This window comes from Oreochromis niloticus, linkage group LG2 (assembly GCF_001858045.2).
Source record: "Oreochromis niloticus isolate F11D_XX linkage group LG2, O_niloticus_UMD_NMBU, whole genome shotgun sequence".
Taxonomy (NCBI): Eukaryota; Metazoa; Chordata; class Actinopteri; order Cichliformes; family Cichlidae; genus Oreochromis; species Oreochromis niloticus.
This window is the reverse complement of record NC_031966.2, coordinates 19,526,124-19,769,916: the sequence shown is the minus strand read 5'-3', so window position 1 is coordinate 19,769,916 and position 243,793 is coordinate 19,526,124. Positions and strand designations below refer to the sequence as shown.

General features: G+C 38.7%; 5 protein-coding genes across 21 annotated transcripts; 3 read left to right on the top strand and 2 right to left on the bottom strand.

Annotated features, from left to right (window-relative positions):
- Window positions 1–4,802: 4,802 nt before the first annotated feature.
- Window positions 4,803–47,824, top strand: atp11c (ATPase phospholipid transporting 11C (ATP11C blood group)). 9 transcript variants are annotated; one of them, XM_013271360.3, is made up of 31 exons: window positions 4,803–5,379; window positions 22,293–22,412; window positions 23,786–23,875; window positions 28,149–28,229; window positions 29,818–29,925; window positions 30,666–30,794; window positions 31,250–31,338; window positions 31,893–31,943; window positions 32,361–32,425; window positions 32,516–32,597; window positions 32,684–32,834; window positions 33,461–33,658; window positions 34,159–34,329; window positions 34,762–34,973; window positions 35,127–35,198; window positions 35,299–35,372; window positions 35,482–35,585; window positions 35,693–35,874; window positions 36,661–36,927; window positions 37,091–37,262; window positions 37,373–37,475; window positions 37,578–37,723; window positions 38,587–38,646; window positions 39,294–39,421; window positions 40,868–41,003; window positions 41,090–41,155; window positions 41,316–41,419; window positions 41,547–41,703; window positions 43,820–43,925; window positions 44,880–44,911; window positions 45,197–47,824. In XM_013271360.3, the coding sequence occupies exons 1-29, from the start codon at window positions 5,353–5,355 to the stop codon at window positions 43,919–43,921; spliced, it is 3,447 nt and encodes a 1,148-aa protein (XP_013126814.1). In that variant the 5' UTR covers window positions 4,803–5,352; the 3' UTR covers window positions 43,922–43,925; window positions 44,880–44,911; window positions 45,197–47,824. The 9 variants fall into 9 exon arrangements, with proteins under 9 accessions (XP_013126814.1, XP_005467512.1, XP_025766866.1 ...); XM_005467455.4 differs by having other exon boundaries at window positions 43,817–43,925; XM_025911081.1 differs by lacking the exon at window positions 43,820–43,925 and adding an exon at window positions 42,822–42,912.
- A 144-nt stretch (window positions 47,825–47,968) lies between these two features.
- On the top strand, window positions 47,969–70,571 carry mcf2a (MCF.2 cell line derived transforming sequence a). 3 transcript variants are annotated; one of them, XM_013271355.3, is made up of 30 exons: window positions 47,969–49,046; window positions 54,296–54,364; window positions 54,445–54,559; window positions 54,945–55,035; window positions 56,510–56,629; window positions 57,014–57,130; window positions 57,490–57,639; window positions 57,744–57,859; window positions 58,040–58,154; window positions 58,261–58,380; window positions 58,646–58,837; window positions 58,921–59,112; window positions 59,284–59,455; window positions 60,523–60,599; window positions 60,771–60,856; window positions 61,001–61,067; window positions 61,259–61,374; window positions 61,676–61,745; window positions 61,846–61,938; window positions 62,181–62,273; window positions 62,762–62,887; window positions 63,010–63,231; window positions 64,576–64,668; window positions 64,957–65,035; window positions 65,293–65,356; window positions 66,602–66,702; window positions 67,126–67,238; window positions 67,677–67,789; window positions 67,918–68,021; window positions 68,115–70,571. In XM_013271355.3, the coding sequence occupies exons 1-30, from the start codon at window positions 48,932–48,934 to the stop codon at window positions 68,153–68,155; spliced, it is 3,342 nt and encodes a 1,113-aa protein (XP_013126809.1). In that variant the 5' UTR covers window positions 47,969–48,931; the 3' UTR covers window positions 68,156–70,571. The 3 variants fall into 3 exon arrangements, with proteins under 3 accessions (XP_013126809.1, XP_013126810.1, XP_025766857.1); XM_013271356.3 differs by lacking the exons at window positions 67,918–68,021; window positions 68,115–70,571 and adding an exon at window positions 66,885–66,993 and having other exon boundaries at window positions 67,677–67,786; XM_025911072.1 differs by lacking the exons at window positions 66,602–66,702; window positions 67,126–67,238; window positions 67,677–67,789; window positions 67,918–68,021; window positions 68,115–70,571 and adding an exon at window positions 65,649–66,594.
- f9a (coagulation factor IXa) lies at window positions 69,659–75,318 on the bottom strand. Its single transcript, XM_005467454.4, has 8 exons — window positions 75,158–75,318; window positions 74,781–74,968; window positions 74,682–74,706; window positions 73,304–73,417; window positions 72,289–72,423; window positions 71,934–72,214; window positions 71,687–71,810; window positions 69,659–71,214 (listed from the first exon to the last, which is right to left on the bottom strand). The coding sequence occupies exons 1-8, from the start codon at window positions 75,291–75,293 to the stop codon at window positions 70,625–70,627; spliced, it is 1,593 nt and encodes a 530-aa protein (XP_005467511.3). The 5' UTR covers window positions 75,294–75,318; the 3' UTR covers window positions 69,659–70,624.
- Window positions 75,319–87,607: 12,289 nt separating this feature from the next.
- Window positions 87,608–179,804, top strand: fgf13a (fibroblast growth factor 13a). 6 transcript variants are annotated; one of them, XM_005467449.4, is made up of 7 exons: window positions 87,608–87,815; window positions 89,599–89,762; window positions 130,040–130,207; window positions 157,511–157,621; window positions 162,507–162,610; window positions 172,517–172,715; window positions 177,823–179,804. In XM_005467449.4, exons 2-7 carry the CDS (start codon window positions 89,714–89,716, stop codon window positions 177,957–177,959), a joined length of 768 nt encoding a protein of 255 aa, XP_005467506.1. In that variant the 5' UTR covers window positions 87,608–87,815; window positions 89,599–89,713; the 3' UTR covers window positions 177,960–179,804. The 6 variants fall into 6 exon arrangements, with proteins under 6 accessions (XP_005467506.1, XP_005467508.2, XP_005467507.2 ...); XM_005467450.4 differs by lacking the exon at window positions 87,608–87,815 and adding an exon at window positions 88,762–89,098; XM_005467448.4 differs by lacking the exon at window positions 87,608–87,815 and adding an exon at window positions 88,762–89,320.
- Window positions 179,805–234,944: 55,140 nt separating this feature from the next.
- LOC109204227 (uncharacterized) lies at window positions 234,945–239,163 on the bottom strand. Of its 2 annotated transcripts, none has more exons than XM_019364843.2 (8): window positions 238,738–239,163; window positions 237,971–238,029; window positions 237,732–237,861; window positions 237,163–237,250; window positions 236,908–237,072; window positions 236,411–236,617; window positions 236,009–236,177; window positions 234,945–235,847 (listed from the first exon to the last, which is right to left on the bottom strand). In XM_019364843.2, the coding sequence occupies exons 3-8, from the start codon at window positions 237,749–237,751 to the stop codon at window positions 235,756–235,758; spliced, it is 741 nt and encodes a 246-aa protein (XP_019220388.1). In that variant the 5' UTR covers window positions 237,752–237,861; window positions 237,971–238,029; window positions 238,738–239,163; the 3' UTR covers window positions 234,945–235,755. The 2 variants fall into 2 exon arrangements, with proteins under 2 accessions (XP_019220388.1, XP_019220386.1); XM_019364841.2 differs by having other exon boundaries at window positions 237,732–237,883; window positions 238,738–239,162.
- Window positions 239,164–243,793: the final 4,630 nt, after the last annotated feature.

Below are 243,793 nucleotides of genomic sequence, written 5' to 3'. Positions count from 1 at the left end.
GTACATTTTAACGCAATTTAATCCCCACATTTGTGAAAGAAAAGCAAAACACTTTTTTGAAAAGTCTGTAACAAAACCATCAAATCTGATAAAGGTTATTTAAATGCTGCAAAAGAAGAATGGATTGGAATAAAAACAATACATATCTAACCTGGGGGAGAATAAAGAATGATGCTCATAGTAAGTAAAAACTAAACTGAGTGCATTTTTTGGACAGAGATTCACTTTTAATGTGTATGTATAATATAATACAGATACATTTAAAAAATACACTCCAAAAACAGAAGAGTCCTTGAAATGTACAAATGTACAAAATATTGATAAAAAAAATATAAAAATGGAGGCAACTTTGCCTGTGGTACAATGTGTAAAAGATCTTTACTGCAGATACTACTATGCCTCTGCAGATTTTTTCTTTTATTTTAACCTACGTCGCCTCACCTTCAGGTTGGCAAATCTGTCGATCACTTTTGGTGGTCAACTCTCTCAAGCAGTTTAACAGTTTCTGTTTTGCCTGTCACTGTTCCCTGTCTGTTTTCTTACCTGGTTCTTCCTGACCTTGTACTTTCTCCTCACGTTCTCCTCTTTCCTCTCTCCCTCTTTGGACCGACAATCATACACAAATAGATTGTATTCAATTAGATGAAAAAAATTACATTTATATGAAAAAAATACTATTAAGATCACTAACAAAAAGTCCTCTTTCAGTGTATTTTCAACCAAAAGGCAAATAGCCAAACCACATGTACATCTGATAAAAGATATAAATATTGAAACACTGATCCAACATTATACTTGATTGACGGATCATTTGATCTTACACTTTTACCTGAATGTGCCTCCTGGGTTTAATATCGGCACAAGCACATATGACAAAATAACTATATTTTTAGTAGGGTGTCACACAAACAGCAAATATTGTCAAAAAAAAGTAAGAAATCTTTGGGGGTGCTTTCAAAAATGAGCTAAAAACGCCCCTGAGGCCAACTTTCTTCTGATTACTAGCACATATGCTGACTTGATTATTTAAAACTTTTGCTGCGTTTACAATGAACATCCGCCACTGCAACAGTATACATGACATAAAATAAGAACACATCATGGGCCCACTTTTTAAGTTTGAAGCAGTTTCACAAACCGATCCATCTAGTGAAGATAACATCTTCAGTCCTTGAGACACAATGATAAGTCACATACAATTGATTTAGTATTCCAAAAACAAGAAAGACTAACAAAACAAGTGCACCACAATTTTGTTAGACAATTTTTTCGAGATTCAACATGGAGTAAAAAATTTGAGTAAAACGTGATGAGTAATTTGTTACTCTTGCCACGTGGTGGCGATAGAGTCCAACTTACAGATGTGGAGCTGTTCATTGAGAGACGTGATGTGATAGACACTACCTCTTTATGCAGCTGTTGAACTGCCTTTTATTGGCTTTTGATTGGGCCTAAAATGTTTAAATCTTCATTAAGATGACAGCAACAACGACAAAAACAAAAGGGACAGTTTGGCACATAGAACGATCACGCAGTTTGTGAAAAAAGAGGCCCAAAAGAGGAAGAGACTTTAAAAAAAAAGTGGCTCACAGAGTGACTTGGGTGAAAGGTTGCTTATCTCTCAAAATATGTAATCTCATAAACTATATGGTAATTCTTACAGGAAACCACTGGTTATATATATATTTTAGTATGTTCTTTAGAAATAGTTTAAACTTATTAAAGCACAAAGGTTATTATAGCACATGTGTGGTTATTTTAAAATGGCCTGTTTTTTCTTGTAGTGGTACAGCACATTTAAGACTTGCAGATTTGAACCAATGGACTGTTTCATGCATTTGAATACTACTGAAAGTGTTAAAGGAATAATACTAGACATTGATACCAAAAAAGTTAAAATGTTCATATGTTTTTTAAAGTTTCAGAATAAGTAAACTTCATGGAGTTGCGCTTTTGTGGTTTCAGACTAAAATAAGCTTGTGCACTACTTTGTGAGAGCTGACATCTAGTTTCCACTGAGTATTAAGCACAAACCACAAACTGTGTGAATACCTAGTAGTTTGTTTTTTTGGTTCAGAGCACTCTTTAACAAACACACAAATACATGCCTGATTTCTCATACGAGGGATAACGCGTGAACATTTTTTAATGAACTGCTTTTGGTTTCACAATGGCATCGGTTTTCAGTGTGAGCACATTTCATTTAAAGCAGGGCAGTGACCAAAGCAAGAATGCAAATCTGATGCCACATGCAAAAAATCTGCTGAGGCCACCACTCATGCTATGACCCACACAAATACAAATAAGAACTTGTAAGAACAGGTCACTGTACTGCCCTGTAGCATCTAGCTTGAGCATGCTGAGCGATGGCTTTTGAGGTTAAAGATTCAGATAAAGAACATATAGTTCTTTCCGTTTCCTTGATTAACATGATTCCAGCGTATACTGGATTCTGAAGTGTGACACAACGGCATACTTGTTCATTATACAACACATTATACTATATGACACCAGTAGTTAAGAATCTAATACAGATCTATTCTATAAAAATAAATGAATTAAAAAATCTATAATCATAACTTATTTTGGCTAATATTATTTTTGCTATTTTAGTACAATCATGGGTTGGCATCAAGCTATGGTAGCTCTTGTAGACCATTGATTCTAAAAGCAGTTAAAAATTCCTAAGCACATAACTTTTGGCTGGTCGAAACAGAATTTGATGGGAGATTTGAAGACAGAAATCATGATCTGGATTATGCTCTAGTTAAGATCTGAAATATTTCATTTGTATAGTTTCAAAATACGTTCAGCATTGCGTTTATGATTTACTTTCATGCAGTCAGAGTGCTGGCCTTCTGGATCATTTTTTGTGTCGTTTAATATAGAATTTTCAGAACCCCTCCTTCCAAACTTGAAAGATTGCTCACTTCTTGTAATCATATCAGGAGATGCCTCAAACAGCATGAGGTGTATAAAAATGATTTCAAATGGGATTTTCTTATTTCATAGAAATTATTACTGATGCTAAGTTATAAAAAATTAGGCATGCCTTTTGTCAAAACAGTTCTGACTTGTTGGGGCATGGAGGAGGGATCTCCAGGGGACTCCTGTGCTGTCTGGAATTTGGACTTTGGCAGTAAATCCTCTGTGGACTCTACAGTCAGGGCTTGTTCTGGCACATCCCAGAGATGCCCTTGGGTTGGGTACTGGAAACCTAGTATTGTGGGTGAGCGTCCCAGGCTTTTGAGTTTCTTTGAGCTGAACAACTGCAGGTGTTTCAAGGCTGCTGCTGTCAGGGACAATATGTCCCACATACTGAGATCATGTCCCACATTCTGAATGAATCATTCTGAATCAACTTAAGTCACAAAGCCACAGAGATGATTAGCAGACAAAATAGCAACCAGTTTCATAGTTACTAGAACAGAAAGAGAACAGATGACTGTAAGAAGACTATTGAATAAAACCATAATGACAGACATCAGCCACCGTTTATACTTTCTGTATTTCACCTACTGAGTGTGAGGAATTACAGTAATGGCAGTCACTGTCTCACCATGATTGAGTTCAAGTTTCCTGAGGGAGTTGGCTGGTTTAGACCTAGTTTTTCTTTTTGTTTACTTTTGGTTGAGTTTTTATTAGTTTCAGTGTTAGTTTCATTACTGGGGGTTGGAACCCAAGGCTTTCCAGAATGGGCAAGTTTTGGGAAAACCTGTACAGATATTACTGTAAAAACAGAACTTTTTGAAAGCAGTGACTCACAGCCTTGTAGACATCCAAAGTCTGACGATATAAGTTTCTCAAAGCCTGATCAGGTAAACTTTTAGAAAAATTTACCACACAAACAAAAGCTAGAACTAAGGATATTTTCTCCGTATTTTATTTGTTAGTTTACAAAGTTCACAAAATAGTTTCAGTTAGCCTTAATTTTTTCTATTTTTGTAAATAATTATTTTTTATGAGAACATTTTTTTTTAAATTAACTATAATAACATTGCATCAAACCACCTTTTGGTATCTGTCACATAATGCACAAACATATTCTTAGCTTGTTTCTATACCTATCTGGTCACTCTGCCTGTCATTGGTGTCAATGTTGGTGTGCTCACTAAGTTGATTTTATTGCTTGTATCCCAATGCACTTATCATTCAGGTCATGGTTGTCAAACAGAAGGCATTTGGAAAATGTGAAAGAGTGCATAGATTTAAAATTTGTAACTATATTTTCATACGTTTTACAGCTTCTCCTATTGATTGCCATTGCCCACACCAAAGTATTAAGAAATAGATAAACAATTAAATGAAGGAAAAGTTTCTTTTTTTAAACTATGCACTACAGAAATTTCTGCATTTTCTATGAATTAACATAAACTTGTTGTAAATGTTTCATAAACAGTCTGGACAATGCGCTGCCAGTAATTTTATACATTTGTCATATAGAAAAACTGAGAGTTATTTTTCTTATATTAAGACAAGTCAGGTATGAAATGTTTAGTTAAAAGTCTTTACAGTGACAGAAAGGACATTATCCCCGGTCTGACCCACTTAAGATCAAAGTGGGTTGTGTGTGGCCCACAAAGTACACTGACTTTAACAAGCTTGATTTAAGTTATTTGGGCGTATAAGATGTTGCCTAATGCAGAAACATACACAAAATAATTCAGCTGAGAAAAATGTGCAAAATGAAACTGAAACCTAGAAGTTCTTCCCATCTAGGGACGGGCGTCGATACTCCCTGACCTTTGGTGTCACGCTGGTCCCCCAGCACGGGAATTCAGACAACATTACCCACAGTGCAGTGCAAGCCGCACCTTCGCCGGGTGGAGCTTGTGAACGTGGGAACGTTGGTGGGCTGCTGCTGTTGCTGCTGGAGTGAAAATTGTTTGACAGGGAGGTGAGGCGACCTGTGCACGGGGGACTCGCAGGAGAAGTTAGTTTTTACCGTGGCGTTAGCCGGCTTTTTGAGTCAGCGGGAAGGCGAGACTCGGGGGCGACAAATGGTTCGTTCGAGTGTAAGCAACAGGGCTCAGAGCGAAATGTCAGGCAGTGTTTCAGCGTTGGACAGCGGGAAGCGCGACTAGTACACCGCAACGCGGAAAATATTCAGAGGGGAGAGAGAATGCGAATGGTGCGAAGATACCGAAATCAAACAAAATGGAAACGATGTAGCGTCGCTGCGGCATTTCATATAGCTAGAACTAACGTTAGAGTAAAGAATAGATAGCCAAGGAGCTAGCACGTTTACTAACATACATGTAAAGTTATTCACCAGAGGAACTGAAGCAGAGCCCGGAGGCGTCTGTTGAATCTGAAGAGTTCATCAGCATTGTGAAATAAAAGGAAAAAAAGATGCTACGGAGAAGACTGAACCGTTGGGTATGTGTGCCTGACACACACACACAGACACACACACACACACACACACACTGTTAGCTTATGACATCCAGCTGCCACTGCTAGCGTTTAACCGCTGTGGTTTTTTTGCTTCCCCTCCCCAAATAAAAATGAAGCGCTGAGCGTGCGCTTGCGTGATGTATTTCCCCTATGCTGTCTTCGCTGTAATTGCGATTGAATCCACACACATTGCAACAAACAGTTTTCCTCACACCGCCAGATAACACGAACCAGCTGTTGTCTCACTTCACGGCTCTCGTTAGTCAAGCAGCTGGTTGTTAGGTAAGTTCTTACCAGCCAGGAAGTCACGACAGATGCAAGTTGGCGCTAACGCGGAGTCAACTGCACTTTTAGTGCAAGTTTTACAGTGATGAAGGGAGGTATAGTCTGTCGTCATCCTAGCAACAATATTATTATCGTCATTAACAGTTTCAATAATACAGTGATGATAATGAAACATTTTAAAATGGGGTTCAAGTTCTAAAAAAGCAAACAGTGCACAAGAGCAATAATACCAGTAAACACCTGGAAACTACAGCTCGATTGAGAAGACACCTATGTCCAGTGAAATTTTTCTGTTCTCTGGGCTCCAAAAATGTATTCACTTATAAGTCAAAACAGAATCCATCAAACCAGGTGTGCTGCCTTGTGTTGTCTTTATGGTCCACATCTGTTGACTCAGTATTGATTAGTGAAGACAACTGTTTCATCCATTCAATTAATATAAATGCTATGAATGTCATTTGATCCAGGTTCTTAAATTTTGAATATAGAAAATTGGTTATATATATTGTACATACAGTGGGTAATTCATACTGTTAGTCTTGGTGTAAGTGAAACAACACATCTGTTAGTTGAAATCAGTGAATGTATATTTGTCCTCAGGAAGCATAATAGCACAGTCCCTGCTATGTGCTTGGCCATAAACATTTTTTTTCAGTAGAGGAAGGTGGTATTTTGCCAACATTAATCGCTTAAACATCATATTTCATAACTGGTGATTTAAATGCTTGCCTCTTTAAAGTCTCATCCACTGGTTTCATTGCCCTTCTCATCGGTTAATCATGAGTGGGCTAGTTGAAAGTGGAGTATCTGCGTTTATAAATGCTAAACCGCCTTTACTGCCTCTTTATCCACTTCTTATGCACCAGTAACCTGTTGTCACCACTGAGCTGAATCCCTCACACGCTGTGTGAGCAGTATAGATACTGAGAGTGAATAGGGAGAAGCAATATAATAATTATAGTTCCCGACCCTCCTCCTGGCCTCTCTCTAAGTGTTGCCAGGTCAGCTGGTTTTCCTGCTTGAGGAGAGGATTGCTGCTGTAATTTCTCTTCAGCGTGAGCTGTAAATAATATTTTGTGCAGGGCAGCCAGCCACACTATCATTGATGCATGCAGTGCTGGTATCTGAGGCTCTGGCTCTCTGCCTCCTGATTTTTCTCTGCCACCCTCCCCTTGCCCACGGGAGGTACACGTGCATCATGAAGAGGGAGAAAGATGGAGAGGAGGGAGAGTGACCAAAAAGGCACAGTGGAAGCCTCATGTGTTTACTTGACTCTCACACTATGATGTGCCGTGCTACTAAACCCGGAGTGTTTAGAAAATCATTAAAGATGGCTGTGGGAACGAGGGGGCTTTTCATGAGTAGGGAAGCTCCAGAGGTTGTAATGCTCTTGACAGGAATGCAAAATCACACAGTTGCCTTTGATGTTCATTCAAGCCCTTGAAGGCAGCAGTGTGATCTGTGCGAGGTGGAGCCTGGCAAAAATGTGATAGTATTATTGTGGAAGCCCTGCCTTGTGTTCAAGGAGAACAGTGCAAGCAAATAAAAACAACATCGCCCATGCAGCACCTCAGTTTCCTTTCCTTTTGCACCATGGTAACTACTAGATCTCCTCCTACTCAGTAGCTTGGTTAAAAACCCCACACGTGAAGTTTCAGTCTTTTATTTGGATTATGTTACAGTGCTGTAGAAAATATTTCTTCTGCTCAGTGGTGAAGTACACTGAGGCCTCACGTGATGTAGTCACCAGTTAAGAGAATGGAAGCTATGGTATGCACAAAAGCAGGAAGTGACCATATAGACAGAAACAAGGCTGACTTGTTTTTTGATCGTGGAATCCAAAAATATGTGCTAAAAATAGTTTTCCATTTAATTAATTACGAAATCAGTCAGCTGTTTAAATCCTTCTTTGAGAAAAATACCAAAAATTCTCCAGTGCCAGCTTGCTGCTTTTTGTCTTTGGACTTCACTTGTATATGCAAATTGACAAGGAACTAACCTAACTGACAGATTAGTTCATAATAAAATTCCCATCTGATTCTGAAAACTGGTAGTTTCTCTTTACTAGTATAAAAATAATTTGTTTGACAGCACTCACTGGACTGACCAACAATTAGAACAATGGGAAAGTCCAAGGATCTCAGTGATGATCTAAAAAAAGAACTGTAGATTTATAAGTTTTCTTTTGTAGCCATTTCTAAACAAATGCAGAATCTAAGAGAATCAGTTAAAACAAGTACAAGTTATTCTGATTTGTCACCACCTTGCCAAGGTCTGGAAGAAGACCCAAACTGTCACCAAAATGTCAGATGACGGGAAACTGGTAAGGGATCATCAAGGCTCAAGCCTGCCATGAACTGGAAACTTACATAATACAAATATCACTATCTACAGTGATGCAAGTTTTACACCCTCTTGGACTTAGTGGGTGCTGACCAAGGAAGAAGCCCCTGCTTCAAAATTGACACCTTAAAGCTTGAATGAAATTTGTAGCTGCCCACAGAAATGCCTTTAGGAAAAAGATTTTATGGAAGGACAAGACATTGATTAAATAAGTAAACTTGACCTTGATTGAGCTATGTGGCTACAATGACAAGTGGTGTGTTTTGAGGATTAAAGGTGAGGCTTTCAAACCAAACAACATTGCACCAGCTGTGAAGCATGGTGGTGGTAGCATCATGTTCCAGGCCTGTTTTTCTGCCAGTGGTACTTCTACATTGCACAGCGTGGATGGAATAATGTAGCAGGACCACCTTCAAATTCTTCAGCTTCACCAGCTTCGTTTACAAGCTTTAGTTGCCTACCTCAACAGGTAGACAATTGAAGCTTAGACACAATTAGATGTTCCAGGTTGGAAAATGATACTAAATTGGTTTTGGAATGGATAAAGCGGTATTCTGGAATTGCATTCCCAAAAATATGCGAAAAGTTATGGACTAAGTTGAAAAGCTGTGTCAATGCCAGTAAACCAACCAGTTTAAATTGATTCAAGTATCTTGACAAAGTTATGATAGAAGGTTGTAAATAACTGCCAAAAGCATCTTGCTAGTTAAGGTGCAACTTGCTAAGGGACCTTTAATCAAATATTAGTGGCAGTGTATGTATGTATGTATTTGAGATTTTTTTAAGTCGTTAAAGATTTATGCTGTACAATCATTTCACCCTGGCGACAGAACAGTTCAAATAAATCACTGAAAGCCTTAAATTACAATTAGCATATGTAAAGTTCTGACCACAATTGTAACTCTCCTGCTGTAAAATATAGAAGTCTAAAACCACCTCTCCATCAATCATCAATCTTTCCATGATGATCTGAGGCCTGCCTCAACTGTGAGACTACATGACATTACCAAAGAACTAGAAAGCAAGTCTTTACCTGAGAGAAAATGTTATTATATGTCAGGGGTTTCGAAGTTTGTATGTCAAATGATTTGGAAATTCCCACAGGTGAGCAAACCTGTTTGGCAAGTCAGTCAGCAGCACTCGCAGTTTTGAAATGTACACATCTTTCACAAACTGTATTAACCTGCAACCTATGTACCAATTATTGTTGCTCACACTCAAGTGTAGGGCTATAACAACACTAGAATTTCAAACTCAGTACTACTAATAAAAATAAGAGTCCATTGTCTTTTAAATAAATATTAGAATAACACTTGTCTGTATATTTAGCTACAGTCCTGTTTATTTCTGGCTCAGCAACACTGGTGAGACCCGTGGCCACGGTTTCTGTCTAGTTGCTGATAACCTTTTCTCGCCCTCAATCTGTGACTTTTAAGAGAAACATAACACTTTCTAGACACAAATAATTGTGTTAAATTCGTTTTTTAACACAGGTTGTGTGCTATAGTTTTTTAATTAATTTAATTTGCTAAAAGTTACATGTATAACATTAACATGTGTGCTGGACAGGTTAAAGTTTCCAGTAACTGGTTACTATTTATATGTTGTTGAAATGGAAGCTTTACTGTCTCCACAAAATACCCCATAAAGACCAGGGTGTTACTCTTTAAGGTGCTTTGCTGTTTCCCATGCTTCTATTCGAGTGCTAAACTGGCAAAGAGTGGAGAGGCTGTGTGAAGTATGTATGCTATGCTGTATGTCAGCTAGAGAAGACGAAGGCAGTACTGTTTGTATTAAGTAATAAGATTAGTATCTCATTATATGTGGGTTTATTTTTTTTTTTTGCGGACAACCCATACATACATAAGCTGCCTTTGTTATAAAGTAGAGCTGGGCGATATAAGATTTTTTCATATCACGATATGTTTTTTTCATTTCAGGCGATAACGATATATATCACGATATAAGCCAAATAACTATATTTGTAAGATTTAAATGTGCCGTTGCTCACAAGTAAAATGTGAAATAATCAGCAGCTTGTTTTGATTTAAATATTTATTTCCCATAATAAGTTCAACAGGGCACATGTACTTAAGGAACATGAGACTTCAGTTTCAGATAAATAAAGGCAAATATTGCAAACTACACAAAAGGTAGCCGCTAAAGCGTTTAAGTTTCAAAATAGAACAAACAAAACAGACTACTAAATTGTCAATTCCACTTAGAAACAAAATATTAATTCTAAAAATAAATCTTAGTTTGTTTTACAGAAGAACAGACAAAATTGACTAACTTTTGTCAATATCAAATAAACTGAGAACTAAAAGGAAATTCTCAATCTCTCCTTGTTGTATAGCTTAGCTATTACCTCAATTAGCTGCTTGAATCCTTCATTTTCGACCGTGTTTATTGGTAGCATGTCTTTAGCAAGACGGTAGGCTATGGCATTCGTTATGTCACTATGTCTCTTAGCTTTTTTGTCATATGGTAAGACGCTGGAGAAAGCAGACTCAATTGACTGTTGTTGCTTCGTAGGGATTCTCCTGGTTGTTTTCGATGACGAATTAGCGCTTTTAGTCTACGGAACTTCTCTGGCCCTTCCTTTCGACAATCTCTCCGGCATTGGAACCGTCATCTGTGTTCTCTTCGGTAACCTGGTCACCCAAGCTCTCGGTTGATTTTTCTCTAGCGGGCAAACTCATTTTCTCCATTAACCGGTCGGCACGGCGGCTGGCTGCTTCCCAAACAAATACACATGTGCGGCTGGGCACTTGTGCTGTACGTAACAAGTCACGTGACGTGACGCTGCGGCTGTGATTGGTTCGGCTATGCGCTACTTAATTTGGATTGGCTGTTCTTTTTTTTTTTTAAGACAGAGAGAGAGATGAGGTCTATCGCAATAGTTTCATGTTTCTATCGAGGAAAAAGTTATTTCGCAATACATATCGTTATTGTTCTATCGCCCAGCTGTATTATAAAGGATACTAAAAAAGCAAGTATTGAGGTGTTTTTAGAATTTTGATATAGGTGCTTTAGTTCTCCATTCTGGTCAAACTATATTTTAAACTTTCAGACTTTATCACATGTCCGCTTTTCTCAATAAAAGCTGACTTCTCATTCAGCAATAAAAGGAAATGTTTTTGTCTGCTGCTGTACAATAAGAAAAAACAGTATCTGCTTATGGCCTGCAAGTACTGGGGCAATTACTGCAGCATTACAAGCTATCGTACTTATCGTACTTTGGTTTGCAACATTATCTGTCCTTCAGAATGCTTCACATGTGTTTTTCCATGCTGGTCTGGCTTTTGACATGCTGACATCTGTTAACAACTAGTAGAACCTGTTGGAAACGTATTAGGGGCTTTCAGTAACTGATGAGAATCAAGAATTCCCGAACAGAGCTGTTACTCTTTGGTTAGCAGTGCATCTAAGCGCCATAGACCATAGAAGGCATGTAAAGTCATCTGATTTATCAGGCCTGTTTGATTAGGGGAGATGCATATTGATTATGTGTGCTCAGTTTTGCCACCATTAGTCTTGCAACCGTGAACTGGCTGGTGAAGAGAATTGCTTACTCTGATTTCTCTCATCCTTCCGCTCTCCGTCTGGCCTCTTGCACTCTGCCCAGTAATAGAAACACAGCCAAAGAAGCTCATCTGCAACACACAGCGGGATAATAAATATATTTAGCGTGGGGAGAGAGGTACCATGAAAGAATAAACGGCCTGCTGCGAGATAGTGGGCTGATGAAATATAGTGAGGGAGACCGGAAAGACCTGCGTGACTCAAGCCTGAAAAACTGTTGTGAATCTGGGGGTTGCCTCTTTGCACCTCGCAGTTTCCTTTCGAATGGACAGCCTTCCTATAGTGGAGGGGGCGGTTCAGGCTCAATACAAAGGGACCATGGATGGCTTTTTGTGGCAATTTTTCCACTTCCTTTTAAAACCTGGATTGAATTCTCAGTTTGTACCTCTAAATAATTCAGGTTGCTTCATTTATTTTGAATTCTCCTCACACTGCTCCTGCCGTTCCTGACCCCCACCTATCCTCACCAGGCTAGTGGCACTCAAAATGCATCCTCATCATCCATATATGTATAAAGGTTCATCCAGAGATTTTCTGTGCTATGGCTCAGCTCTAGCGTTACTCAGAGAGTGTTTGCAGTGAGATGTGAAGAGAATGCTGAGACGTGTGTGTTCTGGGTGTTTGTGTTTTTTGCTTCGTGTCTATGTCTCCCTCTGCGTGTCTGCGCATGGAGGAAGTCGGGGGGGGGACGTCAGCATCTGTGCTGTTTCATCATCCCAGTTTTTCATCGTCACCCAAAATGATAGGGTACTCGCTGACACAGAGAAAGAGGAACAGCATGTTAGGATTTAACGAATGCTGGAAGAAAGACGAACATGTCCCCTCCTACACGCTCATCGCTTAGGTAAAGCAACAGCCTCCAGTGATTATCTTCATGGCAAACTCCTGGCTAGGAAGGAAGTGTTGTTTAGTCAAAGGGTGAAAGATTTGTCTTTTTAATGTGGCTACAGTTCACTGAGAAGAAATGCTTAGTAGGAATACCACAGTCAACCATGCCTTCTAAGCAGTGGAAGCAGGGGAAGGAAAGGGCCACCATTGATTTTTGTCATTAGTCTTGTTGCTCTCCTATGCAGCGTCTTAGGATAATTAATTGAGTAGTAATTACAGTCAGTGTAGCTTGGTACATTATTAAAGATAATGTCATCAGAGGGGCTGTAGCTGAGATGGAGTTTTTTTTTTTTTTAAAGCTCGTCAGCATTAGGACGTACTGTAAATGCTTTTTTTGTTGGTGTTGCATGGCTCTCTGCCAGTGTGGTGTGGGGGGAGAAACCATTGTAGTGTATTGCAGTTTAGAAACCCATGCTCTACATGGGGAAAAAAAGCAGCCGCATCAAGAACTCATGTCTAAGTAGCTGAATCTAGTGATTTGACACACCCACACACACACACACACACACACACACACACACACACACACACACACACAAACAGAGTACAGAGGGTGTGCACTTAGCTGGAAAAACCATACCCCATCTAAGGCTAAACTACTTTGATATATAATTAAAGAGAAATTTAAGTGTGACTAGGCTGTAGTTTAAAATGTGCTCGCTTTTCCAGGCCTTAAAATGTGAAGTCTGGAGGTTTTCTCCGTGAAATCCCTGGAAAATAATGTGCTTTTCTCATTCTCCGCAGGACTTTAAGTTAACTGGTTGAGAACAAAGTGAATAGGTGAACAAAGTTCACACTCCTGAAGTCGACGTAAGTTACGTGTTAGTAAATGAATGTTTCAAGACTAATAAACCAGTTAAAAACATCCATGTCTATATTGTCTGACCACAGTCGTCTGTCAGCAGTTTGTGACTTCACGTGCATTTCCTGTTTTTAATATTAATGGGCTTTTATTGTGTTCCTTTAAATTTCAAAGGTCATCTTTTCTGATGTTACTCACAGAAAATACTTCAGCTTGGGGACGACCTTTAAAAGCCTCTCATGAAACCTGTTACTCACAAAACAACTATGGCTTTTAGTCATTTTACAAGTTGTCACTATACCAAAAGTGTCGCTATATGTGTCCGTGACCAAAATGTTTGAGGAAGTTGTTCCCAGTGCAAGGTCATGATGAGTTTCCCTCCTCCCCGTTGTCGAGAGATGCAGTGTAATATAGGTCAGTACCAGCCAATGGTACACTCCACTCTGTGTCTAGTACAGCTGCAGGCATGCTAGTGGAACAATGAGCCTTTGCCTATCCACAACAGCTCCTTAGGATCAGCCCGCAGTTCAAGTTGGACTGTTATTACTCTGAAGGCTATTCATCACAATGTGCAAACAGCGGACGAGGAAGAGAGTAGCCTTTAATATGGGGCCTTAATTCAATGCCATAGGCCAAGTGTTGCTGAATCCATAATGGAGGTAACTCCTATTATAGTATCATTATGGATTAATGTGTCTACCTTTTATTGATTTGGTAACCTTTTGTCTGAAACTGTTATTTGCTGCTATTAATGTTTTATTTATTTATTTATTTATTTTTGGAGAGGGAAACTCTATTAACTTAATTGCAAAATTCAGGTCTGTTGCATTGTGTCCAAGTGTGTTGCTTAAGAGACAAATGCTGTTCAAAGCTTTTTGTGTGTGTTATTATGTGCTGAACCACTGTAACACTGTATGGGAAAGAAGCAATAGTCGTTCTATTTTGTTAGGAGAGTAAACGTCCCTTTTTAAAAACCTTTTAACTGAACTTTGTCTAAGCTTGTAGTCTCCTCAGTAAAACTGTTTTTATTCTAGGTGTTCCACTCATAATGAAGGGAAAGAAGGTGACTTTGAATTCTAATGTAATATAAGTGCAGTAGAGCTTTTGTAGTGTGTTCAGATTCAGATCAGCCATGTAACCAGTGGTTGCTGATATATTTGTGGACCATTTATTGGGTCATTTTTCTTTTAAACTGGACAAAACTGAGCAGTCAAGGGGCCTAAATGAGGGTGAAGAGCACCTTTTGAGCAGCCTTTGAATGATCAAACAGGTGACAAACACATATGCTATTAAATAATCTTGATGCACATCCTGTAATGTGTGGCGCTAACTGTGTAAAACTACCAATATGTGACTAGCTTACATAGCATAGACTCTGGGATAGCTCAAAATGTCTTTGGATGAAGGAATGGGGATTTCAATTCTGGAAATCTTTTTGTATTTTGAATCTCAGTTAGGTTTAAAAAAAAGCTAAAGGACTTTGTACTGAAATTAGACAAAATAGCCCATGTAAGATTGCTTGATTTAGAAATTGTTTTCCCACACAAGAAATACAACAAAGAGGTGAGTACTCCTCAAAGTCATTGTAGTAACAAAGCTTTAATTTTGTGCCTTTGTGCTATATTTTCCTCAAAGGAAAATGTAGCCACTCTAAATTCTTCTGGTATGGGCAGTGAGCACTTGGATGTGTAATCAAAATTGAGAGAGTTACAATTAGTGAGACCGAGTGAGCATGCTGGAATAGGACAGGCAAGTGGGCTGACAAGAAAAAGAGAGAATGTAACAGAGCAATGTGCCAGAGAGAGAGCTGCAAGGCTGAACAGCACTTACTCAGCCCATGCATCTCTCTCCTTTTATTCAAATAGTCATTACTCAGCTTTTTTTTTTGCTTGTCATAATCACAGCTTTAAGTTTCTGTTAGAATGTTTTTCCTGTTGTCATTAACGGTTTTTAAAACAGTTTACTAGAGACGAAGCATTTGTTCTGGCAAGCCTTCCAATACTGTCAGAATCCTTTTGGGTGTTTAGGCATATATTTTATGTCTCGCTCACACTTTCTCCTCAATGTGGGGAAAAATAGAAAACAAAGATCGAGTTCAGTGACATTCTCAGTGTAGTGCAGGTTGTACACATGCAGCATGAACAAGAACAAACATTCGTCCCCAGTGCTCTCTCGTCTTTGCACAGCTCCCTCACACCTCATTAAATATATTTAAGTAGCTTTTCTGAGTGCATTTTTTGAAGCTTAATGACACAGCTCCTGCATTATGTACTGGAAGAGCTTAGTGTTTTTGTCCCTGCTGCACAAGGTTATAAAACCACCGATGGAGACTGATCAGAACAAAGCTGAGCATACTGTATTCTTTTGGGCTTACATTTTCAAATTGCTTGAACAGTTTAGTAAGAAAAAGTTACAGCATCAATTTAGTTTGACCACAAAATCTATTTGTGTCCAGAAAAACAACACTTGCTGAACCATTGTCACACTTTGTCAGTAGATTATTTTTTTCTTCTGCACACCACAGTGTCATCTTTACTCCTTGCAAGGCATGCACGTATAAGCTGCTGGAGACACAATTCAGTTAAACCTTGACAGAAGGCTTAACAGCAAAAGATCAGAAAACACTTTCTTGTCCAGAGAGAGAAATTGTGCGAGCCAAAACCACTTCTGGCGTTCTCTGTAACAGACTTGCTGGCCATAAATGGTAACATGTTTGTGTCAATGAAGCAGCGTGACAAAGAACTGGATTTCTTCTAACATTCCGGTGTCATTTACACCTCAGGATCATCTGAGGGTTTTGCATTTCTGCTTTGGAAGACAAAGAAAAAAACGTCACTATTGAATCTGCCATTTTCTCTAGGTGAAGTGTATGAGAATACGCTCTTATGTAAAGACAGAGATCACGTGCAGAAAGAATTCATAACAGCACAGCCACAAAGTACTCAGTTTATCTTGATTGTGTGGTACAATTTTTACTGTGGATTGCTTGATGTACAGTTGTGGTCAGGAGTTTACATACACCCATGGGCATGAACATCATGGGAATTTCGGGCTTTTGCTGATTTCTTTAAACTGTTTCTCTTTCTGTATTCCACATAGAGTTAAAATTATTGAAACGGGCTCAAATCACTCAATCACAAGTGTTGCTGAAGGTTCTACAATGCCTTTTAACTTAACAAAGCCAAGGCCTATTAGCTTCATCTTAGTGATCATGATGGACTACAACTGGCAGCTATGTATGTATGTAGCTATGTAGGCACACATCTGCCTGGGAGGTCAAGTGTTAGTTTGTTGCTAGTGTGAATGTGAATGGTTGTCTATTGTGGTACAATGTGGTGAAATGGTCTGCCCAGTCTTTTGCAGTTTGTTGGTTGGTTTATGGAGTGTTTTGTGTCTTATGGTATGAATTATGCAAGTATTGCTCACAGGAACGGCACAACATCATGTTCTTGTACACAGCCACATCTGACCTACTTTTGGCTTGGTTGTATCATTTTTAGAGCAGAAATAATTATTAGGTACACCATAATAGCTGTTCAGTCGGTCTATCTCTATTATAATATAATATAATATAATATAATATAATATAATATAATATAATATAATATAATATGATATAATATAATATAGGAGTGTGTGTCTGTATGTGTGAGGAAGAAATATAATGCAGTCAAATACAATACTTCAAACTGCGACACAAGAAAAATGACCACAGTGGTATCAACATCTCAATGATACAGTGCCAAAGGCATTAAAAATACATAAAATAATCATTTAAAAATCTGCGCTGTCAGAGAGTTGTGGTTGTGATGGATTGTGATACAACGAAAGGCCTTGTAATTTTCTGGTTACTCAGTTAGTTCTGCTTACAACATGCAGATTGTGACAAAACAGGATAGTCACTGAATAGTGAGATGGTGTGACAGCGCACAGTGTCATCAGACCAGAGTCCTCATTGGGTGTTTGGCACCAGCTGAATGCAGTCTTACATTCCCCTCGCTCTCACTGGAGCACCTTTCCCCCTCCGTCCAAGCCTGTGCTTATTTCACAATGTGTGCATAATTTAATTTAGGGCATATTTTAATGTAAAGTTTTAAGCTCCGCTCAATTTTCTAATGCACCATTTATTTTTGACTGAGCAATTACATCTCAGCTCGATTGACCATTGGATATTTGCTTTATTGATCTCCATTCACTTTTAGTAGCTGGTGCTTTATCATCAAGGGTGAATACAGTTTGATATTGACATACTGGCACTTGACTCTGCTTTACTTACTAACATCACTGCCATCGAATGGATTTGTTTGACCTTTGACAGTGAAGCAGAGATAATGCAATAAGTTCTGTTTTTCCTTACATTAGCATTTCTTCTACGGGCTTTAGCTCACTTTTTTGGAGATGAGCATTGCAATCACGTAACTGCTCAAAAATGAAGCGGCCCCCACCATCTGACCCTCATTATATTTTACAGTGACTCCACCACTAAATCAATGGCCGTTCAATAGTTCTATTCTTATCTTTAGTGCCGTAGGGCATAGACTATTTCCTCATTTAATACAGAATACTTTTTCCAGTTTTCACCATGAGTTATGTTTGTGTTGGTGCCGCTTCTTTTTGAGAACCCTCACTGAGGTGACAGGGTTTGCTTATGTGTGCTCTTTCACAGCTTTTAAGCACCATTGTTGGCTTAGTCTGCATTACAAGTAGCATTTTTTTCTGACTGATCCCTGACCTTAAAACTATGGACAGAAGCCAGTAATCTAGTATTGCTGGCTGTCTGGTTTATCAACCCGTAAAATAAAAGCCACAGCCCTTGAATTCTTGGATTCAATTATATTTTAGTTGTAGAAGGTGTGTTTACTTACATTTTATGCTGTGGAAGAGCAGCCCTTCGTAAAAGTGTTCTGTTGTTAACTACTAGTTAAAAATTTGCTTTTACAGTTCTTTCAGAGTCCATAGGACAACTTTCACAGTTACTTCTTCTAAACAGAGTCAGTAGAGAGATCCTTGGTTTATTGCTCCTGGGGGTAGATTTTTGCTGTTTGATATAGGGGTGTGTGAAATATGGATATGCATCAAATCTTGGATCCTGTTGTACTTCCTTCCTCTCACACTCCTCTTCCCACTCACACTCTGTTTGCATCCGGTCCTGATGGAGTGTCACTGTATGCTGATAGGGTAGGGGATGCTAAAGTTGACATCCATACTGAGGTGTGAACGTGGCTGCTCATGCATAAGGGAACATTATGTAAACCTGTTGGCTCCCTTTTCTAGTCTGGACTATAGGAAAGATGGGATGTTTTTTACAGAATTAACACTAAGAATTTGTTCTTTATTTAGTTTTTTTCCCCCCCTAACTATTAATGAGAAGCAAATGGCTGCATAAATTCATTATGAATGCTGTGATTTTTATTTTTTTATTTTGGTCCCTACTTGCATAAATTAGACTTCAAGTGTTTGAGGCCATTCTTTGATCTAACCCCTTGTTTGAAACAGACTTTGGGAAGCTTGCTGTCCAGGTGGCCGCAATTCACATGTTCCCTGGCACTTGTCCAGGATCAGATGTTCATGATAATTTGTCTCCTCAGCCCACATGCTACTGGCCTTTTATATTAGATAAAGCAGATCCCCTGCCAGCACAACTTTAATTATTTACAGTCACAGTATTAGCAGAACAACTTATGCTTGAACAGAAAATATAGCTATTTTTAAAACATGTGGCTAGACTCCTCACTTGGACGATGAAATAAAATGACTACAGCACGCAAGCGTATTTTCTGACACTCTTTCTGTGTGTCTTCTTTGTGTCAGTGTCTGATATTATTTGCTTATGCAATGACATTTGAAATTAGGCATTCATCATTGTTTTTTGTTTTAAAAATAATTTGGCTTGTGAAAATGAAGTACTTGTTCACAATATCAAGAGTTTATGATTAATCCCAGAGATGAATCGCCTGTCTGTCTGACAAGTAGTTCTTTCTGTTATGGTTGTATAGAATGGTCTTTTTTTTTTTTTTTAAAGATATTAATGCCTAAGCTAATGTGCATAATTGTACATAAATACAAGGGGACTAAACAAAGACATATATACATTTGGACTATGCGTCAAATATAGTAATTTGATACTGGTTACATACATTAAATTGAAAGTACACTGAAAACCACTGTCAGCTGTGTAGTGTATATGAGTTTTCTGAAGAATATAGAGCTGTAAGACTGTAAGTATCTGACAGCCTGAGGTAGTTTCTCTTCTGTCATTATTCAGTATCCAACCCAATGCCCAGATGAAGTGATTGATTGGTGAGTGTGTGCTACTTTGATATGAGAGCACTGTGATTGCAGCAGGAAACTACATCTGTATGCCAGGTTTCCAATAATCGGTTAAATTCACTAGTTATCCAACGTATGAGTACAATATAAAAATAAGTTGACTAAGCTCGTCCATAGAGAATCATAAACCTGCTAATTTTAAAAATTACAACACTTGATATTGGCATCATATTGGTAGTAATACAGTATGTTGTCGTTGATAATTTGTTTCACTCCTACATCAAAGGATGGCACATTAGAGTATGCAGCTTGTTTGACGGCAGATAAGCTTAACAGAAAAGGTATTACTTAAATCTGCTCTACTCCTCATATAAATATTTGTGATGCAGCTTGTGAAAACTGGGCTAAAGTCCAAAAGGTTTCACCGTTTACTTTTTTTGTTTCCGAAAATCTCAAAACTTCTAGATCAGTAAGCATAAAATATTTCATTGATCTACTATTAATTTTTACCTTAAAGATCGCAAGCCATGTTTATTCTGCAATGATGCATTTGGATAAAGACCCATAGCATGTTTGTTAATGGTTAAACTTTTGATAAAAACTCTGTTAGGTTGCCAAGAAACCATCCATCAATCACAATCCAGTCCAAAGATGGAAAAGTTTCCAGCATCATTAAGAAGGTAAATTTAGTTGGTTGACCGGTTGCTGGATGACTGGGGGTTTTGCTTTATGAGGTGTTGTTTGTTTGCAGTTTATACAACAAAAACTGTTCAGTAAGCTACATTTTTCTGACATAGTTTTTGACATTTGCAGAGAGCAAATTTAAAATGAGATACAAGTTAAGACTGGAAATATTGGAAAGGCTGGTTTTATTTGATTGAGATTTCCAGCTGCACGCAAAAAAAAAAAATGCCACAGTCTATCAGCATATTTGGCTTTTTGCATGCTGCAATACATTTTTTCTTTTGGTTACAAATGGAAATGTCGAATTATGAAATGGGGAAAGAAGCAGTTAACAACTGAGTCTTAAATTTTGAGTAGTAGTAGTAAAGTAGTTAGCTCTGAATTTGAAAGTTTTCACAAATCCCAAATACTCCTGACATTTACACATGCTCATCATGTTGTTAAAGCTCTCAGTGGGAGGCCTAACTTTTTAACATGGGAAAGATAATTTTCAGGTATACTAATGATATAGGTATAACTTACATGGGCAACAGTTTGTATATTGTAAGAGTCAGGCTAATCTCTCCATAGTGAGACGGGAATATCCTTGGGGATAAGAAAGATGTGAATCGAAAGCAAGTATTGTAGGTCTGGCTAATGCATTGTACTGCCTTTGTTGTTATCATGATTTTCCAGCCCTTGTAGTTGTCCAGCTAATGCCTTGGCCAAGACTTTTAGGTCATACTTGGCATTGTGGGGACAAAAAAAACTGAGATTGTGCTCTGTTTTGATTTTGGATAGATTTCCTGTTCAGTGATAATGAATCATCACTCTTGGCACTGATGTTTTCTGTATTTATCGGAATGGATATTGGCTAGATATTTCCTTGAACAATAATAAAATTGCAAAATCCCTCTGTGGAACAGTGTAGTGACATATTTAACAAACCGTGTGTGGGCTCTTAGTTAAAAAGAGATGTGTAGTCAAGGTCTTCTCTTTTTCCACACAGAGAAGAATAAACCTTTGTCCTACCTGACAATTTATCACTTTGATTTCTCATGTGAGTTTCCTTTTTTGGGTTGGTATTTACAGTTGCTCTTGAGATTTATGTAAGGTGAGCACCATGGAAGTTATGACAACAACCTGGCTTCTGTGATTTACCTTATGTGCCTCTTTATCATTTTGGCAGGACTCAGTATACCTCTGGTTGCTGAGCAGGTTCCTCAAATCTTTTCTCTTTCAAATATTAAATGAACACACACATCCACGTTACAGTGCATACTGCATTAGGACAAATACAGAAATCTAAGTTTGTATACTGTATATGAAAGATGCAACATCTCCCAAGTTTCAAGTTTGGCTTTTGAAAATTTAGAAATCCACTTTCTTTGCCTTGTCTGCTAAAGTTTGAAATTTCTAGCTACCTTAGTTACCTAGTTTATAAGGTGCTTCACTCACTTTGATATTAAACAGGTTGCTATTGGTAACAACTGGACCCAGTGGCGTCGCGTGTGTATTCAAGAAAATGCAGGTTCTGTTTTCACTTGATTTATTTTTTTAACTTTATTGAACATTTTGCATAATATGAAACAAACATAACAGAACGTGTACATACATTTATATAATCTGGAAATGAATTTCACCTTATTTTGAAACCTCTTGAAGATTCTGACCCTTATTGAATTTTTATTTAGCCATTTTACAATATATTGTCCAGTGTCCAACAGTTTTCCACTTTTCAAATCTTCATTTTCTACTTCACAGTCAAAACTATAATCTCATAATTATATGGGTGGAATTTAGACATAATTAGACTCTGCTTCTGTCTGCAACTATTAAAGAATGTGCAATCTTTTTAAATTTGTATTAGATTATGGATCAAATTTGGACTTTTTCCCGCCAAGAAATTCAAGACTCTTGAATGGTGCACACTTGATTTTGTTAGAAGTACCCAAAGTGGTTCAGTATTTAAATGACAGGAAGAACAGTGAATTACTAACATGTCCTCTTCCTTTTTTTCTCTCCTCTATTTATCTTAACCCCCATCCCTTCTCTCTAGTTTGGTGGTGAGGACAGAAGAGTAGACAGTAGGACTATCTATGTTGGTCATCGGCCGTGTCCTGCCAATGAAGTTTTCATCCCACCCAAGTTCTGCGATAACAGGATTGTGTCCTCCAAGGTAAAAACATCACACTCCCATGCATTTGCCAGGGCTCCAGTCTGGCAGTGCACCAAGATTTTTGTTTGCTCCTAAGCTTGTGTTATGTTTTATCTACCTGTAGGTAGTTCTGTTTTCTTATTTAACACTTGCAAAATGAACTCTTGAACAGTCGTCAGCATTCCAGTGGCTTCCTTCCTTTGTTTCCTGTTCCGACTGCTTCTCCTCATACTTGTCTTGGCTCCCAATGGAAGGCGATTATTTGTCTGTCAGCGGAGCACAGACTGTGGCAAGGAAATACATGGCTGCTATTAATGTACTGGAACGGTGGGCAATTCAGGCTTCCCCTGGGCTCTGACTACAACCCCCCTCCTTTACCACCCAAGTCTTACTCTACCTGTTAGTTCTGTGTCAACAGCAGTCTTAAGCAAGTACTGACTGGCTGGCTTGTGAATATTTAAGGTGAAAGTGATCAGGGGAAGCAAGTGAAGTGATAATAAAATGGCTCTAGGATTTATAGTGATGCAGAGCATCTCAGCGAGGAAGGGTCAATCTATTGGTTTCTGCCAGTATGTCAGGGTAAGCAATCTTTAATTACCCCAGCTGCAGTGTTTATTCTGCCTTGTGCCTCTGCTCTTCCTGTTGCTTTCCAGCAGTGTCCAATCTCTGCCTCTTCTCTCATGTTCTCATTGCTCCTGCACCCTCCAACCTCTCTTTCTCGTTACTTTCACCCTCTTTACTTCTTAGCGAAATGAGATGGGCCATTCTGCTCTTGTGGCATTTCAACACTATCCCCATGCACTCCACAAAAAGGGCTTTATTCTTGTTTCTGTGCAAAGCTGTGTAGACGTGCTTTGTTATTTGACACAAGGTTACCAGCGGGGTATCATTGAGAGGTCTCTCAGGGAGTTTTGCAGATAAGTATTGCTTCAGCGCCGATGATATCAACAGTCATGGCCACTTAAAAAAAAAAAAAAGAAAACACAAAAACAGTCACCCACCTCGTAAGTTCATTGACTCTGCATTCAAGGGTAGCCAAATATAAGAGATACATATCTAATCTGAATCAGTGGAATACCTGTGGTCCCCCAAGGCCTGTCTCCCTAGTTGGTGCAAAGAACAGAGACTATAAGCTATTGAAGTTGCCTTCCTATTTTCCTTCCCCAGCTCAAACAGAATACACAAATACAGGACTGTGGATATTTAATGTCTCTAATCTCTCTTCCTTTGCCAAGCCTTTCTTTAACTTGTCTGAGTCTGGTTACAAAACATGGTAGAGTAGAAAAGTCACAGAGCGCAGAGCAACAAAGAAAGTCAACAACCAGTCATTTCTATTTTATTTTTCTGTGATTTCTTGTTTTTACATGTGTGCTTCCTCTTTTCTCACCCAACAGTATACAGTATGGAACTTCCTACCAAAGAACCTGTTTGAACAATTTAGAAGAATTGCCAATTTCTACTTCCTTATCATCTTCCTGGTGCAGGTAAGGGCAAGCTTTGTCTGTATGCCAACTCAAACAGTGATAAGTGATATAATTTTTTTTAAAATAAGGACTTCATGGTTGCCTCTTGTTTTTTTGACTGTGTTAATTTGTAGTCAGGTCCTCCGTATGAAGGCTAGTTTCGGGCCGCATTATGTTTTTTTTTTTTAAATTAAGTCTGAATAGGTCAGTGTAAGCGATCGACATGCTGGCTGTGTTCCCTGCATAAAAAAGGGGTGTGAGAAACTACGTCCATGTGCATGTAGCCATAGCAGGTGTGCAACAGTAACAGGAAAAGTGTGTGTGTGTACAATTATATCAGACATGAAACTGCTCTACCTTATTTCCTTACTGGGCGTGTTCATTTTGCGTGAACAGCAGAAGGTAAAAAAACCTCTGTTTTGAAGCAAGTTTATATTGAAGACACACTGATCAGTACAATTGGTCATGTTTAAATGCCTTCCTTTACTACGCTCCTTACACCCTGCTCATGTTATAGCGTTATGCACAGTCTGTCATTTAATCCTGTTTATAACTTTCAGAGAACATGAAAAATTCAGCATTACGGCAAGTCATCAGCAGTTTGATTCAGCTAACTTATTCATCCAAGACCTGGTCTCATATGGTTTTCAAGTAAAACAGAAAGAAATTTGAATCGTTAAAAGTTGAATCATTAAAATTGTCTAGAAGTCTAGAATTGATCATTTCTATAGCAATTGCTTCTCACTTTGTCTGAGAATCCCATTTTAACAGGTTTATAGTACTATCATGGTAATCCCTGAATTTCTTTTTGTGTCACTGTTGCCTTGGTTTGTCTTGTTTGTGCTTAATTATTGGAAACTGAACTGGTTGGGGAAACTAACTAATAGACTTCAACTGTACTCTTAAGTGACTCCTCTCCTCTCTGAAGATTTGTTATATACATCTGCTTTTGCTCTTCCATTACCTCTCCCTAATGCTCCATTTTTGTGGTCCATGGAAATGGAAACTGGTTTCCTTTTAGCGATAACCTAAACTATGGCAGCAAGGAGCCTTCTAGTGTAAACAGGTGCTCGTTTTAGACCTTGTCAAGAAGGAAGTCCTTTCTCTCGTCACGTACTCTGAGCTTCTGTTCCCAGAAACCCAATGTTTCGGTGTCAGAAATGAAATTAATGTATGTATGTGAATATGAGGAATTTATACCTGTGATGTGTTCATTTTACAATGTTTGTGTGTGAATAAATGTATGTGTGTGTGTGTATGTGTGCGTGCTTGCTTGCAGATGTTATGTATGAGTCAGTGGGTGTCCTGGGTGTTTACCCGAGCTGCAGTGTGGTTGGCATTTCTCCACTAATCCAGTTTCTCTTGAGGGGTTCCTTATCCTAACCACTCAGTCTTTCCTATGCAGCTTGCTATTATATTAGATAGTGTGAAACAGGTACACAGATCGTGCACTCATTTTGCACTTGCATCTTACAGACGGAAATAAACCTTTACATTTCCCCTGAGAGGCTTGATGCAAATGCTCTACCAACAACTAAATGTCATGCATCCTCCAACTCTGTTCTATCCTCCTTTTGTCTCATTTGGTGTCTTTCTTTCTGTCTTTCTGTCTCACATAACCTCCAATTCGCTGCAGCGCTGCACTGCTGACGTCAGCAGTCAGGAAGCCCTCTGTACATCTGAGTGCCACAAATAGACACAGGCTGATAAAAAAGCACCACTCTCCTATAAATAGCCCTGCGTGTCTTTGCTTGAATTTGATTGAATGGGAATAGAGCACTGTGAGAGAGTGGGAGAAATGGTGTTGAGAGGGTGAGAGAAAAGGAGAGCGAGGGGGTGAAAAAAAAAAAAAAAAAGAGAGGACGAAGGGGTGGGAGGATGCGAGGACCCACTGTGCTGCTTTGGGACCCCGGGGAACTGCTGTCTGTCGCTCACTCTGACACACTTCCCGGCTCAGATGAAGGGCTTTCTGCTGCCCTGTTCTGCTGCTGTGATATCACACCAACACATCAGCAGCAGTACACTCTTATTGCTGTGATTTTTTTTTATTTTTTTGCTTTGCATTTGGTGCAGTGGAGGCAAGTGTGTATAAAGTTGGTGGCGGTTGTTCTTAATCAGTGCAGATGAATTGTGGAACACAAAATCTTGGAGACTAGTTTGCTATTTGGCAGAGGTTGAGAATATGAATGTTTTTTTGTTTTTTTTTAGGAGTAGCTGTGTATATAGTGACGTTCTGCTATACTTAAATTGCCACTGAGCCATTGCTGTTGTATAAGTAGAGGCACACGTGCTTTCCAAAAATGTTCCAAGAATTTGTCGATGATGTTCCTGACAATGGATATGTCGTGCTGAGCAAGCTCAAACTGCATGTATGTTCAGAAACCACCTGGGGCTACACAGCCTTGATGTTTTTAAATCACAAAAACAAGGAAGCACCACTTAGTGGTTTTAGTACTAAGTACAAATAAATGTTTTAATTATAACTAAACAGCAAAAATAGTTTAAGTAGGTTTAATATAGATGCATTAAATTTCAGTAAAAAACTCAACTGTTCCAAAAATGGAGGCTGTCCTAGATACAGCTATGTCTTCGAGGCCTGTCAAGTGATTTGAAATTGTATTATAGTGTGGGATTAAGGTTGTTTTGTGTGGGTTTTGTTGATGAACAGATAAAATGCCACCATCAGCTCTTTCTTTTTTAGTCCTCTATTGAACAGTGGCTAAAGATAAATCAAAATCAAACAACTCTGAGGCTGAAAGTTGGCTTTGTAAAGCATTTTCTTTGTACTGTGGTAAACCTTTGCTGGGTTTTGCCATCTGGCTGCTGCATCAGAGAGACGTTAGTTTCTATTTTTCTTTCTGTGATTAGACAAATCTAAATCCAGTCATGTGAACAAGAGGTGATGGACATTAAAGGGGACCTATTATACTCATTTTCAACTCCATATTTTTAATACTGATCTCTACTAGGATAGAATTTCATGTTTTAGAGTTCAAAATAACCAGTTTTTAAGCTTATTCTGGGCATTGGTGCAGAGCCTTAGGTTATCCACTCAAACAAGCTGATTTAGCTCATCTGCCTTTAGGGGTCACCTTCTCTTTAGTCCAGCTTTGTTCTCAGTGGCTGCTTCTCTCAAGAGGCACTTTCATGACTATGTAGCTATATAGTCTTAAGATCTAAAGAGTCTTGAAAGTATACTCCCAAATACTCTTGAATGATTGTTGGCTCTCCAACCTATCCGGCTACTGAGGCAATGCTAATATTTTTGCTTTTGTCTCACCGGAATAGCTACAAACATAATGCAGACTCTACTCTAAATCTCCAAATGGTGGAGGTGAACTTGTCTGTCTCTGCTTTGTAAATTGATTTATCCTTTAATGAACTGTAATCACAGTAAGGTTTGGATGGATTTCTAGCACACTGCCCTTGTACTTTTATGAGTGTGTTTTTGAATGGGCAAAGTATGTGGATCTGTGTTTGTGTCAGACCGTGCGTACTAAGTTTGCTGCCATTTTTTATTTAATTTTCCGTTCAAGCGCAGGTGAACACTGGAGACTGCATCAAAACATATCCTACTTGAGCTGACGTCTATCTGACACTTTGTAATGCTCCTGGTCAGAATATCAATGAGCTGGATGTGCTGTAGTATCCAGTTTGGCTCATGGGGAGCCCAACTGCATTCTGCAGGATCAGAAATGCAAGAGTAAATCCTTCTGATAGTTTTAGGTGACATAAACACAAAGAGCTTTCTGTGTACTGAGATTTTAGCTGGGTGCCTTGTGAGCCGCTGCTCTTAAGCTGGATGTTTACCCGATCCTCACATTCTTATTACATACATGACTTATAAATGCAAAAACCAAGTCAGATCCCCATACTCTACCTCTAGATTCTCTCGCGAAATCCTCAGGCAGGTAAGGTGAGTTTGTCAAAGCTTTCTGCTGGCCCTCTTCCATGCCTTGGCAGAGACACAGTAGTGTTGGAATGCCTGCAGATTAAGCACTCTATCCCTGGCTCACTTGATTAAAAGTTCCGTGGTCCAGAACCTCCTTCTCTCCCCTCCAAAATGTAAATGTCTCCCTTGTGTTCTCTACTGATGAACAAATATGGGAAGTAGTAGAAAAGGACTACACCCTGCATTTAGAGGGCCTGCCTCATCATGCAAACCGTTACCACACATTGCTGCTGCAGGAGGACTCTGTAGTGATTTATGTAATGCATTGCTTTTCTGTTTCAATGCCATATGTTTATTGCTAAACGTTAACATTGCGTTTCTCTTTTTTCTTCTTCCTATTAGGTGATAGTGGATACCCCCACCAGCCCAGTCACCAGTGGCCTACCATTATTTTTTGTGATTACAGTAACTGCTATCAAGCAGGTAAGATAAGTTCCTAATGAGAGTAAGTTTTGGTAACAGTCACTTTATTGGGATTTTTTTTTAAAAATAGCCATGTCTTTATTCTCACACACAGTCTTTCATCACACTAAATCATTCCTCCTTCTCTGTATAACACAGCCCCCCTTTCTTCATAACTGCCTTGGTGTGATTTTTGTATAAAGTACGTGCCTAATGCTCTCTTGGGTTTTGTATTAATGTGCTCTGCTGGTGAATTCTGATTGGGGTGAAGACGAAATAGCCTCTAGGGGAGTGTTAGCAAATGAAGAGAGAGAGAGTCTATTTCAGAGGTACAAATTATCAAGGGGAGTATCTGTTTCTTTGACTCTATTGCTTCCCTGTCCCAGCTTTAGATGTATTGTTTTAAGATTGGCTTTTTAGTTGGTCTACAGCTGCGGCTTTGAAATGCACAATAATGGGTGGATTTCCTTACAATAATATATGGGGTGCACTGATAACACATGTCCGTGTTCATTCATGGTAGTGCTGTTAGTATATTTTTTCACACTGGTTTATACTGTGGAGTTCTGTGAACAAGGCTCAGGCAGTTCCTCCACACATAAAGACGGTGAACGAGATGGTGAAGATAAAGCTTAAATAGGTCTTTCCTCTCCGACTGTATACTTCCTGCCAGAAAGTTTGGAAAAATAATTTCAAACTGACTTTTGAACTAAGCTGAGTTCAGGGTGAAGGAGAGGGATGATCCTGTTAATGCAAACTGACTGATATATTGACTGTGGCAAAGCACTGGGAACAGAAAAGGACGATATAACACATGGAAAAGAATAACGAGAAGCCCGTTAACGACTAAATGATTCTCGATAACCTTATATGAAATGTTCATGTATTTAAGTGAAATTTTTGTTTAACAGAGACCAAGACTCCACATTTTTGATTGTGTGAGATTATTTATATGGCAGATGCTTCATTATTGTGTGTATTTTTGACTGAATAATTATATGGATAATAATAATAAGAAGAAGAATCTTTGCATCACTAAACCAGACTTGATCCTCCTATTATCCTGTAATCCTGCTTTTTGGCTCACACTCAGCCTTGGCACACATTTTGGTTTACCCTTGTATCCTCATCTCCTCCATCTCCATCCCCATCTTAGAGACCTCATAAAGTCCACACTAGGTTTTGTGGCTCTTGCTGCTGCAGCCTTTGAAATTATCTTTTTACCTGACTCAGTATTATTTCATTTTATACTGTTTCTCTGCACTGCTGGACAATCACCATCTCATTCTGCTGCTGTAGGCACTTCTATACGTAATGATGAAATGCTGGATGTGGAAATTTAATTGTATGCATTGACATTCATGTTTTATACTCTTCCATGGGAATGACGGATGCTGCTTATCCTCTGCTGAAACTTCTTTCACCATTAAGAAGCCGTAAAACATTCAGGGCACACCCCTTAGTTTGACAGCTAGTGCTGTACTGTGTGCCTTTTTATACTGACATCAGTTATAACTGTCAGTGTCCCATAGGTACAGATGTCACAGAAAAGGTTTCTACTTTTTGTTGTACTAAGCAATGCTATTCTGATTTTGATATATTGCCACAGGGATATGAGGACTGGCTGCGGCACAAGGCTGACAATGAGGTGAATAAGTACCGAGTGACAGTGCTAGAAGACGGCCGGAGGATACAAAAAGAGAGTGAGAAGATCAAGGTATGTTGTAGCAGCAGATGCATCCTAGCTGAAATCAAATGGAAAAATAATTCCTCCAATAGCAGAGAAAAGCTGCTGGCAGCTATACAGGACTGTTTGGGATATATGCACAAGGGAGAACATAGTCTCCTGAGCTGATCTGATGCTCAGACATGTTTGTAAAGGCAACTTATTTATCCAGTGCATTCTATTTTTTAAGACGTATAGTTGGCTGGCTCACTTTAAGCAGCTTTCAGGAGTAGCTTTAAAATGAATAAATTTTGTATTTGGTCATCTTTTATTTATATATTTAACTTTATTATGGTAGAGATCTGCTTGTACAGCTGACACCACTCAGCATCCAGCTGTCAATACCAAAGCTTTGTTATGTGCTGTTTATGCGTTGTATAAAACAGCTGTTCCCAGCACAGGAGCCAATATAAGCTTACTGCTAGCTACTTTTGCTAAAATAAACATTTAAAATACAGGCAGGTTTTTGTCACTGCCTGGCAGTCCAAACCTGAGCTCAAAGAAGATTATGGATTGTTCTTGTTTTCACTTTTAGCATCTGGGTTTTTAGTCACTGATCACAACAACTTAACAGGGACCTGGCAGTCATATTTATTTACAAGTCTTATCAGTGATAAAAGTAATTTTAAAGTTGTTTGAACGTCTGCCATTCATCCCGTGCGTGATTCTTCTGAAACGAGAGAGAAAGCACACTGTGTCTTCACAAATGGTCTTTGGTTGTGTTTCTCCAGGTGGGAGATGTTTTGGAGGTGGACGAAGACGAGACCTTTCCCTGTGATTTAATATTGCTGCAGTCTAGCCGAGATGATGGCACATGTTTTGTTACCACAGCAAGTCTGGATGGAGAATCTAACCATAAAGTAAGATAAGTGTACTACTCTTCAATCGTTTTGCATAAAAGAATTTGAATTAAAAGTAGTTCCAGATGAAGTTTGGAAGAAGCAGATGAAGTTTTACTTAATGTGCATTCATTTGATTAATATTAGGTAATAAGAGAGGAGTCGTCGATGTAGAATAACAGTAAAGAATACATTTGCACTTGGCTAGATACATGTTAAAATGATTGTGTAGTTATAATTAATAGGAATATGAATTATTTTCTTTGATTGCTGGTCTTACTTTAAAGAGTTTACACTTTTGTTTAGTTGTTAAAAAATGTGTTCCTGCCTGTTTGTGCTCGAGTATATTGGTATTTTTTCCTTCTTAATTTTCCGTATTGTGTGTGAGTGAGAAGCAGTGGAAGTTAAAGCGATCACTTGACCTAAGTTGGTCACAGCTCACAGTCTTTCTCTGTCTGCCTCTTCTACTTGTCCAGACACACTACACAGTGCCAGACACGGAGCGCGATGTGGAATCTCTCAACGCCACCATTGAGTGCGAACAGCCACAGCCTGACCTTTACAAGTAGGCAATCATCATGTGGTCCCAACAGATTTACACTACAAGCATGTGGTGCCTGTAGTTTGTTGAGCAGTGGATTAACTTAATGCCAGATAAAAAAAAAAACGTCTGCAATGACTCTGATATCAACATGCAGATTGTTAAAAAAAAAAAAAAAGGTTTCGGCAAACCATAGTGCATTTATGGGATAATGAAAGTCGTCCTAACTTGGTCTCTCCAAGACGAACTTAATTCTTACTTAAGTGTAGTTCTATGTGTGAAGACAATATGTCTATATAGGTCAACTTTGGGGCAAGCAGTGATGCTGTTATAATTTAGTCATACCTGAAGATCCAGGTGTGAATATTCTGAACCAATGAAAATGACAGTATGACTGACTAAAAGTATTACGCAGTACTCTAAACTTCCAGATTTTAAGATCAATGAATAGTTCGTTTTGAATAATAAATGAACTCTGAAAAGATTCGGATACCTTAAGTTCAAATCTCTTCCACTGTTAACACAATAGTTGCTCACAAATCACTTCATCTGTTTGAGCGTATGCCGTTGTGTTCTAGGTTTGTTGGTCGTATGCACATCTACAAAAACAATGAGGAGCCTACGCTGAGGTGAGAGCACTCATGTTCAACCAAGTCTGCATACTTTAAAGTGAAAACAAAATCTAAACAGTTGTTCATTTGTTTCCCTTTACATCACCAGCAAATCATTATTTCATTGATCCTTTATAGCAGACAAGCATTAAAATAAAAACAGACTGGCAGGGATTTAGCCACTGCTTCCAAAGCACTCCCACAGGCATTTATCATTGACTGCTTTGTAATGACCATATAAACAAATGCCAGTGTCCTTCTCAAGAACACTGGAACTGGTGTGAGCCCAGACTGCAGGCATACTGTGTACTGTCACTGCGTATATTAGAGTGGATGCCAGCTTCCCTGCCAGGTTTCCATTTAGAGGATAGAGGAGTGTGGATTGCACAGCAACTGTATGACTAAATAGGTGGATCTACTGATGTGATTGTGCAGGTCACTGGGCCCAGAAAACCTCCTGCTGAAAGGAGCAACTTTAAAGAACACTCAAAGCATCTGTGGTAAGTCAATAATGGCTTTTTTACCGGTAACATATTAAAGATGGCTCGATATCTAAAAGGCTGATGTCTTTTCTTATTTTCTTTTTTAAGGTGTTGCAGTTTACACCGGCATGGAGACAAAGATGGCTCTTAACTACCAAGGAAAATCTCAGAAACGCTCTGTTGTGGAAAAGTAAGTTTACAGGGAAAAACAATATGTATAAAACAAGTCTAAAAAATACCTTTGATACTCACCAGTTGGAGTTTTTATGTCTACAGGTCTATCAATGCCTTCCTTTTGGTTTACCTTTGCATATTGGTGAGCAAGGCCTTAGTGTGTACTACGCTTAAGTATGTATGGCAGAGCAAGCCTGGACAGGATGAGCCCTGGTACAACGAGAAAACTCTGAAAGAAAAGGAAACCAATCGGGTGAGTTTGCATTTCAGAAACCTAATGAAAACAAACATTGAAAAAAAAAAAAAAGGAAAAATGACTGATGAAAACAAAACATGTCTAAAGCAGAACTAGAAGAACAGCTGTTGCAACAAAATATGGCTTGTTAGATAAGTTTCATCATACTGTTATCGTGTACTACATACATAAATATAGAGGCCTATGTTAATTCACTAGTAATTATTATTGTCCTTAAAGGGTTGTAGTTAATGCTGAGGGAACTCTACACATAGTTTTAAAGCTCTTATAAAATGAGCAAAATGGCCACTATTGCCATATGATGTGGTCTATTTCATGTCATCTGTTAACCTTCTGCTTTAGCCCGCATTGAACATTGTGACTGCCATTTCCTCATTTTTGTTGCAAGTATAAACAGTGACTTGTAGGACTGCAGAATGGTTTCTTAGAATTGCTTAGGTTATGGAGAAAATGATGCAAACCGCAACTCACTCTTTCGATCTCTCTCTCTCTCTCTCCCTCCCTATATATATATATATATATATATATATATATATATATATATATATGTATGTGTATATATGTGTGTGTAAATATATTATGTGCCTCTTTTTTTTTTAAAAAATTTTTTTTTTAACCAACAGTACCTTAACATGTTCACCGACTTCCTGTCCTTCATGGTGCTCTTCAACTTCATCATTCCAGTGTCCATGTATGTGACCGTTGAAATGCAAAAGTTTTTGGGATCGTTTTTCATATCCTGGGATAAAGATTTCTTTGACAGTGAAATTGAGGAAGGGGCACTGGTCAACACCTCGGACCTCAATGAAGAGCTGGGACAGGTCAGAAATATCTGTCATGATGCTTTCTGTAAACTCTGCATTTCTGTGTCCAAAATTTTTTAATTATGGTAACTAAATTCCTCTATTGTTTATAAAAACTCAGAAGTGTTTCCTGAACATTTCATCTCCAGCATCTATGAACGATGTCCAGATGTAATCTGTAGAACAATCAGTAGCACTATTTTATACTGAATTTTGTGTAGTTTAAAAAGCAAAACTTCAACCCCAGACTAATGTTAAGTGCTACCTTAAAATGAATTCTCCTTGTTTCATTTTTATTATGGCACTGCTGACTTAAACAGCGCTGCCATAGATCAGTCACACTTGGTTTGCCAGATGATTATTTGAGTTAAAGGTGATGCTCCGTTAAACTGATTAATGCAGTGTAATTTCCTCCTGGAAGTAATTGCCTAATATTATTGTTGGAGGCTTTTAAACGAGAAACTGAATTTTTATGGTTTTGGAAGTGTGTGTCATTTTTATTTTCATGTTGCCTGTAGGTGGAGTACGTCTTCACAGACAAGACGGGGACCCTAACTCAGAATAACATGGAGTTCATAGAGTGCTGCATTGATGGCCACCAATACAAGTACAGGGACGCGAGCTCGGAAGTGGACGGATTCTGCGTTACAGATGGACCTATGAACACAGTACAACAGAAAGCTGGCAGGGTGAGTGTTGTGGTGTCCCGCCATCTGTTGTAAAAGTCATACAAGGATTAACATATGGCCATTACATAGCTCGCTGCCCAGAAAGACCCTTTATTGGTCACCCTGGTACATTCTCCTTGACATGTCGACATATGCGGTATAACATAGCGGAGGGAAGGAGCTGCATGCTCCTGACACGAGTACTTGATAACACTTCACAGACTATTGCACTTAATTACTTGTGCTGATAACGGGTCAGTTTGGTTGTAAATTCTAGGCTTTATCCAAACTCCAGCTACTGTATATAGCTCCTTGTTTGGTTGTTAATTATTAAGTAAAAAAAAGATTTATGAATTTATTTTAAGGTTTATGAATGAATTATCTACTTGTAAAGCCCTACATGTAGCTTTTTTTTTTAAACAGTATTAAGCCACGTTTACGTAATTTTTATAGGAAAGGGAAGAGCTGTTTCTACGTGCCCTGTGCCTGTGCCACACAGTCCAGGTAAAGGAGTCTACAGAGCAGGGTCAAGGTCAAGAGGATGGACGGATAGACCAGGTGGATGGATTAATGGTAGATGGACAAGTGGTCCCTCCACTGCAGGAGCAGAGGGGCTTTATAGCCTCCTCACCTGATGAGATTGCTTTGGTCCAGGGTGCAATGAGGTAAGAGGTTGGGTGTCATGACTCAGTGACTTCAGGTGGCTATTTGACAAGCACACAGTTGGAATTGATAAACCTAAGGAAAATGTACCTGGTATAATTTCATTATAATATTTATTGAGAAGCCATTTGTGTTTTGATTTGTCTCGATCTCAGGTACGGCTTCACATTTCTTGGCCTCGAAAGTAAAACCATGAAAATTCTCAACAGGACAAATGACGTTGAAATGTAAGTTAGTCATTTCTTGGAATGTCTTTTCTTTTTTAAAATCTCAGTTATTGTTTGTATTCAAATTACATCTTTTATTTCCTCTGCGTACATCCTATAGGTATGAATTGCTTCATGTGTTGAACTTTGACCCAGTCAGAAGGCGAATGAGTGTAATTGTCAGATCAATATCAGGTGAGCTTAAGGTTACTGTCAACGTTATTGGAATGCTAATAATGTAGCGTTGGCCAGCACATCCCTGATGCTGGGTGTCTGTATAATAGTGGGGTTTTTTTGTCCCCAGGTGAAACACTGCTTTTTTGTAAGGGAGCCGACTCCTCCATCTTCCCCCGAGTCAAACAGGAGGAAGTTGAAAAGATACGCATGCATGTGGAGCGTAATGCAACAGTACGTGGTGGAAAGCATCTCATCTTCCCAAATTTAGATCTGTTGAAATGATTTCCTAACATAACATTTTGTCTTTTAATAACATCAGCTGCTATTTTACTGTTTAGGATGGTTACCGAACACTGTGTGTGGCCTACAAACATCTCACCCCTGAGGAGTATGACCAGGTAGATTCAGGATTAAGGGAAGCTAGACTGGCTCTGCAGGACAGAGAGGAGAAGCTCATGGCTGTTTACAACCAAGTGGAGACTGGAATGAATCTAATTGGAGCTACTGCTGTTGAAGATCGGTGGGTGCTCGCACAAAATATACAATTGTGCTGCTCTTAATTGTGAAACTGCTGTGTTGAAACCCCAAATATGTTGATTCTGTTCATCTGGACGTAGCGTTTTCAGTGGGAGAAACGTTTCCATGTTGAAAGCTGCTGAATATCCTTAAATCTGCATACTTGTGCTGTTCTTGCCCCTTAATAAAAATCAGTGCCAAAAAAAATAGATGGTGAAATCCTCAGCATAGAGAAATCCCAGAATACACAATATTATTCATATGGAAACCAAAAGAGTGCAAAAGCCTTTGATAAACAAATCACCAAGTCTTGTCCTGAGTTAATTCCTCCCTTTGGGGATGTTTTAAACATCTTGAACTGTCACTTTTTTCATCATGTATGACTTTGGCTTTCTATTTTCATCTGACTAGTTTGAATCAGCTAAAAGCCCTTCTTTTCAGAGCTTTTTAATTTAAGCTCACGCTGCCATCTTATGGTTAAGTTGGGACCTACAATCAAAGATTCCAGCTTTTAAAAATAGACTGCATGAATTACAACAGTTTAAGTCTAAAACACATGCACTGACTACAACAAAGGAAGTAAACATATTCGTGAATCACCATGTATTCATCATTTAATATACAAACACTCACACTTTTAAAGGACTATGCCTTCCCAAACCTGAAATTTGTGAATTTAGCTTAGCTTTTTTTTGTTTGCTTTTTTATACATGCATATAAACTATACATAATTGTAGGTATTCTTGCTGCTAGTAGTCATAATGATTCTTTTCTTATTATTATTCTACAGTCTTCAAGAGGAGGCAGCAGAGACTATGGAGGCTCTGCAGGGAGCAGGCATTAAAGTGTGGGTCTTAACAGGAGACAAGATGGAGACGGCCAAGTCCACCTGCTATGCTTGCAGATTGTTCAAGAGGAACACAGAGCTGTTGGAGCTAACAGTGCGTACTTTAGAGTATCCAGGAAAGAGGCGTGAGGACCGACTGCATGACCTCTTGCTCGAGTACCACAAGAAAACTGTACAGGATGCACCACCAGCAAAGACACGCGTTGCCAGGTTGGCTCCTTAGACTACACAAGCCTGTGTGCTATATGCTGACATTATTCTGATATTTATTTATTTTTTTGATAGTGACTTTTTATTAGGGTGTGGGGGGCAATAGTTTAACCAAAAATAACATTAGTAACGATTGAACTATTTTGTCTACTCTGTATTGTAGGAATTGGTCCAGCCAGGATTTTGGTTTTATCGTAGATGGAGCCACTCTGTCGATGGTGCTCAACTCATCCTCTGAAAACAACTTACATGACTATAAGGACCTATTTCTGCAGATTTGTCAAAACTGCACGTCTGTGCTCTGCTGCCGCATGGCTCCCTTACAAAAGGCACAGGTCAGAACAGTGATTTAATAAGTGGAGAAATAAAAAAAACTGAATTGATTTCTTTCACAGTGAAAGGTTATTTCTGATTTTATTCAGCTGTTGTATCAATCTATCTGTAGATAGTTAAAATGGTGAAGAACTCCAAAGGCAGCCCAATCACCCTTTCTGTTGGAGATGGAGCCAATGATGTCAGCATGATTTTGGAAGCTCATGTTGGCATTGGTAAGAAATGTCATGCTGAAGCTGATTTAGCTATCTTTAATTACTCTTCTATGTGTAGTGGAGTGCAGAAATGTGTCATTTGTTTTGGCCTTGGTGTTTCAGGCATTAAGGGGAAAGAGGGTCGACAGGCGGTGAGGAACAGTGATTATGCCATCCCCAAACTCAAGCACCTCAAGAAACTTTTGTTGGCACATGGGCATCTCTACTATGTTCGCATTGCACACCTGGTGCAGTATTTCTTTTATAAGGTAAGTGGAGATTCTGTATCCAGGCAACTAGGAGCACCCACTAGAGGCTGACAGATATATTGGTTGACTGATACTGTCAACCAGTTTTAGCTTTTTGCCAATATGTCAGTATCAGCATAACATGACCATAATATGGGTGTCAGTGTTTTCCGCCAGTTGCACTTTGTAATTGCCCTTTCGTGAAAACACGTTTGGAATGCTACAAACACAACGATCAGGTGCTCAGAGTGTAAATGACTAATCAGTGACTTGATGTGGAAATAAAACAAGTTCATAAAGTGCATGGTTATAATTTGTCAGATAAAAAAGATTTGTGATATCTGTGGGCGTTTCGTGTGCCTGAAAGAAAATAAATATTAACCCATATATTGGATTTTTAAATCATTATATATCAGTGACAATCTTAAAAATCCTATATTGACCAACATCTAGTACCCACAAAAAGTCATTTGGTATCTTAACACTGGTGCAGTGGTTAGCACTGTCACCTCACAACAAGAAGATCCTGTGTTTGGATCCACTGGCTGACTGGAGTCTTTCTGTGTGGAGTTTGCATGTTCCCTCGCTTGTCCGTGCCCTCTCACCGTATACATTAGCTGTCCCACAATCTAAATTGCCAGGTGTGAACATGAGCATGAATGACTGTCTCTTTGTGTCAGCCTTGCCATAGACTGACAACCTTTAGCTCCACCGCAATCCTGAATCCTGGATAAGCAGAAGGAAATGGATGGATAAACACACGCTCATACACACATATAGTATTATATGTGTGAGGGAGAGAGATTTGACTTGAATTAACAAGTTAGACTGATTTTTAAGTTGAACTCTGTATGAACCTGTTTTCATTCTCTGTTCGCCTGCAGAATCTTTGCTTCATCTTACCACAGTTTTTGTACCAGTTCTTCTGCGGCTGTTCCCAGCAAGTAAGTATATCTAATCGAGGTTCAAAGACATTCTGAACATGAAAGGAAGTAGTGTTCCCTAAAATCACACCTCTGTGTGCTCCCGAATGCTCAGCTCTTGTCCTCACAATCCCCTTTCCTCACTGTCCCTGGGATGTATGCACTCTGTTATCGTCATACAATATAAACAGGCAAAACTCACGCCGGTCATGTTGTGCCACCACGAATACACCATGACACAATATGGATATTTTGTAATCTTGGTGGCATTTGTTTGTTTTCCTAGTCTTAGAAAAAAATATTAAAATAGGAGAAAATCTTATGGAAATACTTTGGAGCACATGGATTAATTTTATTATTAAAAATCTATGATCTAGACATCTGTCATCCTTTTTAAGATCACTGAGTGATTATATTTTTGTGTGGAAAGGTGATTTTCTTTTTTTTTTCTTTTTTTTTTTTTTGGGTTCCCCCATCATGCCACTGGTCTCTGATATAGATCTTTCACAAGCACGTGAAAGATGTATATAAGCTTGCTCATGATGTGCTCTGTGCTCAAGTTATGGTGGTGTGTATGAGTTGTGTCCTCTCCGTGATATTAACCCCTCCTCCTCCTCCCCACCAACCCTTCCCTCGTCAACCTTTCCTCCTGCTCCCATCCTCCCCAGCCCCTGTATGATGCGGCGTATCTGACGATGTACAACATCTGCTTCACCTCTATGCCCATCCTGGCTTACAGTCTTTTCGAACAGCACATTTCCATTGAGATGCTCCTGGAAAACGCTACCCTCTACAGGTACACTGGGTTATAAAAGTAGATGTGCTTGTTATGTTCTGTCCTTTCATCAAAAATCCCACATTAATAGAGATTAGGAGATTCTTTTCTTATGTTTTAAATCTAGACTTGGATCGCTGTTTTAAGAATTGGTAACACTATCCAGAGACTGTGTTTATTTTGAATTTAGGTACAGAATTATATTGTATACTTTTACTGTTGTAACTTATATCGTCTTGATGCATGCTCAATCATCCAGGTAAGTAAATCTCCAAAAGCTGATTCTGTTCATCTGCACGTAACGTTTTCAGTGGGAGAAACGTTTCGTCACTCATCCAAGTGACTTCTTCAGTCTCAGCTGACTGCAGGTTTCCCCAATCTTATAAACAGTACATTTGCATAATGACTGAAACCAGCCCACTGAAGGAACAGGCTGGGAGGTCAGTTCCTTAATCATAATTATGCAAATTCTCATGACCATTGATCAACAACCACTGATCAAGGCCCACTGATCAAAGCCCACTGATCAATGGCCATGAGTACCATTCACAGAGAGTTGGGGAACGGCTGCAATCACAGGATGGTAAGATGGCGAAAGATGTACCCTTAGGCCCCCTCCTCGATTCAGAGATGGTCTTTCCCTTTTCACCTAAATGGCCTCCTTGACTCCGCGCTCAAACCAGCGTTCCTCCCTGTCCTTGATGTTTACATGTTCATCATTGAAAGAGTGTCCACTGGCCCATAGGTGTAAATAGACTGCAGAGCCCTGGCCTGACGAGGTAGCTCGTCTGTGTTGTGCCATCCGCTTCGCCAGCGGTTGTTTGGTTTTCCCGATGTATAAATCCTGGCAATCCTCCTTTCGCCATCTTACAATGCTGTGATTGCAGCCGTTCCCCAACTCTCTGTCAATGGTACTCATGGCCATTGATCAGTGGGCTTTGATCAGTGGGCCTTGATCAGTGGTTGTTGATCAATGGTCATGAGAATTTGCATAATTATGATTAAGGAACTGACCTCCCAGCCCATTATTCCTTCAGTGGGCTGGTTTCAGTCATTATGCAAATGTACTGTTTATAAGATTGGGGAAACCTGCAGTCAGCTGAGACTGAAGAAGTCACTTGGATGAATGACGAAACGTTTCTCCCTCTGAAAACGCTACATCCAGATGAACAGAACCAACTTTTGGAAGTTGTGACTTATACTGTTACTAAATAAAGTCCTGGTTTAGGTTCAGGCATAATTTAAAAGTTAAAAAAAAAGTAAAAATAAATATTTAATGAACAGGTTAAAAAGTTCTTCTGGTGAAGTTTAGTTGACTAATTTTGATGGTAGCTCATTTGTATTTACACAGTAACGTTTTTGGCCACCATTAATACGTTATATAATGGTGTTGTCCTTTTGTGTGATAAACAGGAAATCTTACAGCAAGTAAATAAATTTGTTAATTTTCCTCTTTCAAATCTTTAGACAGATTGGTAAGAATGCGATGTTACGGTGGGGACCATTTCTCTACTGGACATTACTGGGAGTCTTCCACGGCTTGGTCTTCTTCTTTGGTGTTTGGTTTTTGTTCAGCAACCCAGCCCTGCAGGATAATGGCCAGGTTTGATTTAAATCCACTTCTAAACAGATTTCATATCTACAGTCTCCTAACTACAACTGCTGATTGTTTTACTTTTTTGACTGTAGGCTTTTGGGAACTGGTCATATGGAACGATTGTATTCACCATCCTTGTTTTCACTGTAACACTAAAGGTAAGCTCCACCCCTGTTTATTTTAACATTTATAAAACATCTATCATTAGAGCAGATATGTGAGTTTGAAGCAGATATTTTGTTAGTCATGTCTTTTGCAAAGTTCTTTTATATGTTTTCTAAAAGATCTCTTACTTCTTTCTTTTCTCCAACATTCTAGTTGGCTCTGGATACACGGCACTGGACATGGATAAACCACTTTGTGATATGGGGTTCCCTGGCTTTCTATGTGTTTTTCAGCTTCTTCTGGGGAGGAGTAATATGGTTAGAAATCAACTGAGGGTTAAAAAAAACAAATCTTATTGTGTAGTCATTTTAGTTGGCCTTTTCATTCTAGTCAAACATGTATCTCCTCCAGACAGTATAAACTGAAGTGTCATCTCTCCCCCAGGCCTTTCCTGAGACAGCAACGGTTATACTTTGTGTTTGCCAACATGCTGAGCTCGGTGTCAGCCTGGCTGGTCATCATCGTGCTCATCCTGCTCAGCCTATTGCCAGAAATCCTCTACGTGGTGCTCCGCAAGCCCCGCGGCCCTTACGCTCGACAGGTAGTGCTATAACTCTCTCTCTTTCTCTCTTTTCTCCCTCTCTCTTTCTCTCTCTCCCTCTCACTTCCCTTTCTTCGTTCTTTTCTAATTATTATTTTTGCTAATGGATTTTTTTGTTAATGGAGCATATGCTTAATATATTTTAGGTTGAACTGATAGAGGTTTATGAGGTACTGTTCAGGGAAGGATTTAAATCAAGGAATTTTAATGTGATTGCTGATTGTGACATTTGCATGGCTTTGCTAACATAGAGCAATGCAGATCTTTACGGAGCTGTTTGCCTCTCTTCACACTTCCTTTGCTTTGGTGTTAGATCATCAGGAAGAGGATGGTGGGAGGGGTAAATTACATCTCACACTATTCAGAAATGGAAAAAAGACATTTGAAAGCTAACACCCAAGCACAAATATCTGATCTATTACAGCCCTCTGCTGGCTATTTAAAGCATGACGTACATTATGCAGGTTTATTTTAAAGGGGTCGGTTAGCTTGTCATAAACATTGCACGTTTTCCAAAAGCTAAGAGTGTTTTAAGAGAATTGTTTAATGAGAGAAGAAAAGGTTTTGAAAAGAAACCTAAAATAAGCCAACCACCCCCAAAACATATTTTGTGTACCAAGGGATAATTTTTTTAAGTTTCTGTGCATCTTTAAAATTATGCCTGTTGTTGAATTATTTCTGAAGGCTGTTTTTATTTAACTTCAACCAGAAGTCTGTCAAAGGCATATTTTGTCATTTCAGTGGGCTCTCTAATGTCTTTGCAAGCAGATGGAAATCATTGGTGGTATTCATACTTTTTTTTGGTGTTTTTTTTATTTTTTTTTTATTTTTTTATTGTGTCTAGACTTGATTTTATTCCTTTTTTGGTGGGGGAGAAGTAATAAACTAAATGAGAAGTTTTACTCATATTTGTGGAGAGCCACATAACTTGCAGATTTGTACAATATTCAGTACTTGCAATATTCAGTATGGTGCTCATATTTTTCGTTTTTAGGCTCATTTTTCACCTTTCCTACTTTTTCCTAACTACTGCTAATGCTTTGCTCTTTAACACACACATAACTATCTCACCCTCTTATTTCCTTCTCTCTTACTTCTCTGGACAATCCTCCCTAAAGATGAAACATCGCCTTCCTTCCTCTGGGACATCCACTATCTTCATGTTGTCACAGACCGCTAGCTCTCACAGCTTCTCATGGAGTGACTGAGGTCTCTTTTTCTTTGTCAGCTTTTATACTTCAGAATTTCTGTGTCTGTGCAACACTTGCCTGTTTCCTACTTCTGTGTCCTTCCTCTCCCACTGTTTAGAGTCCTTTCTTCACCTATAATAACTCAGGCTGTTGTTTTGTAGATTTTAATAGTCCGATTTGCTTGGACAGATTAGGTCAGACATTTCAAATTTCTGATGTACTGTGTCATATCAGGAATGCTATCCTTGGAAGGCACCATTTTAAACCTTGACTTGAGTGATTTTCTTTGTTGTGAAACTGGGAAGAATGGCACGCTGCCACCTCTTCCAGCAGTGTGGAGTAGGACAGGTTGTCCATGCTAAAAACTTGCTGTTAGTCTGCCACGCTTGTCTGCCTAGTTGCATCAGTCAGTGTCTCCTCCCAGCTGCCTTTGCTGCTCCACTGCCTGCTGCCTTCGCATGTCCAGTCAGGTGGCTGCGGCACATCACAGCATCCAAACGTACCTGCATGAGGCCCAAATTCACAACCACATCCTGGATCCTCAAGCCTGACAGTGTGTGTGTGTGTGTGTGTGTGTGTGTGTGTATGTTTGTGCGTGTGTGTGTTTGTATATGTCTTAAGATATACTTATTTTGTGAAATTTGCGAGGATAGTAACCCTATATTATTTCAACCTATTAAAAAGTCGACTAAAGGGCTTCTAAAATGGATAATTCCTAGAAGGGTTGTCTAAAAAGGCTCCTAGATTAATTTTCATTGTCTACATGTCTACTTCGAAGTCTTCCTGAATGTATTTAATTGTTCTTTGTGTGTATATATTTATGTCTGTGTGCAAAAGAGAGCACAAGACGGTGAGAAAGGCAAAGTATGTATGTGATTATCAGCGTAGTGTCGTCACTGGTGTCTCTTGCCTCACCCTTCTAGAAGAAGCTGGTTCAGTCAAGCGCAGGGGGCATCCAGTCACCCCGGTCTTCAGCCAGGCCCCTGCTCATGAGAACCTTTTCAGATGAGTCCAGTACTGTCAGTTAAACAGGTACCAGCCAACTTTCAGGCCATTTAAGCCAATCAGTGATTTGCTCCCCCAGTCAACCAGTCCAGCAGCTCTCTCGTCTCTAACTTTGAGTTTTAACAAGGAAATCAAAGACAGTAGCATAAAGGCAGCATTTATTAAGACTCTTTGTGTTCTTGTGTGTTGTGTTAAGCTCATATTGGCTGGCTGAAGAGATGCACTTTTTCCATGCCTCTTGTTTTGTTTAATCACTTCTATTAAACTGACCAAATGGTGCATTCACTTGATATGTGAAGGCATCCATTGACCTAATGTTTCAAAAGTTTGGGGGTTTTTCTTGTGCAGACTCGTGCTCCTTTCAGCCTCCCTTTTGATGCTGAGCTTGTATTTACCTTTCTGCATGCGCAGATGTGCTTTCAAATCCAAATTCTTATTTCAGCCTCTCTCATTTTTGGACCTTGTAAGAGTGTCTGTGGTGGTTTCATCCTCTTTACCCAACAGTGTGAAACGGCAGGGCTGGCCTATGATTTTGGCCCCATTTTCGGAACGATTTGTACTGTTTGTAACAATGTGGTTTAATCATTTGTCGTGGTCACCGTCTTCTGTGTGTACATCCAAACCCTAATTGGTCATGGCTGTCTGCTTACTGTTTTATTTCTGAGTGCATTGCATGACTCGGTGCATGATGTGATGTTGGCATAACCTCTGCCCAGATGCCACTTCATGACAGGGGATAGATGAAAAAAATACAGAACACAAAAAATGTAAACACTGCGAATAATGAAAAGTAGCCATTGTGTTGCGATGCTGTGTTAAATATCCTTAGGTGTTTACATTTTGTTTTTGTCCACCCCCTGGATGAAGGACTGAATGTTGCACATATCCATTACTATTGACCATGGTCTCTGGTTGCCAATTTTAGAAAGAGACTGTATGACAGCTTGCAGAGTTTAACTCACATTTCTACTTTCCCTGTAGCCATCATTGGAACCCCTCCTACAATCATCAAGGTAAACAAAGAGTCAGCACTAACCTTCTGTATTTGCTTAGTGTCTCTGCTGAGCTTCAGCAATTCAGTAGACAATCAAATCAAATCTGGATCATTTCCTTTATTAATTTCTTTTTTAATCTGGTGGAGGAAACCGGTGGCATTGTAGTGACTTTCATGTGGTTAATCACTGCTTATACTCGGATGATTTGGGGGGTGATTTCAAGGTGTCTCGTCCTTGTCCTCTTGTTGGTATGAACTTCTGACGAAAACATCAGGTAACATCTGCTCACCCAATCCTTTTCAGATTGCAGCAGTAATGCCACTATCGTACAAGCATCTAAAGGAGCGCGACTAAAAGGCATCAAGGACTCATAACAGTCACGTCAACCTCATTCAGGGTCCCGTTCCAAGGAAGAACGTCTGCCATCTGAAAGGAGGAGATGGAAAAAAATCAGAAGAAACACGTTCTGTCTTTGAGAGGGTTTAAAAGTCTTTTGACTTGTGTGTCTCCTTCTCCGTCCTTCACTGTCCAACCTCAAAAAGCAGCCATCTCTCATGCATGCTTACAGAGCAGTGCTCTACATTCTTTTATACAGTATGTACTTAGACCCCAGGCATGAGTTTTTTTTTTCATTTTTTTGTACCTTACTATAGAAACGAATGCATACATGGCTGCCTTGTCAGTAGCTCTATTCAACTGCTGTTTCAACAAGCAGCTGAAATATCCACTTCAAGAATGCTAAATGTGCATGAAAGAAGGCTCAAAAGAACACACAACTCCACCAACGTTTGGTCTCTGCAATCTACAAGCTTTTTTACTATATTATCAACAGTTTCAGAGGTTATTCTACTTTATTGGTATCACACTTTTCAACTGTTAAGTTTTAAATTGTTTAAAATATTTTAGTAAACACACTCATCAACAGATCCAAATCATTTGGGATGAGAAGTTACTGAATGTGATTTCAGCCCAGCTCAGATCAGCTTAAAGACTGTTAGAATGGTTTTCTGGTTGTAGATGTTTATTTGTATCTAGTAATGCCATTTATATTGAATACTAAGCTATGAGGGGTCAGCAGAGGTCATATCAACCCTCAGTCCAAAAACTGTGTGTGTTTATGTAAGGCTAAGAAATGCATTAGAGATTTTAAGCATATTCTGACAATGAGACATTGCTTGGAGCGTCACCTCCAATATTCCAACCTCAGAGATAATTTAAGAGAGTCAAATTTGAATGAGAAATTTAATATATGTGCAGTAGTATAGAGATATATTGTTAGCATCTGCTCGAAGCCAAAAACATGAACGCAATGCGATCAGAGTCTGTCCGCACTCACGTGCCCTAAAAGTGATGTTTTGTTGTATGCGCGTGACACAAGTGTACGGCAAATGCACTGGGTGAGAATAGCCACAAATGCCTGTGTGTAATGTAAACCAGGATTACTTGAACCTTACTGATGTAGTTCTGTTAGACATTTTCTGCACTATTAAGGAAACTGGTTTATGCATTGTGTAGATGGTCACCAAGGCACATGAATATATGCCTGAGCACGCACATATCAGAGAAGAACATTACACGAAGAGTAACCACCTTACACATAAAGTCACACGTGTACTAGAGCCTAAATGAGGTATTTGTATTCTTACCCATTTACAAGTTTGCTTATTTTGTCTCAGTCAGGCTGAAGTTGGGGATTAAAGAAAACCAGCTCCAGATCGGAATAGTTAATGCCACTGTGAGACTACTCTCTGGAGTGGACCGTTTGGCCCTTTGTTTCTTCCTTTAACTTGTGTGTAGCGCTTCATACATTCCATTTAAACATAATTACATGATTTCAGACACTTTTGATAATGCTTTGGTTTGTTTCTTTTTTTCCTTTCTTTTCTCCACAAGTGTATATTGTGTACTTTGCATATTTATTAAGTAAATGTAATTTGATTCACAAATGTTATATTTTTTATTACTTTCAGTTTTAAATTGTGGAGCGTGTTCTGCTTTGTGTCATTGTAGTTGGCCTGTTTTACTACAGCTCTGTTGTGAGACTGTGCCAGTGTCATTTAATAGTCCATTTTATCTACACAAAGACAGGCAGACCCTCCTCTGTGAAGACATTCAACATCCCAAAATTAGCCTCGGACCCAATGCCACTACTTTTTGTCTGGTGGTTTAACTGCAAGTTGAAGTTGAAAGCGATCACTGTTACTGATTATTCATGTTTAGATGCCAATCTGTATAGAATATGTCTTTTTGGTGATTTTAACTACTGCTTCACTGATCTCTGCTCAAACATGCTGTTTATTAAACCCCCCTTACTGTAACCTAAATAGCTGTAAAAAATAAAATTAAAAAACCATCTGCACAATGGCAAATGCAGCTGTTAGGCCTAAGGGACTTTAAGGATTTATATGGAAAGCAGGAGTTTTGTTTTTTTATTTTTGTTTTGTTTGGTCACCTAAAGACTTGTGCCAGAGATAACTGGATGTAAGATGATCCACAGAAGGGGCTGCCTGCTTTGTTACCAGATATAAACCTTTAAGTTACATATATATGGAAAAAGAAGAAATGCTATTTTCGAAGCTTAAAATGTGTTCAAATCTAATTTTGCCTGTCTAAATTAAAAGTAAAAAGAATGGATTGTATTTTTAATGCAACCTTTTTCCAGCCACTTTTTAAAAAAATCAAAATGTTGAAAAAAAAAAAGAAAAGAAAAAAAAAAGCACGAGAGGCTTTGTGGTTGCGGACCCTGTCTGTGAGGGGTGGAGGTGGGCACAGCAGAAGTTCTGCGTTACACAGCAGGGACATCTTGCCACCTCCAGCCTTTTGGGTCTCCAGCTTCAACACTCTAAACCTCCAAGCTGAATGTACCTCTTTGAAAAAATTATATTAAAAACCAGATGTTGTTCTTTAATAAAGCAGAATGTTTTGAAGATACAAACTGCCTTGTGCTGCTTTGCACCACATGTTGTGTCAGCAGGGTTTGTCTGATGGGAGATCTGAATGTGTGTGCCTGAGGAGGAGGGGAGGGGGTGACGCTACTGACAGGCTAAGCTGGATCAGCTGAGTGACTGCTCTCCCACTGCTCCATGCATGGCCTCGGATAGAAAAAACAAAACATAAAACCGCCGTCACTGTATAGGAGAGATTTACATACATGCATATTTACACGTTTGCTGCACTCTGCAGTCGATCTATTCCAGGGAGTTGTGGGCTGAGCTGTGGGGAGTTGGGTTGAGAGAGAGACACAGCAACAGTATGTACACAATGCCACTCTTTCATATTTGTTCTTCGGTTTGAATGTGATTGTTGTGTATTAAAGGCTGTTTCACAAGGGTCAAACTTGTTGGCTGAGGGTGTGGAAGATTTTAATTTTTTATCAATGGCGCTATTCTCCTCAGTTTGTGCATCTATATTATAGTGACACTGGAGAAATAGGCATATGAGCGTGATAGCCAAGCAGCCTAACACTTCAGGCTACTGTTAGTCAGTGACATGCTGAAGGCTTGGTGTGTGTGAGAGAGCAGAAAAGTTGGGAGGGAGTTGGCACTATATCGGGTCTGGACTCTTGAGCCCTGCGATGCAGAGCTGACGCATTACTGTTCAGAGAGAGGGAGAGTGCAGAGGGGAGAGGGAGGCAGCAGAGTCCAGATGGAGGAGCTCTGTTTGTTTTGAAGTAGCTGACTGCTGCTGAGAGCAGGGCAGGGTGGGGGGGAAACATCGCACTCCCTCGGGGCGACAACGAGACAACATACTAGTGTTTTGTTTGCCTGTGTGGACAGTTCTCCTGTCGTAGCTGTGCTGCTCAGTGTGGAGGCGCTCTATGCTGCTCAAGGTCAGGAAAAGCCAGCGGCAGCTTCGGGGAATTGTCCCATCTGGGTCTTGGGACTCGCGGAGGGAGGTGGGAAAACTTTCCTTGTTTAAATAAATGGCCATGGAGAGCTATGGGGCTGTGAAGAGGATGTGAGGTCCGGGCTACTGTCACTACCTCCCAAAAGTAGCGTCAGTTCTCCTCTGGCTGTTCTCGTGTCAGAGACGAAGGGAATGGGCCCAGCCTCACTGCAGGAGGACAGAGAGCTGAGGAAAGAGTCCAAGGAGGAGATGGAGAGCTACCGCTGCCTTCTACAGGCAGGCTCCCAGCTAGAGAGCACTCTGCAGCGTGAGTACACGTGATGCTGACAGCCCACTTTAGACTTATGGTAACCACCATGAGGCTTTTGAATGTAATCCTCTATCTGCTCTAAAACCAATTCCCTATTATTACATTTCGGATCGGTGCTTTCTGAACAGTGTAGCAGGGGTGCATTTGGTTTGATTTACAGTGTTCATTTGTGACTTCTGAGAACCGTGATGGGAGGTAACAGGAGAGCTGCACTCTCTTGGGTTAGGCATTATTATTGATGTACCATTTCCTGTAGCTCTGCCTCAACAGTGAGCTATTGCAGGGATTATGTTGGCTATTTTTGGCCATCACAGATGGATATTCTTCCATAGTAATGATTTGTAACCTCGATATGCGAGGACTGTGGGTTTTTGGATCAGTGTAGGGGTGCGCAGGAAGCGAAAAACAAGCCATTACTGTCAACTAAATCAAACATAACACGAATAGATTTCTTATAAAGTACATAATGCAGCTGGTAATTTTTCTCGGATGTTTTGTCATGTAGTGAACTACAAGTTCACCCTTAGTTTACTGTTTACAGAGTAGTTTAAAGTTGTTACCCAATTTTAATTACTACACTTGGTGAAGGAAAGGAAAAGGTTGGACATAATAAAAACGAATTAAATACTAATAATATCTCCAAACCATAATGCTTTTGCTAGCCATCATTTTGAAGTTGCCTTACAGAAGTGAATTGAAAAAAGAAGGTGAAGGAATGAACATATATAGCACCTGCTGTGACCGGAACACCTTTCTCCAGAGGATCCTGTGGTTATTTCTGGATTTTGGGAGGCGAGAGTTATTTGCCTAATTGATGGAACTTTGTCTCCTTATGTCTGCTGTGGCTTAGGTTTCTAGACTGTGGAAATAAAAGACAGCATGGAAAAAGCTATGCTAAGTGCTGTTTAAGTCCAGCAAAGATTGGTGTCCCCTGTATGAAATTTAAACTTTATTCTCTGGGATTGCAATAATCTTCTTATTGTACATTGCCGTACAAAAGTAATCATACATTTATCATTAATGATACATGCTAAAGTGCATTTTTCTTTATTAGGGTTACCCCTAGCATTCCATAAGCAGTTTTGTCTTGCAATCGTCCACCATACTCTTGACACCAAACTTTATAACTGAGAATACAATAATAATAATAATAAAATTTCTGTTTCTGAAAATTTCTCTCCCATTGACTGTTTAGAAGCTTTTAGTGCTTAAGTATTGACTGACATTTCTGATGGGTTGCTTTAATCTCAGCTGACACTCAACACCCTTTTATGAGTTCAACTTCAACTGACACTTGAGCTGCTTTAAGTGCCTCAATTTGGAATGTCTCTCCCACACAACTTCATGCAGTCATCTATAATTTTACGGCATTTATACCTGCAGAGTCAGAGGCAGCTATGTTCTAGATGCCACAGATTAATAAAATATGAAAGGAAGGCTCATGACACATCATGATCAAATATATCCAGTTATACATATTCTTATATTCAGAATAAATACAGTCACAGTATAACAAATTCTAACAAAATCACTGAAAGTATTTGGTCCAGGTCACATATCCTCAAAGTGAATATTAAAAGCACCAGGACTTCCAATCCGAAGCCTTTTCCTGTGATTCTCCAGGTTCTGCAATTCAGGCCTTTCTGGTTTAAAACCAATCTAGATTGCTTGTATCCCAGCGGGTAGAATACTTTAATACTTAATTTTCTTCTACCCTTTTCTATCAGAATGCAGTCACCCACCAGTCTAATCCCCTTAGCATTTAAAGCTTCATTTAGCGAAATAACTCATGACCTAAAAGCAGTATGAGGCTAGGCCACTCTGTACTGTGAAGCTGTTTGTATCTTTAAGAGGGGATTTCTTGCTCTGAAAGGGATTACATGTGTCTACGTTTTGGGACTCTGTAATATCAGACTACAATATCATCCATGAGAATGCACGTTCTGCATTGAATCAGCCTTTTTATATTTTACTAAGAATTGCTGTTCTGTGTAAATAAACTGGGCAATATGAACAGTTTTTTGGACTTTATTACAAAATCACCAGTGGTACATTTTTTTTCTCTACAGAACATTTTAGTAAGTGTTAAATTGAAAGTCACATTTAAAGAGCTTCAGTAGCTTCAACATATTATTTCTGATATCTTATATTGAAGGGTGTGTTCTCTGCAGGCACCCCTCATTTTGTAGAGATTTATTTTCACTGACATTTTCCTCCGGTAATCATTGTTTAAAAGCATGTGATTCATTATTATAAAAGAATAAATGGAAAAGAACAGTGGCGGCGACTGCTTTATATAGGAGTGGTATGAAATCAACACTGATTTCATCTGTTTGGACAATAGAGATAAGCTCCCCTGCCTTCAGCTCTGCAAGCAGACTCAGAGGATTGGTCTTAGTCTAGATCTCTTGACTGGTAACAAATCTCTGCTTCTCAGCACACTGGCAAACATTCCTCCTCCTCTGTGACTAAGAACAGAAGAGCAAACAGAGGTTATTTGACTTTCACCCGAATGTCACCTGGAAAGGTCATGACGCAAGCTAAAAGAGAATCGGTGTTTCCTCAGAGGAATAACTTCGGTAAAGCACACAAAGATTTACCTATTTATAAATTTCGTCATAGTTGTTATGGTACATAATGATTAGTGCTTTATATTTTCCACATTTTCCTGAGTGGTGTACAGTGAGGCACAAGGACTGATTGAAGGACTACAGGGCATTTTATTTGGCAGTGTTCTTAAATGCTTTCAGTCACGAGATAGGCTGGTAATCTTGCAGGGTGAGGGCGAGGGGGGGGGCGAGTGCAGTGTTTCCACAAACTGGCACGTTTATTAAACACACTGCAGTTTGCAGCCCAGGCTACGTCTCCTTTGATCAAATAAAGCTGAGGTCTGCAGTGTGTACACTTGTGTACTCTGGACATGTTAGGGTGACAATAAAATTGCTTATGGCTCGCTAATTTCTAATAGCTTACATTAAACCTTTTACACATTTGCATCATTTAATGCATCATGCACTCCTCTACATTCTTCCTGCTCACACAGTTTTATATCCACGTATGCTGCATTAACCTGGTGGAAAATGTGCTTTATCGTGAATTTACATTATATAAGATCTACTCATTTAAGACCTGTCCTAACCTTCTGAGTGTGTTGTGGCATCAGATAAAGATCATTATATAACTATTGCAGTGTGGCGGTAATTTCATCCTGAATCTACGTGTGCACAGTCCAATCACTGGTCCTGCAGGGGCCGGCTTGGCTTATCTCTTCTCTATTACAGAAACACATCAAATATTCAGCAGGTAGAAGTAGAGCTCATTACTTGCTCCCTGACAGCCTGACGGGCACTGTTACTGCAGTCGACTCATGGAAAATAACACCTTCTTTACTCTTCCTCTCTTTGGTTTGCCTTCTCTAATCTTTTTCTGGATGGATTTTTCTCTCTCGCTGCTTCAATTAATTTTTAATGTCTCTGTTCATTGTAGATGAGCACACAGTGACCTTTAGTATTGCTTTATCAAATAACCACCTTTTATAATGTGAGTAATATTCCTGGATGCAGTTTTGTCATGACTTGGAGTGAAAGCCAGGAAGCTTTATTTGGTGATGCTGCTTATTTTTCCCCCATTAAGCTTCAGTATAAATGAGATTATCCACTAGATCCACTGGATGTTGTGTAAAAGAAAAGTGAGCATATGTTAGCATTCACAACACAACAATGACTCATTGACTGTGTGTTTGCCTCCTGGACATATGGCTGACTAGAACACTAATGACACTAAGCATAAAATATGCAGGCAGTCTTAAAAGTACCTCAATATCACTTCAGATGCTGTAATTTCACCTCACGAGATGGCTTCAGATGTAGGCTTTACATCTAACCACAGAAAGGCAGCTACTGAAAGTTCATGACCATGGATTGTACATGCTGATGTTTAATAATTCATCAGCAAAATTCCAAGTAGACCGAGGCTGGTCAGGTTTCAGTGAGCCATTCTTTTCTTCCTTGATGTAAAGGTGATTGTGTTAGTTACGGTCTCTATAAACAGTAACTCATAGTTAACTTATTTTGGTGTGATTAGGAACATAGTTTGTTGGCCTCTGCACACCACCACGGTGGATTTAAAATAAGACAATCCAGATGTGATTGATGTGCAGACTTTCAGCTTGAATTCAAAGAGCTGAACAAAAGTATAGCAGTAACTGTTTACCTGTGACCTTCATTTTCAGAGTAAAAAGTAATTGGAAATTTGACTGACAGTTTTATGGTGAAATGAGACCTATTTTCTTGTTTGTTTGTTTTTTAAATGACAGTGAAGCAGGCATAATATCTGAACCTTATTCAGCGTGTTGAATTTGTATTTTACAGCTTTACATGGTAATTGTAAATATGAGGCCAAAAAGACATGAATGCATGATCACAGAATTATTTCCATGTTCAAAATACATGACTTCATAAAATCAAACAAAGTCAAGAACACTCTTGAGGAGTAAGAAGTATTCTTGTCATAGTGTACAATCAAGAGGCACCTTCATGGATGAAAATACAAAGCGCTTACAACCAGGTGCAAACCACTTGTTACGGGAAGTTCAGATTAGACTTTGGCACAAAATATCTAAAAGAGTCTGCAAGTTCATTAAAAAATAGCTTTGAACAGATGACACTACGGCGCACTTTGTCTCACAGTGATGGGAAGAGAAAAATATGGAGGAGAGAAACCGCTCATGAAAAAAAAAGTATTCTACACTGACCAAATCAGTCACCTGATCTCAACCCAATAGAATATGCGTTTCAGTTATTAGAATAAAACACTGAACATAGGACCCACAAACAAGTGGGAGCTGAAGGTGGCTGCACTAAAGGCTACCAAAAGATTTTCAGTATTAAAAACAATCCTTAACAATCCAATCAAGCTGAGCCTCTGAAAATGGGAGACTGTGTAAAAATGGCTGTAATCCCTTAACAGTTTATAAAATTTTTGTTTAAAATTAAAGTTAAAAGTCTGCACTTCAATCACGGGTTGATTTCCACTGTGGTATTATACAGGAAAAAAACAAAAATTTATGCAGCTAACTTAATTTTAATTTAGATACATACAAAACGGGTGTTCTAAGGATAAAGCACAAAACAAATCCATGCTTTATTTTGTTGGTTTTTTTTTTTTTTTTACATTTACGTGACTACTTGTTTATATTTTTGCACTACTTTCCTAAAAGCTTAGATTTTTTTTTAACCTTCTTGCAGAGGTGACTGTGCCTGTGAGCATGAAGGAAGTGGGAGGCTATATAGAGAAACAGGTAGCATACCTGTCAGGTGAGTTTTTGTTTAACCATTTCCTTACTGTTACGTATCTTGTGTCTTTGAAAGATAGCGATTGCTTTTGTGCTTCCCAGGGGGCCGTGGGGAAGACTCCAGCGTTATCATCACTCTCCCAGAATGCTCAGCTTTCAGTGACATTCCAGAGGAAGCTCTAGCCAAAGTTTTTACCTACCTCACTCTCATCCCTCGGTGTGTTCTCTCTCGATTTTTATGACTCTCTCACTCACTGCAGTGCACCAAAACCTCAGGTGCTTGTATTCTGAGCACATCTGAACCGGCCTTTAGCGCTCATCATCTCAGGGTCAAATGCCCTTTCTGGTGTCCTCTAAGCGTCATTCTCTCAAGAGATTAAGGAAGCTTAAATCGGATTATTGGTCTTTCTTTCCCCTCACACATGATTTTGATTCATGTTGGTATAAACATTTTTAGATAATATGGAATAATATGGATAACATGGAATTACAGTACCAAATATTTGCTTGTTTATGTTTGCTTATTTTGTATCTATGTGCTCTAAAACAATAAATGCCCAATCATTGCACAGACTTATACAAATGCCTATTACTGCTTGCAGAACGAGGCAACCTGGAGTCAAATTTATCATTATTTTAGACCGAAGGCTGGACACTTGGGCATCTATCAAAACGGCACTTGCCAGGATAGCAGTAAGTTCCGTATATTTTATTTCATAAAAACTGTTTCTAACTTAATCGATGTTGTATGTGCAGAACAAATACGTTGCAGCTTACAAGTGAAGATAAATAATGTATCTGTGCCCAGAGGCTACTATTTAATTTATGAGTTGCTCTCCCTGGTACTGAAACCGTGAACAATACCTGAATAGCACTATTAAAGCAATATTTTTTTCATTATAGTAATTTATTAATTTTTTTCTTATGTTTTTGCGAGTAGTGCATAGTTTGCAGAGGACCCCAAAGGTCCGGTCTGTATCGAGTGTCCCGTCGCATAGGGCTGCAAATCTGTGAGTAAGCAAAAACTGAGTGATGACGCGGGATGCTGAGAAGAGGAAGGGATAAGGAAGACGAGCGGGAGGGGAGACGTTGCAGTGTGCTGCCACCCTCTGCTGTCTGAGGCAGCAGGCAGCAGCAGTGCTGCGGCTGTGGGCAGGCATCCGGAGGGAGCTGCATACCTCAGCTTGGCACAGATTTTCAGTGATCGGGCGGGCACTTATACTTTGCCGAGATGGCTTCCAATACCATGGCCGATTGCTTTTACCGGCGACGAATGCCGAAGATCCGGAGGAGCCCGGTAATAAACCGCTGGTTTGTTTTAATCCATCGTGTGAAGAGTTAAGTTGAAGTTAATAGGCGGGCAGGGCGAATGCAGCAGGGGCATCAGCTGTGGGTGCTGGCGAGTGTAGCACTGCGGTGCAGAACGCGCTTTGTGCTTAGTCATGCGGTCGGTTGTGTGTGATACCTGAGCGATCCCCTGTGTAGTTTGACTGATGACTTTTTGTAGTGCATGTATCCTGAGGGTAAGAGGTCGATTCGGGACAAGTAAATGTCCCATGCAAATAAAATAAATAAATGTATATGCAGAGTTGGCTCCTGCACCACTCGAAGCTGCATAATCTAAACGATGTAAAGTACTTTGCTATGCCTGAAGATATAAAAATAGACATTTACTTTATTTGCTTGCCCTTTAGGTTCGAATGCAATATGCCTTAGTTACATGTGGCTTTCAGCACATCTTCAGTTAGACTTGACTAGAGATGCAGAATGCTTTTGAAATGCAGCCCTTATATTTGAGGTAAAATGCACAGATCCTGAGCAGAAATTCCTTCACGCAATGACCTCAAATAACCTGATGATGAAATCCAGAGGCCTGTAAAAAGCATTCTTCACTGACTGAACCTTGAATCCACCAGTCTGACAGTAATTGCTTGAGTGACACACTCTAGCGATTACTGATTACCGTTAACCCCTTTCTCTCCTTCTTCCTCTGCTTATAAGCCTTTTATGTTGATGCTGGAAAAGCTCATATGTTTGTTTTTGTCCAGCATAGTGAGGTTAGCTACAAAAGTTTTGATTTATACCGAGTCCTCCTAAATATGCCTCATCATCAATTCTACACTAACCCCTGTTTTTTATTTTATTGTATTTTTTTATCCACATCAAGGCTTCCTTTCCTGGGAACCTCCACCTGGTCTTGGTGCTCCGACCTACCAGCTTCTTCCACCGTACTGTTACTGATATAGGCTTCCGCTTCAGCCAGGAGGACTTCATGCTCACAATGCCAGTAAGGCAGCTCCTCCTCAGTTACCAAACATGTGTCCCATCAAAACGAGGTACACCTCATTCTTGTTACAACCTTGAGCTCCATAAGTCACATGTTTTTTGGTGAACACGACCAAGAACCGAGAACTGATTTCAGTATGAACTTTTGACGTAATTATTATTAAATAATTATAGCAACCTCTTATGCATGCCAAATGGTTCTAATAATCCCATTAGCCAGAAAGCTACAGACCACACAGACGTGTCAGTAGTTGATCATACCATCTTCAGTATGGCAGATGTATTTGGACATTTTTTCATCTACAAAAACAACCTGTGATATCTTTTAAAACAAGAGGTATAAAGTGAGCATCTGTCAGGTCTCAGTTTCTGTCTGTATCTTTAGGTGGTGATGCTGAGTTCCGTCACAGACCTGCTGCGCTACATTGATGAGAACCAGCTGACGTCAGAGTTTGGAGGCACTCTAGACTACTGTCACAGTGACTGGATTGTTTTGCGGACGGTGAGCTCCAGATTCTAAAGCACAGTCCAGTCAAACAATAAAAATCTATCGTTCTACACTCCCTCTATGACAGAGCTGACATTTTTACAGCAATTCAATATATATTCTGTCCCCTATTCTTCCAAAGTATTCTTGAGTTTTCAAACCTCTCCAGAGTGACATCAGCATGCTCTTAATGTGGCTGTGCTGTCTTGCTTCTTTGCATATGTCACATCAGGGCCCTTTTTTACTGTTAACACTCTATTAAGAACAGTGAGTCAAAGATTCTTCTTTTTTCCTACTCAGATGAATACTACAGTGTAATTAATTGTCTATGCACTTATATTGCTTTGTTTTTGCATTTGCATTTTTCAATACAGGCCATTGAAAGTTTCGCTGTAACAGTCAAAGACATTGCACAGATGCTACAGGGCTTTGGTACTGAGCTGGCAGAGCCGGAGCTGCCTGAAGAGGCGAAAACCATAGAGTGTCTCCTCGAGGTGCACACGGACAAGTACAGAAAACTCAAAGTGAGTACAGAAAACTGATGTTTTCCATTGAGATGCGTTTAGTAATATCAAAACTTTGATGTTAATCTAGTGTTATGTGCTACAATCTTTTCCTCCTTTGGAAGGATGCAATCAGGTCGGTGTCAAAGGAGGGTCGTCATCTTCTCTCCAGCCTGGAGACCACTGTGAAGGAGGATGACTCCCTGTGGGACGTGAAGCTGGACTGGGAGACGGTGCAAAGGTAAATTATGTTCAAGCAACAGTTTCTGTCTTGTAGCTGTTTTAAAAAAGTATATTTCAAAGTAAAATTGTAATCTGTACCATCCTTCTTCTAGCCAAAGTGTAAAACTAATGCTTACTGAGCAGTAGCTTTAATAGGAGAAGCAAATGAGATCAAAGGGAATGCACTTCGTGTTTGTAGGCTTCTCGCCCAGCTCAGAGACATGGAGTCTGCCTTTGACGGCTTTTTTGAGAAGCATCATCTAAAGCTCCATCAGTATCTCCAGTTGCTCAGATATGAGCAAAGCTTTCAGGAGGTAAGGATGTCATCTACCTGTCTGTCTATGTTTGTGTTTTTGTGACTAATGCCTCTGGAAGCTAACAGAGGTCTGCTTTATAGTTAGTCTTTTCTTTTCTGTTTAGATGGAGTTATGTCTAGAGCATCTCACAGCTCAGGAGAGGGAACTATGCATATCTGCGAACAGTCTGGCTGAAACAGAACAGGCCCTCAAAAGGCTGGACAATCTAGAGTCCAATGCACAGGTCAGTGTTTCTCCAACATTAATTAAAAATGTGCTCTTTTTTGCACTGCTACTATTTAAATTAAAATTCGGTAATTTTAGTGTGTATTTAGAGCACCAAATTTAAACTCAAATTTCCTTTAAATAACTGAACTGTATAATATGTCCGGAGGTACCAGATTTTTGCATATACCTGTATATGTGTATAGTGTTGCCATAATCTTTCAGTTTTTATAGTACGTCCAATAAAACTGACTCCTTCCTTGGTGTGATTCCCTGTTGATCAGGAGGTGACAGCTCGGGCCCAGATAATCATACTTCATGGACACCAGCTATCAGCTGGTCACCACTATGCCATGGCTCTCATCATGCAACGCTGCAATGAGCTTCGTCACTACTGTGATACACTCACTGCTGCTCTCAAGACCAAACACACTCGTCTTCTGCAAACACACCAGATGCTGCTTTGTCTTGGGCAGGTATTTAGAGATACACATTTATATACAAACATGCAAGCACACTCATATCTCTTGTATGATACGCATGCGCCCTCCCGCTTCAGGCCCAGACTTGGTGTGATGATGCAGCATATCTACTGGCCAATCAGCTAGTAGATAAGTTTCAGTCTAAGGAGGGGGCCCAGGCTGCTCTGAGGGACATTGAGAAGCTCTTGGAAGGGGCTCCGTCTATGCTGAGCTCAGGACTTGACATTGTAACCGCTGAATATGAGGCTGTTATTACACCTCATTTTCAAGTAAGCTAACCAACCCTAATATGTGAAAACAATGTTACAAAACCAACGTATGATGAGAGAAATTATGACCTAATTCAAGCAGTCACATTATCGTATTTTTACATTAAAATTAAAACTCCTTTGCCTTACATCTCTTCTCTCTCTCTCCCTTTCTTTTTGGCTCTCTGTTAGGCCCAGATTGGGAAAATGTTTGAGAAGCATGCAGCAGTACAGCAGATGATCCAGAATCGACAGGCTTGTCTAAGGAAGCTGGCTGATAAACACGTACGACCGGTCCAACTGGTGGCCCCCAGGCCTGAAAACACACCACGATCCAAGTCTCCGCTCTTCTCTCCAAAACATGGTACAGCACAGGCACACAGATATAAACCAGCTTACTTCAAAAGAAGAATCGTTATTGAAATAGAGAATTTGTCACCATATTTATGGACACAAATGATGACTTCTTTCCTATTTTTTTTTACACTGGATGAAGTATTACTTGTCCTCAATTAAATGCCCAGATTTGCAGCGTATGGTATAGGCTCACACTTTTGCCTCTCCTTCTTGTTTCTTTCTTTTAGGCACCATGATTCATTGAACAGATGACATGTAACATTATCAGATACATTCACTGTCTAGCAACTAGGTTTTCCTCAATGGCCGTCAGGTTTAGCACACCCCCATTACAAATGAGCTAGAGCAGGGGTCACAGGTATAATCGGTCCACTGGGAAATGCCTGACTAAGCTATTAGTCATGTTGGTTGCTATACAACCATATGTGGTCCATATACATTAAAGAACTTTTCTTCTCCTGCTATGTCTCACGGGAGGCTGCACAAAGCTAACATTATGCAGCATATCCAACTGACATAGTATATGTTATCTGGTGTCTGTGTGTAGGCTTTTGTGTTTTTTAAGAATGTGCAACTGTAAAAAGATTATTCTCCATTCATGTCTTTAATGTTTTTTTTTCTGCATAGCAGGAAACCATACTAATGAGAGAAAGAGCGGGAGTGGTTATGAGCCCCTTACACCTTTATCTCTTTATGAAAAGAGATAAATGAAAAAGAGGGTTAGATCTGATCTGATTCATTTTATGTGGTTCAAATATATATTTCGTCCTCACACATGCGTATACCCACATAACTAATGATAACGCTCAGCTGAGCTTCGACTGTTGTGGAGGGATTCAGCTTCAGCTGGGATCACAAATACACTCAGAGGCCTGCTTTAAACCTGTACATGCTGCTTTGGTATCACACCTTAACAGAAAGCAACTTATCACCTGCAAATTATGATTATAAATATGTGGATCACAAATCACTTGTGTATTATTTAGTGTTGATGCTTTAATTAGTCATCTCTTCGGTAATAAAGTGTTTTTGAATCCCACTCCTGATGAGTTGTTGGTGATCTTGCTTTCGTAGGTGATGGATTGAAGTTCACATTCGATCTTTCTCTGCCTGGGAAAAGAGCATCAAGAAAGGTCCCCAACTCTCGAAAAGTACGTAACAAATAAAAGTTGTGCTTATTTACTTCCATTTTCTCGCCATCTCCAAACTTCATCATTTCATTACGTAACTTTATTATTTGGCCCAATAAATTGTTAAGTGCATTAACATTTTGTCTAAACCCAAATGGAGGAGTCAGTGCTGTCCATCTGTGGTGTGTGCAGATAGAGGTGATGCACGACTACCAGGAGAGCCGGAGCTGTGTGTCGTACAGTCTGGATGGAGATGACAGCCCAGAGCTCTTGAAGCGGTGAGGAGGAAGCATCCGTCCACCCATCTGTCTGTCATCAGTACTGCTCTTGATGCTGTTTACTTAGCTATTCTCTTTGTTCAGTGCTAATGATGTCCTCCATCTCTTTCTACTCTTGCATGCTTGTATATGTTTGTGTCACAGTCATGTGATGAGGGAACTCATAGAAACTGAAAGAATCTATGTGGAAGAGCTGCTGTCAGTGTTACTGGTAAGAAATCATACTTTCTTTTAATTTAAAGTAAATATGAGATTCTCCTTGTTAAATACTACTAAATGCGTGTGCTGTATATTTACGATCGTTTGAATTCAGATTGAGTCAAATGATTCTTTGTAATTAATAAGTAATGCTGTTTTCATAAACCATATATTTCTTCTGTCATGTTCCTATAAATAATGCAGGGTTACAGGGCTGAAATGGACAACCCAGCTCTGTCGGGGGTCCTGCCCCCAATACTTCGCAGTAAGAGAGACATTCTCTTTGGAAACATGCCAGAGATTTACAATTTTCACAGCAGGTGAATGATTAAGGACTCATATCACATTTAGACTTGATAAAACATGAAAAAATAAAGACAAGTAATAATGATTAATGAGATCTACACATATATTTGTTCAATTTACAAGCCAAATATGCTGGGAAGCAATAAGTCTGTTGTAAAAAGCTGTTTTTATCTTTAGTGGTTACTGCAGTGTGAGCTGCGAGCTCATGTTTCAGTTACTGTATGAAGGGTGATTTGTAGGATGGTCTTTCTTAGACCACTTTCTTTGGCTTTTGACACCTAATTTTTGATCTTTTGGACTTTTATGGGAATCCAGAGTTTTCCTTCAGGACCTGGAAGGATGCCTGGAGGCTCCCGAAGGTGTGGGAGCGTGTTTTCTGGAGCGGGTGAGATGATGGGGTTTTTGCAGCTTCTTTATATGTTGATCGTTTGTATATCATTTACAGCCATATTTTAAGACATGTTCCTTTTTTCCTGTCCCTTCAGAAAGAAAGCTTCCAAATGTATGAAAGCTACTGTCAGAATAAACTACGCTCGGAGGCACTGTGGAGACAATTCTCAGATTGCGGCTTCTTTTTGGTTAGTTGACTTTACATCAGGAGATTCTTAAACTGTTTTGACACAATGTAAAAGATTACTTTAAGTGCCCAATTTATTAATTAGTTCTGCACAAGCATACAACATAGACCACTGCCGTTCGAAACAATTTTAATACCACCAGTTCAGAATAAATGTGTTTTAAATGGCAGTAAGAATTGAAATGCTATGATGTGTCACTGGCAACATTGCACCGATTGATGTTTTTTGTCTTGCTTTTGAAGGAGTGTCAAAAAAAGCTGGAGCACAAACTGGGCCTGGATTCCTATCTGTTGAAACCTATCCAGCGCCTCACAAAATACCAGCTGCTGCTGAAGGTTAGAAAGCTAAACCATATTATCCACATGCATAGAAAGTCATTAGAAGTTATTTAAAAGTCAGTCTGTGAAGTGGGATACTTTTATTTCCACAACACTGACCTTAAATGTTTTCTTCAGATGGTCCAGCACACTTGCTTTATGCAAGCTCACACAGAACTGGCATGTGGGATTATTTTAAATGTGCACTTCACATATCCCAGCATGCAAATACAGCAAACAGCATCTTAATAATCTTTATAATTAGTTTTGTGTTTAGGTATTTGTATAAAAAGATATCACTGAAAATACCTGCTGCCCCAAATGTGCCAATTTGCTGGCATTCATTAACTCTTAGCACAGAATCTGCTGAATAGGCTCAGGTCCAACAACACTAACAGTCTTTACCATCCAAATGCACAGCTTTGTGCCATGTTTGTGTGTGTAAGTTTGCATGCATTTTTGTGTGTGTGTATTTACCTACATGTGCTGTGTTTCTGTATTTTCAGGAGCTGATAAAATATAGCACAGACTGTGAGGGCACCTCTGAACTCCAGGGGGCACTAGCAGCCATGCTGGACCTTCTCAAATCAGTCAATGACTCCATGCACCAGATTGCAATCACAGGATATGAGGTGAAGTACATTTTGACTGATAAGAGTGACAATCTATGAATTGCTACATTATAAATAGCGTAAGCAAAATATATTTGCAACAAAGGTTTATGCATACATCCCCTCCCCTCTACTATACACAGGGTGATATTTGTGAGCTGGGCCGTGTGCTGATGCAGGGATCCTTCAGTGTGTGGATCAGCCATAAAAAGGGCCCCACTCGCATGAAGGAGATGGCTCGTTTCAAGCCAATGCAGCGACACCTCTTCTTGTACGAGAGAGCTCTACTTTTATGCAAGCGAAGGGAGGAGCATGGAGATGGCTGTGACAAGACCCCGTCATACAGCTTCAAGCATTGTCTCAAGGTTTGTCTAATTTTAAGCAATGCAATAGTTTTCTGGAAGAGTGGCCACTACAATTAAGGAAAATCAGTGATCTCTTATGGTTTGATGAGTAGAAATTAGAACATTTTGGTGCACCGAAGGGGTCATGAGAAAATTTCAAATTTCAATTAATCTGACAGCACAACAGTTTTCCAGAGCTTTAACCTTCAGTTTGTGGATGCCACAGTGAACTGTGTTTACATACAGTTATTTCCATGACTGAGTCATGCCTGTTTTTAACACACTGCTGCTTCAGGGCCTAAAGATCGCACGCATCTAATATTGATTTTTGGCCTTATCTGGATCTCTCGAGAGATAAATCCAGATTCCCTGAGTCTTTCAATGGTATTATGAACTGTAGATGATCAGATATTCAAAGTTTTTATGATTTTAAATGAAAGGAAATGAAAACTTGTTCCGTGATTTGTAGATTAAGTTTTTACAGTATGGTGAATCTCTGCATTTCTTTACTGCTGAAAAACTCTGCTTCTCTAAGATGCACTTTTTTTATCGCCAGTCATATTACTGACCAGTTGCCATGGAACTTGTTTAGTTATTTCAGATGTTTATTTTCAAGAACACTTGCTTTTACAGACTTCGGCTGTCCTCTCCCAACTTTTTTGTGACACTTTGCTGCCATCAAATTCAAAAGGAGCTAGTATTTTTTTAAAATGATATTTTTGCTTAGTTTGAACATTTGATATGTTTAAATACGTATGTACTACATGCAATACATGGTGTACAGAAGGCAAAATTTATATGAATTTATAGATTTATAAATTATAATCGTGCAATTCCAGGAAACTTAATTTACTGCCGCTATAGAGTCAACTATTTGATGTTTTTATTGTTGGGATCTGAGGATGAAAATAGGAGAAAATAATTTGAAACTAAGCCAACCTATAGTTTAAAAATTCACAATACTTTGGATACAAATGGTCTGTCCATCACATATAATCTGTTCTTTTGTTTTAATAAAAAGTGATGAAATAGATCTGAAGATGCTGAGTTAATACTACTGTCTTTATCGTGAGCTCCCAGCACATGTGCTGCTCACACAACATGTGTGTATTCCTGTAACACTTCTTTTATTGTGTGTTGATTTGTTGAGGTTGTCACAGTTGGTGTCACACTAACAGCTGCAGCTCTTGATTTATTATTGAGGGTGTGGGAAGGAAGAAGTCACACAGCGGAGGTGTGTGTGTGACCGCAAATGTTTGTGTTGCCACGGGACAGATGTGTTAACATGATGTAACGCTGATGTATGATGTGCTGTTTGCCCTGCCAGTCCCAGCGTCGGTGTAAACAGTGTATGTCTCTTGGCAGATGACTGCTGTGGGGATCACAGAAAACGTCAAGGGAGATGTGAAGAAGTTTGAGATCTGGTACAGTGGCAGGGAGGAAGTGTATGTGGTTCAGGTAAGGCAGCATTTTTAAAGCATTTCAACTAAAATTGTTACACAAAATCTGTTGGTTTTGCTCGTATTCATTCCCAGTTAGCTGGATATATTTGCTTTGGGGCTGTTATTCAAACAAAACAAGGTATATTATTATTTACTCTGGGAAAATATCTCTTTAAAGTCATTATATTGTTGCACATATTAATTACAAATAAAGAAGAAATGGTAATGTAGCTAGAGAAAAACATGTTCAGATTTTTTAAAATCCAAATGACACTTCTTGTTTAATGTTTGTGTTGTTCTTCAGGCTCCTACAGTGGAGGTGAAGATGGCCTGGCTCAATGAGCTCCGTAGAATCCTGACTAACCAGCAGAAGCTGCTTAGAGGTCTGAGAGCAACTTAAGTTAATATGGGAAAAAAAATTCTCAGCACAAAGGTTCCCTTCAACCTTCAGAGCTTTGAACTGACTCTCATAGCACTCAGAGAGTTCAGATTCAAAGTTCCACAGTTGGTGGGTTAGCCTTTGTGCTCAGTTTCTTCACCCTGCGCTTTTCTTAAAAGAAAGAAATTGATCTAATAGTCAACTTACAGACTTGGCTCATCTCTCCTTATATGCCTATAATATAGTACCTTTTCCTCACAGATGAAGCATATCAACACGGCCACATTGTTGACCATATGCCGCTTTCTCCACCACTCTCTGAGAGGTCAGTGCCTACAGCTGACTATAGACGGTTATTTACACTGTTGTAAGTGCATGACTGTATGCTGTAGTTGCACAAACACACAAACCTATGCAAAACACACCCATGTGTAGTCAGTGCTAAAACATTTGCATTTGCTGAGTTTTCACATGTGATCAGAGCTTGAGTGAATGAGACATTTCACACGGCCCTGGTAGGAGGCTGTGTGTGGCGGTGTATGAAAGTGGGCACATGCCCGACTGTGTTCACTGCTGTCTAGTTGCCTATCCCCACTCCTCCCGTCCCCTACCTGCAGGGGCATGCGTCCGTCCAGAGGGGTTCCCAGGGGCTGTCTGCCGGGGCTGGACTTTGTATCGCTGTCAGCTGACGTGTTTCTGTGCCTGCGGTCCCGGAGCCCCCGTCCCCGAAGCCCCCGGCAGCGCCCCCGGCCACGTCCCCGCCACTACCCACAGCGCCACTGACCTGCTGTTAACGCTCAGTGGTAAACAGCCTGGCCCAGCCTGGCTTGATTCACCCTGGCATGACCCTTGTGGCTCGCCTTAAGGATGAAAAACCCCGGGCTGCCGTGTTTGCAAACTGATCGCCAGCTGCACTTACTTTTATAGGCCTCATTCCAGTCCATAATTGATCCCCAAATACTCCTGCTGTGTTGAGAGGCCAGCGTCTCAGCAGTTCCATCATAGCTTTCTAATACAGTTTCTAACACAATCTTATTTCTTGCACCTCAGATTTTCTATTTTGCATGTAATTGTCAGGACAAACAGAAGAAGAGTTTAAGTTTCACTCCATTTTCTTAATTTCTTCATGACAGCCGCTTTGTAAGATGGGCCTCGTTTTTTGAGATCTGACCAAGCATCAGGGAAATTTGCTTTGCTGAAAACTTCTTATTCAGCATCTAATAATAAACTTGTTAAATCTCTACATTCGGATCTTAATAAATCGAGACCAGATCTTTCCTTGTGCCAGTGGTCTGTAAGTACTACTTCCCACCCTTTACAAAGAGGCTTGCAAATGGCTGCTGTGCTCTGTGTTGTATGGCTGGTGCCTAAGTGGCCATTGCTGTATGAGAAACAACAGGAAAGAGTTGTTCTTAACAGACTCACCTGGGGCAGCATTTACTCTTCCCATGTGTTATTACTGTAGAAGTCATATTCTGACCCCAGTGCATGGTTGGGGATAATGTCTGTCCTGAGTGTTTCTGACTCTGTGCACTATTTGGTCTCATGTTGTTTTGTGTTATTTTCCCAGCAAACAGCAGAGGGCATCAGTGAGTTCAGAGGAGACAGAGTCTGGGAGGAGCAGTCCAGACCCCCAGCCCCACTCCCCGAAACACCAGCACAACCGTAGGAGTGAGTAAAATCTCATCGCTGCGCATTTATCTTATAATCAAGTAGATACTTAGTAACTAAATCACTAAAAAAATGAAGGGAATCATTGCAAACTATACCTGCATTGCACACTGTTGTGCCGCTGTTGCTGATTTTCTTCAAAATCGTAAACTAATATAGATATTTAACTTTTCCCCCCTCAGCAGTTCAGGTGTACTTTGATCTGAAGAACCAAGTACATCGAGGATTACAAGGGAAAAAGGTCCATCTACTGAGATTAGCTTTTGATTCCACCTTCTTATTAATTTCCCAGTAAGTGACAAAGGGGTCATTGTGATGTCGATATAGTTACTAAGTATCTACATGGTGCCTTTTAAGATGTGGTATTTGGAAGAATGTGCTTGCTGATGCCTTTGACAAAAAAAAGTCATGTATGTGCCCCAGGCTGGCCAGGAGCTCCTCACTCCGTAGACATCTGCGAGGGTCTGGAGGAGTGGCCTGGAGGTCGCGACCCCTTCCATCCATCTGACACAGAGGAGGAGGTTTTGGTGCAATTGGTGAGACCAACTGCAACTACAGATACTGTATAAACTAAAATTCTCCCAGCTTTTTTTTTTTTTTTTTTTTACCTCTATTATCTAGTTAAATGCCAAAAAAGGAAAGTTGTCTTATCTCTCTTGGAAATTATGAAACATTTCCTATATTGCTTTTGCCTGTAAGTCATCTTTTACTGCAAAATACCCAACCATACTTATCGTACTTCTTAAAACTCTAACACCCCATTACTTTTCCAGATAATTTTGAATCTTATTTTAAATCTATTTTGGGTCTGGTGTGCCTGTTATTAATCGTTCTCTTTAATATTTTCTTCTTCATCGTGGTCAAAGGAGTTTGCAAAGAAAAGCATCGTGCCTTTTTTATGACACACTTTGTAGCACTTGCTTTAAGAAGCGCTGTATAAATAAATCTGCTTGACAGTTTTCCTTCTCTGTTAGTCTCCAGGCAGATACAGGGTTTTGGCTGACTGTCTCCAAAATGGACCAGACAGCATCATCATCAAACGTGGAGACGTCATCCAACTACAATGTGAAGACAACAGGGGGCGCTGGTGAGTTTTCAGCCACTTTCAGCAAACCCTGTTAGTGATCAGCCGAACTACCAACGTGTGAATGGATACAGTTATTTTCCTTCCCTCCTGTAAACACTTTCCTCACAATTCTTCATCCTGGTGGAAAGGCTGGTGAAAAATGTGACTCTGCAACAAGAGGGCTTCTTACCAGCTGCCACCCTGCAGCTGATTATAGGAGGCAGCAGGCGCGAAAACTCCTCCAGACTAGGGGGTAAAGACGAGACCTAGACTTCCATCACACAATAATATTGAGTATTTCTTAACTCTGATTCTCTTCTCTAAAAGTCTGTGTATTTTCTCGTAGACCCAGGAAACCTGAAGGTGAGAAAGCTCAGCTCCCCATAGAGAAGAAAGCACATATTGTGATAACATTACCTTTGGGTGGGAATGAACAGACAGAAAGCAGACTGAGCCATAGCTGTCTCATAACTGATCCTCCAATGCCGTCTTCTTTCATCAACATTCAGTCATTGAAAAGACAAACATGGAAATCTACACAACAGTTTTTTTTCTATGGCTTTGACTGACAATCTCCTAAACCAGAGTTTTCTGACAGTGAAGGTGTGGAGAGGTACCAGCACAAAGACACTGGAGCTGATGAAACCACTTCGGACAATCAACAAGCTACCCCCGGATCTTGTTTGGTCTTCCTCTTTTCTTATTAGTGATAAAAATCTCTTCCCTCTGACGCTCACTGTGCAACACATGCAATCGGGATGCGAGTTTGCCGCTTAAACAATGGGTCATTTCACATCTGTGGACTCTTCAATCCTAATACTTGAGGTTAAAGTAACTTTATGGGTTTGTGTGTGTGTGAGCTCCTGTCTCAGTGCGTGATGAATGGATGCTAACCCAGGATTTGCCTGAAACCTTTCTTAAAACATATACATGCCACCGTGTGCGGTGTCATTTTTAACATTTACTGTATCTCAGCGTTTCATCTTGTCATTGCATTTTTCTTACATTTTGCTCCTTAAGGCGCCCTCTTCTGTACAGTACGGGAGTTACAATGCCAAATTGTGCCATGCCATAATGCCTTTTTTATTCTTGCTCTTGTAGAGTCTCTTGTATACTGTTTGCAAAATCAAATACTCTGTCCTTGCTTTAAACTGACCTCACAAATATTCAATGGGCACTTTAATATGGTGGAAGAATGACGGAAACTAAAAATCCACCTATTGTTTACCGAATGTGTTCATTGCTCGCTGCTTTACCTCTCTTGCTGTGCATTTCCTTGTGTTCTAGATGCTATTTTCTTTGTTTATTCTTCTGTGATGTATGATGAATGTATGATGTGTAAGGGAAGCAGGGGAAACACATACCTCCTGCATGCAGGCAGCGGTTGACGTGTCAAAGATGGTAATGTAAGGCACAGGCAAATATGATGAAGATTGATGGCAGTGTATTCCTCTGTGTGTGCCATAGACAAGTGGGAGGCACATGCCACAGAGCCCTCAAATACTGTCATTTTCATCAGGATCTTTTGGGAGCTGTCTTGTCAAACGCAGCAGAGAAAAAAAGAGACTGAAGCAGAATGAGAGAGAATGATATGCTGTGTGTACTCGGCCATCACAGAGGCAAATTGTTTCTTCGCCAGCATTACAGCTCAGTTAATCTTGGGTTCCCCATTAAAATGGATCATACAGCCAACATGAAATATAGCCTCTGTATTGAACACTTAATTAAATATTGATTGCAGACTTATATGAATTTACCACATCAAATTGAGCCCCCGGTCGGAGGGCTGGCTTTGATACGATGCATTTGATATGGAAATGAATCTAGAAAGCAGCAGGGGCCACTGCGCAACATTTCCTGTGTTGTTAATTTATTTATTTTACTGTCAAGTCCCAAATGAAATTACATACCCATATTTTTACAGGAGCTATGCTTGATTCTTGTGCAACATCCCCTTTATTTGTGCTATTAGCTTATATAAGAAAAAACACATTGTTTGTTTGTCATTTCAATCCAAAATGCTGCAGAATTTGCACAGATTTCCAGCTCGGGAAGCAAAAATCATGCTTGAGATGTTATGTCTCTTGATGAGCCATATACCCTATGCTTGTTGCTGAACATTTATTTTGATAAAATGCATGGCAACCGAACAATGAGTTGGTTTGTATTATTACAGTCACCGCTCTACACAGGCATTTTTTCTGTACAGCTTTTCTTATGTAAAGAAAGCCAAATGCTAAAGTATTTGCTGCAATAATATGTTTCCTAAGTGATAAAATAATAGTTGTTTTGACACAGTGATATGGTGGCTAACAACTAAGCCCAGTCTTTGTCATTCACCCTGATTTAATCTATTATTTCTGTCTTGTTTCAGTAGCAGCTGGCTTAAATAATAAAACTGCAGAATTTTCTGTTTTTGTTGAGCTTTTGGTCAAATTTAACTTGATGTTTGGCTTTTCAGATTTTCATTTTATTTATCTTTCTTATCAAATTCATTCACATAACATGTAAGTGATGTTCTGATACGGGTAGATGAACTGGTATTTTGTCGTATATTTATTTGCATAGAAGTATGAAAGGGCATATTAAATCATAGGTCTCAACACTATTTAAGCATATTCATGTATTTCTCTTTACACATGCATTTTTACAGCTTATTGTGCTTCTGTTGTTGATGTCAATGCTAGAATTTAAGAAAAAAAAAACGTTAAATATCCGCTTTCTTTACAACATCTATAAGCTGTACTTGTATTTATGAATTCATTTGCATGCCAAATTCTTACAGTTAAAAAGCAACTTTTCAGTTTTTCAACCTGAAGTGGGTTTGAAAGGTTCAATACTTTTTTATTTTTATTTTTATGGGTCAGGGTTTTCATAATCAAATGCCATCCTGTGTTTAGTTACCCCCATAACATGGTTTATCCACCTGTAATAAAGAGAGATCCGGGTGTACACACCATATTTCCCTTGTTTTGCGCATTCTTCCCCCCAGCTTATGATGCCTGTGAGGAACCATGTATCATGAATACTGTTTGCGTGAGGGCCTCCACTGTCGCCCTGACAGGCATCTTTGGCCTCGTTATAGTATCCTGCACAAAACATGACAGAGGTGATCTTTTGGCGGCTGCTCTGCGTGCACTCTGTGCGATCTGTGAAGGGAACCTCGACTTTCTGCAGCGTCTTGGCCGTGGCTCCAAGGAAGCGGGTTCTGCCCCAGCCGCTGACTGTAGCTGGGGAGGAATCCTTCACTAACGCCTCAATGAACGTCATGGGCCCTATGCAGATGGGTCGCACTACCTTGGAGAAGGTGATGGGGCTTTTGAGATAGAGGAGGGCAATGTCATGGTTGTATAAGCTCAGAGTGGCATTGTAGCGTGGGTGAATGTGCATCTCCTTCACATCATGATTCTGCTCCGTGCCTTCATTGATGTCGATGTTATTCTCCCCTATAATCAAAGATATGTCTTGTTGAATCATTTTTTAAATGTACTTCACAACACAATGCATGAAATAGAATTTCAAAAGTAGATGAACTTCCTCTTCCAAGTGCAAGAAATTAACTTTTAAAAATCAAAATCTGATCCATAAAACTAGGGCTGTCACCCCACTTATTTTCTTTTATCTATTATATGTTAATTTATTGATCATTTAATTAATAGCTCAGGGAAATGGTAAAAGGATCCATTAACAAAAAATAAAAAATAAAGTAATGCTCCGGTCACTGGTCCAAGATGCAAAGTTGCTCAGACTGCTATCACAAAAAAGGGAAAGGATGAAATCTTGTAATCTTGTTGAAACTAGAAACAGGAGAGCCAGTTCTCACAAATAGTTAATATTGATTTGTTTTCTGCTAGCTGTTAAGTTGAATAGACGCAGTAGTACTCTAAACAGCGCTATCTTATTATATGTCAGCCTTACCCACTCTGACGAAGAAGGAGCCTTGTGCCTCTATCAGGCAATGAGCAGCAGTGATAACCCAGTGTTCGCTCAGAATGGATCCCCCACAGAATATATGATCACTGGGACGTGCTACCAAGGCTACCTGAAAAAGAGAGAAGACGTGACCTGAGAATAATCCACTACCAGACTTTCCTTCCCGTAGGCAATTCCCTTAACAGACTACTTAAATTGCATTGGGTATGTCTGCTTCCTGACATTACACTACCTGCCATGGGATCTCTCCTGGAAGGACCACTTCACCTCCAACGATACGTTTATAAGGCCTAACTGGCGCCTCAGTGGCATTGTATACCCACAGGGGCAGTTTCTTTCGTCTATTTCTTGTGTCCATAAACGACACTGTGGTAGGGGCTGGAGTTGAGGGAGGGTATGCAGTAGTGTTCGTGTCGGTCAGTGAAGTGCTGTTTGCATTCTCATAGTGGAGCGCAGATCTTGTATATACTCCACTTTGTGCTGTCAGGGCAGTTCTGCCACATGGGAATTCAACTGGTGATGTGAGAAAAGAGGATTGATACAAAGTCATTAATATGATATTGAATATAAGAGAAATAATCTGATACCTTCTGCTTCACAGCTGACACCATCCTGCATCAGCCTGTATCCTGTAGCACAGGAGCATTTTGCTCCAAAGACTCCTAATGAGTCACAGAAGTGCATACAGTCTCCATTGTTCACATCGCATCTTTTTGCTATAACTGAGGAGAAAAAAACAAAAAGCAAAACATAATTAATTAAAAATCATTCTTTTAATGAATATAAATACATGTTGTTACCATACAGATATAGAAGTATGTTTTGCATCACAATAATATTTAATATTTTATATAATCACTAAAACAGGTTTTGTATGTTGTTATTTACTTGCTAATACTAAATTTTAAAGAAAACTTTTCTGAATGTGCTTTCAGCATCAGTTATAGGACAAAATACAGCAGCCACATTCTGAGCAAAAATGTATGTAAAGCAGAAATGAGAATTTGTGTTTCTGATTAGTCTTTTTAGTTAAACTACTCAGTTGAGCTGAGTTTTGACTTGTTGTGGAGGAAATAAAACTCTAGACATCCAGCAACTCTGTAGCCTCATATTTTCTTCAGAAACTTCCTAGAAAGCATCTTAAATCAGGACAATAGCTATGAATTCCTCCCTATAATTTACATTAATAATGAATCTCTAATAGCTAATTCATAATAGCTAATGTGAACAAATTGCATTTTTTTTTAATCCTTAAATAGGGATTCACACAGCCATTTCACATAGCTATTTTAAGACAGACTATCTGTTTTGACAAGTTAAATAAAATTCAGGTAAATCCAGGTCTGTGGGATGCTGCTTTTAGAACAACTAAAATAACAAACAATCTAAATTTGGAACCTAAAACCAGAGTGATGCTGAATGCGAGACACTGATTTAATTTAGAAAGAAGAAGAAGACTAAAATGCATCTGCTTGTTTGTCCTTTGAGCCTTTGATCTGCTCACTGCTGATATCAGATTGTCACAAAATGTAGGAAATGTCACTACAAAACCAATTTTGTTAGATTACAGTTTTTATATCCAGTCACATGGCATTCACTCACCAATCTCACAGTTCCTCCCAGTGAAGCCAGATGCACATGTGCAGGTGTAGGAGCCCAGGATGTCTTTACATGACCCCTGGTTCAGGCATGGCCTTGACATACACTGATTACCATCTGAGGAAATCAAAATGCAGAACTTGAAATTAATTTGATATTATATATTACATATATTGATTTATATTATTTTTTAAAATTTTATATTATATATTATATGTTAATATTAAAGGAGTAAAAAAAAGTGATTGGCCCCTTAACCTAATAGCTGGTCAGGGCACCCTTGCACTACTGTCAAACCTTTGTGATAACTGGCAATGAGTCTTTAACATCACTCGGAGGAATTTTGGCCCACTTTTCTTCACAGAATAGTCTTAATTCAGCTATAATGGAGGTTTTTCCCAGTATGAATCGTTCAGGTCCTGAAGCAAAGCAGCCCCAGACCACGCTCCCACCAGCGTGTTTCACTGTTTGACTGTTCTTTTTAAGAAATTATGTTTTAGCTTTACGCCAGATGGAGATGCAAACCTTCCAGCTTTTGTCTCATCTGTCCAAAGAAAAAAATAAATGGGAGATGAGCTTTTGTGTTGTGTTTTTTTCATATTAACCTTGGAACTCTCCCACAGAGGCAATTTTTGCCAAATCTCTTTCTTATTGTTGAACTCTGACCTGAGCCGCTGATGTGCTCTTGGAGTAATTTTGGCAGGCTGGCCTCTCCTGGAAAGGTTCATCTCTGTTCCAAGTTTTTTTAATTGTGGATATTGGTTCTCACTGTGCTTTACCAGAGCCCTAAAGCCTTAAAAATGGCTTTGTAATGCGTTTGAAATTGTTAGATTGTGATGTGTTCTTTTAGCCTACTTCACTTTGGCAGATACAGATTTATTGACATCTGGCAGTCATCAGGCCTGAGTATGCTTAGTGAAATTGAACCCAGCTTTCCAAAAATGTCATTAAAGAGGGGGCGGGAAGACTTCTTTTTCACATAGGGCCAGGTTTAGATAGTATTTTTAAAATAAAAATAAATAAATAAATAATTTTAATACAAAATGCATTTAGTATTTCTTGGGTTATCGTTGTCTAACATTAAAATTTGTTTGATATACTGAAACATGTAAGTGTGACAAATATACAAAAATCAAAAAAATCAGGAAGGTGAAAATATTTCATTTGATTTTGCATTTACAGAAAAACATGCATAAATATACATAAAGAATATCTAAGAAATACACGGTAATGTTACAAGATGAAAGACAACCCTTTAGTGTTTAAGTTTTAAAACTAGGAACGATAAGTAGTAATTAGTTAGAATAATTAATAATATAATAGTACAAAAAGTTTACTAAAAACATGCTCACATTCAATAAGTCGTTAAACACAGTCTTACCTGCATATCCTGCCCAAAATTCCATCTACATTACAGAGTAAAGGCAGTGATCAGTGCAGTCAGCAAAGCCAAATAAAATCCAAATAAGTGAATACTCACTGTCTTTTCATCATTCTCGAATGTCTCCCTCGCCTCTTCTAGGTCGCATATTTCCTCTTTACACTCTCTCTCCAGGTTTCCCTGCAGAAACTCCTCAAACAGTCCAGTGTTGTAACGTTTGTGTCTGCGCAAAATGCTATCAGCTGATTGACCGGACAGAAACACTTCACCCGCAGATGGAGCAGGAACTAGAGTAAACAAAGGAATAAGAAAAAGCTAGTTTGTGTTTATCCACTGTTTCATTTCGTGAGTCAAAAGCACAAACTTCTTAAAGTTTAGGAATAATGTTTGAATCCATCTGTCATAAATGCTGCTTAGAAGTCTGCAAAACGAAAATGTACCTAAAGTTAAAGAGCATCACTAAAATATCACAATACCTCCGGAGCCCAGCCGAACATTTAAAAGTAGAAAATGCAGCAAAGACGCAGAAATGAGTCCCATTCCAAATTTTTCTGCCATCCTGACAGAAACACTCTCGACTACTGCTCCAAAGTACAATCTGTGTTTGCACATGTGCACCAACAATTAGTCGAATGTTTGTTCAGAGAAAAAACAGTCTGTCTGGGAAAAGCTAGAGTGTCGACATCCACTGGCACAAAAGACACAGTTGTTTTATAAATGACTATTCTGATTACAAGAATAGTCATTTATAAAACAACTGTGAGAAATTTAACTGATGATTTACATTAAGGAAACTGGGGTTCTGAAAATTGGTATACTGAAACCAGTCAGCTACAATGACTTATGTCCTGGTTTTTCACCTTTGCTCTAAAGACAATTTTCAGGCTCCACCTCTCAGTCATAAGCTTGAGCTAAAATTAACTTTGGGCAAAATTATAGCATTTTACGCATTGCTGTACTAAAATCATGCCAACAAGGTTGATTTGTCCATTAATTATTTGTTAGTCAGTCCATTTAAAAATGTGTTATTAATATGTACATGGCATTAAAATCTCTCCCAGCTCGTCTATATACAGTTACGCACAAGCAGTTATTTAATTTACTTAACAGAAGTGCAAATAAAATTCGTCCAATATAGTCTGCCGTTTTCAGAAAACTCGCCAGGACTTGATGGTGGCCAGACCACAGAAATTAATTTATTAAGTGTACTTCAAACTTTGCGCCACAAGATGGCGTCCACACACCTCAGTAAGGGAGGTAGGCGACAGGGTTATGACGATATTTCACTGCAGAAAGGAGTCTAATAAACATCATAATATTATACACGTGTGAAGGTTGTAAAATGTAAAACATGGATCTAAATCACTGGATTTTTTTGAAAAGCAGTTTTAAATGAATTATTTTTTTAACTCAGTTCTTCAAAATAAATAAATAAATAAATAATGCAATGAAAATAACGGAAAAGAAGAATCTACAGTACTGTACAAAAGTCTCTTGTGCTTCCAATAAGCGAAGCTTGCTTGTAATTTTTTTTAAGTGACAAATACCCGAACAAACAAAACAAAGCTATCTACAGCAGACAAACAGTATCAGAAAGTCATGTCCTTGAGAAATAGGAAAAAATCCAATAAAAGCCTGACACAGGACCTGAGAGATGCATCTGGGCTCCATCGATCCTTCTACTGTTCACTGAAACCACATCAGAAATGGTCTCAGTGGAAGGGTGGCTGGTGAAAAGGGAGTGTACGGGAAGGCAGAAAAGGTTGAGGTTTGCCAAATTACTTAAGAAGTGGAGAGAAAAAATCAGTGGGCACAGGTCTTGAATCCAAGTTTATAATTTTTGGTTCAAATCATTATCTTCCATGGTTTTAGTCTGCAGTGCTAGTGGTTTGATGCAATTAGAAATATGCCACCATATGTTGCTTGCATAGTAGAAAGCTGTATAGGTCCTAATTATATCATTATATTCCCAGAAACTTTAGTAAAATTATATTACTGATGATGAAGGAGAAGAAAAATGAAAGAACAGCATTTATAAGTGTAAATAAATTAGGGGTATTTTCCATCATTTTCCAATAAGCTGCTGTCATTGATGACACACTTCCTCATTCAAAGTGTGACTTTATTGAGACAAGGTGCCAGCAGCAGCAGTATTATAGTACAATAGTAGTGACAAAGTATAAATCAGATATAAGTGCTGCTTTTCCACCATGTAACTGCACCAGGATGAATCTTAGATACTAGCAGCCGTTGATGTGCAACCCAAATGTAAACTAATAACTCACCTAGCAGAGGCAGACAATTCATTTTCCCAAGGGGTCACATGAGAACCTTGGACTCTTATGGAAACATTATGTTATCAATTGTCCACCACATGTCACCAGCTAATAGTATCTAGTCTTTTGTCGCTAGGTTGTACTTGAAGGATTGTTTTTGCTTCAAGTGGTGAAAGTTTATTCTTTCCACTTTTAGGGGAACAACACTTTTGCAAAGTACTGTGCTTTGTCAGAAGTTGTTGAAGCTGATTTAAATATTAAATTGTTATTGGAGGCTGATGTATGGCTCTTGTTGTGGATACTCGGAAATGTAAAGGCTGCAAAAATGATATCACAATATGACACTTTTTTTATCTCATAGAAATTTATACTGACGTGATTATGGCGGGCTAATAATGCAGCATAGTGTGGAAAGCATCTGATTAGCAACAACAACCTTTGCTTCATTATCTGAAACACACTCCAACTGCAGTAAAAACACACACAGTGGAACATTATCAGTCATGGATTGGCCTCCCCAGAGCCAAGACCTCAATATTATTGAAGTATTGTGGGATCGTCGTAACACAGAACTGAAAAAAGCCAATATCTGAAGAAGAGCTTTGAATGTTTTTCAAGAAGCCTGGAAAACTCTTCCCAAAGTCTACTTAAAGAAATGATAAGAAAGCTTGTTGAAGAGTTCAGGCTGCATTTAAGAATAAAGGTGGTTTACAAACTATGTTTTTGCCTTATATACTGCATTTTTGTGTATGTTTGAACATGTTTCTAGTTTTCCTAGTAAGATTTTTCCAACTCCTAATTGAAGAATAGTCAAGAAAACAGTTTTAATGGAAATTCTGTGACTCTATGGACAATAAAAGCTGTTACTGTATGAGCCAGACAACAAAAACCGTATTAAGCTTTGAAGACGCGCTTTCACAGATCTATTAATAATCGTCCGTCTTTATCACGTTTCTTAGCATTTCATCATATTTCTAATGATCAAAAACCTTTTTGCATCACAACTTGTTTTTACTTTCTCACCTAATATGCTTTTAATGTCAGACTATGAGGATTCTTTAAATTATTACTTTATTTTACCAGGAAGTCCCACTGGGCTCTCACTCTCTTTTACAACAGAGACACGGCCAAGATAGCAGCCATACAACCCAAAACGGCTCACAGATAATACAAATACAGCATCAAATCTAAATCATGCAGTCAGTCACAGGTCTATAAATTCATATCTCATCTAAACGTTCCTCTTCTCCGGCTGTTGCTAGCCCTGTTTATTATGTTCACTGAATGTATGAAGTGCGTTTTTAAAAGAGTTTTTTTTGCTTCAAATGGCGCGAGTCAACAACACCAAGACAGAGAAGCCAAAGAAAACCTTAATATTTGATATGAAATGACTACAGTGTAAAATATATCATTTTAATTTTGCAGCTGGATCTCATTCAAGACAGGCCAATGCCACTCCACGAACGTGCTCTATTTAAGTAGTCGGCAACCTTTTCAAAATGGTAAATGGCCTGTATTTATATAGCGCTTTTCTGGTCCCTAAGGACCCCAAAGCGCTTTACATATCCAGTCATTCACCCATTCACACACACATTCACACACTGGTGATGGCAAGCTACGTTGTAGCCACAGCCACCCTGGGGCGCACTGACAGAGGCGAGGCTGCCGGACACTGGCGCCACCGGGCCCTCTGACCACCACCAGTAGGCAACGGGTGAAGTGTCTTGCCCAAGGACACAACGACCGAGACTGTCCGAGCCGGGGCTCGAACCTGCAACCTTCCGATTACAAGGCAAACTCCCAACTCTTGAGCCACGATCGCACGATCTATCATAAGAGCCATTTTTGAACAATATTTAGAAAAACATATAAAGAAAGTGTTTTATGGCTGTTGGAGCCATAAAACACACCAAAAGGTTGGACAACCTATTACGTTTTTAACGATCCTCTCAGCATTGCAGATGGGTTTCGATAATTAAAATCTTTACATATGTATACAGAGGGATGTAGCTGTAGTTGCCTTTTCATTGCACTAATTGCATGCTTTTGTTACATGTATGAAATTACCAAACTTAGACACTTATTTATTTATAACAAACATAAATGAGTAGTTGTGAAGTGGAGGATGAAGTATTAGCCTGATTAGGTGTACTTGTGTAATTCTGTATAGATTGCACATTTTTAAAGCTGGAGAATGTAATTTATAGAGATTATGAATAAATAACTGTTTATTACCATCATCCATATTCATCTAGTTTTTTGTCAAAGCTCCACGGAGCAAATGAGATGCATACGGCTCCAGAGTTTAGGTTCGAGACCCCCCCTGCTTTAGTGGATGAAATGGTGGTTTTGCCCTTTAAATACCTGTTATTACCAATGGTGAATCTTTGCGTTTGAACTTGAATCAGTGGCGCCTTTTTCACATCCCCAAATATGCACTTAACTCAGAGAGCAGATACTCAAAGCTCTTCAAAATCTCTCAAAGTTTCCTTTTTCAGTGTTAGTCAAAACCTCTAAGTATTGTGCAGTATTGGATCTTTACCACCTGTGCTCACGCCTTTCATAATCATTCAGTATTTTTAAAGAATAATCAAGATGATGCAGTCATGGCGTGCAGTCAAGGGTGCTGATTCACCGTGCCAGCTGAAGTTTTAACTCTAGTGTCATTTTGTGGTCTGGCATAAAAGATGCAAAACCATCACTGGCTCTGGAATCCCCCCACGGGGAGTCCGCAATCTTCTCAAGTGTTGGCAACTATCGACTGAGGGCATTTATATTTCACAGAATCGTTGAGAGGATGAATAATTCACACCTGAGTAATTAACACTGTCTACTCAATACAAGAGCTTCTCTTTTTTTTTTCTTCAGCAGGAGTGTGTGAGTAAAGTGGTTCAATCACACCAGAGTTTGACCGCTTGAACCAACAGTCACCAGACTTTTCCTGAGTGAATGTTACTGATAGGTATTCCAACTTCAGTCCAAAACATTACCACCTGAACTTCCCCCACTGAGTCATGCATCTAAATGCGAGTCTGTTGCTGAGGTTTGTGAACAGTCTGTGGGCATGATATCCCCAATGGCATTCTTTCCACATAGTGTCTCACTCTAGTGTAATAGCAGAATGGATGCAGACAATTGACAAGGCTTACTATAGTATGAGCAGGAGAAAATAGAAACAACGGTTTTAAATGTTACAACTGAGGTGATGACTTGTGTGTAAAGCAGCCTAACAAGACTGTTTTAAATGGACGGAGCGGATGTATGAATGGATGGAAGGAAATAAAATTGCCTGTGACTAACTATTGATTTATGAAGATCTTCCTGACATCTCTGTCTTCTCTCATTCTTTGGCAGCACCACACAGCTTGGGAGTCTGTGTCGGCTCCAATTAGATTAGTCACTACGGTGGGGGATCGAGTCAGGGCCTTGCAGATAATAAAAACTCTGATGCTTGCTCAGTGCTATTGATTGTTTCTGTACAGTATCTCCTGGGCTGCACAGGAGATCAGGCAGCCTAGACCGCAGTCTTTCACCAGGGAGAAGCTGTCATTTGCTGAGGGCTTATCTTTTGTTTCGGTAAAACCTTCTTCTGTTGTTTTCGACCTGAATGTTTGTGCAGCTCAAACAAAAGCAGCAGGATTTTGGAAGATCCGGACGTTAAATATGCAGTGGTGACTGAATCAATTATCTGGATGAAAGTAAAAAAGGATAACCAAACCACCAAAATATTTTTAAAAGATCCAACATAAACTTTTTGAACAGAACTTTTTAGTCCTTTACTTTTTTAAATGTGGAAAAAAAGTAAACAAACAGTTGATGCTGTGTGAACGTGAGCTGCAGTTTGGTTGATGATCGTCTGAAAAACCCACAAAGAGGTGAATTTCGTCATCAAGACATCACTGACTGTGTTAATCAGGACCTACTGTGCCTGTCCCATCTAACCTTTGCAGAAACTCACCCTCACAGTGACCTTGCTTCTACTCATTAGACTCCATGTTTTCTACTGATTAGTGTTTGTGAAACATTATGTGCAAAAATAAATTGTTGGTACAGTGTAACATTTAAGTGATGCAATGTTAATGACATGAAAATGCCCTGGGGCACAGCAGAAGGAGTTATGTTTTATTTAGATCACTCATTTCTTCCAGTTGTTACAGTGAGACAACATGAGCTCAGGGCTTCTTCGGGACACACCATATTAATGTTAAAGTTATTCTCATGTGGGCTCATATTTAACATAAATCCCCCCCCCCCCCCCCACATACACACAGACACATGCACACGCACTTCAAATTTATTCCAATAGCAAATTAAAATGTTATGTCATATATGAGACTTGTATCTATATCACTGTATAGGAAACACAGGCCCAACTCTTGTGTAATGTGACCTACAGTGAAGTTAAAACACTCTGTCTCGGTTAGTTTATGATCACGTTTTCTCCTCTGAGACAATTTTGTATAATTAGACCAATGTGAAGAAAAAGAGCTGCCCTTGAAGTACTGAACAAAAATTGGAGCCTAAACAAACAGTGTGTGTTTCTAAAGTGATCCCTGCATACCAAGTGGAGACAAAGGTGGTTTATTTTAGTCCAAGAGGCCGTGCATAATAGCTTAGCTTAGCATAAATACTAAAAGTAGGGAAACAGCTACTTTGTGCTACTCAGATTAATATTTTCTCTGTTTACAGCTAGGCTCACTGCCTCCTGGAAATAAATGAAAAAAATCCACAAAAACTATTTTCCAGAACTGTGCAGGCTCTTTCAGATGTTGTCCTTTCTGTTCGCCAGTGTAACCAGTTTTGTTAACTGGCTGTATATACGTTCATAGAGGCATCTGTTGTTTGCATATGACTGACAACTCTTTAGCCAGTGACCTTCAAAGATAACCCTCCATTCTGAAACACGTGTGAAGATTTACAAAACAGACTTAATTTTTTAACTCAACATGGCCAAAACCGAGTGTGTGACGGCATAAACTTATCAGGAAAGTGCTTACTGAGGTCAAGTCGGGAATGTCATTTTATCATTTTGCCACGGAATAACAAGGGCTGTTAACCTGCTGCCTCTATGTCCATCTACTTTTGAAGGTCTTGAAATTGGATCTATACATAAAAATGGCAGTAATTCCTACATAGTTCATGCAAAATGTTCATAAAACCCCTTGAACTGAAGCTGAAAGTTTGCACTTCAATTACATCTTGGCTGGTTGATTTGAAATCCACAGTTTTGGTGTGCAGAGGCAAAACTGCAAAACTGTGCTACTTACCAAATACTTACGGGCCTAAATGCTTAAACAGTCTCTAGAAAGAAGACAAATTTAACTCTTGGTTGTTTACACATCTGGAACTGTGTCTGATATTATGATAATGGTTTAGGGCTAGTGTTGAATCTTTGCAGCTGTATTGTACTGTTAGAGATATATTTTACATTAACATCATTAGATGCTCAAGGACCGCAAGGAGACGTGTGTTAAAGGACATTTCACACAGCACTCCAGTCTTGTTAGTGTTTACAGTAATATTAACAGGGAACTGTACAAAGAAGCACACACTAGCCCCCCCACCCCGTCAGCCCCTCCTTCCAATAAACTCATTGACATTAATGTGATATTTCAGAGTGCCTCGCTCTGTCAATCATTTCTGTAATTTAAGAGCCTAATGTTTCATGACCATTATCCCACATGCCTGCACGCACAGGACTACTACCCACCAAGGCAAACACAGTGACATTTTAACAACTGTCTTTTTATTCATAGGATTTACAGGATTATAACACCACTCACAGTGTAATAGTCCTAAACGGTTTGATAAAATCCTCCTAAGTAAAATACAAAATACATCCATTAAAAAAATTGTAATAAAAAGTAAATGTAAAAAAAAGTAGTTGCACGCAGTCTACAAATGAATTATAGTTGTTGATTTAATATAACTGATGACTTCATTATGAAACCATCCCTTCATCATCCTATGAAATCATTGGAGGAACAAATAAGCTCTACCAAAGGTTGACATTTAACCACGGATCACTCTTTTCCCAAAAGTGGCCCAGAAACACTGTAAAATTCAGAGTTCCTTGGAAATTAGAGCTCAAATCTACTGCTGCGATTCAGCCAAGCTGACAGACGCTCTTGGCTCAGGGATGTTCAGCCACTGTTACTAAAAGTGGAGCTCCCATCCCTCCTGGTCAGAAAGTGCCCACAGAGATGATGGTTTTCTTGATGAATGTCAAGAAGACAATTTGCAGAAAGCTAAACTGCACAGAGCCAATGAGGCAGAAGTGGATCGAACTGATAGTTGATTGCATCATCTTTTGCATCTGTAGTGTTTTTTTCTTTTAAAGCAAAAAAAGATTTAGCTGATAATTAGTCACCTGCAAATACAGACATGAAGGTTCTATGTGTATCAGCTGCACCAATTCCATGTAGGTCACATGCCCAACAGCTGAAATATACTGTGACTCTGTGACATGGGAGATATACTGTAAAAATGCAATCCGGGGAGTGGCCGAGTCAATTATGTAGTGTGTGATGTAAAAGAAATATGACATCATTTCTCATCTTTTAACCCTGACCTCTTTGGTTTTGAAATAACTTGCTGACCCCATCCTGACCTTTGGAACTGAGGTCAATGTGCTGGAGCTCTTTGGGAGTCAGAGATAAATGAGTGTGTGCAGCAGTCCTATAATGAAATCCATCACTTTTATGTGCAAACTGTATGGTCACATACACACAAATGGACAAAGACTAGTATCACCTTTAGTTTCATTTTCAGTCCTTGGATTTTATTATCCTGCATTTGCTTCTCTGCTGCATTATTATTCATTATATTCACTTGACAATCAAAATATGATTATGGAACTTGATTTGCTTGATGCACAAATGACACTGACCTCTGCTGCATGGCATCATTTGCTCTACTAAAATTAAATCTCTTTTTAGAATCCTCTGGTCTTAAATTAACTGAAAAAAATCCCAAACTACTCAGTTATTCTATAATCAGTCCACCTGCAATTCACTGATAAAATGAAATATTACAAGATGTAGCGATCTCTAAAAGTTTGGGCACATTTGGACTGTTAGAAGTTAGTTTTTGTTCAATCCTATTCATATTACACAACATACATTGTCACCAGCACCCCTGTTACAGCACCAGGCTGATTACCTTATCAGCCACACTCAGCTTGAATCAGGCTAACACCTACAATCAGGGGAAGATGACTAACCCAGCTGCACAATACCGGAGCATTAATCACCCTCCACCTCACCGCCTGTCCTAAAGAATGATCTTTTGGGACTGATCCTTATAACACCCGTACTGACTCCTCCACAAGTATAACCTTGGGTGATGTTAAGTACAGGCTAGCAGCAAATCAAGCAGCTTGTTCACTGCTAGTTGGTGATGGGACTGATTTATAAGCCAGCTCAGAGTCCAGATGGGTTGTTTGGCTGGTCCATGTAAATGGAAATTGATTTTACCTGCCATGAATACCACACACTGAGCAAAGAAACAAACTGTGACTCCCAAATCTATGAAAATAAAATACTTAATAATGACTAGTTACTTAAAACTAAGAGGCAAAATACAGCACAAAACAAGAATTGCCGACAGTAGTAGGAGCATTAGTAGCAACTCATTTTCAGTCTTTACATCTGAACATTTTTAGGGCAATGTTTTTTTCCTGTTAAGCCACATAACACTGACCTTTGACTCCGCTTTAATAGGGCACCTAACTCAAGGGATGAGCTAGTGTTGTGTCAATACAGTCAACTTAGAAAAGATACAATTTCAAATTATATCTTTAGGCACTTTGTTACTAGATGCCTGCCACAACAACACATCATTTGATTCCATTTCTTTAGTCAAATTGACAAAAAAAGCCAAAAATAACACAATCAAGTATTACTTTTGTACCAACTATGTGATACCCACAGATCTATCTGGTAAAAACTATCATGGCATCTCTCAGCGTGGTGTGCAGTGTGTCCTCAAAATTCTGGGGAAACTGGACAAGTGGAGGACAAAAGAAGAAGTGACAGGTCTGAAAAACTATCTACGGCGGATTAACAGTATGTGACAGTCATGTCCTTAAGAAACAGGATTTTCCCTTTTTCCTAGCAAAACATAAAGAAATGAGGACTGGTTCAAGACTTTTTACATAGTACTGTATTACTTCACTGCTGGCATTGGAAATCAAAGTAGTTGGTGTAAAAAAAAGACAAGCTTTTCACAAATCTGACAATGCAAATGTTGCATTCCACAAATACTGGAAGAAACCATCCAAAAGATGCCCACTCAAACAAAGACAGAACATGCAATCTCTTCACCAAATGCCATTGTGCTGCTTTGAATGATTTATTGTTCTCTGGAATACCGAGTCATCTTATTATCTTACATAACACTTATAGAAATAACAATTAACCACCTAATATCACAAGAGTAGCGACATGCAATCTAGCCCACAGTAAGCCTTCCTCTGCTGAATAAGCTGCACTGGCATTCTATAGTATACTGTAATCCTGTAGGAAAAGATAAGGGTAGTGTATGTGTGTGTATGTTATTTGTATTTAATTTTAGGAATGATAATTGTTCTTAAAGTTGAGATAATTGTTCTTGTTTTACTTTAAAAGTAAATTTCATGCAAATTACCAACAAATTACTAAAACTGTCTGATATGGACATGTGACAAATTAAAGGAAAAGGCTTTGTAACTGAATGGAGAACCAGAGTGATTGCATAGGCTTCTGCCCACTCCCTCCACGCTACAACTAAGCAGTTAAAGTCCAATTATGCCCAGTGCTGAGCATAAGAAAATGCTGAGCAGGCTGATTTGATTTGGATTTTACATTAGAATGGGAAGAGAAAAAAACCTAAGTGACCACGTAAGAGGTTTTGCTGTTGGAACGTGGATAGCAGGAGCTTCGATGTCCCAACATGCTCAAGTAGTTACCATTTCGATAAGAAGTCTGAAGTGACTAGCATTTTCGCCTATTGGAGATGCTTCCGTCAATGGGGTGGAAAACTCATGTTTGAAGATGGTGATGCTTATGAATTAATCTAGCATGTAAAAACCCCCAAAACAAGACAAAAGAGAGTATCAGCATAAAAATCTGTCAAAAAATACATCGTAAAGTAAGGTTTCAAAGCATAAACTTCTCATTAGTAAAAAACGTACATTTAAGTGCTCAGTTATGCAAGAAAAAAACAACAAAAACTTGCAGGGATGTGTTCAGAATGTTCAGAATCACCTTTTAGCATATTCTTAGCCACATGGCTAGTATATCTGTAATGTGAAGCAAGAGAACAGTACCGGCCTCAGTGCTGTTTCTGAATATGTACAATGAAGGGGTCCATCTTATACTGTGGGGTAGAGGGGGTAGGGCTTCAGTTTGCTTTTGTTTCCCTCCGGGTCAGTGAAAATCAATACCAAGTTGTTATGTGTGATAACCTTTATCCCTTGATCAAACCTTTCTATTCATGCGGGGGAGCTCTCTAGGATCAGGATCAATTGTTCAGGATTGAAATCCCTCTAATCAGGATGCTGGTGATAGTTTAATTTTTTTAATATGTTGGTGCAAATTTAGTACTTTAAAACTGTACTTTTACTACTTTTGCATTCAAATGAAAGCTCTCAACACATCACCAGTGAATGAAACCAATCAACTTGCTGAGTGTGTACGCATGATTGTGGCACAGCATGAAATCTGAGGGGATTTTCTATCACAAATATTACAATCAGTGGGGAAAAAATAAGAAATTCAGGGTTATTCTGTAGAATGGCTGGATACAGCTTGGTACTCTATAACCTCTAACTGACATCAGAGGTTATAGAGTGTGAGTCAGGAGTTTGTTTGCACCATATTGAACGGGGTCCCTGGCTTTGCTTTAAACAGACTGGGAATGGATGTACCACTACAGTGTAACGCCCTGCTGGAAAGGTCAAAAGGGGCCACGGGCCATAGACACAGTGGGAACACAAGCCACTGACATTTACCATCACTCTCTATACCCCACTCTAGTATCCAGGTGGGGAGTCAGTGTTCTACCTTATAATCATTCCTTTCTATCATTTTCTATGCTGTGAAAAACATTGTTTTTATGAAAAAAATATATCTGTTTATATTTTTTCATAACTTCACAGGCAAGGATTCTGCAGCCTCTATCACAACTGTCAATACAATCTAAATAAAGGCATGCATCTGTGTTTTATGGATCGAGGCCCCATCCCGTAATCCACAAGACTCAAAAGGATTCCCCAGGACACCCACAGAGGTTCTGTGTCCATGGCCTGTAGGTCAGAGGTGTTTTTGCAGCACTAGGGGAACCTACACAATATGTTATGGCTGCTTGATGCATATCATGTTTTAATAACCATCCTCTGTCTTAAAATTATTTAAAAAAAGATTATGATTTAGCTTAACTGGAGTTCACTTTCCTTAAATCCTGTGTCAGAAATATAAGGGAGAGTCACTCACCGACACAGGTCCCAGTATGTCTCAAATGTCTCAGCAAGATTTGGGGATGTGAAGAAAGTTCGAAGCGGTTCCAGTTTCTTCTAAAAATAGCAACCATATAGGGCGTGTAACCCTCAACCCAGGGGTCTTTTTCCCTGTGCTGCCACTGCATGCTACAGCGCTGCATGACCAGGGGTTGTGACATAGAGCCTGCTAAAAACTGGACATGGATTGAAAGATTTTTGAACAGAATCTAACAAATTGCACTCCTAACTAAAAACATTGTGGTGTCCTTAAAAATGGAAATCAATATGGAGTTTTGCTGTTGATATGGCCCAGGTGAAACTGCACAGTTTAACTTGACTTCAAGTGAAGCTTTTAGGCTTCATCTTTACAAGTTTCACAAGGTAAGGACACTTATATAACATATTACTGCAGTAATATGTTGCAGTAATATAATTAAATGGCTTTATTCATTAGTCTGATAGTCTCTGAACACTTACAAAAAGATAATTATAGTTAACTCTTTATTGCATGTATTTTACAATGAGTGCACTGAAATTCAGGTATTCCTCACTCCCACAATCGATTTGTCATGATCCACAGTGAATCACATCACACTCAAACGAGTTACTCAGTATACTATTTGTTTAATCTACATTCAGACTGTATTGCATGTTTTTTAAATGTGTAAACGTACAAGCATTTCTCAAATAAAATTCATCTTTATTTATCTGAAGGAGTAAAAATCTGTGCTGAATGGGGACAAAACGCATTTCAAAACAGTTGTGGGACTGCGGCATTAGCTTCTCCGGTGTAAAAGACACCTATGTGATAAACTTCACCTTGTGATTATGTAACAGGAATGTGTGGTGGCATCTGGAAAAAAAAATGCTGATCTGTTGCCAGAAGGGGGAAAGGACTTAATGTGGTTGTCACTCTCAAAACACTGCTGTAGAACTGGATGTGTCCTTTCAAGGACCTGAAAAACTTTCAAGGACCCGAGAAGTATTCATGAAACTAAAACAAACTGATACGTTCCACTATCCAGTCTTAACCAGGTGGGTTATGTTCCCAGTTAAGAGTCCGATCAATCGGAGCTTGTTTTACATAACACCATCGGTATTAGTCATATGTAATAAATATCTTATTAACTAATGAGGTTATATAAACTGTAAAATGATCAAACTGCAGGTATGTAAGAAAGCATAAAAAGAATTTACTACGGTTTTTATTTTCAAGTGTTATCCTCCAGCCACTTACTGGCTTCCAAATGTATATTTAATTCAGTCAGGAAACACCTCCGATTATATATTTAGAAAATGCGCATCTCGGATGTGAATGGGATAACGCATAGCTCTGCAAAGGCAACTGAATGAGAGCAACAGCAAGATGGTGCGCGCCATGCAGCACAACCTCCTGCTTTAATTCTTCTCCGCATCGACATCACAGCTCACATGCTGACTGCATTCATGGATGGAGCAGCTCGTTTTCACCACAGCCGTCATACGGGGGTCAAAAAACAATTGTCCACTGTGTGAACGGGCGCTGTAACTGGTAGAGCGCTCTCACGTTGTGTATCCTGTTGATTCTATCTGCCGAGTGTTTAGAGGAGCAGAGCTCGACCGTGAAAGCCTCAGACAAGAAAACCTGGTCGCCAGAAGCCACACTGGATGGGATTACTCTCGGGGTTTGTTAGATACTACAGCTCAGTGTATTGTTCACTTCAATTTTTCTTGACTGAAGACCTTTGGGGAGCAAAAGTGCGCTCCATTTCGCAGCCTTTTGCTCCTCTCCCTTGTCACATTTGAGTAGGTCGTAATTTTTCGTATGCAACATAACGGGATTCATGGTGGGGACGTTTCCTTTCATCAATGTGCATTGATGTAGCAGAAAACGTGGAGGAGATAAGGTGGGTTAAAGCGCGGTCTTAAATCACTGGAAAGGCTATGCGAAGATAGGCATGCGTATAGGCTGCTTCTTTGTGTTTATTGAAACTACATGAGGTCTTTGTCGTGTGGCGTGTGAGTGTGTCTATCAATAGTTGAATGTTTTCATTGATACCCAATTGAGAAACACCTTGCAGCACGAGTAGCTCCATTGTTACGTTCTTTGGCCCTGCTGTAACACCAAACGCAGCTGTTGTGTTATGAGAGAAAATGCAATTTTGATGAATATTTCTCTTTACAGAAGCCTTATCTCAGCACTTGGAATCTCCGGTCAGGATTTCATTGAGGACTGTCGGCAATTAAGGGGATTTCGATTCTTATCTAATTCGGGAATTACACATCCAAACTGGGGATCTATGAGCGGAAAAGTGGCGAAGCCTAAAGAAGACAAGGATGCTTCCAAGGGTAAGAGAAGAGCCTTGCCTTGCACAGCTTGCTTTATCCCCAAAAATCACAGGTTTAAACGCGACCATGCGCTCATTCATTCCCTGCATGGTGCTCAAATCACCCTTTGAGGTTTGACTGAAAACAATAGCAACCACTGGATGGTTCACCATTCCCAGCACGATGCATGTGGATATTGCTGTTTGAGATTTGCTATTGCAGGCCTATACGCTGCACGATGTGTTGAGTTTGAGATCACATGCATTTCTTGCCTTGACTTGGTGATCGTCAGAAACGCAGATGATTTAGCAAAGGCAATATGTTACAGGCTGTGTGTTACAGGCTGTAAATAAGGTAACCAGTATAACCAGTGTAGCGGTGGTGGCATCCTATTGTGTCACTGGCATCCTGTTGAAAGGTCCCTTTGTGTTTCTCGCTCGTACACTGAGCCGCACACTCTCGTCACATCTGCACTGCCACGAAGCGCGGAGCCCTCTCGGTCTCGTAGCTTGAGTTTATGACCTGTGGCGTAACAAAGAGGCCGTGTATCTCAGGGAAAAAAGGGAAGTAAACTGCCTTGGCATTGCCATGGAGACGGAATGGAGACAGGGTTGCCAAAGAAACCTAGAGGGACTAATCGCAACCGTTCCGTCCTGATGTGCAGGACACCTTACGCACCGTCACACACGTTACTGCGTCTTTGTCCTCGTGCTCAGTTTTCTATTAAACGATTAAAAAAAAAAAAAAAAACACCATAGAGGGCAGCACTTTTCTGGACATTATTTCCCCCTTAAATTAACTCTAAATTGTAACCAGTAAAAACGGCTGTTTCTCAGGTTTAGTGAAAGAATAAAAAAAAAAAAAAAAAAAAAAAAAAAAAAAAAAAAAAAAATCAACACTCACACCGTGGCAGCGTGCCCATAACAGTCTTCCTGTTTACTTACAGTATAGAAATGCAATTGAATCTCCCGACTATCATGTTCTGACTCTGCTTGAAGTGCTTACAACAAATCAATGAACTTATTGGCTTATTTTGGCAGCACTGCTACCTGACTTTTGGTGTTACTATATGTGGTACAGATGCATCCTAATCAGGGTACTACAGGATACTACAGTTTTTAAAACATTAAACCTATTTATTAATAGGCATTAATAAAGTATTACTCCCTAATAATGAGCTAATGAGCTACTGAGCATACCTCATCGAAAGCTGCTTTCCCAGAGGAGGATACAGAAGGAAAATTTTGGTGTCATTGTGCATTTGTTGTTAAAACACTCTACTGCTCAACCTCTGTGGTTAATTTGTTGATGCATTTAACAAAACATAATGGAAAAATAGATATTCTTTTGAACATATTATATGGCTTCTCTTCTTAGTATGTCTGTTTAATATTTATAGTATAAGATGCTTGACAACTAACTTCTGCATCTAAAATAAAACACCAGTAAGAGAAGCTTATCAGATTTTTGCTGAATGTGCAGTGAGTGAAACATGCTTTAATACATTGATTTCAAGATTGACCTCCACGGGAGCTTTTGTTCTTGTCTCCCACTGGAAATCAATGGCACGCTCTCTGGGAGCACCATTGCCAAAACTATCAGATGAGAGCAAAACATCTTCAACTTAACTATGAGTGTTCACTAAGGCTTGTCTCCTTTAATAAATTTACAGAAAAACACACAAATGTGGTGTAGCTCACGTGGTTTCGTGTTAGAGGAAAGGGCTGGGGGGAGGACAGTAGACTGTGAATTGCTGAGAGGGTCATTTGGTACCAGCTGCCCTCCATCAGAGACTTGAATTGCACAAGAGCCGAGAACCGCATGGGGAAAATCACCACCGACCCTGCCAATGTTGGCAACCACCTGTCCCACAAATTATTTCAGGGAAACAGTCCATTAAAGCCGGAACCACCTGCCATCTCCACAGCTCCTTTTTCCCCCTGCAAGCTGTTGGACTGCAGAAGCTTCTCACTGCCCTGCTTTTTCTGAACAGAATGATACCCCCTTTTCTCTTACTTTGAAAAAAAATCTCTCTTGCCAAGCTGCTTAAATTACCTACAATGGCATATTTTAATTTTATTTTACTAGTGTGTCTTTTGCAGCTGTAGTTCTCTGAATATTTATATCTTTACAAAAACATTTTTGGTTGGAAAATCAAAAAAAAAAAAAAAAAAAGAGGGATCGAGCTTGAGCTTCTCATTTTTGCATCTACAGACAGATTTAAATCCTGAAAAGTACAAGTAATGTTCTCTGTGGTGATCCTAGTAGTAATCATATCACAAAGACATGCTATTTAAACTGTCACTCCGTAAGAAAGTCTCTTTTTGTTACAGGGTGATTTCTTGGTGACTCAGTTTTGTGACTGGGCACTGTTTTCTCTCTCCGGCTCCCTCAGGGATTTATTTTGTTAGCAAAGCATGTGAAAACAGAAAACATGCAGAGACTGAAAGAGAGAAACATGGCTCTGTGTATCAGAGCACCAGTATCAACACCAGTGAATCACGTTGTGTTAGTTTCCCCCTGTCCTTGTGAAGCTTAGTTGTGCGGACAAAGTGATGTGTCAAAGCATGACGTATACACTCGCTCAGCTTTATAACTTTCCAGGGTTTGAAGCCTCTCTTAGATAACTTTCGTGCATATGCATTAACAGTTGAAATGATTAACTCTACATCGGTTATGCAAACATTTGCACCGTATGTGTTTTACTTCATGGTCCAATTTAATGTACATTTTTCTGATTGCTTCTTATTATCATTTTGCTAATTTATCATTAAAATCAGTTAACAACTCCATATTTCTGAAAAAACCCCAAACTTTGTGCTTCCTTTACTTTCGTCAGACTTGATCCTAGCACAGTGCATTGATAACCCCCCCCTCTTGGGTTATGAGTGTCAGCCAGTCGATTCATGTCTGCCTCAGACTGCAGGACTAAGTGCAGAAGAAGACATAAGTCTTGCATATTTGCAGGCAGATTAATTCAGCTCAAGGCCAGCCACAGAAATGAATCAATAGATATGCAGAGAAGAGTTTGGAGCTGCTTCATTAATCACATTGCAGGCAGCTCTGTCCTCCACAACACTGACACCTGCTCTGGTCTCATCAGCAAAACCAAATACTGTCTACAGTGTCATTAACTTCTTTCAATCTAATGAGACTCTTCAAGAATCTCCTTTGAACAATCTGTGGTGAAGGGAGGATCCACTACTTTAATCATTAAGACTCTATTAAATGCCTTCAGCCTCGTACTGTTGTGAACTCTCATGGGATGTTTTAACAAAAATAAGACACAGCATGCGGTGACAGGATTGGCATTTGTGAGATCAACTTGTAGTACAAGAGTTTGACATGCAGGGGTCCTACAAAGGTCATGCCAGGGTGAAAAATGACTCCAAACAAAGTTTCAAAATCGTAAACTCACAGGATTTTCTCACATTTTTCTGGCTCAGATTCATAATATTTTTTCAGGATACTGTATCAACACAAAATTTGTGTTTTCCCCCGGTTTATGTCCTTTTTAGTGACTGTACAACCAAATTTCGGAAGTTTAAACAGTTTAACATTCCTACGGATATTCTAATCTTGTCACAGTATGTCAGGATCTCTTTAGGAATGGTTACATAAATGAACAGATTATATATTGTCTCTTCTTTTCTTTGTCAAGCTAAACAGGTTATGTTCTTCATTACACTACAAGTCTGCACTATGTTTCTATACTTTGTCCCAACTTTGAAGTTAGTGACGACATGTTCATGTGTGAAAGTGGGTGGTTCTTCACTGTCAGATGCTTTGCTTGTACTGACGCGGATCCGGCTACACGGCCTCAAGGAAACTGGCTCACCTCCTGAGCGGAGTCTAATGCCACTCAGATCTCCGAGTGGCATCAGTGATCTGCCACTTTCCATTGCTGAATTGTGTGCTGATCGGTGTTCGAGAATGTTGAAGGCCTGTCTCTTCAGTTCCTAAGCTCGAGTTTCTGAGTGACTCAGGGTCCCCTGTGATTGGTTTCTGGTGTGTGATTTGTTAGAGTTTCTAGGATTATAACGTTTTTTTTTTCCACATGAAAGATGTGTTTTGGTTCATCATGACAGCTGCATTGTTAGAAATGGTTATGTATTGATCACTTAGCAGTGAAATACATCTGAACGTACGTGTTTAGGATGAAGACATTTTAATCTTATTAATTTCTCATCTTTGAAATGGAAACTACGCTATGTTTTACGTCATTGCTGCCAGAAATGTTCTGCCCTTAAAATCTCTAAATGCTTCACTGCGGGTGCATTAGTCTGCCTGCTGCTGGTAATCCACAGAGCTGCATGTCTTCTGAGGTGAGGCTTTTGTGAGAGGCTGGCCTCCCTCAGAAAACAAACCCGCAGGTTGTTTGTGTAAGCTGTGTAAGCTGACCTAGTACTAAATTTGAAAGTTAAGTGACCACTACCAGCCGCGTGAATAAACTCATGTGAATAAGCTCATGTAATAAGCTCACGGCACTGGAACATAGTACCTGAAATAGTGTTTTGTGCTTAAACGATGAGTGAAAAAAGGTACCAAATGAGAATTACACTGCTTCCTGTTCTGCCTGGTTCTTCCTGTGAACATTTTGCCATTTCAGAAAAGATCACATGAGTATTTTCAGACTGTAGAAACACATGGCCGATAGAAAAGTTTTAAAGTGCCCCTATAGTTTATACTGCACTTTGCATTTTTCAACTAATCTTTGCAGTTTTATATTGTGAAATACCTGGTTGTTAATTTACACATGTCATTTGGCTTCCTCCATAAATATTGTGACTAAGAGGGGCTAAAGACATTTAATCCTTATTACTTAAAAACAGCCATGAATGTTAAAGCATGTAGCTCTTTGCTGAATATCACAGCTGTTTAGCAAGCATGAGATTATGTGTTAATGTAATCTCAAAAATAATGGGCCATGTTTGTTTTTTTTAACAATGATAATAAAAATTTTGGAATATTATGTTCATTGAATTAACTTCCAATTCTTCCAATAAAAGTTACTCAACATGGTCTTGTAATTAACATTATCCCCCCCTAAATTAGGATCAGGAGTAAGTATGTGTCCAGAGCTGAAAATTCTGACAGTTTGCTAAAAACCAACTCAAGTAAATATATGGGATGAAAAACAAGGCTCAGTATAAAGTGCACAGCACAGCTTGGGGTATGCATGAATTGGTACAGGAACTTGGATGAATAAGAATTTGTATGAGAATCCAGGATCTAAAGGTTTCTTATGAGGTTCAAGGTAGTTTTTATTCCAATTATTAAGGTAGTGCCATTATACCAGCACAGCTGATGGAAATGAAATGGAACACATAAAAAGAAGTTACTGACTTCCTTGTCATACAACAAAAATTAGCGTTTTTGCCAATTCCTATTTTTGACTTCAGCACAAAAACGAGTGTGTTTTAACACTACAACAACACGTTCTTTTCCAAAGTCCTCTTCAGATCTGACCGTGGCTTGCTAATGGTAACATGGTTCATGATAGTAATCTTATTGCTTCACTTGAATCATTTCATCAAAATGATTGTGTGGACTAAAAGTCTGACAGTAGGTATGGGATTATTCACTACCTGTGGATTTTGGATTACTGCAGTTTTACTTTCAGAAATGCACTCGGTGCTAATCCCATCTAAAGATAATCCCCCATAATTGTGGTTGTGTGTGTCAAACTGGCTGATAACAAAATAAAAATCTCTCTCAACAAGGAAAGAACAGAAATATTTCAGATTGGGATTGCTGCGTTTTGCTTACTTAAAAAGTATGAGATAAACCACTTTTACGCAAGTGTGAGCTTCAGATTATTGGACCTACTTACCCTTTCCTATAACTGCTAATGTCAGTAAGCCAAGTTGAGGTTAGTCATCTTCATGTTGGCTCAGGGATTTAATGAGGGAAGAAGCAGAGGACTTGACATTTTTCCCAGTGGTCTATTATCTGCTAAATTTAACAAAGATAAAATCAGCAGAAAATGGAATCTTTTTCTGGTCTCCTTTCCGCTGCTGCTATAACGAAAGCATGTTTAAATGGCACTGCTTAGTTTCTTTTTTATGCTCATCATCTGACAAATGGCAAACAGAATCACGTCCTCCTCATATAATACCGTTGCCAGGTGTGAGAAAATCCAGCTCTGATTGTTAATTGACTCAGCGCAGATCTAGTGCTGTTAGCCCAACTGAGATGAAGGAAAGAGTTCATCTGTTCAACTGAGCATGTGGCAGGAGTGACTCATTTGTCTGGAAAGCCTTCACACCACCTTGGGCTCACATACAGTTTGTGTACGATATGCAACACGTGCGGTTCTGCAGAAGCTGAACCACAGATGTTCTTTCCAATTATCCCCAAACACACGGAACCAAGTGGATCTTTTATTGCTGAGCAATTTGTGGTTCTAAGTATAGACATTGTTAATTACATTAAGCACATGTTATCAACATATTTTTAACTGTAAATACTGTACTTACTACAACAGACAATGAATGAGGAGCTATTGGATGTTTTGAGGGCAGAAAGAGGTCACAGAAGCAATTACAGCATCCCAAGGTTACCATAGAAGCCATGTGCCCTGTCATCCACAGAGCCTAGTGGGACGGGAACAGTGTCACATAAAATTATTGTGAAATAAAGATTCAAAAGGAGACATTTTCTGCTCAGAGTGACAGCGCTGAAATGTTTCTGTTAATGCTTTAACATCATGTCACGTTCAAAGGTTTCATGGCCTTGGTTTCTGTATTTGAAATGATGCTCAGGATTAATAGTTGCTCTGCACATTAACTAATTAAAGTTGATGATAATTATAAAGGGGATTAAGCCGAGGTAGGAAAGGGACAAGATAAGGATGAACCAGCGGTAATAAACAGGATCTACAGGCTGAGCAGGTCTGGGAAACAGCATCTAACTGGCCAGAAGTGCTTATGGTAAGGGCAAATGATTGCCTCAGGTTTGAACAGAATGCAGATTAGTGATTGACAGTCTCTTAATGCCGGACAAGGCTGTAGTCTCTGTAGAGTGAATTCAACCGGAAGACTCCAAAGCAGCAGACCACCATCTCCTCTGCAAAACGTGCAGAGAATAGTCAAAAGGATTACCGGCTTCTTGCTCTCCTCCAGTCCTGCAGCTGTTTCACAAGCAAGTTACAGGCAGGGCCACACTTCAGCTTGCATCAGTGATCTACCTTAGCAGTTCACTGTCTATGAGAAAAACATATCAGTGTTGGAAGCACAAGGGTAATACTTCACTGATCTGATATATTGTTAAATTGGGAAAGATAAAAGCATTTTTTATGAAGTATGATCTAAAGTATTCCTGAGTATATACAGTATTTTCTACTCTAAGATTGCGTCTGTTTTTAACGTGGTGCCGCTTAAGGGCCCGAAGATCACAAGCGTTCACTATTTGATTCTCTGCCTGATCCCTTGCGCACAGAGATTTCTCTGAAATCTTTAAATCATATTATGGAACCTAGATGATGAAATTTCCAAATCCTTTGCAATTTCATTCTATAACAAGAATTATTTATTCATTTACACAGTTTCCTAAAGAATTTTTTTTTCTCAAAGAGTCAGCCTTTGACACTGAAAGCTTGTCCAAGCTTTTGGTGTCCCTAACCCTACTTTATTAAAATATGTTGCTGGCATCTAATTCAATAGCAGCACATATTTTGTCTATCTTAAAAATTGGCTATAGCATTAAAAGGATCATTTTTCTTGGGCTGGAATAAGACTCTTTGAGCTTGGGTCATGACAGTGATGATATATGGCAGAGGAAGGAAGGATAATACATAATAATAGGAAACTATTCAACAGAAAGAAGTTTCAAGAATTTAGAAATACGACATATTAAGCCTTGAAGACGTAAATGTCACAGCCACTGCTGAAACGTTGGTAATGTGCCTTTATGTGCATTTGGAGTAATATTTTAGTACTCACTGTGTGAAAAAGATGACACAAGTGTTAAATGCGAGTGGGCCTTCTGTTTCAAAGATGTGAGAAAGAATAAAGAAGAAAGACATTGTTAAGATGACTGCTAAATATAGCAATGCTCCTTCACTGGTCCCTGAAGCCAATTTTACACAGTCTGGAGCAGTGAGCATCACGGCTGCGCCTGCCTCCTTTTCATCAGGGAGACATCATTTACATAATGAGACGCTGCCACGGCAACAAAGCCCCAATAAGCATGGAAGTCGTCAGTCATGGGTGGAAGATACCGAGGTGGCTTGCTTACATGCACTGAACGCAGTGCTGCAAATGTGCATGCTCTGACCCAGACAAAGAAAAATGCATGCTGATACACAGCTTATTATAAATTAAGAGGGAAAGGCAACAGTAAATGAGTGCCCCCTATTGTTTTTCTTAATAATTTTCTAATTTGGATAACACTTTATTTGTGCTTCTAACAATTCAAAAGTATATGTAAGGTTTAGCTCCCAGGATTATATAGTGAAAAACCAGTTAAAACTAGCGCAACACGGACCAACCAGAGTGATCTCTGCATCAAATCATCATCACTCCAATAACCCGATAAAATCATATAACATAAGAAGGAAAACTTTACAGTTTAACGGGCAACTTTTACTTTTAATAGTGAATCACAACATTTTTTCCAGTCCTTACCAGAAAAAAAAGTGACCTTCATGTGAAACCACAGCCAGAACATCTTCCGATAAACTGCCCTGAAGTTAGTCTGGCATTGACAGACAAATGCAAAATGGTTTGCATCCTCTCAGTTCAGTTGAAATCTTCTTCAGGGTTTATTAAAGGCATAGGCCACAATTCCCTGGACAGCTCAGCTACTAATCAGAGAAAAAACAAAACAAAACACAGATGTAGTGAAATAGCACTGAGCAACAGAAGAATGTCAGAGATATTAGTCATCATATCAACCCTTATAATTGTTGTGATTGACCTTTAGCACAGAAGAGGGTGGATGGAAATTTGAAAGCGAGGGGAATGAGATCCATTCTGTAAGAGTAACACGAAGTCTCACTGGAAACACGAGGGCTAGTCTTAACACAAAGTCTTTTCTAGGCATTCCTGATACAAACTATAGCACTTTAAGTACTACCCTACCAGAAACTTTTGTACAAGCTGCGTTAGGATTGGATACTTGATAATGTGGAAACGGTTAAAACTGCTTGAAAGCAAACACCGTGATGCTACAGTTTCCCCACCGCTAACGTCACAGTCAGTGGACATTTAGCCAGGCGGCAGTGTGATTCAGTTTCCTGCCTTAAAACTTTTTTCTTTGTTTTGCCAGATGTCATTAGAGATTCTCTGTACTGAATGATCACATCGTTTTCAATGTAATTAGAGGAGACAAGTCTCTGCCTACACTGCAGCACTGAGATAGAGAAAGACAAAAGAGATGGAGAGTTAAGAGAGAGAGACAGCGGGAGAGAGAGAGAGAGAGAGAGATGGCAGTCAGTGATCTAACAGTAATACATAACAGCAGAACTGGCCAGCATAAAGAAGATGAACAGTGCTGTAGGCGAGATGAAAAGGTTACGTGCAATAATGCCAAAATATTTCAGCTTTGCTTAAAGGTTACAGTGGAAAATTAGGACAAAGACAATGTTAAATTGCTTCAGTTCCTTTGGTTACTGGGGGACCTTGCGTAATATCTTATAGTAGCAATGTCACCTAAAATAAAGCTGATTGCAGTTTTATTTAATTTTTATTTTTCTAATCAGTAATAGATGTGTATAATTTCAGAAGAGCAGATGAGAACACCAATGCGTCCTGCACAATACTCTGCAGTTGTGTACCCACTCCTTTGTGTTCCTGACCTTTATGTCATGTGTTTGCTGTGCTGTGTAATCAAGTGGTCACTTGTTCTCCCTGGTCTTATAGAACAAAGACGTGACTCTCGCACCAACATTTAGAACATGTTTGACAGAGCAGGAAATAAACTGAAATCCCCAAACAGCAGAGTCAGAAATAGCTCTTGTTTTCACATGGTACAAGTGTGTGTATGTGTGTGTCAGTGTTAATGCTTTTTATGTCTGGTCTGCCAGAGTTATCTTAGGATTTTGCAGGGCTTTCTCTGTTCGGCTATACTCTGTAAATCAGAATTGACAGCATCTGGCATCAGTTTATGATGCAGATTTGATGTGATTTCCTTTTATGTTTATATTGTGATAGTATTCTGTGTATTGTACTATGCACATACAGATCGATATACAGCCAGTGTAGAAGACTGTTGGCTTTTCGGACACATTTGAGCAAGTATAGATTTTAAAAAATTACCTGAAAATGTGACACAGAATCAATCAGACTTTCAATAAGAGAAAAAACTGATGTTTTTCATGGAAATGTAAGAGCAGTCTGGATTATTCTTTATTCTACATTATTCAAATATAGAAATGTTAGAATCACAGGATTCAGAGAAGGTGCTAATGATTAGGGAGACTTATTTAACTCCATGTCATCAAGTGTTTTTTGTGCTGTTAAAGTGTGTGATGCCATCTGCCAAGGTGTAAGCTGCTCCACAAGAACTTCAGGAAAAAAAAGGTTGTGGAAGCTAGTGAGATTATTTGAAATATAACATCCACTACTGCTTCAAATGACTGGCAATTTGTCCGGGACTGGCAGTCCCAATAAATAAAAGAGCATACATTTTGATGAAAAAAACATCTGCAGTAACTCAAAAATGCCATCTCTCGGCATCTGTAGGCAGTTGTCACAACTGATGGTGTCAAATTGGATACGTCTTTAATTATAAAGAGGTTTTACAAACAGAAAAAAGTATTTAGAATAAGAATGTGCTCTGGACAGATGAATCAGTGACATAGTTGCTTCTTCAACAGAAGAATCTCTTGGCAAAGCACTGTGATCGAAATGTTAGTATTTGGAGTTGCTTTGCTGACTTGGCGACTGGGGAACATTATGTGATTTAACTATGAATTTCACATCATATTAAAAAAAGTGCTTAAACTGTAAGTAAACCTTTGATCCTAAGCACCACTAGCAAATCCACCCAGGGATGGCTCAAGAAGAAGAAATGAAGAGTTATGGAATGGGTAGTCAAAGATCTGAATTCTGCTGAAATGTAGGATATTTGAAAGGGAGCAGCACATGCAAGCAAAAAAGCTCAAACATCTTAAACTGAACTGAAAACATTTTGGAAGGAAGAGTAGCAAACCCTTTCAAAAGGACCATGTCACACACTGGTGGATGGGGCTGCACTGGCTTCAAAAGCTGAGGATGTGCTTACTTTTTCTGAAGAGGAATTTTACATCTATTTATACTTTTGCTAAATAAATCTTTGCTTTGTTCACTATATGTACATTTTAGAAGAAAACATTATCTTCTGTCTACGTGTTACACAAAATTAGCTGATAAATAAGGTATAAAATTGGAGACTTTCACAGGTTCCAATTTTACAGATTTCTTTATACGTTGAAATCTAGATTTGGACAAAATAAAGAATTGGAAGAAATCCTAACAATGATTACTAATAACTAATAATGATTAAAATGATCAATACTCAAATATCAGCTCTAGTGCTAGCATTGCTACAAAAAAAAGAAGACAAAAATGCATTCAGAGGACATGAAAACATTCACATACTCTCTCACCGTTACTTTATTAGGCACAACTGTTCAACCATTTGTTAACACAAATATCTAATCTGCAAATCGCATGGCAGTAACTCAGTGCTTTTCTGGTAAAGACAACCTGCTGAAAAAAAGAGCATCAGAATGAGGAAGAAAGGTGATTTAAGTGACTTTAAATGACTTAATGGGCATGGTTGTTGGTGCCAGATGGGCTGCTCTGAGAATTTCAGAAACTGCTCATCTACTGGGAATTTTCCACACAAACATTTCTAAGGATTACAGAAGATGGTCCAAAAAAGACAAAAAGTATCCAGTGACGGAAGTTCTCTAGGCAAAAATGCCTTGTTGATGACAGAGGAGAATGAACAGACTGCTTTAAGACTGTAGGAAGTCAACAGCAACTCAAATAACCATTTGTTACAACCAAGGTGTGCAGAAGAGCATCCCTTATCGCACACCATATTGAATCTGAATTAGTTCTGCCTTGTATCAGTGGGTCATGTGGGTCATGCTCACGGCGATGATAAAATGGTGTGGAGAATATATTCTTGGTACACTTTGGATTCCTTATTACCAGTTTGAGCATTGTTTAAATTTGACAGCCTACCTGAGTATTGTTGTTGACCATGTCCGTCCCTTTATGACCACAGTGTAACAATTTCATGACTTTAAAATCAGTGTACTCGAATGGCTCCCCTCAGTTACAAAATCTCAATCCAGTGGTGCACCTTTGGGATGTCTTGGAATGGGAGATTTGCATCATGAGCGCACAGCAGACAGATTTAGAGCAAATGTGTCACGTTTTCATGTCAATATGGACAAAAATTTCTGAGGAATGTTTCCATCAGCACCTATGGATGAATCTGTGGATCAATCTATGCCACAAAGAATTAAGTCAGCGCTAAAGGCAAAATTGGGTTCCATTTACTACAGATTTGTAACACTTTTGAGGTCTACTGTGGATGGAAATACTGAGAAACAAGAACATTTGTAGATTCACACATGATCCTAGTTCCACATGATTACATCTTAAGATCATGCTACCAGTAAAAACAAACACATCCACTTTAAAAAAAAAGAAGTGATTTATACATTTCATTCTGGCTTTTGGTATCAAGTGCTGAGATGAGCCTTGTGAAGAATATAAATAAATCTGATTGTCTCCCATGCTTCTGATTTGATGCATTGTGTATGTTGGTGTGTCTGTTCAGAGACTGTACTTGAACCCTGTGGGCTTATTTGGTAGGAGGAACAGAATGTGTTGTTAACACTGTGTGGAGGCAGTCCTCACACTTTCGCTAAAATCATCACACCCATTAAAAAAAGCACTTGCATGGCTTCTCAGCTGTGAGACACTAGAAAACCAAAAAATAATATAAAAGTAATATTTTTGTCTGTCAGGTCACTAAAAATGATTGCCATTATTATTGTTTCTTGCTTTTTTTAATGTTAAAAACAAAACAAAACAAAAACATAACTGTTGGCAGTTATGTTTGAATGAAATATAAAGACTTTCTGTTAATGCACATGTATGTTTTTTGGTACAGATGTACAGGGTTGTAATGCATTGACAATGGAAATGCTTAATTATAGTAGCAACTGTAAAAATGGTTTTCAGCTGAATCCATTAACTCTTTTGTTCATTCATGGGTCTTACACTATGATTTCGTTCCCTCACAACATGCTCTACAAATCCACAGTTTCTCTCTGATGAATATGTTGTGTAATCTTACATAGTATAGACGTGTATAGGTTGTGCTTGTGTGAGTGGGTGGGTTGATTCTCAACAATTTATGCTTCAAAGCTCAGAGGCACAGATGGCTGCTCAGTTTCGTTGTTGAGTTGCTCTACCGGTTTCTTGTCTTTGGCTCTGGGTCGCCATCCTGTCTTGGCCTTGGCAAAACAATAGTACCCACCTACTCATACAATCCACATTTACACACGTGCATGCACACACACACACATACACACACAAAAACACAAGCACAAGCACATACTTGGAAGTATCTGGTCTTTACCCTGCAGGCTAATCAAGCTGCCTACTCTGTAATAACCACTAACCCTGCTGCATCAAGTGACCTGACCCCTGCCAGAGTCCAATTCAACATGCTAATCGCTGCGACAGGCAACTTAGCTCAGCAGTTTTTTCATTAAATTTAATAGAACTATGTTGTTTTACAGAGTTGTGTATACTGTACCAAAATACACAGTAAGAGGAACTTAGCTTGAAAACCTCTATGACACAGCTTACCTCCATAATCCAATGATGCAACTTTATCTCCTGAAATTATATGATTTTCTTTCCACATATTTATTTATTTGCTTATAAACTGTAATGTTTATAAAGACTTTTGAACCTTTATAATCTTTCTCTTGCCACTGAACTGCGATGTTGGAAGGGAGTTCCAGTCCCTTATTGAGTAATTAGCCATTACCTTACTAATAAAACACTAATTACCCACAGATTGGTAGCACAAATTGAATAAAGGAAGCGGTGCAAATTTGCCCTGCCTAAACCTGGCCCTAGCGATCCACAGTTTATACCAAAGAGAGAGTTGAATGATGAAAATAGGTGAATTTATCGTTGTGCATTTGATGACTGCTGCTCCGGCACTTCTCATCCTGCTCTGAATAAGACTAAAAACCCTAGTGGGATGCGTATATATTTGCATGTGTGAGCAGCTGTGTAGCAGTGCAGAAGTGTTTTATTTAATCATCTCTCTATTTGCTCTTCTTTGTCGCACATTTTTAGACAGATAAAAAGCTGAGTGTGTACTGAAGGCAATGCAAAATTCTTTCAATACACCTTACAGATGGAATGTGAACACACACACAGAAATACACATGCATGCTTATACTACACTGTAGCATGACATGCAACATGCGACATGGTAGTATTATGCAGCGTAAACACAGTGAAGTGCATTAATTATCACATGGCTGGTACCTCTATTAAAATCTAATAGGCTGCTATTGTATTTAGCCTCCTGATAATGCTAATGCAATATGAAATGTTCTCCCAATGTAGAGTACGTTTTCTCATTTTCATGCTTCATACAATCTATCTATAGAGTCAGTCTGTTCTGAAGTCCTTTTTTTCCTGCATTTCAGTTGTTCATTATTTATTAGCTCTAATTTCAACATGATCAGCTCAGTTTCTCTCGTGTTGGCAGAGGAGTGCAGATACACCAGCACACGAGCGTAATGCTGTGCAAACAATGACGTAGACCACTACATTGTAGGCTTTACCGGGATTAAATTGAGGACCACAATTCTAACTTTAGTCTTGCACATTCAAGAAGATAAAAGCCAAGTGTTCTTTGTGGAAAGGACTTAACGTATGCAGGCTTTCTCTGGCTTTTCCCAGAGAGATGAACATCACATAACTGAAAACTTCTTAACAGTGAGTTCTTACATCACACACACTTCTTGACCTCACATTCAGGAGAATACCAACAATACAGTGAAAGCTCCACAAACACAGTAATTGTGGCCTCCCCTATAAATTGGGAATCAAAATCTAGCACAGTCATAATTACAGTGCTGGTTTTTCACCAGCTTTTCCAAACTATTTTGAGCTGAACTTATTAAAGCTGTGCCGCCACTAATTAAGTTGTTTGTCTTTGCAAAGCGATCTCTGCCTGCCCACTGCTTCTTACTAATAAGTAGTTGTGTCATGGAACCCTGTCTACTCATTGAAGGGGCATGGAAAACAGAAAAGTGGAAGAAAATGACCCGACAATGGCAGACATTCATGCTGAATGTATGAAGTTGGGGCTTCTGTTGTGGCTCTCGAGGTTCCTATGGAGGTCATGTACTCTGCTGTACATGACCTCTTTTACACGAAAAGCCCTGAGGTTTTATGAGAAACTAATCTACTGTATGTAGTTCCTTATTATCTTTATACGGTCATGCTTTACAACAACAGTTTAGACCACCGGGCCACGAACCGGTACCGGTCCGTGAGTCATTTGGTGCCGGGCTGCAAGAGTTGAGGCTTGGGTGTAAAATTTATGGTTTTCAGGGTTTTTATCATTAACTCGGTTTCCCTGGGTTTTTTCCCGTGTTTTAGTTGTGTGTCTTATTTTGAAAGGAATATTTACGTGTTACCATAGCAACCAGAGAGCATTAAGGGGCAGAGAGGAGGATATTACTCTCAGTGTTGTTGGCGCATTTCAGGAGGATGCTGCTAATAAAGTTACACAATTACACAGTGAATTCGCGTTTATTATTATATTTACAAAATACCACAGTTTTTGTCTTGATCGTATCATTTAATTTTGCTGTACTTATCACGACACCTTATTAAACCAATCCGTGGCGCAAAAAAGGTTGGGGACCGCTGGTTTAGACCATTTCCATGGCAGAAAATGTACATGTTTATTTTTTTAACTTAATTTTTAACAAAATAACTTCCCAAATAATAAAGAGAGAATAATTCCTCTTTTCTTACCTTAAAAGTACTCATAACAATATCCGAGGTTCACCAAACCCCAAAACATTCTTGCAGCATTTCTTTACGTTCCATCTGCATGTTGATGTTTTTTTCAGGACCAGTGAAGGCTAGTTAAGCAACGCTAAAGCAGCGTATGTTTTTATAATTTTGTTCATACTTTGAACTTTGAATTTAATACACTGAATGTTGCTTTATTTGCAGTTTTTCATAAAGGTGAAGCTGCATCCTGCCAACTTACAAGTCTGCGGGGAGCTGTTAAGAACACTGATCATGGCCAGATACAATCAATTTTTGTCAGTTTTTGTTATAGTTGATTGGCCTGTGTGTACACCAAGTTTATTTCCTACAGATGGGGATTGTGAAAACTGAGGTTCCAGCTTTTTAGAGGCAGAGGTTGTGTAAGCCAGTATAGAAATAATTACTTCACCATCTGCTGTATCTGAGCAATGTTGAAGCTGTTGAGAGGTCTTATGTTCCTTCATGCCATCTAATACACAACTTGGAGCAAGACAAGTAATTTAAGCTTGGTTTGCTGACATTGCAGGGAATACTGTGCGACAGCGTGCATGTCAGAGTCCATAATCATATGAGGAGATTCTGTCAGTGTGTGTACGCATATTATATCAATGCATGTTGTGTAGTGTGAATATTTTAGCATCAATTAAGTGACAGTTTGTAAACATGCAAAACAATCTAGGCACAGCATCATTTCTCAGTTTCCCAGAAATGAAGCCAAGCAGCACAGGGTGAGAAACAGACTTTTTGAAATGAGTTTCAGTTTAAAAGCAGTAAATTATAAACGTAGTTATGAAGGAATGCAGAAGAAAACCAACATAAGGCACAAGATTAAATTATGTTTGGATGTGAGTAGCACCATATGGCAGTTTACCCTTTCTGTACAAGCTGCGTGACTGCTAATATAAGTATGCTCTAAGTTTGCATGCTAGAGGTCCATGTATGCGGGCTTGTGAGGTTACTTCGTGTGACTCTTCTAGCTGGAGGCTTTCTCTCTTTCTGCTCTCACTTCTTTCTGTCTCTCCTACTTTGAAGCATGCTGTGGAGTAGGATGCTGTCTGCACCAGCAGCAGTCTGATTGGTGATGAATGTCTGGACAGATAATCTGTGACTGATCTTGCCATCTATCTGCCCTCCAGTTTAACCCTTTGCACCTAGGGAAGTTAACAAACATGAAAAACATTCATACCTAGAGTATTCACAAACTGATCAGGATTAAACACATTCACACAGGTAAAATCAAGCCTTGAGTTTGAGTAGGGTTGACTGCCTCATTTACTTGTATTCTGATGATAGTCTTCTGATTTATCACTTATGCTCTCAAAAAAGGGCACAATAAAATGAGATACTGTACCTAAAGATGATTAATCATACTGATCAAAGGTATCCATCCATCTATTACCTTCTGATTATCTAATTCAGGGCTGCAGAGGGGCTGGAGCTTATCCCATCAGTCACAGGACAAGAAGCAATGGACATGTCGCCAGTCTGCAGGGCTAACACATAACACTCACACCTATAAGAAATTTGGGCTCCCTAACCTAGCCCCAAATATGTCTTTGGATTGTGGGAGAAAGCCAGAGAACTGCAAGAGAGTTGACACAGACACAGGGAAAACATGCAAACTGGCTTCAAACCCCGGACCTTATTTTATGAGCTGACAGTGTCAACCACTGAACCATCACGCCACCCTCAGACAGAGATAATTGTAAATAAAGGTCTGCATCTATTGTACAGTAATCCTGCAACTTAGAAATGGCCTGTTACTTTCCAGAACTGAGGTGAAAACTATTTAAAGAAAAAAAAAAAACCCAAACAAACAAAAATCACAGTAGATCCCGTTTTAGCTAAGTAATATGGACCTTTAAAAAAAACAACTGTAAAACAAGTAGGTTTCAATAAATATTTAAAACTCTTAAGCCCAGTCTAAAATTAAAGTGATGCACTTGCAGACTGCTTTGTCACATGTAGGTTTAAATCCTTTTGCCTGTCTCTTTCCTCTTCTATCCCTGCCACTCCAACTTACTCTGTTAACGCTGAACTCTGTGTAACACACTGTTTAACTCCTCCTCTTCTTTCCTCAGCGACACTTACACTGCATGTCATTAAATTTTATGTCACTCTCCAGGCCAATGAGCTTGTAATATCCTGGGCCAGAAGTTTTATGGTGGCCTGTCTGTGCCGTTGGATGAGAGCATGGTGAGCAATGATAGCTGAGAAGTCCTGAGCCAGGCACGCAGGAATTATGTTTGCTGTTAAAATATCAGCTCTCTGACAGTTCATGGCCTGAACCTTGTTAACATATTATCTCCCCTCTGCATAGCACATAGAATATCAAAAACAATACTTATACAGATTTGACCCAAACGAGAGCAGACGTGCTGTATAAGAGTCATCACATACAAATCACATAAAATTGCTTAAAGCTACAGGATTCTTGATTACATAGTAAAGACCTTATCAGCTAGGGTTCATCCAATAAGCAGTCTGCAATAAGCATCTAATAAGAGTTTTTCATGAATAATATAAAAATGTAAATTAATTTAAATCATTTATAGTAATCTGCTGGGCATCTGCTGTTTTATTATGGAAAAAAGCTCCTAAATCATGGATAACTTAAGCTCTCGTTCATTGCTAATCCATGTCTGATATCTGTAACCCCTTTACAAACACTTATACAAATACACACCTTACATCATACCACTTCTGCGTCACCTCAACCCCACCTGTCTTCAATCTTTTCCATCCTAAACTTTACTTATTCTTATGTCTTGCATATTGCTTGGTCTTCCAACATGTTTCTCTGTGACATCATTCTTTATCACTTTTAACAGGACTTTTCTTCCTGTGTAACTGTTAAGATTTGAATGGTTTTTGGTTGGGAATGCAACACAGTGCCTGCTCACATACACTCAATGCTTGTGGAGCAACAGTAAGTGTAGCAACACAAGAGTGTAGATCCCAGGGTGCATTGGGAGTGCTTGAGGAAATGTAAGCAGCTTAAGCAGTCCATGATGTTGTCATCTCTTCTCAGCTGAGCTCCCAAAATAACAGGCCCTCTGGGTACAGACTGGCAGAGCTGAGCAGGGGACAGTCAACAGACAGACCCAGAACAACCCGGCCCAGATTACACCAGATCAGACCATCCCAGTTACTCAGGCCATTTAAGCTCACACTGGTCATTTTAACTTTACAAAGAAAAAGTTCTTCCAGAGGACTTTGCCTTTACATTTTATGACAGTTATCACCCCCTCTACCCAGAAATTTGCACAGCTCAGCCCATTTCATAAAAGAGCTGAGTGCAGCAAGCAGTTTCCTATGAAGCTCTTCATTTTGTTAAATCACTGGCTCACGTGTTAGCCAGTTCACTTCAATGAGTAGGCTTTTGGCCTGTGGCTTGTGTGACTGGTAAGGTAGTCATGGTGGCGATGACAGCTGAAGGGGGATGAACGTGCCACTCTGAATCTCACACGTGTATAAGGAAACACATACAAAAACACAAGCTGAAACTCAACCGTAAAGCAGCCCTGGACCATCAAAGCAGCACTACTATGTTTGACTGTTGGTATGAGGATGTCTTTTTAAAATGCTGTATTAGCTTTACTCTAGATGTAATAGGATTTAAACCTTTCAAAAACGTCAACGTTTATTTTGTTGTTCATCAATGGTTTTTACCTTGAAACTTTCCCATGGATGCCATTTTTGTCTGTTTGTTATGTTGACTAATGAGCACTAAGCTTAATTGAAACACGTGAGGATTGCATTTCTTTAGATATTGTGGGATCTTTGTGATCTCCCGGATGACTTGTCAGTGCTCTTGGAGAACATTTAGTAGGCTGGCCACTGGGAAGGTTCACCACTGTTCCAAGTTTTATCCATTTGTGGAAAATGGCTCTCTTGATGGTTTGCTGTAGTCCCAAAGCTGTAGAAATAGATTTGTAACCCTTTCCTGACTGATAAATGTCATCGAGTTAACTTCTCGTGGCATGATTTGTTGCTTTTTGAGAGCTTTCACTTTGTCATTCAGGGTCTATTTAAGCAATTTCTCGATGAGGTGAATATTGACTTAACAATGAGGTACAGAGTCACACAGGGCCAGGTAGGTTTAGCCAGGTTTTTTTCCCTCTTAATAAAAGAAATCATCATTTAAAAACTGCACATTGTATTTACTTGGATTATCTGTGTCTAGTAATAACATTTGTTTGAGTATGAAACATGTACATGTAACAAATGTGCAAAAAAAGTACGAAATTGGGAAGGGGGTAAATACTTTTTCCACAGCGCAATACAAGCCCTCATTAAGTTGCTAAGTGTGTCGGAGAAGGAAAATTCTACACTTCCACTCAGACAGCAGACAGAGAAGAGTGTTTAAGTCTTCTCACTGCCCCTCTTTCTCCCATCTAGGTCATAATATAGGCTATAGGCTCCTCTATGTGTTTTCTAAGTATGGTAACACAGCACGCTTGTCTGTAAATAGGTGATCGGCATCCACTGTCTCTGTGTCAAACACATGCAGTATATGATGCAGTGTGTGTATTCTCATTCATACCAGTAAATACTTTGCTCTATTATTCATATGTGACAACAGTATACTATGGGACCAGTTTCAAAAAAATACTGTGAAACTGGGCTGCTCTGGACTTTATTCCCCTGATCCTTTGGACCCTTGGAGCTGTGTGAGTTCACTGTTTACAGTTGTTACCAAAGATAGAGAAAATTAATATTTTAGTTGCCCTAAAAGTTATATCTACAGTTACACTGGAATACGTTTAAAAATGTAAAATTGCTTTTTACTACACTGTAAGAGCTAAATGTCGTATTCAAATAAAGTGTTCCCATTAATAATAATAAAATGATTATGGCTTTTAGGACCCCAGTTGGCATAGCAGTAAAACCTATTACTCACTCGTGTCCTGCAGAAGTTACATTTCTTGCAGAGAAGTTTAAGTTTGGCGAGGCTTTTACAATTATTAATGTCGCAGATCGGAATCCATTAAAGGATCTACAAATGTTTAGCCACATGTGACACATATGCTGGTCTCAAAGTATGACATCACTGAAGTATTTCTAAATACTCATCAGTGACGGTGATTATAATAAAGTCAGGTTTCAAACTGCAGCACTCAGCATTTTCCTAAATGTTTCTCTTAAAAGTCTAAGTGCAACAGTCCACAGTGCGTTTTAGTTGTTAAAGTATTATCAAGTTATTTTGCTGGGCCAAAAAACTCGAGTTATTTTAAAACACTCACTGGTTGCTAAGCTGTCGTCATGCTTTTAACTTTGTGCCATGTTCACAGCTTTGCTCCTACAGCCTGTCATCACACCTGTTTATGGCAGAGGTCAGGGGGCAGGTCGCTGAGTAGGCTGAAGGCAGGCCAAGAATGAAGAGAATGATTGTGGATGCGGTGCCGATTACTGCTAAAGTATTTGAAGTATTAGTATTTGTGGATGAGCTCTAAAGGTGCCGACGTGTGACAGGTGGAGAGGTGCAGAAGTGGGTTCTATAAATCTGCAAGAAAGTAGTCAGGTCATTGGGTTCCCAAAGGCTGCTATTCTATATTTCTTTCCTTTTATTACCAACAATCATCTGTTTACGAAAAATTTGAGCACGCTCTTAAAATCTGAATCTACTGTTGGTATTTAAATTGAAAAGTAAGGTGACTATTGAACATTATTATACAATGATCACCTTCCAGATTATTGTATATGTACATAACCGTCAAACGTTTTCCCCACAAGAGCGATCTGTGTGTCTTTTTATAGTCCATATACATATTAGCCGGTTGTTGTGTCTTATACTGCAGTATGTGTATACTGTGTGACTATACTACTCTGCATCTGTCTGCCTCTTCCAAATTAGATCGCCTCTACCCTGAAAGAGATCTTTCATCATCTCGTCCCTTTTATACACAATCCTCTGTGGCTGGTGAAAATCAAGCTAGCAGCAAGAAAGGTCACGGAAAAGCACTGCTGCTCACTTTAGTGATTGGAGTTCCTAAACATTATCACTCAACTTTGCTGCCAAATTTTACTGAGCTATATGCTACATGTTACAGTTTAAAGACACAGAGACTGACAGTTCATACTAGATAGAATTAGAAGTACAATAAAAGCTGAGTGTGTGAAATGGCTACTTGACCCGGCTTATGGCCATATTATGGTAATCAGAGTAACATGAAAAAGTTCAATTAAGGGAATTGTGCTGGCGCAAAGGTGCTTTATGTACTGAACTGTGGTCCCTCTGGGATTTATAGTGTCAAGCCATAATGGAGTGTTTGTGGTTAGGTCATATGAAGGACAAAGGCATATCCAGTCTGCATTAGATTTAGACCTGATAGACTGTGGGGAAAGCATCAGTTGTAAGTCTGTGAGAACGATGTGTACCGTTGTAAGCTCCTCAGTACTGATGCCAGTGGTAGCATGTTCATGTTTGCTGGATTAGGTCTGCTGCTCTGACATTAATAAGGGCTGTGACTTTATGTCAGAGCCCTTATCAACATCAGATAGGAAACAGCAGGATATAACAGTTTAACGAAAACCTGTACTCAAAACAGTCTGATGGATCCATGACTCCAGATTGCTGGCAGACAGCTATTGTATTTAAAAAGAGCACCTGGTCTTTTTATCCTTGTTTAAAAATCCTGTTGATAAGTTGTGGAATCAGAAAGCATCTAAAATGCAGTTCTGTTAGGGTCTAACTGTATGTAATGTGTCTAAAGGGATTTAAACTTCTTTTCTGTGGCATTGCTGAAGTCTAAAGTTGCCAAACATCTTATGTATCATAATGAAAAAAAATAGTGATACTTTATAACACAACCCATGACTAAGGGTGTAATCCCCCTGTAATTAAATGCTGTTATATTTATATTATATCACATTTCCCTACAAATACTAAAAAACAGGTACACTATAATAAGTGGGTAACACACCAGGTTTAGACAGGAAACAAAGAAATCATTAATAAGTAATTTTAGGTAGTTCATAGTATTTATTTTTTTGTAAGTTGGTAAAGCAGAACATGAAGTCCCTACCATGAAGTAGGTAGGCACACTAGATGTAGGTTTTAAGTAAATACAATTACATTCTAATGTCAATTAGAATGCATTGAAATTTCATTAAATTACAGAGAAATTATGCTCTTAACTGTCAGCTGTATTATTAATATGTAGAAGCTGTGCTCCACTGATCTTGCATTTTTGGTTGACTTGTTATCTGGAATACAGGCTGGAAATATGTAGGATTATGATTGTCTTGGAGAGGCTTTGAAACACAGAGAAATGAACATAAGGCTGAAAATAGAACAATCATAATATTGTAGAGTATAAAATGCCAGCAGATGTCTTCTTGTGTCCTAATAACAGCTTAAACTTACAAATATTTAATTTACTATTGTACAAAAACAACACAAGTATACCCAGTAACAAAAAACGTATAGCTCTATCATTGCAGCTATAATGGAAATGCAATATAAGCACATGTAGAGCCTCATTAAGTATATTTCAGATAAATTAGGTGTGACTGGCACTTTTTTCATTTTTCTACTCAAACCATTATTTTTTCCAAAGAATCAAAATCATTTCCTCAAAATACATAATTTACATCATTTGGTTACTGCTTTGAAAACCATCCTTACTAGCAGCATAATAAAGGAAATCTAAACCATTTATTTCACAATACCTTTGTATGCTACCATGAAGACTGAACTAGAAGTCTTTAGAAAGACAGACACTGATAGCGCAGGAGCTGGAGCTGATAATGACTTTTAATGATGTGCGTAATGTGTCATGGATGCAGTCAAATTTTGGGTGTGATTCAAAACAAAATCTGTAGCTTTACTGATCACTGTGATAGTGTGCCGTGGTGCATGATTTCAAATCCTGCACTCCTGATGCGTGTGTGTGTGTTTTTGATTTTATTTTTTTTGCATGCTGTAATATTATTATCAAGCACCGAGCATACTGGGTTTATTCTTAGTATCTCTTCATCTCAGCTGAATGGGACATCTGGCCTGTAGCTGTGGCAATACAACTATAATAACATGAGGAAATGGATGCTGCATCAAGAATCTTTCTCAGTGCCATTTTCATTGGTCTAGTGCAGCGGTGTGGCATTTGTTTCTAGTGTTTTACTTGGCTTTCTGTTAGGACTAAAGGGCAGCACTGTTAGTACAAACTGACCTATGAAACTGTCAAGAATGCTCATTATTGCCATAACATGACAATTAAGATATATGATCAGTAGCATAAGTTTAAAGAAAAATGCATTTCTTTTTTTTTTTTAATAGGAAAGCTGCAAATCTGGGCAACACTTTAGGAATAGGTTTAATACAAATGACATTTAAATAAGTTAAATAAAAATACAGCATATTGTAACTAAAATAAGAAATGAAATCAAAGTATACTATCACTGCTGCAAACAGCCTCTACTGTATATAATTATTACAGCAGTATAGCTGATGTAGCTGACAAACATGCCTTGTATTTAAGGTCAGTGTACAAAAGTGAAGTTAACAGCACAGACAAGAACATATACACTTTGCTCTTGTCAACAGTGTCAGCAGCATTTGAATCATGGCACCATGGCATTAATTGTTGGATGAATCCCACTAACAAACTACCCAACTATAAAGTCACAAGAGCTATAATGGAGTAATTAGTGCCTAATTGATACAATAGTTCCTCATTAAACAAGTATCGACCATACTGTAGCCCATATCTCATGGGAAAAACTGCCTCATTTGATCGAACATTGCAAACATTTGCTTTGTTTCTATTCCAGCCGCTCTATGTCTTATCCACTGTGGATGTTGTCATAGCAATTATCTGCAATGCTGTAAGCAGGTTTACTGTTTTGTGGCCTTGGTGCCTGCTCATCAGTGCTGGCTGTTTAAATACACAAAAATCAAACAGCTGTGGCACCATTAATGAGGGAAGAACACAGTAATCTCTCTTTACAGGAGGAAGAGGAAGCAGGCATGGGCCAGGTACTTTATTTTCAGCAATCCATTCAGGCAACAGGAATCTATCAGTGGGTGAATGTCTGAATGAAATGAACGAAAGCATATAAAAAAAAGAAGCTGGAGCATTTTGGTGAGGCTCACGAGTTATTCCTCAAGCCCTGCAGTGTAGAATGTTCTGGAAAAGTGTGGCAGGCTAACAAGTGGTTTTCAGTTACAGAAGCACTTTCACATCATGGAGATGATCAACAACTGGTGCTTTCTTTCCCCTCCCTGGAGCTGACATTTAGTCTCACATGATATCGCTAAATATTCTGGCAGCTTTTTGTGTTGTGTTAAAAATAGTTGCTGGATAACTGCTATGATGTAGTTTTATTTCATTCTATCACACTGGAGAAAAACTTATTTTGAGGCAGATCAGACTAAAACTAGTGTATGTGATTTTCTTGGGAAGTGTTGAGCTGAACCACATTTGTTAGAAACCAAATTGTCACATTTTAAATAGAGCAACCAAAAAAGTTTTTTAACTTTTGGGCTGAATTGATGTATTTTAGTAAGCGAGTGTTTTGAGAGTGTTTAGGTAGGCTACCTAGCCTAGGGCAAATGATGAGCAAGATTAAGACAAATGTCTCTCATTGTTCAAATATATAACAAGTTGGAGTGACTGTACAATATGTTTCTGTCAATAAATAAATAAATAAGTATAAGAACTGATCTGATTTGGCTTAAGCTATTTCTGTCTTCATTTCCAATCCCAGTAAACACTGTCAAACTGGCAAAACCCATGGTTTTTGTCTCTGTTTAAGTCTACACTATTCATACATATGTGTGAATGATGTTCACTATTAGTGCCTTAAAATTGAATAGTTACAAGAAATTGCAATATGATACAGACTGAAAAACAAAGGTATTTTCTGCTGCTATGTTACTTGCCTGTTGTTTAATATGTCCGGATGCCGGTAATCCCTGGAGAAATGTTGTCAATAAATCTACCAGCACCCCGGATAGTCATCTGTTACTGTTTTAAGTGCTCGTAAATACCAGGAAGGGTGTAGATTTCCATTTACCACTTGTGCGTGTTGTTAGGTGTCAGCGTATGGTGAGTGTGGGTGGCTTGATAACACTGAGTAAAGCAGCTGTCTTAAGCAGTTCCTGTGTAATTGTAATCCCTCTGATCAGACTCTCTGTAAACACCAGATAGTAAACCTAGCCTGGAGCTTGACTCAGCATTGGACGCGCACATGTGCACAGTTTTTCACTTATATTTACTATTACTGGCAGTACAACTACACCTGGACTTATAGTTGGCTACATGCAGACACACATGTATCTTCTCTTTAAGATCAAAGGAGATGACACTTGATGAAAAAGTGTGGTCATTTATAGTGGTCCTGTTTTTAATGGTCATTATCTGCAGGACTTAACATGATAACCCCCTCATCCAGTTTGCACAGATGGTGCCATTTGCCCTATTTATGCTTATGACTGGATGCAATTCCTGTAAAACGCTCACTTGGGATCAAACTGCGAGAGTGGGAGAACTCTACTCCATGTATCATTTTTTAAATCCTTCAAGTGCAGTGCCCACATAAGACGGATGGCATGAACTCTTTTTGCTGCACTGCTCTCGGATGACAGCTTTTATCATAGGTTGTGTCAGAAGTTACTGCTAAAATACCCCCCCAACGCCCCTTTTACATCTACCACTCTCTCTCACTCTCTCTCTCACTTAATGTGTAGCACTGAGTGGCGGGAGGAAATGTTAGCTAAACTTGCTTTGCCTCTGTAAGGCATTCATAAAAGATATACAACTACATGTCTGGATGGCCCGAATGCATAATTTAGGTCTTGGTTTGAAGCTAAATCCTACACTCATCCCTCTTTCTCTCCCTCTCTCTCCGCTGTACTCTTCAACTTTGTAATGGCTTCTGTGTAGTCATAAAATGCTGGTACTGTTGCGTCACCTAATGCCCATCCTATCCTTTCCAAACACGCACACAAAAACACACGCACAGACCCAGAATGTCAGCTTGGTAAGAAGTCAGAACCAGAACTGCACTCAGCTGTAGCACTTTGTAGACATACTTTATTTATCACACTGTCATTCATTTTAAACATTTGCTTGCTTTTAAGGTTTTAGATTCAACCATCCTCCTTGTAACACAAGATATGCTGATAAATTAGAGAGACATTGCCACACCTGCTTGGAAACCCCCCCAAAAAGTTCTCTCTGTAGTTAAACTGGCAAAATATTTGAACCATAAATAGTCAACTTTATTTAGCTTTATGCAAAACAAGGTTTTCAAGCTGTGACATAAAACTACAGTAACTTAATGCACCAGGTAATCTGTTTCACAGAAACATCTTGGAAGTTGTCCTGAAAACTGTAAAACGATAGGCACTTTAAAAAAATTCTTGGCGGGGGACTGTATGAAAAATATATTCAATATCAACTACCATATGATAACTTCAAATGATAAGCTCAAAAAACACACAGAGAGCACCACAGATAAAGAACAACTTGAATTTTGAGGGCCTTTGAAAGGTGGTTGCCTAACAAACACATAAAAAGCCCTAGCAGCCAATAGAAAGTCACTTTCAAAAAAATACTTAGATACAATACAGGTGAGTCGATGAACTATGCATCTAAAACACAACTAGACTTGTGAACTTACTTGACAGTAGTTTGTCATTGTTATGGTTTCTTTGAATCAGTGGTAATTTGGCAACAAGTGCATAACTTTGCAAGAAACCAGTAACAGCAAGAAAAAGATCAAGGATGTAGCGTGCTTTGCTCTTTTATAACTGTGTCTTCAGTTGTAGAATCACAATAGTTTTGTTGTTTGTCTGTTGTTTTGATAGTTTAAATATCTGCTAAAGATAAAACACAGATCCACCATTTTTTCTTTCTGTCTGTGTACCAAGCCTTAGTACCCAGCATAAGATGTCAGTAGATGTCAGTAAGAAATGGTGGCTAATAATTTTAGCTATTGTCAAGTCTCGATTATGTCTTGGAACTATATACACATCTTAGTATGATGTATGTGTTTTCTTGTAAAGTCCTACACCACAAGGATTTGGCATCTGAGTAAATATTAGACCCCTGTAGGTTCTTATTTAGCAACAATCTAACAATGGGCTAAAATGCCCTTCAATTAGCAGTGGCAGTTTTATTTATATAGCACATTTTATTATCACACATAAACGTATTATGTGTAAAGCCCTAACTCTGGGTTAACTGTGAAATGGGCTTTTGATTGTTCAAACAGAGGAATAGCAGGAATATCCTCACTTTCCGTAACTGTCCTGGCTCATAAAGGTAAAACATGAATATAAAAATACACACACAAGCATAGTCTTCACATGCCCCTAGGGCCTTTGGGCAGATGGACTTCCCAGATACTCCCTCCCATGCAAACTGCAGTATGCAGGCTTGTTCAACGTACACAATCACATTTGAGTCAGTCAGCTGTGAGAAACACGAGAGCCAAGATGACCAGAGACAATGAGCTCACCATAAACAGCCGGAATGAAATTGTTGTCGGCGCTGTCGTGCTGTGACGTGGGTGTTACGTGCTGCGGCTCCGGTTTGATTTCTTCAAAATGACAGAGGCCTCAGAAGAGGTAGGTTTTTTTTCCCACTGTGCTGGCAGACCATCTTCAGAGGTTGTGTAGGATTTAGACAGGGAGACAAAGTGAGCCAGTCACCATTTCCCACTGACGTATTATGCTGGGGACTAAGACTTGGTATAAAACAGATGAGAAGAGAAAAAAAAGTGGATCTGTGTTTTACTTTAAACGGTTATTAAAGTGTCAAAACAACAGACAAAAATCAAATTATTGTGATTTTACACATGCAGACACTGTTATACAGGAGCAAAGCACCAGAAAAGAAACATTCTTTTTCTGTGTGAATATGGCATCTAGGGTGATGCTGAACATCATATGAACTATTTTGGCAATACTATGACTGATGACTGCTACCAACACCACTTTTAAATGTCCCCATGTGCCATTTTCTACTGCTTGAACATTTGAGAATGTAGCTGGGTGTGTGTGGGAGAGTGTGCTGGTTGGTATGGTTCAGCAGCTGTGATGTTGGCTTATGTAGTAGGAAATGTTGAGGGTGTGTAACAGCTGCGAATGAACAGGATTTGTCAGTTGTCACATGACAAGAACTGGAATATGTCATTCAATTCATATTCTAATAATACAACGAGAAATTAATGGATTTGCAAATACATAATCTAATTTCTAGGACAAACTTTCCAAATTGTTACATTATATTCTCTACATTTACATGCATGCTTGGTAAGCATAACTGTATTTCTGGGTTGTCTTTATCTATTTTCTATATTACAATAAATGGCATTTTGGAAAAAAATACCATCTTCATCTATTAAAAAAATAGAAAATGGTTTTGCTGATCAGTGTTAGGGGTAAAACAAGATCAAATATCTGAAAATTACCGACACTGAGTAAATACCAATGCAAAGAATACGAGCCAATAGAAGATCAAGTTTCCCTTATTTTAAGGACTCCTGTTACTCTTGCACCATAGTGTTCTGGAATAACCTGATTTGTTCCAGTTCAGATCATCAGACAGTTGAGACATAACTTTGTCTTTGGCCTTTTTTTTTGGCAGTCTACTGCTTTAGTTTTTGTCATAAAACATAACAAATATCTTTTTTTTTTTAATGATACAAGTTAAACAACTACCTCTGAACCTTTCAAAATACACCATGAGGAATCGGAGGCACCAAAAATCAATCAAATATTTCATGATTCAGATTTTGGGCTTAGCTGTTCCTAAATCTCTTCTCTCTGAATGTCTGGATTTTGGATCCTTTATGTAATCCTACATCAAGGGCAAGCGAGCTGGGACTCTTGGGTCAATTTAGAATTTGACAGTATGTTAATTACATGTTAATATAGCAGAAAGGGTTAGCTATATTACCTGATATTGTCCTAAAAGAAGCTGTTAACTGATCTCTGTGCTTTAAAAAAAATTAATTTGGTAGAAGTTGTCCCGCTTCGCATGTTCTCCAAATTTTACCCAGTTTTATTTATCCTTCATATTCATATCTACAGCATGTTTACTTAAAAAACTAACGTATAAATCTCCAGGTCTCACCAGAGGCTCATAACTTTTTATTTGAGTTTCATTTCCTCATAAACTCCCCCTCAATACCCACACATTATTAACACACACTGCAGGACTTTTATAGAGCATATTAATCAAAGAAGACATATGGAACAGTGTTTACTGCACCTCTTAACAACACAGTAACAACACAATGAGGTTAACAAAAACACATTTTCTGTAATTTCTTTGCAATGTTCACTCTTGCAGAGTGAAGAACACTTGGCTGGAAAAAAACAACAACAAAAAACAAACAAAAAAACCTGTAAAACAAGTGTGTTTTGCTACTCTTTTAACATTTAATTCTGTAGTGTCTGAGGTGTTTGTTCATTAAAGTGTTTGGGAGCCACAGCTGTGATAATTTAACAGTACTTTATTTTTTGTTTAATAAACAGAAATTAAAAGTTTATTGAGTTTTTTATTGTTAATATTTACATAGTTTTAGTCTTTAAAAAATAGAGGAGTACAAAGTCCAAGTATTCAGTGATTTTGTTCTATTCCAAATCTCTGCAAAGCGATATGGAGAGAGGCATTTTTCTTGACCACTTCAACTTTAAATCTAACATTTGTCATTTCCATCCCTGGAGCTGTTATTTTTTAAAAACACTGATCTGTCATAAAAGACTTGAAGACTCTTCAGCATGTTTGCTGCAGAAATTCAGTAAATAGACTCACACGAATAAGGTCACCCTGATTTTCTCTTCTCTTCTCCACCTCTTACTCTTGTTCTTTAAAACTGTGCAAATGGCTTTACTCCTCCACTTTCCTTCTCCACCCCCTCTCCCTCTGCTACCTTTCCTCCTCTAACAACAGTGAAGGCTGTAAATGTGCATTAAAAAACTAAAGTACGATAGGTTTTAATGCCCATCTGGGATCTGATCTGGTTGGCAGAAGGCACAGGAAGATGCTGCCCTCCATATTTGCTCTGCCAGAGACTGTGTTCTTGGCGGAAAGGCTTGGATCAAGGACTATTTCAGTGAAGTAATTAATAAAGAGTCTTGTCACAACCTGTGAAGGCTTAGTGGCGATATGATTATATGGTACTCACATCCAGTTACACAACTTCTCAAATTTTTACTTTGAGTTTAGTGATATAGTGTTTGAACCGCTCAGTATTTTGTCTACTTTGCTCTTTACCTCTATGTAGTTTGAGGTAGAGTTTACTTAACACTGACCCAAGACCCGATGACCTCATACTAACTTGTAGTAATGTGTAATATAGAATGTGAGATTGCCATTTGCACTTAGTCAACCATGAACTCAGACATTAGTTAGTGCAGTTAGTTATTGGATGACTGCTGCCACTGCTACCCAGAAGGCAAGTGCACTGCATGCCATTATATAATACTATTGGACAACAAGAAATGACAAATTTAGTGGGTTTAAATAATTGATTATGTCAAATACTGATGCTACTTCACAGCTTTTGAATTTTGTAATTATTGTTTTCTCGTCAGATTAAACTGACTGACTACAGGAGATCTATAACTAATATGCTCCAGACAGTGATACTTGGCTTCATGGGCCAACAGCATGGATTCGCTCTTTCTCTTGCACTCAGCTGCAGGTCTCACACTGAGATTACCTCCTGTTATGCAACTCACTAGACGACAGTGCTCTGTTGGCAGCAAGCAATTTCTCATTTTTTTGTGTTGAGCATCTAAGGCCACAAATACCACTGGACCTCTGAAGGACACATTTGTGGCTTTTGCAAACTTTTAAGTGTTTTACTTGCTACTTATTTTTCTCTCCCTTTGCTCTCTGTGCACCACATGGTCCAGTGTGCTTTTGAAGAGCAATTGCCCACTTTAATTAAGTGCATCGATCCATTAACACGAGTGGCATCTTTCTGTTCACCCATTCATAGCTATATCACATGTTTTTTCATCAAAAAGCAACAAATGCTCCGCTTGGAGCCAAGAGCAGTCAAACAGCTGCTACAGACTTCTGCAGCGCTTTAATGAACTTGCCATGTCATTTGAAAGCAGCAACTGTTTGACTTTCTTTTTTAGGCTTAACCACAACTGTTAATGTCAAAGGAGAGGGAGTAATTTTATTATATCACATTCTGAACTGGTTAATAAAACAATAAGGCTGCAATCGGCCACTTCCAGAAAATTAATCAATTACAAGCTTCGCAGGCAGCTTAATGTCATCAAAAATGTAACCAAAATATTTATTTTTAAATTGTTTAAAATCTTGCAGCAAGATTGACTGTCTGTTTTTCCAGAATTAATTATAAAGATTTTATGTATTTTATGTTTTAATATCCACTCTTACCGTGTCAATGCCTTGTTAATCTCTTCAAATCCAAGGGCATTTGGAGGAGATAGTTGACACTGTGCTAATCGTCTTATGCTTAAAAGACAGATGTTTCCTATTAAAATCCTCGTCAGAAGATGAATGCACATCAAAGTATATGCTCTTAAGCACCGGCAAGCCATATAGTGTGATGGACAAGCTACATGTTCTTTCCATCAGTGTAGCATTATTCGTAATGTTCTACAGCGAGCGTGGGGTTGATGTGAAAAGAAAGTATAAATCGTATGTGACTTTGTAGTGGATTTGACATGAGATATATCATAAGCTACTTGGAGTCACTTACCTATCAGGCTTTGTTGATCCTATTACACTTGAACCACCTCCCACAATGTTTCAGTCATCCCACAGTCAAAGGCCTAATGATCAGCAGGCAGTAGTATAGACTCTCGTCAGCTGTTAATTGCGGTGAAATGGATCTTTAACATTAATCTCTCTCAGCATGAGTGCGTGTTTGAACCCAGAAATATTTGAATGCATGGCGGGGAGGGAGACGAAAAATTTTACATGTTCATCTGTGCGTCTATAAATGCTTGTGTGCATACATGCTTACTTTCTCATTTGCAGTAAAATTGTCCTTCATCAACAGTTTATTCTTCTGCTAATGCCATCCATTGACTAAACAAATAAATGGATGTGTGATTTTTTTTTTCCCTGTGTAATATTTGACAAATCTCACAGCATGTCTCTGTGTGTGTGTGTTTTTTTTCATTGAATGCTCTAATGTGCAAGCAAAATAGCACATTAGAGCAAAAGGTGAAAAAAAAGTGTCAAAAAAGGTGAAATTTTATGTAAAAAATGACTCTCATGTTTTTTTAACGTCCAAATATAGAAGTAAAGCTAGATATGGACACTGTCCTGTATAATGTTAATATTTTAGTAGTGTTGTCTCAGTGCCATTTATTACAAAATCATTCACAATAACAGTATCATTGCATTTTGTATGAGTATAGAAAAAGACAAAACACTAAACATTGTCTTTCACTTTAGTCAGTGTTTTTTTTTTTTTTTTTTGGGACTGTGGAATTAAGATTGACCTCTAAAACTGCACTGAACCTGAACTTGGTGTGCTATTATGTATATTATACTGTCTAGCATTACATATACCAATATTTACATTTTTAAATATAAATGATAGTATCTATACTTCTTATTATTAAGGGATCCCTACATTGGAAGTCTGTTATACTGAACCCTATTATTTTCGATGTCACGCTGTTCTGAAATACACCTTTACTTCACCAATTTGCAAGTAGACCAGCAGAACTTGCTAAGACACCTCCACGGGGGTCACAAATTATGTTCTAAGACCACTGATGCAATTTTAGAAGAAGAGAAACAAGTGTTCTGCATGTTCTTACAGCAGTTTCAAAAAGTCTTTTCTTTTTATTAACCTATTAAAGCCACCAAAAGTAACTCAAGTAACTCACTTCAAATGTAGACCTTCTATGTGTGATAAGTCGAATAGTTACTAAAACATTTCCGTAGGTCACATGACAAATGTTAGAAATCCTTTATATCACACAACGTGCTTATTGTACAGGAACATAGTCTCTTGAAGATGTTAATTGACCATTGTGCTTATGGTCAATTAACATGTGCTACTATGTAGTGTTTTGACCACACAGACACACACACACACACACTCACACACTCGATTGGGCTCATACTAGAAGAGTTGGTCAGAAGCGTCTACTCATTATCCTCCTGTGGCCAAGCTTATTGTTTGAGAAAAGACACAATATTTCAACACCTACTCATTTCTAGATGAATAAATAGGACACGATGTCTGCCACCCCTTTGAGGCAGATTCATAGCTTCTATACATGGTACATATTGGTGTAAATGGATTGCTTTTGCTGTGGGAGCATAACTGGAGCTATGGTCATATCATGTTGCATTTGAGTAATTGCTCTGTGGTCCTTTATGGGTCGTGCTTTCTTTCTACTAATGGAATTGGATTCTGACATAAGTTTTAATATACTATAATACTACTGGAGCATGACAAATTATCTGAAAACATACACAATATTTTACATTTCTCCATATGCTAAAGCCACAATTTAAAAGTTTAATTCATCTATAAAATATAACAGCTATTAGACATAATGAAGGCTAAGCAATGCAGAAACCTTGGTTAGGGTTTATTGTAGATACAGAAAGATAAAAAAAATAAAGCTGCAAGTGTTTTTCTGGCTGGTTCAGATTCATATTAATTAGAATTTTCAGTGCACAAGTTATCTATTAGATGAGCTTATGTTATTTAAGACTGTCATACCACTCCATAAAGTTGCTGGTTTTGTAAAAAAAAAAAAAAAAAAAAGAAACAAAAGAAAAAGAGACAAAGAAAAAGTGAGTGTGACAGTTCAGAGGCATGATAGAGCAGGGATAAAAATGCAAGCTCATTCTGCTTTTCAAAGAAAACCTCCAGTTCAACTCGACTTACTTTCTTTGCTGCCTGCAAGGTGACTTACAACCAAAATAAAACTATTCTTTCTTGAGATTGAGGCACGCTGAACCAAAAGCATCCCAGAAGACAATGTGCTAGATTCTGCTTCTTGTAAAACTACATTGAGGCCAAGCTATTTTTGAAACACAAACCTCAGGCTACAGACCCGTTTCTGTGCTTAATTTTGATTCTAATTTAGTGAGTATGCTATTTGTCAAGCACATGATGCATGTCCGTCGCCTTCATGATGGATATAAGCCATGACTTGAGTAACTGGTGCAAATTACCAGTGCACCTATGGAAGTCAAAGCCATTTCTCTAGATCTGACACTACATCAGTTGGTTGTCCTTGAACTTCATTTGAACATGGCAGATGGCATTTTGAGCATGTGAACAATAATATCTGTTCATATTAAGCCTGCTCCTTTGTCCCACAGTAACATAGATAAACCCACATAAGAAAATGAGCACAACATTGTAATTGTGCCTTACTTACTTTATTCTACATACTGTAAATATACAGCACATTTACTCTACTGTTGCACACATGACCTACTGGTAGGGGGTGTTAAATAGATGTTCAACTAACCAAAGGAAGATATATCCTGCACTGCCCTGCACTTTATTTGTAAGTATTTCTCCTTACTGTTAGATTTATTCCTGTCAGAGGGGCAGGAATATCTATTGCAGTTTGCTGAAGGTCCAGTGTGGCAGCACTGGTGTCTATAGATCACGGACTATCACGAACCTGGCTGACATTTCACTCTGTCTGTGAGTGGCTGTCCTGATGGAGAGTGAGGTACCAAGCCTCGCTGTATCATCCATCATGCTTCCTTCATTCCCAAATATGCGTTCTTCATCAAGGCCGGGGAGAGGATGAAAGCTGTAAAACATAGTGCCTACCCCCTCCTTTGCAGTCGTCCTCTTAGCCCCACCGTCACTCTTTTTTATTACCTCTAATGAGCCAACAGTTAGCTGGCTCATTAATAATTGCTGGCTGTAATTAGACATTTGTTGTAGTTCTCGAGAGTCTTTTCTCCCTGTCTTTTACACCCGTTCCCATTTTCTACATCAGCAGTGACCTCAGAAAGGTATATTTAGTAAAAATGATATAAAGCATTAAATATGTAGTGAGTGGTTTGCAGCTTAACTCTATCGAGCTTTGGAGTAATTATAATAATGGCGAAAGAGCCTATGTTTCGTTTTCTTGTGAAGAATACAAAGCAAACATGGAACAGGGAGGACATCGGTTGTTTTAATAGGGTAGTTTAGATTTTGACCATTACTATGTGCAGTTCAAAGGAATTAGGTATTACCTTACCTTAGCTGAATGACAATTGATCAAATGCAGTAGCTGAACTCTTTGTCTCAGGAATAAAGTATGGGGTTAAATTCCAGTAATCAAACTTCAGCATTTGGACGTGGAAGTTAATTGAGCCCCTATGCAGCTGTACAAAACAAAAATAGTACTAAAACAACATACAAAATGCTAAAACTGGGAAAATTTATGTGTATGCGCACTTTGAATTTGATGTGGGAAACAAGTTTTTAAAAAGATGAGATGGGGTAAAAAAAAAAACTGGTGTCACCACTTTCCCCTTAATTAAACTGGCATGTTACTATGACTGAACACATTCGATACTCCGACGGAGTTCCTGTGGCCTCAGCATTGAGCTGCTGAAATGTATACAGTATACTTAGAGAGGGAATTTTGTCTGTCATTACGATTTGAATTCAGTTTGAATCAATGCACTTTTTGGATTCCCCCATCAGCTGACACAGAGGTCACCCAGCTGACTGACCTACGGCAAATAGCGATTGATAATAAATGGGTAACCTGGACCACCCTCTCCACCACTTTGCTGAACAGTCAGTGGAACACTTTGTCTAACATCCACTCTTCTGCCAAAGGAAGAGAAACAGAAAACCTTTCCTTCCAATAATATCCAAAGTTTTTATAGAACATATTTCTTATAAGATTTCTTAGTATAAACTGCAAAGAAGCTAAAGATTTTGCACCTACAACCCATACTATAATTAAAGATTCAAACAGTCTGGTACACAAGGGACACATTCAAACCCCATGACTAATCTCTGGGCCCTCTGGTGGTATTGCATTAACAACAAATGCAATTCTATATTTGAAATCACTTCTTAGGTATACTTGGAAGAATCACACCAAACACAGTTTATTGCTGCATCCACAAATGAAAACTGACCCGTGGTTCAAAAATGAAAAAAAAAAAAAGAGAAGAAATTGTTTGAGTAAATTTGTGTAAAGAAAAGAGGGACCATCTGGTTTATTATCAGCATGAATTACAAGCCATGATTTGTTATGGTGATATTAGCTCATACGGCATGGTTAGGTTCTACATGTGTGAAAAGACTGTTAATGCTGAAGAATCTATACTGATTGTAAAATATCATATTTAAACATACGTTTCAATGAAGAGTTGCTTATATAGTGAAAGTGTGTGTGTGCTAAACTGTCAAAGATTAAATGTTTAGCACATTTTAAATAGGAAACAATACGAATTGCCACCTTAAAAATTAAGAGCTGGAACACTATTATCTTGTAGCAAGATTTAAGAAAACATATTAAGACTTTAAACATACAGAAAACTGCTAAAAGTAAGAGTGAATATTTGAATATTCTCTTGACTGACTCCTTTTTGGCATTGTTTTGTCTTGCTACTTGAATCACTCTGAGCTACTTATTTATATGAAAAGTTATATATAAATATATTTTTTGCTGAGTTGAACTACTGGAGAAAGGTTATCTGAGAGCATCAAAGAGGAGCAAACATGCTGCTGAGTTGTGCAGGACACAATTTATGTGATAACTGATTGTTCCAGGTGTGGAAAATTGAATATATGCTCTGCATGTCTATCTATTAAATATGTGAGGAGACACATACTGTGCCAAGCAAGGGCCGTCCTGTACTAACTTTACAGTTTATGGTCATTTTTTAGGACTCTGGTCTTGCTAAAAGGTTGTTATTTAGTCTAGTAAGCTGGCCTTGAATTATTTCCCACCTGATTTCTCACACCTGCAGTGTTTTTTCCACTATGATTGGAGTCTGGGTGTAACTATTATCAAGTCATAATTCCTATATTACAATTATACAATATATATATATAATTTTAATAATAACAATTATAATTATTAACATTTACAACAACAACAATCTTAATCATAGTCATAATGTTGCCTAAGTTGGATTTTTGAACTATAATCACACACTGAGTGCCATTTGCTGATAGACATATTGCTCCTATACAGAGCCCACTGTTTCCATCCATCCCTACCATAATCAACAGTTCAGAAAGGTCAAACAATTTATGAGTACATTAATAAAAATACAGCACTCTGAAAACAAAACATTTCAGTGACTAAAAGTGAAGATGCTTTAGGACATTTAAAAAAAATCTAGCTTATATTTAGCTTTTCTTTTCCAAGTGACTTCATACAAAGTATAAAAATATGAGTTAAAAGAATGAGTGAGTGAGAATGAACTCAAATTAATATTTTATGGAACCACCCATGATCTTTAAAGTAGTAAAGTCCATGTACACCTGCATAGTTTTTACTTGGAAGGTTGGTTGTTCTTCAGTATCATAAAGAACTTGTAACTGCTTTCTTTGGATTTAAGGGCATCGGGTGCCTCGTGTTGATTCTTGTAACCACAGACGTCTATGACGTTCAGGGCTCTGACTCATTTTCCTTTTTTAGTCTAGCTATATGTTTGGGATTGTTGATTTGTTGCTGGTGTGCAGCACATAGACTAGACGAAGAACATTTCATCTCTACAACACAGCGTGCAGTAACTTATAGGTCATCCTGAAGACTAGTTGAAAACATTAAGTAGGGCCATGTGCTGCTTATATACTTTGCCATGCTGTATTTTTATTTAAATCTTAGAGTTTTTTTTTTTTTTAAATCTTAGAGTTTAGAAGTCACAATCGATTGCAGACTGCTCTGTCAGGATTTCCTCCATATGGTTACAACATATCAAGGTCAATAAATGACAGGTATAATATTAAACAGTAAAAACAAGACTACAGGATGTTTTTAAGATGTGTGTGTGTGTGTGTGTGTGTGTGCGCGCGCGTGTACCTCGACATAGTAGGTGTAAAAGTACAGCACATCAAGATCAATGTGTGCTGAGGGTCTGTGTACGTGTTTGTGCATCTGAGTTTGTATTTATCGATTCATGGATTAGCCCTCTGGATGAGACTGACTGAAGTTTACATGCAATACAAGAAGATTTAATATCAGATCATCAGTTGAATGTGAGGGAAAATGAGTCATGAGTTATATGTAAAACCTTGGAATTATTCATAATGTCATTTTTCTGCAAAACTGAAAATGGAAGATAATTATGTTGGTCACACATGTCATAGATGAACAGGGTATTACTCATATTTGTGGTTCAATGGAGGCAGATGATTAATGGCCTTCTCTTTTGTCATTTTCATTTAGTAATAAGTGTGTCAGAGAGAGGCATGACACTGAAATCCATTAGGATAAAAAGATACAATTTATTTGGACTGGTTTGCTTGTAGCTAATCCATCAACAGAGAGAAAATAGGTCAATGATTAAAGCCCATGCATTGTGCATGAAAGAGGACGGATGCATTAGGTCCAGTCCAGACAGAATCAGAAACACAAGGATCCTCACAAGACCCCAGAAATCTTATAGAGACGTGCAGAGTCAAGTTATAAAAACTCTCCTTAATGTCACTTGTCCCAAGCATGATTTCATGAAAGCAAATGTGGCCACCCAGTGTGATCTGGAGGGCTGTGCATGGTCTTGCATTTGCTTGCCTACTCAAAATAAATGGAGTGGATATGTTGTCAGAAAGGGGCCTTAAGATTCTGGGATGCTTGCTTGATATATACTGTAGCAGACTGCACGCTTGCCTGCTTTGGCTTGCCCACTACTTAATATTCTTCTGCCAACCCTGCAATCACCTCATTTAAGTGCTGATCCAGTGCCTGCTAAAAACCTGCCATAACACTGAGTTTGAACATTGAATCGTCCTTGGTCACCTTATCTTTTCTTTGTGTTATTTTAACACTTTTCCTTTTCAGAGACTAAGGATATATATAACACAACCCCTGTTGTTGTTTATTTGTCTGTCTCTTTGAGTTATTTTTGTGATCTCAGTATTCTTTATCTGAGCCTGTCTATTTCTTTCTTATTCTCTTTTATCCTCCTGTACTCTCTCTCCCTGCTCTGTCTGTCAGTATGCATTTTAGTACTGTTATTTAATGCTGTTGCTGTTGCTAATGCCTTTTTATTTGCTTGTGTTTTTGCTGTTGTTGTTGTTTTCTTTTGTTTTTATGTGGTTTCTAACCCCAGTTCATTCTGTTATGGCACACCGCAGTCCAGGATGACGCTGCCCCAGGTACCCAGGAGTACATTATGTTACGGCAGGATTCCATCCACTCTGCGGATATAAGGAGTAAAGGGTCCCCCTTTCGTGCTAAGTGTCACGAAATCTTCTGCTGCCCACTGAAGCAAGTCGTCCACAAAGAGAGCGCAGAACCCGAAGGTTTGTTTGCACCCCTCCTTGTTTTGATTTGCTGATGCTCCTCACTTCCTTTGGCCACTCTCATCTCACCCCCTCTTCATATTCTGTCCCTCCAAACAAAGTTTTTTTTAAAAATTTCTGTCCCATTTTTAGAGAGCATCTGGTGCGCTTCTGCATGTGTGTGTTTGTGCACGAAGGCGTGCGTGCAAGTGTGAGTGTTGGGCATATTAGACGACCCAGTGCTGAGGGGATATTTGCTAGCAGAGAACTTGTAGGACGGCATCTCTCCCTGGGCCTCGTCCAGTTCAGTGCGTGTTTGTGTGAGCCTATGTGTGTCTGCCTGCATACCCGTTATGTTGGACTGAAGAGCATAGCATCTGTAGCTCCTGTCCACCCCTCCCTACCCCAAACCACTAACTTGGTCATTGCCACCCTGAGGCGCATGCACAGACCAAAACAAAGTGCAAAAAGAAAAGGGGTTATAGATGGAGGCAGCTGCTGCCCTAATGAGTTCAATGACTAGGCGATTTCAGTATGTGCTTCCACTTAAACTGGCCCAATAAAGCAAAACAAAAAAGACAAAACAAGGCTGTGATGATTATGTTTCATACCCATGACTAAAGAGTGATCTACTCATCCACAGACTGTCAAGTCAGCAAACCCCACCTCCCTCGCCTTCCTTCCCGTGTTTCCTATGCTTCTGCCTGTGGTTCAGTGGTCTTGGTTGCTGCAGCCTACCTAACCATTGCTTCCTTCCTTCTCTCCCTGCCTAACATTATTTTATTTTACATTTCCTCCATGTTTCATTTTCCTGCTTCAATACTTGCTGTATGCAGCTATGAGGAGAAAATATACCTGCATATAGTACAAGTGCGCAGAATTCGTTAAGAGAAGTCCATGTATAAGAAAAATAAAAAACAAAATAAAGCAAAACAAGACCTTTCTGCTCCAAGCATGCTACTGCACCTTGCTCTGTCTGGCATTCAGGTTCTTTGGCTACCTCATTTATCATTTAACCTTCTGTATGGTGTTACGATTGTAGAAATTGCTTTCCTTTACAGACATCGTGATCGGTAAGAGATGAACTCTCTCACACATGTTTTCTACAGTGTGCCGGTCTATATTCTGCTGTATTTAAATGTCATGTTTGGCACAGAGTTTCTGGACCTGTCATATTAGTTGACCTGTTGATAACGTTCTCTTTACTCGCCGAAGGACTTGCGCACACGTTCTTATCCTTGTGAGGAAAGAAAGTGAGGGTGAGAGAGATAAAGTAGTGGTATACTAACAGAGGTCTGGCTGGAGAATTACAGATGTATTATTCAGTTTGTCTGCAGCTCCAGTTGGACGTGACTGAATTTACAAAGGAAGGAGGGGAGACTACAGCTCTTACGTAAGCTGTTCATGAGGACGTCATTAATGCTGATGCATGATGTGAATGGAAACCGTGTTATTAAACTGTTCTGTGGAACAGGCTGTGTAGACAGATACACAGATTATAAACAACATGTAATTGTCTCCTGATAATCTTTGCAAAAGCACAAACCCCCCACATTAAGAAACAAAACACAAATATTTTATATTTTTTGGTAGAATGGCAACAAATTAGCTTTTACATTTATTGAAAAGGCGGCATTTAATGTAAGTTTATGCGTTGTGAGAAATCTGAGCAAGAAAGTCAGTCCCGTCACACTGTTACCATGGCAACAACATTTCAACTGCTTTGTGTTGCTTATTAATGATTTTCATGGACTCTAGCTTCTAGAATACTTAACTCTGTGTCTAACAGACTTTGTAAGTCACAGTGGACTGCAGCCCAGGCTGTTGCAGTTTGTTACATTTTTCTCTCTATGGTTAAACTACATCAGTGACAGTAAATAAAAACTATCACAATAAGTAGTAAAAACAAGACTTCTTTTGTGCCAGCAGGAGTAGATGTGCTATTGTTGAACTGTGGACAGTGACACTTGCTTTGAAGAAGTATGAACAGCGAGGTCCATTAAGACCTAGGCTTTAAGAAAGGCAATCCAATTCCTCTGATGCATATCCCAGAACTACACTGAAGTGGCTGAAGTGGGACCAGTATATTAGCTTTACACGTCCAGAGACATGCTTGACATCCTCAGGCCTATGTGTGTCACCTGCTGGCAAAGAGTTTGTTCTCTGTATTATCCGAACTCTCCTTGACTCAGTCTGTGTAACCATCTTTTTCTCTTTATTCTCAAATCATTGTTTTCTGCTTCTGTTTTTCTCTTTAGCTCTGTTCTGTGTCTCCACAGTAGAAACAAAAGATGGTGCCTGAGGAGCAGATCTGTGTAAATATCCATCCATAATTCAAAGTACTGCAAGACTTTGTCTTTATAGTTTGAGGCCATATGATATATACACAGACAGACAACTTTCTAAGGCAATCTGGGAAGTAAAGTGCTTAAATCATATATATATAGCATTTGCGTGTGATATACTTAATAAGCCATAGAAGTATTTCCAGCTGAATTATGCTTTCCTGTCCATTTCAGACAAAAGATGTTCTTTCACATTGGCTGACTTTAGATTGCAGGAGTTTTAAAATGCTAACTGACGTAGAAATGTGACTGTGTTGCAGAAAGAAATGTCACATGCTGTCACTTTTGAGATGCCCATTTCACAAACTTGTCTCATCATATGTATCCCTGTCTCTTGTTCTCTTTTTCTGTCTCTCACAGACAGACATTTTAGGTGTCACACACATTCACATTCAAATGCACATGAGGAACTTGAATAAGTTATGGTATAGATGAATAATGCTTTTAAATTGTGGCTATTGGGAGAGTCCTTCTAAATCATTTTTTAGACGAAGTTATGATGGACAATACTCACAGTCCTTGTTCTCTGGAAAAGCTTAGTCATTGTCACCTTATAGACAACTTTTAGCCGAAGAATTACATAAGAAAACTTTATTTTTCTAGGATTTTCTCTTTGTGTTTGTGCAAATTGTTTCTTTTTTAATTATAATGGGCACAGAGTCACCGAAAAAATAACCTTACACAGAAAGCAAGGCTGCCACTGGTGCCATTCTGTAAAAGCTGTAGCCATGCTGGATACAGAGAGTAACTGCCTCTTTGTACTCACAGATTTCCATCCCGTTAGGCCTTTTATTTTCATTCTTTTCACAACAGCTTGATATCTTGAACCAATCACAGCTGTCGCTGAACTTGTAATGCTGACACATTGGGAACCAGGACCTGTGCAACATTTATGCTACTACCTAATGTGTTTCTACTGTACTGACAAATATTTAATCTGCTGCCAAGGAAATGAAAACAGAAATGCCAGAGGAGTAAGTAGTAGCACCATTTATTTCCCACTTATGCATGATGGTGAATCACCACAAAGTTGCAATTACATTTCAGGGGGTTACTTTTGCTGCTGATAATAGCACAGTCTGTTGGGGGATCCCACTGAGGCCTGCACATTACTGCAGTATCAACGAGACCAAACATACAACCATTGGATGCACTCATTCCACAGTAGCAGCTTGTCAAATTTTCTCTCTGTCCTTTGCAGTCTGTCTTTCCGCATAAAGGCAATAATTCCAAGTTGATGCATAAATAGACTTTGCATGAATAAATCATGTGTATGATAATGTGATTTGGTACCTGGAGAGCGCAGGGTAGCAGAAAAGCATCAGTGTCATATCAGCACTGCATGCTCTTCTGCGTTTACCTAACCTCTCTGATCGTATGTAAGAGGAGAAATGTGTATTTTGAATTTTATGAAAGTCGTACCGCGTGCTTTTAGTCCTATGTGTCTCTTATGTGCTTTTAGCCTTACCCAGATGTAAGTACACCTGCTATACAAACTTCAATTTCTTAGTCATTTTGATCAGAGAATAAAAAGAATGCAAATTAAAGCCACTCAAGAGTTGTTATGCAAAGGAGGCCTCCTACTGGTAGGACATGCCTGAAACACATTTAGTAAGATGCTCCAACCACCTTAATTTGCTCGTTTTGATGTGGAAGAGCAGTGGCTCTACTCTAAACCTCACCCGAATGACCGAGCTCCTTGCCCTCTCTGTAATGGGGCCTAATAGGGTCTGGTTGTGTCATGAACTAAATATGACATCACCATAGCCCCATCATGAATTATAATGGTATCGAGGGTACACCAGAGTTGTTACAGTGTTCTCCCAAATGATAGGCAATAGGACCAAACCTCTACATCAGCACTGGTACACCAATAAAAGAAGTGAAAGGAGGAAAGAAGGAAACAAACACATCATGGAGTGAAGATTTCTCCTCTTCATCTTATCTTTTCTACTTGCAGTAGGATTTCCCTCTGTATAATCTGAACATTTATGAGATTCTGCATTGATATTATTAGAATTTTATTTTTAAAAACTTACACGATTGTGGTCACCAAGCTAGCTGTGTCATATGCACAACGTTACAGAAATTGAGAGGTTCATGACCAGCCGAAATGACGCCTAAGCAGAGCTTGCACCTGCATATGTGATGTCACTTTTGGCATATGCCACCGTAACGGTGGGTATAATGGGCCCTCATGAGAGAGTCAAGCCACCCACTTCATGCCTTGTGTTGCACGCAAACAGTGATATCATCACAGTTGTGTGGAATTTATGCTAGCACTGAGGGTATGAGTCCTCGCTGCAGTATTCTCTTTAACTCAATTTCCCTCTGGGATTAATAATGTTTCTCTGAGTATTGCCACTTACAGAGGTGGCAAAAGTACAGACTTTCTTTTCTTAACTAGAAGTACAGATACTATTGTTAACATATAATCCAGTAATAGAGGAAACTTCTTTACTCCAGTGAAAAAGTACCAGCTCTGAAATGTACTCAAAGTAAGAAAGAAAAAAGTAGCTCCTACTAACCATTTTTGTACAAAGGTACCTGAACCTTGTGCTATATTAATGTAATAATAAAATATTATTAGTGTATGAGAATACAAATATTATTCTAATCTAAATTCGGATTCTAATCTGTTTTGTAGGTCACATGCAGTAAAAGATAATTAATAAAACAAAACTATTTTCTTTTGCCTCCACACCTAAACAGTAAAATGAGAACAGCCAGGGTTTCAGCAGATTGGGGGAATGCTAAGATCTGTATAGTGGCTCAGCATAGGGAAAAGAATTACAATTCACAGTCATTTCTAATGTGAGCCTCAGTAGGTTTTCTTAGTGCACAGGCTGTGATCAGCTGCTCTTTGTGGATTTACACAACTGAATTTAACAAGATGTACACAGATATTTCACTGCCATCATGGCTGATTTTCATCCTCTACACTGACAGTATGCTCTTTATACTATCTTTATACTAGACCATATGCAGTTATATAACCTAAATGTGCCTCTGAGCACCACAGCCACTGTATACCAATCACACAGTGCTTTAAAGCAAGCAAACCTGTTTATTCTGCACAAATCTAACCAGAATTTTCATGCAACATTTAAAAAACACAAAGTTAGTATACTTAGTTTGTTTTGCAGGATGTCTCACAAAATGAAAATACATAATATATTACACCACATCATATATAGATCCAATATCTGAGCAAAATGATGACATTACATGCAAGCTTTAAATTTGCAGTTTATCAAGTGTCCCTGAGCGATCCTTACCTTTAAATAAAACCTCTCTTCTTCCTCTCCTGTCCCGTCTGTCTTCCAGCATCTTTCTTCATCTCTGAGTGAAGTTCTCTTTCTTTTCTCTCCCTATAAAATACAGTAGCTGGACCTTTAGCTAGCAACACACTGTGTGACAAACTGCACAGACAGTTTGTGTGTTTGCTGATGTTTGTTGAGCTGATAGAAATGTTGAATATAAAATTACCTGACACTTGAAAAAACGTTGCTGCCTTGATACTTCCTCTCCTTCTGCAGAGCTAGCTAGATGCTAAAGTACCGCAAACACATCTTACGGGCACCTGCACTCTTTCCTGCCCACTTTAACTTCCGGGTATAACACTATAAATGATGCTGTTCAACCAAAAGCAATGAGCCTTTTTTGAAAATGTAAGGAGTAGAAAGTACAGATATTTTTTTTAAAGTGTAGGAAGTAAAAGTAAAAAGTTGCTATAAAAAATATGATCAAGTAAAATACAGATACTTAAAAATTCTACTAAGTACAGTAGTACTTCCCATTTTGGACAAAACCTCCACATCACCTGTGGTATACGAGGAGAAGTCAAAACCAAAGTTTGTGTCCTTTCAATGTCAGTTAAAGGGCTTCAGTGTCACCTAAATATAATAGCTAAACTTTATAGTAAGAGAAAATTTGTGCCTTAGAATAATTTTCTACTTTTTCCAGGACAAATGCAATTACTTTTCTCTTTGCAAATATCTGATGAATATTTCTCACTGTGTAAGTCTGATAAAACTTTTAGTCTACGTGGATAAAATAGTTACATTTGTCTGTCTATGAATCGAGGGAGGTGTCATTGGGGTTTCAACCACATATGCTGGTACAGATTGACCGGTAAATTAACAGCCTACGTTTCACACTCAGCCCTATCTTCACCACAGCAGACTGGTACAGTGATGCCACACCAATCCACATGTGACCCTCAAACAAGAACAAGACCCAGAGATACTTAAATTCCACCATTTGGGGCAGCAACTCATCCCTAACCCATAGTTGGTGCTCCACACTTTTTTTTGGCCGAGAACCATGGCCTTAGACTTGAATCTTACAGACATACAAACCTAGAAATAAAAGTATCACATTTATCTGTTTACTCTCCACATGGGTTTCAAAGTCATATACATAAAAATAGTACATATGTTCATGGAAATGTTTCTCTGATTTTGGCAGAAATATTAATGTAGCATTAGTTTCTGACACCTTCGAAGCTTAAGATGAAAGCATAAACAATCAGCAGGAGCGGGTGTTCATTGCAACATTAACAAGAAATTACTCAGGAGACCAATGCAGAAAAGTCAAGTTGCCAGGCTTATTACATTCCATCATTGTCTATTTAATTAACATTTCTCTCTCCCCTGCACGCCTCAGTTTCTCTCCTCATGGCAATATCCACACAGAGTGAAATAATACAGCAAATGACCGGGGCCATTCTGTTTAGAGATACAGTAAATTGCTTTGACATGAGTGGATATACAGTTCAGTACACAGTTTAAATATACATCATGTCATTGTAGTTAATCAGAATTTGTGCTGTGCATGCAACGTGAGGAGATGCATGTCAACCACAACCTCCCTTACAAACAGAAGCTCTATTAGATAAATTAGAATCGTCTAAGGCTAGATTTACATCAAACAGAGTATGTGATAAGTGTAGGGCACACATCAGATCAAACATTTTACATTATGTGTAGCCTGTCAACAAAGCTGCTCCCTGTTGATTGCAGAAAATTCCAACAGAGACTAGAAGAAAAAGTGGATAAGAGCAACATACTTTTGTGAGTAAAGGCTTTATTTTAGTCAATATATGATTTTTTTTCATATTGTATAAATTAAAGCTAGGTTTGGCAAATAACAGATGCTAAATCGTAATTAATTGGCAAATACTAGTTGTTTATTTCATGCAGTCCAAGGACAGCAGAAATGGCCTGTTTTAATTTCTCACGTCTGTTTTATTGCCCAGCCCACATTAGTCGGTCTAATGAAGTCAGTAGTTCCCATCACTGCCTGACTTCTTCACCCAGCTTGACACTAAAATCCCAGCTTATGTGATTAATGGACTTTGTTTTATTCACTAAAGTTCATGTTTAACTACAATCTGAGTCTAAACCGTACACTAACAATCACTAGAGGAGTCACGTTAAAGTAACTGTGACACAAGCAGTGTGTACATCTTTCTCAGAGTAAACAAGCATTAAGCTATTTAATGGGGGCAATGAGGCACGCTGCTGAGTCAGCACCACATTAATGAGGAGCGAGCAAATTGGCTTCTGACAGCTGCCAGGATGGAGATTACAGATATACACAAATTAGTGTCACTTATTGGAGAGAAGGAGAAGATGTTCAGTGGATGTAATATATTAACAGTTCAAAAACACTGCATCCTGTTTTTAAGTAGTATAACACGCTGCTTCTGTGATGCTGCTGTGACCTTATCTACAGCTACAACTGAAAAACTATGCCTATGTACGACACAGGTTCATTCTCTTCCTCCAAATTCTTGTATTGATCAAGGGCGTAGATTTGGCATGGACGGAAGGGACATGTCCCCACCAATATACAGCAATTATTGAATTGTCCCCACCAATAATTTGATCTCTTCGAGTAAAAAAACCCAATCCCGATAGAAAGAAAAAAACGATCTGTCAACATCTCATTCACCCAGCGGTGCAGAAAGAGTTAAAGTACGTTCTCTACTGGAGTCCTACCTCATGTGACAAATATGGCCAGTGTGATTGGCTGTGCCTTTCAGGGAGCTCTGTTTAGTTTTAGCAGCGGCAAGCCTGCGCTGCGAGGACCTGCAAGGAGGAGAGGAGGATGGCAGCAAAAAGGAAGAACCTGGATATAAGAAAGTATTTTTCAAAGAAACCTGTAAGTCACTTAAAGTCAAGTTAACTCATAAAATGTGTCCGTCATAATAACGTTACAGGCTATGCTAGGCTTTGGCCCACATCAGTCTAAAATTGTATGTAACCATGAATAACGTGTTTTGGAAACTAACTGCACAACAGGCAGCACTATTAGTTATCTCAGTCTCAGAGTAGCATTTCTAATTTTGATTGAAACTGTCAGAGAAAACAGCAGCCTCGGGCAAGCCAGGATATTAGTTTACAGAGGCTGTTAAAATTATATGTCTAACGTTAAAATGTTGGTGACACAATAATTTCATTGTAATGGTACTGATATTTTCATAGGGTTAATTTTTGAGACAAAATATCATGAGGTAGTCATGATTTTGCAAATAGTCCACCTTGGAGTGCAGTTTGCACAAATTGTTTTAAAAATCACCCTACAGACATTACTGCTGAGTCAAGATCTGCACACATTTACAGAAACACTGAAGCAGCTACCCATTTTATTCTTATTGTCATGTATGTCCTATTTGTCAGGTGACAGAAGAACCAACACAAAGCTCAGAGAGTAATGGTGATACAAGATCACAGGTGAAATTGGATGATGACTCGGTGGTTCATGACTGTATTTGAAGCACATGTGTGACTGCATGTATTTGGAATGTCTCACTGTTATTTATCAGGTGACAGAGGCAGCTCTGCCATGTTGTAGCTCGGACAGAGGTGAAGAGGCAAGCTCACAGGTGACTGACTGATGATTTGGTGCTATAGATTAACAAGAGGAGAAGGCGTGTGTTTGGCTCCTTCACATACTGGAAATTGAGTTGTTGTGTGGGGCACCAGTAGTCCATGTCTGTTGCTGTAACAGTAGGTCATGTTTAGAATAAAAAATCCCAGCTCACTGATTTGATAGGGGCAATAGTGTGCCTAAAATGTTGCATAATTTTGCTGAGAGATCTTTTACTTTGTGGTAATCTTAGATGAGTAGTTTTATGGACAAAAACCACCAGGTCATTCAGTGTTCCCTTAGTAATAATGTATAAGAGATGTTGGTGTACTATAACTGTTAAGTCATTATGCAAATGTACTGTTTATAAGATTGGGGAAACCTGCAGTCAGCTGAGACTGAAGAAGTCACTTGGATGAGTGACGAAACGTTTCTCCCACAAAACGCTATGTCCAGATGAACAGAATCAGCTTTTGGAAAATTAATTACCTGGATGATTGAGCATGCATCAAGATGATATAACTGAAGTAATGTTGTTAAGTCCTTAAAGTCATATTCTTTTATTGTCATGATTGTATTTGAAACTATTTTTATTTTTGTATGATACCTGAGTTATATGGAATATGGCTGAAGTAAACTAAAGCCTAAAATACTTAGTCATTTGTTTAATAGTAATTTAACATTTTAGTTTTTAGATTATGAGAAAATAAGCTATAATAGTTTGAGAGCCATGCATCTTTGAAAGCTTTGTTGTTATTGATAGCTGCTGAGACTAAATTTAAATCCTACATTGGAATCTGAAGCAAAATACTCTAGTGGACGATACATATATTCTAAATGGAGCCTGGATGGAAACTGTGGGGTTTTTTTGGGTTTTTTTTGCTTTTACAGTTTTTCTCCCACTACATTATAACCTCAAACAATCCCAGTCAAAATCAATACACTGCACACTATACTGTATTTGGTCCTCTGCCAGCACTGCAGCATGCCACTGCTAGTTATTCAACAGCTTGTTCCCCTTGCCAAGTCATAACACAGGCATTCACTGGTACAGACTGCCAAACCGTCCTTATTGTGTCCATTTTTTCTTTTGTGTTTACTCTTAGAGGTAAAACAAAAGTTAAATTACCCGTATCCTCCTGTATGTGAGACAAAAGATGGAAACCTTGTGTTTAAACCTTTTCCTTTTACCTACAGTTGTAGCTTTTTTCTTTTTTCTTTTTGCACCCACAGTGTAACAAATTCAATCATTTTCTGTGGTGTTATTTAGCCCTCATTTAGTCTGGCTTCAGCAAGTTTTTCTACATTCTATTATTGGTATGTAGAAATTATATACAGTAAATTATAAACATTAGCTGTAGTTTTATATATAGTTACTGTTGTAACTGCAGAGCAAAAACAAATTATACTCATAACATGAGTACATTAGTACTACAATCGCAACTTAATTCACATCTGCACCATGATCGCTTCACAGGGATAAGAAGAGAAAGCGGATGTGTTGAGGGTGAACCCACGCTGTGGGATGTCATTATGTTCTTGGTAATAGAGCATATCCCCATGCCATCACTAGAAAGAATGCCAGGCTGCAGTACTCATCTGACAGTAACATGCATTAATCTGCCTTCAGATTTAATTGCTCATTAACCGAAGGAGCCAGATTGTCCAGAATGTTCCAGCCCCTTTTAACCTTTGGTTTCAATTGTCTGATGACCAAATGTGCTTTTTTAAGCATGTTAGTTAATATTATGTTTATATGCTTAAAAATAAGCACTGATATAGGTGTTTTAAAGGTCTAGTATTAGACAGGTTCAATTGCTGAGTTCAGACACTCAACTGAATACTGAATAACAACTAAATAAACTGAGGTTAGATGCTTTTTCTTTCTGAAGGATCTGATCGGTATTTGCAGAGTGAAATCATTTTAAAATATGTTTATCAAAAATCATCAGTTGCGGCAAACTGATGATTATCAAAATATTTTTTAAGTGCAGTTACCATTAAAGACATTAAAAGCTCTTAAGACTTTCTGATCTAATCTGCAGAAACACTACACTATAAGTGCTGAAACATTGCAACAGCTGAGACTGAAAGAACAATAGACAAGTAGAGACGGTTGGAGGGTCATCTTGGGAGCTGGCGGGGTTATGTAAAACCCTTGAGTGTTTGCTCTCAGGGGTACCAAGTAATGTGCCAGCTTGCCATCCAAGGCTAATGTTGGGTAAGATTCATACAGACACCCAATTGTTCCCATCATGTCGCCTGCCATCCCCCTAAGATGACTTGGCAATTCCGTTGAGGCAGACAAAACCAGATTAAGGACTAGAAAAGTTTTGCTGTCCTTCACATACAGAGGGTGTACTATGTGTAGTGATATTGCCAAATGTTGCAGAAAAGTTGGTGCTATAAGCTGACGTTTAAGAACATTTAATCAAATGGGATTATAGGGAACTTAGACTTAAGTGTTTAATGCAACCACCATTTCTCAATTTCTTTTGTTGTATTTTGGGCTGCTGCACAAATCTGAGACAAATTGTTTGTTTACCTCTTTTTCAGTGGCGTTTATGTTTGGAAAGTGTTTAGAGCATTCCACAGTTGACATTTTAATGCCAAGTCAGCACAGTGTAGACATGACTATCTCCTCCAGAGTTTTGAGGAACCAGCTGTAGTTAAAAAAAGGCTAAAATTGTCAAATCACCGATTTAATCATGACACTGCATAAAACTGGGTGTTCACATTGGTATCCTATTGTAGATATCTATAGATTTATTTATTTTAGTGGTTGCATGCTACTTCAGGTTTATGATGTTCAGTGCTTCTTAATTATGTGGTGTGTCTTTATAAAATAAACTCTAAAGTGTAATTAACTTGAAGGCCTTCTTATACAAACCAGTAACTGTCAATACGTTTCAGTACAGTGTAGTGCTCCTATGTCATACAAGCTTGTTTCCCCCCATTGCTCCTACTACACATACAAACACACAACCTCTGTCAGGTGTCTTACATCAGTATGCTGTGAAGTCATTATTGAAGTCTGAAATCTAATTTTCCAGTAGGCATGTAAGTCACCAAGAGGGACAGGTCAGTGCATTGGACTGAATAAACAGCAGCACAGAGATGTTGAATCTCTTTGGATGTGCTTAACCTCAGCTGTCAAATGCTGATCGAATAATGCAGGATTCAGATGTGCATGCAAATACATATATGCAGACAGCGAAGTCAGACTGTACAACCATGCTTTGTCTTGCTGAGGCAACCCAGTGGAGACTTCTGCCATATCCCACCAAAGCCTTCTCCGAGCCTTAGTGCATTCTGCTGTTGCTTCACTGACCCGTCAGCTGCATTTTTCCTTACCCCCCCACCCCCAGAACCACATACAGTACAGCATCTGCCTCCCAGGGTTTCTACAATTGTTTTGCAAGCTGTGTTGCACACAAATTGAGCCCTCCCATCCAGCATCTACAGTACAAACAGTACAAGTTTTTAGAAATTCAAAAAAGGAAAAAAGTAAATGTTAAAACTTAGTACCGTTTTATCTTCCATTATTCAACTAAAATCCATCCACTTATGTTTACTATTTGCTGAGGGCTTAGTCATTCATCGTATGTGAATGAGGTTAATAAAGATTCAGTGCTCCTCCACTAATAATAGCTTACATTACTTTTTGTTAATGCAGGAAGTGGGACATGACCTCACCACTCTCTCGGTGTCTGTTTTTTCTGTATCTGAATAGGAGTAGCAAAAGCTGTAACTGTTTGCATTACCGCAGGTTGGTAGTACATTGATAAATATTCAATCGGGTAGTTTTTTTGTTAACAAGTGGGCACTGTTTGCAGCCAAATCAACTGAGAGGCACCGCTCGAGTATTGTAATAACATGAGTGCTTCTTCGGTGTATGATGAATAGTAGGTATGATGCTTTGCTTGTCCCCGTTGATGTGTGTGAGTAGGATGTCACAGGCCACAGAATGATGTAATGGGTAGCAATCACATAGACAGTGAGGCAGTCCATCAGCAGTACTGAACATCACACATAAACCATCACCACATCAGGCCAGTCCAACAAAACATCCCTTCCCTAATCTTGTGCTACGACTGCCAAAGCATTGGTTAATATGTTATAATCTCCTGATGTTATCTCCTTAGTTGCAAACACACACATTGACCCAGGATGATGGTGCATATCGCAGGTCATGCTGAGATTCTCCAGTGGCCTTTTCCCCATGGTCTGTGCAACAAATATGATTCAGCAGTACTAAGAGACTTCTTATTCATATAAGAGCATGTTGAGTGAAGTCAGGCCAGCATGTCATCATGACCATCAAATATCAGTGTCTCAGCGAGTTTTACCTACAGTTATTCAACATATGCATAGTGGTGCAGGGAAATAGTCTAACTTATAGTTGTTAAAAAAACAATACTTTGGGAAAAATTGGGAACAGCTAGATATTAGTGTAGCTTTAGCACACATAAGTTTGTCCTTTATTATTTAACACCTTTTTTTCTGATTCTTTAGAACACTTTACACTTACAAAAAAACATGCTATCACTCTTAAATCTGCTTTATTTTGACACTTTTGTTCAGGTTTAAAGGTTGCTAAAAACTCCTTACTTGACCACTACGAATGTAATGTAAACAAAAATCTTGTCTGAAGACTTAAGTATGATTCTCCAAATCTAATTCTGTTCTTTAATATATGCCTGCTTCAGACCACAGAGCACCACTGCTGCTTTAGTGTTTTGTTTTGTTCCATCTTTTCCTATCTGTGTAGGGTTCTCTATCAGCTGAGCACAGCTCCTCCCACCAGTATATGTCAAACACTAGCCCACTGCCATTCATTTTCATTATGCTTACATTGATTTTTCTATGTGCTAACTTCACTAACAGGAATGGGGTATGAAATTGAAAGCTGGGAGACTCTGTGTTGGATAGGGAACATGACCTATTTACCCACCCACTTCCATCAGTTGACTCATGTCCCCTGTCATGTCATTTTCAGCTTAGTCAATCTGTTCCTCCTAACGCTTTTAAGTAAACTGAAAAAATCCATCCTAATCTGACACCGTGCACTCACACTGGCATGTTCACATACATTTGGATCTTTTGTAAACACTATAATAATTTTAATAATAATTGGGATGCCATAGAATTAGAATCCATATACAGTACAGCCATTCATCACTTACTGTATACACGACAAGAGCCATTCTTTTGATCTTTCCTGTCTATGAACCTTAATGAGGCTTCATGACACGTCACTGCACCATAGCTTCCCCCCAGGGAAATGAAAAACCAAGACCTTTCCTGAGGACATGTATCAGGTGCATTAGAAACCCAGAGTGTGTGGCCAGACTAAATTGAGCTTCATATTGTTCACATCCAGTTCACTGCACTGCACATTTGACCTCATTGCATAATGTTCAGTTATTCTTGATGCCAGTTAGTGGGGTTTTCTAAGGACAGAGACCTGATTAATGCTAAAAAATCTCCTTGCAGGCAAACTGACAGATAGTGAAATAAAAGATCCTTAATAACTTCTAGAAAAAAGTGCAAAGAAGGTGGGAGTGTACATTGAAACTGGTATACACAGAGCTGCGAAGGAAGGAAAAGAAAAGAGGGACGTATGAACACAAAACACAGTTACAAAATAAAACTTATAAAAACAGAGACAAGTTGCCACAAAATGACAAAGATACAGACAATTATCAGTGTTCTTCCTTATTAAAAAACAAGACAAGAAAACATTTTTATCTCAAGTAAGAGTTAATCTTTTAATTTATAAATCAAGACACGATATTAAGTATAAGTGTAGTTTTAGCTTAATCAATAGAAATGTTTTTGCTTTCATCATCTTTTTTTAGAAAGAGCCTATCCTTCAAGAAAATAAATGTGTCTAAAGTTAGCAACTCTTAAAAGAAGGAAGCATGACCTTGTGCTCTGCCAGCCTCTGAGCATTTCTTTGTGTCTCCATCAGTAAGCAGACAGTTTAAGCCAGCCGGTGTCTGAGATGATGCTTTTAATCATACTCCATCCTCATCCTTGATGTGTCGTACTGGAGAAGAAATATGTAGGACAACATCACTTCACTTACAGTATTCTGGGACTAAGACTGCTCCTGCTTGATGGGGTATAATTAGCATGAAGCTATTTATACAAACTTTCAGAAACTCTGCAACATACATCCTTGAGTTCTCTATATCCTCTTTCAGACACGCGCTACTCTCTATTAATCGGCTAAAAAATGTCTGGGTTGGTTTCATATCTCAATGAGCACCATGGTCACTGTTCCATAGAAGTAGCAGTTAATAATATACTTGTGTTTATCCAACATGTAGTATGAAAGCTGTAAAACTCATGCTCTATAAGTCACTTTATGCAATGTGCAGTTTTGCTTATTTGGGAAATATCATGTATGTACAGTACTGTGGCTCACCCATCGCTTTAGAACATGGGTGAAGCCACTAATATTGCATATCCCATGTTTGATACCAGATGTCCCTCTTCACTTTGACAGGAGCCCATTTTCAGGGTACTGAAGGGGAGATTAGCTGAAAGAAAATCAAAGTGTTTTAGTCATTTATTTTCTCTCCATCTTCTCATAGCTGTCCCACCATGATGGATATTGCCCAAGGGCTTCGACTGACTTATCTCACTATGATTCACCCATGTGGCTGTTCAGCCATCCGTTCTGGCAAGGGAGCATCTCCTGCACTTGATTCCCTCCTCCAGCTAACTCCTGTTGTGATGCTGGCAAGGACAGATGCTGGATTTTGTTCTGATAACAGGCATTTAGAGACTCCTATTAGTTTTGGCCAGCTAGAAGTATATTCAAGTTGATGCGCATCTAAATCATGGTGTATAATCTTATCTTCCTAGTGCCCTGCCTTAAATGGTTAACTGAAAAGCAATGTGGAGTTTTGTATTAATGAAACTAAAAAAAGACTTGAAAATAATATATGGTATTTTATATTAATCTAAGCCTGTGATTTGCTATGACCTTGGTCCTCCACATTCCTCTGGAGCTAAACTTTATTCCATATAACCTGACCTGAGTGCAGTTTATTAAATGATTATTGTATTTTAGCTTTATTTTTGTAAGAGCTTCTGCAGTTTTAACATTCACATTCACATTGCTTAGTACACAGCAATCTGTCACAGAAGCTTTTAAGAACCTCTCCTTTGCCTACGGCAGTGTTAGTTATGATTCAGCCATAATTCACGTGGGACCTGAAAACTGCAGGGTCATGCAATGCATGACTCATCTACATACACTGCACAAATATGTGCCAGTGTAAAACATAGATGCTACATTTCAATTTACATTTTTCATAAGCAAGAATTAAAGAAACATCCTACTTTGCTGCAAACCTGCTTAGAGCACCTTGAGGGTCAAATAAGGCATGCCAGAGCTGGTTAATGAGTTTTTTTATTGGCATGATTTAACTCTAAGGTCTTCAGGGTCTGTGACTGGGAGATTTTTTAGCATATCATCAGCAATCATTCTCATCTTTGAAGTCTGAAAAGAAGTAAGGGTAAGAGGACAAGAAAACTGGAAGTCTCTTTAGCTGATCGTTTCATATTTACATATGTGCTGAAATAATGAGGGAACATTTGCCCCATTAGTCATCCAGAGCAGGATGCTGCTATTTCTTACACTATGACAGAGATTTTGCCACATCATTACAGCCTAGGAATCTTTACACACATATTTTACACACATACACTCAGACTGGAACATAGGCTCACATTTTGAGGCACAATAGGAGCAAAGGTCAGAGAACATGAAAGCCCAAAGTATGCTCCCAGCAAAAGCTGTCACTTGTTAATTTGTCTAAATGTAAATTAACAAGTGACAGCTACAGTCAGGGATGTTTAAACAGATTCAGCAGTGTATTCTTTGTCTTATTCTGAGTTTTTTCTTTATAAAGTATATCAAACATCTGTAAAGGACATGTTATGTCTAAACAAATATATAAACTGTCACACATTGAAGAGGATTTTTAATCAGGACGTACTATACACCTCAAAGTCAGTCATTTTATTTTTATAAACTTAAGCATTGCATCCTTCCTAAATTGAATTAAAGGCTGTAATTGACTCTAAAAATAGAATGTTTCTTCACTACAAATAAAACAACTAAATGAGTTAAACACTCAGTAAAAAGCAAAAAGATGGCCAAATCTCTGTGCTGTTTGTACCGTCACAATGGCAGTATTTGTTATATTCAGTAGCTAATATACTTTAAATACTTCATTAAATAACAGCACTAATATCAATGTCATATTGTTTGAAAATCACAATTACAATCTTTGTCTAATTTTATCCCTCACGTTTAGCTGCAAATTCTCAGAACGCAAATAAACATCTAAATGATGACAATTACTCAGGAGTGAATCTCCACATCTATCTGTATTGCTTTCAAACAAACAGGCACAAAGTGTCTGGCAGATGCTCAGGTCCTATGTCTCACTGCCATATTTAGCTTCCATTGATATACGAATTAGAATTATTTTCCTGTCACTTGGGTACAAAAAAGCTTAGTAGTCATCTGTGTGAGAGAAAATATGGCAGCGCTAATCAGCAGATAAAGACTTTGAAGATGGTTGTTGTACAAAAGGGGAGAGGTTAGCTGACAAATGCCAGGCATTCCGTCTGTTCCTAATTAGCTTTAGCATTTTAAAGAGAGGTGGAGATGGAACTGGTGATTTAATGAGGAGCAGACTTGGAAAAAGCTCAGAGATTATCTTATTAATGCCTTTTAGATGTTTAAAAATATATATTTTATCGTATTTTCACTCCAGCTAAAAACAAACATGCCTTGTCGATTAATGTAAATTACTTAAAGACAGTGAAGAAGAAGTATTTGGACTGTGTCACCATTTTTTGTAATTTTGTGTCTGACTGAGGTGCAGACTTTTTTTTAATTGCATCAACTGTTTAGGAATTACAGCCACTGTGGAAATGTTTTAGCATATAAGCTTGTGAAAAATAGATATTGGCTCCCATGGTGGGGCTCTAGAGATGATCCTGAATCATCCACAGGAAGAAATAATAGATTGTCCTCCAGTTTCAGTCTACTGACTCCTTGGTTTCATACAGTGAGCACAGCCCTCTGGTTCAGAAAGAGTTGGAGAGATGACGCGATTATTGCTATGGCTCTGCCAGTCACCCATGACTGAGTTGTAGAACCATGCTCTACTGAAATATTGAGTGAATGATAGTTTCTGTAAAACCCAACCCCCATTCTCTCTCTCACTGTCTCTCTTTCACACACAGGCACACACACACACCCTATTGCGTATGTGCGGTCTCCATGGCAATGCGTGGTATCACTATGGCACTGGTGGCCTAGCATGCTGCAAGCTGCTGTTGGAGTGGAGTGACTGTTACCCACACGCACACAAAGAGCAAAAAGCCAGGAGAATGTTGCCAAAGAGCTAAATGATTAGAGCAGCAACCCTCTGAGCTTATGAGCCTGTTCCTGTCTCCCTTATAATGTTTCACTTAATCCCCTTGTGCTGTACAAAAAGGTTAAATATCCTCTTATTGCCATTTGAAATGGTGTGTGAAGATAACAATTTACTTTGACATTAAATATCTTGATACAGTCAGTAGCACATCGTACCATGCAACTTTGCCCTCTATTAAACACAACGGGCAAGGTTAACCGCTGCATTTTTTCAGTGTTTGCCCTTGGAGGCCAATTTCCTTTCAGAATTTGAAAAAATGATTAAGAGCTAGGTGTTATCATGACAGCCTTGGGTTATTAAAAAGATGAGATAGCTTTAATTGTTTGGTGATATTTAATAATATAAAGGTTAACACAGCACTCAACCTTGGGAATACACATGCTATCTCCTAGTTTTCCTCTGATGTTCAACCCTTTTTTGCCAGAGATGATGGAGCACTTGGGTGACCCTTTGGGTTTCTTTTGTGGTTGCTGGACAGTTACATGTATATACAGGCTGAACATTCTTTCCCCCCTCCAAGTCCTGGCTTTTAAACATCTTTTATATTTTAAATGTGTCTGTATTATAAGTAAAGCTAATATAGATATTAATGTAAACATTTACGTATATTACAGAAAATTAAAGGAAATTGGGAAAAAGTATGCTGTATGTTTTCTGTTCTAAGATTCTGGTGCAGGCAGACTACCCTATAGACTCTGCATTACTACAGTTATGACAGATACTATCAAAGTTGTATGTTTTTAGCTATTTTAAGCTATTTTCTCAGTCTTCCTTTGTGTATGAATGCATGTGTGTGGGCACAGCAGAGGCAAGGTGCCCCAGGGAGGTTACAGTAGACTGGCATTCTGGGGCACTACAGTAATTAATGTACCCAGGGCATACTGCTACACAAGCATCCAAACACACACAAACAGACAGCTTCTGTGTTTGTGTTTGCCCTTGTGTTTTACTGACTTGTCTTATTTACTGTGTCTATAGGTGTTGTTTACAGAGGTCAGTCTGTTTCTTTCTGTTGTTGAGAAAGGAAAAGATTTTGCATTTGGATAAAAGCCAGAGATTACTGTGTTATCTCCAATCTGTTGATTTTCTGACAGCATAATTCATGAGAGCAAGACATCAAATGAGCGCAGTACAGCTATATTCCACTTTTGTCCTACAAATACACACACACACACATATATACGTGTATATGTGTATATATATATATATATATATATATATATATATATATATATATATATATATATATATATATATATATATATATATATATACGTGTGTATATATATATATATATATATATATATATATATATATATATATATATATATACGTGTATATATATATATATGAAGACAGAAGTGGAATAGAGGTATATTTTATTCTGGAACATCTTTACAAACAACAATGATGGAGCGATTACTATATAACTTTATTTTATTATTATCAGTGTCATTTGTGCCACTGAACATCCCCACACCCAATCCCCCCTTTCCTGACAACCACAGCATAGCTACAGTACCTTAATACACATGTGCACATGTTCAACATAAAATATTTCTTGTCTATGTCTGTAATTCTGGTGTTTACAAAGCTAAGCATTTCAAGTGAGGAGGAAGGAAATGAAAGGAAATATGAAAACTGTGCAGAATTGATTACAACAGCCAATATTTGGTTTTGCATTGCGATATTAATCACAGTGAAAATGTCCCCTACAGCTAGCATACATTACGGTGCAAGCTGCTTTACAGATAATGACTCTCTAAAGGATATTTATTACTAATATAATATGTTAATATTATAATTATATTTTATTAGCAGTCCTATACTGTTAGAACGTGTGAGGCTAAAGGTTATCTCTAGATGATGATACGGAGCTATCTATGAAGCACATTGAAGATGGTGAATGGAAAAATTAAATACTTTCAACTCTGACGCCATTTGAGCCCATCTCTTGTAAATCAGTATATTGTAAATGAGTGTGAACAATTTACAGTTATCTATCAAAGCAATCAAACCAACTGCCTAATATGTATTGTGTAAATTTTCCTTCTTTTTCTGAAACAGTTCTCAATCAATTGGACATGGACACAGGGTTGTGGGTTTACAGTGGTTTTTGGGACTTAGGGACAGATCAGATTCTTTGGGCTCTTTAGGTTGCAAGGTGATGCCCCTGTAAATCCATCTTGTTCAGAAACTTCCAGACTAAGTTGGGATCTGGGAGGTTTGGAGGCTGGATCAATTCCTCAAGTCGCTTCAGAGCTATTTTTGTAGTGTGATGGCACATTTTCCAGCTGGGGGAGGCTGCTCCTGTCTGGGAGTGCTTTTATCATGGTGGGTGTGCTTAGTGTGCACAAATGTTCTAGTGGGTGGTACGTGTCAAACTCACTAATATCCATGTGAATTACGGTATCCAAGCTTTTATAGCAGACCATTGTAATGTAACAAGATTAGAATTGTTTCACTCCACCTCTCAGTAAATATATATTTAGTGATTCAGGGCCCACAAAATCCCTGAAATATATTTCATTAGAGCGACTTACTATGCACTCTTGATCAGTGCACTATCATCCAATTTCTAACCTTTTTTGTTTATTTGCACTCTTGACCTTGATGATTTGTTCGTTTCACCTAATTGGTGTTAGGCATTTAACTTATCTAAATAAGCTGTAGTACCTAAAGGTGTCATTTTACAATATGCCATATTGTTTGTACATAACAGTACAAGTCAGTTTTAGTGTGTTGATTCTAAATTTAACTATAACTTAAGCAGAAAAAAGAGACAATTACTGGCCCCATTGTAATAATAGTTATTTTATTGAACTATGGGGTCATGTCTGTTATAATAGTATAGACATACTCCATCTTATTACATTATGGATTTAAGTTTAGATTAGAGCTTAAGTGTTTCTCTACTACTCTATACCAAATTTAAGATTACTCATGTAGGTTTTTCCCTTAAGGGTGCATTGATTGCTCTATAGCCTGGCCACTTGCTCCATCTAGTGTTAAGAAAGCGCATATGGTCAGTCAGGGTACACTGCCCCCATCACTCAGGTTGTAGTTGTAGTCACTCTGCTTTCAGTTTAAGGCCGTTTGCGATCAAGTCACTATACACTGTATTTTTCTGTACTTTGGCTCATATTAAATGGTATAATCAAACCAATAGACCATGATTCGTGGTTTGCACTGAGAGAAATGCATACTGCAATACTGAATAACAATCCCATCTTATATTTGGTCAGCCTCAGTATTACTGGGCATTTTGAGAAAGGAACAGTTTCAAGGAACTGAGTGCAAAAACGGACAAAAATATACTCTGTCTAATGTGTACTGTTGTCTCTGTTGAATGCTTATCGATATTTTTCCGTCGAAAGTGGACAGGCCTGTATAACAGGTTTAGTCAATGCATTATCGGATCATTTTACATAATTTTTTGTAATATGAGAACAGTCTGCACTGCCTCAAGAAGGAAGTACAAGCTTAGCCTGCGTTTTTTTGTTCATTTGTCTTCAATCTGCTCCCCCCTCGTCCGACTTCCCTCCGAGCGGAGCAATACATTGAATACACGTATGCGTTTGGCGCTCAAAAAAGACCTCTAAATTAATCTTTAATGAGCTTTTTCGAAGCCATAATAGCCTGTCGCTAATGTCCTATAACGATCTTCCTGTTGATGGCCACGCCTCGATGCTTTCTCTTCCACTACGCCTCTGACAGTTGTCTGACAATGGTTTGAACTTTGCTGAATATATCGTCTACTCGCCTTCACTTCACCACCCAAGGACTGCAAGTATCCAAGTCACTGCTTTGGCTACGCTGTTGACAAAATATGACTTTTCCCTTGAGAAAATCTGTTTCAGGTAGGCTGCTTATTTTGTTTTAGAATTTATGCTGCTTTAAAAAAAAAAGAAAAGAAAAGAAAAGAAAAAACAATTATCTTTAATTATTGGGACAAAACTCGTATTTATTTCTATCTTTTTTTTATGAAAGTGTTTCTAGTAAAGTCAGTTATTGTGTTTTGTCGTCTGGTCCATTTGGTCCATTTCTTTGTATTCTACTGCGTTTAAGTTGCTGTCCATGGTGCTGAAGTGGAGAACGCTCCAAAAACAACAACAACACACACAAACAAAGAGTCTGGGGATCTCATCTTCACTTATGTACTTCACTGATTTTATCTTGTTTAAACAAACCTTTTTCAAATGTAGTGTTTTTAAGCGCGTTATTTTCAGAATAATAAAAAAGGAGTTATACTCTGTCGAGCTTAATTCTAAATGCCTTTCAGTTGATTTTATTGCACTTCTACTTCGCCAGATTTTACACTTAGTTATCCGCAAGCTCATATTTATTTAACGCTAGTTATAAACTTGACGTGTGTTACTGGTCTCATTTATAAAGCAGTGGATATAAATAAAATATCAATAACTTTTTTTTTTTACAGTTTTGTTTGAGAACTCTAGATGGCAGCATTGGTTAGTCTGTTAAATATTCTCAGTAAAACAACGGACGCTGTGAGTCAGGTGACAAGTTGTTTTCAGCTTTAGTTTCCAGACTACGTTTTTTTTTTCCTGACACTACGTTTCGATTTTCATAAAGTCAATTCATAATTCACCTGTAGCACCTGTAACATTAAGAAATAGAAAATTACACCACGATGATGGTGGGAAGGGATTTAGATTAGGGTGATTTCAATTTGTTCAATTCGATGTTTAATGTTAAGTGAGGATTTATGACATTTTAAGGATGCATGTTGATGGTTAATCCACTATGATTTTGTTGGTTGAGTCTTAATACATTATTTTCATTTTACGTTAACTGAACAGTTAGGGGGTTAGGGTTATTCTTTACAGTCATCTGCACCTTTAGGCGGGCATTGGAAACAACAAATGTTTAAAAACACTACAACTTTAAATGTTTAAAATTCATATAATTCAAGTAATATGTGGCTGGGAGTTCGTTCTCACCTCAGTTTAAAATGTGGGATTTATTTTTTCACATTCTGTTTTCTCATATTTCCATAGGGAAAATGAGTTATATTGGTAGTTTTTATTTTTTGAGTAACTTTCTGTCCACTTCTGTCAAGTGAAATCAGAAAGGTCTGTGATGTGCTCTCTCTCTCCATCTACTCGTTCTCTCGCTCTCGCTCTCTCTCTCTGGACTTTCCGCCCCCACATGTCTACATACCTTTCTCCTAATATGAATTATCTCTACTGTAAGTCAAGCGTGTGTGAGTGTGAGCATCTTTTTGTGCACACTGACTTGGTCTGTGTCTCACCAGTTAGACTCCCCGTCCTCTCCCTCCTCCCCACTGCTCATTCTCTTGGTTGTAGGTGGGATGCTCTCGGTAGAACAGCTGAGTTTGTGGTTGAGCCGGTCTCGGATACTGACCCAGAATGAGGGAGCTCCTGCTGTTACCTTGTCTTGCTTCGATTCAACAAAAGAAAGAAAAACAATGGAATCTCTGTTGTGATTCGTTTACATCATCTGCGATGTCGTTTAAAGAAGCGGTCTGATTCTTTTTCTCGTTTTTTTCTTAACAGTAGCAGCTACAGCAAGAGATTAGGGAAATCAGATAACGAGCATTGCACACTCCCCAGGCGTCTGCAAACAGGTGTTTCCATCCTATGACTGCGCACCGAGCTTCATTCACGACTACCATGTGTGCGACCATGTAGTTTAGCGGAAAACTGCTCACAAAACTGTATTTGTGCGTATTTGTTGTGATGCCGAAAAAATGATACATTCGGAAGACGATGTAATGTGCTGTGACCAAAGTCTTTGTACAGCTTCGGATGGAACGTTTGTTTTTTTCCCTTTTCGTTACGTTTCACTTTTTTCTCGAGGCTACAACGGACAGTTTCTGAAAACCGACTAAATTAATGATCAAAATGATCCATGTGGACATTATCTAGCCATCTTCGCTGCACCCCTGGGACTATTTCATTTTCACTATAGTGCACTTTGAAAGCTCTACAGTAGCCTATATTTAACGCATCGTTGTTGTTGCATCGGATTTTGGACATTTCCCCTCAGAATCCAATCTCTTGGATTCAAAGGGGGTGACATCTTTCCCGTTTCTCTGGAAGTTTTTCCCCCAGAGCGCTGCCAAACTGGCTATGGCGGCAGCGATTGCCAGCTCCCTCATAAGGCAAAAAAGGCAGGCGAGGGAGCGGGAGAAGTCTAATGCCTGCCGCTGCGTTAGCAGCCCCAGTAAAACCAAAGGAAGCTGTGAAAAACCAAGTCGACTAAACGTTTTTTCACGAGTCAAACTCTTTGGTTCCAAGAAAAGGCGAAGGAGACGACCAGGTCTGTTGTTGCAATTTCATCAGGCTCTCACATTTTTGATCTCTGATCATCACCTTTCTTATTACATGTGCCATTTTTTTCAGTTAAAAAAAGATATTTACTATGTACTGCTCACTTTCTCGGAAAATATGGATGACAAAGTTGGTGTAAGATTGAAAGGGACGCTTATCAAGTGTATCAACACAGAAGTCGCCTTGCATCTCAAATAATAGTGAGGGATAAATCAAATCAATCGCTCGTTGCCTATCTACTGAACTAGATGCAAAAAAGGCTTAGGTGATTAATCACATAAGACTTCACTGTCACAAATTAATAAGATTCACTGTTCCAATTCCAGTATAATCACTCCATCAAAAGCAATATAAATTTCACTCTTTTTAGTTTCCAAAATGACTGTAATACTTGGTTTCCAGGATGGCAGAACTTAAAAACAGATTAATATTCAACTTCAGATACACACATTTAAATAAGCAGGTCTCAACTTTCATTTAGAATTTTAAGCAAACCTCACAATTTGCTCCAAATAATATTTCCTGCATGCTGTTGCCAAATGCTTTGTTGTTGAAAGTTATCCAGCAGGAATAAAAGCATTGGCAGATACAGTATTGTTCAGAATTTTCTGTATTTTAGGTATGTAGTTCTACTGTGACATGTAAACCCAAGTCCAGAGTGGCCGCAATTTCTTGTATTATTGCAGTGGCCTCAAATCTTACTATAGTGTCAGTCTCCTTATGTTTGTGGGTATGACCCTATAGCCTTACAACATTCATCTCTGTATTTTCTTAACACTTTATTCTGTTCAATTCACTCATTTTCAAGTCGTTTTTTATTTCTGTATATAATTCACCTGAAAGTTAAGACGTGGTTATATAACACTTTCACTATCCTGCAGTTTTTGCATCTCTCTAACATCCAGTTTCCAGTTATCCTGTAGGGAAAGCAACGGGTGTTGTCTTTTTGGCCGGTATATGGTGCCTCATCTTTAAGGAAATGCACTATATGTACATGCAGCTGTAGAGCTAATGCATTTAGTCTCCTTTATGTCTATACGCAAAGTTTTATACCACGATTATTACGCTAGCCCTGCTTTATAGACTGAATAAACCTTGGCGCAGCTAGAGTAACCTTAGTAAGGCTGATGATCACAGTACTGAAAGATGGATGAGATGATAGGACAGCTGAATGGTGTGGTTAACAACAGTAAAGGACACTTCACTTGGGACAGTAACCAAAGACTGAAGAGCACTTAGCACTTATCAGACACTAATGTAACACAGGCAGGCAAAACAGATTTAATATTTAAAACTATTGTCTTTTAAGACCTTTCTGTTGATGAACACGGTAGTGCAGGCTTTTGCTATTCTGTAAGACTATCTTGATTCCATTTCATCTTTTTTTCCAAGTCTTTCAACAGATATTTCAGAAATCTAACGCTTTCCTTACCATGCAAAATTAGACTGAAGTATCATGCACTGTAATTCGCGGTGCTATTTGTCTCTTAAAGTGTGCCTCAAACATTTTGAGAGCATTTAATATACCATTTTTCATTGAAGTTTAGATTTTTATTAGTATTCCTTGTTACTTTTGTAGCTGTACATCTGTTGGGCAGGTCTGATGGAGTAGAGACTGACAAGAAGCATGGCTTGAGAAAGAGGGGTTACTTGCAAGAAATAATTTCAGCCATTTTAAATCACTTCTTGCCCTCAGAGCCAATTTCTTATGTCGATATTCTTGTCCATCTTTGGTCTCATCTCTGTTGTTAAGCTACTGGCCCTTAGATTTTGCAGAGGAAAGACTGAAACCATACTTTTTAAAATGTTGACACAACACAATTTGATATAATTGTAGCTCTTAATAGTTTGCCATTTAAATGGTCAGTTGAACGTGTCTGACTGCAGCTTCTTTAACTGAGGCCAGAATCTGTCTCTAATGCTGTCTAGAAAGACATAATTACCTTAAAATGTCTCTAATTCTTTTCCACAAGAAGGTGAGAGCAAAGTAAGTGAATATACTTCTTCCAGCATGTTTTTACTCATTTTGGTTGCATTTGTTCGACTGACAGGTGTCTCACAACATCGCATTCATTTGTGACTATTGCTCCTTTTTTATCTCCCATCACGTGTGCCACTCAGCCTCATTAATTACCTGTCGACTCAAGCGATTTATTTTGCTTTCTTTTATTTGTGGTTTTAATAGCTGAAAAGCTGGTGGAACACAGTACAATCCAAGCACCAGTATGTCCCATTAGAAACCTACAAATCACTTCATCTTCCACCTTGTACGTTGTGGTTTCATCCTTGTGTCCTCCTCTCTGCTCTCTACTTCCACAGAGCCCCAGCTGAAGGGGATTGTGACGAAACTCTACAGTCGACAAGGTTTCCACCTGCAGCTGCAGGCAGATGGAACCATTGATGGAACAAAGGAGGAGGACAATGGTTACAGTAAGTTTCACTCCTTTCTACAGAAGTATTGATTCCACTTATTTTTCAATCATGCACCCACTTTACCTTTTGTCAGCACTATGCTATACTATGTACTATAATTGAGGCTACACTACCTATATTCATCTTGCAGTGTGTCAAGACTGCTTCAGGTTTGTCATGAAGTCCATGTTCCTTAAACTGCTATAGGAGAGCTGATATATATTTTTTCTCCTTATTTGTGGTTTTCTTAGGCTTGATTTTAAATGCTAAACTCTAATAGTGAGCAGCATTTAAACTGTTCAAAATGGATCTTGATTTTTTTTTTTCCATTAATTTTTTCTTTGTACAGAGAAAATACTAAGTTTGTATACATGTTTCCACGTATACAAACTAAGCGGTGAAACAGTGACCCTGTTTAATTTGATCTGATCAAAATCATCCTTTTCTAAACTGAACACAGGTCATAACAGGCTTTTCACTCCTACACACTGCCTCTGTCATGAGATCTAGTTGTGCCTTACACTATGTGTGGATGCATTCCTTTCGTTGCCACACACCCACTAGCTCTTTGTTTTCCAATTGATTAAAGAGATCAATGGAAGTGGAATAGCACAGGCACTTGTCTCGTAACAATACAACAGACATTGACCAACTTTTAATTAGACGGTGGAATGAGCACTACTACCCTCAAAGATTAAAATGATAAAATAGCTGCTGAGTGAATATAATATTTAACAATGTGGAAAAAGTGTGCACAGTATTCTGTGAAACAGGATTTATTCAGTGCTGTGTAATCTCACCACTAAGTGGATGTAAACACTACTGAGGCTTTTGAATTAGTATTCATTGAGTCCCTTGGTGTTTCCAACATATAAATAGCAACTCTGTGGATGTAGGATGTTTTCTAAGCAGAACAATACCTTATAATTTCCTGTGAAGTTTGTTTCTTAAATATAAGAATACCAAGTTCCATAATACACAGAGCACACCGTACCTTAGTATAAACAAAGCTTATGAAACATCTTAAACAAACATGCACCCAAAAAACGTTGCACTTCACTTCTTACACAGACCAGCCCACCCATAATATCTGGATGGGCTCATTTTTATTAACTTATGCAACAACTGACCTGCATTATGGGACTAAAATAGTTTTGAGGAGAAAAATAAAGATTGCTGCTGAATAGGAGAAGAAGAAAGAGTGAAGCTCTTTGCACTGCTCCAAAAATAGCGTTGTTAGGCGCTGGGTGCGCTTGTCTCCATGGTGACGGAGAGCACAGTCCTCTTGGAGCTACTGGTGTCTTGTGATGGTGGGAGAGGACCTTCTTAAATGTGTAGACACACACACAGATACACAGAAAAAACAAAACAATACAAAACAAAAATGAAACCCAAAAACAAACAAAGATTTGATGTTTGTTACTTTCACTTGTTTAGAAGACCAAGTTTGTCTGTTAAACCCGGGCACAGATAAGACATACAAGTCTCACAGAATAATATGGATTTTTCCTCCCATATCATACAGTATCAGATATTTTCTTGTGTTGCATCACAACTAAGAAAACCTACTGGGAAAAACAAGCACTACAATGAGGCAACTCATTTTTGTTTTGAAAGAAGGAGGGCATTTCACGGTTCAGCATGCACACTATTGTCAGTCTTGTGTTTGCAGTAATGCATTCATACCTCATACCTCATACCTGTTTGAATCCGTAATTTTTGATACTCTAAATCCCAAAGGGCAAACTAATTGGTACGGATGCTAATGTGTAACACATCAGTTATGTCGTACACAGTCAAATCACATCATGTTTTTGCAGCTGAACACAAGAATCTTATTTATTATTTATCTAATTCATTGTGTTTTTTTTTAAGTAACCCACTTTCCTCAACCAACGAGTCACTAGTTCAACACTAATCTCACCAGAGAAGTGCTTTACACTGTTGTCACCACAGCTTCCTTTTAAGCTTCAATACTTTGTCATATTGTCATATTCAGGCTTCTCTAATTGCTGTCATGTTGCTCCCAGAATGAGTAAAAGAAAGTATTTAAAATTTGACTGTTCTGTGACTTCGTGGCTGTTAGTACGTGGAACTTAGACAGCTTGCAAGCAATTGTGAAAACTGTCCCTCAGGCCACCTCGCCCTTCTTACTCCATGTTCCTCCGTGCAGCAGGAAAGGTCTGTGAGTGGGTGGTAGACCTATCATCCTCTCCAGTGTGCTCAGGTGTTTCTAGGATTCAAGAAGTAATTGAGTTTCACCTCTCGAAAATCCCCATCAGTAAACCAGCTGGTAATCCTTCTGAAATGAAGTAGAGTGCAGATGTGTACGTGCACATCGCGGTGGGAGTATCGTGGCAGAAAACTCAGTTGAATGATGCAGTGAGAAGGGTGCAATTACAAAGACAAGAACAGCAAGAGGTTTTAGAGAAAAGGAGCCATTAAATCAGTTCAAAATGACAGACAAGGAATAGTCGATGCAATATTGAATTACACAGGTCCAAAGTCTTTATACCTCCGTAAATATTTATATCTTAAATGCATAAGCTAGAGTACACCTAAAAATACTGCAGAAACTCTGTAGTGGGTCCTACGTTTGAGCTGTATAGAACATCAATATGCACCAGACTGTAATTTTTAGGTCTTCAAGATAGAGCGTTATGATCTTTTTGAAAGCTGCAGTAATGATGATGGTCTTCCTTTCTGTGTTTGAGAGGGGATGCATCTTTAGCCAGACAAGTTAATTAACAATCTGACTTAAATATACTGCACCTAAGAATCTCACTGAGAATTGTGAGTGCATGAAAGAAAATCTATCATACAAATGCAGCATTCAGGAGCAGTAAGCAGGAGTTAGAGTTGTTAGGAGAGGAGAAATAAGCAGAAAGTCCGATTATATAATGAATAGATTAGAGAAAAAGTATGATAACTGTTGTATAACAAGGGCATTATAAACTAGACGTTACCAAAGTACTTTATGAGAGCTGCTTATATTACTTGTGATCAGCCAAGTCACCATTTAATTCATGTGTCATTTTAAATGGCTAGAAAATACACTCATGGGATGGATTATTTGAAACATGTAATAATAGATATTATAATAGCCAAGTATGTGAGCAGGTCCAAGAGTGAACAAGTCATGCATAATTCAGTTGTTTGCCTAACAACGGCCCTGCTAGTGTTTTTCTTTCCAAATGTCACCATTGCAGTGCTTCTCAGTGGCAGGCGTCACTAAGAAGACTGACAGGATGGTTGGATGTGCACCCAGAGGTCTTGCATGTACACAATCATTGTTGACAGAATGTCTTCATAATCAAATTACTGAAGATTATGGTAAATGTCTCCTGATTAATGGCTTCAAGCTCAGAAACAACAAACCTAATGGGCTTGTGACTTTTTACTCTGCAGCTGACTCAACTATACAGCACCTAAGAATCTCTCTGAGAATTGTGGATGCATGGAAGAGCATCCGCCATGCATAAACAGCATTCATTAGCATTAAGCAGGAGGATAGCTTGGATAGATGATTTGAAACATGTCAATAAGGATATTAGAAGAGACAGGAGTGTATTTTCGGAAGGATATTTCATGTGGTGACTGAAGACGGAAACAAAAATAAAGATTAAAAGAAGAGGAGTAGAGAGATAAGAAAGAGACAGAGCTAGAGAGTGACTGGTTCTGGGACTTTTCGCAGAATCAGAAATGACCTGAAAATGCAGTACAAAGTAAATATATCATGCATTGTGTATAGTAAAAAATCCAGAGAGAAGGGAGTCAGTAGTTTTTTTTATTAAGAGCAAAAGAAATAGCCTATCATAAAGCCCCTATAGTGTGCTTTGCTCTAAGGACTTTACAGATCTACTAAGTGGCTGACAAGAGGATCTATAGTAAGGAAGCACACTGACTCACAGCTCAACTGACAGAAGTTTACTTTGTCTTCTTGCGTGTGTAAATTGAAAAGTTCTTATAATGTGATAATATAAACTCTTGACACTCAAAAGGGGAAATTTAAGAGAAATGTTTTTTTTCTATGGACTTTACTTGCTTTATTTAGTACCATCAAATGTTACAACAAAAACACACAGCAGTGGCAGTGGAATTTGGGAGTGTGTCCAACAATAGTCAGTACAATAGGCGAGAAGTTTCCTTTTTTGGGAACAGAAGCAAGCATGGAGACTCTCAGGTGGACATTCATGTGCTTTCCTCTAGTCAGCCTGCGGTGTTCAGTGCCAGCAACTTATGAAATCTACACGTGCACACACACACACACACACACACACACACACACACACACACACACACTATACAGGCTAACACTAATTAGGTAGAGATATACTACACTCAGCAGCCGGGCTGCCGCTGGCTCTGTCAACCTCACAACTTGCTTTCAGCCCTCCGGTCATAGACAGGTTTTTGTATATTTGTGTGTGTGTGTGTGTTTGTATGTGGTCTATGCATGCAAAGTTATGCAAGTTTTTCTTTTTCTTTCTTCAATGTGAATGCAGAATTAGCAACACAAGAGCTAAAACAATAAACATATGGTTGCTTTCTTTGTTACCATTACCAGTGGATTCTTCAATGATTCTCAATGATTGCATTTTGCTGTACTGGCTGTGCTTTGACTACAGTTACTAAAAACAGCATGACATGTCCTCCTGCACTTGTGGCCATAGTAACCCCATTTACTGTTAGATGACATTGCTGCTGTAATATCAGTGAAACAATAAAATCATAAAACAGTATTGTAATTGGTTCACATTTACATTTTTTTTCAGTACAACTTCAAACTTGTACCAAAGTTGCATTTTTTTTTGTTATTTACCATATATGTTGTTTAACATAAGTGTACTGTTTGCAGAATAAATTTGTTATCATTTGTTTCTCTTGTCCAATCTCTTTCTAGCCATGTTCAACCTTATTCCAGTGGGGCTACGAGTTGTGGCCATCCAGGGGGTGCAGACCAAACTCTATCTGGCTATGAACAGTGAGGGCTACCTGTACACATCGGTAAGACACCTCATACTAAGCCTTACTAAAAAAAAAAAACAGAACAAAACAAAGCAAAAAATGACCTAATTTAACATTAATATAAAGTTCAAGGAGTGTGTAAGCAGGTTCAAAAGTGAAAAAGTGCATAATTCAGTTGTTTGCCTGGCTAATGTCCCTATTAGTGTGTTTTTCCAAATGCCACCGTACTGCTTCTCAGTGGCAGGTGTCACTAAGAAGACTGACAGGCTGGTTAGATGTGCACCCAGAGGGCTTCCATGCACACATTCCTTGTAGACAGAATGACTTCATAATCAAATTACTAAGAATTGTTCTTTATGGTAAAAGGTCTCCTAAATAATTAATGGCTTCAAGCTCAGAAACAACAAACCTAATGATCTTGTGACTTTTTATTCTGCAGTTGCTGCTGACAAATTATCTGTTACACATTTTGGAAATAACGTGATGAACAAAGAAGATGATCAAACCTCCTGGCCACTCTGTCTCTGGCCTGAATTTACTTTTTCACACACACAAATACAACTTAATAAATAGGTTTATGTGAAGTTGAAATCATTACTTTAAATTGGAAATTGGCAGTAAAGATAAAACCTTAAATGTGAAAAGAAAATATTGACAATGAAAAATTAGTACTGAATGCAGACAGCATAAAATATGTAGCCAGACTCATTCGCTGGTTTTGTACTTCACACAGGCCATTGTGATTTATATATTGGCTACTGTTGATTTTTTCAGAAGTTGCTATCTTGGTTAGAAAGTTGCAATCATTAACTGTATGGCTACAATGCATAGACAGACATATCAGGTAACTGGTGACAAGTAACAAACTAATAAAATACTAAAATTTCACTCACCAAAACTAAGACACAAACTTTTTAGATGACTGTAGCAAAATGAAAGCCATGAAATAAGTCACATAATCCGTTAAAATGATCCTAAAGGCACCAACAACACACACATTAAGAAGTTCACTTTAATGATCACCCCATGAAAGAGGAAACTATCCAGAGAGCCAAAAAATCTTCAGTACCTGAAGTAAATATAATTTTTTAGCACTGCCAAGCTGGACATTTCAACATGAAAGTCTGTGGACTCTGATTACCATTTGAAGAAACTAAACTGCAGGTTTTTCCACTTTTGTGTTGGCTTTTTTTTGCAGCTCTGGAGGTTTCTTTTTGGTACTGAACAAAGATTTGCTGGTGCTTTGGTGTGAAGGTTAAGTGCTGATGGGAGGGACTAAAGAAAGTTTGACAATCCAGAGATAGTTTGCATGCTGTTTACGACATACTGGGACATTTTTCTTAAGCCGATATCAGCCTTAAGCCTTTGGCTCCCTGACAAAGCAATTGCTGCTATGAATTCATGTGGAACTTCCAAGCTGCAAGTGTGTCTGTTTGTCTTTGCAGTTTTTCCTCCCCTAAAAAAAATGGATCAGGCTTAAAGTTTGCTTGACTAATAAACATATGCACATTTGACAGAGATCCACTTGAGCATGAACTAACATTAACTAAACTGTGTATGCTAATTAACCCATAGTAAATGTTAGATAAGCCTTTGATAAGCCCCCTCACTTAGAGGGCTGTATTACTGCTATTGTACAATGTCTTACAAAAGTAAAATATCTGGCAGGTTCAACATCCAGTAAGGCAGAATTTAGTATGTGTACATACAGTAACCACTTAAGGTGCTTTATACTACATACTTCATTTACCCATTCAGTCATTTCTTTCTATGCCTAAGTGCTTTCTATGTAACTTTCACACACATTCATGCTTTGATGACTCAAGGTTCAGTATGTTGCCCAAAGATACTTTGGCATACAGACTGGAGCAGCCAGGGATCAAAGCACCAACTTTATAATTAGTAAATGACCTGCTCTACTACCACGATCAAGTAACAATAATGCTATTTGGCAAGTTAAAAGTAAACTATAACTCAGTCAATTTTTCTGTATTAAAACAAAATGATTGGCCTGCTGCAGAGGTGGCATTGCAAAAGACAGTTAGATTCAAAACAATTCAGCTATAGCAAAGACTTACAGTCATTTGAGATGATATCGATGTGGCCTTTTAAAAAAATCTACAGTCAAGTGAGAAAGTTTCAACAGCCTTCAGTCTTTACTGAAAGTCTCTGAGATGCTCACTTTATTTATTAAAATATTTTCTTACCATTCTATCAGTTTGTAGACATGAATATATCCGTGCTTTAGGCAGACAGCAGGACAGGAAGAGTGACAATCTCTCTGCATTATGCAAATTTTATGCAGATTATATGGAAATTGTGCTCTGGCTATCCCCTTCTATCAACACCTTTCCTACATGCCAAAACATTAACAGAAGTTGAAGGAAAAAAAAAACCTGTCAATGACGTGAAACTGTCTGCATTAAAAATAATGTTACCGTAAAAATAGACTTAAAATTAAAAACATAACAATAATTGTTATATGAAAATTAAACAACATAAAAAAGCTTGCAAACTGAGGTTTGACTAACAAACCATTAACAACTTCTTCTTCTTCTTCTTCTTCTTCTTATTACTAATATTATCATTATTATTATTATTATTAGTAGTAGTAGTAGTAGTAGTAGTAGTAGTAGTAGTAGTAGTAGTAGTAGTAGTAGTAGTATTTACATTTTAGATTTGTAATCTGATTTTTAAGTTTCAGTTTTAGTTGGCTACATGTGTTGTATTTGATTGCAACAACTCTGTTGTGAATGTGAAATAACATTTTAAAGCACATTTACAAACTGGACTAATCAGGGGTGGTACGGCTGGTTCTGTCCCTTCTATGCAGATAATATTCATTCATTCCAAACTTTCTGACCAGATTTCCTGAAATGTCTGACTGATGCCTTCTTGTTGAACCCAAAATCCAGTTCAAAGTCTATATAATCACATTAAGAACTTTCCACGTGTAAGACATCTGCATACATAAGGAGTCATTACTACACTAGATGGTCTGTAATGTCCTTTTAGCCCCTTTTTCTCATCCTGGTGAGATTCTGGCTGATTCTGGCCACATGATCAGTGTTATGAATGAAAAAGACGTTGTGGGATGATCTGAGTTATATATATTTCCATCTTTTAGGGAAACAAGTACCCAGATCACCATATTGAAAACTCAGTTTCTATCCAAATGAGGGAATCCCAGTGGACAACTCTAAAACAGTATATTACATATACTATATGTAAATATATATTTCGAAGACCTCAGGTGGAATAGAGTTGTTTTTTTAAATTGCATGAATGTAGATGGGTATTGGGTTGTTGAGTTTTCTATTTCAGCTAAATTAGAGATGAAACTGAAGTGAATGGAAATCCAGCTATTAGTACATGTGTTGTTGGGATAGCTGCTCTGGTAAAGTGTTGGCTTCTAGCCACACATTAAGCCAGGAGTCAGTTATGGCAGGGAGAATCATAATCAACAGTGGAACAGCAGATAATGTGCTCTGGGTTGGGAATTGAGTGGTGCTGCTATATTATAGATATAGTTATATAGTTATTCTGCATTCATTGGTTTGTGCATAAGTAAGTGTGGAAATATGTTTGTAATAAAACAAAGGGCATTCCCATAATTCATGTATAGGCAGATTACATTTTAGACAAAAATATTATTTTGTAATTAATTATAAATGTATATGCATTTTGGGGTTCAACCAGTCTGCATTTCCTTTGATCCCAATAAGTGAATACCTTGAGCATAGACTGTTTTGCCTCCCTGTGTATTTGATCATACATTACGACGTGTTCCGTACATTTAGGAGCAGAAGACATACACCAAAAAAAGGTAGTGTGAGAGAAATGAAAGTGAGAAAAATGAATGCACATGTGTGGGTGAGACAGAATGCACCAGTGAAAATATATTCATCTATCAGCGTTAACGTGTGGGAGAGGAAGATCCAATTAATATGTAGTTTACTTTACTATCCTCTATTTTCCTGTTTGCTTCTCTCCTTTGTCAGAATTAATGAAGCATGTTTTGCATTAGAATTCGACTAATATTATTAACAAGGAATAACTGTTGGTGGTATAATCTAAAAGAATCAACAAAAACACGCAGTTACCAACTCACTGCTTTTTAATATGGATAAAAAAAATTGCTTTCTGATATAGTTTCAGATCTGCAAGCATGTTTTTAGATCCTGAGCTAAGGTGTGTGCACATATCTCACGAGGTGCCTTTGAAGTGGTGTTATTAATTTCCTGGTGGGTCAAATTTGAATTAGTGTGAGTCACTATGGCTCCAGTTGAGCCTCGTCTAGACTGCTCTGTGCGAGCGTACGTGTAAAAAGGAGAGTTCAGGCCTCTTGGGGTGAAGATATTTATCAGGCAACTACTGAAGTTTATAGGCTAAAATACCTGACATTTAAATCTATACAGTGGTCATACATTCTGTGAAGTCCTGCATGCTCATTTAAAAAGTGCCAAAAAATGTAAAAGTTAAAGGACAGATCATCAGAAGAGTGGGTGGGAAAAGAAAAAGGTTCTTTTTGAAGTCTCACTTACTATTTTAGTTTATGTTTAAAAATGCATTTTAAGTCAGAATATTTTTCTTCAGAGGCCATTAAAGGGCTTTTTTTATTCTTTAAAATGTAACCACAACATGTGTTTGTTGTAAAAAAAATCTTTTCTCACTTTTCATGACAATCTACTGCCTGTGAGGTTTGTGTTATCAGTCACAAATACCATCTGTCAGCATGTGAGGCATTCAAGAGTCATCTGTAAATTGTAGTTACAGAAAATAACCCATGTTACGCTCTTCAGAACTAGCACTGCACAGCAAATAAAATTACAGACAGAACGGTATCAAAGAAGTGTGTTATGTCCTTGTACATTATGTATTTGTGTTTTAGTGCACTCCTGTTTGATATGTGGTTGGTGCTCGCCTTTTCAGCTATTTAGCAAGCACAATGCCTTTGGTAAATAGCCACTGCTGTATGGTTTCACTCCATTGAGCTGTGTCATTAACTACTTTGTGCTGTGTGTATGTGCTTGTGCTTGTAAATTAAATGTGTACCCTGTGTGGGTGTGCCTGTTTGTGTTTGGTATTTGCAAGGGTCTTTTCCACTAGATTAAAAATCTCAATTTATCCCCAAACAACTGAACACCACTGGCAGTATGTCCTTCTTCTTTAGCTAAAGTAAAAAAACAAAAAACCTTTCAGTCCAGTTTCACTGGCACTGAAAAAACTGTTTTAGTAAGATTTGCCTCCACTGCCCAGTCAGTCACTGTGAATTAATGTGTCTGCAAAGAACAACACTCAGTTCTGAATGCACTGGCATAATTGGTGTCATTTTTGTTTTGATACGGCAGCTGAATACGCACATAGCATTGATTTGGCTTGTCTTGTCTCGTCGAAATCCAGCCAGTATATTTACAGAGGAGATCAGTTCCATTATGCTAGTATTTCTCCTCCAGCTGATTGGATCAGGAAAACATTGCTGGGCTGCAATTACTCCCCTGAAGCAAACAATTTAAGAGTGCATCGTAACTGACAGTGTTTTCTTGACATGATTGCCTTGCTAATGGAATATTCATTTAACGGTTACCCATACCACTTTTGATTTGTTTGATTGTGTGTGTGTGTGTGTGTGTGTGTGTGTGTGTGTGTGTGTGTGTGTGTGTGTGTGCGTGCAGATTCCCCAGATGGAGATTGTGGGTCTTTCCATACATGTCAATGTATTTTACATTATGGAGATTAAAAATGACAAGGAAACATCCTTTAGCACAGTATGTTTAACACTTCATCAGCTTTTAAATGTCTCCCTCCTACAGGCAGTTATTAGACCGTGCTCAGGCAATACTACCATGCCTTCAGCTGTTGTAAAACAGCAGACGGTTCTCTGTTTGTAAATGGAATAAGACATGTCTATGCAATATTATTTGACAATAAAAACCTTTTGTTTATAAGACTAAATTTGAATAAGCTTGTGACTGCTGAAATGAGAGCTGCACTTTGTTTTGATGCAACTCATTTGTCGTTTTCAAAATTTTATAAATCTAAGTATGAATGCTGTGAAGTTTTAATAATGATAAAAAACTACATAAAAAAATTCAATTACTAACTAAGAACTACTGGCCTGACATCTTTATAGGAACATAGAGTATATGGATAGCCAACCTGTGAACCACAAATCATACAATTCAATGTGTAATTAATGAACAGGAAAATATTTTTTTAAAATGTGTGAATAAAAAGGCACTCTTTTCATGATAATAAATCATGAAAAGATAACCTTTAACTCTCCATCTCTATTCTGCCTACCAGGCATGTCAAAGAGCATGCTAATACAGAGAGGGTCTATAAAGTTAAATAAAAGCATCCTTTACAAAGCTTCTTTAGAAGGAATATATGAATAGACAAGGACTGAATTTTTTTTATTCCATTTGTATTAAATGCAAAAAATGTATTAACAGTTCCAGGCTTCATTACTAGGAACAAGGTAATGTACTAGCACAGCAGGGGTAATTGTCCAGGTTATATCTTCACTGTATCAAACACACGGGAGATTTTCATCTGATTTACTTCAGCCATTTCTGTGATCTTTAACAAAACAGCTTTTCTGAACTTTTTTCCAAATGAGGTTGCCAGCTGTGAAGCATTAGGAAAATGACTTTTCATAGCTGCACATTTCAAAGAAAAGGCCATGCAGCGCTATGGAATCATTAAAGGTCTATTTAGCCAATCCACCATAGAGAAATGCTTTGAGAGAGATGACAAGGCTGATATTAATTCTATGCTGATAGTGTCCTGCTTTCTATTTTTAAAGTGATTTCCCCCTGCTTCGTCTGGCAGTCGAGTCATGATTAAAGTGATGCAAGATTTTCTTCTTTTTTCACTGGGAGATTGGTTTTAGGGAACAATCAACATGCTATTGACTGAAGAAAATGCTACTGGAGCGAACTCCAAAGAGTCTGAATGTTTCTGTCTATCACAGTCCTGTTAGAATAGAAATGGGGATCCCCTGCCATTTTGGCCCCTCTTTGCGTCAGTTCGAGCGAGGCTTCTGTCCAGAGACCGGTTCAGATACAGTTGTAATGGCCAATAGCCTCTCCTCCATCCTGGCTCTAACTGTGCGTGTGTCTGTATCTGTCTGTTTATCAATAGACTCGGACTTATTCTTCTCCAGGAGGAGAGTAACGAGCCAAATCCACATGGGCTCGTTATTAAAGGTAGAACAGAACTCTTGGCTTCAGAGTAGCTTGTTGTCCTGGTTCCAATTGCTGCTCGTGCATAACTGAGATGGCTGCTGCCCAGTCTTTCTACATCGGTCAGCCACAACATTAAAACCACCCGCATAATATTATGTACGTTGCCCCTTGTGTCCCTGCTAATGGATCGCCACCTCAGGCTTGTTCTACTTCCACCCATGGATCCTTGGGCTCTATGTTCAAAGTAGTTTTTGTAGTGCATTGAGTGACTGTCCTGCTGAAGGAGGCTGTTGCAATTGAGATATGCTGGTCTTTTCTCCTCCTCGAGGCCTCAAATGCTGATTTGCCAAAACTTCTGGTATCTCAAAATCATGCACCGGGTGTCCTTTTCATCTGTGTCCTGACACACTGGTCTTAAGTAGTGAGAGAGAGGGAGGTTTCCAACCTAAAGGATGCATGGAAAAGGACCCTTGGCATCACAAGGGGGCATATTTTAACTTAAAAACAAACAAACATATTTTCTTATAGTAGGTTCCAATGCAATGCTAAGAAGGAATAATTATAACAAGTGGTAAAAAAATAACAAATTGGAAAGAAAAAATGGATAAACTGCAAACCTCAAACCTCCTGATGTGAAGTTTCTAGCTCTTTTAAAAATAAAGCATGATCTTTGGGTATCCAGTATTTGGTGCCCTGAGACAAGAACACATTGAAGCCACTTAACTGCTTAAACTTATAGGCCCGCCTACAGCTGCACGGACATGACTGAAGATTTTACACTCTAATTTTTATTTTTGAAAGCTAGATGATTGTAATAATATACAAATATTGGAAAAAGCAAAAAAGAAAAAAGCCTTTAATATGTTTTCATGCATTTGAATACAAGATTATTAGTAACTCTGGTAATTGGGTAGTTCGACGCTACATGGTAAAAAGACACACACATAGACACAAAGTCGGTAAAGCCCAGAATGGAGGCAAGGAGAGAGACTAGTGTGACCGTAAATGACATAAGATATGCAGAAAAGAGTCTGTTTCTTATTGCAGTGGTAGTGGAAACATTGATCTATCAGTAGAATTTTGTTACTCATGATACTGAAGCATAACTGAGAACTAGGTCTGAGCCAACTGGATATATCTTATTAAGGTGATGTGTCATCATCTTTCTTTCGCTTTCACTCTGCTTCTTTCAGAGATTTTTGATGCATGGTCTGTGAAGGCTAAATCAGTGAGAGGGTATGATAAATGAGCTTGGTTCTCAGTTGCTGTAGCTAGGTGTAGATTTTATGTCTTGAGTAACTTCTGAGGCTTTGTGTGACAAAAGGCTCAGTGTGATGTGGTAGAGCTCTTTTAACAAGTTCAACAAATTCCAGTCTTTTGTGTGCTTTAACTGCCTTGTATACACGCTTCAAACCAAACCATCACAGATGACATTCAGCCTTTTGAAGTCCTGTTACTGCTCACAAAAGTGACACTGTTGAACTGTTAAAAAAAAAAGAAAAAAAAGATACGCTGTTACAGATGACTGTGTCTGGTAGTGACATGTTGTTTGTCATGCTCTCACACTGGGTTGCTGGCCTTGGAGACACGTCATCATTTTCACCTGTCATGTTTTTTAACTTGGATTAAGACTGAGTCTAACTCTTATCTGTGAGAGGCATCTTTATTATTTACTGGTTTTTCTATATATGACTAACTGTGCACATGCTGCTGTTTGCATGTACTTTATGTACTTCCATTTTCAAAGTGTCCAAAGAAGAAAACTCTAAAGTAGGAACAATCACCAGTGACTTGCCCTACTTGCCTTATGCACAGTCTTACGCACTGTCCCTTGATCTCTCTCAAGGGAAATTGTCTCCTAACAGATTAGACACTGTTTTCTGTGCTTACCATCCAAGCAGCTCCACAAACTCTGCAAACATTCAGCTAAGCACATACACACAGATACCCCCACCACCAACAACACACACACACATACACACACACATGCATGCACACATAGGCACTTGTCTCAGGGGAAATAAGCCTCAGCGATGCTGTTGAAGCAATAATGACAAAAACCCATACAAGTGCTAGATACCAAACCTAACTGAAAGGGCATATGAACTCTTGCACAGTATGGAGTCCAGAAGATGAACTTCAAAATTGCAATGTCCTAAAGAGTCTTCCCACACCCAGTAGATCAGTGAAAGAGAAAAGAAGTGTTCAAAAAACCTTAAAAGATGCATGTGCAACTTCAAGTACACATAAAGCTCCCTAAGCCACCGTCTCACAGGAGTATTATCATTTTTGTAGACAGTACCTAAATGCATTGTAAAAGTGTTTGACTAGTAATAAATAGGCTTGTCCAAACAAATCTCAACTAAAAAAGACAAACTCAGAAAGATAATGATCTTCTCATACATATTTAACAGCTAGGACCAAATAAGAATATAGTATTCATCCTGCCTGTATGTTTTATTAATACTCTTCTATATCTGTCATATCACTGTTATCTATGCTACATTCTTCACTACAGTAAATGGAACAAATAGATTTTAAATGATTATCATGGCACATTAAAGCAGACGCTTGAAACTTAAGATACAGTTCTTGTCGAACGTGCAGCACATGTATCATTATTAGGTTTCACTATCAAGTAATTAACTATTGTATTTCATCTGCTTCCATTTATAGATATAGTTTAAATTAATGTTAGATCTTGTAAACTACTGTCCAACTACCTGTATATCTGATTGTCCTCATCCCCTGACAGGAACACTTTACACCGGAGTGCAAATTCAAGGAGTCAGTGTTCGAGAACTATTATGTGACATACTCCTCCATGATATACCGGCAGCAGCAGTCGGGCAGGGGCTGGTACCTCGGTCTGAACAAGGAAGGAGAAATCATGAAGGGGAATCATGTCAAGAAGAACAAGCCAGCAGCCCACTTTCTTCCCAAACCTCTAAAAGGTAGGCCTTTCCAGAGCTTTTCCTATTTACTTTTCAATACTAAGGTTCAGAATATATCTGTCATATGATAGGAACTAGTTTGTGTAATGTATTATCCACACCTGGTTGCATTAATGTTCTAATTGGTTATATTCAAAAGTGTAAGAGGTAACAGTAGCTATTATTCGTGTAGTCTTCCCTGGAAAGGAAAAATACTGACAAGTAACAGAAATAATTTTTTGTCAAGAAAGAAGATTTAGAGATGGAAATATGCTGCATGTTTTTACTTGTACTTTGTAATTCAGTTGTATCAGAGAATACAGGCATATAATCAAGTATTTACACAACACTACTTTGCAAAAGGGTTGCTTTTCACAATGGTATCAGTTTTCCCATTCAATTAGCCCTTTTTCATTTTATTTATATTTTAGACCTCTGTAGATATTGTTTGGCTAAAATCTAAGTGCATTGTTTTCTATATGGCTCCTTTACACTAAGTATTTTCTTCAGAGACTTTTACATTAACCTGTTCAGTAGTTTCCTCAAGCTGGTCACACTCCATTGCAGGCACAATGCGGAGCAAGGCTGATATTTTTCACCAGCAGGCCCCATGCAGGACTGTAAATTCACTGAGAACCCCACCCATAAAGAATACGTATGTGGTAATGTGGCCGTGAGCAACAGAGGAAACAGGCCACAGTCCTTTCATCTTTGACAAGACACAGATTTACCTGTCAGAAAGAAGAGAGAGAGAGAGACAAAGAGAGAGAGACTGTTTTCTTTTTAGTGAGACAAAAGAAAAACACCCTGGGTCTTCATTTTTTGTCTCAGTAAGAAATCAAAAGCTTCCAGTGCAAAATACTCAAAACAATGCAGAAAAGAGGGCAGTTTCTTTATATCGTTGACTGTTGAGTGCAGTTTACATCTTGTCATCTGGTTCTGTATTTTTGAGCTTTAAAATAATTATCTGAATTTAGATAATCAAGTTTAAATATAAAAATTTTACTTTTAAGGATGTGCCAAAACTATGACACGATACATGTCTTGAGCATGAGGGAGTCTCTCTGAATGTTTACAGCTCCTGTTAAGTGTCACTGATGCAGTTGTGAATTTTTAAAACAAAATCGCAGTCATTCGACAGCTTAACATTAATCTTACCAACATAACTCATCATAAAACTGTCATAAACATGGCAGCATGTCAAACTTACGTTAATACGTTAGTATTATATTACATTGAATGTGGTACGTGGTTGGTTTTACACTGGCTGTTTTGGAAAAAATTATGTTGTGACACTTTTTTTTTTTCCTGTACAGTTGTAGAACTTAGACTGAATATTAAATCAATGGTAGTTTTTCTTTTTTCCTATTCAATTTTTGTAACATTCTTCAAAAGCCAGATATTGCCCACATATTGTATTTCACACTAGCCTCTGAAATGCAGTGGCTGGACCAACCTTTTTTTGGGTGGGTGTCTGAAGTGTGATGGTAGTACTGATGATGACAATTGCAGCTTGAACTTTGGTTCAGAACAACCTCCTCAAAATGGGGAAATTGTTCATATACATACATAGTTTGGAGAACTGGAGAAGAGATAGGTTGTTGTGCTTAGCCTTGAACTCATCTTTGCTTTGCTGCTCAAATTTCATGTTTGAGATTGTGGCACATCAGATGGTTGCACATGAAACACAGTTATTGGCATATTCGGATGTAATAGCAGGCCTTTGTTCCTGTAAAGTAGAAATTTTCACAGTTCAGTTTATTTTCACTTCAGCTGAGTACACATTTGAAAGCAAAAGAACAAGAAGCTGGTTGGAATGTTGAAGCTTGACTTTGTCTGTAAATTTCATTTTTCTGTGTTTTCAGCCAAATTGGGATTCTGCTCTGACATTTTTATTTTTTATTTTTGTAGAAAACCTTACAACACTTTACAAAAATGTTTTTGATAATAGCTAGCAACAGCGACAACAGAACAGAAACAACAGTGTTTCAAATTGTCCTTTTTTACCTGCTAAACATTGTCTCTGTCAGAATACAGTCGTGTGAAAGTTTGTTTGGCTCTTAAACTCTTCTTAATTATCCAAGTGCATGTCCTTGGAATGTACTTTGGCTGGCCTTATTCTTCACTTCGAACAATTCGATTGTCACACAATGTAAACTTTGCAAATAACTGACAAAAGTGACTGAATGAGGAAGATTTTTATAAGGACTCAGCTGTTATGCACACCTCTTAAAGTCGAAGATATTGTCAATATAAGTGTGCATTTGCTTGCTTTAAGGAAGTTCTTATTATTAAAATGCAATCATAGACAGCATAAAGTTGGCCATCGCTCGGGTGCTGGTGTACCTTACTGGGTTGAGCAGGTGACCTATGCTCTAGGGCTATTGCAGATGCCTGGGGTCAAATCTGCCACTCACCCACGTTAAATCCTCCCTAAAATATTAGGTTTTTAATGGCAATAAAGAACCAAATCATAAAACATCACATATTCTTGGCCACATCCCTCATCTTAACACAAAAGGAAGATTTGAATATCTTAGTAGTATATGAGGAATTTTGTTCAGTATTTCAGCTGCAGTGGAGTGCTTTATATTCCAGTTTAGAGTTAATTTTCTCATTTCTTCTATTTGCTGAATCGATGGTCCCTCTTCTTGTGTCTGTAGGGAAGCTTCTCCAGCCAGCATCTTATTAAGAACCCATATTTGCCCTCTGAGATCACGATAATAGCTTTTCACCTTCATTTAACAGGCCATCCAGGGGGTCTCAAACACACTGAAGAGAAATAGCTGGTGAATGATTGGCTTGCTTTATGCTGACAGACAAATACAGAGAAACAGAAGAATTGAATAAGGAGGATAGATCGAGGCTATGTGACACAGTAATTGTAACTGATACTGAAAACTATCGACTGTGGCTGCATTTTAACTTGGAGAGGAAATATAGAGGGGGTTTTTTTCTTCTTTTTTTCAATAGCAAATATAAAATGAGACACTATTGTAATACTCCTTCTTGTGTACAAACTTTAAAGTATCCTGTAGTGCACAATATTTACTAAATCTTCATTTGAATTTCAGATGTAGTGAGTTGATTGGAAATAACTTTGCACTGGAGAATTTGTTCCAGCAACTCATTCAGAGGGAGATGTGTTACAGGGCACCAATTAAGAATCTGTCTCAACACTGGCGATGACATCTCTTTCAGATATTAATCACTGCTCTTCTGGTTGCACTCTGTGAGCCTCAGCATACAGCCCTCATACTGTGTTCCTCTGGATGTAGCGAGTTTAGCTCGTGTCATTTCAAGTCCAAGTAGAAAATCCTCTTAAAGCTCTCCCAAAAACTCCTGATACAAGAAGCAAACACCTGCTTTTATGTGGAGTAGCATCTACTAGGTGATTTGTGTGGAGAAATGTGAAAAATGACAACATGGTTAGTTCTGGGGTTTTTTGAGGTTTAATATATAAAATAGCAGAGGTGTTGAGGATAGCAGTGATCTAGTACTGTAATGCTGAGGTCAGTCACTTATCACGGTAATAACAGAATAGCCTGCTGTTCCAAACAAGGCTGGAACCAATCAGCAGTTTCCCAACCGAATCCTCCCAATGATTTATGTTTATATACAAGGATGGGCACTGGATTGCCGCTGAAACAAAAACTGCTGGACTAAGTAAAGTGTCTGAAGGACTGGGTTTGCTGTTTCAGCCACAAACTCCCTGAGGAATGAACATCAAATAGCATGCTAGGCAGAAGGATGTTGACAACATCCTGAAACCAAAGACTATGAACCTCAGATTACTGATATTTCTCCTGAAAAAAGTGCTGTTAAATGCAGACTGGACCAGTGCTGCACACACAGCAAAGCTGAAGCACTAGCAACTCTTGAATTTATAATGTCATGCTGTGAATATAGGATTTTTCTTTTTACTTCAGCACCAACAGGGTCTACTTGATTCAGCAGTTTGGAGGGAACTATAACGTGGTGCCAAAAAGTACTTGGACAGATAAACTGAGAGCAATCCGCTTCATAAGGTCACAAAATATTAGATGAACTGGTTTTTAATGCATAGAAAAGACTAAACATTATTTTGTCATTTAAACAATAACATACCTCCAGTTTGCAAGAAAAGGTAGATTTATGTGTGTGCAGAAGTCTCTTAGCGATACTTGAGCTAATTGCGCTCATTTTGAACCATTATTCAGCTGACAGGAGTTTTTAAAATGAAAATCTACTCTTTATTTATCAAATGGTAATGTTTATGTGCTAAAATGGTGCAAAACAATTGTCAATCATGGCAAGAACAACTGTGGTGAGATCACAGAAAACAAACAGCACAGCAACAATAATATGCATACTATACATAGGCTGTTTTTTCATACCTTCCTGGGTACCTGATGATATTTCTGTTTCAAAATAATGAAAAAAGACAAGTTTTGTATTTCTGGTGATAGGAGTAATTATAGCTAATGATGTGATTAATAAGCTGACTAAACAATTCAACTTTGCTATCCTCCCTAGCTGCCACCTATTACTGCCTGAGACCGCAGTCCTTAGCTGCTGCACTTCAGCTGTGGTAGCTCTCCTTTTTGAGGCTAATTGCCGTAATGGATGATGTAATCCAGCATGGTTGCAAGTGAGACCGATAACATCTCATGAAATTAGTATGTTCGGCAGTATTTTGATCTGGAAATATAATGGTTATGGTAAATGGCCTGCATTTGTATAGCGCTTTACTCAGTCCCTAAGGACCATTCCCTAACCCATTCACACACTGGCAATGGCAAGCTACATTGTAGCCACAGCTGCCCTGGGGCGCACTGACAGAGGCGAGGCTGCCGGACACTGGCGCCACCGGGCCCTCTGACCACCACCAGTAGGCAAACATGGGGTTAGTATCTTGCCCAAGGATATTTGGCATGCAGCCAGGAGGCAGCCTGGGATCGAACCACCGACCTTCTGATTAGTGGTTGACCTGCTCTGCCACCTGAGCTACAGCCACCCCAGGTTGGTTGTAGGGAGGCTATGTCAGAAAAAACAGACATTTAACCAGTGGACAAAACACTGCCTCTTTCACTAATATTGTTAAAAAATGTCAGTTTGCCTGATTTGCATTTGTCTTGTGTTTTCACAGTTGCAATGTACAGAGAGCCATCTCTCCATGACTTGACAGAGTTCTCCCGCTCTGGCAGCGGCACACCCACCAAGAGTCGGAGTGCCTCAGCAGTCCTCAACGGAGGGAAAGCTGTGAGCCAGAACGAATCAACGTAGCCTGGTAGCCCAACCCAGGCCTGGGGCCGAACCGTGAAACCTTACCTCTAGCAGAGCATGAATCCAAGCAGACTTGTTTCTCCGATCAGCGGTTCAGGACTAGCTAGGACAACAAATCACACATAAACAACCAGACACCGTCAATCAAAAGCACCTATCATCCTGGTCAGTCATCATCAAAACAGTATCAACAGTAAGAAACTTAACAGCACATAGATCATTCTGGACTTAAGGAACTGATTAAAACTTTATTTTTGGGCTTGAGGTTTATTGATGACCTTAGACACTCTATTTTTGTGATGATTGCATACCAGTTAGCTCATTTTTATCTTATTTTGGTAATTAATTTACTGTGCACAGTAAGTTTTCTTCATGCAGACACCAAGCCCGCGTGCATCTGTTAGACAGGGACGGGAAGTTAGACATGCAGGTGTTCAGGGCAGTCAGTAATGGTGCTGGTCTACAAGGTTGCAGTGGTACCGTATAAGCCCTGATCTCTGTCTCATCCATGCTTCTGTGAATACAAAGCCTATAAACTCCCTGGTATGGTACAGCCTAGTGCTACTGAGACTGTGGCCAGCCAGATGGTAGCTCTCCTGCGTCCTAGTGCACACGCTCAGAGACTGAGCTCTCTAGCATGGGAAAATGAAGCCTATGTACAACTGACCTGAGATATAAGGGGCAGTGTGGCTCTCTTGCAGTTTTACCTTTTCCTTCATTTTATTTTTTTAAAATTTGGAGATGCCACAGCTGCACCTTAGTTTTTGCTAATTTTCTGAATTAGCTGTGAGATTTTGTTTAATAACTGATTATGTTCCTTCTTGTTCTCTTCCCTTGCCATTGTTAAGCATTTGCATCTTTGTTCATAAATGAAAAATGGTTCCAGCAAACCAAAGACAGAAAAAGAGTGTCCCTTTAAGCCGCTGAAAGCCAAGTCAGTATAAAAGCAAACCTGGATCTTTTTGTTTTTTATTGTACATTTTTGATGAGAGAAAGCAAAGGTTTGTGAAAAAAGAAAAACATGCAAAGGAAGTGATTTTAACCACTTTGGAGTTGGCAGCGTGCTTGACGTGCTTTTTGATGATACACTCGATGACTGAGGTATGAAACGACTATCCTGTGTCCCCATTCCCTTCTGTTACCACAGTGTCACAATGTCTCTAGCTCTTGTCCTCGTAATCGGTTCCTCCCTTTGTGCTTGTGTCATACTTCGAAACCCCAGCCATCCTTTTTTGTCGACTTCTATTGACTGATACACTTCACCATAGGATGGTGAATGGCCCTTCCCAGGATGCTTGTTATGTGTTTGAGTAACTTATTGTGGTGACAATATTTTCTATATTAAAAAAAAAATACTGTGGACTTTTAGGTGGCTTAACATTTTATAGGACACGTCATATTTGTAAAAGTGAAAAAAAAGATAAAGATAAAGTCATACAAAAATTAACATCTTCCCTTTCTTGCACTGGGCATGTACAAACACATATGTACAAAAAGGACCCTTTGTGGGCTATGTACGCTTCCCTTCAGCTACATAACTTCCTTCTGGTACATGCTTCTGGGAGACTTTCTTTTCTTGGTTTCCTCTGGAGGTGGTCTGTATTAGGTGAACCTATCTGTTGCATGGGAGAAGGCAGGGAAATTCTGGTCTAGAGCTGCATGATGTAGGCTATGTGTATTAACCCATGTTGGATCATGTGTTCCAAACTACCAGACAGATACTCTGATAAAACAACATATACAGGCAGACATTGTGGCTGTCTGATAACTTCCAGTTGTTTATTATTTGTTGTATACACAAAAATGCACTGAATAAAATGTTTATATTAAGATATACTTTTAAAATGTGTCAGTCCTCTTTTTTTGTTCAGTCGTTTACTTCATTTATTACACTGATTAGCAATTGCAGTTATACAGAACACTAGATTGTTACAATTAAACAATAAATCTGTGTTTTATTGTACCCAGAAATACATTCACCTTTGAGAAACTCTTGAACATAAACTCATTCCTGGCATCTTTCTTGTCTGTGAACATCAATGTGTCCTACCTAGGTGGAAAAAGCCTTTAATTGCCCCTGAGTGTTACAGAGGCCTAAAGGGCTTATTCTATCAAAAAAAAATCAATACCTCTTTTCAACGCGGTAGAAGACTGGGTATTTGGAAATTGCTTCACAGCTGTAACCTTTCCTGTTGCCTGAATAAGTACTGGTTTAGCTGAGTGAAATTACTAGGTAAGTAATACTGCATTTGCCTTTTTCCAAGGAGCTAAATATGAGTTTGGTCATAGTAAAAATGATTCAAAAGGTAAAGTCTTTACTTAATATTAATAAGAATAAAATATCCATCTATCCGTTTTCTTCCACTTATCCTTAACAGGGTCGCAGGGGTGCTGGAGTCTATCCCAGCTACCATAGGGTGAATATTTAATAATAAGATAATTGGTCAAAAAAAAACCCATAGTAACAACATAGTAATCACCTAGTAAGGCAGTTAAGAAAACTAAGGCATGAATACTCCAAATGATGGCATGACAATGTGTTAACCTACCAAGTTTATTTGTAATATGATAAAACCTCATTATGAGAAATGGCTCCTTGCTTAACATGGGGTTACATTCCTCTGACAGCAACACAGCATGTCACGTTTTATAAAAAATGAACTTAAAGAAATTCATACTCTGGGATAAAGTTTAAGTTGCGTAACTATACAACACTCCAGGAGCAAACAAGACCTTTTCTGGTTATTACAGCCTATTGTTCGTCTTCACAATAAGCTCTCTCTTCATCCTTGGAGTGTGAGTGTTAAAACAGGCATCAATCTGGTCTTTGCAGACTACCTCATTACGCCCATTGCCATCAGAGACAGGAGGACTAATAGGCTTCTGTAATATAGGCCCTGATATGAGCGACTTCATCGTTCATGTAGTTTGACATCCCCCTACTCCCTTCATTTCCTTTGCCCATCTCTAGACTCCATTCATTAGTATGGGACAGTCCAATTCATTAACGGAGGCTTCCGGCTTTGTTCGGAGATGTTGATCTGAAAAGAAGCCCCTTTCTCTCTTTCTCTCCTTCGCTGACCAGTTACTCTTATTTTCACTTGGATAGACTAATAAGTCTGCATGGAGCCCCCCTCAAAACAGAGCAATGCATGTGTCTAATTCAAACACAGCCACACGCATATAGACTTCAAGCGAAGCCATTGCAGCTTCAGTGTATAATCATTTGAGATTGTGAGTGAGATCAGGCAGAAATATTCTTTCACGAATCAGCCAGAGCTGATGGAGCTGTGATATATGTGATCACCATGTACCTGTGAATGCTATAACTCATTACCCTTTATCACTGCCACCGCAGGCTGACTGGCTTCCTTTTTCTCACCCAGTCTCTCGTTTCTGTTGGTCTTTGTCATTTCCATCACTATTGTGCTGTTGCTCAGTTTTAATTCTCAGGCAAACATTAGTTACCCAAACAGAAATTAAATGAATGTCACTATAATGTGCTTCATAGAAACCTAATGGCAGGGCCACAGTTCTTCTTTTAATGCTATTTGTTATTAATGTGCATATTACTGGTTACTACTTATTAGTACTTCAAAATAGCCATGAAAACCCGACAAAACATATAGAAGATATGCATTGATCTTTAGATCTACCAGTTTTATCCATCGTGATTAGGCTTTCTTTTGTAACCAAGGTTACTAAAGAATACGTGTGTGCCGGCTCCCTTATTGGGTGGGGAAAAATAAATTCTACCCAGTCAGGAAGCCAACACATGAAATTACTCTTATTATCAAAGTTGAATTTTTTTTCTCCTTACATTCTGCACACAATGTTACTTACAGCAAACTGAGTTAAGTGCAGCACAGACAACTGAATTTAATTGACTCGCTAGTGGAGAAACCTCCCACAAGGGACAGCTGCAGCTCCTCGTTCTCTGTTTGTCATTTTGCTGTGGACAATTTAGGAATCGTTTACTCAGTACAATTATTTGCAGATGAAATGGGTAAATGGAAGTTATGCTTTGTTGAGAAATGGTCTATTTTCACTCTAAGCTTTATTTATTTATTTTACAGGTTAAAATTCCTGAGAGCAGACTAAACCAAAACAAAGTAAGAAGCAAACTGTAGATAACACACGTGAATAATGCTAAGCTATATAGCTCCAAACCCTGGCGATATTAAGAGGCTGGAGTGAGGAAAAAAAAGAAAATGTTATAGAAAAATAACAGATAAATAAATAAATCTGCTAGCATGAGGAAAGAAAGTTGTGCATAAGACCTTCTGGGGAAAAACAGCAGAAATGACTGACACTTGGGTTTAGTCATTGTAAAAACACTATATAGTCCTGGCATGCATGCCTGAGCTTTCACATGAAAAGCAAAACAAAACCCAAAAAGTGTTTATCAGGTGGCAACAGTCAGAAACATAAGCTGACTAACATTCTGCAGGCCTTCAGCTCATACAAGGAAAAAGCGTCAGGTCGAGGAATTAAATTGAATGGAACGCATTGCTGCTAACCCTCAATGTGCCAAACCTGCCAGGCCCTCAGCACCCCAGTGCCCTTTGAGAGCAGAGATTCCAAATAGAGTTGGCTGCTATTTTGTCCCTCTAAAAACCTCTCTTCCATCATCCTCCCCATGTGCCCTGGTAGGCGCAGGAAAAGCAACAACTTCATTCTCAACATTTTACCCTCAGCAGAAAGTGTCTCACACCTCGGCTTATCAGTGCTATATCAGAGCACCAGGGACAGAAAAGATAGAAAAGACACACTGCCCACAGAATGTACCCTGAGAACACCCACTACAAATAGCACCAGACACCACCATTAAAGGTACAGGGTTGGTATTGCATAGCGTTTTCTTCTTAATTTGATTTAATATGGATTATTTGTGGAGACAGGAGCGCAACCCACTTGTGATACTGGAAAATAAAGTACAAGTAAATGGTTGGATGAATGCACCACCTCCAGTCAATGGTAGCAGATTCAGTCAGCGTTTCTTCCTGTTAAAAGGGAGTTTTTCCTTCCCACCATCAGTGGTTGTAAATAGAGGATCATCTGATTTATTTCTTTTTTTTCTGGTTTAATATTATGGGTCATAGTTCCTACAGAGTCCTGACAATTTACAGTACTTATGCTGAATGCCAAATTAGATAGAAAACATAACTCATTAAAAATAATATTCCCCAGTTTTGACGACTAGTACACTGACATCAGCAGACAGTTGTAGCGCCTTGGTGAGGCTTTCTCTTTTCCTGTCACACTTCTTAAATATGTTGAACCATATTTTTTGGTTTTAATAAAGTCAATAAATCCACATCATGGTCATTGCTCAATTAAATCAAATACAGAGATCAAGTGCAAAAAAATATATAGAGAAATAAAGAAAAAAGATATTACTTTCATACTTTTAGTTTAGGCAGCTCTTTAGATTTATATTCAAACCCTTAATACCTTACAGTAGGTAGCTGACCTGAGTTAATCTGGAATTACATGAACAGAAAGCTAATAGGATGATCTTATTTACCGGAGCAATTGTGGCAAGTTCCTAAATAACCTTGGAAACAACCACACCTACCGAATATTACCGAAAAACTGTGTTGCCACTTTCAAGGCTAGCAAACAGGGAAATTGCGTCATCATCTAAGCTTTTAGTTACAGCATAATGCATTTTTTCAGAATTAGATAACAGAATTAGACCACACAGTACGACAAATTACACAAAAGCTGATGGAAAATCCATTTTTTAAAACCCTTTGTCCCATCTAAGCAACGTTTGTAAAATCCAGTAATGGTGTATTAATTTGCACATCTGTCTGCTGTACATCATGACCTTCTGGATGTTTTACCTGGGATCATATGCACTGGGTTTATGTTTTGCACGCAGTCCATCTGTATGTCAAAGATCGCATAAAACATTATGAGCAATTAGACTAAAGAGAGAAAAAAAGATGGTCAATGTAGCATCAGAAAAGCTTGAAAGCGATTTAACCCACCAACAAGAGCCACATATTTCAGTCTCAGTCAGGAAAGTCAGATTAACATAACCATAATCCAGACAAAGAGAACAATCCATTATTTCATGTATAATCTCCAGTTAGTAACACTGAGCAGCTTTGGATGTGAATTAGGGACAATGTAAGGAGAAACAATGTTTGGCTTGCCACACAGTCATATCATATTATATTTGCATACATGTGTGGGTGTGAGTGTTTGTTCCAAGAGGTAAATGCACCAGTTAGCAAAATACCTGATTAGTTCTATAATAGAAAGAAAATTGGAGCCACCATGTTTGCCAACCTCGCATGTACTGCTGGGGTTATCTCCTTGTTTTGGTCATGCCAGCTGGTCATAAAATGTAAGTATTTGTCTTTTTAAAGTGTTTATGGCAGCATAGGAATTTCAATTTCAATTTGAAAATGTGTAGTAGAGTAGTTTTATTTTAAATATAGTCAGAGTTAACATTATTTTTTGTCATTTTTTTAATGCTGGCCAGGTTAGTTTCACAGCAGTGTTGGACCGTCCCCTCACAGTGATATACTCCATGGATCCTTCCCTGTGCTCGCATGGGCTCTCTCTGGGTACTTCGGCTTCCTCCTCCAGTCCAAAGACATCCATGTTAAATTCACTGATGATTCTCAATTGTCCACTGAGTTGAAGTAGATGAAGGCTTAAAGCATATAGAATAAAACACCACTTAAAAATATGGTTACATGTGCCTTGTAGTCCAAAGTGCTTTGAGTCATCAGTAAAATGTGAAATACTTATATAAATGGGAGTTAAGTCTGAAGAGGATAAAAATCCAGTAACACGTTTCACAAATAATAACCGTATATAAGCTGTAAATAAAGCTGTTCTATATAGTAAAACAGTTGCTATAGATTTAACTTCTTAAGGTTCGACAAAGTCCTCATTAATATGATGCGATATTCCCAGCTTTAAGATATTATAAGAGCACTCTTTGAACTGATTTGAGAATTAGTTAAAGTTTAGTTAAAGTTAAAAGAAAAAGTGGAAATGGAACAAATAAAAAAGGGACAGGAAACCCACGTAAGGTCAATACACATAAGAAAACAATAGTTTAGCAATTATTCCACGTCTTCTTCTTATTGTTGCATGTGATTAGTATGTGATCACTAAATGCCTGTTGTCATTTCTGCACAAAACAAGCAAAATTAAAATAAATTACAATATTTCCTTGTGGCTGTTTTGTCTCTTCGTCTATTGAGGTTAAAGTCTAGAGACAGTTTCTATCTCCAGCTCATTAAAAATGCATTTCTCCCTGAAGGATAATTAAATGTCAGTGGAAAATGTTATCTGGCATGAAGCTCTTCCTCTTTAAACTGAGGAACTGACACCAAAGCCTGATGTTTCTTGTCAAAGATGTTAGATCATCTTTTTGTGCAGCTAATTAACATAGCACTTTGCCTTTAAAAATGTATAATACCATCTTTTGAAGTCCTGATTTTATATACATTGGACAATCTTTAAAAGGCCTATTTTTATGTACATTAGAAAAAATGATTCTCAAAACGTGTGATAATATACATCTTTTAAATTATGCACAGTGCTAAACAATTTTAAAAAATGGATGCTGGATGTAACATGTTACAAAGTAACACATTATTGTCATCACATAACATTTTTCATCAATGCAGTAAAATAACAGGTTAAAGTCCGTAATATTTTTAACAGTTACCTTCATATTTTTACTTTTGTTTCACGTTTAAGTGGAAACACTGCTGTGAGCCTAAGGTTTTCATTGTTAACTAGTAATTTTGTAACAATGCATTTGAGGAACGAGAAAGTAATGAATAATGTAACAAATTACTTTCACCAACAAGTTACATAAATAGGTAATGCACTGCATCACTTTTAAGAAATGTAACAAGTGATATGTGATACAGTATCTTTTTTAGTAAGAACCCCAGCATTGACTATATCACAACAGGGGATGTAATGGATAAAAGACCAGGTATATTTTTATTCCTGCTTTTCCTTTATTGTCTGATTGTTGTGAGAGTTTACCGTTACATGGGGAAAACAACACATATTAGTTGTTTGAGAACTTATGTATGAGAAGTGGATCAGAAACATTTCATCCACTTTGATATTGCAGGTTCAAATAGCAACCACTATCCGAGGTCATGTCCCCACTGTCTTTTGTCTTTTCAGGCACTCTCCTCCACACCATGCCAAAGAAAAAAGATGTTACATAATTTTCTTTTTAAAAAATGTGCAAACATTTCATGAATATGGCACATGCTGAAACACATTTTTGTGAGATCCATGTGAACATAGCATGCAATTAAAAGTCTTCTTGTGTTATATCCAACAGATATTGCTGTCTTCAGGGCTCTGTGTATGTCTCTGGAACACCTTGCAACCACATTGCTATATAAATAAATTTTATCCATTCGTGTCCATCCATTCTGTCTTAAAGTCATGTTTGTTTGTTGTTTTGTTTAATTGGATTCATTCAATAGCTGTCCAAATAACTGGCATGAGGTGTTATGCAACTGTGGTACATTTGAAAAACAAAAAAATCTTCCAGTTTTTTCTGTCGCTACTTCTTTACCTGTTCCAGCTGGAGTTGCTTCAGTACAGTGAAACACACATCAATCAAACCGGTCATAGAAAGCCAAGCTGATCCCTCAGGACCATAGGAAACACTTGGCCCACTATTCCCATGGTTAACTCCTCGCTTTGTCATCGCCATCACTGTGAATCACCCCTTCTTATTATTGAATTTTCACAGTCAGTCACACATACTGAACAAACTATATTAAAGATGTCCATCAGAGTTAAGAATCAAATATTACTCATTTCTTGCTGTTGTTTTAGTTAACAGAATCCATTCAGCATGATGGTATTTAATCTGCATTTTGAAGGGATTTGAGTAAGCCTTTCTTTTACATTCTCCTTGTATCAGTGACAACCCTTATTTTCTTTATGCAAGCTGGTTTTCCCCCTTCCTCTTCTCTGTCTCACTCCTTCCTCCCCACTGCTTATTTCCACGTGCAGGAGGGAATCCCAGCTCTTGCCTCACTGCAGTGGATGAGGTCAGGTGTTATGTAACTAGGAGTGAGCGAGTCAGACAAGCAGCACTCACCTCTTTTATAATGCAGCCCAGCAATAATAAGAGACTAAGAATTGGCATGCAGGGAGCAGCTGCATCCAATATGTATGAAACCTGCAGCATAAATGCATCCTTCCTCTATTCTCCTACTTAATAGCACAGCATTTGGTAAACAGCTGTGTGAGGATGTCTTTTGTTAGTCTTCCATTAATCCATTACCATTGAACCCATTTACCAAATAATATATGAGACATAAGGAATAAAAAATAAAACAAAATGCAAACATTAATGACAGCTAAATCAATCTAACTGTAAGATGCCTGATCAGACAGATGTGAGTGGATATTTTCAGAATATCTGAGAAAAATCACAGAGTGAGGACACATTAAATGTGTCATAATGTTTTGATATCACGCTGAGCATTTATCAGTGGTAAACAACAAGACTAAAACAGAAGATGCTGAAGATGCCATCTATGATGTGTGTCCTAGTCAAAAAAAAGTGCAGCTTTAATATCCTGCAGGACTGACATCCACAAGACGAGGTCAGGGAATTAATCAATACTGCTGCCCTTAGCATGTTGGTGGGGTAGGCTAAGAAAAAAAAGACAGTTTGTGAAATCTATTTCCCCTTCTGCATATAATATCCTTGAAAATACATGGCTTTGACATCAAATATATGGCAGGAGAATGGTGTGAGGATTTAAAGACATGAAAGCCAGGGAACATAAAAGAGTAAAGGAGAAAATTTACAATGAAAAATGGGCAAATATAAAGCTACATCCAAGGTTATCCTCTTTTTTTAAATCACAGGCTGGCCATAAGAATCAAAAGAGTTATGTAAAGGGAGCAAGGATGTTGCTGGTTTCCCAGCTCAGAAAAAAATCTGCTGTATCTGTACCATCTTAATCCCTGCACTGGTATTAAATGACTCCACCAAAAAGATTAAGAACATTAAGAAAGGAAAACAAACACATCTGTGGATATGAAAGAGGAGAATACTAACTCATTATGACTTTTCTCATTACATCTATGACCTTTCAAGAAAGAAAAAGTAGTTCTCAGTTTTCAAGTAGTGCCTTCTTACTGTTGATTATTTTCATCAACAGATTTTTCCACTGAATTCTCGTTCCCTCCTTACATTGGCAATAATTACTTGATTTTGGATATCCCAAATGTTTTTAATAATTTTGTTTAAAGTTATCAAATCAAAACCCAGACTTAAAAGGAAAATACTCACTTAAGTGATGGGAAATTACTGACCCTATGACTCTTTCCAACCCATTTATTTTGAGCTCTTTCATCCCTTAATATTATACACTGTTTCCCTCCCCACTTTTCACATATTTTTTTTTTTTTTGCCTGTCCCGTTTGACTCTTTTGCCATCAGAATTATTGTCTGAAGGCGAAGAAAGATGCCCAACGGATTTACTTTACCAAATGGACCATCCCAGCCTTGCCGTAATGGTCTATTTGATTCACCTTTTATTGTTTGTTTTATTTTCACTTGCTGAATACGGGACAGACTTGACTGGGGGAAAGAAAGGGGAGAAAGAAAGAGGGAAAGAAAAACAGCTGAGAAGAGGGACGGGGATAAAGGGCAAAAACCAAAAACCAACAGAATAAGCAGACAAAAAATACATATATCGATCACCTGGATCACCTGTTGAGAAAGAAAAAAGAAAACAAGCAGAAGAAAATGAGAGTAATAGAATAAACAACATCACGATGATATATGGGAATATGACAGTAAATACTAAATATTAAACATTATTGTGCAGCACGTAAGATCGACAGCAAGTAGGAGCCAAAAAGGGTGTAGTTTGTGTGTGTGATCACCCGTGTGTACACCTGTGAGCATGAACGCGCTTGTTTTTAAAAGGTTCCTTCATGTAACGATCTGCTAGAGGGTGTGGGGGGCCACTGCCCCGTCCACCAGGGCATGAAGCAGGTATGGAGGAGATCAAAACTCCAGACATCCAGAGGCCCCCAGAACACAAGAGACCAAGGAAGACCAACAGAGGGGCAGCCGCGCCACTATCCCAGAAAGAGCTGAGGAGAGTCCCAGATGAGGGGTCACTCAGCAGCCACGGAGCAGAAGCCAGGGGGGCTTGCAGTGACGTGCCCGTGAGCTCCGCCAGCAGCCAGCTGTGCCAGAGTGACCGAGCCCCAGGCCGAGAGGCCGAGGGCACCCCACCCCCGAAGAATTTTCACATATTAATAATGCCTTCTCAGTTTCTCTTATGACTGTCTTCTCTGGCTTCTCCTGCTCTTATCTCTTATGCACAATCACTTTCTCTCTCCCTCCAATTGCAGCTTTGTTGTGCTTTCTGTGTCATATTATTCTTTTCTCGCTGAGTGACTGTCTCTGTTTATGCAAGTGGTGTACTATTGTGGAAATAGCTTTCACACTATCACTCTGACTAATAATTTTATTTTGATTCATCTTGTCAACAGCGGGACTTAGTACAAATGATGAACTTACATGGTGAATAGTTATGTACATACTCAGACCTCTTCTTCTTCTTTAAGCTGCTCCCTTAGGTCACCACAGTAGAACATCTATCTCCCTTTCACCCTATCTCTGGCATCCTCTTGTGTCACGTGAACCCTCTGCATGTCCTCCTATATCCATTTCCTCCCGCCTGGCAGCAGCTATCTATCCACTCTTGCTGCTATCCTTCTGTCTTCTTAGCCTACTGTGATAGCCAATGTTCTTTAACTATGTTATATAATATAAACTTTAGAGGAACTAAAGGTGAACTCTTCCACACTTGTTCTACTATATAACTACTATATAACTATGCAAATTCTCCTGTATTCCATTCAATAACATACTTGCCATTTATCAAATCTTTTGTGTGTGAGTTTTCAGCATTCTGCTGGAAGGAACAATCCCCATGAGTGCATACCACTCCTACAAGCAATGAAGATGCATGAGGGGATTTAACTACTGAAGCATACCAAGGCTGGATTTGTTACATCAGGCAATACTTTCATCACTGCTTGGCCAGGAAAAGAATTACCTGTGATTCTGGGGGATTCTGTGGCCACACTGAAATGAGATGATGCAGATGCTGTTTTGATAAATTTCATACATCGCTATATGAATGACATTTTACATAACCAACTTCTTTGTTGGCATTTCTGAAATAAATAAAATGTTCTATCATTTAAATATGAAACAAGTTTACCACAGGCTACAGCAAGATATTAAAGTCCTGCTGATAAGGTTATCAGTCTTGTTTTTTGCTCATCATGCTATTTTCTATTAACAGCACTGGTGTTCTCAGACATGTCTACTCTTAAGGGGTTTCATCTTGAAAGAGATAACATTGTTTTGAATGCAGTGTTTGTTTTTGCAATTTATTTCTAAAGTATTGCGTTTTGTGCATGAGTTACTTTTGTTCCTTGTAACACTATTATAATGAAATGGACGTATTGGTTTGCAGAATTAATTAAGACACACACTGCTTTGCCAAAACGCAAACTGCAGCGCTATCAAACATTGGGCAATAAATGGCCTGCTCCTCAACACTAAAAAACACAAATAACGCAATAAATGTGTAAAGTTTCCATGTGGTATTCTAGCTATAATTGTGGGGGGGAAAGTCAATTTACTTGTAATATATTAATAGAGATATTAACTCTTTGCTTATATAAGTTGTGGCTTTAGGGTTAGGGTTACATCAGGGATTTAAGGGTTGGGTTAGATTTTTAGGGGTTGGGATTAGAGGTTTAGGGTTAGCATCTGACAACTGATCCAGCCATGCAAACACAGTAACTTGGTCTTGTAAAACTGATCACATGAAATAAACTACTAATCCTTTCACTTTCATTACTGTTGTACTTTATTTATTTATTTCTATATAAATTAATTGGTACCTGTTATAGTTTTAATGCCTCTTGAGGCTTTTTTCTACTAGTACTGCTTATCTCAGCTTGACTCAGCTCAGTTTTTATGGTTTTCAATTAAGTGATAGTACTTGGTATCAGGTACTTTTTAGTATCTACTTGGCCGGTGTTCCAAGTGACCCGAGTTGAGCCGAGAATGTGACATCTACAGACTGCATGCCACTGATTGGCTGGGGAGTGATGTCACTGAATAAGTCATGAGAGCAACACCTTTGCAAGAATCAAACATGGCAGTTTTGAAACCTGGCAAATGGCCAGGTACATGGCTACACACATTAACAGCATGGTACGATGATGAGTTCCATCAGTTTAGCAGCACGTGTACCATCACCTCGATGTCCTGTGTTTGTGCATTTGAATTTCACTGTGAAACAGACTGAACAGGTCTCTGACCATATTTTAAAACTTGCATTATAGTTGGCTACAATAAAATAAAGGACACATTTTAATAAATTATTATAAAAGTAGAAGAGTGAAGGTTTACCACACTGTACATCTGTGCCTCACCTTCACCAGACTGATGGCCTCTGTCATCCCTCATCCACTCTGCTCCAGCCCAGTCTTCAGCCATTCACCTTCTTAGCTCTGCTCCTAAGGCCTGATTCAGTCTGGATTTCACCCTTTACCTCCTTTCGATTAGTTTCCCACAGTCTGAACTAAGGTTCCCCACTGCTTTGTACAGACAGCAACCTGTCCGCGTTCCATTTTTCCATTCTGCTCGACTTTGCCCAGACCATCCCAGACCCATTCAGCCCTGTAATAATTTTTTGTCCATTATCTAACTCCAGCCCTATATACATTTATCTATCAATGACATCGAGCTAGCTCTGGGTCATGATAGTGCGGCCTTCATTTCTAAATTTGTTTAAACTATACGTGTTGCTCAACCAGGCTTGCCGTGACGGTTGAGCAGAGCTTTTTACATCAATTAAAGGTCAAAATGACTGTCATCAAATAGTTGTAATTTTTTTGTAACCCACACAGATACAAATTCACCAGATGACGAATAAACCCATTTTAGGAAAAGTCACAAAATACATGATAGTGTTTTTTTTCTAACTAAATTACGTGATTTTAAAATGCCAAAGGAATCAAAATGACCCTCCTATTGATTCCAGTGTTTTTCCATTTTACCAGATGTCACTGAAAAGCAAAGTCAGACATGATTGATAAAGTTGGTGCTTGAGGTTGATATATCTTAACGAACAAAAAAAGCGGTTCAGAGTTTGGTCAGTACCTACAAAAAGTGGTTAAATACGGACAGCTGAAGGGTCATGGGCTCATTAATACATATGGGGAGCAAATGGTGGTACAAGCATATCTATGAAGCAACAGTCTAGCCAGAGTACTTAGGCTGACCCCTGTCTTGCTCTGAAAATGCTTTTAAATGGTCCACGAACGTCATCACTAGACTACAGACCACGGCTGTATCGCATTGTCTTTGACATCATCCTGACAACCATGTGCATTTATCTGTGGAAGAGATGCAGCAAAATGCACTTTCAGAAAGAAACGAGTGACCCAAGGCACCATGACTGTGGATGATGTTCTGCTAGAAAACCCTGTTTTCTGCTTTGATGGAAATGTTAGTGTGAGATATTCCTAGAAAACTGCAGATCTCCTACAAATCCCTTGAGTTTTACTGGCGTTCCCCAATGGCAGGAACCTCTATAAACACCATTATGCTCACTGCTGCATGGCAAAATTATTCAGGATTGGCTTGAAAACTTGTTTTGATATCACATGGGGGAAATACAAAATATTAGGCACAAGGTAATTAAGATATCCCAAGCCAATTTATGTACATGAAATTCAACTAGAACTATCACTTAGTCTACTATTTTAATATATGGACATCACACTCTTGTTGTTTAAGTTGGTGTTAAGTTGTGTTTAAGTTGGCCCTTTGAAAATCCTAAACAAGACCAATTTTTTTCTTTTTTACGCAGGATATGTACATAGAATATGTTTTTAGTGAAATATCTGATCTTGTATTTGCATAATGCCATTCAGTGTTTACGTTGGGAAGCAGAGAGTTTAGCTTGTTTCACCAAGAGGCAGTTCCGTCTGCCAGTATCACTGGGTGAGCTGGCAAGAAGAAGGCATCTCCGTCGCCCGCTGTTAATCAGCATCACATATGTATGTTTGTGCACAAAGATTTGCAAATACAGGCCCACACAAAAACACAAGACTTTCCAACATTGCCATTTAGTAAAACCCTTTCGTAATATGAGTCTACAGAATAAATACAGAAAAGCACAAACACACACAGAAGCTACGAGGCATGTACTGTAGTCATACTCAATGTTCAAAGTAAGAACTAAATAAATAAATAACAGAGCCGACTTATTTTTGAGTCAAAACTTTTGTCACCGTGGATTCAGAACCTGCTCTGCTGTTAACGTTTCTTTGGTTCTCTTGGTGTGTTAAAGAAAGCAATTAAACACTACATGGCACATATGGCAGAAAAGCTCTGCAAGAGTGTGCGCTATGGTGTTAAAAATGGGGCATGCTTCAAGTATACTTACATCCTAATCAGTGAAATAACAGCAGATGTTTAAGCAGTGACAGCTGTTCATTTGTTCAAGTGTGATGAAATGATTCTGCCCTCTTTTTGGTAGATTTTTTTAGTGACGTGTCATCATAGCTGTACAAAAACCACAGTAAACTTGAATTTTTTGTTATTTGTCAGAGACAACCTATACCTGTGCATCTATACAATTAATATATATGTAACATATGTTAACAAGGCACTGTGATAACTTAAAATCATTAATGATTAGCTCGTCAGAAAGCCTGCGAGGATATCTTTATGCTACATAAGCTTTGTAAACAAATGTACTTTAATCATGTTCATTTCAAACATGTATGTTGATTGTATGATTAAACAGTTAAATGATGACAATCTGTTAAACATTTATAAAAGTTTTGACCATTTTGTATCTGGCGTAGGTGTTTTACTTAGATTTCTAAAGTTATATTTCTTTTCCTTCAACAGAAAACAGAAAGAGGGAGAAAAATAGTTACTTTGTAAAACATTATGAAGTAACACTTAGCTCCAGCCTGTTTAGCAGATTGTGTTTGTATTCTGTGACAGGCATAACTACTTAATTTGCTTTAAAATTACCTCATGATTTTCATGTTTAATATGAATCTCATGGTGATTTATTTATAGCTTGCTAGCTCACTTCAAACCAGAATAATGTGCGACACATGGGCATGGTTTAAGCGCATCAACATGGAGCTCTGGAGTATACCAGTTCCATTTTTTTTGTCGGTATTGATGATATGATTTTTTATTTTCTTTTTTCTTTTTTTTAAACATATTTTTTACTGAAAAGCATCAATGTTTTTGTTGTTTGTTTTTTGGAATGATCACATCAGTTTCTTAAAGCACCTTTATGTTGGTCAATCATTGTCCTTGCGGTCCATAATACTAGATTTAACATTAACAAACAATGAAAAAATACACACAAAACAGCACAAAAGTTAGTGGTAATGTTTCTCATAGTAAATAGGAAGTAATATGAAGTGAAACTTCCTTTTTTAATACTTAAATAATTTAAGAATTTCTGCATTCCCTGTTCAAAATTAAATACTAACCACACCAAAAATGTTATATTTTATGAGATCAGCACTTCAGTAACTGCAGCTAAGCAAACAGCTCTCTTAATCAGTATTAAGATATTGCTGCTGAACTATTGCTGAGCAATACATTGTGTATCAATATAAACAAATGATAACTTAATTCGTTAGATTTTTTTGATTATTATGATGTAAACGTGGGAATTATCAACAGTTATTATTTGTAAAATGGAATATTTAAGACTCTTTCGATTTTAGCAAAACCAAAAGCCAAGCACTTCATACCAGTAGTTCACTCTGAATGACAGGAAAAAACATAGCTGATGAATTATTTTTGGTAAATAGAAGCTGAGACGTAACGTCAGGCATTCTTGGCATCAGAACTTCATGCTCATGGAAAATAATCATCCAAATCTTCCTGGAATAACAGGGAGTTGTCAAGTAAAGTTGGAAACCACAACATAGTTAATAATTTTCTTTATTATTATTATTATCATTTTTTTAGCCTTTAATGCATCATCATGTATAAAGCAGGAATAACTCTCTTTGAAGCTGAACTTCTACTCGCTGATTATGAATTATTCTGAATTTTATGCATATAGTTGTGTGTATTTCCCTGTTCTTTGCTTTTTTGTCTTTTCATGACTATTAAGCAAAATAGGTATTGTAAAATGTCTGATGATGATGGTAAGAACAGAGATGGTGAGCATGGGAGGTGCCTGAAGCTGTGAGCGCTGATAATCAATCTCTCAACAGGAGATTGAGAAAGGCCCCCACTAATTGGAAGAAATCTTTTATTTTGTTGTGTCTCCTCCAGGCCAAGGGAAAGAGAACGATAGTTTGTTTCAAAGTTAATGTGCCTGTGTGTATGTGGGTGTGTCAAGTGGGTGCACTTGGTTGCACTAGGTTATGTTCAGTCCCATTGCCACTGTATATAAACAGCACATGGATTTTATTGGACTACAGTGCAACACATGTAACATCATTGCTTTGCATTTCTGAGCATCTGAAGAGCACATTTTAAACAAGAGGAGCAGGAAGAGTTCACAAATCATTTTAGAAATTAAAGACCCTTGACATTATTTGCAAAAAGAGGATGAGAAGAGGGGGAAAGAGGAGAAGGGTCATCCTGGGCAGCACACAGAAGAGAGTTGGTTGCCATGGTTTCAGAGTAGCTGTGGCTGGTGCTGCTGGACTGATGGGAGGCAGGCAGCTGGTTGCCTAACAGCAGCAGATGGAGCAAAGCACATTTCCAGGAACACACAGGCGCTGTCCCTCGCCTACATGTGTCATATCATCCCCGTCATCATTATCCTATTCACACAGACACAGACTCACATGCACACATTTACACACATCACACTACTCCATGGGGAGTTGTGACTGATTTTAGCAGACTCTTAGCCTTTTATGTGACAGCATCTTCGTCACCAAAGCATAATGACGTCAACTACATACAAGTAGAGATTTCGATTAGTAGACTTAGAACCTTTGCAAGAAATACTGAAAAAAAGTACTTTTTTCGCTAGGAAGCAAATGCACCTTCGAAATGCATTTTGGTTTTAGCTACCAATGGTCATCTGCATTACTTCTTTTGGATGTTGATGATATAATTCTATCTTGTTTGATCATTTTAAATTTGCTAAATTATGAAACCTCTAGCAAACACATGAACTGTATGCACATTATTGGAAGATGCTTCCATTGTGCTTTAAGACTCCATATGCGTGCATCGTGTTATTTTAGTTGAGAAAGTTTAGAAAGGCAGATAAGCAGAGGTGGAAGCTGAAAACAATAACCAGAGGATCACTGAGCCCACGACTCTGAACTTTAATAACTTCACAGTCCTGTGCTCTCTTCCTTCGTAAGATATGTCTAAACATAGTGAGACAGCATGCGGTATGAAATGCAGAAAAGAACTTACCATCGCCTCACTATGGGGCTTTAATTCTTTGTAACCACACAAAATATGACAGTATGTGAGCAAGAGAAGCACAGATGATAGCATACCATATTGTGCACCCTTTATTTTTTTCTTCACCTCTACTGTAGAAATCCTTTTTTCTGCAGTTTCTATGGAAACCATAATTAGAGTCCAGCATGGTGACACTGTTTCCAATTAGAATATGGCTCTCTACCAAACTAAGCAATGCCAACTGGTTGCTGGGTTTTTAATATATCTCACGGACAGCACATTCGTCAAAGTTGGGTGTAGAAGAGCTGAATTATTCTAAACCAAAACACTGGCAGGAAAATGAGCGGAGAGAAAGAGAGACACAGACAGCTATACAGAGAAAGAGATGGACAGCACACAGATTGGCTTGGAGAGGGTGATAGTGGAAATGGAGCAGTCATCACAATAAACAAACAACATTCTTCATATTTGGGCAGCACTGGCTTGACTGACCTCCCACAAACGAAGGAACAGCCAAAAAATCTTGTGGCGAGAGGGGAGTTTGTATACACAGTCTCTACTATATACATATATAAATGTATGAATTAAAGTGGACCCACGTATCTCCTTTTTTACTTTTTTTTTCTCTCAAATGCTCTGTTAAAGTGAATTCTCAGTTTAACACAGCCATAGTTTCCAATAATGATGTAGGCCAATGCACAGAACGATGTACCAATCATCAAAAAAGTTTCCCATCCCAGTACAATATAGATACCAGGTCTTCGGCTATATTCTGAGTCTAACTACCAGTGCATTGGGGAGTTCCTAAGAAACGTTTAACATCATGTATCATCTGGCATAAAACTAACACAGCATTTCATAAAAAGAACATCACAGTGACGTTCAAGCATGATGGTGGTAGTGTGATGGTCTGGGGCTGGTTTGCCAGTTCAGGACCCACACAAATTGCGTAATTGATGGAAACATGAACTCTGCTCTCTACCAGAAAATCCTGAAATCAGATATTCTGATTTCAGGAGAATACCCCGAAGCTCAAGCACACTTGGGATATACAGCAGGACAATGATCTGAAACACACCAGCAACTCCAACTCTGAATGGCTGAAAAAAAAGACGGTTCTGGAGCGGCCAAATGAAAATCTGGTGGACCTCTCATTGCGAATACATCTTACACTCACATCAACTGTAATAACAATAAAGTTGATGTAACTATAAGAGCAATTAAGCTTCACAACAATCGTTAAACTGAACATATGACTGACAGAGTGAGTGAGCGAGAGAGAACCAAGTGATAGCAGAAGATTTTCAGTGTTGTCAACACTGTGGTTGTGGTTAACTAAAATCTTCTAGCAAAGAAAGAATTCACTGATGCTGATGCATGGTGGAATAAATATAGAGCAACATATAGAGCTACAAATGAGAAAAGGTCTGCTTTAAATGATTCCCTATTCTGAACATTGAGTGCCTTAGAATGCTTGCTTAAATAAAACCCTAATAAAATACATGCCTCTGAGAAAGCATTTTCTTACAGACCATACACAGACAGTTCAGTCTTGTTCACTCAGCTTAAGAACATTTAATAGCTGTATCGAAGTCACTGTTCCACTCAATCACACATCTCATCTATCTTGCCCACATGCAAAGCAGGGGGAACTGAAGTGACAGTGGAATTACACCCATTAGAATAATTCATTTCCCATGGCGGGCCAAATGAGAATGTATCAGCTTTATTAATAATGTTCTAGCCAGGTCCAAAAACAGCCCTCTGATGACAGAGATGAAGAAGGCCAGTGAAATTAAGCTAAGAAACTCACCGCAGGCCTAAGGCTGCTGCTAGGCTAAGCTGAACCGCACTTTACCAGAGAGCAAGAATGAGAACATATGGAGAAGAGTTGGTAAATGCATAACTTAATCAGCTGTACTGAACATGTGCGACACACTACAACACCAGTCCATGAACTCAATGTATTGATCCACTCCCAAGGATGCAGCAGGTAATTCATCATTTCTAGAGAATGCTAGCATTTCCCAAACGGCTATAAATCATGGTCTCTAATGGTCAATGGCAGGACTTTTTGCGTCACCTAGAATACCAGCTGACAGATTATGTTTGTACTTATTGATTCATGTTCTTCCTGCATGATAAAGCTGAAACTCCCATGAATTTCTGTCCACAGGTTTAATTACTGCTCCTCCTTCTGAAAGCTCTGTTTTCTTTACACATTTATTTTTTTAAAAATGATTGTGTTTTTTGTTCAATTTTTCTATTTTTTTCTGGACTTAATGAATGGTCATGCTTCAAGTGATCTGTAAATATTCCTATATATCCATAATCTGTGTCACAAGATAATTCACAATGGTTGAGCAAATAGTACTGTGGATTTTTGAAAATACCAAATAACCTCAGAGGCCAGAATGGGAGTGGCTAAACACGTGACATATCTGAATATGTAATCCAGGCAAAAACAATTTAATGGATGATAGTGATGATACACACAAGACTGGCAAATATATGATGTCATTGTTCTCAACATCTGATGCATTATTTCATATAGAAGAAATTCTATTTCTTCTGTTGTCATTTCTGATGAAACTTTAGCACATTTTTTTTTATTTGAGTGCTCCAGTATTTACAACTCTACTGTTTTAACTGTTATTCAAAGAGCCAAAATAACACGTTGAATGTCTGTGGTATTAATGTAATAAACACTTGTATACATGTATATAGTATATATGTATAGTATACATGTAATAGATACACCAGTCTATGGACACGCATGCACAAATTGCATTACCAGCAGAGGGAGATAATATGTTTAAAGCCACAGAGTCGGTAGTGAACAAAAAGCGTATTAAGTACATTCCGGGGTCCTTAATTGTCAAAATCAATTAAGCTCGGCAGCTGATATGTATACACATGTAAATGTGTTAATAATGTCTGTTTAAATGCTTTCCCGCTGATTATTTTTATGCTGGCTCGAAAAAAATCTCCTTCTGCTGTTACTGCAGATTATTGCAACTTACTGCAACTTCTGCATGCGTGTACATTTCACGTTTTGGAGTGTCAAAGCATCAAACGGACATGGACCGGTGCATCTATTACATGGTTTGTTGTGATATCAGATTGATTGACTTGTGTATGGAGACACTTTGTGAGAGCTCATTACCTAGCACAGTTCCAAGTGCCAAGAGGGGTAAGAGCTAAGAGCAAACACACAAACTCCCTGAGTGGTCCCTTGGACCACTGTGAGCAACATTAGACGTGTGCACTGTGGTCACACCAGCATTGAATCCATCCAAGTTACATGGTTTATTAAAATAATCAAATTACAGCATTTACATTTATGTTAAACTACTTTTAATTAGGTGCTTTAGCCCACTTACAATGAAAATTAAAACAAATCTTGTTCATGACCCGTGTAGTATGTTAACACGATTGGAAGTAAAAATAACTTGAACTCCAATTTTGAAAACACAACTTTCTTTTTTTTTTTCATGAAGCTCTGACTTGTATTATGAGTATGAGTCTGTGGTTTGGGAGAGAGTCCTGTAACTCTCTGTCTGCAAAATACAGTATATAATGACCAATGTTGGGCAATTAATTATATAGTTACTTCTTCAAAAAAAGTAACTGAGTTTTGCAAACAAAGTTTTTTGCAGCTATTTACCTAAAAATGCAGCCAAGGTGGTTTTTTAAATAAACATTTCAAACTATTTAATAATAATGGGTTGCATTTATAGGGGATAGGTTAATTGGATAATCCAAATTGTCACTAGGTGTGAATGTGTGAGTGAATGTGAGCGTGAATGGTTGTCTGTCCCTGTGTGTTGGCCCTGCGACAGACTGGCGACCTGTCCAGGGTGTACCCCGCCTCTCGCCCTATGACAGCTGGGATAGGCTCCAGCGCCCCCCGCGACCCTGGAAAGGATAAGCAGAAGCGAATGGATGGATGGGTTGCATTTATATAGCGCTTTTCGAGACCCTTAAAGCGCTTTACAATTCCACTATTCATTCACACACTGGTGGAGGCAAGCTACAGTTGTAGCCACAGCTGCCCTGGGTCAGACTGACAGAAGCGAGGCTGCCATATCGCGCCATCGGCCCCTCTGGCCATCACCAGTAGGCGATAGGTGAAGTGTCTTGCCCAAGGACACAACGACCAAGACAGACAGAGCTGGGGATCGAACTGGCAACCTTCCGGTTACAAGATGAGCTTCCCAACCCCTGAACTACAGTCGCCCACAACAAGCAGGTGTTCTGCATCAAATTTGATGCCACACAAATTATTTGTGCCACTCCCCAAAAAAATTCTGTCCACTATGAGATAAAGGAGAACAACAGCCTGATACCTGCGGGCCTGACAACAGGAGATGTATCACTCCTGTAACACCTGTAACATTCAGCAGTCGCCTCATTGTTCTGACACACACAACAAAACTATTGACTACACTACACACTAACTACACAAGATTTGCGCTAAACGTCTCAAAACACCGCTGTCACTCCTAAAACTTCCCCCCTTCCTAAACAATGTTGCATATCAGTTTTTGATTGGTCGAAATGGTACATTTTTCCACCAGTAGGAAAGGGTGGGGTTTTTTGGTTTTGTTTTTGCTCACAGGCGGAGAGCAATTTCAAGCGCTTTCCTTATAAAACGGCGTTTTTACCGTTTCTTCCCGCAGTAAATATAAACAACGATAGTATCCAGGAAAAAAACAAACATTACATATATTTTTTTATCATAACTCTGGTTTTACGTGGCCTATCAACACAATTTAAAAACTGGAATAAAGTCCACACTTTTTCCGTCAATTGTTCCGTCTGTCCTGCTCACATCTTCAATGGTTGTACACGTTGTCATTAACGTGGCTTCACTCCACATCAGCCACGCCGCTTTGCTAGCTAAAACACCGGTGTCGCACATAAGGTCATAACCTGTCAACGACGTTGATTAGCTGCGTATATACGAATGTGAATCGCATCATTGGCTGGAGCAGCCAGTCACCGGTCACTTACTGACTCACACTGCAAAACAGATTGTTAATGTATTTATTTTAATTGCATTTCAGGTTAGACTTTTTCTTTTTTTGTGCGCAACGCAGATTTTCTGTCAGCAAAGACCGTGCCAGCAGTGCGCGATTGCGCACGCGCGCAGCTTAGAGGGAACATTGGCTAAGAGGGCATATGTTGTTACAGTGTTGTTACAAATGTTAAATCATTAATTAACTGTGATTAACCACATTCTTTTGGAAATCTGAGTTTAATTTGACTAGCCACACTTGATCTGATTACTGCCATACTTGTCAAATCAAGAAATTGCACAAAGATAAGAAGTTCTAAAATCTAAAAAAGCAAGACATTATGAAAAACTCAAAAGAAACAACAGAAAAACAAAGTCAATGAGATCCATCAGTATGGTAAGGGCAACAAAGTCATTTCCAAGGCTTTGAGACTCCAGTGAACCACCATAAGAGCTATTATACACAATTGGTGAAAAATTGAAAACAGTGGTGAACCTTCCCAGAAGTAGCCACCCAACCAAGGTGACCATTTGCCAAAAAACATCTTGATGATCCCCAGACAACCTAACGCTAAACAAAGGGAGACAGGACTTAAATACACAGAAGGGTAATGAGGGAAGTGGAAATGCATGGGGAACACAGCTGACACAAATGAACCTGACACCACAGGGGAAGCAAAACTAAACACACTGAACATGGAAACACACACTTTCAAAATGAAACAGGAAACAAGGGGAGACGTAACCTGGGACACGCCAGCTTGACACGAGGTAGCTAGAGAGCGAGGGAGAACGAGAGGGAGAAAACAGGAGAGAGAGAGGGAGATTTAAACACAGGGTATACAGGAAGAGGGAATGAGACATGACGGGCTGAAGAAACATACATGGACAAACGTAACAAACACGGGAGACATGAAACAGAGCACAAGGAGGAGGCATGTAAACAGGAAGGGGAGATGAGACACCTTGCTCAGACAACATGGAAAAAATATAACTAAACATACAGCCAAAGCAAAGAACAACTAAATACTAACTAATAGAAAACTATAACATTTGAAAAACACAAAGAGTTCACAAAAGAACTATGACCTCAAACTGCTGGGTCACAGACCCAGCCCCCTGACAGAGGAGAAAAGCCAGCCATCAGTTGGTGCCCTGAAGCTTAAGCATGCTTGGATTTTGCAGCAGGACAATGATCTAAAATGCACCACCAAGTCCACCTCTTAAAAGAACACAACAACAAAAATAAAGATCTTAGAGTGACCAAGTCAAAATCTGGACTTAAATCACCCTTTGGAATGACTTTTAACAGGCTGCTCATATTTGAAAACCCTCCAATATGGCTGAATTTAAACAATTCTCCAAAGAAGAGTGAGCCAGAATTCCTCCTCATCAATGTGAAAGACTCATTGCCAATTATCACAAATGCTTGATTGTAGTTCTTGTTGCTAAGGGTGGCAAAACAAGTTGTTGGGTTTAGGGGGCAATTACTTTTTCACACAGTGCCAAGTAAGTTTGGATAAACTTTTTCCCTTAATTATTGAAATGATCAATTACAATCTGCATTTTGTTATCTTTGTCTAACACTGAAAATTATTTAATGAATAATGACTGATTTAAGTGTGATACATATGCAAAAACTAAGAGATTATGAAGGATGTAAATGCTTTTTCACAACACTGTATATATAATATAGCATATTTCATTCACTAGTTTGAAAAATACTCAACACACACAAATATCAGTAAAAATTACTACAGCAATATTGGGATTTTTATATTCAAAATCAGGGTTATAACTTCTGTTTTATTGTGTATTTATGTGTGTATTTTTATGAAGTGCACTGTGTGGTTGTTCAGTATATTCATCCTTTAAGGCACTGCACTTAAAATATCCAAACCCACCCCTAACCTGAAATTTTGCTCAGTCTTAGCAAATCTTTTTCTGTAGGTGGAGCCATCTTTCAAAAACACATGTCACCACAAAGGATGAAAAGGTCTTGCTCAAAGCTTGTTTATGGCTAATTTAGCAGAAATATATTTCAGATTTAGGAGGTGCTTCATTACATAAATGCAAAGTTGATACATTGCCAACAAAATACTGGAGCGGGAGATGCAGCATCAGAACCACTATAAACTTTGTATCCATAGGCAAAATTTGTGTTCTCACAGAGAACGAGTCAGAGGTTTGCCCAGACCCGGAGCAATTTTTACTACCAGTTGCATTATGTTGAGGTGAAAACATTGTCATATTTGATTACTGTAGTGATATCATTTTATTACTTATTATTACTGTGTTATTGTCAACAAAAGCCCATAGATGATCATAGGTTTTATATATTTATATATATTATATATATATGTGTGTGTGTGTGTGTGTGTGTGCCACCCAAATATTTTTAGTGGGCCCCATATGGCCTTCTAGCTACTCAGTACAACCAAGTCATGGAAAAAGCATATCTGAATATACAATACATTGAGCCTTTAAGCATATTGGCTACAGCAGCTGAAGGACACTGGGTGCAACTCGTCCCAGCTAAGAAAAGGAAACTAAGACTATAATTTACAATTTAGTTCCCTCCCCAAAATTGGACAACAGAAAAATGGAAAACTGTCTGGTCTGATCAGCCTGAAGATTTCCGCTATGACATTCAGATAGTAGGGTCACAATTTGGTGTAAACAACATGAAACCATGAAGCCACCATAACCACTAGTTTAGGCTGATGGTGGTGGTGTTATGGGGGGGCATTTTCTTGACATGCTTTGCATCCCTTAGTACCAATCAGATATTTATTTAAATGCCACAACCTGCCTCACTATGATTAACAATGTCCATTCCTTTTTGACTGGTGTACCCATCTTATTCTGGCTGCCTCCAACAGGTTAACACGTCACTAAGCTCAAATTGTCTCAAACTGGTTTCTTGAACATGACAATGAGTTCACTGTACTCAAATGGCTTCCACAGTCACCAGATCTCAGTCCAATAGAGCAGCTTTGAGATCTGGTGGAATGGGAGATTCACTTAATGGATATTCAAATCTGCAGCAACTGTGTGATGCTGTCATGTCATTATGGACCTGAGGAATGTTTCATGCATCTTGCTTAATAAGTACCATAAAGAATTAAAGCAGCTCTCAGGTCAAAAGTGGGTACAACCTAGCAAGGTACCTAACAGAGTGTCCTGTGAGTGTTTATATTTTTAGCCTCTACTGGATGTGTGTGTACAAGCACATTCACTGATCCATTTGCCTGTTAATGATTTCAGGAGTTAGTATGACTAAAGAAAAATAGGAATGGATACATCAGGGAGTAATAGAGACTGAAGTATGAGTTCATTTTAAAGTGTCTTTCTGTGGTCCTTAAAAAGTAATAGAATGCTAATGTAACTAATCCACTGTACCTCACCATTTGAATAGCTGCAGCTTTTAATCATTCATAAATTTGCCAGCTGCTTTTTTGTTTGCTTTTCTTAGTAAAAAAAAAAAAAAAAAAAAAGAGTAGATGAGTTGTGTTCAAAGCCAAACTAAAGAACTATCTGAAAACACAATATCAGGAAACTACAGGTACATTCAAAGGTTTTGTGTCCACAAAAAAGGTGAAAAATTACACCTGTTAAATTTTAACTGTTTAATAATCTTGAGCATGCGAGGCATCCCATTTCTTTGCTCAGCAGATTCTTGGAAACCAGGAGAAACACAATGAGATATGCATTTACCAGCTGCCGCTAAAATATATGGACTATTCTCCACACTGACTGCAGTAAAGGCTACCGCATTGCATAAATGCATGTGTAAAATAACATTGCGGTTCACCTGCCAACACTCACTTTAAACACTGAGGAACCCTTATGTCAGGTATAGCTATTTTTAGTTCAAACAAGACGAAATAAATGTTATATGTGTTGAAAAAGAGCATTAAATAGATGAGATGTGTTCTCTAAAAGTTTGTTTAATATTATATATTGAATATAATATATTTTATGTTCTATTTATGCTGAACTTTGTATGATGTACCATGTGATGCTGAAAAATGCAGTGAAAGGTTTTTTAAAACTTAAAGTCATGAAATTTTAATTAGAAACAGAGTCTTTCCTTTTGTTCTCGTGATTTGTGCACTTTAAGTCTTGATGGAGCTCAAAAACATAACTGAAGAGAATATTTTACTCTAGTCCTGTATAGAATATTTACCACATATATGTTTTATATACATATACAATATTAAATCTTTTTAGCTGACTATCTAGATGCTGGGAGACAAATCTGCCATCACGAGCAAGTAACTGGGACAGTTTAAAACGTGCGGAGAAGTCGCATTAACGTTAACGTGAGGTGTATTTGTGAAAGCAATTCTGATTGTCACGATCCTGTTTCCTCTTTTTTTCTTCCTTCACAGACAAACACCAACACCATATGGACATGTCGCTTCATGTCACATCATAAAACTTCATGACAGACACAAGCAGGTGCTAAATAAATCTGCAGTAACGCCAGAATATAATTCTAACAAAAACCTCCCCACAATAAAGATTCACTGGATTTTTCATAAACAAGTCCTGAGTTCTAACAACATTCAGGAGTGTGACAGAAGCCTTGACCAATAATAGCTGCGCGCCTATAGGCTACTTCTTCTGGACTGATGATAGTCATCAGTCCAATATGCTATTCCTTTTGTGTTTAAAAATATCTTACTGGTCCTTCCCAACTATCTCTGAGATATGTGCTGGTACTCCTCTTTCTCCACTGGGTTCTCAGTGAAACATTTTTGACAGTTTGAAAAATTTCAAAGTTCAAAATGTTCAGAATGCAAAGACTCTACATAAATAAAGAAGCATAGTGAAGTTTCTACAAACATTTCAATCTCACCACTACACAACACTTATGTTCATTTCTAGGTTTTGTCTTTTATGGTCAAAAAGAAACGCTATCATTGTTCTATAGAAACACTCATTAATTACAGATAATTTGGAACTGAAAAATAATTTAGGTTCCAACTGCTCAGTTAATTAGATAGTGTATAATGAATTGTTTCTAATAATATCACAGCTATTTTACTCTAATAGACACCCTCAGCAGTTTGAAACTGTCTAGAATATGTCATCGCATCTTGGAAGCTGTCTTCTTTTCCTGTACCTACCCATTATTTTGACATGATGTCAACAACGTAATAGACGAGGGGAAGTATATAAAGTGATTCTAACTTGAATGAATATGATGTTGCTGATACACGTTATTTTGTAGACTTGAGATCCTTATGTTACTGTTAATGATAGATAAAAAAATGTGGGTTGTGTGTTAAAATTAGTGAGTAAGCTGATGATCTTTGTGGCAAGTGTGTTGAGGAATAGAAACACTGGCTTCAGCCTTCAGCATGCCAGGTGTCATGGGCAGATTTTTTTCCTTCTTAGACTGAGTGAGAGGACATTATTGTAAACAATGACACTGTCATAACTACCTTAATGGTCATGGCTGAGAGATCACATAGAAAAACAAGCAGTGTAGAACAGCATTAGTTTTTAGTGGTAATGTCTGAACTAGAAATTTCAAAAGACTGCAAAAACGGACACTTTCTGCAACAATTAAGCTCCGTAGAAAGATGTCAAAGGTACGAAAGCTTGCAGACATTACTGTACAAAGTACTCTACCAAGCCCAGGCTGGAATGCAATGCTCGACAGTTTGAATGTATTTAAATCAACCCCACTTCCATCACATCTTCTTAATGGCCACAAAGTTTTACTATGTCAGAACTTGAAGACAGAATTCTGCTCTGTCAAATATATACCATGACTGCATAGCTGGTCTAAAAAGACAATATGCTGACGAGCTTTGATGGCATATACCTCTTTAGGTTTGTCTCTTAACCCTCAAAATGTTCTCTTTCCTCTTGGTGTGGCCTCTTAATTAAAAACCTGAGGAAACTATTACAATTAGGACAACAAGCCTGTATATGAGACATTCAGTTTTGAATCTGAATCTCCAGATTTAATGAGCCATCCATCCCCTTAAACCAGTCTTAACAATCAGTGATGAATTGTAAAGTATCATTAACATTCTATGGTTTGTTTTTATCACTGTTGCCATTATTATAGAGATGATTCTTGTGCTGCTTTGAACTTTTCTGTTTTTTTCCTATCATTTATTCTGATGTATGCTTTTTTTAAAAATAATTGTATAGATCTCAGTTAACGTGTGGAGCATGGCAGTTAACAACTGAACTTGAATGGTGCATTCAATAAGCAAGTCTCCCAGTAAATGAAAAAGTCAATGAGCTATTATGCTGACAAATGAGAGAGCGAACAAATAAAAATGAAAGATTATTCTGCAATTAAGGCTCTTAACAGCTGACAGTGATGTTAAATAAACAATACTTTGGCTTTGTCAGCTTGGGACATTTGCATACTTGCAGTACATGTGTAGATCTTGAATGCTTGTGTATTTGTGAGTGTGTGCGTATTTGTATATCAGGCTGTCAGGGCTGTCCTCCACTACTAATGGTTTAATGGGCACCCTGTGGTGCCTCTCAAGCCCCCTGGAGTGGGACACACTCAGAGAGGAGGGGAGCACAAAAGCACAGCCATGTTTCTGTAGAGGAGTGCCTTTGTGGCGAGGGGCTACTGCTGTGCTGACTGTTGCTGGCCTCATGGTGATTACCCTTCCCAGGGGGTCTGCATTGTGGACTATGAGACCTAGTACTCCACCTTTACACATTCTCCCGCTGCGCCTCAACAGGGGGCTGAAACGTACCCCTGTCGATCATACAACTTCGACAGAATAGCTTGTTTGGCTAGCAAATTTTCCTGAATTTTACAGTTAGAGTCATTTTATTATGGCGTTTCACAACCATCATTGTGCCTACAGTTTTTGTTATTTAAGTGCATAATTATTTATTTAAGTGTGTTAATATATATGTACAATTATAGCCATATATACATCAATTTTGTCCTGACAAGCTTTGAATCAGTCTCTGAACAGGGCAGCATTAAAAAGATATATTCCCGCATACATTCACGCACACACCCACATAGTACATGCATGCAGCAAATGCATCTGCAAGCCCATCAAATCTTCCTCATTTCATGACCTACTTACGACAAATACATGTTTTATATGTTAAGCATCTTTAACCACATCATGCTCATACACAGAAAGCCAAGTACAGTATGCAGATCCAGTCCCACACATTCTTCCCACTGACAGTCCACACCAAACACTATGCAAGTTGCTATAATTGTGTATCGACTGTGTTCCTTGATAAAGCATCTTAAGACTTAATATGCCTTTGTGAATGCCACAGCCAAGAGCAGAAGTGCGGGCCTCCGACAGCCTGGTTTCAGGTCAGGACAACAGAAGCGAGTAGCTCATTTCCTTAAATTTCTGTGATCAGGGTCACACTGCGGGGGCCAGTCCCTGGAGAATAGTTTGATGCCCACCTTTGGATTTTGCTGTCATGGAGACTGCAGTTAACTCCTCAGATTTTTTTCAGTCTTGATATGTAGTATCTTGAGCATGTTGTTGATGTTTTATATGTTAAAGTTACATGGATGATGTAATTTGCACAGTGTGCCCAGCATGTTGGCCTGATAGATTGAACTTTATTTAAAGTAGCTTATTGTAATAAATAGACTCACATTCAGGTTATACAAAATACAGGGTCAGCTAACTCTTTCTGCATAAGTAAATATTTTAATGTAAACACGGCCAACTCTGAACCCAATTCTGTGGTCCTAAATGGAGAAAATTCAAGGTAATTCATAAAGGCTGATAGATATTGTTTGAATAGTGATGAATATGGTTGATCATATTTAATCAGTGTCTAGAGGGTCTGGAGGAGAAAAACCAGGTTCTTGGTTGACACATTTTTGGATTAAAAAGAAAAACAAGCCTCATGAAGTGGATGCAGTCATATGTGGCATGTAGCTTGGATTGCAGAAAGCAGCCCTCAAAGTTGTTCTGCACTGTAGTTGTCATACCACAGAGATAAACAAGAATGTTCTCATGATCAAAAATCACAGAAAAGCATCACTGCAAGGAGAACAGATGAAGTAAATAATAATAAAAAATGTCTCATGAAGAAAATGTCAGCATGATGAGATTAATTGCAAAATATTACATGGACAGATTGATATAACATGACAGCGTGCTGGCTGTGGTGATTTTTCAGAGTATTGTGAGTTCGGGCAGGCCATGCTTATTCAGTATCTTCCAGCCTGACATAAGCAGTGAATCTGTGATATTTACAGTGGCCTTTCTTTCATGCAGAAATACTGCAGTCCACTTTCCACAGGCAGGAACAATTCACCATAAGTAGCACTGTAAGGGTGAAGGCCAAACTCTTATCTTATTTTCTCTCATTTTTCTCTACAAAAAATTGTTTATCCCTCTTCAAACTTGTACCAGATACCCAGGTCTTGTAAGGACATGTTTAATTCTTCTATTTGTGAGTGAGGATGCATTTGTGGTGTCTGGCTGTCCACCACAATCAATAAGCTCTCTGAGCAATGTCTGGGAGCAATGTTAGTGTAAAGGTCTGCTTAATATGGATCAGCCAATGACTGGACTATTTCAAGAAAAATGTTCACAAATGGTATTTTTTTAACCTCTTGCTCATCATTGCGCAGCTGAACGTGTGATTTACCTTATTTGTGTTTTGTAGTGGTTTATTAGAATATCTTTTTTTTTCTGTATTCATGGAGGATTCTGTGCAGTTTGTAGACCAAATGGAACTTAAATTCCCTCCAATATGTTTTGGATTTGGGTTTCTCCCACTTAAGAATACTTCCACAATGTATCTTCCAAAGGGCACCCTATTCAAGATCTGGGCTTCTCATCTTTAGAGGTTTGCCAACTACATGAAAATTATACTTTTTAAATTGCATTCTGTGGTTAATAACTTGCGGTCAACAGTAAGAGCTAGTACATAGATTAGTTGGTAAATAGAGCACCTCACACTTAGCTAGATTTTCATCACAACAGTAACGTACAACACGTCCCAGAGGTATAAAGGCCTTTCCTTCATCAATCTAGTCTTGTGTCACATTGGATACAATCTGCAGTGCATCATTGTATTGATTTAAAGTTCCTGACTCTAATTACAGCCACTCCACGCAGGCACTAAAGGTCACAGTTTGGTTAAGGCTCCAGATGTACATCTTGATGATTAGTCACTTTAAATCAAATTTGCTTGCCTTGTTCTGGTTTCATATTACTCCGCTCCTTTCCTGAACAGTCTCATTAGCTGTTTATGGCCATTCAATGGTGGCAGCAATAATAAAAGAGAAAAGCAGTGAGACATGACGGAGGCAATGTTTCACTGCAACCCTCTTCTTCCCAAAAGCCCTCCTCTTTTCAAACTCAGCTTTGATTCAATTCTACAATAAGCATTGAGCCAAACACTGAAAGGCACCTCCCTAATGATGTCTAAATAAAGGCTTGTTTAATGGAAATATTTAGACAGGGGATTTAGGGTTACATGCTCACTAGCTGTGTTCCTGCTAAGCCTCCATTTTAGGTCCCTGCTTCATTCAAGGTTTGTTCTCCTTTACAATATAGGGCCTGTGTCTTCTGCTAATCAGCTTAGATTCCATAATGTCTTTTCAGCAGGCAGAGAGATGAAATGTATTCTAAAGTGAGCATTTAAGCTGTGATCATATGCAAATATCTTTTTCACAAATCAGGATTATTGGTTAGATAAATCAATTCAATCCACTTTCACAAACATGCACAAGCGGCCACGTGTTTTTGTGCTTTAAACAGCAAGAGGCAAGACCTGTGAGGAAAAATGTAAAATGAAAGGAAAGGAAAGTACAGTTTATACAGTAATGTATGTATATGTAGATGTATAAGCAAACAGTATCTATTGTGTATGTGGTGAAAGTGTTTGTGTGTTCAACACTGAAAGAATCCCAATTTAATCTAATGTGAGCACCATCATGTTCCAGCATATTGGCAAACAAAGTGCACTACTGCTGCATTATGTAATTTTGGAGGAGTTCCCACTGTAAAGCTAAGCAGTAATTCAGAGGCTTCAAGGTATGCTGCTGCTGCCTACAGGAAAACTGCTATGAACTATTCATGGCACTTCCATTACAGCAACTGCGTTTGTTCTTGCTCTCAATACTTTTTAACAGCTGTGCAAACTTGCCATCAATGCAGAGGTCAGAGGGGATTAGAATAATTTTGTGCCACTACGTTAAGGCTGGCGTTTCTGGAGATATTTCACCCTGGCCACAAAGCATAACTGCACAAAAAAGAGTAGCATCAACACCATTTGCAGTACAATCGTAGCATAGTAGAAGTAATTACGACACAGAATGCATTAACCAAAGAAATTGACACAATTGTAATTTGTGTAACGCTGTAAAATAGTAGAATTGTGTAAATTAAATTCGGTTCATTCAGCGCAGCACAATGTGCCAATACAGTGACAGAAACAGCCTATTTTTAGAACTTTATACCATCTGACTGGGCGATAACTGCATCAGGAGAGAGGGGAAATGTAACCATTACAGCTAAACCATTGCTAATTGGTTCTTGGCAGTTTAAATGGCAAACTTTAATAGTGGAAGTTTGACAGGCATGAGGACAAGTAAAAGGAGCACAGAGAAGACACATACGTGAGAAATAATTAGAGGGGACTCAGTAAGAAGAACCTGGGATTTTTGCAAACAAATAAACAAAGATACAACAACAACAAAAAAAGAGTGTAAACTATAGCAAGTGCAATTGTCTTTTTTATGTAAATGACTCAGCACTGTGGTGTCCATGTCACAGGTTGTTTATTTGTGAAATTCATTCCATTTTGTTCTGCAAAGCCTGAGATAGCTGTGTTTAATGCCTGGTTTAATTGTAGACACCATACTGTGACATGAAAAGTTTAAATGTCAAACATGAGTTTTAAGGAATAAATTGTTTCTTTGTTTTTCTATAGGGAAACAACAGTTTTGTTTATTCGTTTCATCAGTGGGGGACTATTAGTAGTGCAAATACTAACAGCTCATTCCTTTAACATATATGATATGTGGCTACATTATACATTAACATGACTGCATTCATTTATTTTACTTTTTTCAATATAATAAATTGATAATCCTGTCTTGGAACAGTTTACTTATTGTACTTACCTTACATAACTATTAGGTAATTCACTCGGATACCATCACTTTGTAAACAGTAATAGCCATCTTAGCACCTACAATGTGAAAAGTTGAAGGGACAATTTTTAGATTGATGGTTAGCACAGTTCTGAAGGTTCTGCACCCGTTTTATGCTGAAACCTCTACTGGTGAATACCTCTGCGAATAGATTTGAGGGTGTGTTATCATGACTCACCTGCTCTTTGAAAGGGCTTTCTAACAAAAGCCTAATAGAGGAGAGTGTCTAGTTACAATCTTTTGTGTAGCTTCGCAGAAAATGCATAATGAGATCATGATGTAGAGGATATTCATGGTATTCAGGCATTCTGGGAATGTTGAGGGAGGTCATTTTCTATTTGAGATCATATACAACAGCCTCCTGATAGCACTTAAGATTTCTGCCCTGAAATTATTCATAAAAAGTGCCTTCCTCTGTAAAAGCACATTAATACATCATTTGACTTGATTTTAGTTTAAAAAAAAACTGTAAAAAAGTTTAAAAAAAATTAAACAACAGTGAAATCAGACTATGCCTTTTTATGTTGCCTCAATAGATAGATTATATGCTTGCATACCTGCTGCAACAGTTGTTGTATGGAGTGATAAAGGCACTGGCAATCAGAAAGGAAGGTGAAAAGGGTTATTCGTAGAAGCTAGTCTGTATTAAATGGAAAAAAAAACTGTGGATTTGCTGCAGAACTGCCTGGATTATATAATGGAAGAGCCTTTTCTGTGAAGCTGCTGCTGTTATCATTAATTCATGTCACCCAGGACAGCGTGCACAGCAGCTGAGGAGCCACAGTGGGAGACACTGAGAAAGAGACTGATCCTGTGGGTATATCAGGAGGTACAGGGGGAATGGAAAGTTGGGAAAACTGACCGGGAGATCGAGACCTCGATGCAATCTGACAGAAAAATGCACCAACGGTCAAACAGTCAGATGGACACTAAAGTTATTTGTAAAGAACTGGGGAAGAAAGTGTCATGCTGAAAGTTATAATAGTTAAATATGACTGTGACATTTCAGTTGATTAGAGTTCTTGCAAATATTAAACTGAGAGTCTACCCTTTCTGGATTAGTCACACTGTTAAAGCCAGCCCATGTGACAGAATAATATGACATCATGTGGATGAGCTGAAACCTTTTGTTCTTTTCTACTGCAGGGTGCTAAATCTCTAACAACACGTCTAATGTTCTATGACAAACTGTAGAAGTACTCTGCTTTTTGCTCCAGAGTTAATCAGTTATGCCACAAGGGAAGATGTTTTAGACTTCATTGCAGTTGTTTGTCTTGTTAACAGAGACTTGATTAAAAGCTAGAAATTAGTGCTGTTTTCAGCAGCCATTTTCTACAAAACCTTTTACTGTTCATGCAAGCAAAAACATTTTTTTAATATTGCAAACAAATGACAGTGTAACAAGTTTGCCTTGCTTTGTTTTGCCTTGCTTTCCACTGCTTGTACAAAGTACGAATTTTTATTTAGGTTCCTGATGGTTGCAATCAGCCATTTTAGTGTAGAATAAAGTACATAAACATTATATTTTACAGTTTGTGAAGGTTCTCAGTCATCCAGATCATTGTAGTCTAAGGCGCTTGGAAAGAAAGGCGTCTGGACTTTTGTAAGTCTCTTTGAAGACGTTTCACCTCTCATCTGAGAAGCGAGCGAGGAATGCTCAGACCTCTACACTGGAGAGACCAAACAGCCACTTCATAAACGCATGGCACATGTCCACTGTGAACAACCATCTTTGAACAGAGGCGGTGGCTTACGACAACAACCGTCTGTCATCTATAATCCAGTTTTGAGATCCCTTCCCAGACACCTTGATGCCCTCTCACATCCTGGGCCTTTTAACCTCAGTAAATCACATGATAGGGTGGGGCTAGGTTTCACTGGGTTTACCTGAAACCTTGGCTGATTATGACCCACACCTGTTCTCACGCCTTGGCTTGTGTTATTAAGTAGAGGACCAATAGGGGGTCCTGACCCTCTTGGGGAAGCTCCCATAGGGCTGGGACTCTCCACCAGATGCTCTTAGAACTGAAGAAGCTTCTCAAATGAGAGGTGAAACGTCTTCAAGGAAACTTAAAGAAGTCCAGATGCTTTTCTTTCCAAGCTCCTTAGACTATTATATTTGACTGCTTCTGCAACCACAGACATGTAACATACACATTTTGTATATAGCTGTGCAACTAAAGGTGCGTTTATAGTCATGAACACAATGTATTACCTATTACTACAACATTTTACAAACATGTACACTGTACGTGCAAATTACTGCTTTGCAGTAGTTATATTTTCATGGGTGATGAAAAAGGTAACTAATTTGTTAACTTTGATTAGATTGCAATCTCTAACTTCACAACCCTTCCATTAAAATTTTAATTCAAGTGAATACATTTTATTCATATAGCACCAGTTCACAACAAAAGTGACCTCAAGGTGCTTTTTATCATAAGTTAAATTAAAGACACTACAGTAAAGAAACCAAGAATCACATGATATTCATGTGAACAGTGGAAAAGAAAGCTCCAACCGAACTAGGCTCGGGGAAAGGCAGCAGCCTGCATGGGAGAAAAAAGCCAGAGTTAACAATTACTGATGATTACATACAGCAGTGGTGTAGGAACAGGCAGGGAATAAAAATAATTAAGTGAAGAAGAAGTGCTCAGTGCAATAACAGTCAGCAGCCTAAGGCTATTGCAGCATAACTAAGGGAGGGTTCAGGGTCATCTGATCCAACCCTAACTTTAAGCTTTATCAAAAAGGAAGGTTTTAATTCTTATCTTAAAAATAAAAAGAGTGTCTGTGTCCCAACTCCAAACTGGGAGCTGGTTCCATAATGGATGGTCTAAAGGCTCTGGCTCCCATTGTACTTTCAAAGGAACCACAAGAAAGCATGCAGTGTGAGAATAAAGTGCTCTGTTAGGATAATAAGGCTCTATGTGGTCTTTATTGGTGTGCATTTATGTTGTTGTATTGTACAGACATAGGGGAAGCACTCCATGTCTGCGGTTGTCTTGTCCACTCTTTGCTGACACATGGGAGGGCAACGCCTCTTTTCTAGGCTTCCATCTGGCCCACTGAGCTGTTTCAGTACCAAGAAGCCTTTGGTCACAAAGTTTCAGATGTATCACAGGGAAAATAAAATGCTGAACTTCCTTCCAGACAGACTGACATTCACTTTCTCTCTGCCTCATTTCCTCCTTCATTTGATTTACAAGTCCAGTCATGCCATTCATGCCCTTAACCCTAACCTAACCCCTGACAGCGCTTAACCCTAACTTCACTGCTCCCCGAAGGACACAACATCATAATCAGACACAGTAAGACCCCAAAATACAAACCGCGATGGAGCAAATGTCTCATAAATTCTATGTAAACGTTAGGAGACAGGAAGATTGTCCTTTTTCTGCTGATAACTTAGTTTAAGGGTTGTATTCACATTTGTTCACATTGTATAAACACTTGGCATTTCCACAAATAACAAAGAGAAATTCTCTCCCACAACAACGTCACAAACTCATTTTTACTTCAGCCAGATGGCAGGTGGCTAAGCTAGATGGGAAAGCTATTGTCATCAATCAATAGAGAGTAAACAAAAATGCACCATTGTACCTCAAAGAAATGAGAAAACTCAGGCCAGAAAATCAATAGAGCACATCCATCTTTTTTATTTTTTTAAGTCCACATAGCTGAGTTTGGTAAGATATCTTCATCAAGATAGTTGTTCCTCTTTGATGTCTAGGTCACATCTCAACTTAGTCTTTGCTTTATTAAACTGCAGATGTGTGAATTTTAATTGACACAGAAATGAAGACTGTCCTTATCTTTGTAATGTAATTTAAATTATCTGCCCACTGTTTTATTAAGGACATATCACTTATTAACTGATGTGCAGTCAGATTACAGAATAATCAACATTTAATTAGCCATTATTTGAAAAGATATTAAATACTACAGAAATTCTTCTCTGCAATGACAGAGACTATTTTAGTATAAATGCCATCCACGAAAGAGATAACAGCTCGTCACTTTTCAAAGAATCTAGAGAAATCTGAATTTGAAGTTTGTCTCGTTGATCTACTGTACAGTCAGTATTATCAGGATGTTACAGCACAGGGATGGAGTGCTAGATAATTATCATCAGTACAGTATGTCTGTTTCTTCCTGTCTTCTCTCCCATATTCAGATTGTGGTTATGTAATAACAGCATGCCTGGTCTGTGGAGGCTGACAGCGTTGGATGTCAGGCTGCAGATAGAGATCTTTTTTATAAACCTTAAAGCCTGAGCTATCGAGAGCGGTTTACATCTTATAAACAAGGTTGGTCATTCAGATAAATTTAGAGTCTTTCTGAGGTCGCAGGTGTGAAGAGGGAAGGGTGTATGCCATATCTTGATCAAAGGCAGCTCAATAAGAAAACGCTAATTGTAGCTGAAGACCCTGGATGCCTAATAGATGTGATAGAAACAGAACTGGGCCAAGGCAAGGCCTCTGTGTCAAGAAAAGTTCGAGCAGGAGAGAAAAAGTATGCCCTTCCTTAATTTAACAGTGTGAAAAATTGTGAAAGAGAAGGCAGAAGATCAGAGTCGTGTAAGGATTTTGTGGAAAAATGCATTTTTAAACACAGTGGCATACAAATGTCTGGCTGTGGTGGGTAGCTGTGATACAAGGCAGCACCTAGTTTTCATCTTCTTCAAGGGTAAAATGAATACTGGCATATACAAAATGAAAATGACAAATGTTTTTTTCTGTTTGCAGTTGATTGTTAGTATGACTATTCTTATAGCCAGCAACAAACAATGTTGAACTTAAAATCCTCCTTCCTCGCACACATACAAACTCACATAAAAATGTTTTTTTCATCATTATTATTATTTTTTGACTACAAAAGGCTTATTCTACTACTGCCATTTGTTTTGGGGAGAAAGCCCTCAGAGACAGTGACAGTTTTTTTTTGTTGTTGTTTTTTTCTTGAGAGTAATTTTAGCCATCGTACAGGCTTCCAAAAGATTTCGTTGGATTTCTGCAAAACAGAAATGGATTGGCAGGTTGTGGATTATTGTTTTACACTTTCAGAAGAAAGACCATATGAGCAAGTATACTATTTTTCTTAATGCCCAGTTAGTCTAGAGAATACTGCCAGCTACAGTGTGCGTGCTAAATTACCACACACCTTATCTTGTCTTGGGATGTTTTCGAGACTCTGATAAATGAGCTATTTGCGCTAGAGACTCCAGTGTTAATGCCCCCTGCAGTCCAGCTAATCTCACTTTACACAGTTCTTTGCAATGGGGAAAATGCCCCGGGGTCATGTTTCTCTTAGCAGCTTCACATCTCCTCCACTGACTCAGTGCACCAGCCATCCTCCTCTCCCTCCTCCTCAGTCATATCACATCATCTCATTTTTGCACCAACGTCCTGATTTCACTCAGCCTCTATTTCCTTTTTGGTGCATTAAGAGTCCACAGCCAGCCAGCCACAAACTGTATTAGTGCTTACACAAAGTGGCTCTAGAGGTTAGCACTCATAAGTGGAAATGTTCCCTGTAGAGCCACGGCCTGTCAGGCTGATCCATTTTACTCTGCATAGTCATTAACCAGCCCCGTGATAAGATACGGGAGCAAGTAAAGGCTCTTTAGGACTAAGTGGGCTTAGGGCTCCATGTGGAAGATACAAGCTTCAAGTAAGTTTGCTTCAAGTGGAAATATGATAAGGGACAGAACAGCTTACTTACATGCACTACAAGCTATTTGCTGTGTTCTTTGCAGGAAGGAATCTGAAACATATCTGTACTTCTTTTGGGGGGGAAAGACAACAGAAAGCTTTTTTTTTTCATAATATTTTTTATTATGGAACTCAACTTGTCCATTCATTTTCAATCATCAGACAGATATTATTGCAGCGAAATCATAAGGTGACATAGGTGCACATCATAACAGTCCCAGGAGACTTTTGTCAAAACATGCTCTCGTGCATTCTGTCATTGTTATGCCAGTAAAAACAAATATGGCAGCAACAAAAGCAGCTGTTCCCGATAAGAGCAAAAATTCAGTGGATATAAATACATCAAGGAAAGAGATGGAATTAATTAAAGCCCCTTTGACATTTTTCTGAATTCTGTCATGCTTTCCTGGGCTGCATTTTCTGTGCAATGCTGCCATCTGCTGACAAACGAACAAACTGATTCAAACAAAACAAAGGGAATGTTTGAGAATCAGAAAAATGCAGACTTGCTTATTTTTACTCTTAAATTACAGACCTTTATTTTTATTTTTATTATTTTTTATGTTTAAGATGATATATAACAGATCACACCAGTTAACCAAAGCATTAAAACCACTGATGAGTTAAATGAAGATTGCTACAATAAAATCTTTTGCCTGGAAACACCGGACCCTGTCATTGACATACACTACATACATGGGACAAAGTTACATCCCAACACCAGCCACCTTTTTCCTCCAAGCCAGAAAAACTGTTTAGGAATGGCTTTGATGAGCATGACAAAGATCCAGTCTCCAAACTCCCAAGATTATATTCCCATCAGGCATCCATGGGACACACTGGAACAAGCTTAATCCATGAAGGCCCCAACCTGCAAGCCATGGGACCTAATGGTTTGGGGACCTACACAGAATAAGGGAGGGGGTTTTAATGTTATGTATATTTGCATAGTAAGACATGAGATCAGCACAGTATTAACACCTGAAAGGCACGTTCCTTACTCATGCCACCCGACTGTCATATCTCACTTGGATCAAAGGAGATAGGGAGACAGGTTTGTCCTTCAGCTCTTCCACTTATGTTGGGTAAAAGCTTTCACGGTGCAGTTTCTATCTGAGGAATGTTAAGTTCCAAGTGAAGTTTGAAATGTTTAATTACAGCACCTCAGAGGCTGACTTTGAAAAATCTAAGCTAAAAATATAATGAGTAAATACAGTGTCACCTCATCGCACCTCATGTCTTCTTCTCTCCTCTGCTCTCGCCTCCGCCTCTCTACTCTATTTTACTTTATTCTACTCTACCTTCTAACCTACTCTAACCATAAGTGAGCTGCACCAACAAGATTTTCTCAAGCTTCCCGGTGAGAACTAATCTCCAAACCAGATAGCTTTGCTCTGGTGTAAGCACTGAGAATGCAAGGTTCTTTGATGTAGCAAATGCAATCCAGCAAAGGGCAGTGAGAGACACCCCACTGGCCACACCGATGTCCATGCTATTTTCTTGCATCACTCAGACCTTAAGGCTCCTCAAACCCATAAACAGGTAGTCTAATCCACCAGCTCCCAAATGACAATCTTTTAGGGCAAACAGACAGAAAGGTCAATGGATTCACAGATGATGTTGTTTTCAGACACTGAACAGACAAGGAGTTTTTACCAAGATTAGTCTTGTCTTAGACAACATCCTCTTTTCTGGCTGGGCTGGGTTTTCAATAAGATACCAAGCAAGGGGGCGGCAAGAAAGATCAGCTTAACTGTCCGGCCTCTTATCTTCTCTTCCTAACCTACATTAAATTAAATGAGCACAGGGACTGCTCTTAATATGTGTGGAGACCCTGGGAGATTACACAGTGGCAATTAATAGGAGTAGGTGAGCTCATAAAATGGTTGTATCTGTGTGTGTGTGTGTGTGTGTGTGTGTGTGTGTGCTTGTGTGTATGTGTGTTTCACCCCCAAGTGCCCAGGAGGTCTCCAGCCGGACATACCCCCCAATGAGCATGCCTCCCACTGGGAAATGCCTTTCCGAAGTCCCTATTTGAGAGGTTTTCTGCTATTATCTTTGCCCTTTCAGCCAAATTAACACAATGTCACTTTTGTAAGATACCCTAATATAAATGGTGGAATTAAATACCATCCAACGACAAGTGTTTAGCTTTCAGAACATTTTGTTCTGATTGGAATGAACTGAGTGGCTTAAAGCTAAAGTAGATAATCTGTTATGCTCTTCATAAAGTGTTGTACTCTTTCATCTTGCATTTCAGGACACATGTTGTAAGGGAGCTTTCAACATAATAGAAGTAAGGTTTATAATTGAAACATGAGGTAACTGGTGGCAGTCTAAGTCTAGATGTATTGATCCTGACAGGAAATGCTTTGCATCATTCATTGACTTTTTTCAGCCCCGATACTCATACATTCTCACCACATGAGCAATTAGAGGATTTATTATACAATAAAGCAAATTTAAATATGCAAGCAGACTTGCAGATGGTTGAAAAAGCTATTGCAGTAACGCAGGAAGCCACATAATGAAGACTACTTAATTCTGTCTGAATCCAGATGTAATGGATGTGCTCACGGATCTTAGGGGAGGAAGGCAGGGAGTGAACAGTACGATGTCAACACTTTCATGTCATCCCTTTCTCACTGTGATTCAACATTTCATCAGCTGTGCCCTCAAAACAGTGTTTTCACCTCAGATCCCCTCTCAGCAAGTCAGTGTGTGCACGGGAGCAGATCAGAGTTAAATGGGAGTTGCTACTGTTACACTAGATCTCCCTCTAGTGGACACAAACAGGTTACTGCAAAGAGGTGTCATGACAACAGATTTACTACGTTATAGATACAGTATTTACTGTATGGGACATGAAGTTATTGTTTGAATAGAATTGAATTAATTCAGTTTTAAAATAATCAGTTTTAAAACAATAAAAATGAAACCTTTGCATCAACATCTATAGACAAGTTGCCATTTTTCAGGTTGTGCCATAGCAAAAAGAAAAAAAAATCAAGATCAAAGAGTAGGTAGCACTCCTTAATGTAGGATGAAATTACACTTATTGATTTTTGTTATTAGTTTTGAACACATTTTTTGCACATGATTTTATCTGGATAGCCGTGAGATACAGGGAATGCAGCAAAATATAAATGTTGGATTTCCTAGTTTGCTTTGCTGTTTTTGCTTTGTTTAGTTTTTTCAGGTCTTAAAGCAGATAAACAGATACCTCTGAGGAAGCTAAGGCTGACCCTCTCTGCTCATTTTACCCCAGCCTTAATTACATAATGGGATGAATTAATTGACTCCATTAATCCAGGTGACCATCTGTTGGCCAGTCTCAGTCCAGACAGTGTCCTATGATAGTGTAAGCCAGTACTCACCCACCTTTCATGCCAAGCATCATGGCCAGTCTATTACAGTGTAGTACTGTTGTGTCAGAAAGTCCTTTAAATCACACAGTGAGCCATTTGACATGCTTTAATTTCTCTCTCTTGGATGATTTGAAGGAAACGGAATGGGTAAAAATATGTTTTCCAAGGGCTTATTTTGACACAGATGTCAGAAAGAGAGTGGCTGAGTGTACATACGTACTCCCCCAACTGAAATTCTTATTGCAGCTCAGCTGTCACACCGTAAAAAGCGAGGAACAAAGCAGAAACTTTGTGTCATGTCATTACTGAATAGAAGAAAGTAGCGACTTTCTTTGAGAAAAAGTCTTTATTTCTCTGCCTTTCTTTCACCCCGTTCCCTCTCTTCTCCCCCTCTTACTCCAGGCACCTCAATCTGCTGTAACCTTTAATACATAGTGTTCAGCGTGCAGCTTAGAGCTCTGCACACACACTCATCAAGCTGGGAACAAAGACCTACCTCCACCCTCTCTCCAGTCTTTCAACTTGAAATCAGCCACCTTATCACTTACCAACAAAGGCACGCTGGATTTTAATGAAGTGACATTTCTTTTTTTTCTCATTGTATCAGTCCAAAGAACAGCAATAGTCAATATATTTCTAATTTTAAAAAAGTTAAATGTCCATTTGTGTTAAAGAAATGCATGTCCCAAGAATCCTTTCATGCTAGGCTCTAATGATACCAGTCCGCACAGAAAGGATTACTGAGGTCTTGGTGTAAATATAACACACGTCCTGTTTACTCTGAGCACAAGATACTTGAACCTGTCTCAGGTTTTGTAATGTCTTAAGATAGATACAAAATGCGTGACAGAATGGTAATTATCTGTGTATTTGAAATTGACTTAATAAAACATTTACAACCAGACCAGATTCTTTGGAAATACTGTAGAGGTTTCTGGCACAAGTTCGCCTGCTTCCAAGAAGAGCGAAAGTCTTAAGATGTTGAAGCTGCAGCAACATTTGTAGTATGAAAAACAACTTTATTGCTTGACTAATGTGTTTTGGCCTGTAGCCTCCTTCAGGGTCAAGCAGCAGTTGTTTTTCATACTACAAATGTTGCCGGAGCTTCAACCTCTTTAACCAGGCCGATGACCACTTTAGTTATACACCGATAGATCAAATGTTGGATAAAAACAAAACAAAACAGTGATGTCTACATTAGAATCCGATGAATAAAGAAAACTGTTTCACTGTGAAGTGAAACATCTCAGCAAACTGTTTTATATGTTGTCCAGCAGAGGGCAACACACCGCCTTTTTGACTGTTCTTGTGAGAAAAGTGGCCTCAGCTGGCAGACTCTTTTCAGTTTAAGATAATGGTAAAATACTATTAATTATAATATCAAGCCATTTACCTAAGATTTGAAAAAAATATGTGGACTGTTTTCATCTCAAGACCACATGGAATTCCCTTTTCTTTCTCAAATGACCTTCTTCTTCTTATTGCTCCTTCTAGGAATAATAAGGAAAAGGTTACAGAAGCCAGTTCAGAAAACTGGTGATTTTGTGGTTTTTACTGTCACTTTTGCAGCAGTTAAGTTATTGCACTATACTCGAACCAGTATGCATGCCAATACTGTGTTCAGCTTCCCCCCACCTCCACCCACTAAATAAATCCCTTTCTTTAAAAGAAAAGGACCATAATGAGCAGGAGGCATATAAAAACTCTAAAGAGGAAAGAGAAAAGAGACGCAATGAGATGAGATGGGAAAAGCAAAGGGAGAAAAGAGAGACTTCATGGTTTGTGCCAGATCTGTGGTACAGGCAGAGGGAAAGAGGGAATGAGAGCTCCTCTAGTCTTAGCCCCATTTGAAACAGATGCTGTTTATAACCCAAAACCTTAATGGGGAGCTCTCTGGTCTGGTGCTGGCCTATGATCACGTTCCAGCCTAGCTCCAGTGCCCATCTTTTTTTTCTTGTATGGGGGAAAAATGCCACAGGAAAAAAAATATATCTACTCTCCGCCTCCTGTACCAGGGGCAGCTCTTCTGTGAAGCCCTAGATTTATCCAATCAAACCAAGCTCTCTGTGTACACTTCAAATAGCCACCCCCCTGAATTTAGCCCAGCACTAAAAGGAGCCCTCATCTTTCCTCTGACCACACAGCAATATGACCAAAGACATGCTTATTATTTTATAGACTGTGATCTCTGGGCACATGTTAAAGCATAATCTAAAAGTGTAGATTTTCAGGTTGCATGTGATCCCTTAATGCATCTGCAGCATGCTGGCTGGCAGTGCATTTCAAATGAGGACATTAGAAATATACCAGGTTATATGAGCACAAGACAGATGTTGGTGTTGCCACCACATGTACAACGTTTTGCATAAAGCTTTTTCACATTTTTTTATTTTAGCACTTTACTAAAAACCAATCCAAGATTTATTTTGATTTCATGAACCTTTTAATCTGCCTCTTCCTAGTGAGTGCACAAGATCAAAGGGAGAGCCGACCACATCTCATCATGCAAGAAATAGCATAATATCTATTCCATTACAGAAAGAAACATTGCTAAGATTATGACAGATGATTACTCATCTATATGCTATCTCAAGCAGAGAATTAACTGGTATTTAGTTTTTGCCCACTGGTCTCAGTGACAAAGTGGAATTTCAATTTTGAAATGCACATGCGAAGGGTACCCAGATCAATGAAAATGTGCACACATTATCGTTTGTCTTAGCATGGGGTGCATGGCGTGTATTTATAAGATCCAAATTTTTCAATTGCATTCTGTATTAATTTGCAAAACAATTTATATTTTCCTGCGTGTAATGTGAGATACTTTTGAAAAATGGCGTGAAAAATTTGGTTTATGCCTCACTATATAGTGGTAAGACTACAGGCGTGAATTGTTTGTTTTTAGAGGGTCACACCATGCCGGTCAGAAGTGTGTAAAGGTCAGCAGACTGTTTTAAGGTTATTATTTGTGACCTGCAGAATGGGGTTGGAGACATAGACTCAGCAGGTTGACGCACAAATGCACTCCTCACATCTCAAATGCACATGCATCCCGAGTTGTAGCTAACAATGGCTAAAAATGGAACATAGATATATTCCTTGGCTTGAAGATGAAACCATTTCCCATTCAAATAAAGAGTAAACTTTAATACTAGTGTTCGTTTGCAGGCAAGAAAGTCTTTGTTGAGAGTTTTGCAGAATCTTGAATTCTTCTGGGGCTCTGGTAAAAAACGGGGAGTGTATACTATTGTGCATTTACTCGGCTGGAATTGGGAAATAAAAGGACTAAGCAACATCCAGCTGTTTAGCTTTTCTTTTTTTTTTGAGAGCAAGAAAAAGAGTCACAGATGTAGAAACAGATTGAAGAGACACTGATGTAAACTTTGTTCTTTATAGTTTCCGAAAGACTTCTTGTGTCCCTGTCGGGTGGTGTGTGGGTTTAAAAGGTACTTTAACTTGATGATATTTTGTGTGTTTGTCTTCTTGAACAGTGCTGTGTTACTGCACAAATTGTTCATTACCTGGCTGCGATTAAACATCGTTGTTGATAAATCTCATTCTCCAAATGCTTACTGGTCCAACCTGTTTATTTCCAGAGATTTTATAACCTATAAAAAAAGAAATTTTAAAAAACTGTGTCGTTCAAACGTTTTGATGCCCCTCTCCCCGTAATTTACAATATAATTGACTGTTTTTGCCCATGCATTAGCCTGGGATCACAAGCCCCGGAGGTTCAGACATCTCTTTTCTCAGCACAGATCAAATGGAGCCAACTAACCAACACATTGAATTCCCTCACAAGGAAAATTGGGCTGCATAAATATGGATTTTAATGACTGCCCAGTATTTATCTTTCTTCTCCACTCATCTTTTGATGTTGCCATATTTTCAGGCTAAAATATGAGTAACATCTTAATCAGGCTATGACAGGAAAATCACTGTATTTCTAGTATTTCCTTTAATTGTTGTTTTGCTGGAATAGAGATCCACATCTTTAATTAGTTATGTAAACATTGAGTATCTTGGCTTAGGCTTAATACTGAGGAACTAACTGCCAGAAGGAAAGGAAAAGCAAGAATCTTCACCCAAGTGTCTGTGATTGACTTTTCTCATGGACTCAGAGCATAGACAAAGACTCAAAAGGGGGTCCAAGTGGGAAAGGACTAAAAAATGTGCCCAGCAAGCTCCTTCAGTATTTTCCAGCCGTCTTTTGTGGCCACTGCCACATTTCTTGAATTGTCAGTGACTCTCCGGCACCATCCATACACATCAGTAACAGGGGCTGTCTTATTTATTTTATCTGTTGCCCCCCCCCTCTTTCTCTTTGTTTTTGTTTCTTTTCTTACTGTCAGGTATTTAAGCAGCTTGCCAGTTTTATAGTGCCTGCTGAATGGTCTTGATGGACCGGAGACTCAATGGACAGCATGTGACCCATCTGACCAAAGCTCCTTTATGTACCGCCTCTCTTTGTTGTTTTGTTTTTGTTTGTCTGTGAGAAAAGAGAGAAACGACCTCTTCATTGGGAAGGAGGTTACCAACTTGTTTTATTAAGGCACTGGGGATTTCATTAGCCACAGTCAAACAAAGCAATAAATAATAACTTGTGACCTTTGAAGTATACAGACTGAGAAGTGGGAAGAGTGAACTTCATTCTGGCAAGTCTAAATAAAACCTGACATAGATGCTCCTCCAGCCTGTTGAAACAGTTTGCTGGGCAAAGGGCAAATCTGTTACTCTTATTGTTTTATCATATTGTCCCTCTGTCCAGTTTTTTTTTTTCTTCTTCTAGTGACTGCAGACGATCACAGAAGTACCATCTCTGATTTGGCCGTGCTGGTCAGTGTGGTGAAGAATAGCAGCGGAGTAAAATAAGATTCATTATGAAGTGTGCAAGAAATGGGGCCTTCACGCTTCAGTACACATGTTTGCCTAGGGGTGATTAACTGCTTCCCAGAAGAGGATATGCTGTATTGCTTCAGCTACTGTGTTTCTAGGAATAGGAGGGTTATGCTGACTAGGGTTATCAAATAAGGGTTACCCTAAGTCTGGTGAATTTTATTCAAAACCCTGGAAACTGCAGTTTTGTGCAGCTTATAAAAGTACTGACCATTCCAAGAAGAGCACAGGCTCCTTTGTTTGTTTGTTAGCTTTTGCTTGAATTCTGCTGAGACAAAGCACGGCTGTTGTTTAATTAAAGAATAAAGAAAGCACAACCCCCATCAGACCAGCAATTTATTGGTTCCTAAATTTGCGTGACCTGGCCAAGATGAGGCTTTTGCTGAGTTGCTCCATACAATGGCCTCTGGGAATTCACTGCCTCTGTGCCCCAACTGAGTTCCTCCACTCCCACCCTCAAAGTCCTGAGGTCCCCTGGAACTCTGAACCACTTCCTGTAATCATCCCCACATGTGGCGGTGGCATTTAGCCTCTCCTACCATGGCACACGTCATTAGGACTAGCTTTAAGCAGATCTACCTAGCTCCAGGCCAAAGGGGAAACTTTCTTTATGCAGGTGGGGGGCAGATGGGGTGGTCGGAGGTGGGGGTTAATGAACCACTGACTGAATCATACCACCTAGAGAGGTTTTGACATGCTGAGGTAGCAGTGGCAGCCTACACGTCAGCCAGCAGTAGCTCTTGTCCAGCTTCGAGGCTGAATTCATGTGAAGGGAGTGTCTGTAGGAGTGTTGAGTGGCAAAGGTCAAGCCAGTGAAAGCTGTAAATCCCAGAAGGGGACCGGCCTAAAGGTCAGTCAGTCATGGCGATTAGCGAAGCCATCTACGAGATGCGAGAGAATCGGGGGTGGCACAAAAAAAATCCCCCATAGACTCCTGCATTCGAGGACAGACACTATTGTTTTCCAAAACGCCTCTTTGACAACACGTGTGTTTTATATTTCACTATAATAGAGAGAACTTCCTCAAAAGACAAAGGACCACTTAAGTAAACATATGAATAAAGGCAACAGTGTCTGTGCTGCTGCCTAAAGGTGTGGGGCCTCATTTATAAAATGGACTCATAATTGATTTTGATCCTAATTTAAGCAGCAACTGACATATAAGTTAGTAGTTATTTACAAAACCTTACTGTGAGGTAAGACCATAGAAGTGGTCTTACCTCTCAGCAATGGCTGGGCCCAACCTGATTTTCTCACTGTTTTCGTGGGGATGGTGCACCTTACTCTATTTAGTCTGTCAAAATATTCAAAGTTGCTTGGCTTTAGACTTTTCTGTCAATGCTGACATCTCATCTCCCAAAAAGTTTGCTTTTCTCAATTGGTCCACAGGTTCTCCTGAATAACCACTGTTTGAGCTTGCATAATATAAAGGCAACTCGCAAACCTGATACCATGAATTTAAATCAAGATTTATACCTTGCACGTGTGGGAGTTACAAATGGGAAGCTTTTGTAAAGCTCAACATCTTTTGTAAATTGAACATAAGACGACTGGCAGAAATGATCTCAAGATTATGTTCAGGCATACATATGAAATTGAGGCCTCTGTGGTGTTTAATTATTACACATTTGTGTATGCTAAATACTGTCTTTTAACATGTTTGTCCTCCAGCATTAGCAGTATTGTTCATTTTTCAAGTGCTGCAGGAAAACCGAAGTAAAACATTGACTTTCTTGGCAAAACATGCTTCTTCAATTGGTTAAAACCAATGAAATAAAAAGAATCTTAACCTATATCATCAAAAATTATTTAAGTAAGATCCCATTGCACTGATTAAATGTTTCTTTTTACAGCTTTGAACACAGAATTATGAACATTCAGACGAATGGAATAAAATATTTAATAAAAAATGTGTTGACTCAAATAGAATGAAAAGTCTGACAGCTATTAGGAGCAAACTAAAAGCCTTAAGTAGATTTCTTTTTTGTAGACAGTTATTATTTTTAGTTACAAAGTATACAGCTTTCACACTGCTGTATTTATTTTTTTGCTTTTCCATGCACAGCTGGTCAATGCAACAGAGTCTTTTCCCTCAGCAGCCACTTAAAGACTCATCTCTTTCATTTATGCTGAGCTGTATTTTGGGGATTTCAGTGCACCCCAGAGACACACTGGTGTGGTGCTGCACACAATATCTATCAAACCAATTTTTAGTTCTCTTATTGTTGTAGGTTTATTTCACATCCATCAGTGCTCACAATTCTGCTAACTTACAATATTCAATTCTCGTTATTTTCAGCTTAGGCCCTATTCTTTTAGTTTTTGCCATTTTCCCAAAACAATATGATGAAACTTTTAGCAACAAATTTGCAGAAGTGTGGTAATTTGAATTGTGTACTGCTTACTGAACACAACATTTCACAGCTCACGACTGAACTAAAATGCAGCCACACTGTCTTAATTCAGTGTGGTACAGAAAATGTAATGTTTTGTTTTGGGTCCTGGAGAGCTTGAGGCTTCTGCAGCATGCTGGAAAACAAACTGAATGATTGTATATCAACTTAATACTTTTCCAAATTATTTAAAAAGCTGAAACATATCATGTGTTTATATTTTACCAAACAGGAACAATTTGCAATAAAAGATGCATAGTGGTTTCTTTATTTTGACATCTTTGCCAAATATGTGAGCATAGTTTGCCACATCATTTTTTTATGTTGGGTCAGAAGAAAAGAGAACAAAAACAGATACGAGAAAAAAAGTCCAAATATAGTTATTGCTTTTACACTTGCAGCAGTGCCTTAAAAGCTGCAGAACTAAAGCTAGTCTCACAAAGGAGTAACTACACTTTAACCCGCTCTTTTAGGATCTGTACCTTTCGCTGAATGCCACACAACAGCCACTCTGACGTGTTTAGCTGTGAGTTAAAGCTTTACTTATGTCTACACAATTGCCATAAGATTTCCAGAGCCAATCTCGAAAGCTTGTGCTTCACTTCACTCTTACAATATGACCTCATTCACCTTCAGACAAGTTAACTGTGCCCTCGCACTCACCCTTAGTCCAAACTGAGAGAGGACTAGTGGTGCACCACTTAAAACAAGCCGGCTGAAATAAAGGCGTAGCCATCACCTCCCCACATTCACAAATGCCCCCTTAAATGAGAAGAAGTCAAAGACAGAAATTCTAATCACTTGCCTTCCCCTCCTTTTTTGTTGAGGGAGATAAATAACGAATAGAATACAATTTGAACGGAGTCCAAAAGCAGGGGAGGCACTCAGAGTATTGTTGGATGATCTCCACTTAGTGGAGGCAGGGGCTGAAAAGACTGCTGTCTTGTTAGTTAGTGTGCAATGAACAACTTTCACAAGCCAGTTGGTCAATGGGAATCACAATGTCCCATTCTTTTGCTCTTAGAAATTCACATTGAAGATAGCTGGCATGCAACCAGCTTGCCTTTAAACAAATGGTGAATGGATTAATACTAATATCATGATAAACAATTCATTTTTATCTGCTGTGTTTGTGTCATATTGGTCACCAGAGACCTGAGCGTCATCTTTCATGTAGCTGGTTAAAAGGAACAAGAGTGGAGGCGTACAGAGGCTGAAAAGGACCGCCTCTGTTTGGTAATCGTTCTCTCTCTATCTTTTCATATGACCAGACCTTTCTTCCATCCTTTTCACCACAAAAGAAAAAGAAAAAAAGTTTGTCAGTCCCCTGTTTCTTTTGTTGTGTGCTTTCTTCTCCATGCTCTTTCTACTTTTATCCTAATCCCAGCCATGCATGAGCGATCAGTTGTGTCCTGTTGTTTCACTGTTCTGCTAGTTTTCAATCAGTAGGGTTCCTCCTTTGTTCCTTTTCTTTGCCAAACACAGAAAAGGTAAGGAGAAGAACGAGTAATGAAATCTCTTCTGTAGACTTAGGCCTTTGTATCCCTCATCAGGATTTTTAGATATAGCTCTGACTGTAATTAAGGGGGATTGTTGCTGTGATGCTGCTCTCTGCTGCCTTCCCTGTTGGTCTTTGGAGAGTTAGAGGAAGGCTGCATCAAAGCTTATATCTGAAGTCCAGCAATCACGGAAACTGCACTGTTTTGATGTATGAATCCAATAAAAAGATGAACGGACATCAGAACTTGTCGAAAACCAGCACCTGACAGGCCGAGACATGACTGTTTTTGTCTTCAAGAAAAAAAAAAGAGGGTCGAGCATCTGAAAATCTACCTGAAACTGAAAACAGAGTTATGAACAGAAGCCATTCTGAGTTGCCCTTAGGACTCCTCAGAACCTTTGATTTCCTTTTGAGTATTTTGACAAAAAAAGAAATTAACTTTTATTTTATTTGACTCTTTTATTTAGAGGTTTAGCTGAGTCTGACTGCCAACATCATAATTATTTTTCGGTGTATGTATTAGTATATACAGAGTACTGTGCCAATCTACATAACACATGGTCCAGTGTGGAGACCACTGCTGTGCGCTATTGCTAAAGTGATCGTTATTAGCCTGATCATAGCACTATGCCCTCCATATGGGCTCAGTGGGGACAGAGGCTGAGGCCCGTTCAAAGGGACAGTCATTGTTACAGGCAGATCTCTAATCTCTGTGGTTGTCTGCCCTAATTAAAAGTCTTGTGGGTGTGTAGGGTGCCCGGGCCTCTGCTCTGCAGGAAATTATGATCGTAAACGTCTTCCTGTCGAGTCCTGCGCTTGGCACTACAAAGTGATGCAGGCCGCCATTACCTGAATGGGCTGGAATCAGAGCAGACAGCCGCATCATCCCAGCTCTTAGTCTATCAGGGCCGTGCACAAGTGGCCATTGTTGACGCCAAAAACGGGATTAAGGAGGGTCTTCAAGGGAATTGATTTTCATGTGAGAACAATAGTGGGGCGCAGAACACTGGGGCCTGGGTCTGAATCACACGGCCAAAGAGCTTTATGAAAAGGGGTGCGCCGCGAGCACTGAGATTAAAGCAATCAGGTTCTTTACCCCCACTCTTTTTGGATAAACCTCCTCCTCACTCCTCCCTCCCTCTGTCCTTGTCCGCTCTGCACAGTAATTTTAGCCCAAATAATGACCCCAGAGGAAAGCCTGTTCAAAAAGTGGAGACCAAAAAAAGACACAAGTTGTTTACTTTTCCCCACATTTCCTTTTTCACTTTGGCCTCACAAAGGTTCAAGAGCCATTGACGGGATGGAGGTATGTGAATCAGGATGCAGAATGTCTGAGCAGATTCTAGACACTTTGTCCCGTGTTCCTAAGAACCAGGCCAAAGGCTCGTCAGTGTGTATACAGAAAAGCTGTAGGGAGTGGGTATCTGGGCTGTGAGGCGACAAGGTTCTTTGGAGGGGAACAATGTTGGAGTGAAAATGACGTATCACTGAGATGGGATCAGGGGTTACGGATGAAAGGGATGGCTGCCTTGTCCTCTGTCTTTGGCTGACTGCATGCAGCTGTGGGCACCATTGTGGACATGCTCATTTGCATACGTTTGGCAGGAGCTCCAGGAGGCAGCACAGGCCAAGAGGAGCGGCCCCGTTTAAAATGGAGGCAAAAGGGCAGGCAAGTAAACACTCAGTGTATGCAGATACATACCCATACATTATCTGGACTACAGTGCACAAACCAGCATTGGCCAAGAGAGAAAAAAAGGCCTCTTATTCCAATGTCAACATGTAAATATAAACAGTAGTGACAAAGAGTGCAAGTTGCATTTCAGTAGGTGATGAGGGCATGACATGATGATGTCATAATGATAGACTGCACGACTGACAACTGAAGGAGTGTGCTGAGAGGGGCTGTTGGCTGGCAGCGGAGGGGTGTGTCCTATCCTGACTAGAGACAGGTTTATTGGGTCTGATGAGTGCTAAGCTCCTGTGCATAGTCACAATGGAGCCTGTGATCTCCCTTTGTGGCTCATTGGGAAGCACTGGTGCGCTCTGCAGCCCCCGCTCTGTCATTAGACAGATTGTGAACAGGCTGCACAAGGCCCAGCCAGGGATGACGGAGCCACCAGCCACTTCATTAGGGGCATTATGAAGAGGACTGAAGCTTTCTTCTCTCCGCCTGTGTCCAGAATTCACAGGTCTGTTTAATCACATAATTCTCCTCAAGTGCCCCAAGGAGGCTGCAGCACAGCAAGGGCCCTTTAGACCCATGACAACTTGGAGAGATTAATTATATTCATCTTTTGGAATATCTGTAGAATAAGAGGGAATTTGATATTGGCTCCCTTTTATTTTTTTTCCTCACGTCTTTTTCCAACTAGCTCTTTGATGTCTCCCTGTTATTGTTGGGGGACGTCTGTGCAACCCTCTGCTGCCGAGGCTTTGATATGCTCCAGCAGGGGTTAAGGGTTAGCGTCCAGAGGTCCAGGGCCAGGACGTCCTAACTTCTGTCTTGCAGAGGGCTGACCTCTGGACCTGAGGGTTGGTCAGAGAGACTTCAAATTCCGCCTCCCTTTGATGCATACTCTTTCACAGCAGTTAATTAGCCAGGGTGGCTAAACGTTTAGCCTGGGTGTGAAAGAGTCTGGGCTTGCATGTGTGTCCAAGACATTGCCCGCTTTTTTGTGTGTCACAAGGTCTTTTGAAACAATGTGGTACTTGGAAAACTTGTTTGCATAGGATAGTGGATGAAAGCTACAGCCCATTCACAAAAGCTCATCCAGCAGGAGGAGTTTAGAGAAGAGCTTTCTGGCAATAAAGAAAAGTCCTTGACATTTCACTTATTTTCTCTAATCAATACAATTTCCATCTTTTTTTCTCTCTTTGTTTGTTACAGGAATCTATCCTAAGCAGAAGTGACAAAGAAAAATGTCTTATCTTGCAGTTGGCAGTTACAGTCTGTGAATCATTTCCTGCCACTGTGACATATTTTTCCCTCATCTTCATATAGTCTTTGGGGGCATTAATATAAATTTCCAAGCAAATGGCTTTCATCAAGTATCAAGTGAGTGGCCAGGGTTTCAAGCAGGATCCAATTTTCTTTTCTCTCTCTTCTTATAAGCAAAGTGGTGGCCTCAGCTGTACCATACTGGATTCATCACTGCTTAAATGTCAGTTTTTTACAGCAGTACGTCAGGGATAATAATTTCCCCGTGTGATGTTTGAAAGGAAAAAAAATAAAGAAACCCTGTTTCTTCAATGATAGAGAGGCAGTAAACCCCCCTCCTTACCTCCTGGCCTTCAGTGCTTAGGCATACAATAACAAGGTAATATATGGTGCTGAGGCTGAACAACCATAGACCTGAACTTAGGCCTGGCAACACTTGTGATAAACTCAGCTGGGCTTTTCACTGCGGTAACCGTGGCTACAGTTAGTCAGTAGGCACTTGTGACATCTTTAAGTTTTCTTTTCCTACGAAATCTCCTTTAGCCTCAGGCAACCTTCAATCATTTGCCAATACAGTAACATCAAATGATATTTCATATCATGTTGTTTGTTCTTCAGATACTAGGAGGAGGGAGCCAGTTTGGATCTGGTTGATATTGTAGCAATATTGATCTGCTATTGAGTACACACCATGTCCAGACAGTTTCTATCCCCAGAGACCCAAGCGCTAAAATCATTCTCTCATTTTAAGGTAAGTTCTATGTCTACAGACCAGTGAGCGCTCTCAGGGAAGACAAACTTTAAAGTAAAATGTTCATTCCTCCTGTCTCACTTTCTTTCTCCCGCGCTCTGCGTTCACGTTTGCATCCATGTCTTACACCAGTATATCTGCAAAGATTCACATGTTGCTTTTGCAATTGTTAATTATGATCTCAAATATATGTTCCCAAACAAGACCCCTTTGTCTTAACAAGCATGAAAGGATTTTAGGAGATTTACACTCTGCCTGTGATTTCAACATCAAGGCTTAACCTATTTCTTTATGAATAAGCAGTTGCAGGGGATGGGGCTCCTCTCACAGTACAACCTGATGATTCACTCATTTGTGGAAAGAAGCTGCTTTAACAGCTTTATTACTTGAATATTTATTTCATGTGTATGATCAAGCACAATGTTTGTTGTTTTTTTTATTCGTGATGATGGTGTTATACTGTCCCACACTCTCAGAAATAGGGGTACCAAAGTGTACCAAAAAGGGTACAAATGCTTGTCGCTGGGGGTGTTCCTTTTTGAAGGACATTTCTGTACCCTTTAGGCGTGGTACATTTTTGTACCTTATGAAGTTGTACCATCTGAAGTACAATCATGTACTTTCCTAAGACATAAATGTACCTTCAAACTATAGTACAGAAATGTTCCCTTGAAAAGGGTACAATAGGGTACCTATGAGGGTACCCCCCCAGCGACAACCTATTTCGTACCTAAAGAGACAAAAATGTACCCCCAATAGTCCAAAATATTTGGTTATTTAACCATTTATTTTCGATAATAGAATCACATCAAAGCATTTAAACAACCACAGGAATACATCCTTGATTACATTCGTATATTGCCATAGGACATGTCAAGAAAAATACATTCATTTAAAAAAAGTAAACAATCACATAAAGACATTAAACACCTGAACACAATGTTTTTGACGGATCACAGAGATGGCATGTATTTAAAAAACTGTCCACACAAATGTTTTGCTCTACTTCAACAAGCCAGAATATATATATGTCATATATATAGACAAAGTGGAAAATGTGCTTGCAACGTCACACAGAATACCTCAAGGACACAAACAGCCTATCATCAACTAAATAGGTGTCTAGAGCTTGAAAGTCTAATTCATTTCCTGGATTGAACAGGATCCAGTCATTGTCAACTGCCACTTGGTAAGCATGGAAATGACATTCATAAGTGCAAGGAAGTAACAGTTTCCCACACAATACCCAACAAGTATCAACATTCAAAATATACTTGATTTTAAAGAATATAGGTATGGCTTCAGTGTGTACATGGCCAACTACAAAAACATCCTCAAGTTCATATTTGACACTGCTGACAGATATAGCAGACACACGCTGAAGCACTTTATCCTGAAAATGCACATCTGTAAAACTTTTGTTCATTTCCAGAGCATTCTGTAAGTCTGTGGATTAACAGCAGTGTTTCCCCTACATTAGCTTAGCTGTGATGCTGAACCGCAGCTGAATTCAGCTCCATGCCAACAAAACACCGAGAATGAAACTTGTGGCCAAAGGCTATGCATTGCATCATGCATTTACCTCTCCAAGGATGATGAAATCTTCTATCTTCTCCTTGAAGATGGATGGCAAGAGGAGAAGTGCCCCCTTGAAGTCAATTCCTAGGTCATACAGATGCAAATGCACTTCATTAGATTTTGATAGCATGCAAATTCCCATTAACATGCTCTTGACATGGCACTATGGTACATCAATTATCTTTGGAAGAGAGCGCAAATGAATTGTCACAAAATTTACTATTTGTATGAGGTCAAATTAGTACCTGTAATGTCTTCAGCCAGTGCATTCTCTCTTGCCTCCATGTAGACCTTCTTCAGTGGCAAATCCTTGGTCATTTGAAGAACATTTTGAAGAACAGCAGTGAAGTTCTCGCTAAAGCGGCAACAGATGTTGTCTTGGCAGGGATGCATTAAATCAACCTCATCACACAACTGGAAATGAAAAGAGCAGAATAGACAAAAGAATGACATTTTACATTGAGGATTTAAACTTTTGACATGTTTAAAGACACAGACTGGAGATAAATGTAAAGTGCTTTAACCCTTGAACAAAAATTCTAAAGATAATAAACAGATTGATTAATCAGTTAGTACAGAAAATAATAATCAGATTTACAGACAAAAAAATCATTAGCTGTTTGCCCAATCATCTTAACAATTCTTACCCCTGCAGATGTCCCCAGGAATGGATATCTCTTTAATAGGTCCACAGTACACATTCCTTCAGCTACCTCTTGACGTCTCCATGCAAAGGTTTTTGTCATGCGGTCTTTCACCAGTGCTGTGTCAGGATGTAGCGTCCTGTGCTGATCATTTAGCACCTTGATATGAGCATCAACGGAGGCTGCATCTTCCCCCACAAAGCACGAATCCTTTGTCAAAGCAGATATCAGTATTATCATAAGTAAAATCTGATAAGTTAATGTTACTCGAAATGCAGTAATTTGTACACCAAATGCTTTGAAAAAAATGCAAAAATGTTGAATAGGAATTGCAAGTTGAGCTGACTTTTGTTAAATCAACTGTGAAGTTCCTTTTTCTATGTTAATGTTATCTGTTAACATGTTTCTTTCAATTAATGTTTACTTTTAGCTTTACAGTGAACATAATAAGACTACATATGTTACCTTAGCTCTTAGAGGCTGAGGGTGTGAGGATTTACGAGAGAGGGCTTCAGTCTCTTCAGACAGGAGCTGCTGGATTCCTCTGTGGTCCGATGTTTCTGCGTGCGTCCAAACTTTTCTTTAACCCGGTTCACTTCTTCGTTGCTGATTAGGGGAGCCCGTTCTGCTTTGAACTTTCTCTTGAGTTGGCTGTGCCAGGTGTCCTAGTTGTTTCAAATGTATATAAGTAGTTAATTATGCTTACTTTATATTAATATAATCTATAAAAGAAACAAAAAAGGAGAGGTACTCACATAACCATTTCCGTGTACATCTCTTAAGAAAGGATACTTCACAATCAGGGCTTTGATGACCTGGATGTAGTCTGAGTGGGTTGGGTACCTGTTTCAAACATAAGAAAAACAACACACAGTACACTGATTACTCTTATCCTTTTCTGGGGGCTTTTCTGTTCTTCAATTCTTCTACTCATATTGTTATTACCGTAAATAGTATGTTATAGACCAATGTCAAATCAATGTAGCTAAAGTTGATTTTAATTTTTTAAAAATGGGCGCGGACAAACAGCCACACCTCTCCCAAACTTCATTAATTAATTGACTGCAGTCCTGAATTATTAATTTACTCTTGAGCAAATTCGAAAATGAACACTTTGGATATCATAGTCCAGACAAGGTCTGGAGACACAGGATGTATGGTTTTACCACTATTGCCAGTTCATTGGAACCGTGTGTCACGCCAGACTCGAACGCTGGTCTCCAGATTGGGAGGCAGATGGGCTAACCATTTGTTCTCTGCCTCTCGTACAACAGCAATATTAATATTAAGAAATTAATGTAATTATTCAGAAAGGAACCCTTACATTGTGTACTGTGACAGCATTTCATAAAGAGTCCCAATTATTTTGTTTCGGTACTTCTGTTCTTTCTGGACTGGTTCTTTGAGATCCAAGCGACTCTGGACATCTTGTGGGAATTTTGGAATGGAAATAACTGCAGGCAAGAAGGTATAGAACTGCAATACAGTAGGAAAACAGCATTAACTAGCCATTTTGCAAGCACTTAAATGCATATGCAAATTTAGACATTTATCACAACCTACCTCTGGTTTGCTTGGGACACTGGACCTTCAACTGTACCTTCAATGTTGTACATCGTTATCTGAAATATAAAGTACAGTATGAAATAAAAATAAAACCATTTTCAAATTTCTTTTGGGGGGGGGGGAAATCCTTGCGCCGATTGCCTGTTGGCTGTAGGCATTATTCATTGCAACCAAAACAATAACCCGAGTTGTGGATAGAATAGAATCCTAGGCTATCTTGTCTGTTTTTGCTGCCCACAATTTGCCTCCTTGATTTTGGTTTATTTGAAATTATAAATCGATCCCTGATCGAGCAGCTAGCTGGCATCACAGGTGTTTGCAGACAGTGTCCCTGCGCAGAGCTTACAGCTCTCATATTCGAAAATCCCACTAAGTAGGTGGAATGGTACAAATGTGTACCTTCCATTGTTTAAAATCCCTTTGAGCGGGAAACAAGTTAGATGCGATAAATTTTGCTTAGAAAACGATTTTGTTAATAGCTATATTTACATACTAGCACGTTTTGAGAAATTATTGATTTTTCTACATTGTTGTACACGGTTAGTCACTATTTATTGATAAAACACTCGAATACGGCGGGCAGACAGACGTTGAACATTCCACCAACAGTCTAAATAGTCCACATTTGTATCTTTCTTTGTTTAAAACTTAGCTAACTGCTAGCTTTCACCCATGTTAAATCTAGCTCTTCGGACTTTTGCTAACTCTACTGTAAAATTACACGTTGTAATTTTTATAAAAACACAAAATCACACCCGACTTACCTCTAAACCTTTGCGCCTCGTCGTCTGACACATCAATGCCTTCTTCCATCAACTTTTTAAGGAGCTCCTCCATCAATAACCCCTGAGAGTCATTTTCTGTGTCAACGCTAGTCAGCGCGGAGGCGGAGCACTCATCGCTGCTGGCTTTTCAGCCTTTGGGATTAATGCGCGTTGCGAACTTGACACATGAAAATACAACATTGTGGTATTAATGCGCAGTTGTTTAGAAACCGTTATGCTGTCTTGGCGAACTATATTTGTAACTTACAAAATGTAGTCACCGTAACATAAAATCTGCTTGACATTTTAACTTCCAAAGAACCTCGGTTTAACTTGATGTTGCAAATTCCATAAAAACCTCACAATTAATGAACAATTCTAGGATGTAGTAAAAGCGAAAAAGTAAATGGCCAAACATAACTGTAAAATGATTTCACGTTTTTGAAGGCTACAACCAAGATTTAAAACATTAAAAATTATAACTGGAACTTAATAAAATGGAAATGGACCAGTTTTTTTTAACATCATTTGGTTGTGCCTGCATGTCATTGTGTGTGTGTTTTTTTTTAATATAATTTAACATAACTTACACAAAGGTAGGTTACAGATATTCTTTGCATCATAGGATAATTTACGTACAGAGGAGAGGACCAACAGATTTGATTATAACATGTAGCTTTTATGAGCACACTCACATCTCATATGAATTTTACAATTAACCAGGCCCATCCAGATTTTCCCATGCTGACCCATTACCACATTCTGCCACTGTCACTGCAGTACAGGTCAAAATGGTACAGATTTGTACTTTATTTCAAATTGAACCTTTAAAGGGGCATTTCTGGACTTTTAAAGACCAGTATTGTACTTTTAAGGGAACATTTACAAAAAATGTACCTATAGGTACAAAAATGTTCTTCTCTCGTACCTCTATTTCTGAGAGTGCATGTAAAATAGAAAGCTAAATCTTGAAACACTGTGAGCTTCTCTGAGCCTTTAATCACAGAACAAGAAATAGAATACAGCTTTATTATTCACCATGAATCACAGGTTAAGGTAAACATCATCTCTTACTCTCGTCATGTAAAATTTCAAAATGTTTGCAAAATTATTTAGAGTACTGTAAGGATGATTCGCAGCAAAATGCCATAAGTTGAACTATTGTATATTATCATCGCAAATTTTTTCCTCACAGCTGTTTCTATCTTGTTAGAAGTCATCAAATTATAAAGCATTCAGTGCAGAGAACATGATGAAGTATTGAGTCCAACTGATTCTTTCATACTCCAAGCAATTTTCTCAAGTCAGTACATCTGTCTTATCTGATGATTGCCGGAGTGTACAGTCCCGCCACATATGCTGTTTTGTTTGTGTGTATGTGTCTGTATATGTGGTTTGCTTGGTAGTCAGGACAGGTTTCGGAGTATTCTACACTATTTTCCAACTAGGCCACCTGCAGCTGGGGATCGATCAGTTCTCTAGCACCCCAACAACCAACGCCAACTGGCCCCCACCTCCAGAATCCCAGCCTGTCCCTGGCTGTATCAAGCAGACCAACAGGGGGCTGCCTGTTTCTTCACTTCTCTGGTGAGAGTGAAGTTCACATTAATACAACATCATAGCTGCACAAAAGGACACTAATAGCATAAGTTGGAACAAAACTCACAAATGATACAGAACCTCTTACAACTGCTGTATGTGCATACTAAACATCATGCACGTGCAATGGCGTGCAAGTGGATTTTAGACTTTTAGACATTTTTTGATTATACTATACTGTGTGTTAAACTATTTTTATTTTTTGTCAGTTAAAACAAGTGTTATCAGACAATCTTTTTATTTCTTTATTGTTCAATTTGTCATGTCCTTCTCCATTTAGCTGCATATAAACACTAACTGTGTTTGCCACAATATTACCTTACCTAGAGGGAGGTGGCAACATTTTAAAATCTTGTTTCATTTATTTTACACCACGCTTCAAAATGTTCCTAGTCTGCATAGAACATGTAAAACATATATATATATATATATATATATATATATATATATATATATATATATATATATATATATATATATACATATATATGGGCAATATCAAGTAGGAACTTCTCATTTCTGTATTGTCCAATAAGATGAAACAGATAAAATAACATTCACAAATCTGTACAGTTAAAACGTGCTCACTGAGACTCTCGTGGTGAAATATAAAGTGAGAATCACATGAGGGCCCAGTTAAAACATTGCTCATCCCTGTTTGCTACTAACACTTAAACTAAGAAGGAGATTTGGAAGCCTGCTGACTCAAATCCCTCTTATTTTAGAACTCCTACACCTCATCAGCCCGCGTTGTGGCACATGGGTTTTGACAAGAACAAACTGGTCCTGCTGGAGAAGTGGAGGTTGTGCCAGACCCTTACAAGGTACTCCCTGCTGAAGATTCAGAGGAGAGAAATTTTCCATTATCAAGGATTCTCCCCTAATGATGAAAGTAAACAACATGAACAAGAGTGTTTAATATTTCATAGCCCACCCACAGGTGTAGCTCTGTGCAGGGAATAACACATACATCCACACCAATGCAAGGCTGATTAAGATGGGGTTATTGTCGCAGTTGGCCAGGTCTTCTATGTGTGTGTGTGTGTGTGTAGGTGTGTGTGTATACATGCATGTGTGTGTAGGGTCTTGAACATATTTGCTGCTTCAGTCCTTTTTTTCCCCCCTCTCGTCCCTCCCCCTGTGCACCACCCTCTCTGTGGTGATATATGGAACATATGGGAAATTATTGTGGGGTTATAAAGGGCTGTTGACTTCAACAGACATGCAATAAATTAAGCTGTTTGTGCAGGGGAGGAAAAACATGAGCTCTTTAGGAACACTTAGAGCAGATTTCCTGTACAGACTTGACTCTCTTTTTCTGGCCCCCCTCCTCTTTTCTAACTACTCCTCTTACCCTTCAACCGTTTCCATCAGTCTCTCTGACTCCATGTCACTGTCGTAACACAGGCCAAAGCACAAACTCATTCTGTTCTCCTAGTTGGTGGTAACACAGTGGGATATATCCACACAAATTACACACATAAAACTCGTAAAGACTAGAAAATATTTTAATAGTTTCCGCACCCCCTTAGTGGCAACAAGCTGCATGTGCAGACCTGGTGAGCACCACCAACATTATTGGTGCAGTTTAATGTGAAACACAAGAGAGGAACATGGGGGAGTGGGGGCCCAAAATGGCTGTAAACAAGGAAAATGACACTTGACAAGTTGTAATTTATGGACGTCGTTTCAAAGGCAAGAGACTCACCATTTCTACAGTGGCAGAGTAGGAAGAATAAGGCACAAGGATCCAGGCATTAGAGGAACTATTCACAGAATGTTAGTGCATCAAAGCCACACAGAGACAAAAAAGGGAAAGAGAAAGCTGTGACTTCAAAGTCGAAGCATGATGAGCAATGCAGAGAGAGAGAAACCAAGAGAGAGACAGGAAGTGTGTGTATATATGTGTCAGAGAGAGAGAGAGAGAGAAAGCTTTGCAGGATGATTGTGCCCAAAGCAAGCACGGGATGGGGGATTGAGGCGGGGGGAGGCCCCTGGATACAGGCGTACTCTCCTCATCTCAAAGAATCCTAAATCATACACACACACATACACACACACACAGACACACACACACACACTGTCTGGGGAAGAGACGCCATTAAAGAGAATACAATAGGACTTGAGTTTTCATTCCCTAACCCCATATAGAAACAAATCAGCGTCACCATTTACGTGTTTACTCTTTCCAAAATGAGGACAAAACTGAACCCAAACAGTCACTGAAAATATGCATGCTGAGAAAGCTGAAGCATTGTCATGCCTGATGAAGACTTTCAATTTATCTTTCAACAACAGGAGCCAAAGCCAGGTGTGCGTTGCGATAGTTACACCTTGTGCTTTCGCTACAAATATACTCACTAAACAAGCTCAGTATACCAACAATTCCTAAATAACCATAAATCTAAAACGCCCCCATTCTTTAATACAACTCACAGAGTCACTTTTGAATCATAACTGAACTTTTTTGTAATCCAACAGCGTAATATTGATCGTTTCGTTAGGTTTAGGCAAGTTTATTTTTCGGCTTAATAACTTAATTATGAATTATATTGTGGTTACTTGGTTGTGCTAAAATATTAAACATCCAGTAGAAAAATAACAGGGTAATGGTTTGAAGTGGAAAATAAAGGATTGTTTCAAATCTAATGTGCTGACAACCCATCAATCCATCCCAGTGACCTCTATGTATGGATTTTGTGTGCTACTGTCATTCTCTTACTGGCTTCTTTCTATTTAATACAGCCACTTGCTTTGCAGGGCAGCTGTGGCTCAGGAGGCAGAGCAGGTTATCTACAATTTGGAAGGTCCGTGGTTTGATCCTCTGGTTCCTGTAGTCTGTGTGTGAAGGTATGTTTGAGCACAATACTCATGCCTGGGTTGTTCATGACGCATCTGTCTGAGTCTGTGAACCTTAGATGTAAAGTGCTTTTATGAATTTGTTGTTGAATGAGGTCTGTAGTAAGAGTGCTCATATAGAGTACAAATATAAGTACCAGTCAACTTAAGATTTTTATCTAATGAATAATATAGTTTGTTACAAAGTATAACAACAGACTGTAATCAGAAACTGCAAATTAAGGATGGTGGTAGACACTGTGACCTTACCCATCGGTTTGGAAAATCCAGTTTTAAAGTCTTCATTTTGAATGCTTCCATTTGTTTTTCTTTTGGAGACAACAGTGACTATACTGGGACAGGAGGGTGAAATGCTAATTTATAAGCTTACACCAGCAAGCTTATTCGGCATATGGCTTCCATAAAATGTGCAGAGCACAGATGCGTGGTAGTTTGTGCCAAGTAATATACAAACAATTGAAAAAAAAACAAAACTTGAATTTTACCCAATCCATCAACCCCACATGTACACTCACAGTTGTTATGAAGGTAGAAAACTAGCTATACAGACACTTTTTGGCTTTTAATGTGTTTATTTCTGCTGCAAAGATGAGCATTT

Coding starts and splice junctions, on each gene's coding strand:
- f9a (XM_005467454.4), bottom strand. CDS start 75,293: ATGTGCAAACACAGATTGTACTTTGGAGCAGTAGTCGAGAGTGTTTCT. Junction 73,418..74,681: donor ATTTTGGGCAGGATATGCAG/GTAAGACTGTGT, acceptor TGATTTCCTCAG/ATGGTAATCAGTGTATGTCA. Junction 72,215..72,288: donor TGTCAGCTGTGAAGCAGAAG/GTATCAGATTAT, acceptor TCACATCACCAG/TTGAATTCCCATGTGGCAGA.
- fgf13a (XM_005467448.4), top strand. CDS start 89,283: ATGTGCATTGATGTAGCAGAAAACGTGGAGGAGATAAG. Junction 89,763..130,039: donor AGACAAGGATGCTTCCAAGG/GTAAGAGAAGAG, acceptor GGCACACCGCAG/TCCAGGATGACGCTGCCCCA. Junction 157,622..162,506: donor GGAGGAGGACAATGGTTACA/GTAAGTTTCACT, acceptor ATCTCTTTCTAG/CCATGTTCAACCTTATTCCA.
- atp11c (XM_013271359.3), top strand. CDS start 5,353: ATGCTACGGAGAAGACTGAACCGTTGG. Junction 35,373..35,481: donor AATTGTCAGATCAATATCAG/GTGAGCTTAAGG, acceptor TTTTGTCCCCAG/GTGAAACACTGCTTTTTTGT. Junction 37,476..37,577: donor GGAAGCTCATGTTGGCATTG/GTAAGAAATGTC, acceptor TTGGTGTTTCAG/GCATTAAGGGGAAAGAGGGT.
- mcf2a (XM_013271355.3), top strand. CDS start 48,932: ATGGGCCCAGCCTCACTGCAGGAGGACAGAGAGCTGAGGAAAGAGTCC. Junction 56,630..57,013: donor ACTTCATGCTCACAATGCCA/GTAAGGCAGCTC, acceptor CTGTATCTTTAG/GTGGTGATGCTGAGTTCCGT. Junction 57,131..57,489: donor ACTGGATTGTTTTGCGGACG/GTGAGCTCCAGA, acceptor TTTTCAATACAG/GCCATTGAAAGTTTCGCTGT.
- LOC109204227 (XM_019364843.2), bottom strand. CDS start 237,751: ATGCTGTCACAGTACACAAT. Junction 237,251..237,731: donor ATGCTGTCACAGTACACAAT/GTAAGGGTTCCT, acceptor TGTTTGAAACAG/GTACCCAACCCACTCAGACT. Junction 236,178..236,410: donor TCCTGGGGACATCTGCAGGG/GTAAGAATTGTT, acceptor TTTCATTTCCAG/TTGTGTGATGAGGTTGATTT.